Raw genomic sequence first — 288,358 nt, 5'->3', positions numbered from 1 at the left:
GACCAGCGTGCCCCCATTCAATGCAGAATGACCAGTGTTCCCCCTGTCAATGCAGAGAGAGATCAGTGTGTCCCCTTTAATGCAGAGAGATATCAGTGTGTCCCCTTTAATGCAGAGAGATATCAGTGTGCCCCCTTTAATGCAGAGAGAGATCAGTGTGCCCCCTTTAATGCAGAGAGAGATCAGTGTGCCCCCTTAAATGCGGGTCCACCCTTTGCTGAAGCTTATTAAAGCCTCTGGCTCTAATCAGGTGATTAAAAAAAAAAACCCATTGCGCTCCATGAGTCCAGCTCCCCGCATGCAGATTAGGGGGCTGGACGCATGGGTAAGGGGGGGCGGCGCCCCTGCGCCCCCCAACTCACCGGCCACCACTGTTGGTTACTATGCACATCTGCACCAGTTTCTGTGTGCACCAGTTTTAGTAAATCTCCCCATTATATGAAATTCCACAGACTAAAGCTCTTATGGCTTTTAAGTAATGCTTTCTCATATGTGTTCCTTACAGCGTTTTTTTAAAATGACTTGTGCCACATTTGATATTTCTCTCAGAAAATCCATTATAAATTATCCTAATGTTAAAAACATAAAAAGAGGAAAGGGATAGACACCCTGGAAAAAGTTAGATATTGTGAAAAATAAACAAATTGATTTAAAGGACAAGTTCACCTTTATGAACATGTTACATGTAACACCTATATTTAGGACATGTAGCATGTTCAGCATCTGGCTCTTGCAAGGGCCCCAAGAACCAAACAGTAATGCACATTGAGTTTTATTTTGCTGCAATTTTTAAACTCTTTTTATTGCCCTCTCTTTCACATTTTATGTTTTTTATTTTACTTTCTTTTACAAGCTCTGTTAAACCATTGGATTTCTGCAATATTTGACATGTTTTAATTATCATGTTTTGTCTTTTTTGTTTAGGACTCCCAGCCAGCACACCAGGTAATAATTGAACTTACATTGACAGTTAGGCCCCTTTCACACAGTGGAGTCTTTCGGCGGACTTGATTATTTCTCAGCGGGGGATCGATCCGCCGAACTGCCGCTGAGCAGGCGGATGGCAGCTCTATCTCTGTGCTATGTGCGGAGACAGAGCTGTCAGGTCCCCATTCTTCTCTATGGGGGAATCTGATGAAAATGGACCGCCTGTCTGTTCTCATCCGATCCGATCCACCAGACGGATGGAAAATTGGGTTTCCATCCGTTCGGATTTGATGGATCGGATGTCAGCGGACAGACCAGCGTGCCCCCTTTCAATGCAGAGTGACCAGCGTGCCCCCTTTCAATGCAGAGTGACCAGCGTGTCCCTATTCAATGCAGACAGACCAGCGTGCCCCCATTCAATGAAGACAGACCAGCGTGCCCCCATTCAATGCAGAATGACCAGAGTGCCTTCATTCAATGCAGAATGACCAGCGTGCCCCCATTCAAAGCAGAATGACCAGTGTGCCACCTATCAATGCAGAGAGAGATCAGTGTGCCCCCTTTAATGCAGAGAGAGATCAGTGTACCCCCTTCAATGCGGGTCCCCCCTTTGCTGAAGCCTATTAGAGCCTCTTGCTCTAATCAGGTGATAAAAAAAAAAAGACATTGAGCTCCATGAGTCCGGCGCCCCCGCATGCAGATTAGGGGGCCGGACGCATGGAAGGGGGTTGCGGCGCCCCTGCGCCCCAACGCACCGGCCGCCAATGTTGGTTTTCAATGCACATCTGCACCAGTTTCTGTGTGCACCAGTTTTAGTAAATCTCCCCATTATATGAAATGCTAAAGACCAAAGCTCGTATGGCTTTTAAGTAATGCTTTCTCATGTGTGTTCCTTACAGCTTTTTTTTAAAATGACTTGTGCCACATTTGATATTTCTCTCAGAAAATCCATTATAAATTATCCTAATGTTAAAAACATAAAAAGAGGAAAGGGATAGACACCCTGGAAAAAGTTAGATATTGTGAAAAATAAACAAATTGATTTAAAGGACAAGTTCACCTTTATGAACATGTTACATGTAACACCTATATTTAGGCCATGTAGCATGTTCAGCATCTGGCTCTTGCAAGGGCCCCAAGAACCAAACAGTAATGCACATTGAGTTTTATTTTGCTGCAATTTTTAAACTCTTTTTATTGCCCTCTCTTTCACTTTTTATGTTTTTTATTTTACTTTCTTTTACGAGCTCTGTTAAACCATTGGATTTCTGCAATATTTGACATGTTTTAATTATCATGTTTTGTCTTTTTTGTTTAGGACTTCCAGCCAGCACACCAGGTAATAATTTAACTTTCATTGACAGTTAGGCCCCTTTCACACAGTGGAGTCCTTCGGCAGACTTGATTTTTCTCAGCGAGGGATCGATCCGCCGAACCCCCGCTGAGCAGGCGGATGGCAGCTGTATCTCTGCGCTGTGTGCGGAGACAGAGCTGTCAGGTCCCCATTCTTCTCTACGGGGGAATCGGATGAGAACGGACCGTCTGTCTGTTCTCATCCGATCCGCCAGACGGATGAAAAATAGGGTTTCCATCCATTTGAATTTGATGGATCGGATGTCAGTGGACAGACCAGTGTGCCCCCTTTCAATGCAGAGTGACCAGCATGCCCCCTTTCAATTCAGAGTGACCAGTGTGCCCTTATTCAATGCAGACAGACCAACGTGCCCCCATTCAATGCAGAATGACCAGCGTGCCCCCATTCAATGCAGAATGACCAGCGTGCCCCCATTCAATGCAGAATGAACAGCGTACTTCCATTCAATGCAGAATGACCAGCGTTCCCCCTATCAATGCAGAGAGAGATCAGCGTGCCCTCTTTAATGCAGAGAGAGATCAGTGTGCCCCCTTCAATGCGGGTCCACCCTTTACTGCAGCCTATTAGAGCCTCTGGCTCTGATCAGGTGATTAAAAAAAAAACCATTGAGCTCCATAAGTCCGGCGCCCCGCATGCAGATTAGGTGGCGGGACGCATGGATAGGTGGGGGCGGCGCCCCTGCGCCACCAACGCACCGGCCGCCAATGTTGGTTTTCAATGCACATCTGCACCAGTTTCTGTGTGCACCATTTTTAGTAAATCTCCCCATTATATGAAATGCTACAGACCAAAGCTCTTATGGCTTTTAAGTAATGCTTTCTCATGTGTGTTCCTTACAGCTTTTTTTTAAAATGACTTGTGCCACATTTGATATTTCTCTCAGAAAATCCATTATATATTATCCTAATGTTAAAAACATAAAAAGACGAAAGGGATAGACACCCTGGAAAAAGTTAGATATTGTGAAAAATAAACAAATTGATTTAAAGGACAAGTTCACCTTTATGAACATGTTACATGTAACACCTATATTTAGGACATGTAGCATGTTCAGCATCTGGCTCTTGCAAGGGCCCCAAGAACCAAACAGTAATGCACATTGAGTTTTATTTTGCTGCAATTTTTAAACTCTTTTTATTGCCCTCTCTTTCACGTTTTATGTTTTTTATTTTACTTTCTTTTACGAGCTCTGTTAAACCATTGGATTTCTGCAATATTTGACATGTTTTAATTATCATGTTTTGTCTTTTTTGTTTAGGACTCCCAGGCAGCACACCAGGTAATAATTTAACTTTCATTGACAGTTAGGCCCCTTTCACACAGTGGAGTCTTTCGGTGGACTTGATTATTTCTCAGCGGGGGATCGATCCGCCGAACCTCCCCTGAGCAGGCGGATAGCAGCTCTATCTCTGCGCTATGTGCGGAGACAGAGCTGTCAGGTCCCCATTCTTCTCTATGGGGGAATCAGATGAGAACAGACCGCCTGTCTGTTCTCATCCGATCCGATCCACCAGACGGATGGAAAATTGGGTTTCCATCCGTTCGGATTTGATGGATCGGATGTCAGCGGACAGACCAGCGTGCCCCCTTTCAATGCAGAGTGACCAGCGTGCCCCCTTTCAATGCAGAGTGACCAGCGTGTCCCTATTCAATGCAGACAGACCAGCGTGCCCCCATTCAATGCAGAATGACCAGCGTGCCTTCATTCAATGCAGAATGACCAGTGTCACCCCATTCAATACAGAATGACCAGTGTGCCACCTATCAATGCAGAGAGAGATCAGTGTGCCCCCTTTGATGCAGAGAGAGATCAGTGTGCCCCCTTTAATGCAGAGAGAGATCAGTGTGCCCCTTTCAATGCGGGTCCACCCTTTACTGAAGCCTATTAGAGCCTCTGGCTCTGATCAGGTGATAAAAAAAAAAACCCATTGAGCTCCATAAGTCCGGCGCCCCGCATGCAGATTAGGGGGCTTGACGCATGGATATGGGGGGCGGCGCCCCTGCGCCCTCAACGCACCGGCCGCCACTGTTGGTTTCTATGCACATCTGCACCAGTTTCTCTGTGCACCAGTTTTAGTAAATCTCCCCGTTATATGAAGTGCTACAGACCAACGCTCTTATGGATTTTAAGTAATGCTTTCTCATGTGTATTCCTTACAGCTTTTTTTCAAAATGACTTGTGCCACATTTGATATTTCTCTCAGAAAATCCATTATAAATTATCCTAATGTTAAAAACATAAAAAGAGGAAAGGGATAGACACCCTGGAAAAAGTTAGATATTGTTAAAAATAAACAAATTGATTTAAAGGACAAGTTCACCTTTATGAACATGTTACATGTAACACCTATATTTAGGACATGTAGCATGTTCAGCATCTGGCTCTTGCAAGGGCCCCAAGAACCAAACAGTAATGCACATTGAGTTTTATTTTACTGCAATTTTTAAACTCTTTTTATTGCCCTCTCTTTCACTTTTTATGTTTTTTATTTTACTTTCTTTTACGAGCTTTGTTAAACCATTGGATTCCTGCAATATTTGACATGTTTTAATTATCATGTTTTGTCTTTTTTGTTTAGGACTTCCAGCCAGCACACCAGGTAATAATTTAACTTTCATTGACAGTTAGGCCCCTTTCACACAGTGGAGTCCTTCGGCAGACTTGATTTTTCTCAGCGAGGGATCGATCCGCCGAACCCCCGCTGAGCAGGCGGATGGCAGCTGTATCTCTGCACTGTGTGCGGAGACAGAGCTGTCAGGTCCCCATTCTTCTCTACGGGGGAATCGGATTAGAACGGACCGTCTGTCTGTTCTCATCCGATCCGCCAGATGGATGGAAAATAGGGTTTCCATCCATTTGAATTTGACGGATCGGATGTCAGTGGACAGACCAGTGTGCCCCCTTTCAATGCAGAGTGACCAGCATGCCCCCTTTCAATTCAGAGTGACCAGTGTGCCCTTATTCAATGCAGACAGACCAACGTGCCCCCATTCAATGCAGAATGACCAGCGTGCCCCCATTCAATGCAGACAGACCAGCGTGCCCCCATTCAATGCAGAATGACCAGCGTGCCCCCATTCAATGCAGAGAGAGATCAGTGTGCCCCCTTTAATGCAGAGAGAGGTCAGTGTGCCCTCTTCAATGCGGGTCCACCCTTTGCTGAAGCCTATTAGAGCCTCTGGCTCTTATCAGGTGATAAAAAAAAAACGACATTGAGCTCCATGAGTCCGGCGCCCCGCATGCAGATTAGGGGGCTCGACGCATGGATATGGGGGGCGGCGCCCCTGCGCCCACAACGCACCGGCCGCCACTGTTGGTTTCTATGCACATCTGCACCAGTTTCTGTGTGCACCAGTTTTAGTAAATCTCCCCATTATATGAAATGCTACAGACTAAAGCTCTTATGGCTTTTAAGTAATGCTTTCTCATGTGTGTTCCTTACAGCTTTTTTTTTAAAATAACTTGTGCCACATTTGATATTTCTCTCAGACAATCCATTATAAATTATTCTAATGTTAAAAACAAAAAAAGAGGAAAGGGATAGACACCCTGGAAAAAGTTAGATATTGTGAAAAATAAACAAATTGATTTAAAGGACAAGTTCACCTTTATGAACATGTTACATGTAACACCTATATTTAGGACATGTAGCATGTTCAGCATCTGGCTCTTGCAAGAGCCCCAAGAACCAAACAGTAATGCACATTGAGTTTTATTTTGCTGCAATTTTTAAACTCTTTTTATTGCCCTCTCTTTCACATTTTATGTTTTTTATTTTACTTTCTTTTACGAGCTCTGTTAAACCATTGGATTTCTGCAATATTTGACATGTTTTAATTATCATGTTTTGTCTTTTTTGTTTAGGACTCCCAGCCAGCACACCAGGTAATAATTTAACTTACATTGACAGTTAGGCCCCTTTCACACAGTGGAGTCTTTCGGCGGACTTGATTATTTCTCAGCGGGGGATCGATCCGCCGAACTGCCGCTGAGCAGGCGGATGGCAGCTCTATCTCTGTGCTATGTGCGGAGACAGAGCTGTCAGGTCCCCATTCTTCTCTATGGGGGAATCAGATGAGAATGGACCGCCTGTCTGTTCTCATCCGATCCGATCCACCAGACGGATGGAAAATTGGGTTTCCATCCGTTCGGATTTGATGGATCGGATGTCAGCTAACAGACCAGCGTGCCCCCTTTCAATGCAGAATGACCAGTGTGCCATCTATCAATGCAGAGAGAGACCAGTGTGCCACCTATCAATGCAGAGAGAGATCAGTGTGCCCCCTTTAATGCAGAGAGAGATCAGTGTACCCCCTTCAATGCGGGTCCCCCCTTTGCTGAAGCCTATTAGAGCCTCTTGCTCTAATCAGGTGATTAAAAAAAAAAAGACATTGAGCTCCATGAGTCCGGCGCCCCCGCATGCAGATTAGGGGGCCGGACGCATGGAAGGGGGTTGCGGTGCCCCTGCGCCCCAACGCACCGGCCGCCAATGTTGGTTTTCAATGCACATCTGCACCAGTTTCTGTGTGCACCAGTTTTAGTAAATCTCCCCATTATATGAAATGCTACAGACCAAAGCTCGTATGGCTTTTAAGTAATGCTTTCTCATGTGTGTTCCTTACAGCTTTTTTTTTAAAATGACTTGTGCCACATTTGATATTTCTCTCAGAAAATCCATAATAAATTATCCTAATGTTAAAAACATAAAAAGAGGAAAGGGATAGACACCCTGGAAAAAGTTAGATATTGTGAAAAATAAACAAATTGATTTAAAGGACAAGTTCACCTTTATGAACATGTTACATGTAACACCTATATTTAGGACATGTAGCATGTTCAGCATCTGGCTCTTGCAAGGGCCCCAAGAACCAAACAGTAATGCACATTGAGTTTTCTTTTACTGCAATTTTTAAACTCTTTTTATTGCCCTCTCTTTCACTTTTTATGTTTTTTATTTTACTTTCTTTTACGAGCTTTGTTAAACCATTGGATTTCTGCAATATTTGACATGTTTTAATTCTCATGTTTTGTCTTTTTTGTTTAGGACTTCCAGCCAGCACACCAGGTAATAATTTAACTTTCATTGACAGTTAGGCCCCTTTCACACAGTGGAGTCCTTCGGCAGACTTGATTTTTCTAAGCAAGGGATCGATCCGCCGAACCCCCGCTGAGCAGGCGGATGGCAGCTCTATCTCTGCGCTGTGTGCGGAGACAGAGCTGTCAGGTCCCCATTCTTCTCTATGGGGGAATCGGATGAGAACGGACCGTCTGTCTGTTCTCATCCGATCCGATCCACCAGACGGATGGAAAATAGGGTTTCCATCCATTTGAATTTGACGGATCGGATGTCAGTGGACAGACCAGTGTGCCCCCTTTCAATGCAGAGTGACCAGCATGCCCCCTTTCAATTCAGAGTGACCAGTGTGCCCTTATTCAATGCAGACAGACCAACGTGCCCCCATTCAATGCAGAATGACCAGCGTGCCCCCATTCAATGCAGAATGACCAGCGTGCCCCCATTCAATGCAGAATGAAAAGCGTACTTCCATTCAATGCAGAATGACCAGCGTTCCCCCTATCAATGCAGTGAGAGATCAGCGTGCCCTCTTTAATGCAGAGAGAGATCAGTGTGCCCCCTTCAATGCGGGTCCACCCTTTACTGCAGCCTATTAGAGCCTCTGGCTCTGATAAGGTGATAAAAAAAAAAAAACCATTGAGCTCCATAAGTCCGGCGCCCCGCATGCAGATTAGGTGGCCGGACGCATGGATAGGTGGGGGCGGCGCCCCTGCGCCCCCAACGCACCGGCAGCCACTGTTGGTTACTATGCACATCTGCACCAATTTCTGTGTGCACCAGTTTTAGTAAATCTCCCCATTATATGAAATGCTACAGACCAAAGCTCTTATGGCTTTTAAGTAATGCTTTCTCATGTGTGTTCCTTACAGCTTTTTTTTTAAAATGACTTGTGCCACATTTGATATTTCTCTCAGAAAATCCATTATATATTATCCTAATGTTAAAAACATAAAAAGACGAAAGGGATAGACACCCTGGAAAAAGTTAGATATTGTGAAAAATAAACAAATTGATTTAAAGGACAAGTTCACCTTTATGAACATGTTACATGTAACACCTATATTTAGGACATGTAGCATGTTCAGCATCTGGCTCTTGCAAGGGCCCCAAGAACCAAACAGTAGTGCACATTGAGTTTTATTTTGCTGCAATTTTTAAACTCTTTTTATTGCCCTCTATTTCACTTTTTATGTTTTTTATTTTACATTCTTTTACGAGCTCTGTTAAACCATTGGATTTCTGCAATATTTGACATGTTTTAATTATCATGTTTTGTCTTTTTTGTTTAGGACTCCCAGGCAGCACACCAGGTAATAATTTAACTTTCATTGACAGTTAGGCCCCTTTCACAAAGTGGAGTCTTTCGGCGGACATGATTATTTCTCAGCGGGGGATCGATCCGCCGAACCCCCGCTGAGCAGGCGGATGGCAGCTCTATCTCTGCGCTATGTGCGGAGACAGAGCTGTCAGGTCCCCATTCTTCTCTATTGGGGAATCAGATGAGAACGGACCGTCTGTCTGTTCTCATCCGATCCGATCCGCCAGACGGATGGAAAATAGGGTTTCCATCTGTTCAGATTTGATGGATCTGATGTCATCGGACAGACCAGCGTGCCCCCTTTCAATGCAGAGTGACCAGCGTGCCCCCTTTCAATGCAGAGTGACCAGCGTGTCCCTATTCAATGCAGACAGACCAGCATGCCCCCATTCAATGCAGAATGACCAGCATGCCCCCATTCAATGTAGAATGACCAGCGTGCCCCCATTCAATGCAGAATGACCAGTGTGCCCCCTATCAATGCAGAGAGAGATCAGTGTGCCCCCTTTAATGCAGAGAGAGATCAGTGTGCCCCCTTCAATGCGGGTCCCCCCTTTGCTGAAGCCTATAAGAGCCTCTGGCTCTAATCAGGTGATAAAAAAAAAAAAAAGACATTGAGCTCCATGAGTCCGGCGCCCCGCATGCAGATTAGGGGGCCGGACGCATGGAAGGGGGTTGCGGCGCCCCTGCACCCCCAACGCACCGGCCGCCAATGTTGGTTTCTATGCACATCTGCACCAGTTTCTGTATGCACCAGTTTTAGTAAATCTCCCCATTATATGAAATGCTAGAGACCAAAGCTCGTATGGCTTTTAAGTAATGCATTCTCATGTGTGTTCCTTACAGCTTTTTTTAAAATGACTTGTGCCACATTTGATATTTCTCTCAGAAAATCCATTATAAATTATCCTAATGTTAAAAACATAAAAAGAGGAAAGGGTTAGACACCCTGGAAAAAGTTAGATATTGTGAAAAATAAACAAATTGTTTTAAAGGACAAGTTCACCTTTCGGCCCCTTTCACACGGTTGAGTTCTTCGGTGGACTTGATTTTTCTCAGCGGGGGATCGATCTGCCGAACCCCCGCTGAGCAGACGGATGGAAGCTCTAGCTCTGCGCTGTGTGCGGAGACCGAGCTAACAGGTCCCCATTCTTCTCTATGGGGGAATCGGATGAGAACGGACCGTCTGTCTGTTCTCATCCGATCCGATCTGCCAGACGGATGGAAAATAGGGTTTCCATCCGTTCGGATTTAATGGATCGGATGTCAGCGGACAGACCAGTGCTCCCCCTTTCAATGCAGAGTGACCAGCGTGCCCCCTTTCTATGCAGAGTGACCAGCGTGCCCCCTTTCAATGCAGAGTGACCAGCGTGTCCCTATTCAATGCAGACAGACCAGCGTGCCCCCATTCAAAGCAGAATGACCAGTGTTCCCCCTGTCAATTCAGAGAGAGATCAGTGTGTCCCCTTTAATGCGGAGAGATATCAGTGTGCCCCCTTTAATGCAGAGAGAGATCAGTGTGCCCCCTTCAATGCGGGTCCACCCTTTACTGCAGCCTATTAGAGCCTCTGGCTCTGATCAGGTGATAAAAAAAAAAGACTTTGAGCTCCATGAGTCCGGCACCCCGCATGCAGATTAGGGGGCTTGACGCATGGATATGGGGGGCGGCGCCCCTGCGCCCTCAACGCACCAGCCGCCACTGTTGGTTTCTATGCACATCTGCACCAGTTTCTGTGTGCACCAGTTTTAGTAAATCTCCCCATTATATGAAATGCTACAAACCAAAGCTCTTATGGCTTTTAAGTAATGCTTTCTCATGTGTGTTCCTTACAGCTTTTTTTTTAAAATGACTTGTGCCACATTTGATATTTCTCTCAGAAAATCCATTATAAATTATCCTAATGTTAAAAACATAAAAAGAGGAAAGGGATAGACACCCTGGAAAAAGTTAGATATTGTGAAAAATAAACAAATTGTTTTAAAGGACAAGTTCACCTTTCGGCCCCTTTCACACAGTTGAGTCCTTCGGTGGACTTGATTTTTCTCAGCGGGGGATCGATCTGCCGAACCCCGCTGAGCAGACGGATGGAAGCTCTAGCTCTGCGCTGTGTGCAGAGACCGAGCTAACAGGTCCCCATTCTTCTCTATGGGGGAATCGGATGAGAACGGACCGTCTGTCTGTTCTCATCCGATCCGATCCGCCAGACGGATGGAAAATAGGGTTTCCATCCGTTCGGATTTAATGGATCGGATGTCAGCGGACAGACCAGCGCGCCCCCTTTCAATGCAGAGTGACCAGCGTGCCCCCTTTCTATGCAGAGTTACCAGCGTGCCCCCTTTCAATGCAGAGTGACCAGCGTGCCCCCTTTAAATGCAGAGTGACCAGCGTGTCCCTATTCAATGCAGACAGACCAGCGTGCCCCCATTCAAAGCAGAATGACCAGCGTGCCCCCATTCAATGCAGAATGACCAGCGTGCCCCCATTCAATGCAGAATGACCAGCGTGCCCCCATTCAATGCAGAATGACCAGCGTGCCCCCATTCAATGCAGAATGACCAGTGTTCCCGCCGTCAATGCAGAGAGAGATCAGTGTGTCCCCTTTAATGCAGGGAGATATCAGTGTGCCCCCTTTAATGCAGAGAGAGATCAGTGTGCCCCCTTTAATGCAGAGAGAGATTAGTGTGCCCCCTTTAATGCAGAGAGAGATCAGTGTGCCCCCTTCAATGCGGGTCCCCCCTTTGCTGAAGCCTATTAAAGCCTCTGGCTCTAATCAAGTGATTTAAAAAAAAACCCCATTGAGCTCCATGAGTCCAGCGTCCCGCATGCAGATTAGGGGGCCGGACGCATGGGTAGGGGGGGGTGGCGCCTCTGCGCCCCCAACTCACCGGCCACCACTGTTGGTTTCTATGCACATCTGCACCAGTTTCTGTGTGCACCAGTTTTAGTAAATCTCCCCATTATATGAAATGCCACAGACTAAAGCTCTTATGGCTTTTAAGTAATGCTTTCTCATATGTGTTCCTTACAGCGTTTTTTTAAAATGACTTGTGCCACATTTGATATTTCTCTCAGAAAATCCATTATAAATTATCCTAATGTTAAAAACATAAAAAGAGGAAAGGGATAGACACCCTGGAAAAAGTTAGATATTGTGAAAAATAAACAAATTGATTTAAAGGACAAGTTCACCTTTATGAACATGTTACATGTAACACCTATATTTAGGACATGTAGCATGTTCAGCATCTGGCTCTTGCAAGGGCCCCAAGAACCAAACAGTAATGCACATTGAGTTTTATTTTGCTGCAATTTTTAAACTCTTTTTATTGCCCTCTCTTTCACATTTTATGTTTTTTATTTTACTTTCTTTTACAAGCTCTGTTAAACCATTGGATTTCTGCAATATTTGACATGTTTTAATTATCATGTTTTGTCTTTTTTGTTTAGGACTCCCAGCCAGCACACCAGGTAATAATTGAACTTACATTGACAGTTAGGCCCCTTTCACACAGTGGAGTCTTTCGGCAGACTTGATTATTTCTCAGCGGGGGATCGATCCGCCGAACTGCCGCTGAGCAGGCGGATGGCAGCTCTATCTCTGTGCTATGTGCGGAGACAGAGCTGTCAGGTCCCCATTCTTCTCTATGGGGGAATCTGATGAAAATGGACCGCCTGTCTGTTCTCATCCGATCCGATCCACCAGACGGATGGAAAATTGGGTTTCCATCCGTTCGGATTTGATGGATCGGATGTCAGCGGACAGACCAGCGTGCCCCCTTTCAATGCAGAGTGACCAGCGTGCCCCCTTTCAATGCAGAGTGACCAGCGTGTCCCTATTCAATGCAGACAGACCAGCGTGCCCCCATTCAATGAAGACAGACCAGCGTGCCCCCATTCAATGCAGAATGACCAGAGTGCCTTCATTCAATGCAGAATGACCAGCGTGCCCCCATTCAAAGCAGAATGACCAGTGTGCCACCTATCAATGCAGAGAGAGATCAGTGTGCCCCCTTTAATGCAGAGAGAGATCAGTGTACCCCCTTCAATGCGGGTCCCCCCTTTGCTGAAGCCTATTAGAGCCTCTTGCTCTAATCAGGTGATAAAAAAAAAAAGACATTGAGCTCCATGAGTCCGGCGCCCCCGCATGCAGATTAGGGGGCCGGACGCATGGAAGGGGGTTGCGGTGCCCCTGCGCCCCAACGCACCGGCCGCCAATGTTGGTTTTCAATGCACATCTGCACCAGTTTCTGTGTGCACCAGTTTTAGTAAATCTCCCCATTATATGAAATGCTACAGACCAAAGCTCGTATGGCTTTTAAGTAATGCTTTCTCATGTGTGTTCCTTACAGCTTTTTTTTTAAAATGACTTGTGCCACATTTGATATTTCTCTCAGAAAATCCATTATAAATTATCCTAATGTTAAAAACATAAAAAGAGGAAAGGGATAGACACCCTGGAAAAAGTTAGATATTGTGAAAAATAAACAAATTGATTTAAAGGACAAGTTCACCTTTATGAACATGTTACATGTAACACCTATATTTAGGACATGTAGCATGTTCAGCATCTGGCTCTTGCAAGGGCCCCAAGAACCAAACAGTAATGCACATTGAGTTTTCTTTTACTGCAATTTTTAAACTCTTTTTATTGCCCTCTCTTTCACTTTTTATGTTTTTTATTTTACTTTCTTTTACGAGCTTTGTTAAACCATTGGATTTCTGCAATATTTGACATGTTTTAATTCTCATGTTTTGTCTTTTTTGTTTAGGACTTCCAGCCAGCACACCAGGTAATAATTTAACTTTCATTGACAGTTAGGCCCCTTTCACACAGTGGAGTCCTTCGGCAGACTTGATTTTTCTAAGCAAGGGATCGATCCGCCGAACCCCCGCTGAGCAGGCGGATGGCAGCTCTATCTCTGCGCTGTGTGCGGAGACAGAGCTGTCAGGTCCCCATTCTTCTCTATGGGGGAATCGGATGAGAACGGACCGTCTGTCTGTTCTCATCCGGTCCGATCCGCCAGACGGATGGAAAATAGGGTTTCCATCCATTTGAATTTGACGGATCGGATGTCAGTGGACAGACCAGTGTGCCCCCTTTCAATGCAGAGTGACCAGCATGCCCCCTTTCAATTCAGAGTGACCAGTGTGCCCTTATTCAATGCAGACAGACCAACGTGCCCCCATTCAATGCAGAATGACCAGCGTGCCCCCATTCAATGCAGAATGACCAGCGTGCCCCCATTCAATGCAGAATGAAAAGCGTACTTCCATTCAATGCAGAATGACCAGCGTTCCCCCTATCAATGCAGTGAGAGATCAGCGTGCCCTCTTTAATGCAGAGAGAGATCAGTGTGCCCCCTTCAATGCGGGTCCACCCTTTACTGCAGCCTATTAGAGCCTCTGGCTCTGATAAGGTGATAAAAAAAAAAAACCATTGAGCTCCATAAGTCCGGCGCCCCGCATGCAGATTAGGTGGCCGGACGCATGGATAGGTGGGGGCGGCGCCCCTGCGCCCCCAACGCACCGGCAGCCACTGTTGGTTACTATGCACATCTGCACCAATTTCTGTGTGCACCAGTTTTAGTAAATCTCCCCATTATATGAAATGCTACAGACCAAAGCTCTTATGGCTTTTAAGTAATGCTTTCTCATGTGTGTTCCTTACAGCTTTTTTTTTTAAAATGACTTGTGCCACATTTGATATTTCTCTCAGAAAATCCATTATATATTATCCTAATGTTAAAAACATAAAAAGACGAAAGGGATAGACACCCTGGAAAAAGTTAGATATTGTGAAAAATAAACAAATTGATTTAAAGGACAAGTTCACCTTTATGAACATGTTACATGTAACACCTATATTTAGGACATGTAGCATGTTCAGCATCTGGCTCTTGCAAGGGCCCCAAGAACCAAACAGTAGTGCACATTGAGTTTTATTTTGCTGCAATTTTTAAACTCTTTTTATTGCCCTCTATTTCACTTTTTATGTTTTTTATTTTACATTCTTTTACGAGCTCTGTTAAACCATTGGATTTCTGCAATATTTGACATGTTTTAATTATCATGTTTTGTCTTTTTTGTTTAGGACTCCCAGGCAGCACACCAGGTAATAATTTAACTTTCATTGACAGTTAGGCCCCTTTCACAAAGTGGAGTCTTTCGGCGGACATGATTATTTCTCAGCGGGGGATCGATCCGCCGAACCCCCGCTGAGCAGGCGGATGGCAGCTCTATCTCTGCGCTATGTGCGGAGACAGAGCTGTCAGGTCCCCATTCTTCTCTATTGGGGAATCAGATGAGAACGGACCGTCTGTCTGTTCTCATCCGATCCGATCCGCCAGACGGATGGAAAATAGGGTTTCCATCTGTTCAGATTTGATGGATCTGATGTCATCGGACAGACCAGCGTGCCCCCTTTCAATGCAGAGTGACCAGCGTGCCCCCTTTCAATGCAGAGTGACCAGCGTGTCCCTATTCAATGCAGACAGACCAGCATGCCCCCATTCAATGCAGAATGACCAGCATGCCCCCATTCAATGTAGAATGACCAGCGTGCCCCCATTCAATGCAGAATGACCAGTGTGCCCCCTATCAATGCAGAGAGAGATCAGTGTGCCCCCTTTAATGCAGAGAGAGATCAGTGTGCCCCCTTCAATGCGGGTCCCCCCTTTGCTGAAGCCTATAAGAGCCTCTGGCTCTAATCAGGTGATAAAAAAAAAAAAAAGACATTGAGCTCCATGAGTCCGGCGCCCCGCATGCAGATTAGGGGGCCGGACGCATGGAAGGGGGTTGCGGCGCCCCTGCACCCCCAACGCACCGGCCGCCAATGTTGGTTTCTATGCACATCTGCACCAGTTTCTGTATGCACCAGTTTTAGTAAATCTCCCCATTATATGAAATGCTAGAGACCAAAGCTCGTATGGCTTTTAAGTAATGCATTCTCATGTGTGTTCCTTACAGCTTTTTTTTAAAATGACTTGTGCCACATTTGATATTTCTCTCAGAAAATCCATTATAAATTATCCTAATGTTAAAAACATAAAAAGAGGAAAGGGTTAGACACCCTGGAAAAAGTTAGATATTGTGAAAAATAAACAAATTGTTTTAAAGGACAAGTTCACCTTTCGGCCCCTTTCACACGGTTGAGTTCTTCGGTGGACTTGATTTTTCTCAGCGGGGGATCGATCTGCCGAACCCCCGCTGAGCAGACGGATGGAAGCTCTAGCTCTGCGCTGTGTGCGGAGACCGAGCTAACAGGTCCCCATTCTTCTCTATGGGGGAATCGGATGAGAACGGACCGTCTGTCTGTTCTCATCCGATCCGATCTGCCAGACGGATGGAAAATAGGGTTTCCATCCGTTCGGATTTAATGGATCGGATGTCAGCGGACAGACCAGTGCTCCCCCTTTCAATGCAGAGTGACCAGCGTGCCCCCTTTCTATGCAGAGTGACCAGCGTGCCCCCTTTCAATGCAGAGTGACCAGCGTGTCCCTATTGAATGCAGACAGACCAGCGTGCCCCCATTCAAAGCAGAATGACCAGTGTTCCCCCTGTCAATTCAGAGAGAGATCAGTGTGTCCCCTTTAATGCGGAGAGATATCAGTGTGCCCCCTTTAATGCAGAGAGAGATCAGTGTGCCCCCTTCAATGCGGGTCCACCCTTTACTGCAGCCTATTAGAGCCTCTGGCTCTGATCAGGTGATAAAAAAAAAAGACTTTGAGCTCCATGAGTCCGGCACCCCGCATGCAGATTAGGGGGCTTGACGCATGGATATGGGGGGCGGCGCCCCTGCGCCCTCAACGCACCAGCCGCCACTGTTGGTTTCTATGCACATCTGCACCAGTTTCTGTGTGCACCAGTTTTAGTAAATCTCCCCATTATATGAAATGCTACAAACCAAAGCTCTTATGGCTTTTAAGTAATGCTTTCTCATGTGTGTTCCTTACAGCTTTTTTTTTAAAATGACTTGTGCCACATTTGATATTTCTCTCAGAAAATCCATTATAAATTATCCTAATGTTAAAAACATAAAAAGAGGAAAGGGATAGACACCCTGGAAAAAGTTAGATATTGTGAAAAATAAACAAATTGTTTTAAAGGACAAGTTCACCTTTCGGCCCCTTTCACACAGTTGAGTCCTTCGGTGGACTTGATTTTTCTCAGCGGGGGATCGATCTGCCGAACCCCGCTGAGCAGACGGATGGAAGCTCTAGCTCTGCGCTGTGTGCAGAGACCGAGCTAACAGGTCCCCATTCTTCTCTATGGGGGAATCGGATGAGAACGGACCGTCTGTCTGTTCTCATCCGATCCGATCCGCCAGACGGATGGAAAATAGGGTTTCCATCCGTTCGGATTTAATGGATCGGATGTCAGCGGACAGACCAGCGCGCCCCCTTTCAATGCAGAGTGACCAGCGTGCCCCCTTTCTATGCAGAGTTACCAGCGTGCCCCCTTTCAATGCAGAGTGACCAGCGTGCCCCCTTTAAATGCAGAGTGACCAGCGTGTCCCTATTCAATGCTGACAGACCAGCGTGCCCCCATTCAAAGCAGAATGACCAGCGTGCCCCCATTCAATGCAGAATGACCAGCGTGCCCCCATTCAATGCAGAATGACCAGCGTGCCCCCATTCAATGCAGAATGACCAGCGTGCCCCCATTCAATGCAGAATGACCAGTGTTCCCGCCGTCAATGCAGAGAGAGATCAGTGTGTCCCCTTTAATGCAGGGAGATATCAGTGTGCCCCCTTTAATGCAGAGAGAGATCAGTGTGCCCCCTTTAATGCAGAGAGAGATTAGTGTGCCCCCTTTAATGCAGAGAGAGATCAGTGTGCCCCCTTCAATGCGGGTCCCCCCTTTGCTGAAGCCTATTAAAGCCTCTGGCTCTAATCAAGTGATTTAAAAAAAAACCCCATTGAGCTCCATGAGTCCAGCGTCCCGCATGCAGATTAGGGGGCCGGACGCATGGGTAGGGGGGGGGTGGCGCCCCTGCGCCCCCAACTCACCGGCCACCACTGTTGGTTTCTATGCACATCTGCACCAGTTTCTGTGTGCACCAGTTTTAGTAAATTTCCCCATTATATGAAATGCCACAGACTAAAGCTCTTATGGCTTTTAAGTAATGCTTTCTCATATGTGTTCCTTACAGCTTTTTTTTAAAATGACTTGTGCCACATTTGATATTTCTCTCAGAAAATCCATTATAAATTATCCTAATGTTAAAAACATAAAAAGAGAAAAGGGATAGACACCCTGGAAAAAGTTAGATATTGTGAAAAATAAACAAATTGATTTAAAGGACAAGTTCACCTTTATGAACATGTTACACGTAACACCTATATTTGGGACATGTAGCATGTTCAGCATCTGGCTCTTGCAAGGGCCCCAAGAACCAAACAGTAATGCACATTGAGTTTTATTTTGCTGCAATTTTTAAACTCTTTTTATTGCCATCTCTTTCACTTTTTATGTTTTTTATTTTACTTTCTTTTACGAGCTCTGTTAAACCATTGGATTTCTGCAATATTTGACATGTTTTAATTATCATGTTTTGTCTTTTTTGTTTAGGACTCCCAGGCAGCACACCAGGTAATAATTTAACTTTCATTGACAGTTAGGCCCCTTTCACAAAGTGGAGTCTTTCGGCGGACATGATTATTTCTCAGCGGGGGATCGATCCGCCGAACCCCCGCTGAGCAGGCGGATGGCAGCTCTATCTCTGCGCTATGTGCGGAGACAGAGCTGTCAGGTCCCCATTCTTCTCTATTGGGGAATCAGATGAGAACGGACCGTCTGTCTGTTCTCATCCGATCCGATCCGCCAGACGGATGGAAAATAGGGTTTCCATCTGTTCAGATTTGATGGATCTGATGTCATCGGACAGACCAGCGTGCCCCCTTTCAATGCAGAGTGACCAGCGTGCCCCCTTTCAATGCAGAGTGACCAGCGTGTCCCTATTCAATGCAGACAGACCAGCATGCCCCCATTCAATGCAGAATGACCAGCATGCCCCCATTCAATGTAGAATGACCAGCGTGCCCCCATTCAATGCAGAATGACCAGTGTGCCCCCTATCAATGCAGAGAGAGATCAGTGTGCCCCCTTTAATGCAGAGAGAGATCAGTGTGCCCCCTTCAATGCGGGTCCCCCCTTTGCTGAAGCCTATAAGAGCCTCTGGCTCTAATCAGGTGATAAAAAAAAAAAAAAAAGACATTGAGCTCCATGAGTCCGGCGCCCCGCATGCAGATTAGGGGGCCGGACGCATGGAAGGGGGTTGCGGCGCCCCTGCACCCCCAACGCACCGGCCGCCAATGTTGGTTTCTATGCACATCTGCACCAGTTTCTGTATGCACCAGTTTTAGTAAATCTCCCCATTATATGAAATGCTAGAGACCAAAGCTCGTATGGCTTTTAAGTAATGCATTTTCATGTGTGTTCCTTACAGCTTTTTTTTAAAATGACTTGTGCCACATTTGATATTTCTCTCAGAAAATCCATTATAAATTATCCTAATGTTAAAAACATAAAAAGAGGAAAGGGTTAGACACCCTGGAAAAAGTTAGATATTGTGAAAAATAAACAAATTGTTTTAAAGGACAAGTTCACCTTTCGGCCCCTTTCACACGGTTGAGTTCTTCGGTGGACTTGATTTTTCTCAGCGGGGGATCGATCTGCCGAACCCCCGCTGAGCAGACGGATGGAAGCTCTAGCTCTGCGCTGTGTGCGGAGACCGAGCTAACAGGTCCCCATTCTTCTCTATGGGGGAATCGGATGAGAACGGACCGTCTGTCTGTTCTCATCCGATCCGATCTGCCAGACGGATGGAAAATAGGGTTTCCATCCGTTCGGATTTAATGGATCGGATGTCAGCGGACAGACCAGTGCTCCCCCTTTCAATGCAGAGTGACCAGCGTGCCCCCTTTCTATGCAGAGTGACCAGCGTGCCCCCTTTCAATGCAGAGTGACCAGCGTGTCCCTATTCAATGCAGACAGACCAGCGTGCCCCCATTCAAAGCAGAATGACCAGTGTTCCCCCTGTCAATTCAGAGAGAGATCAGTGTGTCCCCTTTAATGCGGAGAGATATCAGTGTGCCCCCTTTAATGCAGAGAGAGATCAGTGTGCCCCCTTCAATGCGGGTCCACCCTTTACTGCAGCCTATTAGAGCCTCTGGCTCTGATCAGGTGATAAAAAAAAAAGACTTTGAGCTCCATGAGTCCGGCACCCCGCATGCAGATTAGGGGGCTTGACGCATGGATATGGGGGGCGGCGCCCCTGCGCCCTCAACGCACCAGCCGCCACTGTTGGTTTCTATGCACATCTGCACCAGTTTCTGTGTGCACCAGTTTTAGTAAATCTCCCCATTATATGAAATGCTACAAACCAAAGCTCTTATGGCTTTTAAGTAATGCTTTCTCATGTGTGTTCCTTACAGCTTTTTTTTTAAAATGACTTGTGCCACATTTGATATTTCTCTCAGAAAATCCATTATAAATTATCCTAATGTTAAAAACATAAAAAGAAGAAAGGGATAGACACCCTGGAAAAAGTTAGATATTGTGAAAAATAAACAAATTGTTTTAAAGGACAAGTTCACCTTTCCGGCCCCTTTCACACAGTTGAGTCCTTCGGTGGACTTGATTTTTCTCAGCGGGGGATCGATCTGCCGAACCCCGCTGAGCAGACGGATGGAAGCTCTAGCTCTGCGCTGTGTGCAGAGACCGAGCTAACAGGTCCCCATTCTTCTCTATGGGGGAATCGGATGAGAACGGACCGTCTGTCTGTTCTCATCCGATCCGATCCGCCAGACGGATGGAAAATAGGGTTTCCATCCGTTCGGATTTAATGGATCGGATGTCAGCGGACAGACCAGCGCGCCCCCTTTCAATGCAGAGTGACCAGCGTGCCCCCTTTCTATGCAGAGTTACCAGCGTGCCCCCTTTCAATGCAGAGTGACCAGCGTGCCCCCTTTAAATGCAGAGTGACCAGCGTGTCCCTATTCAATGCAGACAGACCAGCGTGCCCCCATTCAAAGCAGAATGACCAGCGTGCCCCCATTCAATGCAGAATGACCAGCGTGCCCCCATTCAATGCAGAATGACCAGCGTGCCCCCATTCAATGCAGAATGACCAGCGTGCCCCCATTCAATGCAGAATGACCAGTGTTCCCGCCGTCAATGCAGAGAGAGATCAGTGTGTCCCCTTTAATGCAGGGAGATATCAGTGTGCCCCCTTTAATGCAGAGAGAGATCAGTGTGCCCCCTTTAATGCAGAGAGAGATTAGTGTGCCCCCTTTAATGCAGAGAGAGATCAGTGTGCCCCCTTCAATGCGGGTCCCCCCTTTGCTGAAGCCTATTAAAGCCTCTGGCTCTAATCAAGTGATTTAAAAAAAAACCCCATTGAGCTCCATGAGTCCAGCGTCCCGCATGCAGATTAGGGGGCCGGACGCATGGGTAGGGGGGGGTGGCGCCCCTGCGCCCCCAACTCACCGGCCACCACTGTTGGTTTCTATGCACATCTGCACCAGTTTCTGTGTGAACCAGTTTTAGTAAATCTCCCCATTATATGAAATGCCACAGACTAAAGCTCTTATGGCTTTTAAGTAATGCTTTCTCATATGTGTTCCTTACAGCTTTTTTTTAAAATGACTTGTGCCACATTTGATATTTCTCTCAGAAAATCCATTATAAATTATCCTAATGTTAAAAACATAAAAAGAGAAAAGGGATAGACACCCTGGAAAAAGTTAGATATTGTGAAAAATAAACAAATTGATTTAAAGGACAAGTTCACCTTTATGAACATGTTACACGTAACACCTATATTTGGGACATGTAGCATGTTCAGCATCTGGCTCTTGCAAGGGCCCCAAGAACCAAACAGTAATGCACATTGAGTTTTATTTTGCTGCAATTTTTAAACTCTTTTTATTGCCATCTCTTTCACTTTTTATGTTTTTTATTTTACTTTCTTTTACGAGCTCTGTTAAACCATTGGATTTCTGCAATATTTGACATGTTTTAATTCTCATGTTTTTTTTTTTTTTTTTTTTTTTAGGACTCCCAGCCAGCACACCAGGTAATAATTTAACTTTCATTGACAGTTAGGCCCCTTTCACACAGTGGAGTGCTTCGGCGGACTTGATTTTTCTCAGCGGGGGATCGATCCGCCGATCCCCCGATGAGCAGGCGGATGGCAGCTCTATCTCTGCGCTATGTGCGGAGACAGAGCTAACAGGTCCCCATTCTTCTCTATGGGGGAATTGGATGAGAACGGACCGTCTGTCTGTTCTCATCCGATCCGCCAGACGGATGGAAAATAGGGTTTCCATCCGTTCGGATTTAATGGATCGGATGTCAGCAGACAGACCAGCGTGCCCCCTTTCAATGCAGAGTGACCAGCGTACCCCTTTCAATGCAGAGTGACCAGCGTGCCCCCTTTAAATGCAGAGTGACCAGCGTGTCCCTATTCAATGCAGACAGACCAGCGTGCCCCCGTTCAAAGCAGAATGACCAGTGTTCCCCCTGTCAATTCAGAGAGAGATCAATGTGTCCCCTTTAATGCGGAGAGATATCAGTGTGCCCCCTTTAATGCAGAGAGAGATCAGTGTGCCCCCTTCAATGCGGGTCCACCCTTTACTGCCGCCTATTAGAGCCTCTGGCTCTGATCAGGTGATAAAAAAAAAAGACATTGAGTTCCATGAGTCCGGCACCCCGCATGCAGATTAGAGGGCTTGACGCATGGATATGGGGGGCGGCGCCCCTGCGCCCTCAACGCACCAGCCGCCACTGTTGGTTTCTATGCACATCTGCACCAGTTTCTGTGTGCACCAGTTTTAGTAAATCTCCCCATTATATGAAATGCTACAAACCAAAGCTCTTATGGCTTTTAAGTAATGCTTTCTCATGTGTGTTCCTTACAGCTTTTTTTTTAAAATGACTTGTGCCACATTTGATATTTCTCTCAGAAAATCCATTATAAATTATCCTGATGTTAAAAACATAAAAAGAGGAAAGGGATAGACACCCTGGAAAAAGTTAGATATTGTGAAAAATAAACAAATTGTTTTAAAGGACAAGTTCACCTTTCGGCCCCTTTCACACAGTTGAGTCCTTCGGTGGACTTGATTTTTCTCAGCGGGGGATCGATCTGCCGAACCCCCGCTGAGCAGACGGATGGCAGCTCTATCTCTGCGCTATGTGCGGAGACAGAGCTAACAGGTCCCCATTCTTCTCTATGGGGGAATTGGATGAGAACGGACCGTCTGTCTGTTCTCATCCGATCCGCCAGACGGATGGAAAATAGGGTTTCCATCCGTTCGGATTTAATGGATCGGATGTCAGCAGACAGACCAGCGTGCCCCCTTTCAATGCAGAGTGACCAGCGTACCCCTTTCAATGCAGAGTGACCAGCGTGCCCCCTTTAAATGCAGAGTGACCAGCGTGTCCCTATTCAATGCAGACAGACCAGCGTGCCCCCGTTCAAAGCAGAATGACCAGTGTTCCCCCTGTCAATTCAGAGAGAGATCAATGTGTCCCCTTTAATGCGGAGAGATATCAGTGTGCCCCCTTTAATGCAGAGAGAGATCAGTGTGCCCCCTTCAATGCGGGTCCACCCTTTACTGCCGCCTATTAGAGCCTCTGGCTCTGATCAGGTGATAAAAAAAAAAGACATTGAGTTCCATGAGTCCGGCACCCCGCATGCAGATTAGAGGGCTTGACGCATGGATATGGGGGGCGGCGCCCCTGCGCCCTCAACGCACCAGCCGCCACTGTTGGTTTCTATGCACATCTGCACCAGTTTCTGTGTGCACCAGTTTTAGTAAATCTCCCCATTATATGAAATGCTACAAACCAAAGCTCTTATGGCTTTTAAGTAATGCTTTCTCATGTGTGTTCCTTACAGCTTTTTTTTTAAAATGACTTGTGCCACATTTGATATTTCTCTCAGAAAATCCATTATAAATTATCCTGATGTTAAAAACATAAAAAGAGGAAAGGGATAGACACCCTGGAAAAAGTTAGATATTGTGAAAAATAAACAAATTGTTTTAAAGGACAAGTTCACCTTTCGGCCCCTTTCACACAGTTGAGTCCTTCGGTGGACTTGATTTTTCTCAGCGGGGGATCGATCTGCCGAACCCCCGCTGAGCAGACGGATGGAAGCTCTAGCTCTGCGCTGTGTGCGGAGACCGAGCTAACAGGTCCCCATTCTTCTCTATGGGGGAATCGGATGAGAGCGGACCGTCTGTCTGTTCTCATCCGATCCGATCCGCCAGACGGATGGAAAATAGAGCTTCCATCCGTTCGGATTTAATGGATCGGATGTCAGCGGACAGACCAGCGCGCCCCCTTTCAATGCAGAGTGACCAGCGTGCCCCCTTTCAATGCAGAGTGACCAGCGTGCCCCCTTTCAATGCAGAGTTACCAGCGTGCCCCCTTTAAATGCAGAGTGACCAGCGTGTCCCTATTCAATGCAGACAGACCAGCGTGCCCCGATTCAAAGCAGAATGACCAGCGTGCCCCCATTCAATGCAGAATGACCAGCGTGCCCCCATTCAATGCAGAATGACCAGCGTGCCCCCATTCAAAGCAGAATGACCTGTGTTCCCCCTGTCAATTCAGAGAGAGATCAGTGTGTCCCCTTTAATGTGGAGAGATATCAGTGTGCCCCCTTTAATGCAGAGAGAGATCAGTGTGCCCCCTTTAATGCAGAGAGAGATCAGTGTGCCCCCTTTAATGCAGAGAGAGATCAGTGTGCCCCCTTCAATGCGGGTCCACCCTTTGCTGAAGCCTATTAAAGCCTCTGGCTCTAATCAGGTGATTAAAAAAAAAAACCCATTGAGCTCCATGAGTCCGGCGTCCCTCATGCAGATTAGGTGGCCTTAACGCATGGGTAGGGGGGGGCGGCGCCCCTGCGCCCCCAACTCACCGGCCACCACTGTTGGTTACTATGCACATCTGCACCAGTTTCTGTGTGCACCAGTTTTAGTAAATCTCCCCATTATATGAAATGCTACAGACTAAAGCTCTTATGGCTTTTAAGTAATGCTTTCTCATGTGTGTTCCTTACAGCTTTTTTTTTAAATGACTTGTGCCACATTTTATATTTCTCTCAGACAATCCATTATAAATTATCCTAATGTTAAAAACATAAAAAGAGGAAAGGGATAGACACCCTGGAAAAAGTTAGATATTGTGAAAAATAAACAAATTGATTTAAAGGACAAGTTCACCTTTATGAACATGTTACACGTAACACCTATATTTGGTACATGTAGCATGTTCAGCATCTGGCTCTTGCAAGGGCCCCAAGAACCAAACAGTAATGCACATTGAGTTTTATTTTGCTGCAATTTTTAAACTCTTTTTATTGCCATCTCTTTCACTTTTTATGTTTTTTATTTTACTTTCTTTTACGAGCTCTGTTAAACCATTGGATTTCTGCAATATTTGACATGTTTTAATTCTCATGTTTTGTCTTTTTTGTGTAGGACTCCCAGCTAGCACACCAGGTAATAATTTAACTTTCATTGACAGTTAGGCCCCTTTCACACAGTGGAGTGCTTCGGCGGACTTGATTTTTCTCAGCGGGGGATCGATCCGCCGAACCCCCCACTGAGCAGGCGGATGTCAGCTCTATCTCTGCGCTGTGTGCGGAGACAGAGCTGTCAGGTCCCCATTCTTCTCTATGGGGGAATCGGAAGAGAACGGACCGCCTGTCTGTTCTAATCCGATCCACCAGACGGATGGAAAATAGGGTTTCCATCCGTTCGGAATTGACGGATCGGATGTCAGCGGACAGACCAGCGTGCCCCCTTTCAATGCAGAGTGACCAGCGTGCCCCCTTTCAATGCAGAGTGACCAGCGTGCCCCCTTTAAATGCAGAGTGACCAGCGTGTCCCTATTCAACGCAGACAGACCAGCGTGCCCCCATTCAAAGCAGAATGACCAGCGTGCCCCCATTCAATGCAGAATGACCAGCGTGCCCCCATTCAATGCAGAATGACCAGCGTGCCCCCATTCAATGCAGAATGAACAGCGTGCCCCCATTCAATGCAGAATGACCAGTGTTCCCCCTGTCAATGCAGAGAGAGATCAGTGTGTCCCCTTTAATGCAGAGAGATATCCAGGGCTGGCCCAAGACATTGTGCTGCCTGGGTCAAAGAATGTAATGCTGCCCCCCCCCTCCCCCCCAAAAAAAAAAAAAATCACGCCCACCAAAAGGCCCCCCGTCCATTATTTTATATCATGATAATTAAAACTAAAATTACATTTATCAGGAAGTCAGATTTACATGCAACAGCACCCCACTTCACATAAGGAGTCCCCCCTTAACATCAGAAGCTCCATACTTAGCACCAGGAGCCCCCTATCTAACATCAAGAGTCTCCTTTTACACCAGAAGTCCCCCCCCCTTTACATTAGGAGTCCCCCTTTGTGTCAGCAGTCCCTACTTACATCAGAAGTCTACATTTATGTCAGAATCCCTCTTTACACAAGAAGTCTCCCCCCTCACTTCATGAGTTCTCCCGTGGCTTTGGTTCTTCTACCACCTCTGTGCATGCCTGTGTCCTCCTCCTCCATGCGAGTGTGCAGGTCCGGCCCCAGAACACACACAGGCTGGTGAAGTTAACAAACAAACAGCCTTCTGGCCCCAACCTCCATCACCACCAGTGGCTGCTCGATAGCCTGCAAACGTTTGCACCCAAAATCTTTTCCACACGGAGCGAGCTGAGGAGCCTGCTCAGCTACTGGCACCTTCCTGCCATTGGCTGGGATGGGACAGAGGGTATGCACAGCCTGAGGGTATGGGACATCAGAGCGGCCCAGGGGGAATTTGGCACCCTGTCCCCCCTAGGGTGACAACATTTCCAAAATGCTATTCAGGGACAATTTTGCAAGGGCGGACGGGGGGAAATGTAGTCTCAGCGGGGGGGGGGTGATTTGGCGGGCGAATGGCTGGTGTTAATACTTACCGCAAATCATCCCGACACCATGCTTTATATGGTGTCAGGATGATCAAACCACATTATTTCTATTACTACATTGTAATATATAATAAAATAGTTCAACTCACCATAATGCAGAATTAGTGGGAACTCTGAGCTTGTCACTTGCCACGAGATGCAGCTTGTCACTTGCCACGTCGCCTGCCACCAGATGGAGCATGTCACTTGCCACGTCGCCTGCCACCAAATGGAGCATGTCACTTGCTACGTCACATTCCATCTGATGCAGCTTGCAATGTCACCTGCCACTAGATGCAGCTTGCCACTTGCCACGTCACTTTCCACCTGATGCAGCTTGTCACTTGCAACATTGCCTGACACCAGATGCAGCTTGTCACTTGCCACGTCGCCTTCCACCTGATGAAGCTTGTCACTTGCCACGTCGCCTGACACCAGATGCAGCTTGTCACTTGCCACGTCACCTGCCTTCGGATGCAGCTTGTCACTTGCCTTGTCACCTGCCTTCGGATGCAGCTCGTCACTTGCCACGTCATCCGGATGCAGCTTGTCACTTGCCATGTCACCTGCCTTCGGATGCAGCTGGTCACTTGCCATGTCACCTGCCTTCGGATGCAGCTTGTCACTTGCCATGTCACCTGCCTTCGGATGCAGCTTGTCACTTGCCACGTCACCTGCCTTCGGATGCAGCTTGTCACTTGCCACATCCCCTGCCTTCGGATGCAGCTCGTCACTTGCCACGTCACCCGGATGCAGCTTGTCACTTGCCATGTCACCTGCCTTCGGATGCAGCTGGTCACTTGTCATGTCACCTGCCCTCGGATGCAGCTCGTCACTTGCCATGTCACCTGCCTTCGGATGCAGCTTGTCACTTGCCACGTCACCTGCCTTCGGATGCAGCTTGTCACTTGCCATGTCACCTGCCTTCAGATGCAGCTTGTCACTTGCCACGTCACCTGCCTTCAGATGCAGCTTGTCACTTGCCACGTCACCTGCCTTCGGATGTAGCTTGTCACTTGCCACATCACCTGCCTTCGGATGCAGCTTGTCACTTGCCACGTCACCTGCCTTCAGATGCAGCTCGTCACTTGCCACGTCACCTGCCTTCGGATGCAGCTTGTCTTTTGCCACGTCACCTGCCTTCGGATGCAGCTTGTAACTTGCCACGTCACCTGCCTTCAGATGCAGCTTGTCACTTGCCATGTCACCTGCCTTCGGATGCAGCTTGTCACTTGCCCCGTCACATGCCTTCGGATGCAGCTTGTCACTTGCCACGTCACCTGCCTTCGGATGCAGCTCGTCACTTGCCACGTCACCTGCCTTCAGATGCAGCTCGTCACTTGCCACGTCACCTGCCTTCGGATGCAGCTTGTCACTTGCCATGTCACCTGCCTTCAGATGCAGCTTGTCACTTGCCACGTCATCTGCCTTCGGATGCAGCTTGTCACTTGCCATGTCACCTGCCTTCGGATGCAGCTTGTCACTTGCCACTATCATGTGCCACCAGAGAGAGGGCAGGGATAGAAAGAGAGAGGAGAGGCAGAGAAAGGGGGGGCTTTCTGTCTGCTGCTTAATTTTCCTGCCCTTACATCCCAGATGCAGTACACTGGCAGAGAGAGAGAGGGGCAGCATGTGTGGGACAAGCTCAGGAACGCAATAGGGAGCAGTGTGCAGATGATAGATCCCCTCCTTCTAGGACAGCCTGCAGCAAGTCAACTGTCAACCGATGCCCACCACAGTAACAATCGGGTCCGGATGGAGCGGCAGCGGCCGTTAGAGGACTTCTGTCCCTGTCCACCACCTGACCTATCACAGAGGCAAAGGAAGTTCTCCAAAACGCTGTTGGCTCTGTGCTACAGGTGGTGGGCGGGCCGGAAGAGAGAAGAAGTCTGCAGCTTCAGCCGCAGCTGAGAAGCCGAAGTTCCCCAAACCCTGCAGCTCCCAGCACACAAGCCGATGCCTCTCCTTTGCTGCTATACATACCGCCTGTCTGTGCTTCTCTCTCCTCCGCTCCACATACATACCGCCCCTGCTTCTCTCTCCTCCGCTCCACATACATACCGCCCCTGCTTCTCTCTCCTCCACTCCACATACATACCGCCCCTGCTTCTCTTCCAGTCCGCCACTGATTAGCCGCCCCTATCAGAGTGCCGCCTGGGTCCAATGGACCCACCGGGACCCATGGTAGGGCCGGCCCTGGAGATATCAGTGTGCCCCCTTTAATGCAGAGAGAGATCAGTGTGCCTCCTTTAATGCAGAGAGAGATCAGTGTGCCCCCTTTAATGCAGAGAGAGAGATCAGTGTGCCCCTTCAATGCGGGTCCACCCTTTGCTGAAGCCTATTAAAGCCTCTGGCTCTAATCAGGTGATTAAAAAAAAAACCCATTGAGCTCCATGAGTCCAGCGCCCCGCATGCAGATTAGGTAGGGTTGGGCGGCGCCCCTGCGCCCCCAACTCACCGGCCACCACTGTTGGTTACTATGCACATCTGCACCAGTTTCTGTGTGCACCAGTTTTAGTAAATCTCCCCATTATATGAAATGCTACATATCAAAGCTCTTATGGCTTTTAAGGAATACTTTCTCATGTGTGTTCCTTACAGCTTTTTTTTTAAATGACTTGTGCCACATTTGATATTTCTGTCAGAAAATCCATTATAAATTATCCTAATGTTGAAAACATAAAAAGAGGAAAAGGATAGACACCCTGGAAAAAGTTAGATATTGTTTAAAATAAACAAATCGATTTAAAGGACAAGTTCACCTTTATGAACATGTTACATGTAACACCTATATTTAGGACATGTAGCATGTTCAGCATCTGGCTCTTGCAAGGGCCCCAAGAACCAAACAGTAATGCACATTGAGTTTTATTTTGCTGCAATTTTTAAACTCTTTTTATTGCCATCTCTTTCACTTTTTATGTTTTTTATTTTACTTTCTTTTACGAGCTCTGTTAAACCATTGGATTTCTGCAATATTTGACATGGTTTAATTCTCATGTTTTGTCTTTTTTGTTTAGGACTCCCAGCCAGCACACCAGGTGATAATTTAACTTTCATTGACAGTTAGGCCCCTTTCACACAGTGGAGTCCTTCGGCGGACTTGATTATCTCTCAGCGGGGGATCGATCCGCCGAACTGCCGCTGAGCAGGCGGATGGCAGCTCTATCTCTGTGCGATGTGCGGAGACAGAGCTGTCAGGTCCCCATTCTTCTCTCTGGGGGAATCAGATGAGAATGGACCGCCTGTCTGTTCTCATCCGATCCGATCCACCAGACGGATGGAAAATTGTGTTTCCATCCGTTCGGATTTGATGGATCGGATGTCAGCGGACAGACCAGCGTGCCCCCTTTCAATGCAGAGTGACCAGCGTGCCCCCTTTCAATGCAGAGTGACCAGTGTGTCCCTTTTCAATGCAGACAGACCAGCGTGCCCCCATTCAATGCAGAATGACCAGAGTGCCTTCATTCAATGCAGACAGACCAGCGTGCCCCCATTCAATGCAGAATGACCAGCGTGCCCCCAATCAATGCAGAGAGAGATCAGTGTGCCCCCTTTAATGCAGAGAGAGGTCAGTGTGCCCTCTTCAATTCGGGTCCACCCTTTGCTGAAGCCTATTAGAGCCTCTGGCTCTTATCAGGTGATAAAAAAAAAACGACATTGAGCTCCATGAGTCCGCATGCAGATTAGGGGGCTTGACGCATGGATATGGGGGGCGGCGCCCCTGCGCCCTCAACGCACCGGCCGCCACTGTTGGTTTCTATGCACATCTGCACCAGTTTCTGTGTGCACCAGTTTTAGTAAATCTCCCCATTATATGAAATGCTACAGACTAAAGCTCTTATGGCTTTTAAGTAATGCTTTCTCATGTGTGTTCCTTACAGCTTTTTTTTAAAATGACTTGTGCCACATTTGATATTTCTCTCAGAAAATCCATTATAAATTATCCTAATGTTAAAAACATAAAAAGAGGAAAGGGATAGACACCCTGGAAAAAGTTAGATATTGTGAAAAATAAACAAATTGATTTGAAGGACAAGTTCACCTTTATGAACATGTTACATGTAACACCTATATTTAGGACATGTAGCATGTTCTGCATCTGGCTCTTGCAAGGGCCCCAAGAACCAAACAGTAATGCACATTGAGTTTTATTTTGCTGCAATTTTTAAACATTTTTTATTGCCCTCTCTTTCACTTTTTATGTTTTTTATTTTACTTTCTTTTACGAGCTCTGCTAAACCATTGGATTTCTGCAATATTTGACATGTTTTAATTATCATGTTTTGTCTTTTTTGTTTAGGACTCCCAGGCAGCACACCAGGTAATAATTTAACTTTCATTGACAGTTAGGCCCCTTTCACACAGTTGAGTCCTTCGGCGGACTTGATTTTTCTCAGCGGGGGATCAATCTGCCGAACCCCCGCTGAGCAGACAGATGGCAGCTCTAGCTCTGCGCTGTGTGCGGAGACAGAGCTGTCAGGTCCCCATTCTTCTCTATGGGGGAATCGGATTAGAACGGACCATCTGTCTGTTCTGATCCGATCCACCAGACGGATGGAAAATAGGGTTTCCATCCGTTCGGATTTGGCGGATCGGATGTCAGCGGACAGACCAGCGTGCCCCCTTTCAATGCAGAGTGACCAGCGTGCCCCCTTTCAATGCAGAGTGACCAGTGTGTCCCTTTTCAATGCAGACAGACCAGCGTGCCCCTATTCAATGCAGACAGACCAGCGTGCCCCTATTCAATGCAGACAGACCAGCGTGCCCCCATTCAATGCAGAATGACCAGCGTGCCCCCATTCAATGCAGAGAGAGATCAGTGTGCCCCCTTTAATGCAGAGAGAGATCAGTGTGCCCCTTTCAATGCGGGTCCACTCTTTGCTGAAGCCTATTAGAGCCTCTGGCACTGATCAGGTGATAAAAAAAAAACCCATTGAGCTCCATAAGTCCGGCGCCCCGCATGCAGATTAGGGGGCTTGACGCATGGATATGGGGGGCGGCGCCCCTGCGCCCTCAACGCACCGGCCGCCAATGTTGGTTTTCAATGCACATCTGCACCAGTTTCTGTGTGCACCAGTTTTAGTAAATCTCCCCATTATATGAAATGCTACAGACCAAAACTCGTATGGCTTTTAAGTAATGCTTTCTCATGTGTGTTCCTTACAGCTTTTTTTTAAAATGACTTGTGCCACATTTGATATTTCTCTCAGAAAATCCATTATAAATTATCCTAATGTTAAAAACATAAAAAGAGGAAAGGGATAGACACCCTGGAAAAAGTTAGATATTGTGAAAAATAAACAAATTGATTTAAAGGACAAGTTCACCTTTATGAACATGTTACATGTAACACCTATATTTAGGACATGTAGCATGTTCAGCATCTGGCTCTTGCAAGGGCCCCAAGAACCAAACAGTAATGCACATTGAGTTTTATTTTGCTGCAATTTTTAAACTCTTTTTATTGCCCTCTCTTTCACTTTTTATGTTTTTTATTTTACTTTCTTTTACGAGCTCTGTTAAACCATTGGATTTCTGCAATATTTGACATGTTTTAATTATCATGTTTTGTCTTTTTTGTTTAGGACTCCCAGCCAGCACACCAGGTAATAATTTAACTTACATTGACAGTTAGGCCCCTTTCACACAGTGGAGTCTTTCGGCGGACTTGATTATTTCTCAGCGGGGGATCGATCCGCCGAACTGCCGCTGAGCAGGCGGATGGCAGCTCTATCTCTGTGCTATGTGCGGAGACAGAGCTGTCAGGTCCCCATTCTTCTCTATGGGGGAATCAGATGAGAATGGACCGCCTGTCTGTTCTCATCCGATCCGATCCACCAGACGGATGGAAAATTGGGTTTCCATCCGTTCGGATTTGATGGATCGGGGATGTCAGCGGACAGACCAGCGTGCCCCCTTTCAATGCAGAGTGACCAGCGTGCCCCCTTTCAATGCAGAGTGACCAGCGTGTCCCTATTCAATGCAGACAGACCAGCGTGCCCCCATTCAATGCAGAATGACCAGCGTGCCTTCATTCAATGCAGAATGACCAGCGTGACCCCATTCAATACAGAATGACCAGTGTGCCACCTATCAATGCAGAGAGAGATCAGTGTGCCCCCTTTGATGCAGAGAGAGATCAGTGTGCCCCCTTTAATGCAGAGAGAGATCAGTGTGCCCCTTTCAATGCGGGTCCACTCTTTGCTGAAGCCTATTAGAGCCTCTGGCACTGATCAGGTGATAAAAAAAAAACCCATTGAGCTCCATAAGTCCGGCGCCCCGCATGCAGATTAGGGGGCTTGACGCATGGATATGGGGGGCGGCGCCCCTGCGCCCTCAACGCACCGGCCGCCAATGTTGGTTTTCAATGCACATCTGCACCAGTTTCTGTGTGCAACAGTTTTAGTAAATCTCCCCATTATATGAAATGCTACAGACCAAAGCTCGTATGGCTTTTAAGTAATGCTTTCTCATGTGTGTTCCTTACAGCTTTTTTTTAAAATGACTTGTGCCACATTTGATATTTCTCTCAGAAAATCCATTATAAATTATCCTAATGTTAAAAACATAAAAAGAGGAAAGGGATAGACACCCTGGAAAAAGTTAGATATTGTGAAAAATAAACAAATTGATTTAAAGGACAAGTTCACCTTTATGAACATGTTACATGTAACACCTATATTTAGGACATGTAGCATGTTCAGCATCTGGCTCTTGCAAGGGCCCCAAGAACCAAACAGTAATGCACATTGAGTTTTATTTTAATTTTTAAACTCTTTTTATTGCCCTCTCTTTCACTTTTTATGTTTTTTATTTTACTTTCTTTTACGAGCTTTGTTAAACCATTGGATTTCTGCAATATTTGACATGTTTTAATTCTCATGTTTTGTCTTTTTTGTTTAGGACTTCCAGCCAGCACACCAGGTAATAATTTAACTTTCATTGACAGTTAGGCCCCTTTCACACAGTGGAGTCCTTCGGCAGACTTGATTTTTCTCAGCAAGGGATCGATCCGCCGAACCCCCGCTGAGCAGGCGGATGGCAGCTCTATCTCTGCGCTGTGTGCGGAGACAGAGCTGTCAGGTTCCTATTCTTCTCTGAGGGGGAATCGGATGAGAACGGACCGTCTGTCTGTTCTCATCCGATCCGATCCGCCAGACGGATGGAAAATAGGGTTTCCATCCATTTGAATTTGACGGATCGGATGTCAGTGGACAGACCAGTGTGCCCCCTTTCAATGCAGAGTGACCAGCATGCCCCCTTTTAATTCAGAGTGACCAGTGTGCCCTTATTCAATGCAGACAGACCAACGTGCCCCCATTCAATGCAGCATGACCAGCGTGCCCCCATTCAATGCAGAATGACCAGCGTGCCCCCATTCAATGCAGAATGAACAGCGTACTTCCATTCAATGCAGAATGACCAGCGTTCCCCCTATCAATGCAGAGAGAGATCAGCGTGCCCTCTTTAATGCAGAGAGAGATCAGTGTGCCCCCTTCAATGCGGGTCCACCCTTTACTGCAGCCTATTAGAGCCTCTGGCTCTGATCAGGTGATAAAAAAAAAACCCATTGAGCTCCATAAGTCCGGTGCCCCGCATGCAGATTAGGTGGCTGGACGCATGGATAGGTGGGGGCGGCGCCCCTGCGCCCCCAACGCACCGGCAGCCACTGTTGGTTACTATGCACATCTGCACCAATTTCTGTGTGCACCAGATTTAGTAAATCTCCCCATTATATGAAATGCTACAGACCAAAGCTCTTATGACTTTTAAGTAATGCTTTCTCATGTGTGTTCCTTACAGCTTTTTTTTAAAATGACTTGTGCCACATTTGATATTTCTCTCAGAAAATCCATTATATATTATCCTAATGTTAAAAACATAAAAAGATGAGAGGGATAGACACCCTGGAAAAAGTTAGATATTGTGAAAAATAAACAAATTGATTTAAAGGACAAGTTCACCTTTATGAACATGTTACATGTAACACCTATATTTAGGACATGTAGCATGTTCAGCATCGGGCTCTTGCAAGGGCCCCAAGAACCAAACAGTAGTGCACATTGAGTTTTATTTTGCTGCAATTTTTAAACTCTTTTTATTGCCCTCTATTTCACTTTTTATGTTTTTTATTTTACATTCTTTTACGAGCTCTGTTAAACCATTGGATTTCTGCAATATTTGACATGTTTTAATTATCATGTTTTGTCTTTTTTGTTTAGGACTCCCAGCCAGCACACCAGGTAATAATTTAACTTTCATTGACAGTTAGGCCCCTTTCACAAAGTGGAGTCTTTCGGCGGACATGATTATTTCTCAGCGGGGGATCGATCCGCCGAACCCCCGCTGAGCAGGCGGATGGCAGCTCTATCTCTGCGCTATGTGCGGAGACAGAGCTGTCAGGTCCCCATTCTTCTCTATGGGGGAATCAGATGAGAACGGACTGTCTGTCTGTTCTCATCCGATCCGATCCGCCAGACGGATGGAAAATAGGGTTTCCATCCGTTCGGATTTGATGGATCTGATGTCATCGTACAGACCAGCGTGCCCCCTTTCAATAAAGAGTGACCAGCGTGCCCCCTTTCAATTCAGAGTGACCAGCGTGTCCCTATTCAATGCAGACAGACCAGCATGCCCCCATTCAATGCAGAATGACCAGCATACCCCCATTCAATGTAGAATGACCAGCGTGCCCCCATTCAATGCAGAATGACCAGTGTGCCCCCTATCAATGCAGAGAGAGATCAGTGTGCCCCTTTAATGCAGAGAGAGATCAGTGTGCCCCCTTCAATGCGGGTCCCCCCTTTGCTGAAGCCTATAAGAGCCTCTGGCTCTAATCAGGTGATAAAAAAAAAGAAGACATTGAGCTCCATGAGTCCGGCGCCCCGCATGCAGATTAGGGGGCCGGAAGCATGGAAGGGGGTTGCGGCGCCCCTGCGCCTCCAACGCACCGGCCGCCAATGTTGGTTTCTATGCACATCTGCACCAGTTTCTGTATGCACCAGTTTTAGTAAATCTCCCCATTATATGAAATGCTACAGACCAAAGCTCGTATGGCTTTTAAGTAATGCATTCTCATGTGTGTTCCTTACAGCTTTTTTTTAAAATGACTTGTGCCACATTTGATATTTCTCTCAGAAAATCCATTATAAATTATCCTAATGTTAAAAACATAAAAAGAGGAAAGGGATAGACACCCTGGAAAAAGTTAGATATTGTGAAAAATAAACAAATTGTTTTAAAGGACAAGTTCACCTTTCGGCCCCTTTCACACAGTTGAGTTCTTCGGTGGACTTGATTTTTCTCAGCGGGGGATCGATCTGCCGAACCCCCGCTGAGCAGACGGATGGAAGCTCTAGCTCTGCGCTGTGTGCGGAGACCGAGCTAACAGGTCCCCATTCTTCTCTATGGGGGAATCGGATGAGAACGGACCGTCTGTCTGTTCTCATCCGATCCGATCCGCCAGACGGATGGAAAATAGGGTTTCCATCCGTTCGGATTTAATGGATCGGATGTCAGCGGACAGACCAGCGCGCCCCCTTTCAATGCAGAGTGACCAGCGAGCCCCCTTTCAATGCAGAGTGACCAGAGTGCCCCCTTTCAATGCATAGTGACCAGCGTGTCCCTATTCCTTGCAGACAGACCAGCGTGCCCCCATTCAAAGCAGAATGACCAGCGTGCCCCCATTCAATGCAGAATGACCAGCGTGCCCCCATTCAATGCAGAATGACCAGCGTGCCCCCATTCAATGCAGAATGACCAGCGTGCCCCCATTCAATGCAGAATGACCAGTGTTCCCCCTGTCAATGCAGAGAGAGATCAGTGTGTCCCCTTTAATGCAGAGAGATATCAGTGTGCCCCCTTTAATGCAGAGAGAGATCAGTGTGCCCCCTTTAATGCAGAGAGAGATCAGTGTGCCCCCTTTAATGCAGAGAGAGATCAGTGTGCCCCCTTCAATGCGGGTCCCCCCTTTGCTGAAGCCTATTAAAGCCTCTAGCTCTAATCAAGTGATTAAAAAAAAAAACCCATTGAGCTCCATGAGTCCAGCGTCCCGCATGCAGATTAGGTGGCCGGACGCATGGATAGGTGGGGGCGGCACCCCTGCGCCCCCAACGCACCGGCAGTCACTGTTGGTTACTATGCACATCTGCACCAATTTCTGTGTGCACCAGATTTAGTAAATCTCCCCATTATATGAAATGCTACAGATCAAAGCTCTTATGGCTTTTAAGTAATGCTTTCTCATGTGTGTTCCTTACAGCTTTTTTTTAAAATGACTTGTGCCACATTTGATATTTCTCTCAGAAAATCCATTATATATTATCCTAATGTTAAAAACATAAAAAGACGAAAGGGATAGACACCCTGGAAAAAGTTAGATATTGTGAAAAATAAACAAATTGATTTAAAGGACAAGTTCACCTTTATGAACATGTTACATGTAACACCTATATTTAGGACATGTAGCATGTTCAGCATCTGGCTCTTGCAAGGGCCCCAAGAACCAAACAGTAGTGCACATTGAGTTTTATTTTGCTGCAATTTTTAAACTATTTTTATTGCCCTCTATTTCACTTTTTATGTTTTTTATTTTACATTCTTTTACGAGCTCTGTTAAACCATTGGATTTCTGCAATATTTGACATGTTTTAATTATCATGTTTTGTCTTTTTTGTTTAGGACTCCCAGCCAGCACACCAGGTAATAATTTAACTTTCATTGACAGTTAGGCCCCTTTCACAAAGTGGAGTCTTTCGGCGGACATGATTATTTCTCAGCGGGGGATCGATCCGCCGAACCCCCGCTGAGCAGGCGGATGGCAGCTCTATCTCTGCGCTATGTGCGGAGACAGAGCTGTCAGGTCCCCATTCTTCTCTATTGGGGAATCAGATGAGAACGGACTGTCTGTCTGTTCTCATCCGATCCAATCCGCCAGAAGGATGGAAAATAGGGTTTCCATTCGTTCGGATTTGATGGATCGGATGTCATCGGACAGACCAGCGTGCCCCCTTTCAATGCAGAGTGACCAGCGTGCCCCCTTTCAATGCAGAGTGACCAGCGTGTCCCTATTCAATGCAGACAGACCAGCATGCCCCCATTCAATGCAGAATGACAAGCATGCCCCCATTCAATGTAGAATGACCAGCGTGCCCCCATTCAATGCAGAATGACCAGTGTGCCCCCTATCAATGCAGAGAGAGATCAGTGTGCCCCTTTAATGCAGAGAGAGATCAGTGTGCCCCCTTCAATGCGGGTCCCCCCTTTGCTGAAGCCTATAAGAGCCTCTGGCTCTAATCAGGTGATAAAAAAAAGAAGACATTGAGCTCCATGAGTTCGGCGCCCCGCATGCAGATTAGGGGGCCGGACGCATGGAAGGGGGTTGCGGCGCCCCTGCGCCCCCAACGCACCGGCCGCCAATGTTGGTTTCTATGCACATCTGCACCAGTTTCTGTATGCACCAGTTTTAGTAAATCTCCCCATTATATGAAATGCTACAGACCAAAGCTCGTATGGCTTTTAAGTAATGCATTCTCATGTGTGTTCCTTACAGCTTTTTTTTAAAATGACTTGTGCCACATTTGATATTTCTCTCAGAAAATCCATTATAAATGATCCTAATGTTAAAAACATAAAAAGAGGAAAGGGATAGACACCCTGGAAAAAGTTAGATATTGTGAAAAATAAACAAATTGATTTAAAGGACAAGTTCACCTTTATGAACATGTTACACGTAACACCTATATTTGGGACAAGTAGCATATTCAGCATCTGGCTCTTGCAAGGGCCCCAAGAACCAAACAGTAATGCACATTGAGTTTTATTTTGCTGCAATTTTTAAACTCTTTTTATTGCCATCTCTTTCACTTTTTATGTTTTTTATTTTACTTTCTTTTACGAGCTCTGTTAAACCATTGGATTTCTGCAATATTTGACATGGTTTAATTCTCATGTTTTGTCTTTTTTGTTTAGGACTCCCAGCCAGCACACCAGGTGTTAATTTAACTTTCATTGACAGTTAGGCCCCTTTCACACAGTGGAGTCCTTCGGCAGACTTGATGTTTCTCAGCGGGGGATCAATCCGCTGAACCCCCGCTGAGCAGGCGGATGGCAGCTTTATCTCTGCGCTGTGTGCAAATACAGAGCTGTCAGGTCCCCATTCTTCTCAATGGGGGAATTGGATGAGAACGGACCGTCTGTCTGTTCTCATCTGATCCGACCTGCCAGACGAATGGGAAATAGGGTTTCCATCCGTTCGGATTTGACGGATCGGATGTCAGCGGACAGACCAGCGTGCCCCCTTTCAATGCAGAGTGACCAGCGTGCCCCCTTTCAATTCAGAGTGACTAGTGTGTCCCTATTCAATGCAGACAGACCAACGTGCCCCCATTCAATGCAGAATGACCAGCGTGCCCCCATTCAATGCAGAATGGCCAGCGTACTTCCATTCAATGCAGAATGACCAGCGTGCCCCCTATCAATGCAGAGAGAGATCATTGTGCCCCCTTTAATGCAGAGAGAGATCAGTGTGCCCCCTTTAATGCAGAGAGAGATCAGTGTGCCCCTTTCAATGCGCGTCCACCCTTTACTGCAGCCTAATCGAGCCTCTTGCTCTGATCAGGTGATAAAAAAAAAAAAAAACCCATTGAGCTCCATGAGTCCGGCGTTCCGCATGCAGATTAGGTGCCCGGACGCATGGATAGGGGGGGGTGGGGGGGGGGGCGGCGCCCCTGCGCCCCCAACACACAGGCAGCCACTGTTGGTTACTATGCACATCTTCACCAGTTTCTGTGTGCACCAGTTTTAGTAAATCTCCCCATTATATGAAATGCTACAGATCAAAGCTCTTATGGCTTTTAAGTAATACTTTCTCATGTGTGTTCCTTACAGCTTTTTTTTTAAATGACTTGTGCCACATTTTATATTTCTCTCAGACAATCCATTATAAACTATCCTAATGTTAAAAACATAAAAAGAGGAAATGGATAGACACCCTGGAAAAAGTTAGATATTGTGAAAAATAAACAAATTGATTTAAAGGACAAGTTCACCTTTATGAACATGTTACACGTAACACCTATATTTAGGACATGTAGCATGTTCAGCATCTGGCTCTTGCAAGGGCCCCAAGAACCAAACAGTAATGCACATTGAGTTTTATTTTGCTGCAATTTTTAAACTCTTTTTATTGCCATCTCTTTCACTTTTTATGTTTTTTATTTTACTTTCTTTTACAAGCTCTGTTAAACCATTGGATTTCTGCAATATTTGACATGTTTTAATTATCATGTTTTGTCTTTTTTGTTTAGGACTCCCAGCCAGCACACCAGGTAATAATTTAACTTTCATTGACAGTTAGGCCCCTTTCACACAGTGGAGTCTTTCGGCGGACTTGATTATTTCTCAGCGGGGGGATCGATCCGCCGAACCCCCGCTGAGCAGGCGGATGGCAGCTTTATCTCTGCGCTATGTGCGGAGACAGAGCTGTCAGGTCCCCATTCTTCTCTATGGGGGAATCAGATGAGAATGGACCGCCTGTCTGTTCTCATCCGATCCGATCCACCAGACGCATGAAAAATTGGGTTTCCATCCGTTCGGATTTGAAGGATCGGATGTCAGCGGACAGACCAGCGTGCCCCCTTTCAATGCAGAGTGACCAGCGTGCCCCCTTTCAATGCAGAGTGACCAGCGTGCCCCCTTTCAATGCAGAGTGACCAGCGTGTCCCTATTTAATGCAGAATGACCAGCGTGCCCCCATTCAATGCAGAATGACCAGTGTGCCCCCATTCAATGCAGAATGACCAGCGTGCCCCCTATCAATGCAGAGAGAGATCAGTTTGCCCCCTTTAATGCAGAGAGAGATCAGTGTGCCCCCTTCAATGCGGGTCCCCCCTTTGCTGAAGCCTATTAGAACCTTTGGCTCTAATCAGGTGATAAAAAAAAAAAGACATTGAGCTCCATGTGTCCGGCGCCCCGCATGCAGATTAGGGGGCCGGATGCATGGAAGGGGGGGCGCCCCTTCGCCCCCAGCACACCGGCCGCCACTGTTGGTTTCTATGCACATCTGCACCAGTTTCTGTGTGCATCAGTTTTAGTAATTCTCCCCATTACATGAAATGCTACAGACCAAAGCTCGTATGGCTTTTAAAGCGGAGTTCCAGCCATTCACTCACCTGTCCAACGGTCCAGCGATGCGGCCGCCCGAAGCCTCGGTCCTCTCCCTCGGCGCCGGTATCACTGCTGTGGGCACCCGGCTGTGACAGTTTGTGGCGTCACAGCCGGGTACCCACTGCGCATGCGCGAGTCGCGCTGCGCGCCGTAATTGGCCGGCAATCTTCTGGGACCTCTGACGTGTCCCAGAAGATTGCAGGGAGGGAGGGGGAGAGGAGAACTTCCGTTCAGGGCGCCGCGGCGCTCCGAGTGGAAGTGGGAGCGGGTACCTGTCAAAACTAGGTACCTGCTCCGGAATCGGATGAGAACGGACCGTCTGTCTGTTCTGATCCGATCCACCAGACGGATGGAAAATAAGGCTTCCATCCGTTCGAATTTGGCGGATCGGATGTCAGCAGACAGACCAGCGTGCCCCCTTTCAATGCAGAGTGACCAGCGTGCCCCCTTTCAATGCAGAGTGACCAGTGTGTCCCTTTTCAATGCAGACAGACCAGCGTGCTCCTATTCAATGCAGACAGACCTGCGTGCCCCTATTCAATGCAAACAGACCAGCGTGCCCCCATTCAATGCAGAATGACCAGCATGCCCCCATTCAATGCAGAATGACCAGCGTGCCCCCTATCAATGCAGAGAGAGATCAGTGTGCCCTCTTTAATGCAGAGTAAGATCATTGTGCCCTCTTTAATGCAGAGAGAGATCAGTGTGCCCCCTTTAATGCAGAGAGAGGTCAGTTTGCCCTCTTCAATGCAGGTCCACCCTTTGCTGAAGCCTATTAGAGCCTCTGGCTCTTATCAGGTGATAATAAAAAAACGACATTGAGCTCCATGAGTCCGGCGCCCCGCATGCAGATTAGGGGGCTTGACGCATGGATATGGGGGGCGGGGCCCCTGCGCCCTAAACGCCCCGGCCGCCACTGTTGGTTTCTATGCACATCTGCACCAGTTTCTGTGTGCACCAGTTTTAGTAAATCTCCCCATTATATGAAATGCTACAGACTAAAGCTCGTATGGCTTTTAAGTAATGCTTTCTCATTTGTGTTCCTTACAGCTTTTTTTTAAAATGACTTGTGCCACATTTGATATTTCTCTCAGAAAATCCATTATAAATTATCCTAATGTTAAAAACAAAAAAAGAGGAAAGGGATAGACACCCTGGAAAAAGTTAGATATTGTGAAAAATAAACAAATTGATTTAAAGGACAAGTTCACCTTTATGAACATGTTACATGTAACACCTATATTTAGGACATGTAGCATGTTCAGCATCTGGCTCTTGCAAGGGCCCCAAGAACCAAACAGTAATGCACATTGAGTTTTATTTTACTGCAATTTTTAAACTCTTTTTATTGCCCTCTCTTTCACTTTTTATGTTTTTTATTTTACTTTCTTTTACGAGCTTTGTTAAACCATTGGATTTCTGCAATATTTGACATGTTTTAATTCTCATGTTTTGTCTTTTTTGTTTAGGACTCCCAGCCAGCACACCAGGTAATAATTTAACTTTCATTGACAGTTAGGCCCCTTTCACACAGTGGAGTCCTTCGGCAGACTTGATTTTTCTCAGCGAGGGATCGATCCGCCGAACCCCCGCTGAGCAGGCGGATGGCAGCTCTATCTCTGCGCTGTGTGCGGAGACAGAGCTGTCAGGTCCCCATTCTTCTTTATGGGGGAATCGGATGAGAATGGACCGTCTGTCTGTTCTCATCCGATCCGATCCGCCAGACGGATGGAAAATAGGGTTTCCATCCATTTGAATTTGACGGATCGGATGTCAGTGGACAGACCAGCGTGCCCCCTTTCAATGCAGAGTGACCAGCATGCCCCCTTTCAATTCAGAGTGACCAGTGTGCCCTTATTCAATGCAGACAGACCAACGTGCCCCCATTCAATGCAGAATGACCAGCGTGCCCCCATTCAATGCAGAATGACCAGCGTGCCCCCATTCAATGCAGAATGAACAGCGTATGTCCATTCAATGCAGAATGACCAGCGTTCCCCCTATCAATGCAGAGAGAGATCAGCGTGCCCTCTTTAATGCAGAGAGAGATCATTGTGCCCCCTTAAATGCAGAGAGAGATCAGTGTGCCCTCTTTAATGCAGAGAGAGATCAGTGTGCCCCCTTCAATGCGGGTCCCCCCTTTGCTGAAGCCTATTAGAGCCTCTGTGTCTAATCAGGTGATAAAAAAAAAAGACATGTGGATGTGGTATATCTGGACTTTGCAAAGGCCTTTGACACCGTTCCCCACAAACGCTTACTGTTCAAACTAAGGAAGGTAGGTATGGATCATAAGGTGAGTATCTGGATAGAGAACTGGCTCCAGGGGAGAGTACAGAGGGTGGTGATTAATGGGGAGTACTCGGATTGGGCGGGTGTGGAAAGTGGGGTCCCCCAGGGTTCTGTCCTGGGACCAATCCTGTTTAATTTGTTCATAAATGATCTAGAGGAGGGGATATCGAGTACAATCTCAGTATTTGCGGATGATACTAAACTAGGCATGCCAATATCTTCTATGCAGGATGTGGAAACCTTGCAAGCAGACCTGAACAAAATAACGGGGTGGGCAACTACATGGCAGATGAGGTTTAATGTTGATAAATGTAAAGTAATGCACTTGGGGGCCAGAAACCAGAAAGCAAGCTACTTACTAGGGGGGGAACCTCTGGGTGAGTCTAGGATGGAAAAGGACTTGGGGGTACTGGTAGACAACAGGCTTGGCAGTGGCATGCAATGCCAAGCCGCTGCAAGCAAAGCCAACAGAATACTGGGATGTATAAAAAAGGGGATTCACTCCAGAAATAAAGAGATTATTCTCCCACTCTACAAGACTCTGGTCCGGCCACATCTGGAGTATGCTGTCCAGTTCTGGGCACCGGTCCTCAGGAAGGATGTGCTGGAATTGGAGAAAGTCCAGAGAAGGGCAACAAAAATAATTAGGGGAATGGAGGACATCAGCTATGAGGAAAGACTACAAGCACTGAACCTATTCTCTCTGGAGAAGAGACGATTGAGGGGGGATATGATATCAATGTACAAATACTGTACTGGTGACCCTAGCATAAGGAACAAACTATTCAGAGAAAGGAGATACAATAAGACACGTGGCCACTCACTAAAACTTGAGGAAAGGCGGTTCAACCTTAAAGTGCGTAAGGGATTCTTCACTGTAAGAACGGTAAGGATGTGGAATTCTCTTCCACAAGCAGTCGTATCAGCAGGGAGCATTGATAGTTTCAAAAAACTATTAGATGGACACCTTAAAGACCACAACATACAGGGGTATACAATGTACGGTTAAAAGCAAACACACACACACATCATAGGTTGAACTGGATGGACTGATGTCTTTTTTCAACCTCACTAACTATGTAACTATGTAACTATGTAACATTGAGCTCCATGAGTCCGGCGCCCCGCATGCAGATTAGGGGGCCGGACGCATGGAAGGGGGTTGCGGCGCCCCTGCGCCCCCAACGCACCGGCCGCCAATGTTGGTTTCTATGCACATCTGCACCAGTTTCTGTGTGCACCAGTTTCAGTAAATCTCCCCGTTATATGAAGTGCTACAGACCAAAGCTCTTATGGCTTTTAAGTAATGCTTTCTCATGTGTGTTCCTTACAGCTTTTTTTCAAAATGACTTGTGCCACATTTGATATTTCTCTCAGAAAATCCATTATAAATTATCCTAATGTTAAAAACATAAAAAGAGGAAAGGGATAGACACCCTTGAAAAAGTTAGATATTGTGAAAAATAAACAAATTGATTTAAAGGACAAGTTCACCTTTATGAACATGTTACATGTAACACCTATATTTAGGACATGTAGCATGTTCAGCATCTGGCTCTTGCAAGGGCCCCAAGAACCAAACAGTAGTGCACATTGAGTTTTATTTTACTGCAATTTTTAAACTCTTTTTATTGCCCTCTCTTTCACTTTTTATGTTTTTTATTTTACTTTCTTTTACGAGCTTTGTTAAACCATTGGATTTCTGCAATATTTGACATGTTTTAATTATCATGTTTTGTCTTTTTTGTTTAGGACTTCCAGCCAGCACACCAGGTAATAATTTAACTTTCATTGACAGTTAGGCCCCTTTCACACAGTGGAGTCCTTCGGCAGACTTGATTTTTCTCAGCGAGGGATCGATCCGCCGAACCCCCGCTGAGCAGGCGGATGGCAGCTTTATCTCTGCGCTGTGTGCGGAGACAGAGCTGTCAGGTCCCCATTCTTCTCTACGGGGGAATCGGATGAGAACGGACCGTCTGTCTGTTCTCATCCGATCCGCCAGACGGATGGAAAATAGGGTTTCCATCCATTTGAATTTGACGGATCGGATGTCAGCAGACAGACCAGCGTGCCCCCTTTCAATGCAGAGTGACCAGCGTGCCCCCTTTCAATGCAGAGTGACCAGCGTGCCCCCTTTAAATGCAGAGTGACCAGCGTGTCCCTATTCAATGCAGACAGACCAGCGTGCCCCCATTCAAAGCAGAATGACCAGTGTTCCCCCTGTCAATTCAGAGAGATCAGTGTGTCCCCTTTAATGCGGAGAGATATCAGTGTGCCCCCTTTAATGCAGAGAGAGATCAGTGTGCCCCCTTCAATGCGGGTCCACCCTTTACTGCAGCCTATTAGAGCCTCTGGCTCTGATCAGGTGATAAAAAAAAAAAGACTTTGAGCTCCATGAGTCCGGCACCCCGCATGCAGATTAGGGGGCTTGACGCATGGATATGGGGGGCGGCGCCCCTGCGCCCTCAACGCACCGGCCGCCACTGTTGGTTTCTATGCACATCTGCACCAGTTTCTGTGTGCACCAGTTTTAGTAAATCTCCCCATTATATGAAATGCTACAAACCAAAGCTCGTATGGCTTTTAAGTAATGCTTTCTCATGTGTGTTCCTTACAGCTTTTTTTTAAAATGACTTGTGCCACATTTGATATTTCTCTCAGAAAATCCATTATAAATTATCCTAATGTTAAAAACATAAAAAGAGGAAAGGGATAGACACCCTGGAAAAAGTTAGATATTGTGAAAAATAAACAAATTGATTTAAAGGACAAGTTCACCTTTATGAACATGTTACATGTAACACCTATATTTAGGACATGTAGCATGTTCAGCATCTGGCTCTTGCAAGGGCCCCAAGAACCAAACAGTAATGCACATTGAGTTTTATTTTGCTGCAATTTTTAAACTCTTTTTATTGCCATCTCTTTCACTTTTTATGTTTTTTATTTTACTTTCTTTTACGAGCTCTGTTAAACCATTGGATTTCTGCAATATTTGACATGGTTTAATTATCATGTTTTGTCTTTTTTGTTTAGGACTCCCAGGCAGCACACCAGGTAATAATTTAACTTTCATTGACAGTTAGGCCCCTTTCACACAGTGGAGTCTTTCGGCAGACTTGATGTTTCTCAGCGGGGGATCAATCCGCTGAACCCCCGCTGAGCAGGCGGATGGCAGCTTTATCTCTGCGCTGTGTGCAAATACAGAGCTGTCAGGTCCCCATTCTTCTCAATGGGGGAATTGGATGAGAACGGACCGTCTGTCTGTTCTCATCCGATCCGACCTGCCAGACAAATGGGAAATAGGGTTTCCATCCGTTCGGATTTGACGGATCGGATGTCAGCGGACAGACCAGCGTGCCCCCTTTCAATGCAGAGTGACCAGCGTGCCCCCTTTCAATTCAGAGTGACTAGTGTGTCCCTATTCAATGCAGACAGACCAACGTGCCCCCATTCAATGCAGAATGACCAGCGTGCCCCCATTCAATGCAGAATGGCCAGTGACTTCCATTCAATGCAGACAGACCAGCGTGCCCCCTATCAATGCAGAGAGAGATCATTGTGCCCCCTTTAATGCAGAGAGAGATCAGTGTGCCCCCTTTAATGCAGAGAGAGATCAGTGTGCCCCTTTCAATGCGCGTCCACCCTTTACTGCAGCCTAATCGAGCCTCTTGCTCTGATCAGGTGATAAAAAAAAAAAACCCATTGAGCTCCATGAGTCCGGCGTTCCGCATGCAGATTAGGTGCCCGGACGCATGGATAGGGGGGGGGGGGCGGCGCCCCTGCGCCCCCAACACACAGGCAGCCACTGTTGGTTACTATGCACATCTGCACCAGTTTCTGTGTGCACCAGATTTAGTAAATCTCCCCATTATATGAAATGCTACAGACCAAAGCTCTTATGGCTTTTAAGTAATGCTTTCTCATGTGTGTTCCTTACAGCTTTTTTTTAAAATGACTTGTGCCACATTTGATATTTCTCTCAGAAAATCCATTATAAATTATCCTAATGTTAAAAACATAAAAAGAGGAAAGGGATAGACACCCTGGAAAATGTTAGATATTGTGAAAAATAAACAAATTGATTTAAAGGACAAGTTCACCTTTATGAACATGTTACATGTAACACCTATATTTAGGACATGTAGCATATTCAGCATCTGGCTCTTGCAAGGGCCCCAAGAACCAAACAGTAATGCACATTGAGTTTTATTTTGCTGCAATTTTTAAACTCTTTTTATTGCCATCTCTTTCACTTTTTATGTTTTTTATTTTACTTTCTATTACGAGCTCTGTTAAACCATTGGATTTCTGCAATATTTGACATGTTTTAATTCTCATGTTTTGTCTTTTTTGTTTAGGACTCCCAGCCAGCACACCAGGTAATAATTTAACTTTCATTGACAGTTAGGCCCCTTTCACATAGTGGAGTGCTTAGGCGGACTTGATTTTTCTCAGCGGGGGATCGATCCGCCGAACCCCCCGCTGAGCAGGCGGATGTCAGCTCTATCTCTGCGCTGTGTGCGGAGACAGAGCTGTCAGGTCCCCATTCTTCTCTATGGGGGAATCGGATGAGAACGGACCGCCTGTCTGTTCTAATCCGATCCACCAGACGGATGGAAAATAGGGTTTCCATCCGTTCGGAATTGACGGATCGGATGTCAGCGGACAGACCAGCGTGCCCCCTTTCAATGCAGAGTGACCAGCGTGACCCCTTTCAATGCAGAGTGAGCTGTGTATCCCTATTCAATGCAGACAGATCAGCATGCCCCTATTCAATGCAGACAGATCAGCGTGCCCCCATTTAATGCAGAATGACCAGCGTGCCCCCATTCAATGCAGAATGGCCACTGTGCCCCCTATCAATGCAGAGAGAGATCAGTGTGCCCCCTTTAATGCAGAGAGAGATCAGTTTGCCCCTTCAATTCAGGTCCACCCTTTGCTGAAGCCTATTAGAGCCTCTGGCTCTAATTAGGTGATAAAAAAAAGACATTGAGCTCCATGAGTCCAGCGTCCCGCATGCAGATTAGGGGGCCGGACGCATGGGTAGGGGGGGGGGGTGGCGCCCCTGCGCCCCCAACTCACCGGCCACCACTGTTGGTTACTATGCACATCTGCACCAGTTTCTGTGTGCACCAGTTTTAGTAAATCTCCCCATTATATGAAATGCCACAGACTAAAGCTCTTATGGCTTTTAAGTAGTGCTTTCTCATATGTGTTCCTTACAGCTTTTTTTTAAAATGACTTGTGCCACATTTGATATTTCTCTCAGACAATCCATTATAAATGATCCTAATGTTGAAAACATAAAAAGAGGAAAAGGATAGACACCCTGGAAAAAGTTAGATATTGTTTAAAATAAACAAATCGATTTAAAGGACAAGTTCACCTTTATGAACATGTTACATGTAACACCTATATTTAGGACATGTAGCATGTTCAGCATCTGGCTCTTGCAAGGGCCCCAAGAACCAAACAGTAATGCACATTGAGTTTTATTTTGCTGCAATTTTTAAACTCTTTTTATTGCCATCTCTTTCACTTTTTATGTTTTTTATTTTACTTTCTTTTACGAGCTCTGTTAAACCATTGGATTTCTGCAATATTTGACATGGTTTAATTCTCATGTTTTGTCTTTTTTGTTTAGGACTCCCAGCCAGCACACCAGGTGATAATTTAACTTTCATTGACAGTTAGGCCCCTTTCACACAGTGGAGTCCTTCGGCAGACTTGATGTTTCTCAGCGGGGGATCAATCCGCTGAACCCCCGCTGAGCAGGCGGATGGCAGCTTTATCTCTGCGATGTGTGCAAATACAGAGCTGTCAGGTCGCCATTCTTCTCAATGGGGGAATTGGATGAGAACGGACTGTCTGTCTGTTCTCATCCGATCCGACCTGCCAGACGAATGGGAAATAGGGTTTCCATCCGTTCGGATTTGACGGATCGGATGTCAGCGGACAGACCAGCGTGCCCCCTTTCAATGCAGAGTGACCAGCGTGCCCCCTTTCAATTCAGAATGACTAGTGTGTCCCTATTCAATGCAGACAGACCAACGTGCCCCCATTCAATGCAGAATGACCAGCGTGCCCCCATTCAATGCAGAATGGCCAGCGTACTTCCATTCAAAGCAGAATGACCAGCATGCCCCCTATCAATGCAGAGAGAGATCATTGTGCCCCCTTTAATGCAGAGAGAGATCAGTGTGCCCCCTTTAATGCAGAGAGAGATCAGTGTGCCCCTTTCAATGCGCGTCCACCCTTTACTGCAGCCTAATCGAGACTCTAGCTCTGATCAGGTGATAAAAAAAAAAAAACCCATTGAGCTCCATGAGTCCGGCGTTCCGCATGCAGATTAGGTGCCCGGACGCATGGATAGGGAGGGGGGGGGGGCGGCGCCCCTGCGCCCCCAACACACAGGCAGCCACTGTTGGTTACTATGCACATCTGCACCAGTTTCTGTGTGCACCAGTTTTAGTAAATCTCCCCATTATATGAAATGCTACAGACCAAAGCTCTTATGGCTTTTAAGTAATGCTTTCTCATGTGTGTTCCTTACAGCTTTTTTTTAAAATGACTTGTGCCACATTTGATATTTCTCTCAGAAAATCCATTATAAATTATCCTAATGTTAAAAACATAAAAAGAGGAAAGGGACAGACACCCTGGAAAAAGTTAGATATTGTGAAAAATAAACAAATTGATTTAAAGGACAAGTTCACCTTTATGAACATGTTACATGTAACACCTATATTTAGGACATGTAGCATGTTCAGCATCTGGCTCTTGCAAGGGCCCCAAGAACCAAACAGTAATGCACATTGATTTTTATTTTGCTGCAATTTTTAAACTCTTTTTATTGCCATCTCTTTCACTTTTTATGTTTTTTATTTTACTTTCTTTTACGAGCTCTGTTAAACCATTGGATTTCTGCAATATTTGACATGTTTTAATCCTCATGTTTTGTTTTTTTTGTTTAGGACTCCCAGCCAGCACACCAGGTAATAATTTAACTGTCATTGACAGTTAGGCCCCTTTCACACAGTGGAGTCTTTCGGCGGACTTGATTATTTCTCAGCGGGGGATCGATCCGCCGAACTGCCGCTGAGCAGGTGGATGGCAGCTCTATCTCTGCGCTATGTGCGGAGACAGAGCTGCCAGGTCCCCATTCTTCTCTATGGGGGAATCAGATGAGAATGGACCGCCTGTCTGTTCTCATCCGATCCGATCCACCAGACGGATGGAAAATTGGGTTTCCATCCGTTCGGATTTAAAGGATCGGATGTCAGCGGACAGACCAGCATGCCCCCTTTCAATGCAAAGTGACCAGCGTGCCCCCTTTCAATGCAGAGTGACCAGCGTGTCCCTATTCAATGCAGACAGACCAGCGTGCCCCCATTCAATGCAGAATGACCAGAGTGCCTTCATTCAATGCAGAATGACCAGCGTGCCCCCATTTAATGCAGAATGACCAGCGTGCCCCCATTCAATGCAGAATGACCAGTGTGCCACCTGTCAATGCAGAGAGAGATCAGTGTGCCCCCTTTAATGCAGAGAGAGATCAGTGTGCCCCCTTTAATGCAGAGAGAGATCAGTATGCCCCCTTCAATGCGGGTCCACCCTTTGCTGAAGCCTATTAGAGCCTCTGGCTCTTATCAGGTGATAAAAAAACAAACGACATTGAGCTCCATGAGTCTGGCGCCCCGCATGCAGATTAGGGGGCTTGACGCATGGATATGGGGGGCGGCGCCCCTGCGCCCTCAACGCACCGGCCGCCACTGTTGGTTTCTATGCACATCTGCACCAGTTTCTGTGTGCACAAGTTTTAGTAAATCTCCCTATTATATGAAATGCTACAGACTAAAGCTCTTATGGCTTTTAAGTAATGCTTTCTCATGTGTGTTCCTTACAGCTTTTTTTTTAAAATGACTTGTGCCACATTTGATATTTCTCTCAGAAAATCCAATTATAAATTATCCTAATGTTAAAAACAAAAAAAGAGGAAAGGGATAGACACCCTGGAAAAAGTTAAATATTGTGAAAAATAAACAAATTGATTTAAAGGACAAGTTCACCTTTATGAACATGTTACATGTAACACCTATATTTAGGACATGTAGCATGTTCAGCATCTGGCTCTTGCAAGGCCCCCAAGAACCAAACAGTAATGCACATTGAGTTTTATTTTACTGCAATTTTTAAACTCTTTTTATTGCCCTCTCTTTCACTTTTTATGTTTTTTATTTTACTTTCTTTTACGAGCTTTGTTAAACCATTGGATTTCTGCAATATTTGACATGTTTTAATTATCATGTTTTGTCTTTTTTGTTTAGGACTCCCAGCCAGCACACCAGGTAATAATTTAACTTTCATTGACAGTTAGGCCCCTTTCACACAGTGGAGTCCTTCGGCAGACTTGATTTTTCTCAGCGAGGGATCGATCCGCCGAACCCCCGCTGAGCAGGCGGATGGCAGCTCTATCTCTGCGCTGTGTGCGGAGACAGAGCTGTCAGGTCCCCATTCTTCTCTATGGGGGAATCGGATGAGAATGGACCGTCTGTCTGTTCTCATCCGATCCGATCCGCCAGACGGATGGAAAATAGGGTTTCCATCCATTTGAATTTGACGGATCGGATGTCAGTGGACAGACCAGCGTGCCCCCTTTCAATGTAGAGTGACCAGCATGCCCCCTTTCAATTCAGAGTGACCAGTGTGCCCTTATTCAATGCAGACAGACCAACGTGCCCCCATTCAATGCAGAATGACCAGCGTGCCCCCATTCAATGCAGAATGACCAGCGTGCCCCCATTCAATGCAGAATGAACAGCGTACTTCCATTCAATGCAGAATGACCAGCGTTCCCCCTATCAATGCAGAGAGAGATCAGCGTGCCCTCTTTAATGCAGAGAGAGATCATTGTGCCCCCTTAAATGCAGAGAGAGATCAGTGTGCCCTCTTTAATGCAGAGAGAGATCAGTGTGCCCCCTTCAATGCGGGTCTCCCCTTTGCTGAAGCCTACTAGAGCCTCTGGGTCTAATCAGGTGATAAAAAAAAAAGACACGTGGATGTGGTATATCTGGACTTTGCAAAGGCCTTTGACACTGTTCCCCACAAACGCTTACTGTTCAAACTAAGGAAGTTAGGTATGGATCATAAGGTGAGTATCTGGATAGAGAACTGGCTCCAGGGGAGAGTACAGAGGGTGGTGATTAATGGGGAGTACTCGGATTGGGCGGGTGTGGAAAGTGGGGTCCCCCAGGGTTCTGTCCTGGGACCAATCCTGTTTAATTTGTTCATAAATGATCTAGAGGAGGGGATAACGAGTACAATCTCAGTATTTGCGGATGATACTAAACTAGGCATGCCAATATCTTCTATGCAGGATGTGGAAACCTTGCAAGCAGACCTGAACAAAATAACGGGGTGGGCAACTACATGGCAGATGAGGTTTAATGTTGATAAATGTAAAGTAATGCACTTGGGGGCCAGAAACCAGAAAGCAAGCTACTTACTAGGGGGGGAACCTCTGGGTGAGTCTAGGATGGAAAAGGACTTGGGGGTACTGGTAGACAACAGGCTTGGCAGTGGCATGCAATGCCAAGCCGCTGCAAGCAAAGCCAACAGAATACTGGGATGTATAAAAAAGGGGATTCACTCCAGAAATAAAGAGATTATTCTCCCACTCTACAAGACTCTGGTCCGGCCACATCTGGAGTATGCTGTCCAGTTCTGGGCACCGGTCCTCAGGAAGGATGTGCTGGAATTGGAGAAAGTCCAGAGAAGGGCAACAAAAATAATTAGGGGAATGGAGGACATCAGCTATGAGGAAAGACTACAAGCACTGAACCTATTCTCTCTGGAGAAGAGACGATTGAGGGGGGATATGATATCAATGTACAAATACTGTACTGGTGACCCTAGCATAAGGAACAAACTATTCAGAGAAAGGAGATACAATAAGACACGTGGCCACTCACTAAAACTTGAGGAAAGGCGGTTCAACCTTAAAGTGCGTAAGGGGTTCTTCACTGTAAGAACGGTAAGGATGTGGAATTCTCTTCCACAAGCAGTCGTATCAGCAGGGAGCATTGATAGTTTCAAAAAACTATTAGATGGACACCTTAAAGACCACAACATACAGGGGTATACAATGTACGGTTAAAAGCAAACACACACACACATCATAGGTTGAACTGGATGGACTGATGTCTTTTTTCAACCTCACTAACTATGTAACTATGTAACTATGTAACATTGAGCTCCATGAGTCCGGCGCCCCGCATGCAGATTAGGGGGCCGGACGCATGGAAGGGGGTTGCGGCGCCCCTGCGCCCCCAACGCACCGGCCGCCAATGTTGGTTTCTATGCACATCTGCACCAGTTTCTGTGTGCACCAGTTTTAGTAAATCTCCCTATTATATGAAATGCTACAGACCAAAGCTTGTATGGCTTTTAAGTAATGCTTTCTCATGTGTGTTCCTTACAGCTTTTTTTTAAAATGACTTGTGCCACATTTGATATTTCTCTCAGAAAATCCATTATAAATTATCCTAATCTTAAAAACATAAAAAGAGGAAAGGGATAGACACCCTGGAAAAAGTTAGATATTGTGAAAAATAAACAAATTGATTTAAAGGACAAGTTCACCTTTATGAACATGTTACATGTAACACCTATATTTAGGACATGTAGCATGTTCAGCATCTGGCTCTTGCAAGGGCCCCAAGAACCAAACAGTAATGCACATTGAGTTTTATTTTGCTGCAATTTTTAAACTCTTTTTATTGCCCTCTCTTTCACTTTTTATGTTTTTTATTTTACTTTCTTTTATGAGCTCTGTTAAACCATTGGATTTCTGCAATATTTGACATGTTTTAATTATCATGTTTTGTCTTTTTTGTTTAGGACTCCCAGCCAGCACACCAGGTAATAATTTAACATTCATTGACAGTTAGGCCCCTTTCACACAGTGGAGTCTTTCGGCGGACTTGATTATTTCTCAGCGGGGGATCGATCCGCTGAACCGCCGCTGAGCAGGGGGATGGCAGCTCTATCTCTGCGCTATGTCCGGAGACAGAGCTAACAGGTCCCCATTCTTCTCTATGGGGGAATCAGATGAGAACGGACCGTCTGTCTGTTCTCATCCGATCCGCCCGCCAGACGGATGGAAAATTGTGTTTCCATCCGTTCGGATTTGATGGATCGGATGTCAGCGGACAGACCAGCGTGCCCCCTTTCAATGCAGAGTGACCAGCGTGCCCCCTTTCAATGCAGAGTGACCAGCGTGTCCCTATTCAATGCAGACAGACCAGCGTGCCCCCATTCAATGCAGAATGACCAGAGTGCCTTCATTCAATGCAGAATGACCAGCGTGCCCCCATTCAATGGAGAATGACCAGTGTGCCACCTATCAATGCAGAGAGAGACCAGTGTGCCACCTATCAATGCAGAGAGAGATCAGTGTGCCCCCTTTAATGCAGAGAGAGATCAGTGTGCCCCCTTCAATGCGGGTCCCCCCTTTGCTGAAGCCTATTAGAGCCTCTTGCTCTAATCAGGTGATAAAAAAAAAAAGACATTGAGCTCCATGAGTCCGGCGCCCCGCATGCAGATTAGGGGGCCGGGCGCATGGAAGGGGGTTGCGGCGCCCCTGCGCCCCAACGCACCGGCCGCCAATGTTGGTTTCTATGCACATCTGCACCAGTTTCTGTGTGCACCAGTTTTAGTAAATCTCCCCATTATATGAAATGCTACAGACCAAAGCTCGTATGGCTTTTAAGTAATGCTTTCTCATGTGTGTTCCTTACAGCTTTTTTTTTAAATGACTTGTGCCACATTTGATATTTCTCTCAGAAAATCCATTATAAATTATCCTAATGTTAAAAACATAAAAAGAGGAAAGGGATAGACACCCTGGAAAAAGTTAGATATTGTGAAAAATAAACAAATTGATTTAAAGGACAAGTTCACCTTTATGAACATGTTACATGTAACACCTATATTTAGGACATGTAGCATGTTCAGCATCTGGCTCTTGCAAGGGCCCCAAGAACAAAACAGTAATGCACATTGAGTTTTATTTTGCTGCAATTTTTAAACTCTTTTTATTGCCCTCTCTTTCACTTTTTATGTTTTTTATTTTACTTTCTTTTACAAGCTCTGTTAAACCATTGGATTTCTGCAATATTTGACATGTTTTAATTATCATGTTTTGTCTTTTTTGTTTAGGACTCCCAGGCAGCACACCAGGTAATAATTTAACTTTCATTGACAGTTAGGCCCCTTTCACACAGTTGAGTCCTTCGGCGGACTTGATTTTTCTCAGCGGGGGATCAATCTGCCGAACCCCCGCTGAGCAGACAGATGGCAGCTCTAGCTCTGCGCTGTGTGCGGAGACAGAGCTGTCAGGTCCCCATTATTCTCTATGGGGGAATCGGATGAGAACGGACCATCTGTCTGTTCTGATCCGATTCACCAGACGGATGGAAAATAGGGTTTCCATCCGTTCGGATTTGGCGGATCGGATGTCAGCGGACAGACCAGCGTGCCCCCTTTCAATGCAGAGTGACCAGCGTGCCCCCTTTCATTGCAGAGTGACCAGTGTGTCCCTTTTCAATGCAGACAGACCAGCGTGCCCCTCTTCAATGCAGACAGACCAGCGTGCCCCTATTCAATGCAGACAGACCAGCGTGCCCCCATTCAATGCAGAATGACCAGCGTGCCCCCATTCAATGCAGAGAGAGATCAGTGTGCCCCCTTTAATGCAGAGAGAGGTCAGTGTGCCCTCTTCAATGCGGGTCCACCCTTTGCTGAAGCTTATTAGAGCCTCTGGCTCTTATCAGGTGATAAAAAAAAACGACATTGAGCTCCATGAGTCCGGCGCCCCGCATGCAGATTAGGGGGCTTGACGCATGGATATGGGGGGCGGCGCCCCTGCGCCCTCAACGCACCGGCCGCCACTGTTGGTTTCTATGCATATCTGCACCAGTTTCTGTGTGCACCAGTTTTAGCAAATCTCCCCATTATATGAAATGCTACAGACTAAAGCTCTTATGGCTTTTAAGTAATGCTTTCTCATGTGTGTTCCTTACAGCTTTTTTTTTAAAAATAACTTGTGCCACATTTGATATTTCTCTCAGAAAATCCATTATAAATTATTCTAATGTTAAAAACACGAAAAGAGGAAAGGGATAGACACCCTGGAAAAAGTTAGATATTGTGAAAAATAAACAAATTGATTTAAAGGACAAGTTCACCTTTATGAACATGTTACATGTAACACCTATATTTAGGACATGTAGCATGTTCAGCATCTGGCTCTTGCAAGAGCCCCAAGAACCAAACAGTAATGCACATTGAGTTTTATTTTGCTGCAATTTTTAAACTCTTTTTATTGCCCTCTCTTTCACATTTTATGTTTTTTATTTTACTTTCTTTTACGAGCTATGTTAAACCATTGGATTTCTGCAATATTTGACATGTTTTAATTATCATGTTTTGTCTTTTTTGTTTAGGACTCCCAGCCAGCACACCAGGTAATAATTTAACTTACATTGACAGTTAGGCCCCTTTCACACAGTGGAGTCTTTCGGCGGACTTGATTATTTCTCAGCGGAGGATCGATCCGCCGAACTGCCGCTGAGCAGGCGGATGGCAGCTCTATCTCTGTGCTATGTGCGGAGACAGAGCTGTCAGGTCCCCATTCTTCTCTATGGGGGAATCAGATGAGAATGGACCGCCTGTCTGTTCTCATCCGATCCGATCCACCAGACGGATGGAAAATTGGGTTTCCATCCGTTCGGATTTGATGGATCGGATGTCAGCGGACAGACCAGCGTGCCCCCTTTCAATGCAGAGTGACCAGCGTGCCCCCTTTCAATGCAGAGTGACCAGCGTGTCCCTATTCAATGCAGACAGACCAGCATGCCCCCATTCAATGCAGAATGACCAGAGTGCCTTCATTCAATGCAGAATGACCAGCGTGCCCCCATTCAATGCAGAATGACCAGTGTGCCATCTATCAATGCAGAGAGAGACCAGTGTGCCACCTATCAATGCAGAGAGAGATCAGTGTGCCCCCTTTAATGCAGAGAGAGATCAGTGTACCCCCTTCAATGCGGGTCCCCCCTTTGCTAAAGCCTATTAGAGCCTCTTGCTCTAATCAGGTGATAAAAAAAAAAGACATTGAGCTCCATGAGTCCGGCGCCCCCGCATGCAGATTAGGGGGCCGGACGCATGGAAGGGGGTTGCGGCGCCCCTGCGCCCCAACGCACCGGCCGCCAATGTTGGTTTTCAATGCACATCTGCACCAGTTTCTGTGTGCACCAGTTTTAGTAAATCTCCCCATTATATGAAATGCTACAGACCAAAGCTCGTATGGCTTTTAAGTAATGCTTTCTCATGTGTGTTCCTTACAGCTTTTTTTTAAAATGACTTGTGCCACATTTGATATTTCTCTCAGAAAATCCATTATAAATTATCCTAATGTTAAAAACATAAAAAGAGGAAAGGGATAGACACCCTGGAAAAAGTTAGATATTGTGAAAAATAAACAAATTGATTTAAAGGACAAGTTCACCTTTATGAACATGTTACATGTAACACCTATATTTAGGACATGTAGCATGTTCAGCATCTGGCTCTTGCAAGGGCCCCAAGAACCAAACAGTAATGCACATTGAGTTTTATTTTGCTGCAATTTTTAAACTCTTTTTATTGCCCTCTCTTTCACTTTTTACGTTTTTTATTTTACTTTCTTTTACGAGCTCTGTTAAACCATTGGATTTCTGCAATATTTGACATGTTTTAATTATCATGTTTTGTCTTTTTTGTTTAGGACTCCCAGCCAGCACACCAGGTAATAATTTAACTTTCATTGACAGTTAGGCCCCTTTCACACAGTGGAGTCTTTCGGCAGACTTGATTATCTCTCAGCGGGGGATCGATCCGCCGAACTGCCGCTGAGCAGGCGGATGGCAGCTCTATCTCTGTGCGATGTGCGGAGACAGAGCTGTCAGGTCCCCATTCTTCTCTATGGGGGAATCAGATGAGAATGGACCGCCTGTCTGTTCTCATCCGATCCACCAGACGGATGGAAAATTGTGTTTCCATCCGTTCGGATTTGATGGATCGGATGTCAGCGGACAGACCAGCGTGCCCCCTTTCAATGCAGAGTGACCAGCGTGCCCCCTTTCAATGCAGAGTGACCAGCGTGTCCCTATTCAATGCAGACAGACCAGCGTGCCCCCATTCAATGCAGAATGACCAGAGTGCCTTCATTCAATGCAGAATGACCAGCGTGCCCCCATTCAATGCAGAATGACCAGTGTGCCACCTATCAATGCAGAGAGAGACCAGTGTTCCACCTATCAATGCAGAGAGAGATCAGTGTGCCCCCTTTAATGCAGAGAGAGATCAGTGTGCCCCCTTCAATGCGGGTCCCCCCTTTGCTGAAGCCTATTAGAGCCTCTTGCTCTAATCAGGTGATAAAAAAAAAAGACATTGAGCTCCATGAGTCCGGCGCCCCGCATGCAGATTAGGGGGCCGGGCGCATGGAAGGGGGTTGCGGCGCCCCTGCGCCCCAACGCACCGGCCGCCAATGTTGGTTTCTATGCACATCTGCACTAGTTTCTGTGTGCACCAGTTTTAGTAAATCTCCCCATTATATGAAATGCTACAGACCAAAGCTCGTATGGCTTTTAAGTAATGCTTTCTCATGTGTGTTCCTTACAGCTTTTTTTTTAAATGACTTGTGCCACATTTGATATTTCTCTCAGAAAATCCATTATAAATTATCCTAATGTTAAAAACATAAAAAGAGGAAAGGTATAGACACCCTGGAAAAAGTTAGATATTGTGAAAAATAAACAAATTGATTTAAAGGACAAGTTCACCTTTATGAACATGTTACATGTAACACCTATATTTAGGACATGTAGCATGTTCAGCATCTGGCTCTTGCAAGGGCCCCAAGAACAAAACAGTAATGCACATTGAGTTTTATTTTGCTGCAATTTTTAAACTCTTTTTATTGCCCTCTCTTTCACTTTTTATGTTTTTTATTTTACTTTCTTTTACGAGCTCTGTTAAAACCATTGGATTTCTGCAATATTTGACATGTTTTAATTATCATGTTTTGTCTTTTTTGTTTAGGACTCCCAGGCAGCACACCAGGTAATAATTTAACTTTCATTGACAGTTAGGCCCCTTTCACACAGTTGAGTCCTTCGGCGGACTTGATTTTTCTTAGCGGGGGATCAATCTGCCGAACCCCCGCTGAGCAGACAGATGGCAGCTCTAGCTCTGCGCTGTGTGCGGAGACAGAGCTGTCAGGTCCCCATTATTCTCTATGGGGGAATCGGATGAGAACGGACCATCTGTCTGTTCTGATCCGATTCACCAGACGGATGGAAAATAGGGTTTCCATCCGTTCGGATTTGGCGGATCGGATGTCAGCGGACAGACCAGCGTGCCCCCTTTCAATGCAGAGTGACCAGCGTGCCCCCTTTCAATGCAGAGTGACCAGTGTGTCCCTTTTCAATGCAGACAGACCAGCGTGCCCCTCTTCAATGCAGACAGACCAGCGTGCCCCTATTCAATGCAGACAGACCAGCGTGCCCCCATTCAATGCAGAATGACCAGCGTGCCCCCATTCAATGCAGAGAGAGATCAGTGTGCCCCCTTTAATGCAGAGAGAGGTCAGTGTGCCCTCTTCAATGCGGGTCCACCCTTTGCTGAAGCCTATTAGAGCCTCTGGCTCTTATCAGGTGATAAAAAAAAACGACATTGAGCTCCATGAGTCCGGCGCCCCGCATGCAGATTAGGGGGCTTGACGCATGGATATGGGGGGCGGCGCCCCTGCGCCCTCAACGCACCGGCCGCCACTGTTGGTTTCTATGCATATCTGCACCAGTTTCTGTGTGCACCAGTTTTAGTAAATCTCCCCATTATATGAAATGCTACAGACTAAAGCTCTTATGGCTTTTAAGTAATGCTTTCTCATGTGTGTTCCTTACAGCTTTTTTTTTTTAAAATAACTTGTGCCACATTTGATATTTCTCTCAGAAAATCCATTATAAATTATTCTAATGTTAAAAACACGAAAAGAGGAAAGGGATAGACACCCTGGAAAAAGTTAGATATTGTGAAAAATAAACAAATTGATTTAAAGGACAAGTTCACCTTTATGAACATGTTACATGTAACACCTATATTTAGGACATGTAGCATGTTCAGCATCTGGCTCTTGCAAGAGCCCCAAGAACCAAACAGTAATGCACATTGAGTTTTATTTTGCTGCAATTTTTAAACTCTTTTTATTGCCCTCTCTTTCACATTTTATGTTTTTTATTTTACTTTCTTTTACGAGCTCTGTTAAACCATTGGATTTCTGCAATATTTGACATGTTTTAATTATCATGTTTTGTCTTTTTTGTTTAGGACTCCCAGCCAGCACACCAGGTAATAATTTAACTTACATTGACAGTTAGGCCCCTTTCACACAGTGGAGTCTTTCGGCGGACTTGATTATTTCTCAGCGGGGGATCGATCCGCCGAACTGCCCCTGAGCAGGCGGATGGCAGCTCTATCTCTGTGCTATGTGCGGAGACAGAGCTGTCAGGTCCCCATTCTCCTCTATGGGGGAATCAGATGAGAATGGACCGTCTGTCTGTTCTCATCCGATCCGATCCGCCAGACGGATGGAAAATAGGGTTTCCATCCGTTCGGATTTGATGGATCGGATGTCAGCGGACAGACCAGCGTGCTCCCTTTCAATGCAGAGTGACCAGCGTGCCCCCTTTCAATGCAGAGTGACCAGCGTGTCCCTATTCAATGCAGACAGACCAGCGTGTCCCCATTCAATGCAGAATGACCAGAGTGCCTTCATTCAATGCAGAATGACCAGCGTGCCCCCATTCAATGCAGAATGACCAGTGTGCCACCTATCAATGCAGAGAGAGACCAGTGTGCCACCTATCAATGCAGAGAGAGATCAGTGTGCCCCCTTTAATGCAGAGAGAGATCAGTGTGCCCCCTTCAATGCGGGTCCCCCCTTTGCTGAAGCCTATTAGAGCCTCTTGCTCTAATCAGGTGATAAAAAAAAAAGACATTGAGCTCCATGAGTCCGGCGCCCCGCATGCAGATTAGGGGGCTTGACGCATGGATATGGGGGGCGGCGCCCCTGCGCCCTCAGCGCACCGGCCGCCACTGTTGGTTTCTATGCACATCTGCACCAGTTTCTGTGTGCACCAGTTTTAGTAAATCTCCCCATTATATGAAATGCTACAGACTAAAGCTCTTATGGCTTTTAAGTAATGCTTTCTCATGTGTGTTCCTTACAGCTTTTTTTTAAAATAACTTGTGCCACATTTGATATTTCTCTCAGAAAATCCATTATAAATTATTCTAATGTTAAAAACAAAAAAAGATGAAAGGGATAGACACCCTGGAAAAAGTTAGATATTGTGAAAAATAAACAAATTGATTGAAAGGACAAGTTCACCTTTATGAACATGTTACATGTAACACCTATATTTAGGACATGTAGCATGTTCAGCATCTGGCTCTTGCAAGAGCCCCAAGAACCAAACAGTAATGCACATTGAGTTTTATTTTGCTGCAATTTTTAAACTCTTTTTATTGCCATCTCTTTCACATTTTATGTTTTTTATTTTACTTTCTTTTATGAGCTCTGTTAAACCATTGGATTTCTGCAATATTTGACATGTTTTAATTATCATGTTTTGTCTTTTTTGTTTAGGACTCCCAGCCAGCACACCAGGTAATAATTTAACTTACATTGACAGTTAGGCCCCTTTCACACAGTGGAGTCTTTCGGCGGACTTGATTATTTCTCAGCGGGGGATCGATCCGCCGAACTGCCGCTGAGCAGGCGGATGGCAGCTCTATCTCTGTGCTATGTGCGGAGACAGAGCTGTCAGGTCCCCATTCTTCTTTATGGGGGAATCAGATGAGAATGGACCGCCTGTCTGTTCTCATCCGATCCGATCCACCAGACGGATGGAAAATTGGGTTTCCATCCGTTCGGATTTGATGGATCGGATGTCAGCGGACAGACCAGCGTGCCCCCTTTCAATGCAGAGTGACCAGCGTGCCCCCTTTCAATGCAGAGTGACCAGCGTGCCCCCTTTCAATGCAGAGTGACCAGCGTGTCCCTATTCAATGCAGACAGACCAGCGTGCCCCCATTCAATGCAGAATGACCAGAGTGCCTTCATTCAATGCAGAATGACCAGCGTGCCCCCATTCAATGCAGAATGACCAGTGTGCCATCTATCAATGCAGAGAGAGACCAGTGTGCCACCTATCAATGCAGAGAGAGATCAGTGTGCCCCCTTTAATGCAGAGAGAGATCAGTGTACCCCCTTCAATGCGGGTCCCCCCTTTGCTGAAGCCTATTAGAGCCTCTTGCTCTAATCAGGTGATAAAAAAAAAAGACATTGAGCTCCATGAGTCCGGCGCCCCCGCATGCAGATTAGGGGGCCGGACGCATGGAAGGGGGTTGCGGCGCCCCTGCGCCCCAACGCACCGGCCGCCAATGTTGGTTTTCAATGCACATCTGCACCAGTTTCTGTGTGCACCAGTTTTAGTAAATCTCCCCATTATATGAAATGCTACAGACCAAAGCTCGTATGGCTTTTAAGTAATGCTTTCTCATGTGTGTTCCTTACAGCTTTTTTTTAAAATGACTTGTGCCACATTTGATATTTCTCTCAGAAAATCCATTATAAATTATCCTAATGTTAAAAACATAAAAAGAGGAAAGGGATAGACACCCTGGAAAAAGTTAGATATTGTGAAAAATAAACAAATTGATTTAAAGGACAAGTTCACCTTTATGAACATGTTACATGTAACACCTATATTTAGGACATGTAGCATGTTCAGCAACTGGCTCTTGCAAGGGCCCCAAGAACCAAACAGTAATGCACATTGAGTTTTATTTTGCTGCAATTTTTAAACTCTTTTTATTGCCCTCTCTTTCACTTTTTACGTTTTTTATTTTACTTTCTTTTACGAGCTCTGTTAAACCATTGGATTTCTGCAATATTTGACATGTTTTAATTATCATGTTTTGTCTTTTTTGTTTAGGACTCCCAGCCAGCACACCAGGTAATAATTTAACTTTCATTGACAGTTAGGCCCCTTTCACACAGTGGAGTCTTTCGGCGGACTTGATTATCTCTCAGCGAGGGATCGATCCGCCGAACTGCCGCTGAGCAGGCGGATGGCAGCTCTATCTCTGTGCGATGTGCGGAGACAGAGCTGTCAGGTCCCCATTCTTCTCTATGGGGGAATCAGATGAGAATGGACCGCCTGTCTGTTCTCATCCGATCCGATCCACCAGACGGATGGAAAATTGTGTTTCCATCCGTTCGGATTTGATGGATCGGATGTCAGCGGACAGACCAGCGTGCCCCCTTTCAATGCAGAGTGACCAGCGTGCCCCCTTTCAATGCAGAGTGACCAGCGTGTCCCTATTCAATGCAGACAGACCAGCGTGCCCCCATTCAATGCAGAATGACCAGAGTGCCTTCATTCAATGCAGAATGACCAGCGTGCCCCCATTCAATGCAGAATGACCAGTGTGCCACCTATCAATGCAGAGAGAGACCAGTGTGCCACCTATCAATGCAGAGAGAGATCAGTGTGCCCCCTTTAATGCAGAGAGAGATCAGTGTGCCCCCTTCAATGCGGGTCCCCCCTTTGCTGAAGCCTATTAGAGCCTCTTGCTCTAATCAGGTGATAAAAAAAAAAAGACATTGAGCTCCATGAGTCCGGCGCCCCGCATGCAGATTAGGGGGCCGGGCGCATGGAAGGGGGTTGCGGCGCCCCTGCGCCCCAACGCACCGGCCGCCAATGTTGGTTTCTATGCACATCTGCACCAGTTTCTGTGTGCACCAGTTTTAGTAAATCTCCCCATTATATGAAATGCTACAGACCAAAGCTCGTATGGCTTTTAAGTAATGCTTTCTCATGTGTGTTCCTTACAGCTTTTTTTTAAATGACTTGTGCCACATTTGATATTTCTCTCAGAAAATCCATTATAAATTATCCTAATGTTAAAAACATAAAAATAGGAAAGGGATAGACACCCTGGAAAAAGTTAGATATTGTGAAAAATAAACAAATTGATTTAAAGGACAAGTTCACCTTTATGAACATGTTACATGTAACACCTATATTTAGGACATGTAGCATGTTCAGCATCTGGCTCTTGCAAGGGCCCCAAGAACAAAACAGTAATGCACATTGAGTTTTATTTTGCTGCAATTTTTAAACTCTTTTTATTGCCCTCTCTTTCACTTTTTATGTTTTTTATTTTACTTTCTTTTACGAGCTCTGTTAAACCATTGGATTTCTGCAATATTTGACATGTTTTAATTATCATGTTTTGTCTTTTTTGTTTAGGACTCCCAGGCAGCACACCAGGTAATAATTTAACTTTCATTGACAGTTAGGCCCCTTTCACACAGTTGAGTCCTTCGGCGGACTTGATTTTTCTCAGCGGGGGATCAATCTGCCGAACCCCCGCTGAGCAGACAGATGGCAGCTCTAGCTCTGCGCTGTGTGCGGAGACAGAGCTGTCAGGTCCCCATTATTCTCTATGGGGGAATCGGATGAGAACGGACCATCTGTCTGTTCTGATCCGATTCACCAGACGGATGGAAAATAGGGTTTCCATCCGTTCGGATTTGGCGGATCGGATGTCAGCGGACAGACCAGCGTGCCCCCTTTCAATGCAGAGTGACCAGCGTGCCCCCTTTCAATGCAGAGTGACCAGTGTGTCCCTTTTCAATGCAGACAGACCAGCGTGCCCCTCTTCAATGCAGACAGACCAGCGTGCCCCTATTCAATGCAGACAGACCAGCGTGCCCCCATTCAATGCAGAATGACCAGCGTGCCCCCATTCAATGCAGAGAGAGATCAGTGTGCCCCCTTTAATGCAGAGAGAGGTCAGTGTGCCCTCTTCAATGCGGGTCCACCCTTTGCTGAAGCCTATTAGAGCCTCTGGCTCTTATCAGGTGATAAAAAAAAACGACATTGAGCTCCATGAGTCCGGCGCCCCGCATGCAGATTAGGGGGCTTGACGCATGGATATGGGGGGCGGCGCCCCTGCGCCCTCAACGCACCGGCCGCCACTGTTGGTTTCTATGCATATCTGCACCAGTTTCTGTGTGCACCAGTTTTAGCAAATCTCCCCATTATATGAAATGCTACAGACTAAAGCTCTTATGGCTTTTAAGTAATGCTTTCTCATGTGTGTTCCTTACAGCTTTTTTTTTTAAAATAACTTGTGCCACATTTGATATTTCTCTCAGAAAATCCATTATAAATTATTCTAATGTTAAAAACACGAAAAGAGGAAAGGGATAGACACCCTGGAAAAAGTTAGATATTGTGAAAAATAAACAAATTGATTTAAAGGACAAGTTCACCTTTATGAACATGTTACATGTAACACCTATATTTAGGACATGTAGCATGTTCAGCATCTGGCTCTTGCAAGAGCCCCAAGAACCAAACAGTAATGCACATTGAGTTTTATTTTGCTGCAATTTTTAAACTCTTTTTATTGCCCTCTCTTTCACATTTTATGTTTTTTATTTTACTTTCTTTTACGAGCTATGTTAAACCATTGGATTTCTGCAATATTTGACATGTTTTAATTATTATGTTTTGTCTTTTTTGTTTAGGACTCCCAGCCAGCACACCAGGTAATAATTTAACTTACATTGACAGTTAGGCCCCTTTCACACAGTGGAGTCTTTCGGCGGACTTGATTATTTCTCAGCGGGGGATCGATCCGCCGAACTGCCGCTGAGCAGGCGGATGGCAGCTCTATCTCTGTGCTATGTGCGGAGACAGAGCTGTCAGGTCCCCATTCTTCTCTATGGGGGAATCAGATGAGAATGGACCGCCTGTCTGTTCTCATCCGATCCGATCCACCAGACGGATGGAAAATTGGGTTTCCATCCGTTCGGATTTGATGGATCGGATGTCAGCGGACAGACCAGCGTGCCCCCTTTCAATGCAGAGTGACCAGCGTGCCCCCTTTCAATGCAGAGTGACCAGCGTGTCCCTATTCAATGCAGACAGACCAGCATGCCCCCATTCAATGCAGAATGACCAGAGTGCCTTCATTCAATGCAGAATGACCAGCGTGCCCCCATTCAATGCAGAATGACCAGTGTGCCATCTATCAATGCAGAGAGAGACCAGTGTGCCACCTATCAATGCAGAGAGAGATCAGTGTGCCCCCTTTAATGCAGAGAGAGATCAGTGTACCCCCTTCAATGCGGGTCCCCCCTTTGCTGAAGCCTATTAGAGCCTCTTGCTCTAATCAGGTGATAAAAAAAAAATGACATTGAGCTCCATGAGTCCGGCGCCCCAGCATGCAGATTAGGGGGCCGGACGCATGGAAGGGGGTTGCGGCGCCCCTGCGCCCCAACGCACCGGCCGCCAATGTTGGTTTTCAATGCACATCTGCACCAGTTTCTGTGTGCACCAGTTTTAGTAAATCTCCCCATTATATGAAATGCTACAGACCAAAGCTCGTATGGCTTTTAAGTAATGCTTTCTCATGTGTGTTCCTTACAGCTTTTTTTTAAAATGACTTGTGCCACATTTGATATTTCTCTCAGAAAATCCATTATAAATTATCCTAATGTTAAAAACATAAAAAGAGGAAAGGGATAGACACCCTGGAAAAAGTTAGATATTGTGAAAAATAAACAAATTGATTTAAAGGACAAGTTCACCTTTATGAACATGTTACATGTAACACCTATATTTAGGACATGTAGCATGTTCAGCATCTGGCTCTTGCAAGGGCCCCAAGAACCAAACAGTAATGCACATTGAGTTTTATTTTGCTGCAATTTTTAAACTCTTTTTATTGCCCTCTCTTTCACTTTTTACGTTTTTTATTTTACTTTCTTTTACGAGCTCTGTTAAACCATTGGATTTCTGCAATATTTGACATGTTTTAATTATCATGTTTTGTCTTTTTTGTTTAGGACTCCCAGCCAGCACACCAGGTAATAATTTAACTTTCATTGACAGTTAGGCCCCTTTCACACAGTGGAGTCTTTCGGCAGACTTGATTATCTCTCAGCGGGGGATCGATCCGCCGAACTGCCGCTGAGCAGGCGGATGGCAGCTCTATCTCTGTGCGATGTGCGGAGACAGAGCTGTCAGGTCCCCATTCTTCTCTATGGGGGAATCAGATGAGAATGGACCGCCTGTCTGTTCTCATCCGATCCGATCCACCAGACGGATGGAAAATTGTGTTTCCATCCGTTCGGATTTGATGGATCGGATGTCAGCGGACAGACCAGCGTGCCCCCTTTCAATGCAGAGTGACCAGCGTGCCCCCTTTCAATGCAGAGTGACCAGCGTGTCCCTATTCAATGCAGACAGACCAGCGTGCCCCCATTCAATGCAGAATGACCAGAGTGCCTTCATTCAATGCAGAATGACCAGCGTGCCCCCATTCAATGCAGAATGACCAGTGTGCCACCTATCAATGCAGAGAGAGACCAGTGTTCCACCTATCAATGCAGAGAGAGATCAGTGTGCCCCCTTTAATGCAGAGAGAGATCAGTGTGCCCCCTTCAATGCGGGTCCCCCCTTTGCTGAAGCCTATTAGAGCCTCTTGCTCTAATCAGGTGATAAAAAAAAAAGACATTGAGCTCCATGAGTCCGGCGCCCCGCATGCAGATTAGGGGGCCGGGCGCATGGAAGGGGGTTGCGGCGCCCCTGCGCCCCAACGCACCGGCCGCCAATGTTGGTTTCTATGCACATCTGCACCAGTTTCTGTGTGCACCAGTTTTAGTAAATCTCCCCATTATATGAAATGCTACAGACCAAAGCTCGTATGGCTTTTAAGTAATGCTTTCTCATGTGTGTTCCTTACAGCTTTTTTTTTTAAATGACTTGTGCCACATTTGATATTTCTCTCAGAAAATCCATTATAAATTATCCTAATGTTAAAAACATAAAAAGAGGAAAGGGATAGACACCCTGGAAAAAGTTAGATATTGTGAAAAATAAACAAATTGATTTAAAGGACAAGTTCACCTTTATGAACATGTTACATGTAACACCTATATTTAGGACATGTAGCATGTTCAGCATCTGGCTCTTGCAAGGGCCCCAAGAACAAAACAGTAATGCACATTGAGTTTTATTTTGCTGCAATTTTTAAACTCTTTTTATTGCCCTCTCTTTCACTTTTTATGTTTTTTATTTTACTTTCTTTTACGAGCTCTGTTAAACCATTGGATTTCTGCAATATTTGACATGTTTTAATTATCATGTTTTGTCTTTTTTGTTTAGGACTCCCAGGCAGCACACCAGGTAATAATTTAACTTTCATTGACAGTTAGGCCCCTTTCACACAGTTGAGTCCTTCGGCGGACTTGATTTTTCTCAGCGGGGGATCAATCTGCCGAACCCCCGCTGAGCAGACAGATTGCAGCTCTAGCTCTGCGCTGTGTGCGGAGACAGAGCTGTCAGGTCCCCATTATTCTCTATGGGGGAATCGGATGAGAACGGACCATCTGTCTGTTCTGATCCGATTCACCAGACGGATGGAAAATAGGGTTTCCATCCGTTCGGATTTGGCGGATCGGATGTCAGCGGACAGACCAGCGTGCCCCCTTTCAATGCAGAGTGACCAGCGTGCCCCCTTTCAATGCAGAGTGACCAGTGTGTCCCTTTTCAATGCAGACAGACCAGCGTGCCCCTCTTCAATGCAGACAGACCAGCGTGCCCCTATTCAATGCAGACAGACCAGCGTGCCCCCATTCAATGCAGAATGACCAGCGTGCCCCCATTCAATGCAGAGAGAGATCAGTGTGCCCCCTTTAATGCAGAGAGAGGTCAGTGTGCCCTCTTCAATGCGGGTCCACCCTTTGCTGAAGCCTATTAGAGCCTCTGGCTCTTATCAGGTGATAAAAAAAAACGACATTGAGCTCCATGAGTCCGGCGCCCCGCATGCAGATTAGGGGGCTTGACGCATGGATATGGGGGGCGGCGCCTCTGCGCCCTCAACGCACCGGCCGCCACTGTTGGTTTCTATGCATATCTGCACCAGTTTCTGTGTGCACCAGTTTTAGTAAATCTCCCCATTATATGAAATGCTACAGACTAAAGCTCTTATGGCTTTTAAGTAATGCTTTCTCATGTGTGTTCCTTACAGCTTTTTTTTTTTAAAATAACTTGTGCCACATTTGATATTTCTCTCAGAAAATCCATTATAAATTATTCTAATGTTAAAAACACGAAAAGAGGAAAGGGATAGACACCCTGGAAAAAGTTAGATATTGTGAAAAATAAACAAATTGATTTAAAGGACAAGTTCACCTTTATGAACATGTTACATGTAACACCTATATTTAGGACATGTAGCATGTTCAGCATCTGGCTCTTGCAAGAGCCCCAAGAACCAAACAGTAATGCACATTGAGTTTTATTTTGCTGCAATTTTTAAACTCTTTTTATTGCCCTCTCTTTCACATTTTATGTTTTTTATTTTACTTTCTTTTACGAGCTCTGTTAAACCATTGGATTTCTGCAATATTTGACATGTTTTAATTATCATGTTTTGTCTTTTTTGTTTAGGACTCCCAGCCAGCACACCAGGTAATAATTTAACTTACATTGACAGTTAGGCCCCTTTCACACAGTGGAGTCTTTCGGCGGACTTGATTATTTCTCAGCGGAGGATCGATCCGCCGAACTGCCGCTGAGCAGGCGGATGGCAGCTCTATCTCTGTGCTATGTGCGGAGACAGAGCTGTCAGGTCCCCATTCTTCTCTATGGGGGAATCAGATGAGAATGGACCGCCTGTCTGTTCTCATCCGATCCGATCCACCAGACGGATGGAAAATTGGGTTTCCATCCGTTCGGATTTGATGGATCGGATGTCAGCGGACAGACCAGCGTGCCCCCTTTCAATGCAGAGTGACCAGCGTGCCCCCTTTCAATGCAGAGTGACCAGCGTGTCCCTATTCAATGCAGACAGACCAGCATGCCCCCATTCAATGCAGAATGACCAGAGTGCCTTCATTCAATGCAGAATGACCAGCGTGCCCCCATTCAATGCAGAATGACCAGTGTGCCATCTATCAATGCAGAGAGAGACCAGTGTGCCACCTATCAATGCAGAGAGAGATCAGTGTGCCCCCTTTAATGCAGAGAGAGATCAGTGTACCCCCTTCAATGCGGGTCCCCCCTTTGCTGAAGCCTATTAGAGCCTCTTGCTCTAATCAGGTGATAAAAAAAAAAGACATTGAGCTCCATGAGTCCGGCGCCCCCGCATGCAGATTAGGGGGCCGGACGCATGGAAGGGGGTTGCGGCGCCCCTGCGCCCCAACGCACCGGCCGCCAATGTTGGTTTTCAATGCACATCTGCACCAGTTTCTGTGTGCACCAGTTTTAGTAAATCTCCCCATTATATGAAATGCTACAGACCAAAGCTCGTATGGCTTTTAAGTAATGCTTTCTCATGTGTGTTCCTTACAGCTTTTTTTTTAAATGACTTGTGCCACATTTGATATTTCTCTCAGAAAATCCATTATAAATTATCCTAATGTTAAAAACATAAAAAGAGGAAAGGTATAGACACCCTGGAAAAAGTTAGATATTGTGAAAAATAAACAAATTGATTTAAAGGACAAGTTCACCTTTATGAACATGTTACATGTAACACCTATATTTAGGACATGTAGCATGTTCAGCATCTGGCTCTTGCAAGGGCCCCAAGAACAAAACAGTAATGCACATTGAGTTTTATTTTGCTGCAATTTTTAAACTCTTTTTATTGCCCTCTCTTTCACTTTTTATGTTTTTTATTTTACTTTCTTTTACGAGCTCTGTTAAAACCATTGGATTTCTGCAATATTTGACATGTTTTAATTATCATGTTTTGTCTTTTTTGTTTAGGACTCCCAGGCAGCACACCAGGTAATAATTTAACTTTCATTGACAGTTAGGCCCCTTTCACACAGTTGAGTCCTTCGGCGGACTTGATTTTTCTTAGCGGGGGATCAATCTGCCGAACCCCCGCTGAGCAGACAGATGGCAGCTCTAGCTCTGCGCTGTGTGCGGAGACAGAGCTGTCAGGTCCCCATTATTCTCTATGGGGGAATCGGATGAGAACGGACCATCTGTCTGTTCTGATCCGATTCACCAGACGGATGGAAAATAGGGTTTCCATCCGTTCGGATTTGGCGGATCGGATGTCAGCGGACAGACCAGCGTGCCCCCTTTCAATGCAGAGTGACCAGCGTGCCCCCTTTCAATGCAGAGTGACCAGTGTGTCCCTTTTCAATGCAGACAGACCAGCGTGCCCCTCTTCAATGCAGACAGACCAGCGTGCCCCTATTCAATGCAGACAGACCAGCGTGCCCCCATTCAATGCAGAATGACCAGCGTGCCCCCATTCAATGCAGAGAGAGATCAGTGTGCCCCCTTTAATGCAGAGAGAGGTCAGTGTGCCCTCTTCAATGCGGGTCCACCCTTTGCTGAAGCCTATTAGAGCCTCTGGCTCTTATCAGGTGATAAAAAAAAACGACATTGAGCTCCATGAGTCCGGCGCCCCGCATGCAGATTAGGGGGCTTGACGCATGGATATGGGGGGCGGCGCCCCTGCGCCCTCAACGCACCGGCCGCCACTGTTGGTTTCTATGCATATCTGCACCAGTTTCTGTGTGCACCAGTTTTAGTAAATCTCCCCATTATATGAAATGCTACAGACTAAAGCTCTTATGGCTTTTAAGTAATGCTTTCTCATGTGTGTTCCTTACAGCTTTTTTTTTTTAAAATAACTTGTGCCACATTTGATATTTCTCTCAGAAAATCCATTATAAATTATTCTAATGTTAAAAACACGAAAAGAGGAAAGGGATAGACACCCTGGAAAAAGTTAGATATTGTGAAAAATAAACAAATTGATTTAAAGGACAAGTTCACCTTTATGAACATGTTACATGTAACACCTATATTTAGGACATGTAGCATGTTCAGCATCTGGCTCTTGCAAGAGCCCCAAGAACCAAACAGTAATGCACATTGAGTTTTATTTTGCTGCAATTTTTAAACTCTTTTTATTGCCCTCTCTTTCACATTTTATGTTTTTTATTTTACTTTCTTTTACGAGCTCTGTTAAACCATTGGATTTCTGCAATATTTGACATGTTTTAATTATCATGTTTTGTCTTTTTTGTTTAGGACTCCCAGCCAGCACACCAGGTAATAATTTAACTTACATTGACAGTTAGGCCCCTTTCACACAGTGGAGTCTTTCGGCGGACTTGATTATTTCTCAGCGGGGGATCGATCCGCCGAACTGCCCCTGAGCAGGCGGGTGGCAGCTCTATCTCTGTGCTATGTGCGGAGACAGAGCTGTCAGGTCCCCATTCTCCTCTATGGGGGAATCAGATGAGAATGGACCGTCTGTCTGTTCTCATCCGATCCGATCCGCCAGACGGATGGAAAATAGGGTTTCCATCCGTTCGGATTTGATGGATCGGATGTCAGCGGACAGACCAGCGTGCTCCCTTTCAATGCAGAGTGACCAGCGTGCCCCCTTTCAATGCAGAGTGACCAGCGTGTCCCTATTCAATGCAGACAGACCAGCGTGTCCCCATTCAATGCAGAATGACCAGAGTGCCTTCATTCAATGCAGAATGACCAGCGTGCCCCCATTCAATGCAGAATGACCAGTGTGCCACCTATCAATGCAGAGAGAGACCAGTGTGCCACCTATCAATGCAGAGAGAGATCAGTGTGCCCCCTTTAATGCAGAGAGAGATCAGTGTGCCCCCTTCAATGCGGGTCCCCCCTTTGCTGAAGCCTATTAGAGCCTCTTGCTCTAATCAGGTGATAAAAAAAAAAGACATTGAGCTCCATGAGTCCGGCGCCCCGCATGCAGATTAGGGGGCTTGACGCATGGATATGGGGGGCGGCGCCCCTGCGCCCTCAGCGCACCGGCCGCCACTGTTGGTTTCTATGCACATCTGCACCAGTTTCTGTGTGCACCAGTTTTAGTAAATCTCCCCATTATATGAAATGCTACAGACTAAAGCTCTTATGGCTTTTAAGTAATGCTTTCTCATGTGTGTTCCTTACAGCTTTTTTTTAAAATAACTTGTGCCACATTTGATATTTCTCTCAGAAAATCCATTATAAATTATTCTAATGTTAAAAACAAAAAAAGATGAAAGGGATAGACACCCTGGAAAAAGTTAGATATTGTGAAAAATAAACAAATTGATTGAAAGGACAAGTTCACCTTTATGAACATGTTACATGTAACACCTATATTTAGGACATGTAGCATGTTCAGCATCTGGCTCTTGCAAGAGCCCCAAGAACCAAACAGTAATGCACATTGAGTTTTATTTTGCTGCAATTTTTAAACTCTTTTTATTGCCATCTCTTTCACATTTTATGTTTTTTATTTTACTTTCTTTTATGAGCTCTGTTAAACCATTGGATTTCTGCAATATTTGACATGTTTTAATTATCATGTTTTGTCTTTTTTGTTTAGGACTCCCAGCCAGCACACCAGGTAATAATTTAACTTACATTGACAGTTAGGCCCCTTTCACACAGTGGAGTCTTTCGGCGGACTTGATTATTTCTCAGCGGGGGATCGATCCGCCGAACTGCCGCTGAGCAGGCGGATGGCAGCTCTATCTCTGTGCTATGTGCGGAGACAGAGCTGTCAGGTCCCCATTCTTCTTTATGGGGGAATCAGATGAGAATGGACCGCCTGTCTGTTCTCATCCGATCCGATCCACCAGACGGATGGAAAATTGGGTTTCCATCCGTTCGGATTTGATGGATCGGATGTCAGCGGACAGACCAGCGTGCCCCCTTTCAATGCAGAGTGACCAGCGTGCCCCCTTTCAATGCAGAGTGACCAGCGTGCCCCCTTTCAATGCAGAGTGACCAGCGTGTCCCTATTCAATGCAGACAGACCAGCGTGCCCCCATTCAATGCAGAATGACCAGAGTGCCTTCATTCAATGCAGAATGACCAGCGTGCCCCCATTCAATGCAGAATGACCAGTGTGCCATCTATCAATGCAGAGAGAGACCAGTGTGCCACCTATCAATGCAGAGAGAGATCAGTGTGCCCCCTTTAATGCAGAGAGAGATCAGTGTACCCCCTTCAATGCGGGTCCCCCCTTTGCTGAAGCCTATTAGAGCCTCTTGCTCTAATCAGGTGATAAAAAAAAAAGACATTGAGCTCCATGAGTCCGGCGCCCCCGCATGCAGATTAGGGGGCCGGACGCATGGAAGGGGGTTGCGGCGCCCCTGCGCCCCAACGCACCGGCCGCCAATGTTGGTTTTCAATGCACATCTGCACCAGTTTCTGTGTGCACCAGTTTTAGTAAATCTCCCCATTATATGAAATGCTACAGACCAAAGCTCGTATGGCTTTTAAGTAATGCTTTCTCATGTGTGTTCCTTACAGCTTTTTTTTAAAATGACTTGTGCCACATTTGATATTTCTCTCAGAAAATCCATTATAAATTATCCTAATGTTAAAAACATAAAAAGAGGAAAGGGATAGACACCCTGGAAAAAGTTAGATATTGTGAAAAATAAACAAATTGATTTAAAGGACAAGTTCACCTTTATGAACATGTTACATGTAACACCTATATTTAGGACATGTAGCATGTTCAGCATCTGGCTCTTGCAAGGGCCCCAAGAACCAAACAGTAATGCACATTGAGTTTTATTTTGCTGCAATTTTTAAACTCTTTTTATTGCCCTCTCTTTCACTTTTTACGTTTTTTATTTTACTTTCTTTTACGAGCTCTGTTAAACCATTGGATTTCTGCAATATTTGACATGTTTTAATTATCATGTTTTGTCTTTTTTGTTTAGGACTCCCAGCCAGCACACCAGGTAATAATTTAACTTTCATTGACAGTTAGGCCCCTTTCACACAGTGGAGTCTTTCGGCGGACTTGATTATCTCTCAGCGAGGGATCGATCCGCCGAACTGCCGCTGAGCAGGCGGATGGCAGCTCTATCTCTGTGCGATGTGCGGAGACAGAGCTGTCAGGTCCCCATTCTTCTCTATGGGGGAATCAGATGAGAATGGACCGCCTGTCTGTTCTCATCCGATCCGATCCACCAGACGGATGGAAAATTGTGTTTCCATCCGTTCGGATTTGATGGATCGGATGTCAGCGGACAGACCAGCGTGCCCCCTTTCAATGCAGAGTGACCAGCGTGCCCCCTTTCAATGCAGAGTGACCAGCGTGTCCCTATTCAATGCAGACAGACCAGCGTGCCCCCATTCAATGCAGAATGACCAGAGTGCCTTCATTCAATGCAGAATGACCAGCGTGCCCCCATTCAATGCAGAATGACCAGTGTGCCACCTATCAATGCAGAGAGAGACCAGTGTGCCACCTATCAATGCAGAGAGAGATCAGTGTGCCCCCTTTAATGCAGAGAGAGATCAGTGTGCCCCCTTCAATGCGGGTCCCCCCTTTGCTGAAGCCTATTAGAGCCTCTTGCTCTAATCAGGTGATAAAAAAAAAAAGACATTGAGCTCCATGAGTCCGGCGCCCCGCATGCAGATTAGGGGGCCGGGCGCATGGAAGGGGGTTGCGGCGCCCCTGCGCCCCAACGCACCGGCCGCCAATGTTGGTTTCTATGCACATCTGCACCAGTTTCTGTGTGCACCAGTTTTAGTAAATCTCCCCATTATATGAAATGCTACAGACCAAAGCTTGTATGGCTTTTAAGTAATGCTTTCTCATGTGTGTTCCTTACAGCTTTTTTTTTAAATGACTTGTGCCACATTTGATATTTCTCTCAGAAAATCCATTATAAATTATCCTAATGTTAAAAACATAAAAATAGGAAAGGGATAGACACCCTGGAAAAAGTTAGATATTGTGAAAAATAAACAAATTGATTTAAAGGACAAGTTCACCTTTATGAACATGTTACATGTAACACCTATATTTAGGACATGTAGCATGTTCAGCATCTGGCTCTTGCAAGGGCCCCAAGAACAAAACAGTAATTCACATTGAGTTTTATTTTGCTGCAATTTTTAAACTCTTTTTATTGCCCTCTCTTTCACTTTTTATGTTTTTTATTTTACTTTCTTTTACGAGCTCTGTTAAACCATTGGATTTCTGCAATATTTGACATGTTTTAATTATCATGTTTTGTCTTTTTTGTTTAGGACTCCCAGGCAGCACACCAGGTAATAATTTAACTTTCATTGACAGTTAGGCCCCTTTCACACAGTTGAGTCCTTCGGCGGACTTGATTTTTCTCAGCGGGGGATCAATCTGCCGAACCCCCGCTGAGCAGACAGATGGCAGCTCTAGCTCTGCGCTGTGTGCGGAGACAGAGCTGTCAGGTCCCCATTATTCTCTATGGGGGAATCGGATGAGAACGGACCATCTGTCTGTTCTGATCCGATTCACCAGACGGATGGAAAATAGGGTTTCCATCCGTTCGGATTTGGCGGATCGGATGTCAGCGGACAGACCAGCGTGCCCCCTTTCAATGCAGAGTGACCAGCGTGCCCCCTTTCAATGCAGAGTGACCAGTGTGTCCCTTTTCAATGCAGACAGACCAGCGTGCCCCTCTTCAATGCAGACAGACCAGCGTGCCCCTATTCAATGCAGACAGACCAGCGTGCCCCCATTCAATGCAGAATGACCAGCGTGCCCCCATTCAATGCAGAGAGAGATCAGTGTGCCCCCTTTAATGCAGAGAGAGGTCAGTGTGCCCTCTTCAATGCGGGTCCACCCTTTGCTGAAGCCTATTAGAGCCTCTGGCTCTTATCAGGTGATAAAAAAAACGACATTGAGCTCCATGAGTCCGGCGCCCCGCATGCAGATTAGGGGGCTTGACGCATGGATATGGGGGGCGGCGCCCCTGCGCCCTCAACGCACCGGCCGCCACTGTTGGTTTCTATGCATATCTGCACCAGTTTCTGTGTGCACCAGTTTTAGCAAATCTCCCCATTATATGAAATGCTACAGACTAAAGCTCTTATGGCTTTTAAGTAATGCTTTCTCATGTGTGTTCCTTACAGCTTTTTTTTTTAAAATAACTTGTGCCACATTTGATATTTCTCTCAGAAAATCCATTATAAATTATTCTAATGTTAAAAACACGAAAAGAGGAAAGGGATAGACACCCTGGAAAAAGTTAGATATTGTGAAAAATAAACAAATTGATTTAAAGGACAAGTTCACCTTTATGAACATGTTACATGTAACACCTATATTTAGGACATGTAGCATGTTCAGCATCTGGCTCTTGCAAGAGCCCCAAGAACCAAACAGTAATGCACATTGAGTTTTATTTTGCTGCAATTTTTAAACTCTTTTTATTGCCCTCTCTTTCACATTTTATGTTTTTTATTTTACTTTCTTTTACGAGCTATGTTAAACCATTGGATTTCTGCAATATTTGACATGTTTTAATTATTATGTTTTGTCTTTTTTGTTTAGGACTCCCAGCCAGCACACCAGGTAATAATTTAACTTACATTGACAGTTAGGCCCCTTTCACACAGTGGAGTCTTTCGGCGGACTTGATTATTTCTCAGCGGGGGATCGATCCGCCGAACTGCCGCTGAGCAGGCGGATGGCAGCTCTATCTCTGTGCTATGTGCGGAGACAGAGCTGTCAGGTCCCCATTCTTCTCTATGGGGGAATCAGATGAGAATGGACCGCCTGTCTGTTCTCATCCGATCCGATCCACCAGACGGATGGAAAATTGGGTTTCCATCCATTCGGATTTGATGGATCGGATGTCAGCGGACAGACCAGCGTGCCCCCTTTCAATGCAGAGTGACCAGCGTGCCCCCTTTCAATGCAGAGTGACCAGCGTGTCCCTATTCAATGCAGACAGACCAGCATGCCCCCATTCAATGCAGAATGACCAGAGTGCCTTCATTCAATGCAGAATGACCAGCGTGCCCCCATTCAATGCAGAATGACCAGTGTGCCATCTATCAATGCAGAGAGAGACCAGTGTGCCACCTATCAATGCAGAGAGAGATCAGTGTGCCCCCTTTAATGCAGAGAGAGATCAGTGTACCCCCTTCAATGCGGGTCCCCCCTTTGCTGAAGCCTATTAGAGCCTCTTGCTCTAATCAGGTGATAAAAAAAAAATGACATTGAGCTCCATGAGTCCGGCGCCCCAGCATGCAGATTAGGGGGCCGGACGCATGGAAGGGGGTTGCGGCGCCCCTGCGCCCCAACGCACCGGCCGCCAATGTTGGTTTTCAATGCACATCTGCACCAGTTTCTGTGTGCACCAGTTTTAGTAAATCTCCCCATTATATGAAATGCTACAGACCAAAGCTCGTATGGCTTTTAAGTAATGCTTTCTCATGTGTGTTCCTTACAGCTTTTTTTTAAAATGACTTGTGCCACATTTGATATTTCTCTCAGAAAATCCATTATAAATTATCCTAATGTTAAAAACATAAAAAGAGGAAAGGGATAGACACCCTGGAAAAAGTTAGATATTGTGAAAAATAAACAAATTGATTTAAAGGACAAGTTCACCTTTATGAACATGTTACATGTAACACCTATATTTAGGACAGAGGCGTAACTAGAACCTTCAGGGCCCTGATGCAAGTAACCATGAAGGGCCCCCCAGACCCCTGGCCGGGGCCCTTACCTTCAAGCCCAGGGCTCTTCCCACTAATCCTGGGGCTCTTTACACTCGTTGCATGGCCTTTTATTACGGTCCCGCAGCAGGATTCTTTCACAAGTTCTGCAGTGGGCCCCCTTCCTGCAATCTTGTGGGCCCACTTCCTGCAATCTTGGGGCCTCCCCACAGTGGTGCAATGCCAGGGTCCGGTCGCAAGTGTGACCTTTGCGATCCTGGAAGTTCACCCACTGGTTTGCTACCGGGCCCCCTGGAGCATGGGGCCCGGTAGCGATTGCAACCCCTGCAACCCCTGTAGTTACGCCCCTGATTTAGGACATGTAGCATGTTCAGCATCTGGCTCTTGCAAGGGCCCCAAGAACCAAACAGTAATGCACATTGAGTTTTATTTTGCTGCAATTTTTAAACTCTTTTTATTGCCCTCTCTTTCACTTTTTACGTTTTTTATTTTACTTTCTTTTACGAGCTCTGTTAAACCATTGGATTTCTGCAATATTTGACATGTTTTAATTATCATGTTTTGTCTTTTTTGTTTAGGACTCCCAGCCAGCACACCAGGTAATAATTTAACTTTCATTGACAGTTAGGCCCCTTTCACACAGTGGAGTCTTTCGGCAGACTTGATTATCTCTCAGCGGGGGATCGATCCGCCGAACTGCCGCTGAGCAGGCGGATGGCAGCTCTATCTCTGTGCGATGTGCGGAGACAGAGCTGTCAGGTCCCCATTCTTCTCTATGGGGGAATCAGATGAGAATGGACCGCCTGTCTGTTCTCATCCGATCCGATCCACCAGACGGATGGAAAATTGTGTTTCCATCCGTTCGGATTTGATGGATCGGATGTCAGCGGACAGACCAGCGTGCCCCCTTTCAATGCAGAGTGACCAGCGTGCCCCCTTTCAATGCAGAGTGACCAGCGTGTCCCTATTCAATGCAGACAGACCAGCGTGCCCCCATTCAATGCAGAATGACCAGAGTGCCTTCATTCAATGCAGAATGACCAGCGTGCCCCCATTCAATGCAGAATGACCAGTGTGCCACCTATCAATGCAGAGAGAGACCAGTGTTCCACCTATCAATGCAGAGAGAGATCAGTGTGCCCCCTTTAATGCAGAGAGAGATCAGTGTGCCCCCTTCAATGCGGGTCCCCCCTTTGCTGAAGCCTATTAGAGCCTCTTGCTCTAATCAGGTGATAAAAAAAAAAAGACATTGAGCTCCATGAGTCCGGCGCCCCGCATGCAGATTAGGGGGCCGGGCGCATGGAAGGGGGTTGCGGCGCCCCTGCGCCCCAACGCACCGGCCGCCAATGTTGGTTTCTATGCACATCTGCACCAGTTTCTGTGTGCACCAGTTTTAGTAAATCTCCCCATTATATGAAATGCTACAGACCAAAGCTCGTATGGCTTTTAAGTAATGCTTTCTCATGTGTGTTCCTTACAGCTTTTTTTTTTAAATGACTTGTGCCACATTTGATATTTCTCTCAGAAAATCCATTATAAATTATCCTAATGTTAAAAACATAAAAAGAGGAAAGGGATAGACACCCTGGAAAAAGTTAGATATTGTGAAAAATAAACAAATTGATTTAAAGGACAAGTTCACCTTTATGAACATGTTACATGTAACACCTATATTTAGGACATGTAGCATGTTCAGCATCTGGCTCTTGCAAGGGCCCCAAGAACAAAACAGTAATGCACATTGAGTTTTATTTTGCTGCAATTTTTAAACTCTTTTTATTGCCCTCTCTTTCACTTTTTATGTTTTTTATTTTACTTTCTTTTACGAGCTCTGTTAAACCATTGGATTTCTGCAATATTTGACATGTTTTAATTATCATGTTTTGTCTTTTTTGTTTAGGACTCCCAGGCAGCACACCAGGTAATAATTTAACTTTCATTGACAGTTAGGCCCCTTTCACACAGTTGAGTCCTTCGGCGGACTTGATTTTTCTCAGCGGGGGATCAATCTGCCGAACCCCCGCTGAGCAGACAGATGGCAGCTCTAGCTCTGCGCTGTGTGCGGAGACAGAGCTGTCAGGTCCCCATTATTCTCTATGGGGGAATCGGATGAGAACGGACCATCTGTCTGTTCTGATCCGATTCACCAGACGGATGGAAAATAGGGTTTCCATCCGTTCGGATTTGGCGGATCGGATGTCAGCGGACAGACCAGCGTGCCCCCTTTCAATGCAGAGTGACCAGCGTGCCCCCTTTCAATGCAGAGTGACCAGTGTGTCCCTTTTCAATGCAGACAGACCAGCGTGCCCCTCTTCAATGCAGACAGACCAGCGTGCCCCTATTCAATGCAGACAGACCAGCGTGCCCCCATTCAATGCAGAATGACCAGCGTGCCCCCATTCAATGCAGAGAGAGATCAGTGTGCCCCCTTTAATGCAGAGAGAGGTCAGTGTGCCCTCTTCAATGCGGGTCCACCCTTTGCTGAAGCCTATTAGAGCCTCTGGCTCTTATCAGGTGATAAAAAAAAACGACATTGAGCTCCATGAGTCCGGCGCCCCGCATGCAGATTAGGGGGCTTGACGCATGGATATGGGGGGCGGCGCCCCTGCGCCCTCAACGCACCGGCCGCCACTGTTGGTTTCTATGCATATCTGCACCAGTTTCTGTGTGCACCAGTTTTAGTAAATCTCCCCATTATATGAAATGCTACAGACTAAAGCTCTTATGGCTTTTAAGTAATGCTTTCTCATGTGTGTTCCTTACAGCTTTTTTTTTTTAAAATAACTTGTGCCACATTTGATATTTCTCTCAGAAAATCCATTATAAATTATTCTAATGTTAAAAACACGAAAAGAGGAAAGGGATAGACACCCTGGAAAAAGTTAGATATTGTGAAAAATAAACAAATTGATTTAAAGGACAAGTTCACCTTTATGAACATGTTACATGTAACACCTATATTTAGGACATGTAGCATGTTCAGCATCTGGCTCTTGCAAGAGCCCCAAGAACCAAACAGTAATGCACATTGAGTTTTATTTTGCTGCAATTTTTAAACTCTTTTTATTGCCCTCTCTTTCACATTTTATGTTTTTTATTTTACTTTCTTTTACGAGCTCTGTTAAACCATTGGATTTCTGCAATATTTGACATGTTTTAATTATCATGTTTTGTCTTTTTTGTTTAGGACTCCCAGCCAGCACACCAGGTAATAATTTAACTTACATTGACAGTTAGGCCCCTTTCACACAGTGGAGTCTTTTGGCGGACTTGATTATTTCTCAGCGGGGGATCGATCCGCCGAACTGCCGCTGAGCAGGCGGATGGCAGCTCTATCTCTGTGCTATGTGCGGAGACAGAGCTGTCAGGTCCCCATTCTCTTCTATGGGGGAATCAGATGAGAATGGACCGTCTGTCTGTTCTCATCCGATCCGATCCGCCAGACGGATGGAAAATAGGGTTTCCATCCGTTCGGATTTGATGGATCGGATGTCAGCGGACAGACCAGCGTGCTCCCTTTCAATGCAGAGTGACCAGCGTGCCCCCTTTCAATGCAGAGTGACCAGCGTGTCCCTATTCAATGCAGACAGACCAGCGTGCCCCCATTCAATGCAGAATGACCAGAGTGCCTTCATTCAATGCAGAATGACCAGCGTGCCCCCATTCAATGCAGAATGACCAGTGTGCCACCTATCAATGCAGAGAGAGACCAGTGTGCCACCTATCAATGCAGAGAGAGATCAGTGTGCCCCCTTTAATGCAGAGAGAGATCAGTGTGCCCCCTTCAATGCGGGTCCCCCCTTTGCTGAAGCCTATTAGAGCCTCTTGCTCTAATCAGGTGATAAAAAAAAAAAGACATTGAGCTCCATGAGTCCGGCGCCCCGCATGCAGATTAGGGGGCCGGGCGCATGGAAGGGGGTTGCGGCGCCCCTGCGCCCCAACGCACCGGCCGCCAATGTTGGTTTCTATGCACATCTGCACCAGTTTCTGTGTGCACCAGTTTTAGTAAATCTCCCCATTATATGAAATTCTACAGACCAAAGCTCGTATGGCTTTTAAGTAATGCTTTCTCATGTGTGTTCCTTACAGCTTTTTTTTAAAATGACTTGTGCCACATTTGATATTTCTCTCAGAAAATCCATTATAACTTATCCTAATGTTAAAAACATAAAAAGAGGAAAGGTATAGACACCCTGGAAAAAGTTAGATATTGTGAAAAATAAACAAATTGATTTAAAGGACAAGTTCACCTTTATGAACATGTTACATGTAACACCTATATTTAGGACATGTAGCATGTTCAGCATTTGGCTCTTGCAAGGGCCCCAAGAACCAAACAGTAATGCACTTTGAGTTTTATTTTGCTGCAATTTTTAAACTCTTTTTATTGCCCTCTCTTTCACTTTTTATGTTTTTTATTTTACTTTCTTTTACGAGCTCTGTTAAACCATTGGATTTCTGCAATATTTGACATGTTTTAATTATCATGTTTTGTCTTTTTTGTTTAGGACTCCCAGGCAGCACACCAGGTAATAATTTAACTTTCATTGACAGTTAGGCCCCTTTCACACAGTGGAGTCCTTCGGCGGACTTGATTTTTCTCAGCGGGGGATCAATCTGCCGAACCCCCGCTGAGCAGACAGATGGCAGCTCTAGCTCTGCGCTGTGTGCGGAGACAGAGCTGTCAGGTCCCCATTATTCTCTATGGGGGAATCGGATGAGAACGGACCATCTGTCTGTTCTGATCCGATCCACCAGACGGATGGAAAATAGGGTTTCCATCCGTTCGGATTTGGCGGATCGGATGTCAGTGGACAGACCAGCGTGCCCCCTTTCAATGCAGAGTGACCAGCGTGCCCCCTTTCAATGCAGAGTGACCAGTGTGTCCCTTTTCAATGCAGACAGACCAGCGTGCCCCTATTCAATGCAGACAGACCAGCGTGCCCCTATTCAATGCAGACAGACCAGCGTGCCCCCATTCAATGCAGAATGACCAGCGTGCCCCCATTCAATGCAGAGAGAGATCAGTGTGCCCCCTTTAATGCAGACAGAGGTCAGTGTGCCCTCTTCAATGCGGGTCCACCCTTTGCTGAAGCCTATTAGAGCCTCTGGCTCTTATCAGGTGATAAAAAAAAAAAGACATTGAGCTCCATGAGTCCGGCGCCCCGCATGCAGATTAGGGGGCTTGACGCATGGATATGGGGGGCGGCGCCCCTGCGCCCTCAGCGCACCGACCGCCACTGCTGGTTTCTATGCACATCTGCACCAGTTTCTGTGTGCACCAGTTTTAGTAAATCTCCCCATTATATGAAATGCTACAGACTAAAGCTCTTATGGCTTTTAAGTAATGCTTTCTCATGTGTGTTCCTTACAGCTTTTTTTTAAAATAACTTGTGCCACATTTGATATTTCTCTCAGAAAATCCATTATAAATTATTCTAATGTTAAAAACAAAAAAAGATGAAAGGGATAGACACCCTGGAAAAAGTTAGATATTGTGAAAAATAAACAAATTGATTTAAAGGACAAGTTCACCTTTATGAACATGTTACATGTAACACCTATATTTAGGACATGTAGCATGTTCAGCATCTGGCTCTTGCAAGAGCCCCAAGAACCAAACAGTAATGCACATTGAGTTTTATTTTGCTGCAATTTTTAAACTCTTTTTATTGCCATCTCTTTCACATTTTATGTTTTTTATTTTACTTTCTTTTATGAGCTCTGTTAAACCATTGGATTTCTGCAATATTTGACATGTTTTAATTATCATGTTTTGTCTTTTTTGTTTAGGACTCCCAGGCAGCACACCAGGTAATAATTTAACTTACATTGACAGTTAGGCCCCTTTCACACAGTGGAGTCTTTCGGCGGACTTGATTATTTCTCAGCGGGGGATCGATCCGCCGAACTGCCGCTGAGCAGGCGGATGGCAGCTCTATCTCTGTGCTATGTGCGGAGACAGAGCTGTCAGGTCCCCATTCTTCTTTATGGGGGAATCAGATGAGAATGGACCGCCTGTCTGTTCTCATCCGATCCGATCCACCAGACGGATGGAAAATTGGGTTTCCATCCGTTCGGATTTGATGGATCGGATGTCAGCGGACAGACCAGCGTGCCCCCTTTCAATGCAGAGTGACCAGCGTGCCCCCTTTCAATGCAGAGTGACCAGCGTGCCCCCTTTCAATGCAGAGTGACCAGCGTGTCCCTATTCAATGCAGACAGACCAGCGTGCCCCCATTCAATGCAGAATGACCAGAGTGCCTTCATTCAATGCAGAATGACCAGCGTGCCCCCATTCAATGCAGAATGACCAGTGTGCCATCTATCAATGCAGAGAGAGACCAGTGTGCCACCTATCAATGCAGAGAGAGATCAGTGTGCCCCCTTTAATGCAGAGAGAGATCAGTGTACCCCCTTCAATGCGGGTCCCCCCTTTGCTGAAGCCTATTAGAGCCTCTTGCTCTAATCAGGTGATAAAAAAAAAAGACATTGAGCTCCATGAGTCCGGCGCCCCCGCATGCAGATTAGGGGGCCGGACGCATGGAAGGGGGTTGCGGCGCCCCTGCGCCCCAACGCACCGGCCGCCAATGTTGGTTTTCAATGCACATCTGCACCAGTTTCTGTGTGCACCAGTTTTAGTAAATCTCCCCATTATATGAAATGCTACAGACCAAAGCTCGTATGGCTTTTAAGTAATGCTTTCTCATGTGTGTTCCTTACAGCTTTTTTTTAAAATGACTTGTGCCACATTTGATATTTCTCTCAGAAAATCCATTATAAATTATCCTAATGTTAAAAACATAAAAAGAGGAAAGGGATAGACACCCTGGAAAAAGTTAGATATTGTGAAAAATAAACAAATTGATTTAAAGGACAAGTTCACCTTTATGAACATGTTACATGTAACACCTATATTTAGGACATGTAGCATGTTCAGCATCTGGCTCTTGCAAGGGCCCCAAGAACCAAACAGTAATGCACATTGAGTTTTATTTTGCTGCAATTTTTAAACTCTTTTTATTGCCCTCTCTTTCACTTTTTACGTTTTTTATTTTACTTTCTTTTACGAGCTCTGTTAAACCATTGGATTTCTGCAATATTTGACATGTTTTAATTATCATGTTTTGTCTTTTTTGTTTAGGACTCCCAGCCAGCACACCAGGTAATAATTTAACTTTCATTGACAGTTAGGCCCCTTTCACACAGTGGAGTCTTTCGGCGGACTTGATTATCTCTCAGCGAGGGATCGATCCGCCGAACTGCCGCTGAGCAGGCGGATGGCAGCTCTATCTCTGTGCGATGTGCGGAGACAGAGCTGTCAGGTCCCCATTCTTCTCTATGGGGGAATCAGATGAGAATGGACCGCCTGTCTGTTCTCATCCGATCCGATCCACCAGACGGATGGAAAATTGTGTTTCCATCCGTTCGGATTTGATGGATCGGATGTCAGCGGACAGACCAGCGTGCCCCCTTTCAATGCAGAGTGACCAGCGTGCCCCCTTTCAATGCAGAGTGACCAGCGTGTCCCTATTCAATGCAGACAGACCAGCGTGCCCCCATTCAATGCAGAATGACCAGAGTGCCTTCATTCAATGCAGAATGACCAGCGTGCCCCCATTCAATGCAGAATGACCAGTGTGCCATCTATCAATGCAGAGAGAGATCAGTGTGCCCCCTTTAATGCAGAGAGAGATCAGTGTACCCCCTTCAATGCGGGTCCCACCTTTGCTGAAGCCTATTAGAGCCTCTTGCTCTAATCAGGTGATAAAAAAAAAAGACATTGAGCTCCATGAGTCCGGCGCCCCCGCATGCAGATTAGGGGGCCGGACGCATGGAAGGGGGTTGCGGCGCCCCTGCGCCCCAACGCACCGGCCGCCAATGTTGGTTTTCAATGCACATCTGCACCAGTTTCTGTGTGCACCAGTTTTAGTAAATCTCCCCATTATATGAAATGCTACAGACCAAAGCTCGTATGGCTTTTAAGTAATGCTTTCTCATGTGTGTTCCTTACAGCTTTTTTTTAAAATGACTTGTGCCACATTTGATATTTCTCTCAGAAAATCCATTATAAATTATCCTAATGTTAAAAACATAAAAAGAGGAAAGGGATAGACACCCTGGAAAAAGTTAGATATTGTGAAAAATAAACAAATTGATTTAAAGGACAAGTTCACCTTTATGAACATGTTACATGTAACACCTATATTTAGGACATGTAGCATGTTCAGCATCTGGCTCTTGCAAGGGCCCCAAGAACCAAACAGTAATGCACATTGAGTTTTATTTTGCTGCAATTTTTAAACTCTTTTTATTGCCCTCTCTTTCACTTTTTACGTTTTTTATTTTACTTTCTTTTACGAGCTCTGTTAAACCATTGGATTTCTGCAATATTTGACATGTTTTAATTATCATGTTTTGTCTTTTTTGTTTAGGACTCCCAGCCAGCACACCAGGTAATAATTTAACTTTCATTGACAGTTAGGCCCCTTTCACACAGTGGAGTCTTATCGGCAGACTTGATTATCTCTCAGCGGGGGATCGATCCGCCGAACTGCCGCTGAGCAGGCGGATGGCAGCTCTATCTCTGTGCGATGTGCGGAGACAGAGCTGTCAGGTCCCCATTCTTCTCTATGGGGGAATCAGATGAGAATGGACCGCCTGTCTGTTCTCATCCGATCCGATCCACCAGACGGATGGAAAATTGTGTTTCCATCCGTTCGGATTTGATGGATCGGATGTCAGCGGACAGACCAGCGTGCCCCCTTTCGATGCAGAGTGACCAGCGTGCCGCCTTTCAATGCAGAGTGACCAGCGTGTCCCTATTCAATGCAGACAGACCAGCGTGCCCCCATTCAATGCAGAATGACCAGAGTGCCTTCATTCAATGCAGAATGACCAGCGTGCCCCCATTCAATGCAGAATGACCAGTGTGCCACCTATCAATGCAGAGAGAGACCAGTGTTCCACCTATCAATGCAGAGAGAGATCAGTGTGCCCCCTTTAATGCAGAGAGAGATCAGTGTGCCCCCTTCAATGCGGGTCCCCCCTTTGCTGAAGCCTATTAGAGCCTCTTGCTCTAATCAGGTGATAAAAAAAAAAAGACATTGAGCTCCATGAGTCCGGCGCCCCGCATGCAGATTAGGGGGCCGGGCGCATGGAAGTGGGTTGCGGCGCCCCTGCGCCCCAACGCACCGGCCGCCAATGTTGGTTTCTATGCACATCTGCACCAGTTTCTGTGTGCACCAGTTTTAGTAAATCTCCCCATTATATGAAATGCTACAGACCAAAGCTCGTATGGCTTTTAAGTAATGCTTTCTCATGTGTGTTCCTTACAGCTTTTTTTTTAAATGACTTGTGCCACATTTGATATTTCTCTCAGAAAATCCATTATAAATTATCCTAATGTTAAAAACATAAAAAGAGGAAAGGGATAGACACCCTGGAAAAAGTTAGATATTGTGAAAAATAAACAAATTGATTTAAAGGACAAGTTCACCTTTATGAACATGTTACATGTAACACCTATATTTAGGACATGTAGCATGTTCAGCATCTGGCTCTTGCAAGGGCCCCAAGAACAAAACAGTAATGCACATTGAGTTTTATTTTGCTGCAATTTTTAAACTCTTTTTATTGCCCTCTCTTTCACTTTTTATGTTTTTTATTTTACTTTCTTTTTCGAGCTCTGTTAAACCATTGGATTTCTGCAATATTTGACATGTTTTAATTATCATGTTTTGTCTTTTTTGTTTAGGACTCCCAGGCAGCACACCAGGTAATAATTTAACTTTCATTGACAGTTAGGCCCCTTTCACACAGTTGAGTCCTTCGGCGGACTTGATTTTTCTCAGCGGGGGATCAATCTGCCGAACCCCCGCTGAGCAGACAGATGGCAGCTCTAGCTCTGCGCTGTGTGCGGAGACAGAGCTGTCAGGTCCCCATTATTCTCTATGGGGGAATCGGATGAGAACGGACCATCTGTCTGTTCTGATCCGATTCACCAGACGGATGGAAAATAGGGTTTCCATCCGTTCGGATTTGGCGGATCGGATGTCAGCGGACAGACCAGCGTGCCCCCTTTCAATGCAGAGTGACCAGCGTGCCCCCTTTCAATGCAGAGTGACCAGTGTGTCCCTTTTCAATGCAGACAGACCAGCGTGCCCCTCTTCAATGCAGACAGACCAGCGTGCCCCTATTCAATGCAGACAGACCAGCGTGCCCCCATTCAATGCAGAATGACCAGCGTGCCCCCATTCAATGCAGAGAGAGATCAGTGTGCCCCCTTTAATGCAGAGAGAGGTCAGTGTGCCCTCTTCAATGCGGGTCCACCCTTTGCTGAAGCCTATTAGAGCCTCTGGCTCTTATCAGGTGATAAAAAAAAACGACATTGAGCTCCATGAGTCCGGCGCCCCGCATGCAGATTAGGGGGCTTGACGCATGGATATGGGGGGCGGCGCCCCTGCGCCCTCAACGCACCGGCCGCCACTGTTGGTTTCTATGCATATCTGCACCAGTTTCTGTGTGCACCAGTTTTAGCAAATCTCCCCATTATATGAAATGCTACAGACTAAAGCTCTTATGGCTTTTAAGTAATGCTTTCTCATGTGTGTTCCTTACAGCTTTTTTTTTTAAAATAACTTGTGCCACATTTGATATTTCTCTCAGAAAATCCATTATAAATTATTCTAATGTTAAAAACACGAAAAGAGGAAAGGGATAGACACCCTGGAAAAAGTTAGATATTGTGAAAAATAAACAAATTGATTTAAAGGACAAGTTCACCTTTATGAACATGTTACATGTAACACCTATATTTAGGACATGTAGCATGTTCAGCATCTGGCTCTTGCAAGAGCCCCAAGAACCAAACAGTAATGCACATTGAGTTTTATTTTGCTGCAATTTTTAAACTCTTTTTATTGCCCTCTCTTTCACATTTTATGTTTTTTATTTTACTTTCTTTTACGAGCTATGTTAAACCATTGGATTTCTGCAATATTTGACATGTTTTAATTATCATGTTTTGTCTTTTTTGTTTAGGACTCCCAGCCAGCACACCAGGTAATAATTTAACTTACATTGACAGTTAGGCCCCTTTCACACAGTGGAGTCTTTCGGCGGACTTGATTATTTCTCAGCGGGGGATCGATCCGCCGAACTGCCGCTGAGCAGGCGGATGGCAGCTCTATCTCTGTGCTATGTGCGGAGACAGAGCTGTCAGGTCCCCATTCTTCTTTATGGGGGAATCAGATGAGAATGGACCGCCTGTCTGTTCTCATCCGATCCGATCCACCAGACGGATGGAAAATTGGGTTTCCATCCGTTCGGATTTGATGGATCGGATGTCAGCGGACAGACCAGCGTGCTCCCTTTCAATGCAGAGTGACCAGCGTGCCCCCTTTCAATGCAGAGTGACCAGCGTGTCCCTATTCAATGCAGACAGACCAGCATGCCTCCATTCAATGCAGAATGACCAGAGTGCCTTCATTCAATGCAGAATGACCAGCGTGCCCCCATTCAATGCAGAATGACCAGTGTGCCATCTATCAATGCAGAGAGAGACCAGTGTGCCACCTATCAATGCAGAGAGAGATCAGTGTGCCCCCTTTAATGCAGAGAGAGATCAGTGTACCCCCTTCAATGCGGGTCCCACCTTTGCTGAAGCCTATTAGAGCCTCTTGCTCTAATCAGGTGATAAAAAAAAAAGACATTGAGCTCCATGAGTCCGGCGCCCCCGCATGCAGATTAGGGGGCCGGACGCATGGAAGGGGGTTGCGGCGCCCCTGCGCCCCAACGCACCGGCCGCCAATGTTGGTTTTCAATGCACATCTGCACCAGTTTCTGTGTGCACCAGTTTTAGTAAATCTCCCCATTATATGAAATGCTACAGACCAAAGCTCGTATGGCTTTTAAGTAATGCTTTCTCATGTGTGTTCCTTACAGCTTTTTTTTAAAATGACTTGTGCCACATTTGATATTTCTCTCAGAAAATCCATTATAAATTATCCTAATGTTAAAAACATAAAAAGAGGAAAGGGATAGACACCCTGGAAAAAGTTAGATATTGTGAAAAATAAACAAATTGATTTAAAGGACAAGTTCACCTTTATGAACATGTTACATGTAACACCTATATTTAGGACATGTAGCATGTTCAGCATCTGGCTCTTGCAAGGGCCCCAAGAACCAAACAGTAATGCACATTGAGTTTTATTTTGCTGCAATTTTTAAACTCTTTTTATTGCCCTCTCTTTCACTTTTTACGTTTTTTATTTTACTTTCTTTTACGAGCTCTGTTAAACCATTGGATTTCTGCAATATTTGACATGTTTTAATTATCATGTTTTGTCTTTTTTGTTTAGGACTCCCAGCCAGCACACCAGGTAATAATTTAACTTTCATTGACAGTTAGGCCCCTTTCACACAGTGGAGTCTTTCGGCAGACTTGATTATCTCTCAGCGGGGGATCGATCCGCCGAACTGCCGCTGAGCAGGCGGATGGCAGCTCTATCTCTGTGCGATGTGCGGAGACAGAGCTGTCAGGTCCCCATTCTTCTCTATGGGGGAATCAGATGAGAATGGACCGCCTGTCTGTTCTCATCCGATCCGATCCACCAGACGGATGGAAAATTGTGTTTCCATCCGTTCGGATTTGATGGATCGGATGTCAGCGGACAGACCAGCGTGCCCCCTTTCAATGCAGAGTGACCAGCGTGCCCCCTTTCAATGCAGAGTGACCAGCGTGTCCCTATTCAATGCAGACAGACCAGCGTGCCCCCATTCAATGCAGAATGACCAGAGTGCCTTCATTCAATGCAGAATGACCAGCGTGCCCCCATTCAATGCAGAATGACCAGTGTGCCACCTATCAATGCAGAGAGAGACCAGTGTTCCACCTATCAATGCAGAGAGAGATCAGTGTGCCCCCTTTAATGCAGAGAGAGATCAGTGTGCCCCCTTCAATGCGGGTCCCCCCTTTGCTGAAGCCTATTAGAGCCTCTTGCTCTAATCAGGTGATAAAAAAAAAATGACATTGAGCTCCATGAGTCCGGCGCCCCGCATGCAGATTAGGGGGCCGGGCGCATGGAAGGGGGTTGCGGCGCCCCTGCGCCCCAACGCACCGGCCGCCAATGTTGGTTTCTATGCACATCTGCACCAGTTTCTGTGTGCACCAGTTTTAGTAAATCTCCCCATTATATGAAATGCTACAGACCAAAGCTCGTATGGCTTTTAAGTAATGCTTTCTCATGTGTGTTCCTTACAGCTTTTTTTTTAAATGACTTGTGCCACATTTGATATTTCTCTCAGAAAATCCATTATAAATTATCCTAATGTTAAAAACATAAAAAGAGGAAAGGGATAGACACCCTGGAAAAAGTTAGATATTGTGAAAAATAAACAAATTGATTTAAAGGACAAGTTCACCTTTATGAACATGTTACATGTAACACCTATATTTAGGACATGTAGCATGTTCAGCATCTGGCTCTTGCAAGGGCCCCAAGAACCAAACAGTAATGCACATTGAGTTTTATTTTGCTGCAATTTTTAAACTCTTTTTATTGCCCTCTCTTTCACTTTTTATGTTTTTTATTTTACTTTCTTTTACGAGCTCTGTTAAACCATTGGATTTCTGCAATATTTGACATGTTTTAATTATCATGTTTTGTCTTTTTTGTTTAGGACTCCCAGGCAGCACACCGGGTAATAATTTAACTTTCATTGACAGTTAGGCCCCTTTCACACAGTTGAGTCCTTCGGCGGACTTGATTTTTCTCAGCGGGGGATCAATCTGCCGAACCCCCGCTGAGCAGACAGATGGCAGCTCTAGCTCTGCGCTGTGTGCGGAGACAGAGCTGTCAGGTCCCCATTATTCTCTATGGGGGAATCGGATGAGAACGGACCATCTGTCTGTTCTGATCCGATTCACCAGACGGATGGAAAATAGGGTTTCCATCCGTTCGGATTTGGCGGATCGGATGTCAGCGGACAGACCAGCGTGCCCCCTTTCAATGCAGAGTGACCAGCGTGCCCCCTTTCAATGCAGAGTGACCAGTGTGTCCCTTTTCAATGCAGACAGACCAGAGTGCCCCTCTTCAATGCAGACAGACCAGCGTGCCCCTATTCAATGCAGACAGACCAGCGTGCCCCCATTCAATGCAGAATGACCAGCGTGCCCCCATTCAATGCAGAGAGAGATCAGTGTGCCCCCTTTAATGCAGAGAGAGGTCAGTGTGCCCTCTTCAATGCGGGTCCACCCTTTGCTGAAGCCTATTAGAGCCTCTGGCTCTTATCAGGTGATAAAAAAAAACGACATTGAGCTCCATGAGTCCGGCGCCCCGCATGCAGATTAGGGGGCTTGACGCATGGATATGGGGGGCGGCGCCCCTGCGCCCTCAACGCACCGGCCGCCACTGTTGGTTTCTATGCATATCTGCACCAGTTTCTGTGTGCACCAGTTTTAGTAAATCTCCCCATTATATGAAATGCTACAGACTAAAGCTCTTATGGCTTTTAAGTAATGCTTTCTCATGTGTGTTCCTTACAGCTTTTTTTTTTTAAAATAACTTGTGCCACATTTGATATTTCTCTCAGAAAATCCATTATAAATTATTCTAATGTTAAAAACACGAAAAGAGGAAAGGGATAGACACCCTGGAAAAAGTTAGATATTGTGAAAAATAAACAAATTGATTTAAAGGACAAGTTCACCTTTATGAACATGTTACATGTAACACCTATATTTAGGACATGTAGCATGTTCAGCATCTGGCTCTTGCAAGAGCCCCAAGAACCAAACAGTAATGCACATTGAGTTTTATTTTGCTGCAATTTTTAAACTCTTTTTATTGCCCTCTCTTTCACATTTTATGTTTTTTATTTTACTTTCTTTTACGTGCTCTGTTAAACCATTGGATTTCTGCAATATTTGACATGTTTTAATTATCATGTTTTGTCTTTTTTGTTTAGGACTCCCAGCCAGCACACCAGGTAATAATTTAACTTACATTGACAGTTAGGCCCCTTTCACACAGTGGAGTCTTTCGGCGGACTTGATTATTTCTCAGCGGGGGATCGATCCGCCGAACTACCGCTGAGCAGGCGGATGGCAGCTCTATCTCTGTGCTATGTGCGGAGACAGAGCTGTCAGGTCCCCATTATTCTCTATGGGGGAATCGGATGAGAACGGACCATCTGTCTGTTCTGATCCGATCCACCAGACGGATGGAAAATAGGGTTTCCATCCGTTCGGATTTGGCGGATCGGATGTCAGTGGACAGACCAGCGTGCCCCCTTTCAATGCAGAGTGACCAGCGTGCCCCCTTTCAATGCAGAGTGACCAGTGTGTCCCTTTTCAATGCAGACAGACCAGCGTGCCCCTATTCAATGCAGACAGACCAGCGTGCCCCTATTCAATGCAGACAGACCAGCGTGCCCCCATTCAATGCAGAATGACCAGCGTGCCCCCATTCAATGCAGAGAGAGATCAGTGTGCCCCCTTTAATGCAGAGAGAGGTCAGTGTGCCCTCTTCAATGCGGGTCCACCCTTTGCTGAAGCCTATTAGAGCCTCTGGCTCTTATCAGGTGATAAAAAAAAAAGACATTGAGCTCCATGAGTCCTGCGCCCCGCATGCAGATTAGGGGGCTTGACGCATGGATATGGGGGGCGGCGCCCCTGCGCCCTCAGCGCACCGGCCGCCACTGTTGGTTTCTATGCACATCTGCACCAGTTTCTGTGTGCACCAGTTTTAGTAAATCTCCCCATTATATGAAATGCTACAGACTAAAGCTCTTATGGCTTTTAAGTAATGCTTTCTCATGTGTGTTCCTTACAGCTTTTTTTTAAAATAACTTGTGCCACATTTGATATTTCTCTCAGAAAATCCATTATAAATTATTCTAATGTTAAAAACAAAAAAAGATGAAAGGGATAGACACCCTGGAAAAAGTTAGATATTGTGAAAAATAAACAAATTGATTTAAAGGACAAGTTCACCTTTATGAACATGTTACATGTAACACCTATATTTAGGACATGTAGCATGTTCAGCATCTGGCTCTTGCAAGAGCCCCAAGAACCAAACAGTAATGCACATTGAGTTTTATTTTGCTGCAATTTTTAAACTCTTTTTATTGCCATCTCTTTCACATTTTATGTTTTTTATTTTACTTTCTTTTATGAGCTCTGTTAAACCATTGGATTTCTGCAATATTTGACATGTTTTAATTATCATGTTTTGTCTTTTTTGTTTAGGACTCCCAGCCAGCACACCAGGTAATAATTTAACTTACATTGACAGTTAGGCCCCTTTCACACAGTGGAGTCTTTCGGCGGACTTGATTATTTCTCAGCGGGGGATCGATCCGCCGAACTGCCGCTGAGCAGGCGGATGGCAGCTCTATCTCTGTGCTATGTGCGGAGACAGAGCTGTCAGGTCCCCATTCTTCTTTATGGGGGAATCAGATGAGAATGGACCGCCTGTCTGTTCTCATCCGATCCGATCCACCAGACGGATGGAAAATTGGGTTTCCATCCGTTCGGATTTGATGGATCGGATGTCAGCGGACAGACCAGCGTGCCCCCTTTCAATGCAGAGTGACCAGCGTGCCCCCTTTCAATGCAGAGTGACCAGCGTGCCCCCTTTCAATGCAGAGTGACCAGCGTGTCCCTATTCAATGCAGACAGACCAGCGTGCCCCCATTCAATGCAGAATGACCAGAGTGCCTTCATTCAATGCAGAATGACCAGCGTGCCCCCATTCAATGCAGAATGACCAGTGTGCCATCTATCAATGCAGAGAGAGACCAGTGTGCCACCTATCAATGCAGAGAGAGATCAGTGTGCCCCCTTTAATGCAGAGAGAGATCAGTGTACCCCCTTCAATGCGGGTCCCCCCTTTGCTGAAGCCTATTAGAGCCTCTTGCTCTAATCAGGTGATAAAAAAAAAAGACATTGAGCTTCATGAGTCCGGCGCCCCCGCATGCAGATTAGGGGGCCGGACGCATGGAAGGGGGTTGCGGCGCCCCTGCGCCCCAACGCACCGGCCGCCAATGTTGGTTTCTATGCACATCTGCACTAGTTTCTGTGTGCACCAGTTTTAGTAAATCTCCCCATTATATGAAATGCTACAGACCAAAGCTCGTATGGCTTTTAAGTAATGCTTTCTCATGTGTGTTCCTTACAGCTTTTTTTTTAAATGACTTGTGCCACATTTGATATTTCTCTCAGAAAATCCATTATTAATTATCCTAATGTTAAAAACATAAAAAGAGGAAAGGTATAGACACCCTGGAAAAAGTTAGATATTGTGAAAAATAAACAAATTGATTTAAAGGACAAGTTCACCTTTATGAACATGTTACATGTAACACCTATATTTAGGACATGTAGCATGTTCAGCATCTGGCTCTTGCAAGGGCCCCAAGAACAAAACAGTAATGCACATTGAGTTTTATTTTGCTGCAATTTTTAAACTCTTTTTATTGCCCTCTCTTTCACTTTTTATGTTTTTTATTTTACTTTCTTTTACGAGCTCTGTTAAAACCATTGGATTTCTGCAATATTTGACATGTTTTAATTATCATGTTTTGTCTTTTTTGTTTAGGACTCCCAGGCAGCACACCAGGTAATAATTTAACTTTCATTGACAGTTAGGCCCCTTTCACACAGTTGAGTCCTTCGGCGGACTTGATTTTTCTTAGCGGGGGATCAATCTGCCGAACCCCCGCTGAGCAGACAGATGGCAGCTCTAGCTCTGCGCTGTGTGCGGAGACAGAGCTGTCAGGTCCCCATTATTCTCTATGGGGGAATCGGATGAGAACGGACCATCTGTCTGTTCTGATCCGATTCACCAGACGGATGGAAAATAGGGTTTCCATCCGTTCGGATTTGGCGGATCGGATGTCAGCGGACAGACCAGCGTGCCCCCTTTCAATGCAGAGTGACCAGCGTGCCCCCTTTCAATGCAGAGTGACCAGTGTGTCCCTTTTCAATGCAGATAGACCAGCGTGCCCCTCTTCAATGCAGACAGACCAGCGTGCCCCTATTCAATGCAGACAGACCAGCGTGCCCCCATTCAATGCAGAATGACCAGCGTGCCCCCATTCAATGCAGAGAGAGATCAGTGTGCCCCCTTTAATGCAGAGAGAGGTCAGTGTGCCCTCTTCAATGCGGGTCCACCCTTTGCTGAAGCCTATTAGAGCCTCTGGCTCTTATCAGGTGATAAAAAAACGACATTGAGCTCCATGAGTCCGGCGCCCCGCATGCAGATTAGGGGGCTTGACGCATGGATATGGGGGGCGGCGCCCCTGCGCCCTCAACGCACCGGCCGCCACTGTTGGTTTCTATGCATATCTGCACCAGTTTCTGTGTGCACCAGTTTTAGTAAATCTCCCCATTATATGAAATGCTACAGACTAAAGCTCTTATGGCTTTTAAGTAATGCTTTCTCATGTGTGTTCCTTACAGCTTTTTTTTTTTAAAATAACTTGTGCCACATTTGATATTTCTCTCAGAAAATCCATTATAAATTATTCTAATGTTAAAAACACGAAAAGAGGAAAGGGATAGACACCCTGGAAAAAGTTAGATATTGTGAAAAATAAACAAATTGATTTAAAGGACAAGTTCACCTTTATGAACATGTTACATGTAACACCTATATTTAGGACATGTAGCATGTTCAGCATCTGGCTCTTGCAAGAGCCCCAAGAACCAAACAGTAATGCACATTGAGTTTTATTTTGCTGCAATTTTTAAACTCTTTTTATTGCCCTCTCTTTCACATTTTATGTTTTTTATTTTACTTTCTTTTACGAGCTCTGTTAAACCATTGGATTTCTGCAATATTTGACATGTTTTAATTATCATGTTTTGTCTTTTTTGTTTAGGACTCCCAGCTAGCACACCAGGTAATAATTTAACTTACATTGACAGTTAGGCCCCTTTCACACAGTGGAGTCTTTCGGCGGACTTGATTATTTCTCAGCGGGGGATCGATCCGCCGAACTGCCCCTGAGCAGGCGGATGGCAGCTCTATCTCTGTGCTATGTGCGGAGACAGAGCTGTCAGGTCCCCATTCTCCTCTATGGGGGAATCAGATGAGAATGGACCGTCTGTCTGTTCTCATCCGATCCGATCCGCCAGACGGATGGAAAATAGGGTTTCCATCCGTTCGGATTTGATGGATCGGATGTCAGCGGACAGACCAGCGTGCTCCCTTTCAATGCAGAGTGACCAGCGTGCCCCCTTTCAATGCAGAGTGACCAGCGTGTCCCTATTCAATGCAGACAGACCAGCGTGTCCCCATTCAATGCAGAATGACCAGAGTGCCTTCATTCAATGCAGAATGACCAGCGTGCCCCCATTCAATGCAGAATGACCAGTGTGCCACCTATCAATGCAGAGAGAGACCAGTGTGCCACCTATCAATGCAGAGAGAGATCAGTGTGCCCCCTTTAATGCAGAGAGAGATCAGTGTGCCCCCTTCAATGCGGGTCCCCCCTTTGCTGAAGCCTATTAGAGCCTCTTGCTCTAATCAGGTGATAAAAAAAAAAGACATTGAGCTCCATGAGTCCGGCGCCCCGCATGCAGATTAGGGGGCTTGACGCATGGATATGGGGGGCGGCGCCCCTGCGCCCTCAGCGCACCGGCCGCCACTGTTGGTTTCTATGCACATCTGCACCAGTTTCTGTGTGCACCAGTTTTAGTAAATCTCCCCATTATATGAAATGCTACAGACTAAAGCTCTTATGGCTTTTAAGTAATGCTTTCTCATGTGTGTTCCTTACAGCTTTTTTTTAAAATAACTTGTGCCACATTTGATATTTCTCTCAGAAAATCCATTATAAATTATTCTAATGTTAAAAACAAAAAAAGATGAAAGGGATAGACACCCTGGAAAAAGTTAGATATTGTGAAAAATAAACAAATTGATTGAAAGGACAAGTTCACCTTTATGAACATGTTACATGTAACACCTATATTTAGGACATGTAGCATGTTCAGCATCTGGCTCTTGCAAGAGCCCCAAGAACCAAACAGTAATGCACATTGAGTTTTATTTTGCTGCAATTTTTAAACTCTTTTTATTGCCATCTCTTTCACATTTTATGTTTTTTATTTTACTTTCTTTTATGAGCTCTGTTAAACCATTGGATTTCTGCAATATTTGACATGTTTTAATTATCATGTTTTGTCTTTTTTGTTTAGGACTCCCAGCCAGCACACCAGGTAATAATTTAACTTACATTGACAGTTAGGCCCCTTTCACACAGTGGAGTCTTTCGGCGGACTTGATTATTTCTCAGCGGGGGATCGATCCGCCGAACTGCCGCTGAGCAGGCGGATGGCAGCTCTATCTCTGTGCTATGTGCGGAGACAGAGCTGTCAGGTCCCCATTCTTCTCTATGGGGGAATCAGATGAGAATGGACCGCCTGTCTGTTCTCATCCGATCCGATCCACCAGACGGATGGAAAATTGGGTTTCCATCCGTTCGGATTTGATGGATCGGATGTCAGCGGACAGACCAGCGTGCCCCCTTTCAATGCAGAGTGACCAGCGTGCCCCCTTTCAATGCAGAGTGACCAGCGTGCCCCCTTTCAATGCAGAGTGACCAGCGTGTCCCTATTCAATGCAGACAGACCAGCGTGCCCCCATTCAATGCAGAATGACCAGAGTGCCTTCATTCAATGCAGAATGACCAGCGTGCCCCCATTCAATGCAGAATGACCAGTGTGCCATCTATCAATGCAGAGAGAGACCAGTGTGCCACCTATCAATGCAGAGAGAGATCAGTGTGCCCCCTTCAATGCGGGTCCCCCCTTTGCTGAAGCCTATTAGAGCCTCTTGCTCTAATCAGGTGATAAAAAAAAAAAGACATTGAGCTCCATGAGTCCGGCGCCCCGCATGCAGATTAGGGGGCCGGGCGCATGGAAGGGGGTTGCGGCGCCCCTGCGCCCCAACGCACCGGCCGCCAATGTTGGTTTCTATGCACATCTGCACCAGTTTCTGTGTGCACCAGTTTTAGTAAATCTCCCCATTATATGAAATGCTACAGACCAAAGCTCGTATGGCTTTTAAGTAATGCTTTCTCATGTGTGTTCCTTATAGCTTTTTTTTTAAATGACTTGTGCCACATTTGATATTTCTCTCAGAAAATCCATTATAAATTATCCTAATGTTAAAAACATAAAAATAGGAAAGGGATAGACACCCTGGAAAAAGTTAGATATTGTGAAAAATAAACAAATTGATTTAAAGGACAAGTTCACCTTTATGAACATGTTACATGTAACACCTATATTTAGGACATGTAGCATGTTCAGCATCTGGCTCTTGCAAGGGCCCCAAGAACAAAACAGTAATGCACATTGAGTTTTATTTTGCTGCAATTTTTAAACTCTTTTTATTGCCCTCTCTTTCACTTTTTATGTTTTTTATTTTACTTTCTTTTACGAGCTCTGTTAAACCATTGGATTTCTGCAATATTTGACATGTTTTAATTATCATGTTTTGTCTTTTTTGTTTAGGACTCCCAGGCAGCACACCAGGTAATAATTTAACTTTCATTGACAGTTAGGCCCCTTTCACACAGTTGAGTCCTTCGGCGGACTTGATTTTTCTCAGCGGGGGATCAATCTGCCGAACCCCCGCTGAGCAGACAGATGGCAGCTCTAGCTCTGCGCTGTGTGCGGAGACAGAGCTGTCAGGTCCCCATTATTCTCTATGGGGGAATCGGATGAGAACGGACCATCTGTCTGTTCTGATCCGATTCACCAGACGGATGGAAAATAGGGTTTCCATCCGTTCGGATTTGGCGGATCGGATGTCAGCGGACAGACCAGCGTGCCCCCTTTCAATGCAGAGTGACCAGCGTGCCCCCTTTCAATGCAGAGTGACCAGTGTGTCCCTTTTCAATGCAGACAGACCAGCGTGCCCCTCTTCAATGCAGACAGACCAGCGTGCCCCTATTCAATGCAGACAGACCAGCGTGCCCCCATTCAATGCAGAATGACCAGCGTGCCCCCATTCAATGCAGAGAGAGATCAGTGTGCCCCCTTTAATGCAGAGAGAGGTCAGTGTGCCCTCTTCAATGCGGGTCCACCCTTTGCTGAAGCCTATTAGAGCCTCTGGCTCTTATCAGGTGATAAAAAAAAACGACATTGAGCTCCATGAGTCCGGCGCCCCGCATGCAGATTAGGGGGCTTGACGCATGGATATGGGGGGCGGCGCCCCTGCGCCCTCAACGCACCGGCCGCCACTGTTGGTTTCTATGCATATCTGCACCAGTTTCTGTGTGCACCAGTTTTAGCAAATCTCCCCATTATATGAAATGCTACAGACTAAAGCTCTTATGGCTTTTAAGTAATGCTTTCTCATGTGTGTTCCTTACAGCTTTTTTTTTTAAAATAACTTGTGCCACATTTGATATTTCTCTCAGAAAATCCATTATAAATTATTCTAATGTTAAAAACACGAAAAGAGGAAAGGGATAGACACCCTGGAAAAAGTTAGATATTGTGAAAAATAAACAAATTGATTTAAAGGACAAGTTCACCTTTATGAACATGTTACATGTAACACCTATATTTAGGACATGTAGCATGTTCAGCATCTGGCTCTTGCAAGAGCCCCAAGAACCAAACAGTAATGCACATTGAGTTTTATTTTGCTGCAATTTTTAAACTCTTTTTATTGCCCTCTCTTTCACATTTTATGTTTTTTATTTTACTTTCTTTTACGAGCTATGTTAAACCATTGGATTTCTGCAATATTTGACATGTTTTAATTATTATGTTTTGTCTTTTTTGTTTAGGACTCCCAGCCAGCACACCAGGTAATAATTTAACTTACATTGACAGTTAGGCCCCTTTCACACAGTGGAGTCTTTCGGCGGACTTGATTATTTCTCAGCGGGGGATCGATCCGCCGAACTGCCGCTGAGCAGGCGGATGGCAGCTCTATCTCTGTGCTATGTGCGGAGACAGAGCTGTCAGGTCCCCATTCTTCTCTATGGGGGAATCAGATGAGAATGGACCGCCTGTCTGTTCTCATCCGATCCGATCCACCAGACGGATGGAAAATTGGGTTTCCATCCGTTCGGATTTGATGGATCGGATGTCAGCGGACAGACCAGCGTGCCCCCTTTCAATGCAGAGTGACCAGCGTGCCCCCTTTCAATGCAGAGTGACCAGCGTGTCCCTATTCAATGCAGACAGACCAGCATGCCCCCATTCAATGCAGAATGACCAGAGTGCCTTCATTCAATGCAGAATGACCAGCGTGCCCCCATTCAATGCAGAATGACCAGTGTGCCATCTATCAATGCAGAGAGAGACCAGTGTGCCACCTATCAATGCAGAGAGAGATCAGTGTGCCCCCTTTAATGCAGAGAGAGATCAGTGTACCCCCTTCAATGCGGGTCCCCCCTTTGCTGAAGCCTATTAGAGCCTCTTGCTCTAATCAGGTGATAAAAAAAAAATGACATTGAGCTCCATGAGTCCGGCGCCCCAGCATGCAGATTAGGGGGCCGGACGCATGGAAGGGGGTTGCGGCGCCCCTGCGCCCCAACGCACCGGCCGCCAATGTTGGTTTTCAATGCACATCTGCACCAGTTTCTGTGTGCACCAGTTTTAGTAAATCTCCCCATTATATGAAATGCTACAGACCAAAGCTCGTATGGCTTTTAAGTAATGCTTTCTCATGTGTGTTCCTTACAGCTTTTTTTTAAAATGACTTGTGCCACATTTGATATTTCTCTCAGAAAATCCATTATAAATTATCCTAATGTTAAAAACATAAAAAGAGGAAAGGGATAGACACCCTGGAAAAAGTTAGATATTGTGAAAAATAAACAAATTGGTTTAAAGGACAAGTTCACCTTTATGAACATGTTACATGTAACACCTATATTTAGGACATGTAGCATGTTCAGCATCTGGCTCTTGCAAGGGCCCCAAGAACCAAACAGTAATGCACATTGAGTTTTATTTTGCTGCAATTTTTAAACTCTTTTTATTGCCCTCTCTTTCACTTTTTACGTTTTTTATTTTACTTTCTTTTACGAGCTCTGTTAAACCATTGGATTTCTGCAATATTTGACATGTTTTAATTATCATGTTTTGTCTTTTTTGTTTAGGACTCCCAGCCAGCACACCAGGTAATAATTTAACTTTCATTGACAGTTAGGCCCCTTTCACACAGTGGAGTCTTTCGGCAGACTTGATTATCTCTCAGCGGGGGATCGATCCGCCGAACTGCCGCTGAGCAGGCGGATGGCAGCTCTATCTCTGTGCGATGTGCGGAGACAGAGCTGTCAGGTCCCCATTCTTCTCTATGGGGGAATCAGATGAGAATGGACCGCCTGTCTGTTCTCATCCGATCCGATCCACCAGACGGATGGAAAATTGTGTTTCCATCCGTTCGGATTTGATGGATCGGATGTCAGCGGACAGACCAGCGTGCCCCCTTTCAATGCAGAGTGACCAGCGTGCCCCCTTTCAATGCAGAGTGACCAGCGTGTCCCTATTCAATGCAGACAGACCAGCGTGCCCCCATTCAATGCAGAATGACCAGAGTGCCTTCATTCAATGCAGAATGACCAGCGTGCCCCCATTCAATGCAGAATGACCAGTGTGCCACCTATCAATGCAGAGAGAGACCAGTGTTCCACCTATCAATGCAGAGAGAGATCAGTGTGCCCCCTTTAATGCAGAGAGAGATCAGTGTGCCCCCTTCAATGCGGGTCCCCCCTTTGCTGAAGCCTATTAGAGCCTCTTGCTCTAATCAGGTGATAAAAAAAAAAAGACAATGAGCTCCATGAGTCCGGCGCCCCGCATGCAGATTAGGGGGCCGGGCGCATGGAAGGGGGTTGCGGCGCCCCTGCGCCCCAACGCACCGGCCGCCAATGTTGGTTTCTATGCACATCTGCACCAGTTTCTGTGTGCACCAGTTTTAGTAAATCTCCCCATTATATGAAATGCTACAGACCAAAGCTCGTATGGCTTTTAAGTAATGCTTTCTCATGTGTGTTCCTTACAGCTTTTTTTTTTAAATGACTTGTGCCACATTTGATATTTCTCTCAGAAAATCCATTATAAATTATCCTAATGTTAAAAACATAAAAAGAGGAAAGGGATAGACACCCTGGAAAAAGTTAGATATTGTGAAAAATAAACAAATTGATTTAAAGGACAAGTTCACCTTTATGAACATGTTACATGTAACACCTATATTTAGGACATGTAGCATGTTCAGCATCTGGCTCTTGCAAGGGCCCCAAGAACAAAACAGTAATGCACATTGAGTTTTATTTTGCTGCAATTTTTAAACTCTTTTTATTGCCCTCTCTTTCACTTTTTATGTTTTTTATTTTACTTTCTTTTACGAGCTCTGTTAAACCATTGGATTTCTGCAATATTTGACATGTTTTAATTATCATGTTTTGTCTTTTTTGTTTAGGACTCCCAGGCAGCACACCAGGTAATAATTTAACTTTCATTGACAGTTTTTCACACAGTTGAGTCCTTCGGCGGACTTGATTTTTCTCAGCGGGGGATCAATCTGCCGAACCCCCGCTGAGCAGACAGATGGCAGCTCTAGCTCTGCGCTGTGTGCGGAGACAGAGCTGTCAGGTCCCCATTATTCTCTATGGGGGAATCGGATGAGAACGGACCATCTGTCTGTTCTGATCCGATTCACCAGACGGATGGAAAATAGGGTTTCCATCCGTTCGGATTTGGCGGATCGGATGTCAGCGGACAGACCAGCGTGCCCCCTTTCAATGCAGAGTGACCAGCGTGCCCCCTTTCAATGCAGAGTGACCAGTGTGTCCCTTTTCAATGCAGACAGACCAGCGTGCCCCTCTTCAATGCAGACAGACCAGCGTGCCCCTATTCAATGCAGACAGACCAGCGTGCCCCCATTCAATGCAGAATGACCAGCGTGCCCCCATTCAATGCAGAGAGAGATCAGTGTGCCCCCTTTAATGCAGAGAGAGGTCAGTGTGCCCTCTTCAATGCGGGTCCACCCTTTGCTGAAGCCTATTAGAGCCTCTGGCTCTTATCAGGTGATAAAAAAAAACGACATTGAGCTCCATGAGTCCGGCGCCCCGCATGCAGATTAGGGGGCTTGACGCATGGATATGGGGGGCGGCGCCCCTGCGCCCTCAACGCACCGGCCGCCACTGTTGGTTTCTATGCATATCTGCACCAGTTTCTGTGTGCACCAGTTTTAGTAAATCTCCCCATTATATGAAATGCTACAGACTAAAGCTCTTATGGCTTTTAAGTAATGCTTTCTCATGTGTGTTCCTTACAGCTTTTTTTTTTTAAAATAACTTGTGCCACATTTGATATTTCTCTCAGAAAATCCATTATAAATTATTCTAATGTTAAAAACACGAAAAGAGGAAAGGGATAGACACCCTGGAAAAAGTTAGATATTGTGAAAAATAAACAAATTGATTTAAAGGACAAGATCACCTTTATGAACATGTTACATGTAACACCTATATTTAGGACATGTAGCATGTTCAGCATCTGGCTCTTGCAAGGGCCCCAAGAACAAAACAGTAATGCACATTGAGTTTTATTTTGCTGCAATTTTTAAACTCTTTTTATTGCCCTCTCTTTCACTTTTTATGTTTTTTATTTTACTTTCTTTTACGAGCTCTGTTAAAACCATTGGATTTCTGCAATATTTGACATGTTTTAATTATCATGTTTTGTCTTTTTTGTTTAGGACTCCCAGGCAGCACACCAGGTAATAATTTAACTTTCATTGACAGTTAGGCCCCTTTCACACAGTTGAGTCCTTCGGCGGACTTGATTTTTCTTAGCGGGGGATCAATCTGCCGAACCCCTGCTGAGCAGACAGATGGCAGCTCTAGCTCTGCGCTGTGTGCGGAGACAGAGCTGTCAGGTCCCCATTATTCTCTATGGGGGAATCGGATGAGAACGGACCATCTGTCTGTTCTGATCCGATTCACCAGACGGATGGAAAATAGGGTTTCCATCCGTTCGGATTTGGCGGATCGGATGTCAGCGGACAGACCAGCGTGCCCCCTTTCAATGCAGAGTGACCAGCGTGCCCCCTTTCAATGCAGAGTGACCAGTGTGTCCCTTTTCAATGCAGACAGACCAGCGTGCCCCTCTTCAATGCAGACAGACCAGCGTGCCCCTATTCAATGCAGACAGACCAGCGTGCCCCCATTCAATGCAGAATGACCAGCGTGCCCCCATTCAATGCAGAGAGAGATCAGTGTGCCCCCTTTAATGCAGAGAGAGGTCAGTGTGCCCTCTTCAATGCGGGTCCACCCTTTGCTGAAGCCTATTAGAGCCTCTGGCTCTTATCAGGTGATAAAAAAAAACGACATTGAGCTCCATGAGTCCGGCGCCCCGCATGCAGATTAGGGGGCTTGACGCATGGATATGGGGGGCGGCGCCCCTGCGCCCTCAACGCACCGGCCGCCACTGTTGGTTTCTATGCATATCTGCACCAGTTTCTGTGTGCACCAGTTTTAGTAAATCTCCCCATTATATGAAATGCTACAGACTAAAGCTCTTATGGCTTTTAAGTAATGCTTTCTCATGTGTGTTCCTTACAGCTTTTTTTTTTTAAAATAACTTGTGCCACATTTGATATTTCTCTCAGAAAATCCATTATAAATTATTCTAATGTTAAAAACACGAAAAGAGGAAAGGGATAGACACCCTGGAAAAAGTTAGATATTGTGAAAAATAAACAAATTGATTTAAAGGACAAGTTCACCTTTATGAACATGTTACATGTAACACCTATATTTAGGACATGTAGCATGTTCAGCATCTGGCTCTTGCAAGAGCCCCAAGAACCAAACAGTAATGCACATTGAGTTTTATTTTGCTGCAATTTTTAAACTCTTTTTATTGCCCTCTCTTTCACATTTTATGTTTTTTATTTTACTTTCTTTTACGAGCTCTGTTAAACCATTGGATTTCTGCAATATTTGACATGTTTTAATTATCATGTTTTGTCTTTTTTGTTTAGGACTCCCAGCCAGCACACCAGGTAATAATTTAACTTACATTGACAGTTAGGCCCCTTTCACACAGTGGAGTCTTTCGGCGGACTTGATTATTTCTCAGCGGGGGATCGATCCGCCGAACTGCCCCTGAGCAGGCGGGTGGCAGCTCTATCTCTGTGCTATGTGCGGAGACAGAGCTGTCAGGTCCCCATTCTCCTCTATGGGGGAATCAGATGAGAATGGACCGTCTGTCTGTTCTCATCCGATCCGATCCGCCAGACGGATGGAAAATAGGGTTTCCATCCGTTCGGATTTGATGGATCGGATGTCAGCGGACAGACCAGCGTGCTCCCTTTCAATGCAGAGTGACCAGCGTGCCCCCTTTCAATGCAGAGTGACCAGCGTGTCCCTATTCAATGCAGACAGACCAGCGTGTCCCCATTCAATGCAGAATGACCAGAGTGCCTTCATTCAATGCAGAATGACCAGCGTGCCCCCATTCAATGCAGAATGACCAGTGTGCCACCTATCAATGCAGAGAGAGACCAGTGTGCCACCTATCAATGCAGAGAGAGATCAGTGTGCCCCCTTTAATGCAGAGAGAGATCAGTGTGCCCCCTTCAATGCGGGTCCCCCCTTTGCTGAAGCCTATTAGAGCCTCTTGCTCTAATCAGGTGATAAAAAAAAAAGACATTGAGCTCCATGAGTCCGGCGCCCCGCATGCAGATTAGGGGGCTTGACGCATGGATATGGGGGGCGGCGCCCCTGCGCCCTCAGCGCACCGGCCGCCACTGTTGGTTTCTATGCACATCTGCACCAGTTTCTGTGTGCACCAGTTTTAGTAAATCTCCCCATTATATGAAATGCTACAGACTAAAGCTCTTATGGCTTTTAAGTAATGCTTTCTCATGTGTGTTCCTTACAGCTTTTTTTTTAAAATAACTTGTGCCACATTTGATATTTCTCTCAGAAAATCCATTATAAATTATTCTAATGTTAAAAACAAAAAAAGATGAAAGGGATAGACACCCTGGAAAAAGTTAGATATTGTGAAAAATAAACAAATTGATTGAAAGGACAAGTTCACCTTTATGAACATGTTACATGTAACACCTATATTTAGGACATGTAGCATGTTCAGCATCTGGCTCTTGCAAGAGCCCCAAGAACCAAACAGTAATGCACATTGAGTTTTATTTTGCTGCAATTTTTAAACTCTTTTTATTGCCCTCTCTTTCACTTTTTATGTTTTTTATTTTACTTTCTTTTACGAGCTCTGTTAAACCATTGGATTTCTGCAATATTTGACATGTTTTAATTATCATGTTTTGTCTTTTTTGTTTAGGACTCCCAGGCAGCACACCAGGTAATAATTTAACTTTCATTGACAGTTAGGCCCCTTTCACACAGTTGAGTCCTTCGGCGGACTTGATTTTTCTCAGCGGGGGATCAATCTGCCGAACCCCCGCTGAGCAGACAGATGGCAGCTCTAGCTCTGCGCTGTGTGCGGAGACAGAGCTGTCAGGTCCCCATTATTCTCTATGGGGGAATCGGATGAGAACGGACCATCTGTCTGTTCTGATCCGATTCACCAGACGGAAGGAAAATAGGGTTTCCATCCGTTCGGATTTGGCGGATCGGATGTCAGCGGACAGACCAGCGTGCCCCCTTTCAATGCAGAGTGACCAGCGTGCCCCCTTTCAATGCAGAGTGACCAGTGTGTCCCTTTTCAATGCAGACAGACCAGCGTGCCCCTCTTCAATGCAGACAGACCAGCGTGCCCCTATTCAATGCAGACAGACCAGCGTGCCCCCATTCAATGCAGAATGACCAGCGTGCCCCCATTCAATGCAGAGAGAGATCAGTGTGCCCCCTTTAATGCAGAGAGAGGTCAGTGTGCCCTCTTCAATGCGGGTCCACCCTTTGCTGAAGCCTATTAGAGCCTCTGGCTCTTATCAGGTGATAAACAAAAACGACATTGAGCTCCATGAGTCCGGCGCCCCGCATGCAGATTAGGGGGCTTGACGCATGGATATGGGGGGCGGCGCCCCTGCGCCCTCAACGCACCGGCCGCCACTGTTGGTTTCTATGCATATCTGCACCAGTTTCTGTGTGCACCAGTTTTAGCAAATCTCCCCATTATATGAAATGCTACAGACTAAAGCTCTTATGGCTTTTAAGTAATGCTTTCTCATGTGTGTTCCTTACAGCTTTTTTTTTTAAAATAACTTGTGCCACATTTGATATTTCTCTCAGAAAATCCATTATAAATTATTCTAATGTTAAAAACACGAAAAGAGGAAAGGGATAGACACCCTGGAAAAAGTTAGATATTGTGAAAAATAAACAAATTGATTTAAAGGACAAGTTCACCTTTATGAACATGTTACATGTAACACCTATATTTAGGACATGTAGCATGTTCAGCATCTGGCTCTTGCAAGAGCCCCAAGAACCAAACAGTAATGCACATTGAGTTTTATTTTGCTGCAATTTTTAAACTCTTTTTATTGCCCTCTCTTTCACATTTTATGTTTTTTATTTTACTTTCTTTTACGAGCTATGTTAAACCATTGGATTTCTGCAATATTTGACATGTTTTAATTATTATGTTTTGTCTTTTTTGTTTAGGACTCCCAGCCAGCACACCAGGTAATAATTTAACTTACATTGACAGTTAGGCCCCTTTCACACAGTGGAGTCTTTCGGCGGACTTGATTATTTCTCAGCGGGGGATCGATCCGCCGAACTGCCGCTGAGCAGGCGGATGGCAGCTCTATCTCTGTGCTATGTGCGGAGACAGAGCTGTCAGGTCCCCATTCTTCTCTATGGGGGAATCAGATGAGAATGGACCGCCTGTCTGTTCTCATCCGATCCGATCCACCAGACGGATGGAAAATTGGGTTTCCATCCGTTCGGATTTGATGGATCGGATGTCAGCGGACAGACCAGCGTGCCCCCTTTCAATGCAGAGTGACCAGCGTGCCCCCTTTCAATGCAGAGTGACCAGCGTGTCCCTATTCAATGCAGACAGACCAGCATGCCCCCATTCAATGCAGAATGACCAGAGTGCCTTCATTCAATGCAGAATGACCAGCGTGCCCCCATTCAATGCAGAATGACCAGTGTGCCATCTATCAATGCAGAGAGAGACCAGTGTGCCACCTATCAATGCAGAGAGAGATCAGTGTGCCCCCTTTAATGCAGAGAGAGATCAGTGTACCCCCTTCAATGCGGGTCCCCCCTTTGCTGAAGCCTATTAGAGCCTCTTGCTCTAATCAGGTGATAAAAAAAAAATGACATTGAGCTCCATGAGTCCGGCGCCCCAGCATGCAGATTAGGGGGCCGGACGCATGGAAGGGGGTTGCGGCGCCCCTGCGCCCCAACGCACCGGCCGCCAATGTTGGTTTTCAATGCACATCTGCACCAGTTTCTGTGTGCACCAGTTTTAGTAAATCTCCCCATTATATGAAATGCTACAGACCAAAGCTCGTATGGCTTTTAAGTAATGCTTTCTCATGTGTGTTCCTTACAGCTTTTTTTTAAAATGACTTGTGCCACATTTGATATTTCTCTCAGAAAATCCATTATAAATTATCCTAATGTTAAAAACATAAAAAGAGGAAAGGGATAGACACCCTGGAAAAAGTTAGATATTGTGAAAAATAAACAAATTGATTTAAAGGACAAGTTCACCTTTATGAACATGTTACATGTAACACCTATATTTAGGACATGTAGCATGTTCAGCATCTGGCTCTTGCAAGGGCCCCAAGCACCAAACAGTAATGCACATTGAGTTTTATTTTGCTGCAATTTTTAAACTCTTTTTATTGCCCTCTCTTTCACTTTTTACGTTTTTTATTTTACTTTCTTTTACGAGCTCTGTTAAACCATTGGATTTCTGCAATATTTGACATGTTTTAATTATCATGTTTTGTCTTTTTTGTTTAGGACTCCCAGCCAGCACACCAGGTAATAATTTAACTTTCATTGACAGTTAGGCCCCTTTCACACAGTGGAGTCTTTCGGCAGACTTGATTATCTCTCAGCGGGGGATCGATCCGCCGAACTGCCGCTGAGCAGGCGGATGGCAGCTCTATCTCTGTGCGATGTGCGGAGACAGAGCTGTCAGGTCCCCATTCTTCTCTATGGGGGAATCAGATGAGAATGGACCGCCTGTCTGTTCTCATCCGATCCGATCCACCAGACGGATGGAAAATTGTGTTTCCATCCGTTCGGATTTGATGGATCGGATGTCAGCGGACAGACCAGCGTGCCCCCTTTCAATGCAGAGTGACCAGCGTGCCCCCTTTCAATGCAGAGTGACCAGCGTGTCCCTATTCAATGCAGACAGACCAGCGTGCCCCCATTCAATGCAGAATGACCAGAGTGCCTTCATTCAATGCAGAATGACCAGCGTGCCCCCATTCAATGCAGAATGACCAGTGTGCCACCTATCAATGCAGAGAGAGACCAGTGTGCCACCTATCAATGCAGAGAGAGATCAGTGTGCCCCCTTTAATGCAGAGAGAGATCAGTGTGCCCCCTTCAATGCGGGTCCCCCCTTTGCTGAAGCCTATTAGAGCCTCTTGCTCTAATCAGGTGATAAAAAAAAAAAAGACATTGAGCTCCATGAGTCCGGCGCCCCGCATGCAGATTAGGGGGCCGGGCGCATGGAAGGGGGTTGCGGCGCCCCTGCGCCCCAACGCACCGGCCGCCAATGTTGGTTTCTATGCACATCTGCACCAGTTTCTGTGTGCACCAGTTTTAGTAAATCTCCCCATTATATGAAATGCTACAGACCAAAGCTCGTATGGCTTTTAAGTAATGCTTTCTCATGTGTGTTCCTTACAGCTTTTTTTTTTAAATGACTTGTGCCACATTTGATATTTCTCTCAGAAAATCCATTATAAATTATCCTAATGTTAAAAACATAAAAAGAGGAAAGGGATAGACACCCTGGAAAAAGTTAGATATTGTGAAAAATAAACAAATTGATTTAAAGGACAAGTTCACCTTTATGAACATGTTACATGTAACACCTATATTTAGGACATGTAGCATGTTCAGCATCTGGCTCTTGCAAGGGCCCCAAGAACAAAACAGTAATGCACATTGAGTTTTATTTTGCTGCAATTTTTAAACTCTTTTTATTGCCCTCTCTTTCACTTTTTATGTTTTTTATTTTAGTTTCTTTTACGAGCTCTGTTAAACCATTGGATTTCTGCAATATTTGACATGTTTTAATTATCATGTTTTGTCTTTTTTGTTTAGGACTCCCAGGCAGCACACCAGGTAATAATTTAACTTTCATTGACAGTTAGGCCCCTTTCACACAGTTGAGTCCTTCGGCGGACTTGATTTTTCTCAGCGGGGGATCAATCTGCCGAACCCCCGCTGAGCAGACAGATGGCAGCTCTAGCTCTGCGCTGTGTGCGGAGACAGAGCTGTCAGGTCCCCATTATTCTCTATGGGGGAATCGGATGAGAACGGACCGTCTGTCTGTTCTGATCCGATTCACCATACGGATGGAAAATAGGGTTTCCATCCGTTCGGATTTGGCGGATCGGATGTCAGCGGACAGACCAGCGTGCCCCCTTTCAATGCAGAGTGACCAGCGTGCCCCCTTTCAATGCAGAGTGACCAGTGTGTCCCTTTTCAATGCAGACAGACCAGCGTGCCCCTCTTCAATGCAGACAGACCAGCGTGCCCCTATTCAATGCAGACAGACCAGCGTGCCCCCATTCAATGCAGAATGACCAGCGTGCCCCCATTCAATGCAGAGAGAGATCAGTGTGCCCCCTTTAATGCAGAGAGAGGTCAGTGTGCCCTCTTCAATGCGGGTCCACCCTTTGCTGAAGCCTATTAGAGCCTCTGGCTCTTATCAGGTGATAAAAAAAAACGACATTGAGCTCCATGAGTCCGGCGCCCCGCATGCAGATTAGGGGGCTTGACGCATGGATATGGGGGGCGGCGCCCCTGCGCCCTCAACGCACCGGCCGCCACTGTTGGTTTCTATGCATATCTGCACCAGTTTCTGTGTGCACCAGTTTTAGCAAATCTCCCCATTATATGAAATGCTACAGACTAAAGCTCTTATGGCTTTTAAGTAATGCTTTCTCATGTGTGTTCCTTACAGCTTTTTTTTTTAAAATAACTTGTGCCACATTTGATATTTCTCTCAGAAAATCCATTATAAATTATTCTAATGTTAAAAACACGAAAAGAGGAAAGGGATAGACACCCTGGAAAAAGTTAGATATTGTGAAAAATAAACAAATTGATTTAAAGGACAAGTTCACCTTTATGAACATGTTACATGTAACACCTATATTTAGGACATGTAGCATGTTCAGCATCTGGCTCTTGCAAGAGCCCCAAGAACCAAACAGTAATGCACATTGAGTTTTATTTTGCTGCAATTTTTAAACTCTTTTTATTGCCCTCTCTTTCACATTTTATGTTTTTTATTTTACTTTCTTTTACGAGCTCTGTTAAACCATTGGATTTCTGCAATATTTGACATGTTTTAATTATCATGTTTTGTCTTTTTTGTTTAGGACTCCCAGCCAGCACACCAGGTAATAATTTAACTTACATTGACAGTTAGGCCCCTTTCACACAGTGGAGTCTTTCGGCGGACTTGATTATTTCTCAGCGGGGGATCGATCCGCCGAACTGCCCCTGAGCAGGCGGGTGGCAGCTCTATCTCTGTGCTATGTGCGGAGACAGAGCTGTCAGGTCCCCATTCTCCTCTATGGGGGAATCAGATGAGAATGGACCGTCTGTCTGTTCTCATCCGATCCGATCCGCCAGACGGATGGAAAATAGGGTTTCCATCCGTTCGGATTTGATGGATCGGATGTCAGCGGACAGACCAGCGTGCTCCCTTTCAATGCAGAGTGACCAGCGTGCCCCCTTTCAATGCAGAGTGACCAGCGTGTCCCTATTCAATGCAGACAGACCAGCGTGTCCCCATTCAATGCAGAATGACCAGAGTGCCTTCATTCAATGCAGAATGACCAGCGTGCCCCCATTCAATGCAGAATGACCAGTGTGCCACCTATCAATGCAGAGAGAGACCAGTGTGCCACCTATCAATGCAGAGAGAGATCAGTGTGCCCCCTTTAATGCAGAGAGAGATCAGTGTGCCCCCTTCAATGCGGGTCCCCCCTTTGCTGAAGCCTATTAGAGCCTCTTGCTCTAATCAGGTGATAAAAAAAAAAAGACATTGAGCTCCATGAGTCCGGCGCCCCGCATGCAGATTAGGGGGCTTGACGCATGGATATGGGGGGCGGCGCCCCTGCGCCCTCAGCGCACCGGCCGCCACTGTTGGTTTCTATGCACATCTGCACCAGTTTCTGTGTGCACCAGTTTTAGTAAATCTCCCCATTATATGAAATGCTACAGACTAAAGCTCTTATGGCTTTTAAGTAATGCTTTCTCATGTGTGTTCCTTACAGCTTTTTTTTTAAAATAACTTGTGCCACATTTGATATTTCTCTCAGAAAATCCATTATAAATTATTCTAATGTTAAAAACAAAAAAAGATGAAAGGGATAGACACCCTGGAAAAAGTTAGATATTGTGAAAAATAAACAAATTGATTGAAAGGACAAGTTCACCTTTATGAACATGTTACATGTAACACCTATATTTAGGACATGTAGCATGTTCAGCATCTGGCTCTTGCAAGAGCCCCAAGAACCAAACAGTAATGCACATTGAGTTTTATTTTGCTGCAATTTTTAAACTCTTTTTATTGCCCTCTCTTTCACTTTTTATGTTTTTTATTTTACTTTCTTTTACGAGCTCTGTTAAACCATTGGATTTCTGCAATATTTGACATGTTTTAATTATCATGTTTTGTCTTTTTTGTTTAGGACTCCCAGGCAGCACACCAGGTAATAATTTAACTTTCATTGACAGTTAGGCCCCTTTCACACAGTTGAGTCCTTCGGCGGACTTGATTTTTCTCAGCGGGGGATCAATCTGCCGAACCCCCGCTGAGCAGACAGATGGCAGCTCTAGCTCTGCGCTGTGTGCGGAGACAGAGCTGTCAGGTCCCCATTATTCTCTATGGGGGAATCGGATGAGAACGGACCATCTGTCTGTTCTGATCCGATTCACCAGACGGAAGGAAAATAGGGTTTCCATCCGTTCGGATTTGGCGGATCGGATGTCAGCGGACAGACCAGCGTGCCCCCTTTCAATGCAGAGTGACCAGCGTGCCCCCTTTCAATGCAGAGTGACCAGTGTGTCCCTTTTCAATGCAGACAGACCAGCGTGCCCCTCTTCAATGCAGACAGACCAGCGTGCCCCTATTCAATGCAGACAGACCAGCGTGCCCCCATTCAATGCAGAATGACCAGCGTGCCCCCATTCAATGCAGAGAGAGATCAGTGTGCCCCCTTTAATGCAGAGAGAGGTCAGTGTGCCCTCTTCAATGCGGGTCCACCCTTTGCTGAAGCCTATTAGAGCCTCTGGCTCTTATCAGGTGATAAACAAAAACGACATTGAGCTCCATGAGTCCGGCGCCCCGCATGCAGATTAGGGGGCTTGACGCATGGATATGGGGGGCGGCGCCCCTGCGCCCTCAACGCACCGGCCGCCACTGTTGGTTTCTATGCATATCTGCACCAGTTTCTGTGTGCACCAGTTTTAGCAAATCTCCCCATTATATGAAATGCTACAGACTAAAGCTCTTATGGCTTTTAAGTAATGCTTTCTCATGTGTGTTCCTTACAGCTTTTTTTTTTAAAATAACTTGTGCCACATTTGATATTTCTCTCAGAAAATCCATTATAAATTATTCTAATGTTAAAAACACGAAAAGAGGAAAGGGATAGACACCCTGGAAAAAGTTAGATATTGTGAAAAATAAACAAATTGATTTAAAGGACAAGTTCACCTTTATGAACATGTTACATGTAACACCTATATTTAGGACATGTAGCATGTTCAGCATCTGGCTCTTGCAAGAGCCCCAAGAACCAAACAGTAATGCACATTGAGTTTTATTTTGCTGCAATTTTTAAACTCTTTTTATTGCCCTCTCTTTCACATTTTATGTTTTTTATTTTACTTTCTTTTACGAGCTATGTTAAACCATTGGATTTCTGCAATATTTGACATGTTTTAATTATTATGTTTTGTCTTTTTTGTTTAGGACTCCCAGCCAGCACACCAGGTAATAATTTAACTTACATTGACAGTTAGGCCCCTTTCACACAGTGGAGTCTTTCGGCGGACTTGATTATTTCTCAGCGGGGGATCGATCCGCCGAACTGCCGCTGAGCAGGCGGATGGCAGCTCTATCTCTGTGCTATGTGCGGAGACAGAGCTGTCAGGTCCCCATTCTTCTCTATGGGGGAATCAGATGAGAATGGACCGCCTGTCTGTTCTCATCCGATCCGATCCACCAGACGGATGGAAAATTGGGTTTCCATCCGTTCGGATTTGATGGATCGGATGTCAGCAGACAGACCAGCGTGCCCCCTTTCAATGCAGAGTGACCAGCGTGCCCCCTTTCAATGCAGAGTGACCAGCGTGTCCCTATTCAATGCAGACAGACCAGCATGCCCCCATTCAATGCAGAATGACCAGAGTGCCTTCATTCAATGCAGAATGACCAGCGTGCCCCCATTCAATGCAGAATGACCAGTGTGCCATCTATCAATGCAGAGAGAGACCAGTGTGCCACCTATCAATGCAGAGAGAGATCAGTGTGCCCCCTTTAATGCAGAGAGAGATCAGTGTACCCCCTTCAATGCGGGTCCCCCCTTTGCTGAAGCCTATTAGAGCCTCTTGCTCTAATCAGGTGATAAAAAAAAAATGACATTGAGCTCCATGAGTCCGGCGCCCCAGCATGCAGATTAGGGGGCCGGACGCATGGAAGGGGGTTGCGGCGCCCCTGCGCCCCAACGCACCGGCCGCCAATGTTGGTTTTCAATGCACATCTGCACCAGTTTCTGTGTGCACCAGTTTTAGTAAATCTCCCCATTATATGAAATGCTACAGACCAAAGCTCGTATGGCTTTTAAGTAATGCTTTCTCATGTGTGTTCCTTACAGCTTTTTTTTAAAATGACTTGTGCCACATTTGATATTTCTCTCAGAAAATCCATTATAAATTATCCTAATGTTAAAAACATAAAAAGAGGAAAGGGATAGACACCCTGGAAAAAGTTAGATATTGTGAAAAATAAACAAATTGATTTAAAGGACAAGTTCACCTTTATGAACATGTTACATGTAACACCTATATTTAGGACATGTAGCATGTTCAGCATCTGGCTCTTGCAAGGGCCCCAAGAACCAAACAGTAATGCACATTGAGTTTTATTTTGCTGCAATTTTTAAACTCTTTTTATTGCCCTCTCTTTCACTTTTTACGTTTTTTATTTTACTTTCTTTTACGAGCTCTGTTAAACCATTGGATTTCTGCAATATTTGACATGTTTTAATTATCATGTTTTGTCTTTTTTGTTTAGGACTCCCAGCCAGCACACCAGGTAATAATTTAACTTTCATTGACAGTTAGGCCCCTTTCACACAGTGGAGTCTTTCGGCAGACTTGATTATCTCTCAGCGGGGGATCGATCCGCCGAACTGCCGCTGAGCAGGCGGATGGCAGCTCTATCTCTGTGCGATGTGCGGAGACAGAGCTGTCAGGTCCCCATTCTTCTCTATGGGGGAATCAGATGAGAATGGACCGCCTGTCTGTTCTCATCCGATCCGATCCACCAGACGGATGGAAAATTGTGTTTCCATCCGTTCGGATTTGATGGATCGGATGTCAGCGGACAGACCAGCGTGCCCCCTTTCAATGCAGAGTGACCAGCGTGCCCCCTTTCAATGCAGAGTGACCAGCGTGTCCCTATTCAATGCAGACAGACCAGCGTGCCCCCATTCAATGCAGAATGACCAGAGTGCCTTCATTCAATGCAGAATGACCAGCGTGCCCCCATTCAATGCAGAATGACCAGTGTGCCACCTATCAATGCAGAGAGAGACCAGTGTGCCACCTATCAATGCAGAGAGAGATCAGTGTGCCCCCTTTAATGCAGAGAGAGATCAGTGTGCCCCCTTCAATGCGGGTCCCCCCTTTGCTGAAGCCTATTAGAGCCTCTTGCTCTAATCAGGTGATAAAAAAAAAAAAGACATTGAGCTCCATGAGTCCGGCGCCCCGCATGCAGATTAGGGGGCCGGGCGCATGGAAGGGGGTTGCGGCGCCCCTGCGCCCCAACGCACCGGCCGCCAATGTTGGTTTCTATGCACATCTGCACCAGTTTCTGTGTGCACCAGTTTTAGTAAATCTCCCCATTATATGAAATGCTACAGACCAAAGCTCGTATGGCTTTTAAGTAATGCTTTCTCATGTGTGTTCCTTACAGCTTTTTTTTTTAAATGACTTGTGCCACATTTGATATTTCTCTCAGAAAATCCATTATAAATTATCCTAATGTTAAAAACATAAAAAGAGGAAAGGGATAGACACCCTGGAAAAAGTTAGATATTGTGAAAAATAAACAAATTGATTTAAAGGACAAGTTCACCTTTATGAACATGTTACATGTAACACCTATATTTAGGACATGTAGCATGTTCAGCATCTGGCTCTTGCAAGGGCCCCAAGAACAAAACAGTAATGCACATTGAGTTTTATTTTGCTGCAATTTTTAAACTCTTTTTATTGCCCTCTCTTTCACTTTTTATGTTTTTTATTTTAGTTTCTTTTACGAGCTCTGTTAAACCATTGGATTTCTGCAATATTTGACATGTTTTAATTATCATGTTTTGTCTTTTTTGTTTAGGACTCCCAGGCAGCACACCAGGTAATAATTTAACTTTCATTGACAGTTAGGCCCCTTTCACACAGTTGAGTCCTTCGGCGGACTTGATTTTTCTCAGCGGGGGATCAATCTGCCGAACCCCCGCTGAGCAGACAGATGGCAGCTCTAGCTCTGCGCTGTGTGCGGAGACAGAGCTGTCAGGTCCCCATTATTCTCTATGGGGGAATCGGATGAGAACGGACCGTCTGTCTGTTCTGATCCGATTCACCATACGGATGGAAAATAGGGTTTCCATCCGTTCGGATTTGGCGGATCGGATGTCAGCGGACAGACCAGCGTGCCCCCTTTCAATGCAGAGTGACCAGCGTGCCCCCTTTCAATGCAGAGTGACCAGTGTGTCCCTTTTCAATGCAGACAGACCAGCGTGCCCCTCTTCAATGCAGACAGACCAGCGTGCCCCTATTCAATGCAGACAGACCAGCGTGCCCCCATTCAATGCAGAATGACCAGCGTGCCCCCATTCAATGCAGAGAGAGATCAGTGTGCCCCCTTTAATGCAGAGAGAGGTCAGTGTGCCCTCTTCAATGCGGGTCCACCCTTTGCTGAAGCCTATTAGAGCCTCTGGCTCTTATCAGGTGATAAAAAAAAACGACATTGAGCTCCATGAGTCCGGCGCCCCGCATGCAGATTAGGGGGCTTGACGCATGGATATGGGGGGCGGCGCCCCTGCGCCCTCAACGCACCGGCCGCCACTGTTGGTTTCTATGCATATCTGCACCAGTTTCTGTGTGCACCAGTTTTAGCAAATCTCCCCATTATATGAAATGCTACAGACTAAAGCTCTTATGGCTTTTAAGTAATGCTTTCTCATGTGTGTTCCTTACAGCTTTTTTTTTTAAAATAACTTGTGCCACATTTGATATTTCTCTCAGAAAATCCATTATAAATTATTCTAATGTTAAAAACACGAAAAGAGGAAAGGGATAGACACCCTGGAAAAAGTTAGATATTGTGAAAAATAAACAAATTGATTTAAAGGACAAGTTCACCTTTATGAACATGTTACATGTAACACCTATATTTAGGACATGTAGCATGTTCAGCATCTGGCTCTTGCAAGAGCCCCAAGAACCAAACAGTAATGCACATTGAGTTTTATTTTGCTGCAATTTTTAAACTCTTTTTATTGCCCTCTCTTTCACATTTTATGTTTTTTATTTTACTTTCTTTTACGAGCTCTGTTAAACCATTGGATTTCTGCAATATTTGACATGTTTTAATTATCATGTTTTGTCTTTTTTGTTTAGGACTCCCAGCCAGCACACCAGGTAATAATTTAACTTACATTGACAGTTAGGCCCCTTTCACACAGTGGAGTCTTTCGGCGGACTTGATTATTTCTCAGCGGGGGATCGATCCGCCGAACTGCCCCTGAGCAGGCGGGTGGCAGCTCTATCTCTGTGCTATGTGCGGAGACAGAGCTGTCAGGTCCCCATTCTCCTCTATGGGGGAATCAGATGAGAATGGACCGTCTGTCTGTTCTCATCCGATCCGATCCGCCAGACGGATGGAAAATAGGGTTTCCATCCGTTCGGATTTGATGGATCGGATGTCAGCGGACAGACCAGCGTGCTCCCTTTCAATGCAGAGTGACCAGCGTGCCCCCTTTCAATGCAGAGTGACCAGCGTGTCCCTATTCAATGCAGACAGACCAGCGTGTCCCCATTCAATGCAGAATGACCAGAGTGCCTTCATTCAATGCAGAATGACCAGCGTGCCCCCATTCAATGCAGAATGACCAGTGTGCCACCTATCAATGCAGAGAGAGACCAGTGTGCCACCTATCAATGCAGAGAGAGATCAGTGTGCCCCCTTTAATGCAGAGAGAGATCAGTGTGCCCCCTTCAATGCGGGTCCCCCCTTTGCTGAAGCCTATTAGAGCCTCTTGCTCTAATCAGGTGATAAAAAAAAAAAGACATTGAGCTCCATGAGTCTGGCGCCCCGCATGCAGATTAGGGGGCTTGACGCATGGATATGGGGGGCGGCGCCCCTGCGCCCTCAGCGCACCGGCCGCCACTGTTGGTTTCTATGCACATCTGCACCAGTTTCTGTGTGCACCAGTTTTAGTAAATCTCCCCATTATATGAAATGCTACAGACTAAAGCTCTTATGGCTTTTAAGTAATGCTTTCTCATGTGTGTTCCTTACAGCTTTTTTTTTAAAATAACTTGTGCCACATTTGATATTTCTCTCAGAAAATCCATTATAAATTATTCTAATGTTAAAAACAAAAAAAGATGAAAGGGATAGACACCCTGGAAAAAGTTAGATATTGTGAAAAATAAACAAATTGATTGAAAGGACAAGTTCACCTTTATGAACATGTTACATGTAACACCTATATTTAGGACATGTAGCATGTTCAGCATCTGGCTCTTGCAAGAGCCCCAAGAACCAAACAGTAATGCACATTGAGTTTTATTTTGCTGCAATTTTTAAACTCTTTTTATTGCCCTCTCTTTCACTTTTTATGTTTTTTATTTTACTTTCTTTTACGAGCTCTGTTAAACCATTGGATTTCTGCAATATTTGACATGTTTTAATTATCATGTTTTGTCTTTTTTGTTTAGGACTCCCAGGCAGCACACCAGGTAATAATTTAACTTTCATTGACAGTTAGGCCCCTTTCACACAGTTGAGTCCTTCGGCGGACTTGATTTTTCTCAGCGGGGGATCAATCTGCCGAACCCCCGCTGAGCAGACAGATGGCAGCTCTAGCTCTGCGCTGTGTGCGGAGACAGAGCTGTCAGGTCCCCATTATTCTCTATGGGGGAATCGGATGAGAACGGACCATCTGTCTGTTCTGATCCGATTCACCAGACGGAAGGAAAATAGGGTTTCCATCCGTTCGGATTTGGCGGATCGGATGTCAGCGGACAGACCAGCGTGCCCCCTTTCAATGCAGAGTGACCAGCGTGCCCCCTTTCAATGCAGAGTGACCAGTGTGTCCCTTTTCAATGCAGACAGACCAGCGTGCCCCTCTTCAATGCAGACAGACCAGCGTGCCCCTATTCAATGCAGACAGACCAGCGTGCCCCCATTCAATGCAGAATGACCAGCGTGCCCCCATTCAATGCAGAGAGAGATCAGTGTGCCCCCTTTAATGCAGAGAGAGGTCAGTGTGCCCTCTTCAATGCGGGTCCACCCTTTGCTGAAGCCTATTAGAGCCTCTGGCTCTTATCAGGTGATAAACAAAAACGACATTGAGCTCCATGAGTCCGGCGCCCCGCATGCAGATTAGGGGGCTTGACGCATGGATATGGGGGGCGGCGCCCCTGCGCCCTCAACGCACCGGCCGCCACTGTTGGTTTCTATGCATATCTGCACCAGTTTCTGTGTGCACCAGTTTTAGCAAATCTCCCCATTATATGAAATGCTACAGACTAAAGCTCTTATGGCTTTTAAGTAATGCTTTCTCATGTGTGTTCCTTACAGCTTTTTTTTTTAAAATAACTTGTGCCACATTTGATATTTCTCTCAGAAAATCCATTATAAATTATTCTAATGTTAAAAACACGAAAAGAGGAAAGGGATAGACACCCTGGAAAAAGTTAGATATTGTGAAAAATAAACAAATTGATTTAAAGGACAAGTTCACCTTTATGAACATGTTACATGTAACACCTATATTTAGGACATGTAGCATGTTCAGCATCTGGCTCTTGCAAGAGCCCCAAGAACCAAACAGTAATGCACATTGAGTTTTATTTTGCTGCAATTTTTAAACTCTTTTTATTGCCCTCTCTTTCACATTTTATGTTTTTTATTTTACTTTCTTTTACGAGCTATGTTAAACCATTGGATTTCTGCAATATTTGACATGTTTTAATTATTATGTTTTGTCTTTTTTGTTTAGGACTCCCAGCCAGCACACCAGGTAATAATTTAACTTACATTGACAGTTAGGCCCCTTTCACACAGTGGAGTCTTTCGGCGGACTTGATTATTTCTCAGCGGGGGATCGATCCGCCGAACTGCCGCTGAGCAGGCGGATGGCAGCTCTATCTCTGTGCTATGTGCGGAGACAGAGCTGTCAGGTCCCCATTCTTCTCTATGGGGGAATCAGATGAGAATGGACCGCCTGTCTGTTCTCATCCGATCCGATCCACCAGACGGATGGAAAATTGGGTTTCCATCCGTTCGGATTTGATGGATCGGATGTCAGCGGACAGACCAGCGTGCCCCCTTTCAATGCAGAGTGACCAGCGTGCCCCCTTTCAATGCAGAGTGACCAGCGTGTCCCTATTCAATGCAGACAGACCAGCATGCCCCCATTCAATGCAGAATGACCAGAGTGCCTTCATTCAATGCAGAATGACCAGCGTGCCCCCATTCAATGCAGAATGACCAGTGTGCCATCTATCAATGCAGAGAGAGACCAGTGTGCCACCTATCAATGCAGAGAGAGATCAGTGTGCCCCCTTTAATGCAGAGAGAGATCAGTGTACCCCCTTCAATGCGGGTCCCCCCTTTGCTGAAGCCTATTAGAGCCTCTTGCTCTAATCAGGTGATAAAAAAAAAATGACATTGAGCTCCATGAGTCCGGCGCCCCAGCATGCAGATTAGGGGGCCGGACGCATGGAAGGGGGTTGCGGCGCCCCTGCGCCCCAACGCACCGGCCGCCAATGTTGGTTTTCAATGCACATCTGCACCAGTTTCTGTGTGCACCAGTTTTAGTAAATCTCCCCATTATATGAAATGCTACAGACCAAAGCTCGTATGGCTTTTAAGTAATGCTTTCTCATGTGTGTTCCTTACAGCTTTTTTTTAAAATGACTTGTGCCACATTTGATATTTCTCTCAGAAAATCCATTATAAATTATCCTAATGTTAAAAACATAAAAAGAGGAAAGGGATAGACACCCTGGAAAAAGTTAGATATTGTGAAAAATAAACAAATTGATTTAAAGGACAAGTTCACCTTTATGAACATGTTACATGTAACACCTATATTTAGGACATGTAGCATGTTCAGCATCTGGCTCTTGCAAGGGCCCCAAGAACCAAACAGTAATGCACATTGAGTTTTATTTTGCTGCAATTTTTAAACTCTTTTTATTGCCCTCTCTTTCACTTTTTACGTTTTTTATTTTACTTTCTTTTACGAGCTCTGTTAAACCATTGGATTTCTGCAATATTTGACATGTTTTAATTATCATGTTTTGTCTTTTTTGTTTAGGACTCCCAGCCAGCACACCAGGTAATAATTTAACTTTCATTGACAGTTAGGCCCCTTTCACACAGTGGAGTCTTTCGGCAGACTTGATTATCTCTCAGCGGGGGATCGATCCGCCGAACTGCCGCTGAGCAGGCGGATGGCAGCTCTATCTCTGTGCGATGTGCGGAGACAGAGCTGTCAGGTCCCCATTCTTCTCTATGGGGGAATCAGATGAGAATGGACCGCCTGTCTGTTCTCATCCGATCCGATCCACCAGACGGATGGAAAATTGTGTTTCCATCCGTTCGGATTTGATGGATCGGATGTCAGCGGACAGACCAGCGTGCCCCCTTTCAATGCAGAGTGACCAGCGTGCCCCCTTTCAATGCAGAGTGACCAGCGTGTCCCTATTCAATGCAGACAGACCAGCGTGCCCCCATTCAATGCAGAATGACCAGAGTGCCTTCATTCAATGCAGAATGACCAGCGTGCCCCCATTCAATGCAGAATGACCAGTGTGCCACCTATCAATGCAGAGAGAGACCAGTGTGCCACCTATCAATGCAGAGAGAGATCAGTGTGCCCCCTTTAATGCAGAGAGAGATCAGTGTGCCCCCTTCAATGCGGGTCCCCCCTTTGCTGAAGCCTATTAGAGCCTCTTGCTCTAATCAGGTGATAAAAAAAAAAAAGACATTGAGCTCCATGAGTCCGGCGCCCCGCATGCAGATTAGGGGGCCGGGCGCATGGAAGGGGGTTGCGGCGCCCCTGCGCCCCAACGCACCGGCCGCCAATGTTGGTTTCTATGCACATCTGCACCAGTTTCTGTGTGCACCAGTTTTAGTAAATCTCCCCATTATATGAAATGCTACAGACCAAAGCTCGTATGGCTTTTAAGTAATGCTTTCTCATGTGTGTTCCTTACAGCTTTTTTTTTTAAATGACTTGTGCCACATTTGATATTTCTCTCAGAAAATCCATTATAAATTATCCTAATGTTAAAAACATAAAAAGAGGAAAGGGATAGACACCCTGGAAAAAGTTAGATATTGTGAAAAATAAACAAATTGATTTAAAGGACAAGTTCACCTTTATGAACATGTTACATGTAACACCTATATTTAGGACATGTAGCATGTTCAGCATCTGGCTCTTGCAAGGGCCCCAAGAACAAAACAGTAATGCACATTGAGTTTTATTTTGCTGCAATTTTTAAACTCTTTTTATTGCCCTCTCTTTCACTTTTTATGTTTTTTATTTTAGTTTCTTTTACGAGCTCTGTTAAACCATTGGATTTCTGCAATATTTGACATGTTTTAATTATCATGTTTTGTCTTTTTTGTTTAGGACTCCCAGGCAGCACACCAGGTAATAATTTAACTTTCATTGACAGTTAGGCCCCTTTCACACAGTTGAGTCCTTCGGCGGACTTGATTTTTCTCAGCGGGGGATCAATCTGCCGAACCCCCGCTGAGCAGACAGATGGCAGCTCTAGCTCTGCGCTGTGTGCGGAGACAGAGCTGTCAGGTCCCCATTATTCTCTATGGGGGAATCGGATGAGAACGGACCGTCTGTCTGTTCTGATCCGATTCACCATACGGATGGAAAATAGGGTTTCCATCCGTTCGGATTTGGCGGATCGGATGTCAGCGGACAGACCAGCGTGCCCCCTTTCAATGCAGAGTGACCAGCGTGCCCCCTTTCAATGCAGAGTGACCAGTGTGTCCCTTTTCAATGCAGACAGACCAGCGTGCCCCTCTTCAATGCAGACAGACCAGCGTGCCCCTATTCAATGCAGACAGACCAGCGTGCCCCCATTCAATGCAGAATGACCAGCGTGCCCCCATTCAATGCAGAGAGAGATCAGTGTGCCCCATTTAATGCAGAGAGAGGTCAGTGTGCCCTCTTCAATGCGGGTCCACCCTTTGCTGAAGCCTATTAGAGCCTCTGGCTCTTATCAGGTGATAAAAAAAAACGACATTGAGCTCCATGAGTCCGGCGCCCCGCATGCAGATTAGGGGGCTTGACGCATGGATATGGGGGGCGGCGCCCCTGCGCCCTCAACGCACCGGCCGCCACTGTTGGTTTCTATGCATATCTGCACCAGTTTCTGTGTGCACCAGTTTTAGCAAATCTCCCCATTATATGAAATGCTACAGACTAAAGCTCTTATGGCTTTTAAGTAATGCTTTCTCATGTGTGTTCCTTACAGCTTTTTTTTTTAAAATAACTTGTGCCACATTTGATATTTCTCTCAGAAAATCCATTATAAATTATTCTAATGTTAAAAACACGAAAAGAGGAAAGGGATAGACACCCTGGAAAAAGTTAGATATTGTGAAAAATAAACAAATTGATTTAAAGGACAAGTTCACCTTTATGAACATGTTACATGTAACACCTATATTTAGGACATGTAGCATGTTCAGCATCTGGCTCTTGCAAGAGCCCCAAGAACCAAACAGTAATGCACATTGAGTTTTATTTTGCTGCAATTTTTAAACTCTTTTTATTGCCCTCTCTTTCACATTTTATGTTTTTTATTTTACTTTCTTTTACGAGCTATGTTAAACCATTGGATTTCTGCAATATTTGACATGTTTTAATTATCATGTTTTGTCTTTTTTGTTTAGGACTCCCAGCCAGCACACCAGGTAATAATTTAACTTACATTGACAGTTAGGCCCCTTTCACACAGTGGAGTCTTTCGGCGGACTTGATTATTTCTCAGCGGGGGATCGATCCGCCGAACTGCCGCTGAGCAGGCGGATGGCAGCTCTATCTCTGTGCTATGTGCGGAGACAGAGCTGTCAGGTCCCCATTCTTCTTTATGGGGGAATCAGATGAGAATGGACCGCCTGTCTGTTCTCATCCGATCCGATCCACCAGACGGATGGAAAATTGGGTTTCCATCCGTTCGGATTTGATGGATCGGATGTCAGCGGACAGACCAGCGTGCTCCCTTTCAATGCAGAGTGACCAGCGTGCCCCCTTTCAATGCAGAGTGACCAGCGTGTCCCTATTCAATGCAGACAGACCAGCATGCCCCCATTCAATGCAGAATGACCAGAGTGCCTTCATTCAATGCAGAATGACCAGCGTGCCCCCATTCAATGCAGAATGACCAGTGTGCCATCTATCAATGCAGAGAGAGACCAGTGTGCCACCTATCAATGCAGAGAGAGATCAGTGTGCCCCCTTTAATGCAGAGAGAGATCAGTGTACCCCCTTCAATGCGGGTCCCCCCTTTGCTGAAGCCTATTAGAGCCTCTTGCTCTAATCAGGTGATAAAAAAAAAAGACATTGAGCTCCATGAGTCCGGCGCCCCCGCATGCAGATTAGGGGGCCGGACGCATGGAAGGGGGTTGCGGCGCCCCTGCGCCCCAACGCACCGGCCGCCAATGTTGGTTTTCAATGCACATCTGCACCAGTTTCTGTGTGCACCAGTTTTAGTAAATCTCCCCATTATATGAAATGCTACAGACCAAAGCTCGTATGGCTTTTAAGTAATGCTTTCTCATGTGTGTTCCTTACAGCTTTTTTTTAAAATGACTTGTGCCACATTTGATATTTCTCTCAGAAAATCCATTATAAATTATCCTAATGTTAAAAACATAAAAAGAGGAAAGGGATAGACACCCTGGAAAAAGTTAGATATTGTGAAAAATAAACAAATTGATTTAAAGGACAAGTTCACCTTTATGAACATGTTACATGTAACACCTATATTTAGGACATGTAGCATGTTCAGCATCTGGCTCTTGCAAGGGCCCCAAGAACCAAACAGTAATGCACATTGAGTTTTATTTTGCTGCAATTTTTAAACTCTTTTTATTGCCCTCTCTTTCACTTTTTACGTTTTTTATTTTACTTTCTTTTACGAGCTCTGTTAAACCATTGGATTTCTGCAATATTTGACATGTTTTAATTATCATGTTTTGTCTTTTTTGTTTAGGACTCCCAGCCAGCACACCAGGTAATAATTTAACTTTCATTGACAGTTAGGCCCCTTTCACACAGTGGAGTCTTTCGGCAGACTTGATTATCTCTCAGCGGGGGATCGATCCGCCGAACTGCCGCTGAGCAGGCGGATGGCAGCTCTATCTCTGTGCGATGTGCGGAGACAGAGCTGTCAGGTCCCCATTCTTCTCTATGGGGGAATCAGATGAGAATGGACCGCCTGTCTGTTCTCATCCGATCCGATCCACCAGACGGATGGAAAATTGTGTTTCCATCCGTTCGGATTTGATGGATCGGATGTCAGCGGACAGACCAGCGTGCCCCCTTTCGATGCAGAGTGACCAGCGTGCCCCCTTTCAATGCAGAGTGACCAGCGTGTCCCTATTCAATGCAGACAGACCAGCGTGCCCCCATTCAATGCAGAATGACCAGAGTGCCTTCATTCAATGCAGAATGACCAGCGTGCCCCCATTCAATGCAGAATGACCAGTGTGCCACCTATCAATGCAGAGAGAGACCAGTGTTCCACCTATCAATGCAGAGAGAGATCAGTGTGCCCCCTTTAATGCAGAGAGAGATCAGTGTGCCCCCTTCAATGCGGGTCCCCCCTTTGCTGAAGCCTATTAGAGCCTCTTGCTCTAATCAGGTGATAAAAAAAAAAAGACATTGAGCTCCATGAGTCCGGCGCCCCGCATGCAGATTAGGGGGCCGGGCGCATGGAAGGGGGTTGCGGCGCCCCTGCGCCCCAACGCACCGGCCGCCAATGTTGGTTTCTATGCACATCTGCACCAGTTTCTGTGTGCACCAGTTTTAGTAAATCTCCCCATTATATGAAATGCTACAGACCAAAGCTCGTATGGCTTTTAAGTAATGCTTTCTCATGTGTGTTCCTTACAGCTTTTTTTTTAAATGACTTGTGCCACATTTGATATTTCTCTCAGAAAATCCATTATAAATTATCCTAATGTTAAAAACATAAAAAGAGGAAAGGGATAGACACCCTGGAAAAAGTTAGATATTGTGAAAAATAAACAAATTGATTTAAAGGACAAGTTCACCTTTATGAACATGTTACATGTAACACCTATATTTAGGACATGTAGCATGTTCAGCATCTGGCTCTTGCAAGGGCCCCAAGAACCAAACAGTAATGCACATTGAGTTTTATTTTGCTGCAATTTTTAAACTCTTTTTATTGCCCTCTCTTTCACTTTTTATGTTTTTTATTTTACTTTCTTTTACGAGCTCTGTTAAACCATTGGATTTCTGCAATATTTGACATGTTTTAATTATCATGTTTTGTCTTTTTTGTTTAGGACTCCCAGGCAGCACACCGGGTAATAATTTAACTTTCATTGACAGTTAGGCCCCTTTCACACAGTTGAGTCCTTCGGCGGACTTGATTTTTCTCAGCGGGGGATCAATCTGCCGAACCCCCGCTGAGCAGACAGATGGCAGCTCTAGCTCTGCGCTGTGTGCGGAGACAGAGCTGTCAGGTCCCCATTATTCTCTATGGGGGAATCGGATGAGAACGGACCATCTGTCTGTTCTGATCCGATTCACCAGACGGATGGAAAATAGGGTTTCCATCCGTTCGGATTTGGCGGATCGGATGTCAGCGGACAGACCAGCGTGCCCCCTTTCAATGCAGAGTGACCAGCGTGCCCCCTTTCAATGCAGAGTGACCAGTGTGTCCCTTTTCAATGCAGACAGACCAGAGTGCCCCTCTTCAATGCAGACAGACCAGCGTGCCCCTATTCAATGCAGACAGACCAGCGTGCCCCCATTCAATGCAGAATGACCAGCGTGCCCCCATTCAATGCAGAGAGAGATCAGTGTGCCCCCTTTAATGCAGAGAGAGGTCAGTGTGCCCTCTTCAATGCGGGTCCACCCTTTGCTGAAGCCTATTAGAGCCTCTGGCTCTTATCAGGTGATAAAAAAAAACGACATTGAGCTCCATGAGTCCGGCGCCCCGCATGCAGATTAGGGGGCTTGACGCATGGATATGGGGGGCGGCGCCCCTGCGCCCTCAACGCACCGGCCGCCACTGTTGGTTTCTATGCATATCTGCACCAGTTTCTGTGTGCACCAGTTTTAGTAAATCTCCCCATTATATGAAATGCTACAGACTAAAGCTCTTATGGCTTTTAAGTAATGCTTTCTCATGTGTGTTCCTTACAGCTTTTTTTTTTTAAAATAACTTGTGCCACATTTGATATTTCTCTCAGAAAATCCATTATAAATTATTCAAATGTTAAAAACACGAAAAGAGGAAAGGGATAGACACCCTGGAAAAAGTTAGATATTGTGAAAAATAAACAAATTGATTTAAAGGACAAGTTCACCTTTATGAACATGTTACATGTAACACCTATATTTAGGACATGTAGCATGTTCAGCATCTGGCTCTTGCAAGAGCCCCAAGAACCAAACAGTAATGCACATTGAGTTTTATTTTGCTGCAATTTTTAAACTCTTTTTATTGCCCTCTCTTTCACATTTTATGTTTTTTATTTTACTTTCTTTTACGTGCTCTGTTAAACCATTGGATTTCTGCAATATTTGACATGTTTTAATTATCATGTTTTGTCTTTTTTGTTTAGGACTCCCAGCCAGCACACCAGGTAATAATTTAACTTACATTGACAGTTAGGCCCCTTTCACACAGTGGAGTCTTTCGGCGGACTTGATTATTTCTCAGCGGGGGATCGATCCGCCGAACTACCGCTGAGCAGGCGGATGGCAGCTCTATCTCTGTGCTATGTGCGGAGACAGAGCTGTCAGGTCCCCATTATTCTCTATGGGGGAATCGGATGAGAACGGACCATCTGTCTGTTCTGATCCGATCCACCAGACGGATGGAAAATAGGGTTTCCATCCGTTCGGATTTGGCGGATCGGATGTCAGTGGACAGACCAGCGTGCCCCCTTTCAATGCAGAGTGACCAGCGTGCCCCCTTTCAATGCAGAGTGACCAGTGTGTCCCTTTTCAATGCAGACAGACCAGCGTGCCCCTATTCAATGCAGACAGACCAGCGTGCCCCTATTCAATGCAGACAGACCAGCGTGCCCCCATTCAATGCAGAATGACCAGCGTGCCCCCATTCAATGCAGAGAGAGATCAGTGTGCCCCCTTTAATGCAGAGAGAGGTCAGTGTGCCCTCTTCAATGCGGGTCCACCCTTTGCTGAAGCCTATTAGAGCCTCTGGCTCTTATCAGGTGATAAAAAAAAAAGACATTGAGCTCCATGAGTCCTGCGCCCCGCATGCAGATTAGGGGGCTTGACGCATGGATATGGGGGGCGGCGCCCCTGCGCCCTCAGCGCACCGGCCGCCACTGTTGGTTTCTATGCACATCTGCACCAGTTTCTGTGTGCACCAGTTTTAGTAAATCTCCCCATTATATGAAATGCTACAGACTAAAGCTCTTATGGCTTTTAAGTAATGCTTTCTCATGTGTGTTCCTTACAGCTTTTTTTTAAAATAACTTGTGCCACATTTGATATTTCTCTCAGAAAATCCATTATAAATTATTCTAATGTTAAAAACAAAAAAAGATGAAAGGGATAGACACCCTGGAAAAAGTTAGATATTGTGAAAAATAAACAAATTGATTTAAAGGACAAGTTCACCTTTATGAACATGTTACATGTAACACCTATATTTAGGACATGTAGCATGTTCAGCATCTGGCTCTTGCAAGAGCCCCAAGAACCAAACAGTAATGCACATTGAGTTTTATTTTGCTGCAATTTTTAAACTCTTTTTATTGCCATCTCTTTCACATTTTATGTTTTTTATTTTACTTTCTTTTATGAGCTCTGTTAAACCATTGGATTTCTGCAATATTTGACATGTTTTAATTATCATGTTTTGTCTTTTTTGTTTAGGACTCCCAGCCAGCACACCAGGTAATAATTTAACTTACATTGACAGTTAGGCCCCTTTCACACAGTGGAGTCTTTCGGCGGACTTGATTATTTCTCAGCGGGGGATCGATCCGCCGAACTGCCGCTGAGCAGGCGGATGGCAGCTCTATCTCTGTGCTATGTGCGGAGACAGAGCTGTCAGGTCCCCATTCTTCTTTATGGGGGAATCAGATGAGAATGGACCGCCTGTCTGTTCTCATCCGATCCGATCCACCAGACGGATGGAAAATTGGGTTTCCATCCGTTCGGATTTGATGGATCGGATGTCAGCGGACAGACCAGCGTGCCCCCTTTCAATGCAGAGTGACCAGCGTGCCCCCTTTCAATGCAGAGTGACCAGCGTGCCCCCTTTCAATGCAGAGTGACCAGCGTGTCCCTATTCAATGCAGACAGACCAGCGTGCCCCCATTCAATGCAGAATGACCAGAGTGCCTTCATTCAATGCAGAATGACCAGCGTGCCCCCATTCAATGCAGAATGACCAGTGTGCCATCTATCAATGCAGAGAGAGACCAGTGTGCCACCTATCAATGCAGAGAGAGATCAGTGTGCCCCCTTTAATGCAGAGAGAGATCAGTGTACCCCCTTCAATGCGGGTCCCCCCTTTGCTGAAGCCTATTAGAGCCTCTTGCTCTAATCAGGTGATAAAAAAAAAAGACATTGAGCTCCATGAGTCCAGCGCCCCCGCATGCAGATTAGGGGGCCGGACGCATGGAAGGGGGTTGCGGCGCCCCTGCGCCCCAACGCACCGGCCGCCAATGTTGGTTTTCAATGCACATCTGCACCAGTTTCTGTGTGCACCAGTTTTAGTAAATCTCCCCATTATATGAAATGCTACAGACCAAAGCTCGTATGGCTTTTAAGTAATGCTTTCTCATGTGTGTTCCTTACAGCTTTTTTTTAAAATGACTTGTGCCACATTTGATATTTCTCTCAGAAAATCCATTATAAATTATCCTAATGTTAAAAACATAAAAAGAGGAAAGGGATAGACACCCTGGAAAAAGTTAGATATTGTGAAAAATAAACAAATTGATTTAAAGGACAAGTTCACCTTTATGAACATGTTACATGTAACACCTATATTTAGGACATGTAGCATGTTCAGCATCTGGCTCTTGCAAGGGCCCCAAGAACCAAACAGTAATGCACATTGAGTTTTATTTTGCTGCAATTTTTAAACTCTTTTTATTGCCCTCTCTTTCACTTTTTACGTTTTTTATTTTACTTTCTTTTACGAGCTCTGTTAAACCATTGGATTTCTGCAATATTTGACATGTTTTAATTATCATGTTTTGTCTTTTTTGTTTAGGACTCCCAGCCAGCACACCAGGTAATAATTTAACTTTCATTGACAGTTAGGCCCCTTTCACACAGTGGAGTCTTTCGGCGGACTTGATTATCTCTCAGCGAGGGATCGATCCGCCGAACTGCCGCTGAGCAGGCGGATGGCAGCTCTATCTCTGTGCGATGTGCGGAGACAGAGCTGTCAGGTCCCCATTCTTCTCTATGGGGGAATCAGATGAGAATGGACCGCCTGTCTGTTCTCATCCGATCCGATCCACCAGACGGATGGAAAATTGTGTTTCCATCCGTTCGGATTTGATGGATCGGATGTCAGCGGACAGACCAGCGTGCCCCCTTTTAATGCAGAGTGACCAGCGTGCCCCCTTTCAATGCAGAGTGACCAGCGTGTCCCTATTCAATGCAGACAGACCAGCGTGCCCCCATTCAATGCAGAATGACCAGAGTGCCTTCATTCAATGCAGAATGACCAGCGTGCCCCCATTCAATGCAGAATGACCAGTGTGCCACCTATCAATGCAGAGAGAGACCAGTGTGCCACCTATCAATGCAGAGAGAGATCAGTGTGCCCCCTTTAATGCAGAGAGAGATCAGTGTGCCCCCTTCAATGCGGGTCCCCCCTTTGCTGAAGCCTATTAGAGCCTCTTGCTCTAATCAGGTGATAAAAAAAAAATGACATTGAGCTCCATGAGTCCGGCGCCCCGCATGCAGATTAGGGGGCCGGGCGCATGGAAGGGGGTTGCGGCGCCCCTGCGCCCCAACGCACCGGCCGCCAATGTTGGTTTCTATGCACATCTGCACCAGTTTCTGTGTGCACCAGTTTTAGTAAATCTCCCCATTATATGAAATGCTACAGACCAAAGCTCGTATGGCTTTTAAGTAATGCTTTCTCATGTGTGTTCCTTACAGCTTTTTTTTTAAATGACTTGTGCCACATTTGATATTTCTCTCAGAAAATCCATTATAAATTATCCTAATGTTAAAAACATAAAAAGAGGAAAGGGATAGACACCCTGGAAAAAGTTAGATATTGTGAAAAATAAACAAATTGATTTAAAGGACAAGTTCACCTTTATGAACATGTTACATGTAACACCTATATTTAGGACATGTAGCATGTTCAGCATCTGGCTCTTGCAAGGGCCCCAAGAACAAAACAGTAATGCACATTGAGTTTTATTTTGCTGCAATTTTTAAACTCTTTTTATTGCCCTCTCTTTCACTTTTTATGTTTTTTATTTTACTTTCTTTTACGAGCTCTGTTAAACCATTGGATTTCTGCAATATTTGACATGTTTTAATTATCATGTTTTGTCTTTTTTGTTTAGGACTCCCAGGCAGCACACCAGGTAATAATTTAACTTTCATTGACAGTTAGGCCCCTTTCACACAGTTGAGTCTTTCGGCGGACTTGATTATTTCTCAGCGGGGGATCGATCCGCCGAACTGCCGCTGAGCAGGCGGATGGCAGCTCTATCTCTGTGCTATGTGCGGAGACAGAGCTGTCAGGTCCCCATTCTTCTTTATGGGGGAATCAGATGAGAATGGACCGCCTGTCTGTTCTCATCCGATCCGATCCACCAGACGGATGGAAAATTGGGTTTCCATCCGTTCGGATTTGATGGATCGGATGTCAGCGGACAGACCAGCGTGCCCCCTTTCAATGCAGAGTGACCAGCGTGCCCCCTTTCAATGCAGAGTGACCAGCGTGCCCCCTTTCAATGCAGAGTGACCAGCGTGTCCCTATTCAATGCAGACAGACCAGCGTGCCCCCATTCAATGCAGAATGACCAGAGTGCCTTCATTCAATGCAGAATGACCAGCGTGCCCCCATTCAATGCAGAATGACCAGTGTGCCATCTATCAATGCAGAGAGAGACCAGTGTGCCACCTATCAATGCAGAGAGAGATCAGTGTGCCCCCTTTAATGCAGAGAGAGATCAGTGTACCCCCTTCAATGCGGGTCCCCCCTTTGCTGAAGCCTATTAGAGCCTCTTGCTCTAATCAGGTGATAAAAAAAAAGACATTGAGCTCCATGAGTCCGGCGCCCCCGCATGCAGATTAGGGGGCCGGACGCATGGAAGGGGGTTGCGGCGCCCCTGCGCCCCAACGCACCGGCCGCCAATGTTGGTTTTCAATGCACATCTGCACCAGTTTCTGTGTGCACCAGTTTTAGTAAATCTCCCCATTATATGAAATGCTACAGACCAAAGCTCGTATGGCTTTTAAGTAATGCTTTCTCATGTGTGTTCCTTACAGCTTTTTTTTAAAATGACTTGTGCCACATTTGATATTTCTCTCAGAAAATCCATTATAAATTATCCTAATGTTAAAAACATAAAAAGAGGAAAGGGATAGACACCCTGGAAAAAGTTAGATATTGTGAAAAATAAACAAATTGATTTAAAGGACAAGTTCACCTTTATGAACATGTTACATGTAACACCTATATTTAGGACATGTAGCATGTTCAGCATCTGGCTCTTGCAAGGGCCCCAAGAACCAAACAGTAATGCACATTGAGTTTTATTTTGCTGCAATTTTTAAACTCTTTTTATTGCCCTCTCTTTCACTTTTTACGTTTTTTATTTTACTTTCTTTTACGAGCTCTGTTAAACCATTGGATTTCTGCAATATTTGACATGTTTTAATTATCATGTTTTGTCTTTTTTGTTTAGGACTCCCAGCCAGCACACCAGGTAATAATTTAACTTTCATTGACAGTTAGGCCCCTTTCACACAGTGGAGTCTTTCGGCGGACTTGATTATCTCTCAGCGAGGGATCGATCCGCCGAACTGCCGCTGAGCAGGCGGATGGCAGCTCTATCTCTGTGCGATGTGCGGAGACAGAGCTGTCAGGTCCCCATTCTTCTCTATGGGGGAATCAGATGAGAATGGACCGCCTGTCTGTTCTCATCCGATCCGATCCACCAGACGGATGGAAAATTGTGTTTCCATCCGTTCGGATTTGATGGATCGGATGTCAGCGGACAGACCAGCGTGCCCCCTTTCAATGCAGAGTGACCAGCGTGCCCCCTTTCAATGCAGAGTGACCAGCGTGTCCCTATTCAATGCAGACAGACCAGCGTGCCCCCATTCAATGCAGAATGACCAGAGTGCCTTCATTCAATGCAGAATGACCAGCGTGCCCCCATTCAATGCAGAATGACCAGTGTGCCACCTATCAATGCAGAGAGAGACCAGTGTGCCACCTATCAATGCAGAGAGAGATCAGTGTGCCCCCTTTAATGCAGAGAGAGATCAGTGTGCCCCCTTCAATGCGGGTCCCCCCTTTGCTGAAGCCTATTAGAGCCTCTTGCTCTAATCAGGTGATAAAAAAAAAAAAGACATTGAGCTCCATGAGTCCGGCGCCCCGCATGCAGATTAGGGGGCCGGGCGCATGGAAGGGGGTTGCGGCGCCCCTGCGCCCCAACGCACCGGCCGCCAATGTTGGTTTCTATGCACATCTGCACCAGTTTCTGTGTGCACCAGTTTTAGTAAATCTCCCCATTATATGAAATGCTACAGACCAAAGCTCGTATGGCTTTTAAGTAATGCTTTCTCATGTGTGTTCCTTACAGCTTTTTTTTTAAATGACTTGTGCCACATTTGATATTTCTCTCAGAAAATCCATTATAAATTATCCTAATGTTAAAAACATAAAAAGAGGAAAGGGATAGACACCCTGGAAAAAGTTAGATATTGTGAAAAATAAACAAATTGATTTAAAGGACAAGTTCACCTTTATGAACATGTTACATGTAACACCTATATTTAGGACATGTAGCATGTTCAGCATCTGGCTCTTGCAAGGGCCCCAAGAACAAAACAGTAATGCACATTGAGTTTTATTTTGCTGCAATTTTTAAACTCTTTTTATTGCCCTCTCTTTCACTTTTTATGTTTTTTATTTTACTTTCTTTTACGAGCTCTGTTAAACCATTGGATTTCTGCAATATTTGACATGTTTTAATTATCATGTTTTGTCTTTTTTGTTTAGGACTCCCAGGCAGCACACCAGGTAATAATTTAACTTTCATTGACAGTTAGGCCCCTTTCACACAGTTGAGTCCTTCGGCGGACTTGATTTTTCTCAGCGGGGGATCAATCTGCCGAACCCCCGCTGAGCAGACAGATGGCAGCTCTAGCTCTGCGCTGTGTGCGGAGACAGAGCTGTCAGGTCCCCATTATTCTCTATGGGGGAATCGGATGAGAACGGACCATCTGTCTGTTCTGATCCGATTCACCAGACGGATGGAAAATAGGGTTTCCATCCGTTCGGATTTGGCGGATCGGATGTCAGCGGACAGACCAGCGTGCCCCCTTTCAATGCAGAGTGACCAGCGTGCCCCCTTTCAATGCAGAGTGACCAGCGTGTCCCTTTTCAATGCAGACAGACCAGCGTGCCCCTCTTCAATGCAGACAGACCAGCGTGCCCCTATTCAATGCAGACAGACCAGCGTGCCCCCATTCAATGCAGAATGACCAGCGTGCCCCCATTCAATGCAGAGAGAGATCAGTGTGCCCCCTTTAATGCAGAGAGAGGTCAGTGTGCCCTCTTCAATGCGGGTCCACCCTTTGCTGAAGCCTATTAGAGCCTCTGGCTCTTATCAGGTGATAAAAAAAAACGACATTGAGCTCCATGAGTCCGGCGCCCCGCATGCAGATTAGGGGGCTTGACGCATGGATATGGGGGGCGGCGCCCCTGCGCCCTCAACGCACCGGCCGCCACTGTTGGTTTCTATGCATATCTGCACCAGTTTCTGTGTGCACCAGTTTTAGCAAATCTCCCCATTATATGAAATGCTACAGACTAAAGCTCTTATGGCTTTTAAGTAATGCTTTCTCATGTGTGTTCCTTACAGCTTTTTTTTTTTAAAATAACTTGTGCCACATTTGATATTTCTCTCAGAAAATCCATTATAAATTATTCTAATGTTAAAAACACGAAAAGAGGAAAGGGATAGACACCCTGGAAAAAGTTAGATATTGTGAAAAATAAACAAATTGATTTAAAGGACAAGTTCACCTTTATGAACATGTTACATGTAACACCTATATTTAGGACATGTAGCATGTTCAGCATCTGGCTCTTGCAAGAGCCCCAAGAACCAAACAGTAATGCACATTGAGTTTTATTTTGCTGCAATTTTTAAACTCTTTTTATTGCCCTCTCTTTCACATTTTATGTTTTTTATTTTACTTTCTTTTACGAGCTATGTTAAACCATTGGATTTCTGCAATATTTGACATGTTTTAATTATCATGTTTTGTCTTTTTTGTTTAGGACTCCCAGCCAGCACACCAGGTAATAATTTAACTTACATTGACAGTTAGGCCCCTTTCACACAGTGGAGTCTTTCGGCGGACTTGATTATTTCTCAGCGGGGGATCGATCCGCCGAACTGCCGCTGAGCAGGCGGATGGCAGCTCTATCTCTGTGCTATGTGCGGAGACAGAGCTGTCAGGTCCCCATTCTTCTCTATGGGGGAATCAGATGAGAATGGACCGCCTGTCTGTTCTCATCCGATCCGATCCACCAGACGGATGGAAAATTGGGTTTCCATCCGTTCGGATTTGATGGATCGGATGTCAGCGGACAGACCAGCGTGCCCCCTTTCAATGCAGAGTGACCAGCGTGCCCCCTTTCAATGCAGAGTGACCAGCGTGTCCCTATTCAATGCAGACAGACCAGCATGCCCCCATTCAATGCAGAATGACCAGAGTGCCTTCATTCAATGCAGAATGACCAGCGTGCCCCCATTCAATGCAGAATGACCAGTGTGCCATCTATCAATGCAGAGAGAGACCAGTGTGCCACCTATCAATGCAGAGAGAGATCAGTGTGCCCCCTTTAATGCAGAGAGAGATCAGTGTACCCCCTTCAATGCGGGTCCCCCCTTTGCTGAAGCCTATTAGAGCCTCTTGCTCTAATCAGGTGATAAAAAAAAAAAGACATTGAGCTCCATGAGTCCGGCGCCCCCGCATGCAGATTAGGGGGCCGGGCGCATGGAAGGGGGTTGCGGCGCCCCTGCGCCCCAACGCACCGGCCGCCAATGTTGGTTTCTATGCACATCTGCACCAGTTTCTGTGTGCACCAGTTTTAGTAAATCTCCCCATTATATGAAATGCTACAGACCAAAGCTCGTACGGCTTTTAAGTAATGCTTTCTCATGTGTGTTCCTTACAGCTTTTTTTTTAAATGACTTGTGCCACATTTGATATTTCTCTCAGAAAATCCATTATAAATTATCCTAATGTTAAAAACATAAAAAGAGGAAAGGTATAGACACCCTGGAAAAAGTTAGATATTGTGAAAAATAAACAAATTGATTTAAAGGACAAGTTCACCTTTATGAACATGTTACATGTAACACCTATATTTAGGACATGTAGCATGTTCAGCATCTGGCTCTTGCAAGGGCCCCAAGAACAAAACAGTAATGCACATTGAGTTTTATTTTGCTGCAATTTTTAAACTCTTTTTATTGCCCTCTCTTTCACTTTTTATGTTTTTTATTTTACTTTCTTTTACGAGCTCTGTTAAACCATTGGATTTCTGCAATATTTGACATGTTTTAATTATCATGTTTTGTCTTTTTTGTTTAGGACTCCCAGGCAGCACACCAGGTAATAATTTAACTTTCATTGACAGTTAGGCCCCTTTCACACAGTTGAGTCCTTCGGCGGACTTGATTTTTCTCAGCGGGGGATCAATCTGCCGAACCCCCGCTGAGCAGACAGATGGCAGCTCTAGCTCTGCGCTGTGTGCGGAGACAGAGCTGTCAGGTCCCCATTATTCTCTATGGGGGAATCGGATGAGAACGGACCATCTGTCTGTTCTGATCCGATTCACCAGACGGATGGAAAATAGGGTTTCCATCCGTTCGGATTTGGCGGATCGGATGTCAGCGGACAGACCAGCGTGCCCCCTTTCAATGCAGAGTGACCAGCGTGCCCCCTTTCAATGCAGAGTGACCAGTGTGTCCCTTTTCAATGCAGACAGACCAGCGTGCCCCTCTTCAATGCAGACAGACCAGCGTGCCCCTATTCAATGCAGACAGACCAGCGTGCCCCCATTCAATGCAGAATGACCAGCGTGCCCCCATTCAATGCAGAGAGAGATCAGTGTGCCCCCTTTAATGCAGAGAGAGGTCAGTGTGCCCTCTTCAATGCGGGTCCACCCTTTGCTGAAGCCTATTAGAGCCTCTGGCTCTTATCAGGTGATAAAAAAACGACATTGAGCTCCATGAGTCCGGCGCCCCGCATGCAGATTAGGGGGCTTGACGCATGGATATGGGGGGCGGCGCCCCTGCGCCCTCAACGCACCGGCCGCCACTGTTGGTTTCTATGCATATCTGCACCAGTTTCTGTGTGCACCAGTTTTAGTAAATCTCCCCATTATATGAAATGCTACAGACTAAAGCTCTTATGGCTTTTAAGTAATGCTTTCTCATGTGTGTTCCTTACAGCTTTTTTTTTTAAAATAACTTGTGCCACATTTGATATTTCTCTCAGAAAATCCATTATAAATTATTCTAATGTTAAAAACACGAAAAGAGGAAAGGGATAGACACCCTGGAAAAAGTTAGATATTGTGAAAAATAAACAAATTGATTTAAAGGACAAGTTCACCTTTATGAATATGTTACATGTAACACCTATATTTAGGACATGTAGCATGTTCAGCATCTGGCTCTTGCAAGAGCCCCAAGAACCAAACAGTAATGCACATTGAGTTTTATTTTGCTGCAATTTTTAAACTCTTTTTATTGCCCTCTCTTTCACATTTTATGTTTTCTATTTTACTTTCTTTTACGAGCTCTGTTAAACCATTGGATTTCTGCAATATTTGACATGTTTTAATTATCATGTTTTGTCTTTTTTGTTTAGGACTCCCAGCCAGCACACCAGGTAATAATTTAACTTACATTGACAGTTAGGCCCCTTTCACACAGTGGAGTCTTTCGGCGGACTTGATTATTTCTCAGCGGGGGATCGATCCGCCGAACTGCTGCTGAGCAGGCGGATGGCAGCTCTATCTCTGTGCTATGTGCGGAGACAGAGCTGTCAGGTCCCCATTCTCCTCTATGGCGGAATCAGATGAGAATGGACCGTCTGTCTGTTCTCATCCGATCCGATCCGCCAGACGGATGGAAAATAGGGTTTCCATCCGTTCGGATTTGATGGATCGGATGTCAGCGGACAGACCAGCGTGCCCCCTTTCAATGCAGAGTGACCAGCGTGCCCCCTTTCAATGCAGAGTGACCAGCGTGTCCCTATTCAATGCAGACAGACCAGCGTGCCCCCATTCAATGCAGAATGACCAGAGTGCCTTCATTCAATGCAGAATGACCAGCGTGCCCCCATTCAATGCAGAATGACCAGTGTGCCACCTATCAATGCAGAGAGAGACCAGTGTGCCACCTATCAATGCAGAGAGAGATCAGTGTGCCCCCTTTAACCTCCCTGGCGGTATGATTCTGTCAGGAATTCTGTTCCAAAAGCGGTACAATTCTTTTCATGGAAATTTGGCGTTATGTATTATAGGCCTACAATTCTTAGTAATTACTGACTTAAACCTGACCAAAATAAGACTCTAGTAGACATCCCAGATGTGATAAATTTGAAACACAAACAAGTGAATTATAATTGAATCAATAATATTATTTTATTATTTAACATATAATATATATAATAAAATTATATTATTGATTAGATTATAATTAATGCGCTATATATTATATATATATATATGTGTGTGTGTATATATATATATGCATGAATTATAATCGAATCAATAATATAGTTTTATATATATATATATATATATGTGTGTGTGTGTGTGTATAGGTATATATATATAATATAAAATGTGTTATGTGTTTTGTGCAACGTTTTTTTTTTTTTTTTTTTTGAATTTCCCTCCCTAGTTCCGCTCCCATGCAGCATTGCTGCTGCAGGGAACGGAACTAGGAAGTCCTCCTACCGACAGACGAGCGGCGGAGATCTCGCTGGCGGTCACAGCAATGAGAGCTCATCGCTGGATCGCAAGGATAAGGTAAGAGAAGCTCCGCTGCGCTGTCTGCATGCTCTGCCCATTGACCCCGAGCGTGACTCGGGGATACCGCTAATAGCAGAAAATTCCTACCCCGAGTCACGCTCGGGTTTACCGCTAAGGCGGTTAATGCAGAGAGAGATCAGTGTGCCCCCTTCAATGCGGGTCCCCCCTTTGCTGAAGCCTATTAGAGCCTCTTGCTCTAATCAGGTGATAAAAAAAAAAAGACATTGAGCTCCATGAGTCCGGCGCCCCGCATGCAGATTAGGGGGCCGGGCGCATGGAAGGGGGTTGCGGCGCCCCTGCGCCCCAACGCACCGGCCGCCAATGTTGGTTTCTATGCACATCTGCACCAGTTTCTGTGTGCACCAGTTTTAGTAAATCTCCCCATTATATGAAATTCTACAGACCAAAGCTCGTATGGCTTTTAAGTAATGCTTTCTCATGTGTGTTCCTTACAGCTTTTTTTTAAAATGACTTGTGCCACATTTGATATTTCTCTCAGAAAATCCATTATAACTTATCCTAATGTTAAAAACATAAAAAGAGGAAAGGTATAGACACCCTGGAAAAAGTTAGATATTGTGAAAAATAAACAAATTGATTTAAAGGACAAGTTCACCTTTATGAACATGTTACATGTAACACCTATATTTAGGACATGTAGCATGTTCAGCATCTGGCTCTTGCAAGGGCCCCAAGAACCAAACAGTAATGCACTTTGAGTTTTATTTTGCTGCAATTTTTAAACTCTTTTTATTGCCCTCTCTTTCACTTTTTATGTTTTTTATTTTACTTTCTTTTACGAGCTCTGTTAAACCATTGGATTTCTGCAATATTTGACATGTTTTAATTATCATGTTTTGTCTTTTTTGTTTAGGACTCCCAGGCAGCACACCAGGTAATAATTTAACTTTCATTGACAGTTAGGCCCCTTTCACACAGTTGAGTCCTTCGGCGGACTTGATTTTTCTCAGCGGGGGATCAATCTGCCGAACCCCCGCTGAGCAGACAGATGGCAGCTCTAGCTCTGCGCTGTGTGCGGAGACAGAGCTGTCAGGTCCCCATTATTCTCTATGGGGGAATCGGATGAGAACGGACCATCTGTCTGTTCTGATCCGATCCACCAGACGGATGGAAAATAGGGTTTCCATCCGTTCGGATTTGGCGGATTGGATGTCAGTGGACAGACCAGCGTGCCCCCTTTCAATGCAGAGTGACCAGCGTGCCCCCTTTCAATGCAGAGTGACCAGTGTGTCCCTTTTCAATGCAGACAGACCAGCGTGCCCCTATTCAATGCAGACAGACCAGCGTGCCCCTATTCAATGCAGACAGACCAGCGTGCCCCCATTCAATGCAGAATGACCAGCGTGCCCCCATTCAATGCAGAGAGAGATCAGTGTGCCCCCTTTAATGCAGAGAGAGGTCAGTGTGCCCTCTTCAATGCGGGTCCACCCTTTGCTGAAGCCTATTAGAGCCTCTGGCTCTTATCAGGTGATAAAAAAAAAAAGACATTGAGCTCCATGAGTCCGGCGCCCCGCATGCAGATTAGGGGGCTTGACGCATGGATATGGGGGGCGGCGCCCCTGCGCCCTCAGCGCACCGGCCGCCACTGTTGGTTTCTATGCACATCTGCACCAGTTTCTGTGTGCACCAGTTTTAGTAAATCTCCCCATTATATGAAATGCTACAGACTAAAGCTCTTATGGCTTTTAAGTAATGCTTTCTCATGTGTGTTCCTTACAGCTTTTTTTTAAAATAACTTGTGCCACATTTGATATTTCTCTCAGAAAATCCATTATAAATTATTCTAATGTTAAAAACAAAAAAAGATGAAAGGGATAGACACCCTGGAAAAAGTTAGATATTGTGAAAAATAAACAAATTGATTTAAAGGACAAGTTCACCTTTATGAACATGTTACATAAAACACCTATATTTAGGACATGTAGCATGTTCAGCATCTGGCTCTTGCAAGAGCCCCAAGAACCAAACAGTAATGCACATTGAGTTTTATTTTGCTGCAATTTTTAAACTCTTTTTATTGCCATCTCTTTCACATTTTATGTTTTTTATTTTACTTTCTTTTATGAGCTCTGTTAAACCATTGGATTTCTGCAATATTTGACATGTTTTAATTATCATGTTTTGTCTTTTTTGTTTAGGACTCCCAGCCAGCACACCAGGTAATAATTTAACTTACATTGACAGTTAGGCCCCTTTCACACAGTGGAGTCTTTCGGCGGACTTGATTATTTCTCAGCGGGGGATCGATCCGCCGAACTGCCGCTGAGCAGGCGGATGGCAGCTCTATCTCTGTGCTATGTGCGGAGACAGAGCTGTCAGGTCCCCATTCTTCTTTATGGGGGAATCAGATGAGAATGGACCGCCTGTCTGTTCTCATCCGATCTGATCCACCAGACGGATGGAAAATTGGGTTTCCATCCGTTCGGATTTGATGGATCGGATGTCAGCGGACAGACCAGCGTGCCCCCTTTCAATGCAGAGTGACCAGCGTGCCCCCTTTCAATGCAGAGTGACCAGCGTGCCCCCTTTCAATGCAGAGTGACCAGCGTGTCCCTATTCAATGCAGACAGACCAGCGTGCCCCCATTCAATGCAGAATGACCAGAGTGCCTTCATTCAATGCAGAATGACCAGCGTGCCCCCATTCAATGCAGAATGACCAGTGTGCCATCTATCAATGCAGAGAGAGACCAGTGTGCCACCTATCAATGCAGAGAGAGATCAGTGTGCCCCCTTTAATGCAGAGAGAGATCAGTGTACCCCCTTCAATGCGGGTCCCCCCTTTGCTGAAGCCTATTAGAGCCTCTTGCTCTAATCAGGTGATAAAAAAAAAAGACATTGAGCTCCATGAGTCCGGCGCCCCCGCATGCAGATTAGGGGGCCGGACGCATGGAAGGGGGTTGCGGCGCCCCTGCGCCCCAACGCACCGGCCGCCAATGTTGGTTTTCAATGCACATCTGCACCAGTTTCTGTGTGCACCAGTTTTAGTAAATCTCCCCATTATATGAAATGCTACAGACCAAAGCTCGTATGGCTTTTAAGTAATGCTTTCTCATGTGTGTTCCTTACAGCTTTTTTTTAAAATGACTTGTGCCACATTTGATATTTCTCTCAGAAAATCCATTATAAATTATCCTAATGTTAAAAACATAAAAAGAGGAAAGGGATAGACACCCTGGAAAAAGTTAGATATTGTGAAAAATAAACAAATTGATTTAAAGGACAAGTTCACCTTTATGAACATGTTACATGTAACACCTATATTTAGGACATGTAGCATGTTCAGCATCTGGCTCTTGCAAGGGCCCCAAGAACCAAACAGTAATGCACATTGAGTTTTATTTTGCTGCAATTTTTAAACTCTTTTTATTGCCCTCTCTTTCACTTTTTACGTTTTTTATTTTACTTTCTTTTACGAGCTCTGTTAAACCATTGGATTTCTGCAATATTTGACATGTTTTAATTATCATGTTTTGTCTTTTTTGTTTAGGACTCCCAGCCAGCACACCAGGTAATAATTTAACTTTCATTGACAGTTAGGCCCCTTTCACACAGTGGAGTCTTTCGGCGGACTTGATTATCTCTCAGCGAGGGATCGATCCGCCGAACTGCCGCTGAGCAGGCGGATGGCAGCTCTATCTCTGTGCGATGTGCGGAGACAGAGCTGTCAGGTCCCCATTCTTCTCTATGGGGGAATCAGATGAGAATGGACCGCCTGTCTGTTCTCATCCGATCCGATCCACCAGACGGATGGAAAATTGTGTTTCCATCCGTTCAGATTTGATGGATCGGATGTCAGCGGACAGACCAGCGTGTCCCCTTTCAATGCAAAGTGACCAGCGTGCCCCCTTTCAATGCAGAGTGACCAGCGTGTCCCTATTCAATGCAGACAGACCAGCGTGCCCCCATTCAATGCAGAATGACCAGAGTGCCTTCATTCAATGCAGAATGACCAGCGTGCCCCCATTCAATGCAGAATGACCAGTGTGCCACCTATCAATGCAGAGAGAGACCAGTGTGCCACCTATCAATGCAGAGAGAGATCAGTGTGCCCCCTTTAATGCAGAGAGAGATCAGTGTGCCCCCTTCAATGCGGGTCCCCCCTTTGCTGAAGCCTATTAGAGCCTCTTGCTCTAATCAGGTGATAAAAAAAAAAGACATTGAGCTCCATGAGTCCGGCGCCCCGCATGCAGATTAGGGGGCCGGGCGCATGGAAGGGGGTTGCGGCGCCCCTGCGCCCCAACGCACCGGCCGCCAATGTTGGTTTCTATGCACATCTGCACCAGTTTCTGTGTGCACCAGTTTTAGTAAATCTCCCCATTATATGAAATGCTACAGACCAAAGCTCGTATGGCTTTTAAGTAATGCTTTCTCATGTGTGTTCCTTACAGCTTTTTTTTTAAATGACTTGTGCCACATTTGATATTTCTCTCAGAAAATCCATTATAAATTATCCTAATGTTAAAAACATAAAAAGAGGAAAGGGATAGACACCCTGGAAAAATTTAGATATTGTGAAAAATAAACAAATTGATTTAAAGGACAAGTTCACCTTTATGAACATGTTACATGTAACATCTATATTTAGGACATGTAGCATGTTCAGCATCTGGCTCTTGCAAGGGCCCCAAGAACAAAACAGTAATGCACATTGAGTTTTATTTTGCTGCAATTTTTAAACTCTTTTTATTGCCCTCTCTTTCACTTTTTATGTTTTTTATTTTACTTTCTTTTACGAGCTCTGTTAAACCATTGGATTTCTGCAATATTTGACATGTTTTAATTATCATGTTTTGTCTTTTTTGTTTAGGACTCCCAGGCAGCACACCAGGTAATAATTTAACTTTCATTGACAGTTAGGCCCCTTTCACACAGTTGAGTCCTTCGGCGGACTTGATTTTTCTCAGCGGGGGATCAATCTGCCGAACCCCCGCTGAGCAGACAGATGGCAGCTCTAGCTCTGCGCTGTGTGCGGAGACAGAGCTGTCAGGTCCCCATTATTCTCTATGGGGGAATCGGATGAGAACGGACCATCTGTCTGTTCTGATCTGATTCACCAGACGGATGGAAAATAGGGTTTCCATCCGTTCGGATTTGGCGGATCGGATGTCAGCGGACAGACCAGCGTGCCCCCTTTCAATGCAGAGTGACCAGCGTGCCCCCTTTCAATGCAGAGTGACCAGTGTGTCCCTTTTCAATGCAGACAGACCAGCGTGCCCCTTTTCAATGCAGACAGACCAGCGTGCCCCTATTCAATGCAGACAGACCAGCGTGCCCCCATTCAATGCAGAATGACCAGCGTGCCCCCATTCAATGCAGAGAGAGATCAGTGTGCCCCCTTTAATGCAGAGAGAGGTCAGTGTGCCCTCTTCAATGCGGGTCCACCCTTTGCTGAAGCCTATTAGAGCCTCTGGCTCTTATCAGGTGATAAAAAAAACGACATTGAGCTCCATGAGTCCGGCGCCCCGCATGCAGATTAGGGGGCTTGACGCATGGATATGGGGGGCGGCGCCCCTGCGCCCTCAACGCACCGGCCGCCACTGTTGGTTTCTATGCATATCTGCACCAGTTTCTGTGTGCACCAGTTTTAGCAAATCTCCCCATTATATGAAATGCTACAGACTAAAGCTCTTATGGCTTTTAAGTAATGCTTTCTCATGTGTGTTCCTTACAGCTTTTTTTTTTAAAATAACTTGTGCCACATTTGATATTTCTCTCAGAAAATCCATTATAAATTATTCTAATGTTAAAAACACGAAAAGAGGAAAGGGATAGACACCCTGGAAAAAGTTAGATATTGTGAAAAATAAACAAATTGATTTAAAGGACAAGTTCACCTTTATGAACATGTTACATGTAACACCTATATTTAGGACATGTAGCATGTTCAGCATCTGGCTCTTGCAAGAGCCCCAAGAACCAAACAGTAATGCACATTGAGTTTTATTTTGCTGCAATTTTTAAACTCTTTTTATTGCCCTCTCTTTCACATTTTATGTTTTTTATTTTACTTTCTTTTACGAGCTATGTTAAACCATTGAATTTCTGCAATATTTGACATGTTTTAATTATCATGTTTTGTCTTTTTTGTTTAGGACTCCCAGCCAGCACACCAGGTAATAATTTAACTTACATTGACAGTTAGGCCCCTTTCACACAGTGGAGTCTTTCGGCGGACTTGATTATTTCTCAGCGGGGGATCGATCCGCCGAACTGCCGCTGAGCAGGCGTATGGCAGCTCTATCTCTGTGCTATGTGCGGAGACAGAGCTGTCAGGTCCCCATTCTTCTCTATGGGGGAATCAGATGAGAATGGACCGCCTGTCTGTTCTCATCCGATCCGATCCACCAGACGGATGGAAAATTGGGTTTCCATCCGTTCGGATTTGATGGATCGGATGTCAGCGGACAGACCAGCGTGCCCCCTTTCAATGCAGAGTGACCAGCGTGCCCCCTTTCAATGCAGAGTGACCAGCGTGTCCCTATTCAATGCAGACAGACCAGCATGCCCCCATTCAATGCAGAATGACCAGAGTGCCTTCATTCAATGCAGAATGACCAGCGTGCCCCCATTCAATGCAGAATGACCAGTGTGCCATCTATCAATGCAGAGAGAGACCAGTGTGCCACCTATCAATGCAGAGAGAGATCAGTGTGCCCCCTTTAATGCAGAGAGAGATCAGTGTACCCCCTTCAATGCGGGTCCCCCCTTTGCTGAAGCCTATTAGAGCCTCTTGCTCTAATCAGGTGATAAAAAAAAAAGACATTGAGCTCCATGAGTCCGGCGCCCCCGCATGCAGATTAGGGGGCCGGACGCATGGAAGGGGGTTGCGGCGCCCCTGCGCCCCAACGCACCGGCCGCCAATGTTGGTTTTCAATGCACATCTGCACCAGTTTCTGTTTGCACCAGTTTTAGTAAATCTCCCCATTATATGAAATGCTACAGACCAAAGCTCGTATGGCTTTTAAGTAATGCTTTCTCATGTGTGTTCCTTACAGCTTTTTTTTAAAATGACTTGTGCCACATTTGATATTTCTCTCAGAAAATCCATTATAAATTATCCTAATGTTAAAAACATAAAAAGAGGAAAGGGATAGACACCCTGGAAAAAGTTAGATATTGTGAAAAATAAACAAATTGATTTAAAGGACAAGTTCACCTTTATGAACATGTTACATGTAACACCTATATTTAGGACATGTAGCATGTTCAGCATCTGGCTCTTGCAAGGGCCCCAAGAACCAAACAGTAATGCACATTGAGTTTTATTTTGCTGCAATTTTTAAACTCTTTTTATTGCCCTCTCTTTCACTTTTTACGTTTTTTATTTTACTTTCTTTTACGAGCTCTGTTAAACCATTGGATTTCTGCAATATTTGACATGTTTTAATTATCATGTTTTGTCTTTTTTGTTTAGGACTCCCAGCCAGCACACCAGGTAATAATTTAACTTTCATTGACAGTTAGGCCCCTTTCACACAGTGGAGTCTTTCGGCAGACTTGATTATCTCTCAGCGGGGGATCGATCCGCCGAACTGCCGCTGAGCAGGCGGATGGCAGCTCTATCTCTGTGCGATGTGCGGAGACAGAGCTGTCAGGTCCCCATTCTTCTCTATGGGGGAATCAGATGAGAATGGACCGCCTGTCTGTTCTCATCCGATCCGATCCACCAGACGGATGGAAAATTGTGTTTCCATCCGTTCGGATTTGATGGATCGGATGTCAGCGGACAGACCAGCGTGCCCCCTTTCAATGCAGAGTGACCAGCGTGCCCCCTTTCAATGCAGAGTGACCAGCGTGTCCCTATTCAATGCAGACAGACCAGCGTGCCCCCATTCAATGCAGAATGACCAGAGTGCCTTCATTCAATGCAGAATGACCAGCGTGCCCCCATTCAATGCAGAATGACCAGTGTGCCACCTATCAATGCAGAGAGAGACCAGTGTTCCACCTATCAATGCAGAGAGAGATCAGTGTGCCCCCTTTAATGCAGAGAGAGATCAGTGTGCCCCCTTCAATGCGGGTCCCCCCTTTGCTGAAGCCTATTAGAGCCTCTTGCTCTAATCAGGTGATAAAAAAAAAAAGACATTGAGCTCCATGAGTCCGGCGCCCCGCATGCAGATTAAGGGGCCGGGCGCATGGAAGGGGGTTGCGGCGCCCCTGCGCCCCAACGCACCGGCCGCCAATGTTGGTTTCTATGCACATCTGCACCAGTTTCTGTGTGCACCAGTTTTAGTAAATCTCCCCATTATATGAAATTCTACAGACCAAAGCTCGTATGGCTTTTAAGTAATGCTTTCTCATGTGTGTTCCTTACAGCTTTTTTTTAAAATGACTTGTGCCACATTTGATATTTCTCTCAGAAAATCCATTATAACTTATCCTAATGTTAAAAACATAAAAAGAGGAAAGGTATAGACACCCTGGAAAAAGTTAGATATTGTGAAAAATAAACAAATTGATTTAAAGGACAAGTTCACCTTTATGAACATGTTACATGTAACACCTATATTTAGGACATGTAGCATGTTCAGCATCTGGCTCTTGCAAGGGCCCCAAGAACCAAACAGTAATGCACTTTGAGTTTTATTTTGCTGCAATTTTTAAACTCTTTTTATTGCCCTCTCTTTCACTTTTTATGTTTTTTATTTTACTTTCTTTTACGAGCTCTGTTAAACCATTGGATTTCTGCAATATTTGACATGTTTTAATTATCATGTTTTGTCTTTTTTGTTTAGGACTCCCAGGCAGCACACCAGGTAATAATTTAACTTTCATTGACAGTTAGGCCCCTTTCACACAGTTGAGTCCTTCGGCGGACTTGATTTTTCTCAGCGGGGGATCAATCTGCCGAACCCCCGCTGAGCAGACAGATGGCAGCTCTAGCTCTGCGCTGTGTGCGGAGACAGAGCTGTCAGGTCCCCATTATTCTCTATGGGGGAATCGGATGAGAACGGACCATCTGTCTGTTCTGATCCGATCCACCAGACGGATGGAAAATAGGGTTTCCATCCGTTCGGATTTGGCGGATCGGATGTCAGTGGACAGACCAGCGTGCCCCCTTTCAATGCAGAGTGACCAGCGTGCCCCCTTTCAATGCAGAGTGACCAGTGTGTCCCTTTTCAATGCAGACAGACCAGCGTGCCCCTATTCAATGCAGACAGACCAGCGTGCCCCTATTCAATGCAGACAGACCAGCGTGCCCCCATTCAATGCAGAATGACCAGCGTGCCCCCATTCAATGCAGAGAGAGATCAGTGTGCCCCCTTTAATGCAGAGAGAGGTCAGTGTGCCCTCTTCAATGCGGGTCCACCCTTTGCTGAAGCCTATTAGAGCCTCTGGCTCTTATCAGGTGATAAAAAAAAAAAGACATTGAGCTCCATGAGTCCTGCGCCCCGCATGCAGATTAGGGGGCTTGACGCATGGATATGGGGGGCGGCGCCCCTGCGCCCTCAGCGCACCGGCCGCCACTGTTGGTTTCTATGCACATCTGCACCAGTTTCTGTGTGCACCAGTTTTAGTAAATCTCCCCATTATATGAAATGCTACAGACTAAAGCTCTTATGGCTTTTAAGTAATGCTTTCTCATGTGTGTTCCTTACAGCTTTTTTTTAAAATAACTTGTGCCACATTTGATATTTCTCTCAGAAAATCCATTATAAATTATTCTAATGTTAAAAACAAAAAAAGATGAAAGGGATAGACACCCTGGAAAAAGTTAGATATTGTGAAAAATAAACAAATTGATTTAAAGGACAAGTTCACCTTTATGAACATGTTACATGTAACACCTATATTTAGGACATGTAGCATGTTCAGCATCTGGCTCTTGCAAGAGCCCCAAGAACCAAACAGTAATGCACATTGAGTTTTATTTTGCTGCAATTTTTAAACTCTTTTTATTGCCCTCTCTTTCACATTTTATGTTTTTTATTTTACTTTCTTTTACGAGCTCTGTTAAACCATTGGATTTCTGCAATATTTGACATGTTTTAATTATCATGTTTTGTCTTTTTTGTTTAGGACTCCCAGCCAGCACACCAGGTAATAATTTAACTTACATTGACAGTTAGGCCCCTTTCACACAGTGGAGTCTTTCGGCGGACTTGATTATTTCTCAGCGGGGGATCGATCCACCGAACTGCCGCTGAGCAGGCGGATGGCAGCTCTATCTCTGTGCTATGTGCGGAGACAGAGCTGTCAGGTCCCCATTCTCCTCTATGGGGGAATCAGATGAGAATGGACCGTCTGTCTGTTCTCATCCGATCCGATCCGCCAGACGGATGGAAAATTGGGTTTCCATCCGTTCGGATTTGATGGATCGGATGTCAGCGGACAGACCAGCGTGCCCCCTTTCAATGCAGAGTGACCAGCGTGCCCCCTTTCAATGCAGAGTGACCAGCGTGCCCCCTTTCAATGCAGAGTGACCAGCGTGTCCCTATTCAATGCAGACAGACCAGCGTGCCCCCATTCAATGCAGAATGACCAGAGTGCCTTCATTCAATGCAGAATGACCAGCGTGCCCCCATTCAATGCAGAATGACCAGTGTGCCATCTATCAATGCAGAGAGAGACCAGTGTGCCACCTATCAATGCAGAGAGAGATCAGTGTGCCCCCTTTAATGCAGAGAGAGATCAGTGTACCCCCTTCAATGCGGGTCCCCCCTTTGCTGAAGCCTATTAGAGCCTCTTGCTCTAATCAGGTGATAAAAAAAAAAGACATTGAGCTCCATGAGTCCGGCGCCCCCGCATGCAGATTAGGGGGCCGGACGCATGGAAGGGGGTTGCGGCGCCCCTGCGCCCCAACGCACCGGCCGCCAATGTTGGTTTTCAATGCACATCTGCACCAGTTTCTGTGTGCACCAGTTTTAGTAAATCTCCCCATTATATGAAATGCTACAGACCAAAGCTCGTATGGCTTTTAAGTAATGCTTTCTCATGTGTGTTCCTTACAGCTTTTTTTTAAAATGACTTGTGCCACATTTGATATTTCTCTCAGAAAATCCATTATAAATTATCCTAATGTTAAAAACATAAAAAGAGGAAAGGGATAGACACCCTGGAAAAAGTTAGATATTGTGAAAAATAAACAAATTGATTTAAAGGACAAGTTCACCTTTATGAACATGTTACATGTAACACCTATATTTAGGACATGTAGCATGTTCAGCATCTGGCTCTTGCAAGGGCCCCAAGAACCAAACAGTAATGCACATTGAGTTTTATTTTGCTGCAATTTTTAAACTCTTTTTATTGCCCTCTCTTTCACTTTTTATGTTTTTTATTTTACTTTCTTTTACGAGCTCTGTTAAACCATTGGATTTCTGCAATATTTGACATGTTTTAATTATCATGTTTTGTCTTTTTTGTTTAGGACTCCCAGGCAGCACACCAGGTAATAATTTAACTTTCATTGACAGTTAGGCCCCTTTCACACAGTGGAGTCTTTCGGTGGACTTGATTATTTCTCAGCGGGGGATCGATCCGCCGAACCTCCCCTGAGCAGGCGGATAGCAGCTCTATCTCTGCGCTATGTGCGGAGACAGAGCTGTCAGGTCCCCATTCTTCTCTATGGGGGAATCAGATGAGAACGGACCGCCTGTCTGTTCTCATCCGATCCGATCCACCAGACGGATGGAAAATTGGGTTTCCATCCGTTCGGATTTAATGGATCGGATGTCAGCGGACAGACCAGCGCGCCCCCTTTCAATGCAGAGTGACCAGCGTGCCCCCTTCCAATGCAGAGTGACCAGTGTGCCCCCTTTCAATGCAGAGTTACCAGCGTGCCCCCTTTAAATGCAGAGTGACCAGCGTGTCCCTATTCAATGCAGACAGACCAGCGTGCCCCCATTCAAAGCAGAATGACCAGCGTGCCCCCATTCAATGCAGAATGACCAGTGTGCCCCCATTCAATGCAGAATGGCCAGCGTACTTCCATTCAATGCAGAATGACCAGCGTGCCCCCTATCAATGCAGAGAGAGATCAGCGTGCCCTCTTTAATGCAGAGAGAGATCATTGTGCCCCCTTTAATGCAGAGAGAGATCAGTGTGCCCCCTTTAATGCAGAGAGAGATCAGTGTGCCCCCTTCAATGCGCGTCCACCCTTTACTGCAGCCTAATAGAGCCTCTGGCTCTGATCAGGTGATAAAAAAAAAAAAAAACCCATTGAGCTCCATGAGTCCGGCGTTCCGCATGCAGATTAGGTGACCGGACGCATGGATAGGGGGGGGGGCGGCGCCCCTGCGCCCCCAACACACCGGCAGCCACTGTTGGTTACTATGCACATCTGCACCAGTTTCTCTGTGCACCAGTTTTAGTAAATCTCCCCATTATATGAAATGCTACAGACCAAAGCTCTTATGGCTTTTAAGTAATGCTTTCTCATGTGTGTTCCTTACAGCTTTTTTTTTAAATGACTTGTGCCACATTTGATATTTCTCTCAGAAAATCCATTATAAATTATCCTAATGTTAAAAACATAAAAAGAGGAAAGGGATAGACACCCTGGAAAAAGTTAGATATTGTGAAAAATAAACAAATTGATTTAAAGGACAAGTTCACCTTTATGAACATGTTACATGTAACACCTATATTTAGGACATGTAGCATGTTCAGCATCTGGCTCTTGCAAGGGCCCCAAGAACCAAACAGTAATGCAAATTGAGTTTTATTTTGCTGCAATTTTTAAACTCTTTTTATTGCCCTCTCTTTCACTTTTTATGTTTTTTATTTTACTTTCTTTTACGAGCTCTGTTAAACCATTGGATTTCTGCAATATTTGACATGTTTTAATTATCATGTTTTGTCTTTTTTGTTTAGGACTCCCAGCCAGCACACCAGGTAATAATTTAACTTTCATTGACAGTTAGGCCCCTTTCACACAGTGGAGTCCTTCGGCAGACTTGATTTTTCTCAGCGAGGGATCGATCCGCCGAACCCCCGCTGAGCAGGCGGATGGCAGCTCTATCTCTGCGCTGTCTGCGGAGACAGAGCTGTCAGGTCCCCATTCTTCTCTATGGGGGAATCGGATGAGAATGGACCGTCTGTCTGTTCTCATCCGATCCGATCCGCCAGACGGATGGAAAATAGGGTTTCCATCCATTTGAATTTGACGGATCGGATGTCAGTGGACAGACCAGCGTGCCCCCTTTCAATGTAGAGTGACCAGCATGCCCCCTTTCAATTCAGAGTGACCAGTGTGCCCTTATTCAATGCAGACAGACCAACGTGCCCCCATTCAATGCAGAATGACCAGCGTGCCCCCATTCAATGCAGAATGACCAGCGTGCCCCCATTCAATGCAGAATGAACAGCGTACTTCCATTCAATGCAGAATGACCAGCGTTCCCCCTATCAATGCAGAGAGAGATCAGCGTGCCCTCTTTAATGCAGAGAGAGATCATTGTGCCCCCTTAAATGCAGAGAGAGATCAGTGTGCCCTCTTTAATGCAGAGAGAGATCAGTGTGCCCCCTTCAATGCGGGTCTCCCCTTTGCTGAAGCCTACTAGAGCCTCTGGGTCTAATCAGGTGATAAAAAAAAAAGACACGTGGATGTGGTATATCTGGACTTTGCAAAGGCCTTTGACACTGTTCCCCACAAACGCTTACTGTTCAAACTAAGGAAGGTAGGTATGGATCATAAGGTGAGTATCTGGATAGAGAACTGGCTCCAGGGGAGAGTACAGAGGGTGGTGATTAATGGGGAGTACTCGGATTGGGCGGGTGTGGAAAGTGGGGTCCCCCAGGGTTCTGTCCTGGGACCAATCCTGTTTAATTTGTTCATAAATGATCTAGAGGAGGGGATATCGAGTACAATCTCAGTATTTGCGGATGATACTAAACTAGGCATGCCAATATCTTCTATGCAGGATGTGGAAACCTTGCAAGCAGACCTGAACAAAATAACGGGGTGGGCAACTACATGGCAGATGAGGTTTAATGTTGATAAATGTAAAGTAATGCACTTGGGGGCCAGAAACCAGAAAGCAAGCTACTTACTAGGGGGGGAACCTCTGGGTGAGTCTAGGATGGAAAAGGACTTGGGGGTACTGGTAGACAACAGGCTTGGCAGTGGCATGCAATGCCAAGCCGCTGCAAGCAAAGCCAACAGAATACTGGGATGTATAAAAAAGGGGATTCACTCCAGAAATAAAGAGATTATTCTCCCACTCTACAAGACTCTGGTCCGGCCACATCTGGAGTATGCTGTCCAGTTCTGGGCACCGGTCCTCAGGAAGGATGTGCTGGAATTGGAGAAAGTACAGAGAAGGGCAACAAAAATAATTAGGGGAATGGAGGACATCAGCTATGAGGAAAGACTGCAAGCACTGAACCTATTCTCTCTGGAGAAGAGACGATTGAGGGGGGATATGATATCAATGTACAAATACTGTACTGGTGACCCTAGCATAAGGAACAAACTATTCAGAGAAAGGAGATACAATAAGACACGTGGCCACTCACTAAAACTTGAGGAAAGGCGGTTCAACCTTAAAGTGCGTAAGGGGTTCTTCACTGTAAGAACGGTAAGGATGTGGAATTCTCTTCCACAAGCAGTCGTATCAGCAGGGAGCATTGATAGTTTCAAAAAACTATTAGATGGACACCTTAAAGACCACAACATACTGGGGTATACAATGTACGGTTAAAAGCAAACACACACACACATCATAGGTTGAACTGGATGGACTGATGTCTTTTTTCAACCTCACTAACTATGTAACTATGTAACTATGTAACTATGTAACATTGAGCTCCATGAGTCCGGCGCCCCGCATGCAGATTAGGGGGCCGGACGCATGGAAGGGGGTTGCGGCGCCCCTGCGCCCCCAACGCACCGGCCGCCAATGTTGGTTTCTATGCACATCTGCACCAGTTTCTGTGTGCACCAGTTTTAGTAAATCTCCCTATTATATGAAATGCTACAGACCAAAGCTTGTATGGCTTTTAAGTAATGCTTTCTCATGTGTGTTCCTTACAGCTTTTTTTTAAAATGACTTGTGCCACATTTGATATTTTTCTCAGAAAATCCATTATAAATTATCCTAATGTTAAAAACATAAAAAGAGGAAAGGGATAGACACCCTGGAAAAAGTTAGATATTGTGAAAAATAAACAAATTGATTTAAAGGACAAGTTCACCTTTATGAACATGTTACATGTAACACCTATATTTAGGACATGTAGCATGTTCAGCATCTGGCTCTTGCAAGGGCCCTAGGAACCAAACAGTAATGCACATTGAGTTTTATTTTGCTGCAATTTTTAAACTCTTTTTATTGCCCTCTCTTTCACTTTTTATGTTTTTTATTTTACTTTCTTTTATGAGCTCTGTTAAACCATTGGATTTCTGCAATATTTGACATGTTTTAATTATCATGTTTTGTCTTTTTTGTTTAGGACTCCCAGCCAGCACACCAGGTAATAATTTAACATTCATTGACAGTTAGGCCCCTTTCACACAGTGGAGTCTTTCGGCGGACTTGATTATTTCTCAGCGGGGGATCGATCCGCTGAACCGCCGCTGAGCAGGGGGATGGCAGCTCTATCTCTGCGCTATGTCCGGAGACAGAGCTAACAGGTCCCCATTCTTCTCTATGGGGGAATCAGATGAGAATGGACCGTCTGTCTGTTCTCATCCGATCCGCCCGCCAGACGGATGGAAAATAGGGTTTCCATCCGTTCGGATTTAATGGATCGGATGTCAGCGGACAGACCAGCGTGCCCCCTTTCAATGCAGAGTGACCAGCGTGCCCCCTTTCAATGCAGAGTGACCAGCGTGTCCCCTTTAAATGCAGAGTGACCAGCGTGTCCCTATTCAATGCAGACAGACCAGCGTGCCCCCATTCAAAGCAGAATGACCAGCGTGCCCCCATTCAATGCAGAATGACCAGCGTGCCCCCATTCAATGCAGAATGACCAGCGTGCCCCCATTCAATGCAGAATGACCAGTGTTCCCCCTGTCAATGCAGAGAGAGATCAGTGTGTCCCCTTTAATGCGGAGAGATATCAGTGTGCCCCCTTTAATGCAGAGAGAGATCAGTGTACCCCCTTCAATGCGGGTCCACCCTTTGCTGAAGCCTATTAAAGCCTCTGGCTCTAATCAGGTGATTAAAAAAAAAACCCATTGAGCTCCATGAGTCCAGCGCCCCGGCAGCAGATTAGGGGAACGGACGCATGGGTAGGGGGGGGGGGCGGCGCCTCTGCGCCCCCCAACTCACCGGCCACCACTGTTGGTTACTATGCACATCTGCACCAGTTTCTGTGTGCACCAGTTTTAGTAAATCTCCCCATTATATGAAATGCCACAGACTAAAGCTCTTATGGCTTTTAAGTAATGCTTTCTCATATGTGTTCCTTACAGCTTTTTTTTAAAATGACTTGTGCCACATTTGATATTTCTCTCAGAAAATCCATTATAAATTATCCTAATGTTAAAAACATAAAAAGAGGAAAGGGATAGACACCCTGGAAAAAGTTAGATATTGTGAAAAATAAACAAATTGATTTAAAGGACAAGTTCACCTTTATGAACATGTTACACGTAACACCTATATTTGGGACATGTAGCATGTTCAGCATCTGGCTCTTGCAAGGGCCCCAAGAACCAAACAGTAATGCACATTGAGTTTTATTTTGCTGCAATTTTTAAACTCTTTTTATTGCCATCTCTTTCACTTTTTATGTTTTTTATTTTACTTTCTTTTACGAGCTCTGTTAAACCATTGGATTTCTGCAATATTTGACATGTTTTAATTATCATGTTTTGTCTTTTTTGTTTAGGACTCCCAGCCAGCACACCAGGTAATAATTTAACTTTCATTGACAGTTAGGCCCCTTTCACACAGTGGAGTGCTTCGGCGGACTTGATTTTTCTCAGCGGGGGATCGATCCGCCGATCCCCCGATGAGCAGGCGGATGGCAGCTCTATCTCTGCGCTATGTGCGGAGACAGAGCTAACAGGTCCCCATTCTTCTCTATTGGGGAATCAGATGAGAACGGACCGTCTGTCTGTTCTCATCCGATCCGATCCGCCAGACGGATGGAAAATAGGGTTTCCATCCGTTCGGATTTAATGGATCGGATGTCAGCGGACAGACCAGCGTGCCCCCTTTCAATGCAGAGTGACCAGCGTGCCCCCTTTCAATGCAGAGTGACCAGCGTGTCCCTATTCAATGCAGACAGACCAGCGTGCCCCCATTCAATGCAGAATGACCAGAGTGCCTTCATTCAATGCAGAATGACCAGCGTGCCCCCATTCAATGCAGAATGACCAGTGTGCCACCTATCAATGCAGAGAGAGACCAGTGTGCCACCTATCAATGCAGAGAGAGATCAGTGTGCCCCCTTTAATGCAGAGAGAGATCAGTGTGCCCCCTTCAATGCGGGTCCCCCCTTTGCTGAAGCCTATTAGAGCCTCTTGCTCTAATCAGGTGATAAAAAAAAAAAAGACATTGAGCTCCATGAGTCCGGCGCCCCGCATGCAGATTAGGGGGCCGGGCGCATGGAAGGGGGTTGCGGCGCCCCTGCGCCCCAATGCACCGGCCGCCAATGTTTGTTTCTATGCACATCTGCACCAGTTTCTGTGTGCACCAGTTTTAGTAAATCTCCCCATTATATGAAATGCTACAGACCAAAGCTTGTATGGCTTTTAAGTAATGCTTTCTCATGTGTGTTCCTTACAGCTTTTTTTTTTAAATGACTTGTGCCACATTTGATATTTCTCTCAGAAAATCCATTATAAATTATCCTAATGTTAAAAACATAAAAAGAGGAAAGGGATAGACACCCTGGAAAAAGTTAGATATTGTGAAAAATAAACAAATTGATTTAAAGGACAAGTTCACCTTTATGAACATGTTACACGTAACACCTATATTTAGGACATGTAGCATGTTCAGCATCTGGCTCTTGCAAGGGCCCCAAGAACAAAACAGTAATGCACTTTGAGTTTTATTTTGCTGCAATTTTTAAACTCTTTTTATTGCCCTATCTTTCACTTTTTATGTTTTTTATTTTACTTTCTTTTACGAGCTCTGCTAAACCATTGGATTTCTGCAATATTTGACATGTTTTAATTATCATGTTTTGTCTTTTTTGTTTAGGACTCCCAGGCAGCACACCAGGTAATAATTTAACTTTCATTGACAGTTAGGCCCCTTTCACACAGTTGAGTCCTTCGGCGGACTTGATTTTTCTCAGCGGGGATCTATCTGCCGAACCCCCGCTGAGCAGACAGATGGCAGCTCTAGCTCTGCGCTGTGTGCGGAGACAGAGCTGTCAGGTCCCCATTCTTCTCTATGGGGGAATCGGATGAGAACGGACCATCTGTCTGTTCTGATCCGATCCACCAGACGGATGGAAAATAGAGTTTCCATCCGTTCGGATTTGGCGGATCGGATGTCAGCGGACAGACCAGCGTGCCCCCTTTCAATGCAGAGTGACCAGCGTGCCCCCTTTCAATGCAGAGTGACCAGCGTGTCCCCATTCAATGCAGAATGACCAGAGTGCCTTCATTCAATGCAGAATGACCAGCGTGCCCCCATTCAATGCAGAATGACCAGTGTGCCACCTATCAATGCAGAGAGAGACCAGTGTGCCACCTATCAATTTAGAGAAAAAAAAAAAAGACATTGAGCTCCATGAGTCCCGCGCCCCCGCATGCATCGGCCGCCAATGTTGGTTTCTATGCACATCTGCACCAGTTTCTGTGTGCACCAGTTTTAGTAAATCTCCCCATTATATGAAATGCTACAGACCAAAGCTCTTATTGCTTTTGAGTAATGCTTTCTCATGTGTGTTCCTTACAGCTTTTTTTTAAAATGACTTGTGCCACATTTGATATTTCTCTCAGAAAATCCATTATAAATTATCCTAATGTTAAAAACATAAAAAGAGGAAAGGGACAGACACCCTGGAAAAAGTTAGATATTGTGAAAAATAAACAAATTGTTTTAAAGGACAAGTTCACCTATCGGCCCCTTTCAAACAGTTGAGTTCTTCGGTGGACTTGATTTTTGTCAGCGGGGGATCGATCTGCCGAACCCCCGCTGAGCAGACGGATGGAAGCTCTAGCTCTGCGCTGTGTGCGGAGACCGAGCTAACAGGTCCCCATTCTTCTCTATGGGGGAATCGGATGAGAACGGACCGTCTGTCTGTTCTCATCCGATCCGATCTGCCAGACGGATGGAAAATAGGGTTTCCATCCGTTCGGATTTAATGGATCGGATGTCAGCGGACAGACCAGTGCTCCCCCTTTCAATGCAGAGTGACCAGCGTGCCCCCTTTCTATGCAGAGTGACCAGCGTGCCCCCTTTCAATGCAGAGTGACCAGCGTGCCCCCTTTAAATGCAGAGTGACCAGCGTGTCCCTATTCAATGCAGACAGACCAGCGTGCCCCCATTCAAAGCAGAATGACCAGCGTGCCCCCATTCAATGCAGAATGACCAGCGTGCCCCCATTCAATGCAGAATGACCAGCGTGCCCCCATTCAATGCAGAATGACCAGTGTTCCCCCTGTCAATGCAGAGAGAGATCAGTGTGTCCCCTTTAATGCAGAGAGATATCAGTGTGCCCCCTTTAATGCAGAGAGAGATCAGTGTGCCCCCTTTAATGCAGAGAGATATCAGTGTGCCCCCTTTAATTCAGAGAGAGATCAGTGTGCCCCCTTCAATGCGGGTCCCCCCTTTGCTGAAGCCTATTAAAGCCTCTGGCTCTAATCAAGTGATTTAAAAAAAAAACCCATTGAGCTCCATGAGTCCAGCGTCCCGCATGCAGATTAGGGGGCCGGACGCATGGGTAGGGGGGGGGGGGTGGCGCCCCTGCGCCCCCAACTCACCGTCCACCACTGTTGGTTACTATGCACATCTGCACCAGTTTCTGTGTGCACCAGTTTTAGTAAATCTCCCCATTATATGAAATGCCACAGACTAAAGCTCTTATGGCTTTTAAGTAATGCTTTCTCATATGTGTTCCTTACAGCTTTTTTTTAAAATGACTTGTGCCACATTTGATATTTCTCTCAGAAAATCCATTATAAATTATCCTAATGTTGAAAACATAAAAAGAGAAAAGGGATAGACACCCTGGAAAAAGTTAGATATTGTGAAAAATAAACAAATTGATTTAAAGGACAAGTTCACCCTTATGAACATGTTACATGTAACACCTATATTTAGGACATGTAGCATATTCAGCATCTGGCTCTTGCAAGGGCCCCAAGAACCAAACAGTAATGCACATTGAGTTTTATTTTGCTTCAATTTTTAAACTCTTTTTATTGCCATCTCTTTCACTTTTTATGTTTTTTATTTTACTTTCTTTTACGAGCTCTGTTAAACCATTGGATTTCTGCAATTTTTGACATGTTTTAATTCTCATGTTTTTTTTTTTTTGTTTAGGACTCCCAGCCAGCACACCAGGTAATAATTTAACTTTCATTGACAGTTAGGCCCCTTTCACACAGTGGAGTGCTTCGGCGGACTTGATTTTTCTCAGCGGGGGATCGATTCGCCGATCCCCCGATGAGCAGGCGGATGGCAGCTCTATCTCTGCGCTATGTGCGGAGACAGAGCTAACAGGTCCCCATTCTTCTCTATGGGGGAATCGGATGAGAACGGACCGTCTGTCTGTTCTCATCCGATCCGATCCGCCAGATGGATGGAAAATAGGGTTTCCATCCGTTCGGATTTAATGGATCGGATGTCAGCAGACAGACCAGCGTGCCCCCTTTCAATGCAGAGTGACCAGCGTGCCCCCTTTCAATGCAGAGTGACCAGCGTGTCCCTATTCAATGCAGACAGACCAGCGTGCCCCCATTCAAAGCAGAATGACCAGTGTTCCCCCTGTCAATTCAGAGAGAGATCAGTGTGTCCCCTTTAATGCGGAGAGATATCAGTGTGCCCCCTTTAATGCAGAGAGAGATCAGTGTGCCCCCTTCAATGCGGGTCCACCCTTTACTGCAGCCTATTAGAGCCTCTGGCTCTGATCAGGTGATAAAAAAAAAAGACTTTGAGCTCCATGAGTCCGGCACCCCGCATGCAGATTAGGGGGCTTGACGCATGGATATGGGGGGCGGCGCCCCTGCGCCCTCAACGCACCAGCCGCCACTGTTGGTTTCTATGCACATCTGCACCAGTTTATGTGTGCACCAGTTTTAGTAAATCTCCCCATTATATGAAATGCTACAAACCAAAGCTCTTATGGCTTTTAAGTAATGCTTTCTCATGTGTGTTCCTTACAGCTTTTTTTTAAAATGACTTGTGCCACATTTGATATTTCTCTCAGAAAATCCATTATAAATTATCCTAATGTTAAAAACATAAAAAGAGGAAAGGGATAGACACCCTGGAAAAAGTTAGATATTGTGAAAAATAAACAAATTGTTTTAAAGGACAAGTTCACCTTTCGGCCCCTTTCACACAGTTGAGTCCTTCGGTGGACTTGATTTTTCTCAGCGGGGGATCGATCTGCCGAACCCCGCTGAGCAGACGGATGGAAGCTCTAGCTCTGCGCTGTGTGCGGAGACCGAGCTAACAGGTCCCCATTCTTCTCTATGGGGGAATCGGATGAGAACGGACCGTCTGTCTGTTCTCATCCGATCCGATCCGCCAGACGGATGGAAAATAGAGCTTCCATCCGTTCGGATTTAATGGATCGGATGTCAGCGGACAGACCAGCGCGCCCCCTTTCAATGCAGAGTGACCAGCATGCCCCCTTTCAATGCAGAGTGACCAGCGTGCCCCCTTTCAATGCAGAGTTACCAGCGTGCCCCCTTTAAATGCAGAGTGACCAGCGTGTCCCTATTCAATGCAGACAGACCAGCTTGCCCCCATTCAAAGCAGAATGACCAGCGTGCCCCCATTCAATGCAGAATGACCAGCGTGCCCCCATTCAATGCAGAATGGCCAGCGTACTTCCATTCAATGCAGAATGACCAGCGTGCCCCCTATCAATGCAGAGAGAGATCAGCGTGCCCTCTTTAATGCAGAGAAAGATCATTGTGCCCCCTTTAATGCAGAGAGAGATCAGTGTGCCCCCTTTAATGCAGAGAGAGATCAGTGTGCCCCCTTCAATGCGCGTCCACCCTTTACTGCAGCCTAATAGAGCCTCTGGCTCTGATCAGGTGATAAAAAAAAAAAAAAACCCATTGAGCTCCATGAGTCCGGCGTTCCGCATGTAGATTAGGTGACCGGACGCATGGATAGGGGGGGGGGGGGCGGCGCCCCTGCGCCCCCAACACACCGGCAGCCACTGTTGGTTACTATGCACATCTGCACCAGTTTCTCTGTGCACCAGTTTTAGTAAATCTCCCCATTATATGAAATGCTACAGACCAAAGCTCTTATGGCTTTTAAGTAATGCTTTCTCATGTGTGTTCCTTACAGCTTTTTTTTAAAATGACTTGTGCCACATTTGATATTTCTCTCAGAAAATCCATTATAAATTATCCTAATGTTAAAAACATAAAAAGAGGAAAGGGATAGACACCCTGGAAAAAGTTAGATATTGTGAAAAATAAACAAATTGATTTAAAGGACAAGTTCACCTTTATGAACATGTTACATGTAACACCTATATTTAGGACATGTAGCATGTTCAGCATCTGGCTCTTGCAAGGGCCCCAAGAACCAAACAGTAATGCACATTGAGTTTTATTTTGCTGCAATTTTTAAACTCTTTTTATTGCCCTCTCTTTCACTTTTTATGTTTTTTATTTTACTTTCTTTTACGAGCTCTGTTAAACCATTGGATTTCTGCAATATTTGACATGTTTTAATTATCATGTTTTGTCTTTTTTGTTTAGGACTCCCAGCCAGCACACCAGGTAATAATTTAACTTTCATTGACAGTTAGGCCCCTTTCACACAGTGGAGTCTTTCGGCGGACTTGATTATCTCTCAGCGGGGGATCGATCCGCCGAACTGCCGCTGAGCAGGCGGATGGCAGCTCTATCTCTGTGCGATGTGCGGAGACAGAGCTGTCAGGTCCCCATTCTTCTCTATGGGGGAATCAGATGAGAATGGACCGCCTGTCTGTTCTCATCCGATCCGATCCACCAGACGGATGGGAAATTGTGTGTCCATCCGTTCGGATTTGATGGATCGGATGTCAGCGGACAGACCAGCGTGCCCCCTTTCAATGCAGAGTGACCAGCGTGCCCCCTTTCAATGCAGAGTGACCAGCGTGTCCCTATTCAATGCAGACAGACCAGCGTGCCCCCATTCAATGCAGAATGACCAGAGTGCCTTCATTCAATGCAGAATGACCAGCGTGCCCCCATTCAATGCAGAATGACCAGTGTGCCACCTATCAATGCAGAGAGAGACCAGTGTGCCACCTATCAATGCAGAGAGAGATCAGTGTGCCCCCTTTAATGCAGAGAGAGATCAGTGTGCCCCCTTCAATGCGGGTCCCCCCTTTGCTGAAGCCTATTAGAGCCTCTTGCTCTAATCAGGTGAAAAAAAAAAAAAAAGACATTGAGCTCCATGAGTCCGGCGCCCCCGCATGCAGATTAGGGGGCCGGACGCATGGAAGGGGGTTGCGGCGCCCCTGTGCCCCAACGCACCGGCCGCCAATGTTGGTTTTCAATGCACATCTGTACCAGTTTCTGTGTGCACCAGTTTTAGTAAATCTCCCCATTATATGAAATGCTACAGACCAAAGCTCGTATGGCTTTTAAGTAATGCTTTCTCATGTGTGTTCCTTACAGCTTTTTTTAAAATGACTTGTGCCACATTTGATATTTCTCTCAGAAAATCCATTATAAATTATCCTAATGTTAAAAACATAAAAAGAGGAAAGGGATAGACACCCTGGAAAAAGTTAGATATTGTGAAAAATAAACAAATTGATTTAAAGGACAAGTTCACCTTTATGAACATGTTACATGTAACACCTATATTTAGGACATGTAGCATGTTCAGCATCTGGCTCTTGCAAGGGCCCCAAGAACCAAACAGTAATGCACATTGAGTTTTATTTTGCTGCAATTTTTAAACTCTTTTTATTGCCCTCTCTTTCACTTTTTATGTTTTTTATTTTACTTTCTTTTACGAGCTCTGTTAAACCATTGGATTTCTGCAATATTTGACATGTTTTAATTCTCATGTTTTGTCTTTTTTGTTTAGGACTCCCAGGCAGCACACCAGGTAATAATTTAACTTTCATTGACAGTTAGGCCCCTTTCACACAGTGGAGTCTTTCGGTGGACTTGATTATTTCTCAGCGGGGGATCGATCCGCCGAACCTCCCCTGAGCAGGCGGATAGCAGCTCTATCTCTGCGCTATGTGCGGAGACAGAGCTGTCAGGTCCCCATTCTTCTCTATGGGGGAATCAGATGAGAACGGACCGCCTGTCTGTTCTCATCCGATCCGATCCACCAGACGGATGGAAAATTGGGTTTCCATCCGTTCGGATTTGATGGATCGGATGTCAGCGGACAGACCAGCGTGCCCCCTTTCAATGCAGAGTGACCAGCGTGCCCCCTTTCAATGCAGAGTGACCAGCGTGTCCCTATTCAATGCAGACAGACCAGCGTGCCCCCATTCAATGCAGAATGACCAGCGTGCCTTCATTCAATGCAGAATGACCAGCGTCACCCCATTCAATACAGAATGACCAGTGTGCCACCTATCAATGCAGAGAGAGATCAGTGTGCCCCCTTTGATGCAGAGAGAGATCAGTGTGCCCCCTTTAATGCAGAGAGAGATCAGTGTGCCCCTTTCAATGCGGGTCCACCCTTTGCTGAACCCTTTTAGAGCCTCTGGCTCTGATCAGGTGATAAAAAAAAAAAACCCATTAAGCTCCATAAGTCCGGCGCCCCGCATGCAGATTAGGGGGCTTGACGCATGGATATGGGGGGCGGCGCCCCTGCGCCCTCAACGCATCAGCCGCCACTGTTGGTTTCTATGCACATCTGCACCAGTTTCTGTGTGCACCAGTTTTAGTAAATCTCCCCATTATATGAAATGCTACAGACCAAAGCTCTTATGGCTTTTAAGTAATGCTTTCTCATGTGTGTTCCTTACAGCTTTTTTTTAAAATGACTTGTGCCACATTTGATATTTCTCTCAGAAAATCCATTATAAATTTTCCTAATGTTAAAAACATAAAAAGAGGAAAGGGATAGACACCCTGGAAAAAGTTAGATATTGTGAAAAATAAACAAATTGATTTAAAGGACAAGTTCACCTTTATGAACATGTTACATGTAACACCTATATTTAGGACATGTAGCATGTTCAGCATCTGGCTCTTGCAAGGGCCCCAAGAACCAAACAGTAATGCACATTGAGTTTTATTTTACTGCAATTTTTAAACTCTTTTTATTGCCCTCTCTTTCACTTTTTATGTTTTTTATTTTACTTTCTTTTACGAGCTTTGTTAAACCATTGGATCTCTGCAATATTTGACATGTTTTAATTCTCATGTTTTGTCTTTTTTGTTTAGGACTTCCAGCCAGCACATCAGGTAATAATTTAACTTTCATTGACAGTTAGGCCCCTTTCACACAGTGGAGTCCTTCGGCAGACTTGATTTTTCTCAGCGAGGGATCGATCCGCCGAACCCCCGCTGAGCAGGCGGATGGCAGCTCTATCTTTGCGCTGTGTGCGGAGACAGAGCTGTCAGGTCCCCATTCTTCTCTATGGGGGAATCGGATGAGAACGGACCGTCTGTCTGTTCTCATCCGATCCGATCCGCCAGACGGATGGAAAATAGGGTTTCCATCCATTTGAATTTGACGGATCGGATGTCAGTGGACAGACCAGTGTGCCCCCTTTCAATGCAGAGTGACCCGCATGCCCCCTTTCAATTCAGAGTGACCAGTGTGCCCTTATTCAATGCAGACAGACCAACGTGCCCCCATTCAATGCAGAATGACCAGCGTGCCCCCATTCAATGCAGAATGAACAGCGTACTTCCATTCAATGCAGAATGACCAGCGTTCCCCCTATCAATGCAGAGAGAGATCAGCGTGCCCTCTTTAATGCAGAGAGAGATCAGTGTGCCCCCTTCAATGCGGGTCCACCCTTTACTGCAGCCTATTAGAGCCTCTGGCTCTGATCAGGTGATAAAAAAAAAAAACCCATTGAGCTCCATAAGTCCGGCGCCCCGCATGCAGATTAGGTGGCCGGACGCATGGATAGGTGGGGGCGGCGCCCCTGCGCCCCCAACGCATCGGCAGCCACTGTTGGTTACTATGCACATCTGCACCAATTTCTGTGTGCACCAGTTTTAGTAAATCTCCCCATTATATGAAATGCTACAGACCAAAGCTCTTATGGCTTTTAAGTAATGCTTTCTCATGTGTGTTCCTTACAGCTTTTTTTTAAAATGACTTGTGCCACATTTGATATTTCTCTCAGAAAATCCATTATATATTATCCTAATGTTAAAAACATAAAAAGACGAAAGGGATAGACATCCTGGAAAAAGTTAGATATTGTGAAAAATAAACAAATTGATTTAAAGGACAAGTTCACCTTTATGAACATGTTACATGTAACACCTATATTTAGGACATGTAGCATGTTCAGCATCTGGCTCTTGCAAGGGCCCCAAGAACCAAACAGTAGTCAACATTGAGTTTTATTTTGCTGCAATTTTTAAACTCTTTTTATTGCCCTCTATTTCACTTTTTATGTTTTTTATTTTACATTCTTTTACGAGCTCTGTTAAACCATTGGATTTCTGCAATGTTTGACATGTTTTAATTATCATGTTTTGTCTTTTTTGTTTAGGACTCCCAGCCAGCACACCAGGTAATAATTTAACTTTCATTGACAGTTAGGCCCCTTTCACAAAGTGGAGTCTTTCGGCGGACATGATTATTTCTCAGCGGGGGATCGATCCGCCGAACCCCCGCTGAGCAGGCAGATGGCAGCTCTATCTCTGCGCTATGTGCGGAGACAGAGCTGTCAGATCCCCATTCTTCTCTATTGGGGAATCAGATGAGAACGGACCGTCTGTCTGTTCTCATCCGATCCGATCCGCCAGACGGATGGAAAATAGGGTTTCCATCCATTCGGATTTGATGGATCTGATGTCATCGGACAGACCAGCGTGCCCCCTTTCAATGCAGAGTGACCAGCGTGCCCCCTTTCAATGCAGAGTGACCAGCGTGTCCCTATTCAATGCAGACAGACCAGCATGCCCCCATTCAATGTAGAATGACCAGCATGCCCCCATACAATGTAGAATGACCAGCGTGCCCCCATTCAATGCAGAATGACCAGTGTGCCCCCTATCAATGCAGAGAGAGATCAGTGTGCCCCCTTTAATGCAGAGAGAGATCAGTGTGCCCCCTTCAATGCGGGTCCCCCCTTTGCTGAAGCCTATAAGAGCCTCTGGCTCTAATCAGGTGATAAAAAAAAAAAAAAGACATTGAGCTCCATGAGTCCGGCGCCCCGCATGCAAATTAGGGGGCCGGACGCATGGAAGGGGGTTGCGGCGCCCCTGCGCCCCCAACGCACCGGCCGCCAATGTTGGTTTCTATGCACATCTGCACCAGTTTCTGTATGCACCAGTTTTAGTAAATCTCCCCATTATATGAAATGCTACAGACCAAAGCTCGTATGGCTTTTAAGTAATGCATTCTCATGTGTGTTCCTTACAGCTTTTTTTTAAAATGACTTGTGCCACATTTGATATTTCTCTCAGAAAATCCATTATAAATTATCCTAATATTAAAAACATAAAAAGAGGAAAGGGATAGACACCCTGGAAAAAGTTAGATATTGTGAAAAATAAACAAATTGTTTTAAAGGACAAGTTCACCTTTCGGCCCCTTTCACACAGTTGAGTTCTTCGGTGGACTTGATTTTTCTCAGCGGGGGATCGATCTGCCGAACCCCCGCTGAGCAGACGGATGGAAGCTCTAGCTCTGCGCTGTGTGCGGAGACCGAGCTAACAGGTCCCCATTCTTCTCTATGGGGGAATCGGATGAGAACGGACCGTCTGTCTGTTCTCATCCGATCCGATCCGCCAGACGGATGGAAAATAGGGTTTCCATCCGTTCGGATTTAATGGATCGGATGTCAGCGGACAGACCAGCGCTCCCCCTTTCAATGCAAAGTGACCAGCGTGCCCCCTTTCTATGCAGAGTGACCAGCGTGCCCCCTTTCAATGCAGAGTGACCAGCGTGCCCCCTTTAAATGCAGAGTGACCAGCGTGTCCCTATTCAATGCAGACAGACCAGCGTGCCCCCATTCAAAGCAGAATGACCAGCGTGCCCCCATTCAATGCAGAATGACCAGCGTGCCCCCATTCAATGCAGAATGACCAGCGTGCCCCCATTCAATGCAGAATGACCAGCGTGCCCCCATTCAATGCAGAATGACCAGTGTTCCCGCCGTCAATGCAGAGAGAGATCAGTGTGTCCCCTTTAATGCAGGGAGATATCTGTGTGTCCCCTTTAATGCAGAGAGAGATCAGTGTGCCCCCTTTAATGCAGAGAGAGATTAGTGTGCCCCCTTTAATGCAGAGAGAGATCAGTGTGCCCCCTTCAATGCGGGTCCCCCCTTTTCTGAAGCCTATTAAAGCCTCTGGCTCTAATCAAGTGATTTAAAAAAAAAACCCATTGAGCTCCATGAGTCCAGCGTCCCGCATGCAGATTAGGGGGCTGGACGCATGGGTAGGGGGGGGTGGCGCCCCTGCGCCCCCAACACACCGGCAGCCACTGTTGGTTACTATGCACATCTGCACCAGTTTCTCTGTGCACCAGTTTTAGTAAATCTCCCCATTATATGAAATGCTACAGACCAAAGCTCTTATGGCTTTTAAGTAATGCTTTCTCATGTGTGTTCCTTACAGCTTTTTTTTAAAATGACTTGTGCCACATTTGATATTTCTCTCAGAAAATCCATTATAAATTATCCTAATGTTAAAAACATAAAAAGAGAAAAGGGATAGACACCCTGGAAAAAGTTAGATATTGTGAAAAATAAACAAATTGATTTAAAGGACAAGTTCACCTTTATGAACATGTTACATGTAACACCTATATTTAGGACATGTAGCATGTTCAGCATCTGGCTCTTGCAAGGGCCCCAAGAACCAAACAGTAATGCACATTGAGTTTTATTTTGCTGCAATTTTTAAACTCTTTTTATTGCCCTCTCTTTCACTTTTTATGTTTTTTATTTTACTTTCTTTTACGAGCTCTGTTAAACCATTGGATTTCTGCAATATTTGACATGTTTTAATTATCATGTTTTGTCTTTTTTGTTTAGGACTCCCAGCCAGCACACCAGGTAATAATTTAACTTTCATTGACAGTTAGGCCCCTTTCACACAGTGGAGTCTTTCGGCGGACTTGATTATCTCTCAGCGGGGGATCGATCCGCCGAACTGCCGCTGAGCAGGCGGATGGCAGCTCTATCTCTGTGCGATGTGCGGAGACAGAGCTGTCAGGTCCCCATTCTTCTCTATGGGGGAATCAGATGAGAATGGACCGCCTGTCTGTTCTCATCCGATCCGATCCACCAGACGGATGGAAAATTGGTACAAAAAAGGGGGGGTGTGTGGTTCCTCTAGAGGCCTCTTATTAAATACCAGGAGAATTCCTCAGACTGGAGTGTCTGAAGGTGAACCTATTGATCTCAATAGGCATAAATAGAAAAAAACGTCTGTGAATTCACTGATAACAAGATGGCCCTCAGAGCTCCCACAGACCCAGAGAGATCAAATATAGGCACCAAAGACACATTATATTGGTGAAAAAAATTTTAAATATATATTTTTATTAAGGCACTTATGCCTGGTGTGAGAACTGGAGACAAAAAATGGACATAGATACGTTAAAAAACCATTAAAATCATGTACACACAATGGATTGCATCACCACAGACCTAATTACAAAAAGATAATATATTACTAATTGGTTCAAAATTGAATCAGAGATCATAAACCCAACCTGGCATATAGGAATGCGTGGCCTACAAGTTTCCTGAATTGGATCACAGGTAAACCTGTGTCAGTGAAAAAATATATATGTTGAAAAAAATCAATAATGAGAACCTGCAGGTAAAGCAATTTGAATATCGGATGAGGAGGTAAAGGTGGTGCTGTAAATCTTGCTGTAGAAAAAGATATGCAAAAAATAAACGAAATAGGCACCAACAGATGATACAATCACTTATGATTTGAACCGACCAAAGAGCAGGTAAGGTTTCTTCCTTGAAATATCCTAGGCACTCTGTATAAGATTGGACTGTCCATTCAACAGTTGCTCAGCATTTCCCAATGGTAGTGGGGAGAGGGATGCGGTTAAGTCCTTTGTGCCGGATGACTGAAGGGATAAATACCGTGCAATAAGCTGGTCAATGTAAAGGATAGTTCATACCTCCGAGTGTGAAACTGTGATCTCCCGGCGGCTCGTGCTGACTGCTGAACGGCATTATCCTGTGTAGTGCTTGCTCAAGCCTCGCTTCCGCGTTGTGACGAGCGGTTCCGAGGCAATCGGCCCTACGTCACGTCCGGTGGTGGCGAGCAGCTGAAACCAGGAAGCCGTAGTTAGGGCAGAGGCTGCGGGGATCACCAAAGCACTCAGGAGAGATAGGTCCGGGTGGCACAATCCAATTGTTCAACTGGCTGACGCGTTTCACCGACCTTGCGTCGGTTTCATCGGAGCTAGTTGATGGGGGATCGTGGGTTCCCTTATATAGTAAAATAATAATTAAATGATCAAACACATGTGTGTAAGACCAGACAAAAGACATTCCGGTGAATAACCATGAATTGGCCACCAGATGTCAGTATACCATTTAGGAGTTTATAAAGGAAGCCACGAAGCCCCATCTAGCGTTATTTGTACAAAAGTACATCACACTTGCTGCCAATGATAGACCACAACCAGTCAGTATGCTACCCATTGAAAACAAGGAATTAAGCAAAAGTTAGCTGGTAAAATATAGTGTGGCTGCACAGTGGATGTAAACACTGATAATTAAAAATAATAATAAAAGTTAGGGGTCTCAAAGAACCCCCCCGTGTGCCAACAAACAGCACGGGGGTACTAATTTTAAAACATAATAAGAAATGTGCAGATACATTCCTACTTGAAAATTAGAAACTTTAAAGATACACAGTGCTGGTTGGTGACAGGAATCCCTAAGAGAGGGTGTGTGGGTTTAATGAACCGTAAATCCAACCAAAAGATTTTTTTGGGGTATTGTATAGCAGCACAGCAAACCCACCCCGATAGTAGGTTGCAGGGGGACCTATGATTTATGCACCGTCTACTCCATAAGGGGATAGAAGTATCAAAAATAGCAGGAATCACCTTAAACAAGGTGATGAGATGGAAGGAACACAGTATTCAGAGATTCCATAGATACTAAGGATCATCTTTATAACAAATAGGTCCCCGATGGTTTCCTAATACATATGTATATACATATACCAATATATAAGGCACTAAAAGTAGGACTTCAATAAGTTGGTATATACAGATGTATCAGTAGGAATACACGAAAAAAGGGGGGGATGGATTACAGATGGCTGATGAACAACATCATAAATTATTAGGGAGATAGAAAAGGCTTCAAGCTAAACTCCATATTTAACCCCGAGGGGGCCAAAGACCCCATTTTATAAATCCATAGCTTCTCCTTTTGGAGTAGCACGGTGTCAAAGTCTCCACGTCTCGTGGGGAGCTTAAGGGCATAGATGCCACGGAATAGTAGTCCATCCGGATTGGCACCGTGGCACTCCAAAAAGTGCAGGGGTACAGTTCTCTTATCAATCTTGTTCCTGATGTCGGCTAAATGTTCCAATATCCTTATCTTTAATTGGCGTTTGGTTTTCCCGATATAGGATTTATTGCATGGGCATATAAGCTGATAGATAACTTTCTCTGTTTGACAATTTATGAAACTATTGATGGTAAATTCCTGGCTCATATCACAACTAAAGAAGGTTTTTGAATCTATTGCTAATTTACATACCAAACATTTACCGCATGCAAACATCCCTTTAATTGGAGGTAAAGAGGTTAACCAAGTTCGTGGGGTCTTTGTTCGCACAAACTCCGAATGGACCAGAGCATCCTTTAGATTTTTTGCACGCTTGGCTGTAATTAATGGTCTAGGTCCCACTATTTTATGTATTAAAGGTGAGATGGTTAAGACCTGCCAGTGTTTTGTAATCACATCCCTGACTTGATTCCATTGTGAGCCATAGCGTGTGACAATCCTGGGGTGGATTTGCTGAACTTCCCCCGTCATGGATGAAGAATCATCCTTTTTGAGGATTAGTTCAGATCTCTGTCTTGGTCCTACTTTCTTGCTGGCCCTTCTGATGATATTGTGGGAATAACCACGCTCTTTGAAGCGTCTATGTAGATCCCTGGCTTCTACTTGGTAATCCGCCTCGTCGGTGCAGTTCCGCTTGTGGCGGAGGAACTGCCCTACGGGGATACCATTAATTAAGGACCGTGGATGATGGCTTTCCGCAAAAAGCAATGTGTTGGCCGACGTTGCCTTACGGTACGTAGTCGTGTGAACCATAGATCCCACCCTAGAAATTAAAAGATCTAGGAAAGGTAGGTGATTAGCCATCGCAGTGTAGGTCAATTTGATATTCCTACTATTGCAGTTCAGCGTATCAACAAAAGCTTCCAGTTCCAACATAGTTCCCCCCCAGAGGAGCAGTACATCGTCGATGTACCTCAGCCATAAAAGAGAATGGCCGAGGTACATCGGGGATGGATATACATCCTGCTCCTCCCAGAGACCCAAATGGAGGCATGCGTAGGCCGGGGCCCACGGTGCCCCCATAGATGTGCCCCTGGTCTGCTGGAAATAGGAGGATAAAAACTGAAAGCAATTGTTGTTAAGCATGAACTGCAGTAGTTCAACCGTGAACTCATTATGAGCACCCAAGTTGGGGAATTTCCATTGCAGGAAATGATGTACAGCCCGTAGACCCCATTCATGGGGTATCGACGTGTAGAGGCTTTCCACGTCGATACCTACAAAGATCACATCAGGGGGGACTTTGATGTTGACCAGTTTACTGAGGACATCTCTGGTGTCCTGCACATAGGAGGGGAGTTCAAAGACCATCTCCTTTATCAATGCATCCACAAACTTGCCAACCCTCTCTAATGGTCCGCCAACTGCCGATACAATCGGTCTTCCAGGTGGTTGGGTTACTGATTTATGTAACTTAGGGATAATATAGAAGGTTGGCACATTGTAGCATTTGACAAGGAGATGGTCTGCCTCCTTTTTAGATATCAAATTCACTTCCTTTGCCAGGGAGATTTTCTGGTTAAGTGCAGTAACAAGGGAGGGAAAGGGATTTTGTTTGAGTTTGATATACGTACTCGTATCATTAAGTTGACGCATTACTTCCTTTTCGTACATTTCCTCACCCAGGAGGACGACGTTACCGCCCTTGTCACTGCACTTAATAACTAAATTGGGTGCTGTTTCCAATTCCCTAAGTGCCTGTCGTTCTAATCTAGAAAGGTTATCTGATTTCTTCAGAGTCCCCCAGTTGATTTTCTTAAGGTCATTTTGTACCAAATCAAGAAATATTTTGATGTTTTTATATTTGGTAAATGGGGGCATCTTTGTGGATCTGATGCGGATGTTAGCATCCCGTCTGATCTGGCATGGGTCATCGGAATCATCATCCGATGAAACATTTTCCGACAACAAAGATGTAAGGGCCTCTAATGCCTCCCTATCCTGGTCTGAAGAAGGAATGTCCTGACCCTGCTCCGTATTGGAGACATGATGCCACATTTGAAAGACAACCCTTCTAAGGAACAAATTAATGTCCTTAAAGACTTCAAATTCACACATAGTAGCGGTGGGGGAGAAGGAAAGGCCCTTACTGAGTAAGTCAATATGACGTTTTTGTAAATTGAATTCAGATAGGTTAACCACCTTAAAATCTGAACTCAAAGAGTCTACCTGTGCTGTTTCTGGCTCTGGCTCAGCCAGTTGAACAATTGGACTGTACCACCCGGACCTATCTCTCCTGAGTGCTTTGGTGATCCCCGCAGCCTCTGCCCTAACTACGGCTTCCTGGTTTCAGCTGCTCGCCACCACCGGACGTGACGTAGGGCCGATTGCCTCGGACCCGCTCGTCACAACGCGGAAGCGAGGCTTGAGCAAGCACTACACAGGATAACGCCGTTCAGCAGTCAGCACGAGCCGCCGGGAGATCACAGTTTCACACTCGGAGGTATGAACTATCCTTTACATTGACCAGCTTATTGCACGGTATTTATCCCTTCAGTCATCCGGCACAAAGGACTTAACCGCATCCCTCTCCCCACTACCATTGGGAAATGCTGAGCAACTGTTGAATGGACAGTCCAATCTTATACAGAGTGCCTAGGATATTTCAAGGAAGAAACCTTACCTGCTCTTTGGTCGGTTCTAATCATCAGTGATTGTATCATCTGTTGGTGCCTATTTCGTTTATTTTTTGCATATCTTTTTCTACAGCAAGATTTACAGCACCACCTTTACCTCCTCATCCGATATTCGAATTGCTTTACCTGCAGGTTCTCATTATTGATTTTTTTCAACATATATATTTTTTCACTGACACAGGTTTACCTGTGATCCAATTCAGGAAACTTGTAGGCCACGCATTCCTATATGCCAGGTTGGGTTTATGATCTCTGATTCAATTTTGAACCAATTAGTAATATATTATCTTTTTGTAATTAGGTCTGTGGTGATGCAATCCATTGTGTGTACATGATTTTAATGGTTTTTTAACGTATCTATGTCCATTTTTTGTCTCCAGTTCTCACACCAGGCATAAGTGCCTTAATAAAAATATATATTTAAAATTTTTTTCACCAATATAATGTGTCTTTGGTGCCTATATTTGATCTCTCTGGGTCTGTGGGAGCTCTGAGGGCCATCTTGTTTTCAGTGAATTCACAGACGTTTTTTTCTGTTTTTTTCTATGGATGGAAAATTGGGATTCCATCCGTTCGGATTTGATGGATCGGATGTCAGCGGACAGACCAGCGTGCCCCCTTTCAATGCAGAGTGACCAGCGTGCCCCCTTTCAATGCAGAGTGACCAGCGTGTCCCTATTCAATGCAGACAGACCAGCGTGCCCCCATTCAATGCAGAATGACCAGAGTGCCTTCATTCAATGCAGAATGACCAGCGTGCCCCCATTCAATGCAGAATGACCAGTGTGCCACCTATCAATGCAGAGAGAGACCAGTGTGCCACCTATCAATGCAGAGAGAGATCAGTGTGCCCCCTTTAATGCAGAGAGAGATCAGTGTGCCCCCTTCAATGCGGGTCCCCCCTTTGCTGAAGCCTATTAGAGCCTCTTGCTCTAATCAGGTGATAAAAAAATAAAAAGACATTGAGCTCCATGAGTCCGGCGCCCCGCATGCAGATTAGGGGGCCGGGCGCATGGAAGGGGGTTGCGGCGCCCCTGCGCCCCCAACGCACCGGCCGCCAATGTTGGTTTCTATGCACATCTGCACCAGTTTCTGTGTGCACCAGTTTTAGTAAATCTCCCCATTATATGAAATGCTACAGACCAAAGCTCGTATGGCTTTTAAGTAATGCTTTCTCATGTGTGTTCCTTACAGCTTTTTTTTTAACCTCCCTGGCGGTATGATTCTTTTGGATTTTAGGTGCTGAAAGCGGTACCATTATTTTAGGTGCTGAAAGCATGTAATTCTTGTGAATGAGCAGCCCAAACCAACTGTATACATTTATTATACATATTATATATATATATATATATATATATATATATATATATATATATATATGTATGTATACATATATTATGTATACATATATTATATATATATATATATATATATATATATATATATATAATGTATACAGTTGGTTTGGGCTGCTCATTCACAAGAATTACGTGTGTATATATATATATATATATATATATATATATATATATATATATATATATATATATATATATATACGTGTGTATGTATATATATATATATATATATATATATATATATATATACATATATATGTATATATATATATAATATGTGTGTGTGTGTATATATATATATATGTATATGTGTATATATATATATACGTATATATATATATATATACTGTATATATATGTATATATATATATATACTGTATATATATGTATATATATATATATACATATATTTACATAAAAAGTACAGTAAAACTGCAGGAAAGGGCACTGGGGGGTAATGTAATGTGATTTTATTTTATTTTGAACGATATCAGTGTGTTTGGTGCATTTTACATTCGAATTTGCCGCCGGTTCCACCCCCCGGCGGACGTCACGTCGCCGGAGACGGAAGCCGGGGCTCGCAGACGATCGGGAGAGAGCTCCGCCGCCGCACACCACTCGCAGACATCGCTGGATCCCGGAGAAAAGGTAAGTAAAACCTCCTCCAGCATCCAGCGATCTTCCTAGCGCTACCCCGAGTGTGACTCGGGGTTACCGCTTTTGGCACTAAAATCTTACCCCGAGTCACACTCGGGAATACCGCTAGGAAGGTTAAATGACTTGTGCCACATTTGATATTTCTCTCAGAAAATCCATTATAAATTATCCTAATGTTAAAAACATAAAAAGAGGAAAGGTATAGACACCCTGGAAAAAGTTAGATATTGTGAAAAATAAACAAATTGATTTAAAGGACAAGTTCACCTTTATGAACATGTTACATGTAACACCTATATTTAGGACATGTAGCATGTTCAGCATCTGGCTCTTGCAAGGGCCCCAAGAACAAAACAGTAATGCACATTGAGTTTTATTTTGCTGCAATTTTTAAACTCTTTTTATTGCCCTCTCTTTCACTTTTTATGTTTTTTATTTTACTTTCTTTTACGAGCTCTGCTAAACCATTGGATTTCTGCAATATTTGACATGTTTTAATTATCATGTTTTGTCTTTTTTGTTTAGGACTCCCAGGCAGCACACCAGGTAATAATTTAACTTTCATTGACAGTTAGGCCCCATTCACACAGTTGAGTCCTTCGGCGGACTTGATTTTTCTCAGCGGGGGATCAGTCTGCCGAACCCCCGCTGAGCAGACAGATGGCAGCTCTAGCTCTGCGCTATGTGCGGAGACAGAGCTGTCAGGTCCCCATTCTTCTCTATGGGGGAATCGGATGAGAAAGGACCATCTGTCTGTTCTGATCCGATCCACCAGACGGATGGAAAATAGGGTTTCCATCCGTTCGGATTTGGCGGATCGGATGTCAGCGGACAGACCAGCGTGCCCCCTTTCAATGCAGAGTGACCAGCGTGCCCCCTTTCAATGCAGAGTGACCAGTGTGTCCCTTTTCAATGCAGACAGACCAGCGTGCCCCTATTCAATGCAGACAGACCAGCGTGCCCCCATTCAATGCAGAATGACCAGCGTGCCCCCATTCAATGCAGAGAGAGATCAGTGTGCCCCCTTTAATGCAGAGAGAGGTCAGTGTGCCCTCTTCAATGCGGGTCCACCCTTTGCTGAAGCCTATTAGAGCCTCTGGCTCTTATCAGGTGATAAAAAAAAAAACGACATTGAGCTCCATGAGTCCGGCGCCCCGCATGCAGATTAGGGGGCTTGACGCATGGATATGGGGGGCGGCGCCCCTGCGCCCTCAACGCACCGGCCGCCACTGTTGGTTTCTATGCACATCTGCACCAGTTTCTGTGTGCACCAGTTTTAGTAAATCTCCCCATTATATGAAATGCTACAGACTAAAGCTCTTATGGCTTTTAAGTAATGCTTTCTCATGTGTGTTCCTTACAGCTTTTTTTTAAAATAACTTGTGCCACATTTGATATTTCTCTCAGAAAATCCATTATAAATTATCCTAATGTTAAAAACAAAAAAAAGATGAAAGGGATAGACACCCTGGAAAAAGTTAGATATTGTGAAAAATAAACAAATTGATTTAAAGGACAAGTTCACCTTTATGAACATGTTACATGTAACACCTATATTTAGGACATGTAGCATGTTCAGCATCTGGCTCTTGCAAGGGCCCCAAGAACCAAACAGTAATGCACATTGAGTTTTATTTTGCTGCAATTTTTAAACTCTTTTTATTGCCCTCTCTTTCACGTTTTATGTTTTTTATTTTACTTTCTTTTACGAGCTCTGTTAAACCATTGGATTTCTGCAATATTTGACATGTTTTAATTATCATGTTTTGTCTTTTTTGTTTAGGACTCCCAGGCAGCACACCAGGTAATAATTTAACTTTCATTGACAGTTAGGCCCCTTTCACACAGTTGAGTCCTTCGGCGGACTTGATTTTTCTCAGCGGGGGATCAGTCTGCCGAACCCCCGCTGAGCAGACAGATGGCAGCTCTAGCTCTGCGCTATGTGCGGAGACAGAGCTGTCAGGTCCCCATTCTTCTCTATGGGGGAATCGGATGAGAAAGGACCATCTGTCTGTTCTGATCCGATCCACCAGACGGATGGAAAATAGGGTTTCCATCCGTTCGGATTTGGCGGATCGGATGTCAGCGGACAGACCAGCGTGCCCCCTTTCAATGCAGAGTGACCAGCGTGCCCCCTTTCAATGCAGAGTGACCAGTGTGTCCCTTTTCAATGCAGACAGACCAGCGTGCCCCTATTCATTGCAGACAGACCAGCGTGCCCCCATTCAATGCAGAATGACCAGCGTGCCCCCATTCAATGCAGAGAGAGATCAGTGTGCCCCCTTTAATGCAGAGAGAGGTCAGTGTGCCCTCTTCAATGCGGGTCCACCCTTTGCTGAAGCCTATTAGAGCCTCTGGCTCTTATCAGGTGATAAAAAAAAACGACATTGAGCTCCATGAGTCCGGCGCCCCGCATGCAGATTAGGGGGCTTGACGCATGGATATGGGGGGCGGCGCCCCTGCGCCCTCAACGCACCGGCCGCCACTGTTGGTTTCTATGCACATCTGCACCAGTTTCTGTGTGCACCAGTTTTAGTAAATCTCCCCATTATATGAAATGCTACAGACTAAAGCTCTTATGGCTTTTAAGTAATGCTTTCTCATGTGTGTTCCTTACAGCTTTTTTTTAAAATAACTTGTGCCACATTTGATATTTCTCTCAGAAAATCCATTAAAAATTATTCTAATGTTAAAAACAAAAAAAAGATGAAAGGGATAGACACCCTGGAAAAAGTTAGATATTGTGAAAAATAAACAAATTGATTTAAAGGACAAGTTCACCTTTATGAACATGTTACATGTAACACCTATATTTAGGACATGTAGCATGTTCAGCATCTGGCTCTTGCAAGAGCCCCAAGAACCAAACAGTAATGCACATTGAGTTTTATTTTTCTGCAATTTTTAAACTCTTTTTATTGCTCTCTCTTTCACATTTTATGTTTTTTATTTTACTTTCTTTTATGAGCTCTGTTAAACCATTGGATTTCTGCAATATTTGACATGTTTTAATTATCATGTTTTGTCTTTTTTGTTTAGGACTCCCAGCCAGCACACCAGGTAATAATTTAACTTACATTGACAGTTAGGCCCCTTTCACACAGTGGAGTCTTTCGGCGGACTTGATTATTTCTCAGCGGGGGATCGATCCGCCGAACTGCCGCTGAGCAGGCGGATGGCAGCTCTATCTCTGTGCTATGTGCGGAGACAGAGCTGTCAGGTCCCCATTCTTCTCTATGGGGGAATCAGATGAGAATGGACCGCCTGTCTGTTCTCATCCGATCCGATCCACCAGACGGATGGAAAATTGGGTTTCCATCCGTTCGGATTTGATGGATCGGATGTCAGCGGACAGACCAGCGTGCCCCCTTTCAATGCAGAGTGACCAGCGTGCCCCCTTTCAATGCAGAGTGACCAGCGTGTCCCTATTCAATGCAGACAGACCAGCGTGCCCCCATTCAATGCAGAATGACCAGAGTGCCTTCATTCAATGCAGAATGACCAGCGTGCCCCCATTCAATGCAGAATGACCAGTGTGCCATCTATCAATGCAGAGAGAGACCAGTGTGCCACCTATCAATGCAGAGAGAGATCAGTGTGCCCCCTTTAATGCAGAGAGAGATCAGTGTACCCCCTTCAATGCGGGTCCCCCCTTTGCTGAAGCCTATTAGAGCCTCTTGCTCTAATCAGGTGATAAAAAAAAAAAGACATTGAGCTCCATGAGTCCGGCGCCCCTGCATGCAGATTAGGGGGCCGGACGCATGGAAGGGGGTTGCGGCGCCCCTGCGCCCCAACGCACCGGCCGCCAATGTTGGTTTTCAATGCACATCTGCACCAGTTTCTGTGTGCATCAGTTTTAGTAAATCTCCCCATTATATGAAATGCTACAGACCAAAGCTCGTATGGCTTTTAAGTAATGCTTTCTCATGTGTGTTCCTTACAGCTTTTTTTTAAAATGACTTGTGCCACATTTGATATTTCTCTCAGAAAATCCATTATAAATTATCCTAATGTTAAAAACATAAAAAGAGGAAAGGGATAGACACCCTGGAAAAAGTTAGATATTGTGAAAAATAAACAAATTGATTTAAAGGACAAGTTCACCTTTATGAACATGTTACATGTAACACCTATATTTAGGACATGTAGCATGTTCAGCATCTGGCTCTTGCAAGGGCCCCAAGAACCAAACAGTAATGCACATTGAGTTTTATTTTGCTGCAATTTTTAAACTCTTTTTATTGCCCTCTCTTTCACTTTTTATGTTTTTTATTTTACTTTCTTTTACGAGCTCTGTTAAACCATTGGATTTCTGCAATATTTGACATGTTTTAATTATCATGTTTTGTCTTTTTTGTTTAGGACTCCCAGGCAGCACACCAGGTAATAATTTAACTTTCATTGACAGTTAGGCCCCTTTCACACAGTGGAGTCTTTCGGCGGACTTGATTATTTCTCAGCGGGGGATCGATCCGCCGAACCTCCCCTGAGCAGGCGGATAGCAGCTCTATCTCTGCGCTATGTGCGGAGACAGAGCTGTCAGGTCCCCATTCTTCTCTATGGGGGAATCAGATGAGAACGGACCGCCTGTCTGTTCTCATCCGATCCGATCCACCAGACGGATGGAAAATTGGGTTTCCATCCGTTCGGATTTAATGGATCGGATGTCAGCGGACAGACCAGCGCGCCCCCTTTCAATGCAGAGTGACCAGCGTGCCCCCTTTCAATGCAGAGTGACCAGTGTGCCCCCTTTCAATGCAGAGTTACCAGCGTGCCCCCTTTAAATGCAGAGTGACCAGCGTGTCCCTATTCAATGCAGACAGACCAGCGTGCCCCCATTCAAAGCAGAATGACCAGCGTGCCCCCATTCAATGCAGAATGACCAGCGTGCCCCCATTCAATGCAGAATGGCCAGCGTACTTCCATTCAATGCAGAATGACCAGCGTGCCCCCTATCAATGCAGAGAGAGATCAGCGTGCCCTCTTTAATGCAGAGAGAGATCATTGTGCCCCCTTTAATGCAGAGAGAGATCAGTGTGCCCCCTTTAATGCAGAGAGAGATCAGTGTGCCCCCTTCAATGCGCGTCCACCCTTTACTGCAGCCTAATAGAGCCTCTGGCTCTGATCAGGTGATAAAAAAAAAAAAACCCATTGAGCTCCATGAGTCCGGCGTTCCGCATGCAGATTAGGTGACCTGACGCATGGATAGGGGGGGGGGGGGCGGCGCCACTGCGCCCCCAACACACCGGCAGCCACTGTTGGTTACTATGCACATCTGCACCAGTTTCTCTGTGCACCAGTTTTAGTAAATCTCCCCATTATATGAAATGCTACAGACCAAAGCTCTTATGGCTTTTAAGTAATGCTTTCTCATGTGTGTTCCTTACAGCTTTTTTTTAAAATGACTTGTGCCACATTTGATATTTCTCTCAGAAAATCCATTATAAGTTATCCTAATGTTAAAAACATAAAAAGAGGAAAGGGATAGACACCCTGGAAAAAGTTAGATATTGTGAAAAATAAACAAATTGATTTAAAGGACAAGTTCACCTTTATGAACATGTTACATGTAACACCTATATTTAGGACATGTAGCATGTTCAGCATCTGGCTCTTGCAAGGGCCCCAAGAACCAAACAGTAATGCACATTGAGTTTTATTTTGCTGCAATTTTTAAACTCTTTTTATTGCCCTCTCTTTCACTTTTTATGTTTTTTATTTTACTTTCTTTTACGAGCTATGTTAAACCATTGGATTTCTGCAATATTTGACATGTTTTAATTATCATGTTTTGTCTTTTTTGTTTAGGACTCCCAGCCAGCACACCAGGTAATAATTTAACTTTCATTGACAGTTAGGCCCCTTTCACACAGTGGAGTCTTTCGGCGGACTTGATTATCTCTCAGCGGGGGATCGATCCGCCGAACTGCCGCTGAGCAGGTGGATGGCAGCTCTATCTCTGTGCGATGTGCGGAGACAGAGCTGTCAGGTCCCCATTCTTCTCTATGGGGGAATCAGATGAGAATGGACCGCCTGTCTGTTCTCATCCGATCCGATCCACCAGACGGATGGAAAATTGTGTTTCCATCCGTTCGGATTTGATGGATCGGATGTCAGCGGACAGACCAGCGTGCCCCCTTTCAATGCAGAGTGACCAGCGTGCCCCCTTTCAATGCAGAGTGACCAGCGTGTCCCTATTCAATGCAGACAGACCAGCGTGCCCCCATTCAATGCAGAATGACCAGAGTGCCTTCATTCAATGCAGAATGACCAGCGTGCCCCCATTCAATGCAGAATGACCAGTGTGCCACCTATCAATGCAGAGAGAGACCAGTGTGCCACCTATCAATGCAGAGACAGATCAGTGTGCCCCCTTTAATGCAGAGAGAGATCAGTGTGCCCCCTTCAATGCGGGTCCCCCCTTTGCTGAAGCCTATTAGAGCCTCTTGCTCTAATCAGGTGATAAAAAAAAAAAGACATTGAGCTCCATGAGTCCGGCGCCCCGCATGCAGATTAGGGGGCGGGCGCATGGAAGGGGGTTGCGGCGCCCCTGCGCCCCAACGCACCGGCCGCCAATGTTGGTTTCTATGCACATCTGCACCAGTTTCTGTGTGCACCAGTTTTAGTAAATCTCCCCATTATATGAAATGCTACAGACCAAAGCTCGTATGGCTTTTAAGTAATGCTTTCTCATGTGTGTTCCTTACAGCTTTTTTTTTAAATGACTTGTGCCACATTTGATATTTCTCTCAGAAAATCCATTATAAATTATCCTAATGTTAAAACATAAAAAGAGGAAAGGGATAGACACCCTGGAAAAAGTTAGATATTGTGAAAAATAAACAAATTGATTTAAAGGACAAGTTCACCTTTATGAACATGTTACATGTAACACCTATATTTAGGACATGTAGCATGTTCAGCATCTGGCTCTTGCAAGGGCCCCAAGAACAAAACAGTAATGCACATTGAGTTTTATTTTGCTGCAATTTTTAAACTCTTTTTATTGCCCTCTCTTTCACTTTTTATGTTTTTTATTTTACTTTCTTTTACGAGCTCTGCTAAACCATTGGATTTCTGCAATATTTGACATGTTTTAATTATCATGTTTTGTCTTTTTTGTTTAGGACTCCCAGGCAGCACATCAGGTAATAATTTAACTTTCATTGACAGTTAGGCCCCTTTCACACAGTTGAGTCCTTCGGCGGACTTGATTTTTCTCAGCGGGGGATCAATCTGCCGAACCCCCGCTGAGCAGACGGATGGAAGCTCTAGCTCTGCGCTGTGTGCGGAGACAGAGCTGTCAGGTCCCCATTCTTCTCTATGGGGGAATCGGATGAGAACGGACCATCTGTCTGTTCTGATCCGATCCACCAGACGGATGGAAAATAGGGTTTCCATCCGTTCGGATTTGGCGGATCGGATGTCAGCGGACAGACCAGCGTGCCCCCTTTCAATGCAGAGTGACCAGCGTGCCCCCTTTCAATGCAGAGTGACCAGTGTGTCCCTTTTCAATGCAGACAGACCAGCGTGCCCCTATTCAATGCAGACAGACCAGCGTGCCCCTATTCAATGCAGACAGACCAGCGTGCCCCCATTCAATGCAGAATGACCAGCGTGCCCCCATTCAATGCAGAGAGAGATCAGTGTGCCCCCTTTAATGCAGAGAGAGGTCAGTGTGCCCTCTTCAATGCGGGTCCACCCTTTGCTGAAGCCTATTAGAGCCTCTGGCTCTTATCAGGTGATAAAAAAAAAAAGACATTGAGCTCCATGAGTCCGGCGCCCCGCATGCAGATTAGGGGGCTTGACGCATGGATATGGGGGGCGGCGCCCCTGCGCCCTCAGCGCACCGGCCGCCACTGTTGGTTTCTATGCACATCTGCACCAGTTTCTGTGTGCACCAGTTTTAGTAAATCTCCCCATTATATGAAATGCTACAGACTAAAGCTCTTATGGCTTTTAAGTAATGCTTTCTCATGTGTGTTCCTTACAGCTTTTTTTTAAAATAACTTGTGCCACATTTGATATTTCTCTCAGAAAATCCATTATAAATTATTCTAATGTTAAAAACAAAAAAAGATGAAAGGGATAGACACCCTGGAAAAAGTTAGATATTGTGAAAAATAAACAAATTGATTTAAAGGACAAGTTCACCTTTATGAACATGTTACATGTAACACCTATATTTAGGACATGTAGCATGTTCAGCATCTGGCTCTTGCAAGAGCCCCAAGAACCAAACAGTAATGCACATTGAGTTTTATTTTGCTGCAATTTCTAAACTCTTTTTATTGCCCTCTCTTTCACATTTTATGTTTTTTATTTTACTTTCTTTTATGAGCTCTGTTAAACCATTGGATTTCTGCAATATTTGACATGTTTTAATTATCATGTTTTGTCTTTTTTGTTTAGGACTCCCAGCCAGCACACCAGGTAATAATTTAACTTACATTGACAGTTAGGCCCCTTTCACACAGTGGAGTCTTTCGGCGGACTTGATTATTTCTCAGCGGGGGATCGATCCGCCGAACTGCCGCTGAGCAGGCGGATGGCAGCTCTATCTCTGTGCTATGTGCGGAGACAGAGCTGTCAGGTCCCCATTCTTCTCTATGGGGGAATCAGATGAGAATGGACCGCCTGTCTGTTCTCATCCGATCCGATCCACCAGATGGATGGAAAATTGGGTTTCCATCCGTTCGGATTTGATGGATCGGATGTCAGCGGACAGACCAGCGTGCCCCCTTTCAATGCAGAGTGACCAGCGTGCCCCCTTTCAATGCAGAGTGACCAGCGTGTCCCTATTCAATGCAGACAGACCAGCGTGTCCCCATTCAATGCAGAATGACCAGAGTGCCTTCATTCAATGCAGAATGACCAGCGTGCCCCCATTCAATGCAGAATGACCAGTGTGCCATCTATCAATGCAGAGAGAGACCAGTGTGCCACCTATCAATGCAGAGAGAGATCAGTGTGCCCCCTTTAATGCAGAGAGAGATCAGTGTACCCCCTTCAATGCGGGTCCCCCCTTTGCTGAAGCCTATTAGAGCCTCTTGCTCTAATCAGGTGATAAAAAAAAAAAGACATTGAGCTCCATGAGTCCTGCGCCCCTGCATGCAGATTAGGGGGCCGGACGCATGGAAGGGGGTTGCGGCGCCCCTGCGCCCCAACGCACCGCCCGCCAATGTTGGTTTTCAATGCACATCTGCACCAGTTTCTGTGTGCACCAGTTTTAGTAAATCTCCCCATTATATGAAATGCTACAGACCAAAGCTCGTATGGCTTTTAAGTAATGCTTTCTCATGTGTGTTCCTTACAGCTTTTTTTTAAAATGACTTGTGCCACATTTGATATTTCTCTCAGAAAATCCATTATAAATGATCCTAATGTTAAAAACATAAAAAGAGGAAAGGGATAGACACCCTGGAAAAAGTTAGATATTGTGAAAAATAAACAAATTGATTTAAAGGACAAGTTCACCTTTATGAACATGTTACATGTAACACCTATATTTAGGACATGTAGCATGTTCAGCATCTGGCTCTTGCAAGGGCCCCAAGAACCAAACAGTAATGCACATTGAGTTTTATTTTGCTGCAATTTTTAAACTCTTTTTATTGCCCTCTCTTTCACTTTTTATGTTTTTTATTTTACTTTCTTTTACGAGCTCTGTTAAACCATTGGATTTCTGCAATATTTGACATGTTTTAATTATCATGTTTTGTCTTTTTTGTTTAGGACTCCCAGGCAGCACACCAGGTAATAATTTAACTTTCATTGACAGTTAGGCCCCTTTCACACAGTGGAGTCTTTCGGCGGACTTGATTATTTCTCAGCGGGGGATCGATCCGCCGAACCTCCCCTGAGCAGGCGGATAGCAGCTCTATCTCTGCGCTATGTGCGGAGACAGAGCTGTCAGGTCCCCATTCTTCTCTATGGGGGAATCAGATGAGAACGGACCGCCTGTCTGTTCTCATCCGATCCGATCCACCAGACGGATGGAAAATTGGGTTTCCATCCATTCGGATTTAATGGATCGGATGTCAGCGGACAGACCAGCGCGCCCCCTTTCAATGCAGAGTGACCAGCGTGCCCCCTTTCAATGCAGAGTGACCAGTGTGCCCCCTTTCAATGCAGAGTTACCAGCGTGCCCCCTTTAAATGCAGAGTGACCAGCGTGTCCCTATTCAATGCAGACAGACCAGCGTGCCCCCATTCAAAGCAGAATGACCAGCGTGCCCCCATTCAATGCAGAATGACCAGCGTGCCCCCATTCAATGCAGAATGGCCAGCGTACTTCCATTCAATGCAGAATGACCAGCGTGCCCCCTATCAATGCAGAGAGAGATCAGCGTGCCCTCTTTAATGCAGAGAGAGATCATTGTGCCCCCTTTAATGCAGAGAGAGATCAGTGTGCCCCCTTTAATGCAGAGAGAGATCAGTGTGCCCCCTTCAATGCGCGTCCACCCTTTACTGCAGCCTAATATAGCCTCTGGCTCTGATCAGGTGATAAAAAAAAAAAAAACCCATTGAGCTCCATGAGTCCGGCGTTCCGCATGCAGATTAGGTGACCGGACGCATGGATAGGGGGGGGGGGGGGGGGGCGGCGCCCCTGCGCCCCCAACACACCGGCAGCCACTGTTGGTTACTATGCACATCTGCACCAGTTTCTCTGTGCACCAGTTTTAGTAAATCTCCCCATTATATGAAATGCTACAGACCAAAGCTCTTATGGCTTTTAAGTAATGCTTTCTCATGTGTGTTCCTTACAGCTTTTTTTTAAAATGACTTGTGCCACATTTGATATTTCTCTCAGAAAATCCATTATAAATTATCCTAATGTTAAAAACATAAAAAGAGGAAAGGGATAGACACCCTGGAAAAAGTTAGATATTGTGAAAAATAAACAAATTGATTTAAAGGACAAGTTCACCTTTATGAACATGTTACATGTAACACCTATATTTAGGACATGTAGCATGTTCAGCATCTGGCTCTTGCAAGGGCCCCAAGAACCAAACAGTAATGCACATTGAGTTTTATTTTGCTGCAATTTTTAAACTCTTTTTATTGCCCTCTCTTTCACTTTTTATGTTTTTTATTTTACTTTCTTTTACGAGCTCTGTTAAACCATTGGATTTCTGCAATATTTGACATGTTTTAATTATCATGTTTTGTCTTTTTTGTTTAGGACTCCCAGCCAGCACACCAGGTAATAATTTAACTTACATTGACAGTTAGGCCCCTTTCACACAGTGGAGTATTTCGGCGGACTTGATTATTTCTCAGCGGGGGATCGATCCGCCGAACTGCCGCTGAGCAGGCGGATGGCAGCTCTATCTCTGTGCTATGTGCGGAGACAGAGCTGTCAGGTCCCCATTCTTCTCTATGGGGGAATCAGATGAGAATGGACCGCCTGTCTGTTCTCATCCGTTCCGATCCACCAGACGGATGGAAAATTGGGTTTCCATCCGTTCGGATTTGATGGATCGGATGTCAGCGGACAGACCAGCGTGCTCTCTTTCAATGCAGAGTGACCAGCGTTCCCCCTTTCAATGCAGAGTGACCAGCGTGTCCCTATTCAATGCAGACACACCAGCGTGCCCCCATTCAATGCAGAATGACCAGAGTGCCTTCATTCAATGCAGAATGACCAGCGTGCCCCCATTCAATGCAGAATGACCAGTGTGCCATCTATCAATGCAGAGAGAGACCAGTATGCCACCTATCAATGCAGAGAGAGACCAGCGTGCCCCCTTTCAATGCAGAGTGACCAGCGTGCCCCCTTTCAATGCAGAGTGACCAGCGTGTCCCTATTCAATGCAGACAGACCAGCGTGCCCCCATTCAATGCAGAATGACCAGCGTGCCTTCATTCAATGCAGAATGACCAGCGTCACCCCATTCAATACAGAATGACCAGTGTGCCACCTATCAATGCAGAGAGAGATCAGTGTGCCCCCTTTGATGCAGAGAGAGATCAGTGTGCCCCCTTTAATGCAGAGAGAGATCAGTGTGCCCCTTTCAATGCGGGTCCACCCTTTGCTGATGCCTATTAGAGCCTCTGGCTCTGATCAGGTGATAAAAAAAAAACCCATTGAGCTCCATAAGTCCGGCGCCCCGCATGCAGATTAGGGGGCTTGACGCATGGATATGGGGGGCGGCGCCCCTGCGCCCTCAACGCACCGGCCGCCACTGTTGGTTTCTATGCACATCTGCACCAGTTTCTGTGTGCACCAGTTTTAGTAAATCTCCCCATTATATGAAATGCTACAGACCAAAGCTCTTATGGCTTTTAAGTAATGCTTTCTCATGTGTGTTCCTTACAGCTTTTTTTTAAAATGACTTGTGCCACATTTGATATTTCTCTCAGAAAATCCATTATAAATTATCCTAATGTTAAAAACATAAAAAGAGGAAAGGGATAGACACACTGGAAAAAGTTAGATATTGTGAAAAATAAACAAATTGATTTAAAGGACAAGTTCACCTTTATGAACATGTTACATGTAACACCTATATTTAGGACATGTAGCATGTTCAGCATCTGGCTCTTGCAAGGGCCCCAAGAACCAAACAGTAATGCACATTGAGTTTTATTTTACTGCAATTTTTTAACTCTTTTTATTGCCCTCTCTTTCACTTTTTATGTTTTTTATTTTACTTTCTTTTACGAGCTCTGTTAAACCATTGGATTTCTGCAATATTTGACATGTTTTAATTCTCATGTTTTGTCTTTTTTGTTTAGGACTTCCAGCCAGCACACCAGGTAATAATTTAACTTTCATTGACAGTTAGGCCCCTTTCACACAGTGGAGTCCTTCGGCAGACTTGATTTTTCTCAGCGAGGGATCGATCCGCCGAACCCCCGCTGAGCAGGCGGATGGCAGCTCTATCTCTGCGCTGTGTGCGGAGACAGAGCTGTCAGGTCCCCATTCTTCTCTATGGGGGAATCGGATGAGAACGGACCGTCTGTCTGTTCTCATCCGATCCGATCCGCCAGACGAATGGAAAATAGGGTTTCCATCCATTTGAATTTGACCCATCGGATGTCAGTGGACAGACCAGTGTGCCCCCTTTCAATGCAGAGTGACCAGCATGCCCCCTTTCAATTCATAGTGACCAGTGTGCCCTTATTCAATGCAGACAGACCAACGTGCCCCCATTCAATGCATAATGACCAGCGTGCCCCCATTCAATGCAGAATGACCAGCGTGCCCCCATTCAATGCAGAATGAACAGCGTACTTCCATTCAATGCAGAATGACCAGCGTTCGCCCTATCAATGCAGAGAGAGATCAGCGTGCCCTCTTTAATGCAGAGAGAGATCAGTGTGCCCCCTTCAATGCGGGTCCACCCTTTACTGCAGCCTATTAGAGCCTCTGGCTCTGATCAGGTGATAAAAAAAAAAAACCATTGAGCTCCATAAGTCCGGCGCCCCGCATGCAGATTAGGTGGCCGGACGCATGGATAGGTGGGGGCGGCGCCCCTGCGCCCCCAAAGCACCGGCAGCCACTGTTGGTTACTATGCACATCTGCACCAATTTCTGTGTGCACCAGATTTAGTAAATCTCCCTATTATATGAAATACTACAGACCAAAGCTCTTATGGCTTTTAAGTAATGCTTTCTCATGTGTGTTCCTTACAGCTTTTTTTTAAAATGACTTGTGCCACATTTGATATTTCTCTCAGAAAATCCATTATATATTATCCTAATGTTAAAAACATAAAAAGACGAAAGGGATAGACACCCTGGAAAAAGTTAGATATTGTGAAAAATAAACAAATTGATTTAAAGGACAAGTTCACCTTTATGAACATGTTACATGTAACACCTATATTTAGGACATGTAGCATGTTCAGCATCTGGCTCTTGCAAGGGCCCCAAGAACCAAACAGTAGTGCACATTGAGTTTTATTTTGCTGCAATTTTTAAACTCTTTTTATTGCCCTCTATTTCACTTTTTATGTTATTTATTTTACATTCTTTTACGAGCTCTGTTAAACCATTGGATTTCTGCAATATTTGACATGTTTTAATTATCATGTTTTGTCTTTTTTGTTTAGGACTCCCAGCCAGCACACCAGGTAATAATTTAACTTTCATTGACAGTTAGGCCCCTTTCACAAAGAGGAGTCTTTCGGCGGACATGATTATTTCTCAGCGGGGGATCGATCCGCCGAACCCCCGCTGAGCAGGCGGATGGCAGCTCTATCTCTGCGCTATGTGCGGAGACAGAGCTGTCAGATCCCCATTCTTCTCTATTGGGGAATCAGATGAGAACGGACCGTCTGTCTGTTCTCATCCGATCCGCCAGACGGATGGAAAAAAGGGTTTCCATCCGTTCGGATTTGATGGATCTGATGTCATCGGACAGACCAGCGTGCCCCCTTTCAATGCAGAGTGACCAGCGTGCCCCCTTTCAATGCAGAGTGACCAGCGTGTCCCTATTCAATGCAGACAGACCAGCATGCCCCCATTCAATCCTGAATGACCAGCATGCCCCCATTCAATGTAGAATGACCAGCGTGCCCCCATTCAATGCAGAATGACCAGTGTGCCCCCTATCAATGCAGAGAGAGATCAGTGTGCCCCCTTTAATGCAGAGAGAGATCAGTGTGCCCCCTTCAATGCGGGTCCCCCCTTTGCTGAAGCCTATAAGAGCCTCTGGCTCTAATCTGGTGATAAGAAAAAAAAAAGACATTGAGCTCCATGAGTCCGGCGCCCCGCATGCAGATTAGGGGGCCGGACGCATGGAAGGGGGTTGCGGCGCCCCTGCGCCCCCAACGCACCGTCCGCCAATGTTGGTTTCTATGCACATCTGCACCAGTTTCTGTATGCACCAGTTTTAGTAAATCTCCCCATAATATGAAATGCTACAGACCAAAGCTTGTATGGCTTTTAAGTAATGCATTCTCATGTGTGTTCCTTACAGCTTTTTTTTAAAATGACTTGTGCCACATTTGATATTTCTCTCAGAAAATCCATTATAATAAATTATCCTAATGTTAAAAACATAAAAAGAGGAAAGGGATAGACACCCTGGAAAAAGTTAGATATTGTGAAAAATAAACAAATTGTTTTAAAGGACAAGTTCACCTTTCGGCCCCTTTCACACAGTTGAGTTCTTCGGTGGACTTGATTTTTCTCAGCGGGGGGATCGATCTGCCGAACCCCCGCTGAGCAGACGGATGGAAGCTCTAGCTCTGCGCTGTGTGCGGAGACCGAGCTAACAGGTCCCCATTCTTCTCTATGGGGGAATCGGATGAGAACGGACCGTCTGTCTGTTCTCATCCGATCCGATCCGCCAGACGGATGGAAAATAGGGTTTCCATCCGTTCGGATTTAATGGATCAGATGTCAGCGGACAGACCAGCGCGCCCCCTTTCAATGCAGAGTGACCAGCGTGCCCCCTTTCTATGCAGAGTGACCAGCGTGCCCCCTTTCAATGCAGAGTGACCAGCGTGCCCCCTTTAAATGCAGAGTGACCAGCGTGTCCCTATTCAATGCAGACAGACCAGCGTGCCCCCATTCAAAGCAGAATGACCAGCGTGCCCCCATTCAATGCAGAATGACCAGCGTGCCCCCATTCAATGTAGAATGACCAGCGTGCCCCCATTCAATGCAGAATGACCAGCGTGCCCCCATTCAATGCAGAATGACCAGTGTTCCCGCCGTCAATGCAGAGAGAGATCAGTGTGTCCCCTTTAATGCAGGGAGATATCAGTGTGCCCCCTTTAATGCAGAGAGAGATCAGTGTGCCCCCTTTAATGCAGAGAGAGATTAGTGTGCCCCCTTTAATGCAGAGAGAGATCAGTGTGCCCCCTTCAATGCGGGTCCCCCCTTTGCTGAAGCCTATTAAAGCCTCTGGCTCTAATCAAGTGATTTAAAAAAAAAACCCATTGAGCTCCATGAGTCCAGCGTCCCGCATGCAGATTAGGGGGCCGGACGCATGGGTAGGGGGAGGGTGGCGCCCCTGCGCCCCCAACTCACCGGCCACCACTGTTGGTTTCTATGCACATATGCACCAGTTTCTGTGTGCACCAGTTTTAGTAAATCTCCCCATTATATGAAATGCCACAGACTAAAGCTCTTATGGCTTTTAAGTAATGCTTTCTCATATGTGTTCCTTACAGCTTTTTTTTAAAATGACTTGTGCCACATTTGATATTTCTCTCAGAAAATCCATTATAAATTATCCTAATGTTAAAAACAAAAAAAGAGGAAAGGGATAGACACCCTGGAAAAAGTTAGATATTGTGAAAAATAAACAAATTGATTTAAAGGACAAGTTCACCTTTATGAACATGTTACATGTAACACCTATATTTAGGACATGTAGCATGTTCAGCATCTGGCTCTTGCAAGGGCCCCAAGAACCAAACAGTAATGCACATTGAGTTTTATTTTGCTGCAATTTTTAAACTCTTTTTATTGCCATCTCTTTCACTTTTTATGTTTTTTATTTTACTTTCTTTTACGAGCTCTGTTAAACCATTGGATTTCTGCAATATTTGACATGTTTTAATTCTCATGTTTTTTTTTTTTTGTTTAGGACTCCCAGCCAGCACACCAGATAATAATTTAACTTTCATTGACAGTTAGGCCCCTTTCACACAGTGGAGTGCTTCGGCGGACTTGATTTTTCTCAGCGGGGGATCGGTCCGCCGATCCCCCGATGAGCAGGCGGATGGCAGCTCTATCTCTGCGCTATGTGCGGAGACAGAGCTAACAGGTCCCCATTCTTCTCTATGGGGGAATCGGATGAGAACGGACCATCTGTCTGTTCTCATCCGATCCGATCCGCCAGACGGATGGAAAATAGGGTTTACATCCGTTCGGATTTAATGGATCGGATGTCAGCAGACAGACCAGCGTGCCCCCTTTCAATGCAGAGTGACCAGCGTACCCCTTTCAATGCAGAGTGACCAGCGTGCCCCCTTTAAATGCAGAGTGACCAGCGTGTCCCTATTCAATGCAGACAGACCAGCGTGCCCCCATTCAAAGCAGAATGACCAGTGTTCCCCTTGTCAATTCAGAGAGAGATCAGTGTGTCCCCTTTAATGCGGAGAGATATCAGTGTGCCCCCTTTAATGCAGAGAGAGATCAGTGTGCCCCCTTCAATGCGGGTCCACCCTTTAATGCAGCCTATTAGAGCCTCTGGCTCTGATCAGGTGATAAAAAAAAAAGACATTGAGTTCCATGAGTCCGGCACCCCGCATGCAGATTAGAGGGCTTGACGCATGGATATAGGGGGCGGCGCCCCTGCGCCCTCAACGCACCAGTCGCCACTGTTGGTTTCTATGCACATCTGCACCAGTTTCTGTGTGCACCAGTTTTAGTAAATCTCCCCATTATATGAAATGCTACAAACCAAAGCTCTTATGGCTTTTAAGTAATGCTTTCTCATGTGTGTTCCTTACAGCTTTTTTTTTAAAATGACTTGTGCCACATTTGATATTTCTCTCAGAAAATCCATTATAAATTATCCTGATGTTAAAAACATAAAAAGAGGAAAGGGATAGACACCCTGGAAAAAGTTAGATATTGTGAAAAATAAACAAATTGTTTTAAAGGACAAGTTCACCTTTCGGCCCCTTTCACACAGTTGAGTCCTTCGGTGGACTTGATTTTTCTCAGCGGGGGATCGATCTGCCGAACCCCCGCTGAGCAGACGGATGGAAGCTCTAGCTCTGCGCTGTGTGCGGAGACAGAGCTGTCAGGTCCCCATTCTTCTCTATGGGGGAATCGGATGAGAGCGGACCGTCTGTCTGTTCTCATCCGATCCGATCCGCCAGACGGATGGAAAATAGAGCTTCCATCCGTTCGGATTTAATGGATCGGATGTCAGCGGACAGACCAGCGTGCCCCCTTTCAATGCAGAGTGACCAGCGTGCCCCCTTTCAATGCAGAGTGACCAGCGTGCCCCCTTTCAATGCAGAGTTACCAGCGTGCCCCCTTTAAATGCAGAGTGACCAGCGTGTCCCTATTCAATGCAGACAGACCAGCGTGCCCCCATTCAAAGCAGAATGACCAGCGTGCCCCCATTCAATGCAGAATGACCAGCGTGCCCCCATTCAATGCAGAATGACCAGCGTGCCCCCATTCAAAGCAGAATGACCTGTGTTCCCCCTGTCAATTCAGAGAGAGATCAGTGTGTCCCCTTTAATGTGGAGAGATATCAGTGTGCCCCCTTTAATGCAGAGAGAGATCAGTGTGTCCCCTTTAATGCAGAGAGAGATCAGTGTGCCCCCTTTAATGCAGAGAGAGATCAGTGTGACCCCTTCAATGCGGGTCCACCCTTTGCTGAAGCCTATTAAAGCCTCTGGCTCTAATCAGGTGATTAAAAAAAAAACCCATTGAGCTCCATGAGTCCGGCGTCCCTCATGCAGATTAGGTGGCCTTAACGCATGGGTAGGGGGGGGCGGCGCCCCTGCGCCCCCAACTCACCGGCCACCACTGTTGGTTACTATGTACATCTGCACCAGTTTCTGTGTGCACCAGTTTTAGTAAATCTCCCCATTATATGAAATGCTACATATCAAAGCTCTTATGGCTTTTAAGGAATACTTTCTCATGTGTGTTCCTTACAGCTTTTTTTTTAAATGACTTGTGCCACATTTTATATTTCTCTCAGACAATCCATTATAAATTATCCTAATGTTAAAAACATAAAAAGAGGAAAGGGATAGACACCCTGGAAAAAGTTAGATATTGTGAAAAATAAACAAATTGATTTAAAGGACAAGTTCACCTTTATGAACATGTTACACGTAACACCTATATTTGGGACATGTAGCATATTCAGCATCTGGCTCTTGCAAGGGCCCCAAGAACCAAACAGTAATGCACATTGAGTTTTATTTTGCTGCAATTTTTAAACTCTTTTTATTGCCATCTCTTTCACTTTTTATGTTTTTTATTTTACTTTCTATTACGAGCTCTGTTAAACCATTGGATTTCTGCAATATTTGACATGTTTTAATTCTCATGTTTTGTCTTTTTTATTTAGGACTCCCAGCCAGCACACCAGGTAATAATTTAACTTTCATTGACAGTTAGGTCCCTTTCACATAGTGGAGTGCTTAGGCGGACTTGATTTTTCTCAGCGGGGGATCGATCCGCCGAACCCCTTTGCTGAGCAGGCGGATGTCAGCTCTATCTCTGCGCTGTGTGCGGAGACAGAGCTGTCAGGTCCCCATTCTTCTCTATGGGGGAATCGGATGAGAACGGACCGCCTGTCTGTTCTAATCCGATCCACCAGACGGATGGAAAATAGGGTTTCCATCCGTTCGGAATTGACGGATCGGATGTCAGCGGACAGACCAGCGTGCCCCCTTTCAATGCAGAGTGACCAGCGTGACCCCTTTCAATGCAGAGTGACCTGTGTATCCCTATTCAATGCAGACAGACCAGCATGCCCCTATTCAATGCAGACAGATCAGCGTGCCCCCATTCAATGCAGAATGACCAGCGTGCCCCCATTCAATGCAGAATGGCCACTGTGCCCCCTATCAATGCAGAGAGAGATCAGTGTGCCCCCTTTAATGCAGAGAGAGATCAGTTTGCCCCTTCAATTCAGGTCCACCCTTTGCTGAAGCCTATTAGAGCCTCTGGCTCTAATTAGGTGATAAAAAAAAAAGACATTGAGCTCCATGAGTCCAGCGCCCCGCATGCAGATTAGGGGGCCGGACGCATGGATAGGGGGGGCGGCACCCCTGCGCCCCCAACGCACTGGCCGCCACTTTTGGTTTTTATGCACATCTGCACCAGTTTCTGTGTGCACCAGTTTTAGTAAATCTCCCCATTATATGAAATGCTACAGACCAAAGCTCTTATGGCTTTTAAGTAATGCTTTCTCATGTGTGTTCCTTACAGCTTTTTTTTTAAATGACTTGTGCCACATTTTATATTTATCTCAGACAATCCATTATAAATTATCCTAATGTTAAAAACATAAAAAGAGGAAAGGGATAGACACCCTGGAAAAAGTTAGATATTGTGAAAAATAAACAAATTGATTTAAAGGACAAGTTCACCTTTATGAACATGTTACACGTAACACCTATATTTGGGACATGTAGCATATTCAGCATCTGGCTCTTGCAAGGGCCCCAAGAACCAAACAGTAATGCACATTGAGTTTTATTTTGCTGCAATTTTTAAACTCTTTTTATTGCCATCTCTTTCACTTTTTATGTTTTTTATTTTACTTTCTTTTACGAGCTCTGTTAAACCATTGGATTTCTGCAATATTTGACATGTTTTAATTCTCATGTTTTGTCTTTTTTGTTTAGGACTCCCAGCCAGCACACCAGGTAATAATTTAACTTTCATTGACAGTTAGGCCCCTTTCACATAGTGGAGTGCTTAGGCGGACTTGATTTTTCTCAGCGGGGGTTCGATCCGCCGAACCCCCCGCTGAGCAGGCGGATGTCAGCTCTATCTCTGCGCTGTGTGCGGAGACAGAGCTGCCAGGTCCCCATTCTTCTCTATGGGGGAATCGGATGAGAACGGACCGCCTGTCTGTTCTAATCCGATCCACCAGACGGATGGAAAATAGGGTTTCCATCCGTTCGGAATTGACGGATCGGATGTCAGCGGACAGACCAGCGTGCCCCCTTTCAATGCAGAGTGACCAGCGTGACCCCTTTCAATGCAGAGTGACCTGTGTATCCCTATTCAATGCAGACAGACCAGCATGCCCCTATTCAATGCAGACAGATCAGCGTGCCCCCATTCAATGCAGAATGACCAGCGTGCCCCCATTCAATGCAGAATGGCCACTGTGCCCCCTATCAATGCAGAGAGAGATCAGTGTGCCCCCTTTAATGCAGAGAGAGATCAGTTTGCCCCTTCAATTCAGGTCCACCCTTTGCTGAAGCCTATTAGAGCCTCTGGCTCTAATTAGGTAAAAAAAAAAAAAAGACATTGAGCTCCATGAGTCCAGCGCCCCGCATGCAGATTAGGGGGCCGGACGCATGGATAGGGGGGGCGGCACCCCTGCGCCCCCAACGCACTGGCCGCCACTTTTGGTTTTTATGCACATCTGCACCAGTTTCTGTGTGCACCAGTTTTAGTAAATCTCCCCATTATATGAAATGCTACAGACCAAAGCTCTTATGGCTTTTAAGTAATGCTTTCTCATGTGTGTTCCTTACAGCTTTTTTTTTAAATGACTTGTGCCACATTTTATATTTATCTCAGACAATCCATTATAAATTATCCTAATGTTAAAAACATAAAAAGAGGAAAGGGATAGACACCCTGGAAAAAGTTAGATATTGTGAAAAATAAACAAATTGATTTAAAGGACAAGTTCACCTTTATGAACATGTTACACGTAACACCTATATTTGGGACATGTAGCATATTCAGCATCTGGCTCTTGCAAGGGCCCCAAGAACCAAACAGTAATGCACATTGAGTTTTATTTTGCTGCAATTTTTAAACTCTTTTTATTGCCATCTCTTTCACTTTTTATGTTTTTTATTTTACTTTCTTTTACGAGCTCTGTTAAACCATTGGATTTCTGCAATATTTGACATGTTTTAATTCTCATGTTTTGTCTTTTTTGTTTAGGACTCCCAGCCAGCACACCAGGTAATAATTTAACTTTCATTGACAGTTAGGCCCCTTTCACATAGTGGAGTGCTTAGGCGGACTTGATTTTTCTCAGCGGGGGTTCGATCCGCCGAACCCCCCCGCTGAGCAGGCGGATGTCAGCTCTATCTCTGCGCTGTGTGCGGAGACAGAGCTGCCAGGTCCCCATTCTTCTATATGGGGGAATCGGATGAGAACGGACCGCCTGTCTGTTCTAATCCGATCCACCAGACGGATGGAAAATAGGGTTTCCATCCGTTCGGAATTGACGGATCGGATGTCAGCGGACAGACCAGCGTGCCCCCTTTCAATGCAGAGTGACCAGCGTGACCCCTTTCAATGCAGAGTGACCTGTGTATCCCTATTCAATGCAGACAGACCAGCATGCCCCTATTCAATGCAGACAGATCAGCGTGCCCCCATTCAATGCAGAATGACCAGCGTGCCCCCATTCAATGCAGAATGGCCACTGTGCCCCCTATCAATGCAGAGAGAGATCAGTGTGCCCCCTTTAATGCAGAGAGAGATCAGTTTGCCCCTTCAATTCAGGTCCACCCTTTGCTGAAGCCTATTAGAGCCTCTGGCTCTAATTAGGTGAAAAAAAAAAAAAAATTGAGCTCCATGAGTCCAGCGCCCCGCATGCAGATTAGGGGGCCGGACGCATGGATAGGGGGGGCGGCACCCCTGCGCCCCCAACGCACTGGCCGCCACTTTTGGTTTTTATGCACATCTGCACCAGTTTCTGTGTGCACCAGTTTTAGTAAATCTCCCCATTATATGAAATGCTACAGACCAAAGCTCTTATGGCTTTTAAGTAATGCTTTCTCATGTGTGTTCCTTACAGCTTTTTTTTTTAAATGACTTGTGCCACATTTGATATTTCTCTCAGAAAATCCATTATAAATTATCCTAATGTTAAAAACATAAAAAGAGGAAAGGGATAGACACCCTGGAAAAAGTTAGATATTGTGAAAAATAAACAAATTGATTTAAAGGACAAGTTCACCTTTATGAACATGTTACATGTAACACCTATATTTAGGACATGTAGCATGTTCAGCATCTGGCTCTTGCAAGGGCCCCAAGAACCAAACAGTAATGCACATTGAGTTTTATTTTGCTGCAATTTTTAAACTCTTTTTATTGCCATCTCTTTCACTTTTTATGTTTTTTATTTTACTTTCTTTTACGAGCTCTGTTAAACCATTGGATTTCTGCAATATTTGACATGTTTTAATTCTCATGTTTTGTCTTTTTTGTTTAGGACTCCCAGCCAGCACACCAGGTAATAATTTAACTTTCATTGACAGTTAGGCCCCTTTCACATAGTGGAGTGCTTAGGCGGACTTGATTTTTCTCAGCGGGGGTTCGATCCGCCGAACCCCCCGCTGAGCAGGCGGATGTCAGCTCTATCTCTGCGCTGTGTGCGGAGACAGAGCTGCCAGGTCCCCATTCTTCTCTATGGGGGAATCGGATGAGAACGGACCGCCTGTCTGTTCTAATCCGATCCACCAGACGGATGGAAAATAGGGTTTCCATCCGTTCGGAATTGACGGATCGGATGTCAGCGGACAGACCAGCGTGCCCCCTTTCAATGCAGAGTGACCAGCGTGACCCCTTTCAATGCAGAGTGACCTGTGTATCCCTATTCAATGCAGACAGACCAGCATGCCCCTATTCAATGCAGACAGATCAGCGTGCCCCCATTCAATGCAGAATGACCAGCGTGCCCCCATTCAATGCAGAATGGCCACTGTGCCCCCTATCAATGCAGAGAGAGATCAGTGTGCCCCCTTTAATGCAGAGAGAGATCAGTTTGCCCCTTCAATTCAGGTCCACCCTTTGCTGAAGCCTATTAGAGCCTCTGGCTCTAATTAGGTGATAAAAAAAAAAGACATTGAGCTCCATGAGTCCAGCGCCCCGCATGCAGATTAGGGGGCCGGACGCATGGATAGGGGGGGCGGCACCCCTGCGCCCCCAACGCACTGGCCGCCACATTTGGTTTTTATGCACATCTGCACCAGTTTCTGTGTGCACCAGTTTTAGTAAATCTCCCCATTATATGAAATGCTACAGACCAAAGCTCTTATGGCTTTTAAGTAATGCTTTCTCATGTGTGTTCCTTACAGCTTTTTTTTAAAATGACTTGTGCCACATTTGATATTTCTCTCAGAAAATCCATTATAAATGATCCTAATGTTGAAAACATAAAAAGAGGAAAAGGATAGACACCCTGGAAAAAGTTAGATATTGTTTAAAATAAACAAATTGATTTAAAGGACAAGTTCACCTTTATGAACATGTTACATGTAACACCTATATTTAGGACATGTAGCATGTTCAGCATCTGGCTCTTGCAAGGGCCCCAAGAACCAAACAGTAATGCACATTGAGTTTTATTTTGCTGCAATTTTTAAACTCTTTTTATTGCCATCTCTTTCACTTTTTATGTTTTTTATTTTACTTTCTTTTACGAGCTCTGTTAAACCATTGGATTTCTGCAATATTTGACATGTTTTAATTCTCATGTTTTGTCTTTTTTGTTTAGGACTCCCAGCCAGCACACCAGGTAATAATTTAACTTTCATTGACAGTTAGGCCCCTTTCACATAGTGGAGTGCTTAGGCGGACTTGATTTTTCTCAGCAGGGGTTCGATCCGCCGAACCCCCCGCTGAGCAGGCGGATGTCAGCTCTATCTCTGCGCTGTGTGCGGAGACAGAGCTGCCAGGTCCCCATACTTCTCTATGGGGGAATCGGATGAGAACGGACCGCCTGTCTGTTCTAATCCGATCCACCAGACGGATGGAAAATAGGGTTTCCATCCGTTCGGAATTGACGGATCGGATGTCAGCGGACAGACCAGCGTGCCCCCTTTCAATGCAGAGTGACCAGCGTGACCCCTTTCAATGCAGAGTGACCTGTGTATCCCTATTCAATGCAGACAGACCAGCATGCCCCTATTCAATGCAGACAGATCAGCGTGCCCCCATTCAATGCAGAATGACCAGCGTGCCCCCATTCAATGCAGAATGGCCACTGTGCCCCCTATCAATGCAGAGAGAGATCAGTGTGCCCCCTTTAATGCAGAGAGAGATCAGTTTGCCCCTTCAATTCAGGTCCACCCTTTGCTGAAGCCTATTAGAGCCTCTGGCTCTAATTAGGTGAAAAAAAAAAAAGACATTGAGCTCCATGAGTCCAGCTCCCCGCATGCAGATTAGGGGGCCGGACGCATGGATAGGGGGGGCGGCACCCCTGCGCCCCCAACGCACTGGCCGCCACTTTTGGTTTTTATGCACATCTGCACCAGTTTCTGTGTGCACCAGTTTTAGTAAATCTCCCCATTATATGAAATGCTACAGACCAAAGCTCTTATGGCTTTTAAGTAATGCTTTCTCATGTGTGTTCCTTACAGCTTTTTTTTTAAATGACTTGTGCCACATTTTATATTTCTCTCAGACAATCCATTATAAATTATCCTAATGTTAAAAACATAAAAAGAGGAAAGGGATAGACACCCTGGAAAAAGTTAGATATTGTGAAAAATAAACAAATTGATTTAAAGGACAAGTTCACCTTTATGAACATGTTACACGTAACACCTATATTTGGGACATGTAGCATATTCAGCATCTGGCTCTTGCAAGGGCCCCAAGAACCAAACAGTAATGCACATTGAGTTTTATTTTGCTGCAATTTTTAAACTCTTTTTATTGCCATCTCTTTCACTTTTTATGTTTTTTATTTTACTTTCTTTTACGAGCTCTGTTAAACCATTGGATTTCTGCAATATTTGACATGTTTTAATTCTCATGTTTTGTCTTTTTTGTTTAGGACTCCCAGCCAGCACACCAGGTAATAATTTAACTTTCATTGACAGTTAGGCCCCTTTCACATAGTGGAGTGCTTAGGCGGACTTGATTTTTCTCAGCGGGGGATCGATCCGCCGAACCCCCCGCTGAGCAGGCGGATGTCAGCTCTATCTCTGCGCTGTGTGCGGAGACAGAGCTGTCAGGTCCCCATTCTTCTCTATGGGGGAATCGGATGAGAACGGACCGCCTGTCTGTTCTAATCCGATCCACCAGACGGATGGAAAATAGGGTTTCCATCCGTTCGGAATTGACGGATCGGATGTCAGCGGACAGACCAGCGTGCCCCCTTTCAATGCAGAGTGACCAGCGTGACCCCTTTCAATGCAGAGTGACCTGTGTATCCCTATTCAATGCAGACAGACCAGCATGCCCCTATTCAATGCAGACAGATCAGCGTGCCCCCATTCAATGCAGAATGACCAGCGTGCCCCCATTCAATGCAGAATGGCCACTGTGCCCCCTATCAATGCAGAGAGAGATCAGTGTGCCCCCTTTAATGCAGAGAGAGATCAGTTTGCCCCTTCAATTCAGGTCCACCCTTTGCTGAAGCCTATTAGAGCCTCTGGCTCTAATTAGGTGATAAAAAAAAAAGACATTGAGCTCCATGAGTCCAGCGCCCCGCATGCAGATTAGGGGGCCGGACGCATGGATAGGGGGGGCGGCACCCCTGCGCCCCCAACGCACTGGCCGCCACTTTTGGTTTTTATGCACATCTGCACCAGTTTCTGTGTGCACCAGTTTTAGTAAATCTCCCCATTATATGAAATGCTACAGACCAAAGCTCTTATGGCTTTTAAGTAATGCTTTCTCATGTGTGTTCCTTACAGCTTTTTTTTTAAATGACTTGTGCCACATTTTAAATTTCTCTCAGACAATCCATTATAAATGATCCTAATGTTGAAAACATAAAAAGAGGAAAAGGATAGACACCCTGGAAAAAGTTAGATATTGTGAAAAATAAACAAATTGATTTAAAGGACAAGTTCACCTTTATGAACATGTTACATGTAACACCTATATTTAGGACATGTAGCATATTCAGCATCTGGCTCTTGCAAGGGCCCCAAGAACCAAACAGTAATGCACATTGAGTTTTATTTTGCTGCAATTTTTAAACTCTTTTTATTGCCATCTCTTTCACTTTTTATGTTTTTTATTTTACTTTCTTTTACGAGCTTTGTTAAACCATTGGATTTGTGCAATATTTGACATGGTTTAATTCTCATGTTTTGTCTTTTTTGTTTAGGACTCCCAGCCAGCACACCAGGTGATAATTTAACTTTCATTGACAGTTAGGCCCCTTTCACACAGTGGAGTCCTTCGGCAGACTTGATGTTTCTCAGCGGGGGATCAATCCGCTGAACCCCCGCTGAGCAGGCGGATGGCAGCTTTTTCTCTGCGCTGTGTGCAAATACAGAGCTGTCAGGTCCCCATTCTTCTCAATGGGGGAATTGGATGAGAACGGACCGTCTGTCTGTTCTCATCCGATCCGACCTGCCAGACGAATGGGAAATAGGGTTTCCATCCGTTCGGATTTGACGGATCGGATGTCAGCGGACAGACCAGCGTGCCCCCTTTCAATGCAGAGTGACCAGCGTGCCCCCTTTCAATTCAGAGTGACTAGTGTGTCCCTATTCAATGCAGACAGACCAACGTGCCCCCATTCAATGCAGAATGACCAGCATGCCCCCATTCAATGCAGAATGGCCAGCGTACTTCCATTCAATGCAGAATGACCAGCGTGCCCCCTATCAATGCAGAGAGAGATCATTGTGCCCCCTTTAATGCAGAGAGAGATCAGTGTGCCCCCTTTAATGCAGAGAGAGATCATTGTGCCCCCTTTAATGCAGAGAGAGATCAGTGTGCCCCCTTTAATGCAGAGAGAGATCAGTGTGCCCCTTTCAATGCGCGTCCACCCTTTACTGCAGCCTAATCGAGCCTCTTGCTCTGATCAGGTGATAAAAAAAAAAAAACCCATTGAGCTCCATGAGTCCGGCGTTCCGCATGCAGATTAGGTGCCCGGACGCATGGATAGGGGGGGGGGGGCGGCGCCCCTGCGCCCCCAGCACACAGGCAGCCACTGTTGGTTACTATGCACATCTGCACCAGTTTCTGTGTGCACCAGTTTTAGTAAATCTCCCCATTATATGAAATGCTACAGACCAAAGCTCTTATGGCTTTTAAGTAATGCTTTCTCATGTGTGTTCCTTACAGCTTTTTTTTAAAATGACTTGTGCCACATTTGATATTTCTCTCAGAAAATCCATTATAAATTATCCTAATGTTAAAAACATAAAAAGACGAAAGGGATAGACACCCTGGAAAAAGTTAGATATTGTGAAAAATAAACAAATTGATTTAAAGGACAAGTTCACCTTTATGAACATGTTACATGTAACACCTATATTTAGGACATGTAGCATGTTCAGCATCTGGCTCTTGCAAGGGCCCCAAGAACCAAACAGTAGTGCACATTGAGTTTTATTTTACTGCAATTTTTAAACTCTTTTTATTGCCCTCTCTTTCACATTTTATGTTTTTTATTTTACTTTCTTTTACGAGCTTTGTTAAACCATTGGATTTCTGCAATATTTGACATGTTTTAATTCTCATGTTTTGTCTTTTTTGTTTAGGACTCCCAGCCAGCACACCAGGTAATAATTTAACTTTCATTGACAGTTCGGCCCCTTTCACACAGTTAAGTCCTTCGGCGGACTTGATTTTTCTCAGCGGGGGATCGATCTGCCGAACCCCCCGCTGAGCAGACGGATGGAAGCTCTAGCTCTGCGCTGTGTGCGGAGTCCGAGCTGTCAGGTCCCCATTCTTCTCTATGGGGGAATCGGATGAGAACGGACCGTCTGTCTGTTCTGATCCGATCCACCAGACGGATGGAAAATAGGGTTTCCATCCATTCGGATGTGACGGATCGGATGTCAGCAGACAGACCAGCGTGCCCCCTTTCAATGCAGAGTGACCAGCGTGCCCCCTTTCAATGCAGAGAGACCAGTGTGTCCCTATTCAATTCAGACAGACCAGCGTGCCCCTATTCAATGCAGACAGACCAGCGTGCCCCTATTCATTGCAGACGGACCAGCGTGCCCCCATTCAATGCAGAATGACCAGCGTGCCCCCATTCAATGAAGAATGGCCAGCGTACTTCCTATCAATGCAGAGAGAGATCAGCGTGCCCTCTTTAATGCAGAGAGAGATCATTGTGCCCCCTTTAATGCAGAGAGAGATCAGTGTGCCCCCTTTAATGCAGAGAGAGATCAGTGTGCCCCCTTCAATGCGCGTCCACCCTTTATGCAGCCTATTAGAGCCTCTGGCTCTGATCAGGTGATAAAAAAAAAAAAACCCATTGAGCTCCATGAGTCCGGCGTCCTGCATGCAGATTAGGTGGCCGGACGCATGGATAGGGGGGGGGGGGGGCGGCGCCCCTGCGCCCCCAACACACCGGCAGCCACTGTTGGTCACTATGCACATCTGCATCAGTTTCTGTGTGCACCAGTTTTAGTAAATCTCCCCATTATATGAAATGCTACAGACCAAAGCTCTTATGGCTTTTAAGTAATGCTTTCTCATGTGTGTTCCTTACAGGTTTTTTTTAAAATCACTTGTGCCACATTTGATATTTCTCTCAGAAAATCCATTATAAATTATCCTAATGTTAAAAACATAAAAAGAGGAAAGGGATAGACACCCTGGAAAAAGTTAGATATTGTGAAAAATAAACAAATTGATTTAAAGGACAAGTTCACCTTTATGAACATGCTACATGTAACACCTATATTTAGGACATGTAGCATGTTCAGCATCTAGCTCTTGCAACGGCCCCAAGAACCAAACAGTAATGCACATTGAGTTTTATTTTGCTGCAATTTTTAAACTCTTTTTATTGCCCTCTCTTTCACTTTTTGTTTTTTATTTTACATTCTTTTACGAGCTCTGTTAAACCATTGGATTTCTGCAATATTTGACATGTTTTAATTATCATGTTTTGTCTTTTTTGTTTAGGACTCCCAGCCAGCACACCAGGTAATAATTTAACTTTCATTGACAGTTAGGCCCCTTTCACACAGTGGAGTCTTTCGGCGGACTTGATTATTTCTCAGCGGGGGATCGATCCGCCGAACCCCCGCTGAGCAGGCGGATGGCAGCTTTATCTCTGCGCTATGTGCGGAGACAGAGCTGTCAGGTCCCCATTCTTCTCTATTGGGGAATCAGATGAGAACGGACCGTCTGTCTGTTCTCATCCGATCCGATCCGCCAGACGGATGGAAAATAGGGTTTCCATCCGTTCGGATTTGATGGATGGGATGTCAGCGGACAGACCAGCGTGCCCCCTTTCAATGCAGAGTGACCAGCGTGCCCCCTTTCAATGCAGAGTGACCAGCGTGTCCCTATTCAATGCAGACAGACCAGCGTGCCCCCATTCAATGCAGAATGACCAGAGTGCCTTCATTCAATGCAGAATGACCAGCGTGCCCCCATTCAATGCAGAATGACCAGTGTGCCACCTATCAATGCAGAGAGAGACCAGTGTGCCACCTATCAATGCAGAGAGAGATCAGTGTGCCCCCTTTAATGCAGAGAGAGATCAGTGTGCCCCCTTCAATGCGGGTCCCCCTTTTGCTGAAGCCTATTAGAGCCTCTTGCTCTAATCAGGTGATAAAAAAAAAAAGACATTGAGCTCCATGAGTCCGGCGCCCCGCATGCAGATTAGGGGGCCGGGCGCATGGAAGGGGGTTGCGGCGCCCCTGCGCCCCAACGCACCGGCCGCCAATGTTGGTTTCTATGCACATCTGCACCAGTTTCTGTGTGCATCAGTTTTAGTAAATCTCCCCATTATATGAAATGCTACAGACCAAAGCTCGTATGGCTTTTAAGTAATGCTTTCTCATGTGTGTTCCTTACAGCTTTTTTTTTAAATGACTTGTGCCACATTTGATATTTCTCTCAGAAAATCCATTATAAATTATCCTAATGTTAAAAACATAAAAAGAGGAAAGGTATAGACACCCTGGAAAAAGTTAGATATTGTGAAAAATAAACAAATTGATTTAAAGGACAAGTTCACCTTTATGAACATGTTACATGTAACACCTATATTTAGGACATGTAGCATGTTCAGCATCTGGCTCTTGCAAGGGCCCCAAGAACAAAACAGTAATGCACATTGAGTTTTATTTTGCTGCAATTTTTAAACTCTTTTTATTGCCCCCTCTTTCACTTTTTATGTTTTTTATTTTACTTTCTTTTACGAGCTCTGCTAAACCATTGGATTTCTGCAATATTTGACATGTTTTAATTATCATGTTTTGTCTTTTTTGTTTAGGACTCCCAGGCAGCACACCAGGTAATAATTTAACTTTCATTGACAGTTAGGCCCCTTTCACACAGTTAAGTCCTTCGGCGGACTTGATTTTTCTCAGCGGGGGATCGATCTGCCGAACCCCCGCTGAGCAAACGGATGGAAGCTCTAGCTCTGCGCTGTGTGCAGAGTCCGAGCTGTCAGGTCCCCATTCTTCTCTATGGGGGAATCGGATGAGAACGGACCGTCTGTCTGTTCTGATCCGATCCACCAGACGGATGGAAAATAGGGTTTCCATCCGTTCGGATGTGACGGATCGGATGTCAGCAGACAGACCAGCGTGCCCCCTTTCAATGCAGAGTGACCAGCGTGCCCCCTTTCAATGCAGAGAGACCAGTGTGTCCCTATTCAATTCAGACAGACCAGCGTGCCCCTATTCAATGCAGACAGACCAGCATGCCCCTATTCAATGCAGACGGACCAGCGTGCCCCCATTCAATGCAGAATGACCAGCGTGCCCCCATTCAATGAAGAATGGCCAGCGTACTTCCTATCAATGCAGAGAGAGATCAGCGTGCCCTCTTTAATGCAGAGAGAGATCATTGTGCCCCCTTTAATGCAGAGAGAGATCAGTGTGCCCCCTTTAATGCAGAGAGAGATCAGTGTGCCCCCTTCAATGCGCGTCCACCCTTTATGCAGCCTATTAGAGCCTCTGGCTCTGATCAGGTGATAAAAAAAAAAAACCCATTGAGCTCCATGAGTCCGGCGTCCTGCATGCAGATTAGGTGGCCGGACGCATGGATAGGGGGGGGGGGGGGCGGCGCCCCTGCGCCCCCAACACACCGGCAGCCACTGTTGGTCACTATGCACATCTGCATCAGTTTCTGTGTGCACCAGTTTTAGTAAATCTCCCCATTATATGAAATGCTACAGACCAAAGCTCTTATGGCTTTTAAGTAATGCTTTCTCATGTGTGTTCCTTACAGGTTTTTTTTAAAATCACTTGTGCCACATTTGATATTTCTCTCAGAAAATCCATTATAAATTATCCTAATGTTAAAAACATAAAAAGAGGAAAGGGATAGACACCCTGGAAAAAGTTAGATATTGTGAAAAATAAACAAATTGATTTAAAGGACAAGTTCACCTTTATGAACATGCTACATGTAACACCTATATTTAGGACATGTAGCATGTTCAGCATCTAGCTCTTGCAACGGCCCCAAGAACCAAACAGTAATGCACATTGAGTTTTATTTTGCTGCAATTTTTAAACTCTTTTTATTGCCCTCTCTTTCACTTTTTGTTTTTTATTTTACATTCTTTTACGAGCTCTGTTAAACCATTGGATTTCTGCAATATTTGACATGTTTTAATTATCATGTTTTGTCTTTTTTGTTTAGGACTCCCAGCCAGCACACCAGGTAATAATTTAACTTTCATTGACAGTTAGGCCCCTTTCACACAGTGGAGTCTTTCGGCGGACTTGATTATTTCTCAGCGGGGGATCGATCCGCCGAACCCCCGCTGAGCAGGCGGATGGCAGCTTTATCTCTGCGCTATGTGCGGAGACAGAGCTGTCAGGTCCCCATTCTTCTCTATTGGGGAATCAGATGAGAACGGACCGTCTGTCTGTTCTCATCCGATCCGATCCGCCAGACGGATGGAAAATAGGGTTTCCATCCGTTCGGATTTGATGGATGGGATGTCAGCGGACAGACCAGCGTGCCCCCTTTCAATGCAGAGTGACCAGCGTGCCCCCTTTCAATGCAGAGTGACCAGCATGTCCCTATACAATGCAGACAGACCAGCATGCCCCCATTCAATGCAGAATGACCAGCGTGCCCCCATTCAATGCAGAATGACCAGCGTGCCCCCATTTAATGCAGAATGACCAGTGTGCCCCCTATCAATGCAGAGAGAGATCAGTGTGCCTCCTTTAATGCAGAGAGAGATCAGTGTGCCCCCTTCAATGCGGGTCCCCTCTTTGCTGAAGCCTATAAGAGCCTCTGGCTCTAATCAGGTGATAAAAAAAAAAGACATTGAGCTCCATGAGTCCGGCGCCCCGCATGCAGATTAGGGGGCCGGACGCATGGAAGGTGGTTGTGGCGCCCCTGCGCCCCCAATGCACCGGCCGCCAATGTTGGTTTCTATGCACATCTGCACCAGTTTCTGTGTGCACCAGTTTTAGTAAATCTCCCCATTATATGAAATGCTACAGACCAAAGCTAGTATGGCTTTTAAGTAATGCTTTCTCATGTGTGTTCCTGACAGCTTTTTTTTAAAATGACTTGTGCCACATTTGATATTTCTCTCAGAAAATCCATTATAAATTATCCTAATGTTAAAAACATAAAAAGAGGAAAAGGATGGACACCCTGGAAAAAAGTTAGATATTGTGAAAAATAAACAAATTGATTTAAAGGACAAGTTCACCTTTATGAACATGTTACATGTAACACCTATATTTAGGACATGTAGCATGTTCAGCATCTGGCTCTTGCAAGGGCCCCAAGAACCAAACAGTAATGCACATTGAGTTTTATTTTGCTGCAATTTTTAAACTCTTTTTATTGCCCTCTCTTTCACTTTTTATGTTTTTTATTTTACTTTCTTTTACGAGCTCTGTTAAACCATTGGATTTCTGCAATATTTGACATGTTTTAATTATCATGTTTTGTCCTTTTTGTTTAGGACTCCCAGCCAGCACACCAGGTAATAATTTAACTTTCATTGACAGTTAGGCCCCTTTCCCACAGTGGAGTCTTTCGGCGGACTTGATTATTTCTCAGCGAGGGATCGATCCGCCGAACCCCCGCTGAGCAGGCGGATGGCAGCTCTATCTCTGCGCTATGTGCGGAGACAGAGCTGTCAGGTCCCCATTCTTCTCTATGGGGGAATCAGATGAGAACGGACCGCCTGTCTGTTCTCATCCGATCCGATCCACCAGACGGATGGAAAATTGGTTTCCATCCGTTCGGATTTTATGGATCGGATGTCAGCGGACAGACCAGCGTGCCCCCTTTCAATGCAGAGTGACCAGCGTGTCCCTATTCAATGCATACAGACCAGCGTGCCCCCATTCAATGCAGAATGACCAGAGTGCCTTCATTCAATGCAGAATGACCAACGTGCCCCCATTCAATGCAGAATGACCAGTGTGCCACCTATCAATGCAGAGAGAGACCAGTGTGCCACCTATCAATGCAGAGAGAGATTAGTGTGCCCCCTTTAATGCAGAGAGAGATCAGTGTGCCCCCTTCAATGCGGGTCCCCCCTTTGCTGAAGCCTATTAAAGCCTCTTGCTCTAATCAGGTGATAAAAAAAAAAAAAGACATTGAGCTCCATGAGTCCGGCGCCCCGCATGCAGATTAGAGGGGCCAGGCGCATGGAAGGGGGTTGCGGCGCCCCTGCGCCCCAACGCACCGGCCGCCAATGTTGGTTTCTATGCACATCTGCACCAGTTTCTCTGTGCACCAGTTTTAGTAAATCTCCCCATTATATGAAATGCTACAGACCAAAGCTCTTATGGCTTTTAAGTAATGCTTTCTCATGTGTGTTCCTTACAGCTTTTTTTTAAAATGACTTGTGCCACATTTGATATTTCTCTCAGAAAATCCATTATAAATTATCCTAATGTTAAAAACATAAAGGGAGGAAAGGGATAGACACCCTGGAAAAAGTTAGATATTGTGAAAAATAAACAAATTGATTTAAAGGACAAGTTCACCTTTATGAACATGTTACATGTAACACCTATATTTAGGACATGTAGCATGTTCAGCATCTGGCTCTTGCAAGGGCCCCAAGAACCAAACAGTAATGCACATTGAGTTTTATTTTGCTGCAATTTTTAAACTCTTTTTATTGCCCTCTCTTTCACTTTTTATGTTTTTTATTTTACTTTCTTTTACGAGCTCTGTTAAACCATTGGATTTCTGCAATATTTGACATGTTTTAATTATCATGTTTTGTCTTTTTTGTTTAGGACTCCCAGCCAGCACACCAGGTAATAATTTAACTTTCATTGAAAGTTAGGCCCCTTTCACACAGTGGAGTCTTTCGGCGGACTTGATTATCTCTCAGCGGGGGATCGATCCGCCAAACTGCCGCTGAGCAGGCGGATGGCAGCTCTATCTCTGTGCGATGTGCGGAGACAGAGCTGTCAGGTCCCCATTCTTCTCTATGGGGGAATCAGATGAGAATGGACCGCCTGTCTGTTCTCATCCGATCCGATCCACCAGACGGATGGAAAATTGTGTTTCCATCCGTTCGGATTTGATGGATCGGATGTCAGCGGACAGACCAGCGTGCCCCCTTTCAATGCAGAGTGACCAGCGTGCCCCCTTTCAATCTAGAGTGACCAGCGTGTCCCTATTCAATGCAGACAGACCAGCGTGCCCCCATTCAATGCAGAATGACCAGAGTGCCTTCATTCAATGCAGAATGACCAGCGTGCCCCCATTCAATGCAGAATGACCAGTGTGCCACCTATCAATGCAGAGAGAGACCAGTGTGCCACCTATCAATGCAGAGAGAGATCAGTGTGCCCCCTTTAATGCAGAGAGAGATCAGTGTGCCCCCTTCAATGCGGGTCCCCCTTTTGCTGAAGCCTATTAGAGCCTCTTGCTCTAATCAGGTGATAAAAAAAAAAAGACATTGAGCTCCATGAGTCCGGCGCCCCGCATGCAGATTAGGGGGCCGGGCGCATGGAAGGGGGTTGCGGCGCCCCTGCGCCCCAACGCACCGGCCGCCAATGTTGGTTTCTATGCACATCTGCACCAGTTTCTGTGTGCATCAGTTTTAGTAAATCTCCCCATTATATGAAATGCTACAGACCAAAGCTCGTATGGCTTTTAAGTAATGCTTTCTCATGTGTGTTCCTTACAGCTTTTTTTTTAAATGACTTGTGCCACATTTGATATTTCTCTCAGAAAATCCATTATAAATTATCCTAATGTTAAAAACATAAAAAGAGGAAAGGTATAGACACCCTGGAAAAAGTTAGATATTGTGAAAAATAAACAAATTGATTTAAAGGACAAGTTCACCTTTATGAACATGTTACATGTAACACCTATATTTAGGACATGTAGCATGTTCAGCATCTGGCTCTTGCAAGGGCCCCAAGAACAAAACAGTAATGCACATTGAGTTTTATTTTGCTGCAATTTTTAAACTCTTTTTATTGCCCCCTCTTTCACTTTTTATGTTTTTTATTTTACTTTCTTTTACGAGCTCTGCTAAACCATTGGATTTCTGCAATATTTGACATGTTTTAATTATCATGTTTTGTCTTTTTTGTTTAGGACTCCCAGGCAGCACACCAGGTAATAATTTAACTTTCATTGACAGTTAGGCCCCTTTCACACAGTTGAGTCCTTCGGCAGACTTGATTTTTCTCAGCGGGGGATCAATCTGCCGAACCCCCGCTGAGCAGACAGATGGCAGCTCTAGCTCTGCGCTGTGTGCGGAGACAGAGCTGTCAGGTCCCCATTCTTCTCTATGGGGGAATCAGATGAGAACGGACCGCCTGTCTGTTCTCATCCGATCCGATCCACCAGACGGATGGAAAATTGGTTTCCATCCGTTCGGATTTGATGGATCGGATGTCAGCGGACAGACCAGCGTGCCCCCTTTCAATGCAGAGTGACCAGCGTGTCCCTATTCAATGCATACAGACCAGCGTGCCCCCATTCAATGCAGAATGACCAGAGTGCCTTCATTCAATGCAGAATGACCAACGTGCCCCCATTCAATGCAGAATGACCAGTGTGCCACCTATCAATGCAGAGAGAGACCAGTGTGCCACCTATCAATGCAGAGAGAGATCAGTGTGCCCCCTTTAATGCAGAGAGAGATCAGTGTGCCCCCTTCAATGCGGGTCCCCCCTTTGCTGAAGCCTATTAAAGCCTCTTGCTCTAATCAGGTGATAAAAAAAAAAGACATTGAGCTCCATGAGTCCGGCGCCCCGCATGCAGATTAGAGGGGCCAGGCGCATGGAAGGGGGTTGCGGCGCCCCTGCGCCCCAACGCACCGGCCGCCAATGTTGGTTTCTATGCACATCTGCACCAGTTTCTCTGTGCACCAGTTTTAGTAAATCTCCCCATTATATGAAATGCTACAGACCAAAGCTCTTATGGCTTTTAAGTAATGCTTTCTCATGTGTGTTCCTTACAGCTTTTTTTTAAAATGACTTGTGCCACATTTGATATTTCTCTCAGAAAATCCATTATAAATTATCCTAATGTTAAAAACATAAAGGGAGGAAAGGGATAGACACCCTGGAAAAAGTTAGATATTGTGAAAAATAAACAAATTGATTTAAAGGACAAGTTCACCTTTATGAACATGTTACATGTAACACCTATATTTAGGACATGTAGCATGTTCAGCATCTGGCTCTTGCAAGGGCCCCAAGAACCAAACAGTAATGCACATTGAGTTTTATTTTGCTGCAATTTTTAAACTCTTTTTATTGCCCTCTCTTTCACTTTTTATGTTTTTTATTTTACTTTCTTTTACGAGCTCTGTTAAACCATTGGATTTCTGCAATATTTGACATGTTTTAATTATCATGTTTTGTCTTTTTTGTTTAGGACTCCCAGCCAGCACACCAGGTAATAATTTAACTTTCATTGAAAGTTAGGCCCCTTTCACACAGTGGAGTCTTTCGGCGGACTTGATTATCTCTCAGCGGGGGATCGATCCGCCAAACTGCCGCTGAGCAGGCGGATGGCAGCTCTATCTCTGTGCGATGTGCGGAGACAGAGCTGTCAGGTCCCCATTCTTCTCTATGGGGGAATCAGATGAGAATGGACCGCCTGTCTGTTCTCATCCGATCCGATCCACCAGACGGATGGAAAATTGTGTTTCCATCCGTTCGGATTTGATGGATCGGATGTCAGCGGACAGACCAGCGTGCCCCCTTTCAATGCAGAGTGACCAGCGTGCCCCCTTTCAATGCAGAGTGACCAGCGTGTCCCTATTCAATGCAGACAGACCAGCGTGCCCCCATTCAATGCAGAATGACCAGAGTGCCTTCATTCAATGCAGAATGACCAGCGTGCCCCCATTCAATGCAGAATGACCAGTGTGCCACCTATCAATGCAGAGAGAGACCAGTGTGCCACCTATCAATGCAGAGAGAGATCAGTGTGCCCCCTTTAATGCAGAGAGAGATCAGTGTGCCCCCTTCAATGCGGGTCCCCCTTTTGCTGAAGCCTATTAGAGCCTCTTGCTCTAATCAGGTGATAAAAAAAAAAAGACATTGAGCTCCATGAGTCCGGCGCCCCGCATGCAGATTAGGGGGCCGGGCGCATGGAAGGGGGTTGCGGCGCCCCTGCGCCCCAACGCACCGGCCGCCAATGTTGGTTTCTATGCACATCTGCACCAGTTTCTGTGTGCATCAGTTTTAGTAAATCTCCCCATTATATGAAATGCTACAGACCAAAGCTCGTATGGCTTTTAAGTAATGCTTTCTCATGTGTGTTCCTTACAGCTTTTTTTTTAAATGACTTGTGCCACATTTGATATTTCTCTCAGAAAATCCATTATAAATTATCCTAATGTTAAAAACATAAAAAGAGGAAAGGTATAGACACCCTGGAAAAAGTTAGATATTGTGAAAAATAAACAAATTGATTTAAAGGACAAGTTCACCTTTATGAACATGTTACATGTAACACCTATATTTAGGACATGTAGCATGTTCAGCATCTGGCTCTTGCAAGGGCCCCAAGAACAAAACAGTAATGCACATTGAGTTTTATTTTGCTGCAATTTTTAAACTCTTTTTATTGCCCCCTCTTTCACTTTTTATGTTTTTTATTTTACTTTCTTTTACGAGCTCTGCTAAACCATTGGATTTCTGCAATATTTGACATGTTTTAATTATCATGTTTTGTCTTTTTTGTTTAGGACTCCCAGGCAGCACACCAGGTAATAATTTAACTTTCATTGACAGTTAGGCCCCTTTCACACAGTTGAGTCCTTCGGCAGACTTGATTTTTCTCAGCGGGGGATCAATCTGCCGAACCCCCGCTGAGCAGACAGATGGCAGCTCTAGCTCTGCGCTGTGTGCGGAGACAGAGCTGTCAGGTCCCCATTCTTCTCTATGGGGAAATCGGATGAGAACGGACCATCTGTCTGTTCTGATCCGATCCACCAGACGGATGGAAAATAGGGTTTCCATCCGTTCGGATTTGGCGGATCGGATGTCAGCGGACAGACCAGCGTGCCCCCTTTCAATGCAGAGTGACCAGCGTGCCCCCTTTCAATGCAGAGTGACCAGTGTGTCCCTTTTCAATGCAGACAGACCAGCGTGCCCCTATTCAATGCAGACAGACCAGCGTGCCCCTTTTCAATGCAGACAGACCAGCGTGCCCCCATTCAATGCAGAATGACCAGCGTGCCCCCATTCAATGCAGAGAGAGATCAGTGTGCCCCCTTTAATGCAGAGAGAGGTCAGTGTGCCCTCTTCAATGCGGGTCCACCCTTTGCTGAAGCCTATTAGAGCCTCTGGCTCTTATCAGGTGATAAAAAAAAAAAACGACATTGAGCTCCATGAGTCCGGCTCCCCGCATGCAGATTAGGGGGCTTGACGCATGGAAAGGGGTTGCGGCGCCCCTGCACCCCCAACGCACCGGCCGCCAATGTTGGTTTCTATGCACATCTGCACCAGTTTCTGTGTGCACCAGTTTTAGTAAATCTCCCCATCATATGAAATGCTACAGATCAAAGCTCGTATGGCTTTTAAGTAATGCTTTCTCATGTGTGTTCCTTAAAGCTTTTTTAAAAATGACCTGTGCCACATTTGATATTTCTCTCAGAAAATCCATTATAAATTATCCTAATCTTAAAAACATAAAAAGAGGAAAGGGATAGACACCCTGGAAAAAGTTAGATATTGTGAAAAATAAACAAATTGATTTAAAGGACAAGTTCACCTTTATGAACATGTTACATGTAACACCTATATTTGGGACATGTAGCATGTTCAGCATCTGGCTCTTGCAAGGGCCCCACAGTAATGCACATTGAGTTTTATTTTGCTGCAATTTTTAAACTCTTTTTATTGCCATCTCTTTCACTTTTTATGTTTTTTATTTTACTTTCTTTTACGAGCTCTGTTAAACCATTGGATTTCTGCAATATTTGACATGTTTTAATTATCATGTTTTGTCTTTTTTGTTTAGGACTTCCAGCCAGCACACCAGGTAATAATTTAACTTTCATTGACAGTTAGGCCCCTTTCACACAGTGGAGTCTTTCGGCGGACTTGATTATTTCTCAGCGGGGGATCGATCCGCCGAACCGCCGCTGAGAAGGTGGATGGCAGCTCTATCTCTGCGCTATGTGCGGAGACAGAGCTGCCAGGTCCCCATTCTTCTCTATGGGGGAATCAGATGAGAATGGACCGCCTGTCTGTTCTCATCCGATCCGATCCACCAGACGGATGGAAAATTGGGTTTCCATCCGTTCGGATTTGATGGATCGGATGTCAGCGGACAGACCAGCGTGCCCCCTTTCAATGCAGAGTGACCAGCGTGCCCCCTTTCAATGCAGAGTGACCAGCGTGTCCCTATTCAATGCAGACAGACCAGTGTGCCCCCATTCAATGCAGAATGACCAGAGTGCCTTCATTCAATGCAGAATGATCAGCGTGCCCCCATTCAATGCAGAATGACCAGTGTGCCACCTATCAATGCAGAGAGAGACCAGTGTGCCACCTATCAATGCAGAGAGAGATCAGTGTGCCCCCTTTAATGCAGAGAGAGATCAGTGTGCCCCCTTCAATGCGGGTTCCCCCTTTGCTGAAGCCCATTAGAGCCTCTGGCTCTAATCAGGTGATAAAAAAAAAAGACATTGAGCTCCATGAGTCCGGCGCCCCGCATGCAGATTAGGGGGCCGGACGCATGGAAGGGGGTTGTGGCGCCCCTGCACCCCCAAAGCACCGGCCGCCAATGTTGGTTTCTATGCACATCTGCACCAGTTTCTGTGTGCACCAGTTTTAGTAAATCTCCCCATCATATGAAATGCTACAGATCAAAGCTCGTATGGCTTTTAAGTAATGCTTTCTCATGTGTGTTCCTTAAAGCTTTTTTTAAAAATGACTTGTGCCACATTTGATATTTCTCTCAGAAAATCCATTATAAATTATCCTAATCTTAAAAACATAAAAAGAGGAAAGGGATAGACACCCTGGAAAAAGTTAGATATTGTGAAAAATAAACAAATTGATTTAAAGGACAAGTTCACCTTTATGAACATGTTACATGTAACACCTATATTTAGGACATGTAGCATGTTCAGCATCTGGCTCTTGCAAGGGCCCCAAGAACCACACAGTAATGCACATCGAGTTTTATTTTGCTGCAATTTTTAAACTCTTTTTATTGCCATCTCTTTCACTTTTTATGTTTTTTATTTTACTTTCTTTTACGAGCTCTGTTAAACCATTGGATTTCTGCAATATTTGACATGTTTAAATTCTCATGTTTTGTCTTTTTTGTTTAGGATACCCAGCCAGCATACCAGGTAATAATTTAACTTTCATTGACAGTTTGGCCCCTTTCACACAGTTGAGTCCTTCGACGGACTTGATTTTTCTCAGCGGGGGATCGATCTGCAAAAACCCCCGCTGAGCAGACGGATGGAAGCTCTAGCTCTGCGCTGTGTGCGGAGACAGAGCTGTCAGGTCCCCATTCTTCTCTATGGGGGAATCGGATGAGAACGGACCGTCTGTCTGTTCTGATCCGATCCACCAGACGGATGGAAAATAGGGTTTCCATCCATTCGGATTTGACAGATCGGATGTCAGCGGACAGACCAGCGTGCCCCCTTTCAATGCAGAGTGACCAGCGTGCCCCCTTTCAATGCAGAGTGACCAGTGTGTCCCTATTCAATGCAGACAGACCAGCGTGCCCCTATTCAATACAGACAGACCAGCGTGCCCCCATTCAATGCAGAATGACCAGCGTGCCCCCATTAAATGCAGAATGACCAGCGTACTTCGATTCAATGCAGAATGACCAGCGTGCCCCCTATCAATGCAGAGAGAGATCAGCGTGCTCTCTTTAATGCAGAGAGAGATCATTGTGCCCCCTTTAATGAAGAGAGAGATCAGTGTGCCCCCTTTAATGCAGAGAGAGATCAGTGTGCCCCTTCAATGCGGGTCCATCCTTTACTGCAGCCTATTAGAGCCTCTGGCTCTGATCAGGTTATAAAAACAAAAAACCCTTTGAGCTCCATGAGTCCGGCGCCCCGCATGCAGATTAGGTGGCCGGACGCATGGATGGAGGGGGGGGGGCGGCGCCCCTGCGCCCCCAACACACAGGCAGCCACTGTTGGTTACTATGCACATCTGCACCATTTTCTGTGTGCACCAGTTTTAGTAAATCTCCCCATTATATGAAATGCTACAGACCAAAGCTCTTATGGCTTTTAAGTAATGCTTTCTCATGTGTGTTCCTTACAGGTTTTTTTTAAAATTACTTGTGCCACATTTGATATTTCTCTCAGAAAATCCATTATAAATTATCCTGATGTTAAAAACATAAAAAGAGGAAAGGAATAGACACCCTGGAAAAAGTTAGATGTTGTGAAAAATAAACAAATTGATTTAAAGGACAAGTTCACCTTTATGAACATGTTACATGTAACACCTATATTTAGGACATGTAGCATGTTCAGCATCTGGCTCTTGCAAGGGCCCCAAGAACCAAACAGTAATGCACATTGAGTGTTATTTTGCTGCAATTTTTAAACTCTTTTTATTGCCCTCTCTTTCACTTTTTATGTTTTTTATTTTACTTTCTTTTACGAGCTCTGTTAAACCATTGGATTTCTGCAATATTTGACATGTTTTAATTATCATGTTTTGTCTTTTTTGTTTAGGACTCCCAGCCAGCACACCAGGTAATAATTTAACATTCATTGACAGTTAGGCCCCTTTCACACAGTGGAGTCTTTCGGCGGACTTGATTATTTCTCAGCGGGGGGATCGATCCGCCAAACCCCTGCTGAGCAGGCGGATGGCAACTCTATCTCTGCGCTATGTGCGAAGACAGAGCTGTCAGGTCCCCATTCTTCTCTATGGGGGAATCAGATGAGAACGGACCGCCTGTCTGTTCTCATCCGATCCGATCCACCAGACGGATGGAAAATTGGGTTTCCATCCGTTCGGATTTTATGGATCGGATGTCAGCGGAAAGACCAGCGTGCCCCCTTTCAATGCAGATAGACCAGCGTGCCCCCATTCAATGCAGAATGACCAGCGTGCCTTCATTCAATGCAGAATGACCAGCGTGCCCCCATTCAATGCAGAATGACCAGTGTGCCACCTATCAATGCAGAGAGAGACCAGTGTGCCACCTATCAATGCAGAGAGAGATCAGTGTGCCCCCTTTAATGCAGAGAGATCAGTGTGCCCCCTTTAACGCAGAGAGAGATCAGTGTGCCCCCTTCAATGCGGGTCCCCCCTTTGCTGAAGCCTATTAGAGCCTCTGGCTCTAATCAGGTGAAAAAAAAAAAAAGACATTGAGCTCCATGAGTCCGGCGCCCCGCATGCAGATTAGGGGGCCGGACGCATGGAAGGGGGTTGCGGCGCCCCTGCGCCCCCAACGCACCGGCCGCCAATGTTGGTTTCTATGCACATCTGCACCAGTTTCTGTGTGCACCAGTTTTAGTAAATCTCCCCATTATATGAAATGCTACAGACCAAAGCTCGTATGGCTTTTAAGTAATGCTTTCTCATGTGTGTTCCTTACAGCTTTTTTTTAAAGTGACTTGTGCCACATTTGATATTTCTCTCAGAAAATCCATTATAAATTATCCTGATGTTAAAAACATAAAAAGAGGAAAGGGATAGACACCCTGGAAAAAGTTAGATATTGTGAAAAATAAACAAATTGATTTAAAGGACAAGTTCACCTTTATGAACATGTTACATGTAACACCTATATTTAGGACATGTAGCATGTTCAGCATCTGGCTCTTGCAAGGGCCCCAAGAACCACACAGTAATGCACATTGAGTTTTATTTTGCTGCAATTTTTAAACTCTTTTTATTGCCATCTCTTTCACTTTTTATGTTTTTTATTTTACTTTCTTTTACGAGCTCTGTTAAACCATTGGATTTCTGCAATATTTGACATGTTTTAATTCTCATGTTTTGTCTTTTTTGTTTAGGACTCCCAGCCAGCACACCAGGTAATAATTTAACTTTCATTGACAGTTAGGCCCCTTTCACATAGTGGAGTGCTTAGGCGGACTTGATTTTTCTCAGCGGGGGTTCGATCCGCCGAACCCCCCGCTGAGCAGGCGGATGTCAGCTCTATCTCTGCGCTGTGTGCGGAGACAGAGCTGCCAGGTCCCCATTCTTCTCTATGGGGGAATCGGATGAGAACGGACCGCCTGTCTGTTCTAATCCGATCCACCAGACGGATGGAAAATAGGGTTTCCATCCGTTCGGAATTGACGGATCGGATGTCAGCGGACAGACCAGCGTGCCCCCTTTCAATGCAGAGTGACCAGCGTGACCCCTTTCAATGCAGAGTGACCTGTGTATCCCTATTCAATGCAGACAGACCAGCATGCCCCTATTCAATGCAGACAGATCAGCGTGCCCCCATTCAATGCAGAATGACCAGCGTGCCCCCATTCAATGCAGAATGGCCACTGTGCCCCCTATCAATGCAGAGAGAGATCAGTGTGCCCCCTTTAATGCAGAGAGAGATCAGTTTGCCCCTTCAATTCAGGTCCACCCTTTGCTGAAGCCTATTAGAGCCTCTGGCTCTAATTAGGTGAAAAAAAAAAAAGACATTGAGCTCCATGAGTCCAGCGCCCCGCATGCAGATTAGGGGGCCGGACGCATGGATAGGGGGGGCGGCACCCCTGCGCCCCCAACGCACTGGCCGCCACTTTTGGTTTTTATGCACATCTGCACCAGTTTCTGTGTGCACCAGTTTTAGTAAATCTCCCCATTATATGAAATGCTACAGACCAAAGCTCTTATGGCTTTTAAGTAATGCTTTCTCATGTGTGTTCCTTACAGCTTTTTTTTTAAATGACTTGTGCCACATTTTATATTTCTCTCAGACAATCCATTATAAATTATCCTAATGTTAAAAACATAAAAAGAGGAAAGGGATAGACACCCTGGAAAAAGTTAGATATTGTGAAAAATAAACAAATTGATTTAAAGGACAAGTTCACCTTTATGAACATGTTACACGTAACACCTATATTTGGGACATGTAGCATATTCAGCATCTGGCTCTTGCAAGGGCCCCAAGAACCAAACAGTAATGCACATTGAGTTTTATTTTGCTGCAATTTTTAAACTCTTTTTATTGCCATCTCTTTCACTTTTTATGTTTTTTATTTTACTTTCTTTTACGAGCTCTGTTAAACCATTGGATTTCTGCAATATTTGACATGTTTTAATTCTCATGTTTTGTCTTTTTTGTTTAGGACTCCCAGCCAGCACACCAGGTAATAATTTAACTTTCATTGACAGTTAGGTCCCTTTCACATAGTGGAGTGCTTAGGCGGACTTGATTTTTCTCAGCGGGGGATCGATCCGCCGAACCCCCCGCTGAGCAGGCGGATGTCAGCTCTATCTCTGCGCTGTGTGCGGAGACAGAGCTGTCAGGTCCCCATTCTTCTCTATGGGGGAATCGGATGAGAACGGACCGCCTGTCTGTTCTAATCCGATCCACCAGACGGATGGAAAATAGGGTTTCCATCCGTTCGGAATTGACGGATCGGATGTCAGCGGACAGACCAGCGTGCCCCCTTTCAATGCAGAGTGACCAGCGTGACCCCTTTCAATGCAGAGTGACCTGTGTATCCCTATTCAATGCAGACAGACCAGCATGCCCCTATTCAATGCAGACAGATCAGCGTGCCCCCATTCAATGCAGAATGACCAGCGTGCCCCCATTCAATGCAGAATGGCCACTGTGCCCCCTATCAATGCAGAGAGAGATCAGTGTGCCCCCTTTAATGCAGAGAGAGATCAGTTTGCCCCTTCAATTCAGGTCCACCCTTTGCTGAAGCCTATTAGAGCCTCTGGCTCTAATTAGGTGATAAAAAAAAAAGACATTGAGCTCCATGAGTCCAGCGCCCCGCATGCAGATTAGGGGGCCGGACGCATGGATAGGGGGGGCGGCACCCCTGCGCCCCCAACGCACTGGCCGCCACTTTTGGTTTTTATGCACATCTGCACCAGTTTCTGTGTGCACCAGTTTTAGTAAATCTCCCCATTATATGAAATGCTACAGACCAAAGCTCTTATGGCTTTTAAGTAATGCTTTCTCATGTGTGTTCCTTACAGCTTTTTTTTTAAATGACTTGTGCCACATTTTAAATTTCTCTCAGACAATCCATTATAAATTATCCTAATGTTAAAAACATAAAAAGAGGAAAGGGATAGACACCCTGGAAAAAGTTAGATATTGTGAAAAATAAACAAATTGATTTAAAGGACACGTTCACCTTTATGAACATGTTACACGTAACACCTATATTTGGGACATGTAGCATATTCAGCATCTGGCTCTTGCAAGGGCCCCAAGAACCAAACAGTAATGCACATTGAGTTTTATTTTGCTGCAATTTTTAAACTCTTTTTATTGCCATCTCTTTCACTTTTTATGTTTTTTATTTTACTTTCTTTTACGAGCTCTGTTAAACCATTGGATTTCTGCAATATTTGACATGTTTTAATTCTCATGTTTTGTCTTTTTTGTTTAGGACTCCCAGCCAGCACACCAGGTAATAATTTAACTTTCATTGACAGTTAGGCCCCTTTCACATAGTGGAGTGCTTAGGCGGACTTGATTTTTCTCAGCGGGGGTTCGATCCGCCGAACCCCCCGCTGAGCAGGCGGATGTCAGCTCTATCTCTGCGCTGTGTGCAAATACAGAGCTGTCAGGTCCCCATTCTTCTCAATGGGGGAATTGGATGAGAACGGACCGTCTGTCTGTTCTCATCCGATCCGACCTGCCAGACGAATGGGAAATAGGGTTTCCATCCGTTCGGATTTGACGGATCGGATGTCAGCGGACAGACCAGCGTGCCCCCTTTCAATGCAGAGTGACCAGCGTGCCCCCTTTCAATTCAGAGTGACTAGTGTGTCCCTATTCAATGCAGACAGACCAACGTGCCCCCATTCAATGCAGAATGACCAGCATGCCCCCATTCAATGCAGAATGGCCAGCGTACTTCCATTCAATGCAGAATGACCAGCGTGCCCCCTATCAATGCAGAGAGAGATCATTGTGCCCCCTTTAATGCAGAGAGAAATCAGTGTGCCCCCTTTAATGCAGAGAGAGATCATTGTGCCCCCTTTAATGCAGAGAGAGATCAGTGTGCCCCCTTTAATGCAGAGAGAGATCAGTGTGCCCCTTTCAATGCGCGTCCACCCTTTACTGCAGCCTAATCGAGCCTCTTGCTCTGATCAGGTGATAAAAAAAAAAAAACCCATTGAGCTCCATGAGTCCGGCGTTCCGCATGCAGATTAGGTGCCCGGACGCATGGATAGGGGGGGGGGCGGAGCCCCTGCGCCCCCAACACACAGGCAGCCACTGTTGGTTACTATGCACATCTGCACCAGTTTCTGTGTGCACCAGTTTTAGTAAATCTCCCCATTATATGAAATGCTACAGACCAAAGCTCTTATGGCTTTTAAGTAATGCTTTCTCATGTGTGTTCCTTACAGCTTTTTTTTAAAATGACTTGTGCCACATTTGATATTTCTCTCAGAAAATCCATTATAAATTATCCTAATGTTAAAAACATAAAAAGACGAAAGGGATAGACACCCTGGAAAAAGTTAGATATTGTGAAAAATAAACAAATTGATTTAAAGGACAAGTTCACCTTTATGAACATGTTACATGTAACACCTATATTTAGGACATGTAGCATGTTCAGCATCTGGCTCTTGCAAGGGCCCCAAGAACCAAACAGTAGTGCACATTGAGTTTTATTTTACTGCAATTTTTAAACTCTTTTTATTGCCCTCTCTTTCACTTTTTATGTTTTTTATTTTACTTTCTTTTACGAGCTTTGTTAAACCATTGGATTTCTGCAATATTTGACATGTTTTAATTCTCATGTTTTGTCTTTTTTGTTTAGGACTCCCAGCCAGCACACCAGGTAATAATTTAACTTTCATTGACAGTTCGGCCCCTTTCACACAGTTAAGTCCTTCGGCGGACTTGATTTTTCTCAGCGGGGGATCGATCTGCCGAACCCCCGCTGAGCAGACGGATGGAAGCTCTAGCTCTGCGCTGTGTGCGGAGTCCGAGCTGTCAGGTCCCCATTCTTCTCTATGGGGGAATCGGATGAGAACGGACCGTCTGTCTGTTCTGATCCGATCCACCAGACGGATGGAAAATAGGGTTTCCATCCATTCGGATGTGACGGATCGGATGTCAGCAGACAGACCAGCGTGCCCCCTTTCAATGCAGAGTGACCAGCGTGCCCCCTTTCAATGCAGAGAGACCAGTGTGTCCCTATTCAATTCAGACAGACCAGCGTGCCCCTATTCAATGCAGACAGACCAGCGTGCCCCTATTCAATGCAGACGGACCAGCGTGCCCCCATTCAATGCAGAATGACCAGCGTGCCCCCATTCAATGAAGAATGGCCAGCGTACTTCCTATCAATGCAGAGAGAGATCAGCGTGCCCTCTTTAATGCAGAGAGAGATCATTGTGCCCCCTTTAATGCAGAGAGAGATCAGTGTGCCCCCTTTAATGCAGAGAGAGATCAGTGTGCCCCCTTCAATGCGCGTCCACCCTTTATGCAGCCTATTAGAGCCTCTGGCTCTGATCAGGTGATAAAAAAAAAAACCCATTGAGCTCCATGAGTCCGGCGTCCTGCATGCAGATTAGGTGGCCGGACGCATGGATAGGGGGGGGGGGGCGGCGCCCCTGCGCCCCCAACACACCGGCAGCCACTGTTGGTCACTATGCACATCTGCATCAGTTTCTGTGTGCACCAGTTTTAGTAAATCTCCCCATTATATGAAATGCTACAGACCAAAGCTCTTATGGCTTTTAAGTAATGCTTTCTCATGTGTGTTCCTTACAGGTTTTTTTTAAAATCACTTGTGCCACATTTGATATTTCTCTCAGAAAATCCATTATAAATTATCCTAATGTTAAAAACATAAAAAGAGGAAAGGGATAGACACCCTGGAAAAAGTTAGATATTGTGAAAAATAAACAAATTGATTTAAAGGACAAGTTCACCTTTATGAACATGCTACATGTAACACCTATATTTAGGACATGTAGCATGTTCAGCATCTAGCTCTTGCAACGGCCCCAAGAACCAAACAGTAATGCACATTGAGTTTTATTTTGCTGCAATTTTTAAACTCTTTTTATTGCCCTCTCTTTCACTTTTTGTTTTTTATTTTACATTCTTTTACGAGCTCTGTTAAACCATTGGATTTCTGCAATATTTGACATGTTTTAATTATCATGTTTTGTCTTTTTTGTTTAGGACTCCCAGCCAGCACACCAGGTAATAATTTAACTTTCATTGACAGTTAGGCCCCTTTCACACAGTGGAGTCTTTCGGCGGACTTGATTATTTCTCAGCGGGGGATCGATCCGCCGAACCCCCGCTGAGCAGGCGGATGGCAGCTTTATCTCTGCGCTATGTGCGGAGACAGAGCTGTCAGGTCCCCATTCTTCTTTATGGGGGAATCAGATGAGAACGGACCGTCTGTCTGTTCTCATCCGATCCGATCCGCCAGACAGATGGAAAATAGGGTTTCCATCCGTTCGGATTTGATGGATGGGATGTCAGCGGACAGACCAGCGTGCCCCCTTTCAATGCAGAGTGACCAGCGTGCCCCCTTTCAATGCAGAGTGACCAGCGTGTCCCTATACAATGCAGACAGACCAGCATGCCCCCATTCAATGCAGAATGACCAGCGTGCCCCCATTCAATGCAGAATGACCAGCGTGCCCCCATTTAATGCAGAATGACCAGTGTGCCCCCTATCAATGCAGAGAGAGATCAGTGTGCCTCCTTTAATGCAGAGAGAGATCAGTGTGCCCCCTTCAATGCGGGTCCCCTCTTTGCTGAAGCCTATAAGAGCCTCTGGCTCTAATCAGGTGATAAAAAAAAAAGACATTGAGCTCCATGAGTCCGGCGCCCCGCATGCAGATTAGGGGGCCGGACGCATGGAAGGTGGTTGTGGCGCCCCTGCGCCCCCAATGCACCGGCCGCCAATGTTGGTTTCTATGCACATCTGCACCAGTTTCTGTGTGCACCAGTTTTAGTAAATCTCCCCATTATATGAAATGCTACAGACCAAAGCTAGTATGGCTTTTAAGTAATGCTTTCTCATGTGTGTTCCTGACAGCTTTTTTTTAAAATGACTTGTGCCACATTTGATATTTCTCTCAGAAAATCCATTATAAATTATCCTAATGTTAAAAACATAAAAAGAGGAAAAGGATGGACACCCTGGAAAAAAGTTAGATATTGTGAAAAATAAACAAATTGATTTAAAGGACAAGTTCACCTTTATGAACATGTTACATGTAACACCTATATTTAGGACATGTAGCATGTTCAGCATCTGGCTCTTGCAAGGGCCCCAAGAACCAAACAGTAGTGCACATTGAGTTTTATTTTACTGCAATTTTTAAACTCTTTTTATTGCCCTCTCTTTCACATTTTATGTTTTTTATTTTACTTTCTTTTACGAGCTTTGTTAAACCATTGGATTTCTGCAATATTTGACATGTTTTAATTCTCATGTTTTGTCTTTTTTGTTTAGGACTCCCAGCCAGCACACCAGGTAATAATTTAACTTTCATTGACAGTTCGGCCCCTTTCACACAGTTAAGTCCTTCGGCGGACTTGATTTTTCTCAGCGGGGGATCGATCTGCCGAACCCCCGCTGAGCAGACGGATGGAAGCTCTAGCTCTGCGCTGTGTGCGGAGTCCGAGCTGTCAGGTCCCCATTCTTCTCTATAGGGGAATCGGATGAGAACGGACCGTCTGTCTGTTCTGATCCGATCCACCAGACGGATGGAAAATAGGGTTTCCATCCGTTCGGATGTGACGGATCGGATGTCAGCAGACAGACCAGCGTGCCCCCTTTCAATGCAGAGTGACCAGCGTGCCCCCTTTCAATGCAGAGAGACCAGTGTGTCCCTATTCAATTCAGACAGACCAGCATGCCCCTATTCAATGCAGACAGACCAGCATGCCCCTATTCAATGCAGACGGACCAGCGTGCCCCCATTCAATGCAGAATGACCAGCGTGCCCCCATTCAATGAAGAATGGCCAGCGTACTTCCTATCAATGCAGAGAGAGATCAGCGTGCCCTCTTTAATGCAGAGAGAGATCATTGTGCCCCCTTTAATGCAGAGAGAGATCAGTGTGCCCCCTTTAATGCAGAGAGAGATCAGTGTGCCCCCTTCAATGCGCGTCCACCCTTTATGCAGCCTATTAGAGCCTCTGGCTCTGATCAGGTGATAAAAAAAAAAACCCATTGAGCTCCATGAGTCCGGCGTCCTGCATGCAGATTAGGTGGCCGGACGCATGGATAGGGGGGGGGGGCGGCGCCCCTGCGCCCCCAACACACCGGCAGCCACTGTTGGTCACTATGCACATCTGCATCAGTTTCTGTGTGCACCAGTTTTAGTAAATCTCCCCATTATATGAAATGCTACAGACCAAAGCTAGTATGGCTTTTAAGTAATGCTTTCTCATGTGTGTTCCTGACAGCTTTTTTTTAAAATGACTTGTGCCACATTTGATATTTCTCTCAGAAAATCCATTATAAATTATCCTAATGTTAAAAACATAAAAAGAGGAAAAGGATGGACACCCTGGAAAAAAGTTAGATATTGTGAAAAATAAACAAATTGATTTAAAGGACAAGTTCACCTTTATGAACATGTTACATGTAACACCTATATTTAGGACATGTAGCATGTTCAGCATCTGGCTCTTGCAAGGGCCCCAAGAACCAAACAGTAGTGCACATTGAGTTTTATTTTACTGCAATTTTTAAACTCTTTTTATTGCCCTCTCTTTCACATTTTATGTTTTTTATTTTACTTTCTTTTACGAGCTTTGTTAAACCATTGGATTTCTGCAATATTTGACATGTTTTAATTCTCATGTTTTGTCTTTTTTGTTTAGGACTCCCAGCCAGCACACCAGGTAATAATTTAACTTTCATTGACAGTTCGGCCCCTTTCACACAGTTAAGTCCTTCGGCGGACTTGATTTTTCTCAGCGGGGGATCGATCTGCCGAACCCCCGCTGAGCAGACGGATGGAAGCTCTAGCTCTGCGCTGTGTGCGGAGTCCGAGCTGTCAGGTCCCCATTCTTCTCTATGGGGGAATCGGATGAGAACGGACCGTCTGTCTGTTCTGATCCGATCCACCAGACGGATGGAAAATAGGGTTTCCATCCGTTCGGATGTGACGGATCGGATGTCAGCAGACAGACCAGCGTGCCCCCTTTCAATGCAGAGTGACCAGCGTGCCCCCTTTCAATGCAGAGAGACCAGTGTGTCCCTATTCAATTCAGACAGACCAGCGTGCCCCTATTCAATGCAGACAGACCAGCATGCCCCTATTCAATGCAGACGGACCAGCGTGCCCCCATTCAATGCAGAATGACCAGCGTGCCCCCATTCAATGAAGAATGGCCAGCGTACTTCCTATCAATGCAGAGAGAGATCAGCGTGCCCTCTTTAATGCAGAGAGAGATCATTGTGCCCCCTTTAATGCAGAGAGAGATCAGTGTGCCCCCTTTAATGCAGAGAGAGATCAGTGTGCCCCCTTCAATGCGCGTCCACCCTTTATGCAGCCTATTAGAGCCTCTGGCTCTGATCAGGTGATAAAAAAAAAAAACCCATTGAGCTCCATGAGTCCGGCGTCCTGCATGCAGATTAGGTGGCCGGACGCATGGATAGGGGGGGGGGGGGCGGCGCCCCTGCGCCCCCAACACACCGGCAGCCACTGTTGGTCACTATGCACATCTGCATCAGTTTCTGTGTGCACCAGTTTTAGTAAATCTCCCCATTATATGAAATGCTACAGACCAAAGCTCTTATGGCTTTTAAGTAATGCTTTCTCATGTGTGTTCCTTACAGGTTTTTTTTAAAATCACTTGTGCCACATTTGATATTTCTCTCAGAAAATCCATTATAAATTATCCTAATGTTAAAAACATAAAAAGAGGAAAGGGATAGACACCCTGGAAAAAGTTAGATATTGTGAAAAATAAACAAATTGATTTAAAGGACAAGTTCACCTTTATGAACATGCTACATGTAACACCTATATTTAGGACATGTAGCATGTTCAGCATCTGGTTTCTATGCACATCTGCACCAGTTTCTGTGTGCACCAGTTTTAGTAAATCTCCCCATTATATGAAATGCTACAGACCAAAGCTAGTATGGCTTTTAAGTAATGCTTTCTCATGTGTGTTCCTGACAGCTTTTTTTTAAAATGACTTGTGCCACATTTGATATTTCTCTCAGAAAATCCATTATAAATTATCCTAATGTTAAAAACATGACTTGTGCCACATGCAATATTTGACATGTTTTAATTATCATGTTTTGTCTTTTTTGTTTAGGACTCCCAGCCAGCACACCAGGTAATAATTTAACTTTCATTGACAGTTAGGCCCCTTTCACACAGTGGAGTCTTTCGGCGGACTTGATTATTTCTCAGCGGGGGATCGATCCGCCGAACCCCCGCTGAGCAGGCGGATGGCAGCTTTATCTCTGCGCTATGTGCGGAGACAGAGCTGTCAGGTCCCCATTCTTCTCTATTGGGGAATCAGATGAGAACGGACCGTCTGTCTGTTCTCATCCGATCCGATCCGCCAGACGGATGGAAAATAGGGTTTCCATCCGTTCGGATTTGATGGATGGGATGTCAGCGGACAGACCAGCGTGCCCCCTTTCAATGCAGAGTGACCAGCGTGCCCCCTTTCAATGCAGAGTGACCAGCGTGTCCCTATACAATGCAGACAGACCAGCATGCCCCCATTCAATGCAGAATGACCAGCGTGCCCCCATTCAATGCAGAATGACCAGTGTGCCCCCTATCAATGCAGAGAGAGATCAGTGTGCCTCCTTTAATGCAGAGAGAGATCAGTGTGCCCCCTTCAATGCGGGTCCCCTCTTTGCTGAAGCCTATAAGAGCCTCTGGCTCTAATCAGGTGATAAAAAAAAAAGACATTGAGCTCCATGAGTCCGGCGCCCCGCATGCAGATTAGGGGGCCGGACGCATGGAAGGTGGTTGTGGCGCCCCTGCGCCCCCAATGCACCGGCCGCCAATGTTGGTTTCTATGCACATCTGCACCAGTTTCTGTGTGCACCAGTTTTAGTAAATCTCCCCATTATATGAAATGCTACAGACCAAAGCTAGTATGGCTTTTAAGTAATGCTTTCTCATGTGTGTTCCTGACAGCTTTTTTTTAAAATGACTTGTGCCACATTTGATATTTCTCTCAGAAAATCCATTATAAATTATCCTAATGTTAAAAACATAAAAAGAGGAAAAGGATGGACACCCTGGAAAAAAGTTAGATATTGTGAAAAATAAACAAATTGATTTAAAGGACAAGTTCACCTTTATGAACATGTTACATGTAACACCTATATTTAGGACATGTAGCATGTTCAGCATCTGGCTCTTGCAAGGGCCCCAAGAACCAAACAGTAGTGCACATTGAGTTTTATTTTACTGCAATTTTTAAACTCTTTTTATTGCCCTCTCTTTCACATTTTATGTTTTTTATTTTACTTTCTTTTACGAGCTTTGTTAAACCATTGGATTTCTGCAATATTTGACATGTTTTAATTCTCATGTTTTGTCTTTTTTGTTTAGGACTCCCAGCCAGCACACCAGGTAATAATTTAACTTTCATTGACAGTTCGGCCCCTTTCACACAGTTAAGTCCTTCGGCGGACTTGATTTTTCTCAGCGGGGGATCGATCTGCCGAACCCCCGCTGAGCAGACGGATGGAAGCTCTAGCTCTGCGCTGTGTGCGGAGTCCGAGCTGTCAGGTCCCCATTCTTCTCTATGGGGGAATCGGATGAGAACGGACCGTCTGTCTGTTCTGATCCGATCCACCAGACGGATGGAAAATAGGGTTTCCATCCGTTCGGATGTGACGGATCGGATGTCAGCAGACAGACCAGCGTGCCCCCTTTCAATGCAGAGTGACCAGCGTGCCCCCTTTCAATGCAGAGAGACCAGTGTGTCCCTATTCAATGCAGACAGACCAGCATGCCCCTATTCAATGCAGACGGACCAGCGTGCCCCCATTCAATGCAGAATGACCAGCGTGCCCCCATTCAATGAAGAATGGCCAGCGTACTTCCTATCAATGCAGAGAGAGATCAGCGTGCCCTCTTTAATGCAGAGAGAGATCATTGTGCCCCCTTTAATGCAGAGAGAGATCAGTGTGCCCCCTTTAATGCAGAGAGAGATCAGTGTGCCCCCTTCAATGCGCGTCCACCCTTTATGCAGCCTATTAGAGCCTCTGGCTCTGATCAGGTGATAAAAAAAAAAACCCATTGAGCTCCATGAGTCCGGCGTCCTGCATGCAGATTAGGTGGCCGGACGCATGGATGGGGGGGGGGGGGCGGCGCCCCTGCGCCCCCAACACACCGGCAGCCACTGTTGGTCACTATGCACATCTGCATCAGTTTCTGTGTGCACCAGTTTTAGTAAATCTCCCCATTATATGAAATGCTACAGACCAAAGCTCTTATGGCTTTTAAGTAATGCTTTCTCATGTGTGTTCCTTACAGGTTTTTTTTAAAATCACTTGTGCCACATTTGATATTTCTCTCAGAAAATCCATTATAAATTATCCTAATGTTAAAAACATAAAAAGAGGAAAGGGATAGACACCCTGGAAAAAGTTAGATATTGTGAAAAATAAACAAATTGATTTAAAGGACAAGTTCACCTTTATGAACATGCTACATGTAACACCTATATTTAGGACATGTAGCATGTTCAGCATCTAGCTCTTGCAACGGCCCCAAGAACCAAACAGTAATGCACATTGAGTTTTATTTTGCTGCAATTTTTAAACTCTTTTTATTGCCCTCTCTTTCACTTTTTGTTTTTTATTTTACATTCTTTTACGAGCTCTGTTAAACCATTGGATTTCTGCAATATTTGACATGTTTTAATTATCATGTTTTGTCTTTTTTGTTTAGGACTCCCAGCCAGCACACCAGGTAATAATTTAACTTTCATTGACAGTTAGGCCCCTTTCACACAGTGGAGTCTTTCGGCGGACTTGATTATTTCTCAGCGGGGGATCGATCCGCCGAACCCCCGCTGAGCAGGCAGGTGGCAGCTTTATCTCTGCGCTATGTGCGGAGACAGAGCTGTCAGGTCCCCATTCTTCTCTATTGGGGAATCAGATGAGAACGGACCGTCTGTCTGTTCTCATCCGATCCGATCCGCCAGACGGATGGAAAATAGGGTTTCCATCCGTTCGGATTTGATGGATGGGATGTCAGCGGACAGACCAGCGTGCCCCCTTTCAATGCAGAGTGACCAGCGTGCCCCCTTTCAATGCAGAGTGACCAGCATGTCCCTATACAATGCAGACAGACCAGCATGCCCCCATTCAATGCAGAATGACCAGCGTGCCCCCATTCAATGCAGAATGACCAGCGTGCCCCCATTTAATGCAGAATGACCAGTGTGCCCCCTATCAATGCAGAGAGAGATCAGTGTGCCTCCTTTAATGCAGAGAGAGATCAGTGTGCCCCCTTCAATGCGGGTCCCCTCTTTGCTGAAGCCTATAAGAGCCTCTGGCTCTAATCAGGTGATAAAAAAAAAAGACATTGAGCTCCATGAGTCCGGCGCCCCGCATGCAGATTAGGGGGCCGGACGCATGGAAGGTGGTTGTGGCGCCCCTGCGCCCCCAATGCACCGGCCGCCAATGTTGGTTTCTATGCACATCTGCACCAGTTTCTGTGTGCACCAGTTTTAGTAAATCTCCCCATTATATGAAATGCTACAGACCAAAGCTAGTATGGCTTTTAAGTAATGCTTTCTCATGTGTGTTCCTGACAGCTTTTTTTTAAAATGACTTGTGCCACATTTGATATTTCTCTCAGAAAATCCATTATAAATTATCCTAATGTTAAAAACATAAAAAGAGGAAAAGGATGGACACCCTGGAAAAAAGTTAGATATTGTGAAAAATAAACAAATTGATTTAAAGGACAAGTTCACCTTTATGAACATGTTACATGTAACACCTATATTTAGGACATGTAGCATGTTCAGCATCTGGCTCTTGCAAGGGCCCCAAGAACCAAACAGTAATGCACATTGAGTTTTATTTTGCTGCAATTTTTAAACTCTTTTTATTGCCCTCTCTTTCACTTTTTATGTTTTTTATTTTACTTTCTTTTACGAGCTCTGTTAAACCATTGGATTTCTGCAATATTTGACATGTTTTAATTATCATGTTTTGTCTTTTTTGTTTAGGACTCCCAGCCAGCACACCAGGTAATAATTTAACTTTCATTGACAGTTAGGCCCCTTTCCCACAGTGGAGTCTTTCGGCGGACTTGATTATTTCTCAGCGAGGGATCGATCCGCCGAACCCCCGCTGAGCAGGCGGATGGCAGCTCTATCTCTGCGCTATGTGCGGGGACAGAGCTGTCAGGTCCCCATTCTTCTCTATGGGGGAATCAGATGAGAACGGACCGCCTGTCTGTTCTCATCCGATCCGATCCACCAGACGGATGGAAAATTGGTTTCCATCCGTTCGGATTTGATGGATCGGATGTCAGCGGACAGACCAGCGTGCCCCCTTTCAATGCAGAGTGACCAGCGTGTCCCTATTCAATGCAGACAGACCAGCGTGCCCCCATTCAATGCAGAATGACCAGAGTGCCTTCATTCAATGCAGAATGACCAACGTGCCCCCATTCAATGCAGAATGACCAGTGTGCCACCTATCAATGCAGAGAGAGACCAGTGTGCCACCTATCAATGCAGAGAGAGATCAGTGTGCCCCCTTTAATGCAGAGAGAGATCAGTGTGCCCCCTTCAATGCGGGTCCCCCCTTTGCTGAAGCCTATTAAAGCCTCTTGCTCTAATCAGGTGATAAAAAAAAAAAAAGACATTGAGCTCCATGAGTCCGGCGCCCCGCATGCAGATTAGAGGGGCCAGGCGCATGGAAGGGGGTTGCGGCGCCCCTGCGCCCCAACGCACCGGCCGCCAATGTTGGTTTCTATGCACATCTGCACCAGTTTCTCTGTGCACCAGTTTTAGTAAATCTCCCCATTATATGAAATGCTACAGACCAAAGCTCTTATGGCTTTTAAGTAATGCTTTCTCATGTGTGTTCCTTACAGCTTTTTTTTAAAATGACTTGTGCCACATTTGATATTTCTCTCAGAAAATCCATTATAAATTATCCTAATGTTAAAAACATAAAGGGAGGAAAGGGATAGACACCCTGGAAAAAGTTAGATATTGTGAAAAATAAACAAATTGATTTAAAGGACAAGTTCACCTTTATGAACATGTTACATGTAACACCTATATTTAGGACATGTAGCATGTTCAGCATCTGGCTCTTGCAAGGGCCCCAAGAACCAAACAGTAATGCACATTGAGTTTTATTTTGCTGCAATTTTTAAACTCTTTTTATTGCCCTCTCTTTCACTTTTTATGTTTTTTATTTTACTTTCTTTTACGAGCTCTGTTAAACCATTGGATTTCTGCAATATTTGACATGTTTTAATTATCATGTTTGGTCTTTTTTGTTTAGGACTCCCAGCCAGCACACCAGGTAATAATTTAACTTTCATTGAAAGTTAGGCCCCTTTCACACAGTGGAGTCTTTCGGCGGACTTGATTATCTCTCAGCGGGGGATCGATCCGCCAAACTGCCGCTGAGCAGGCGGATGGCAGCTCTATCTCTGTGCGATGTGCGGAGACAGAGCTGTCAGGTCCCCATTCTTCTCTATGGGGGAATCAGATGAGAATGGACCGCCTGTCTGTTCTCATCCGATCCGATCCACCAGACGGATGGAAAATTGTGTTTCCATCCGTTCGGATTTGATGGATCGGATGTCAGCGGACAGACCAGCGTGCCCCCTTTCAATGCAGAGTGACCAGCGTGCCCCCTTTCAATGCAGAGTGACCAGCGTGTCCCTATTCAATGCAGACAGACCAGCGTGCCCCCATTCAATGCAGAATGACCAGAGTGCCTTCATTCAATGCAGAATGACCAGCGTGCCCCCATTCAATGCAGAATGACCAGTGTGCCACCTATCAATGTAGAGAGAGACCAGTGTGCCACCTATCAATGCAGAGAGAGATCAGTGTGCCCCCTTTAATGCAGAGAGAGATCAGTGTGCCCCCTTCAATGCGGGTCCCCCTTTTGCTGAAGCCTATTAGAGCCTCTTGCTCTAATCAGGTGATAAAAAAAAAAAAGACATTGAGCTCCATGAGTCCGGCGCCCCGCATGCAGATTAGGGGGCCGGGCGCATGGAAGGGGGTTGCGGCGCCCCTGCGCCCCAACGCACCGGCCGCCAATGTTGGTTTCTATGCACATCTGCACCAGTTTCTGTGTGCATCAGTTTTAGTAAATCTCCCCATTATATGAAATGCTACAGACCAAAGCTCGTATGGCTTTTAAGTAATGCTTTCTCATGTGTGTTCCTTACAGCTTTTTTTTTAAATGACTTGTGCCACATTTGATATTTCTCTCAGAAAATCCATTATAAATTATCCTAATGTTAAAAACATAAAAAGAGGAAAGGTATAGACACCCTGGAAAAAGTTAGATATTGTGAAAAATAAACAAATTGATTTAAAGGACAAGTTCACCTTTATGAACATGTTACATGTAACACCTATATTTAGGACATGTAGCATGTTCAGCATCTGGCTCTTGCAAGGGCCCCAAGAACAAAACAGTAATGCACATTGAGTTTTATTTTGCTGCAATTTTTAAACTCTTTTTATTGCCCCCTCTTTCACTTTTTATGTTTTTTATTTTACTTTCTTTTACGAGCTCTGCTAAACCATTGGATTTCTGCAATATTTGACATGTTTTAATTATCATGTTTTGTCTTTTTTGTTTAGGACTCCCAGGCAGCACACCAGGTAATAATTTAACTTTCATTGACAGTTAGGCCCCTTTCACACAGTTGAGTCCTTCGGCAGACTTGATTTTTCTCAGCGGGGGATCAATCTGCCGAACCCCCGCTGAGCAGACAGATGGCAGCTCTAGCTCTGCGCTGTGTGCGGAGACAGAGCTGTCAGGTCCCCATTCTTCTCTATGGGGGAATCGGATGAGAACGGACCATCTGTCTGATCTGATCCGATCCACCAGACGGATGGAAAATAGGGTTTCCATCCGTTCGGATTTGGCGGATCGGATGTCAGCGGACAGACCAGCGTGCCCCCTTTCAATGCAGAGTGACCAGCGTGCCCCCTTTCAATGCAGAGTGACCAGTGTGTCCCTTTTCAATGCAGACAGACCAGCGTGCCCCTATTCAATGCAGACAGACCAGCGTGCCCCTTTTCAATGCAGACAGACCAGCGTGCCCCCATTCAATGCAGAATGACCAGCGTGCCCCCATTCAATGCAGAGAGAGATCAGTGTGCCCCCTTTAATGCAGAGAGAGGTCAGTGTGCCCTCTTCAATGCGGGTCCACCCTTTGCTGAAGCCTATTAGAGCCTCTGGCTCTTATCAGGTGATAAAAAAAAAAAACGACATTGAGCTCCATGAGTCCGGCTCCCCGCATGCAGATTAGGGGGCTTGACGCATGGATATGGGGGGCGGCGCCCCTGCACCCCCAACGCACCGGCCGCCAATGTTGGTTTCTATGCACATCTGCACCAGTTTCTGTGTGCACCAGTTTTAGTAAATCTCCCCATCATATGAAATGCTACAGATCAAAGCTCGTATGGCTTTTAAGTAATGCTTTCTCATGTGTGTTCCTTAAAGCTTTTTTAAAAATGACTTTTGCCACATTTGATATTTCTCTCAGAAAATCCATTATAAATTATCCTAATCTTAAAAACATAAAAAGAGGAAAGGGATAGACACCCTGGAAAAAGTTAGATATTGTGAAAAATAAACAAATTGATTTAAAGGACAAGTTCACCTTTATGAACATGTTACATGTAACACCTATATTTGGGACATGTAGCATGTTCAGCATCTGGCTCTTGCAAGGGCCCCACAGTAATGCACATTGAGTTTTATTTTGCTGCAATTTTTAAACTCTTTTTATTGCCATCTCTTTCACTTTTTATGTTTTTTATTTTACTTTCTTTTACGAGCTCTGTTAAACCATTGGATTTCTGCAATATTTGACATGTTTTATTTATCATGTTTTGTCTTTTTTGTTTAGGACTTCCAGCCAGCACACCAGGTAATAATTTAACTTTCATTGACAGTTAGGCCCCTTTCACACAGTGGAGTCTTTCGGCGGACTTGATTATTTCTCAGCGGGGGATCGATCCGCCGAACCGCCGCTGAGAAGGTGGATGGCAGCTCTATCTCTGCGCTATGTGCGGAGACAGAGCTGCCAGGTCCCCATTCTTCTCTATGGGGGAATCAGATGAGAATGGACCGCCTGTCTGTTCTCATCCGATCCGATCCACCAGACGGATGGAAAATTGGGTTTCCATCCGTTCGGATTTGATGGATCGGATGTCAGCGGACAGACCAGCGTGCCCCCTTTCAATGCAGAGTGACCAGCGTGCCCCCTTTCAATGCAGAGTGACCAGCGTGTCCCTATTCAATGCAGACAGACCAGTGTGCCCCCATTCAATGCAGAATGACCAGAGTGCCTTCATTCAATGCAGAATGATCAGCGTGCCCCCATTCAATGCAGAATGACCAGTGTGCCACCTATCAATGCAGAGAGAGACCAGTGTGCCACCTATCAATGCAGAGAGAGATCAGTGTGCCCCCTTTAATGCAGAGAGAGATCAGTGTGCCCCCTTCAATGCGGGTTCCCCCTTTGCTGAAGCCCATTAGAGCCTCTGGCTCTAATCAGGTGATAAAAAAAAAAAGACATTGAGCTCCATGAGTCCGGCGCCCCGCATGCAGATTAGGGGGCCGGACGCATGGAAGGGGGTTGTGGCGCCCCTGCACCCCCAACGCACCGGCCGCCAATGTTGGTTTCTATGCACATCTGCACCAGTTTCTGTGTGCACCAGTTTTAGTAAATCTCCCCATCATATGAAATGCTACAGATCAAAGCTCGTATGGCTTTTAAGTAATGCTTTCTCATGTGTGTTCCTGACAGCTTTTTTTAAAAATGACTTGTGCCACATTTGATATTTCTCTCAGAAAATCCATTATAAATTATCCTAATCTTAAAAACATAAAAAGAGGAAAGGGATAGACACCCTGGAAAAAGTTAGATATTGTGAAAAATAAACAAATTGATTTAAAGGACAAGTTCACCTTTATGAACATGTTACATGTAACACCTATATTTAGGACATGTAGCATGTTCAGCATCTGGCTCTTGCAAGGGCCCCAAGAACCACACAGTAATGCACATCGAGTTTTATTTTGCTGCAATTTTTAAACTCTTTTTATTGCCATCTCTTTCACTTTTTATGTTTTTTATTTTACTTTCTTTTACGAGCTCTGTTAAACCATTGGATTTCTGCAATATTTGACATGTTTAAATTCTCATGTTTTGTCTTTTTTGTTTAGGATACCCAGCCAGCATACCAGGTAATAATTTAACTTTCATTGACAGTTTGGCCCCTTTCACACAGTTGAGTCCTTCGACGGACTTGATTTTTCTCAGCGGGGGATCGATCTGCAGAAACCCCCGCTGAGCAGACGGATGGAAGCTCTAGCTCTGCGCTGTGTGCGGAGACAGAGCTGTCAGGTCCCCATTCTTCTCTATGGGGGAATCGGATGAGAACGGACCGTCTGTCTGTTCTGATCCGATCCACCAGACGGATGGAAAATAGGGTTTCCATCCATTCGGATTTGACAGATCGGATGTCAGCGGACAGACCAGCGTGCCCCCTTTCAATGCAGAGTGACCAGCGTGCCCCCTTTCAATGCAGAGTGACCAGTGTGTCCCTATTCAATGCAGACAGACCAGCGTGCCCCTATTCAATACAGACAGACCAGCGTGCCCCCATTCAATGCAGAATGACCAGCGTGCCCCCATTAAATGCAGAATGACCAGCGTACTTCGATTCAATGCAGAATGACCAGCGTGCCCCCTATCAATGCAGAGAGAGATCAGCGTGCTCTCTTTAATGCAGAGAGAGATCATTGTGCCCCCTTTAATGAAGAGAGAGATCAGTGTGCCCCCTTTAATGCAGAGAGAGATCAGTGTGCCCCTTCAATGCGGGTCCATCCTTTACTGCAGCCTATTAGAGCCTCTGGCTCTGATCAGGTTATAAAAACAAAAAACCCTTTGAGCTCCATGAGTCCGGCGCCCCGCATGCAGATTAGGTGGCCGGACGCATGGATGGAGGGGGGGGGGGGCGGCGCCCCTGCGCCCCCAACACACAGGCAGCCACTGTTGGTTACTATGCACATCTGCACCATTTTCTGTGTGCACCAGTTTTAGTAAATCTCCCCATTATATGAAATGCTACAGACCAAAGCTCTTATGGCTTTTAAGTAATGCTTTCTCATGTGTGTTCCTTACAGGTTTTTTTTAAAATTACTTGTGCCACATTTGATATTTCTCTCAGAAAATCCATTATAAATTATCCTGATGTTAAAAACATAAAAAGAGGAAAGGAATAGACACCCTGGAAAAAGTTAGATGTTGTGAAAAATAAACAAATTGATTTAAAGGACAAGTTCACCTTTATGAACATGTTACATGTAACACCTATATTTAGGACATGTAGCATGTTCAGCATCTGGCTCTTGCAAGGGCCCCAAGAACCAAACAGTAATGCACATTGAGTGTTATTTTGCTGCAATTTTTAAACTCTTTTTATTGCCCTCTCTTTCACTTTTTATGTTTTTTATTTTACTTTCTTTTACGAGCTCTGTTAAACCATTGGATTTCTGCAATATTTGACATGTTTTAATTATCATGTTTTGTCTTTTTTGTTTAGGACTCCCAGCCAGCACACCAGGTAATAATTTAACTTTCATTGACAGTTAGGCCCCTTTCACACAGTGGAGTCTTTCGGCGGACTTGATTATTTCTCAGCGGGGGGATCGATCCGCCAAACCCCTGCTGAGCAGGCGGATGGCAACTCTATCTCTGCGCTATGTGCGAAGACAGAGCTGTCAGGTCCCCATTCTTCTCTATGGGGGAATCAGATGAGAACGGACCGCCTGTCTGTTCTCATCCGATCCGATCCACCAGACGGATGGAAAATTGGGTTTCCATCCGTTCGGATTTTATGGATCGGATGTCAGCGGAAAGACCAGCGTGCCCCCTTTCAATGCAGATAGACCAGCGTGCCCCCATTCAATGCAGAATGACCAGCGTGCCTTCATTCAATGCAGAATGACCAGCGTGCCCCCATTCAATGCAGAATGACCAGTGTGCCACCTATCAATGCAGAGAGAGACCAGTGTGCCACCTATCAATGCAGAGAGAGATCAGTGTACCCCCTTTAATGCAGAGAGATCAGTGTGCCCCCTTTAACGCTTAGAGAGATCAGTGTGCCCCCTTCAATGCGGGTCCCCCCTTTGCTGAAGCCTATTAGAGCCTCTTGCTCTAATCAGGTGATAAAAAAAAAAGACATTGAGCTCCATGAGTCCGGCGCCCCGCATGCAGATTAGGGGGCCGGACGCATGGAAGGGGGTTGCGGCGCCCCTGCGCCCCCAACGCACCGGCCGCCAATGTTGGTTTCTATGCACATCTGCACCAGTTTCTGTGTGCACCAGTTTTAGTAAATCTCCCCATTATATGAAATGCTACAGACCAAAGCTCGTATGGCTTTTAAGTAATGCTTTCTCATGTGTGTTCCTTACAGCTTTTTTTTAAAGTGACTTGTGCCACATTTGATATTTCTCTCAGAAAATCCATTATAAATTATCCTAATGTTAAAAACATAAAAAGAGGAAAGGAATAGACACCCTGGAAAAAGTTAGATATTGTGAAAAATAAACATATTGATTTAAAGGACAAGTTTACCTTTATGAACATGTTACATGTAACACCTATATTTAGGACATGTAGCATGTTCAGCATCTGGCTCTTGCAAGGGCCCCAAGAACCAAACAGTAATGCACATTGAGTGTTATTTTGCTGCAATTTTTAAACTCTTTTTATTGCCCTCTCTTTCACTTTTTATGTTTTTTATTTTACTTTCTTTTACGAGCTCTGTTAAACCATTCGATTTCTGCAATATTTGACATGTTTTAATTATCATGTTTTGTCTTTTTTGTTTAGGACTCCCAGCCAGCACACCAGGTAATAATTTAACTTTCATTGACAGTTAGGCCCCTTTCACACAGTGGAGTCTTTCGGCGGACTTGATTATTTCTCAGCGGGGGATCGATCCGCCGAACCGCCGCTGAGAAGGTGGATGGCAGCTCTATCTCTGCGCTATGTGCGGAGACAGAGCTGCCAGGTCCCCATTCTTCTCTATGGGGGAATCAGATGAGAATGGACCGCCTGTCTGTTCTCATCCGATCCGATCCACCAGACGGATGGAAAATTGGGTTTCCATCCGTTCGGATTTGATGGATCGGATGTCAGCGGACAGACCAGCGTGCCCCCTTTCAATGCAGAGTGACCAGCGTGCCCCCTTTCAATGCAGAGTGACCAGCGTGTCCCTATTCAATGCAGACAGACCAGTGTGCCCCCATTCAATGCAGAATGACCAGAGTGCCTTCATTCAATGCAGAATGATCAGCGTGCCCCCATTCAATGCAGAATGACCAGTGTGCCACCTATCAATGCAGAGAGAGACCAGTGTGCCACCTATCAATGCAGAGAGAGATCAGTGTGCCCCCTTTAATGCAGAGAGAGATCAGTGTGCCCCCTTCAATGCGGGTTCCCCCTTTGCTGAAGCCCATTAGAGCCTCTGGCTCTAATCAGGTGATAAAAAAAAAAAGACATTGAGCTCCATGAGTCCGGCGCCCCGCATGCAGATTAGGGGGCCGGACGCATGGAAGGGGGTTGTGGCGCCCCTGCACCCCCAACGCACCGGCCGCCAATGTTGGTTTCTATGCACATCTGCACCAGTTTCTGTGTGCACCAGTTTTAGTAAATCTCCCCATCATATGAAATGCTACAGATCAAAGCTCGTATGGCTTTTAAGTAATGCTTTCTCATGTGTGTTCCTTAAAGCTTTTTTTAAAAATGACTTGTGCCACATTTGATATTTCTCTCAGAAAATCCATTATAAATTATCCTAATCTTAAAAACATAAAAAGAGGAAAGGGATAGACACCCTGGAAAAAGTTAGATATTGTGAAAAATAAACAAATTGATTTAAAGGACAAGTTCACCTTTATGAACATGTTACATGTAACACCTATATTTAGGACATGTAGCATGTTCAGCATCTGGCTCTTGCAAGGGCCCCAAAAACCACACAGTAATGCACATCGAGTTTTATTTTGCTGCAATTTTTAAACTCTTTTTATTGCCATCTCTTTCACTTTTTATGTTTTTTATTTTACTTTCTTTTACGAGCTCTGTTAAACCATTGGATTTCTGCAATATTTGACATGTTTAAATTCTCATGTTTTGTCTTTTTTGTTTAGGATACCCAGCCAGCATACCAGGTAATAATTTAACTTTCATTGACAGTTTGGCCCCTTTCACACAGTTGAGTCCTTCGACGGACTTGATTTTTCTCAGCGGGGGATCGATCTGCAGAAACCCCCGCTGAGCAGACGGATGGAAGCTCTAGCTCTGCGCTGTGTGCGGAGACAGAGCTGTCAGGTCCCCATTCTTCTCTATGGGGGAATCGGATGAGAACGGACCGTCTGTCTGTTCTGATCCGATCCACCAGACGGATGGAAAATAGGGTTTCCATCCATTCGGATTTGACAGATCGGATGTCAGCGGACAGACCAGCGTGCCCCCTTTCAATGCAGAGTGACCAGCGTGCCCCCTTTCAATGCAGAGTGACCAGTGTGTCCCTATTCAATGCAGACAGACCAGCGTGCCCCTATTCAATACAGACAGACCAGCGTGCCCCCATTCAATGCAGAATGACCAGCGTGCCCCCATTAAATGCAGAATGACCAGCGTACTTCGATTCAATGCAGAATGACCAGCGTGCCCCCTATCAATGCAGAGAGAGATCAGCGTGCTCTCTTTAATGCAGAGAGAGATCATTGTGCCCCCTTTAATGAAGAGAGAGATCAGTGTGCCCCCTTTAATGCAGAGAGAGATCAGTGTGCCCCTTCAATGCGGGTCCATCCTTTACTGCAGCCTATTAGAGCCTCTGGCTCTGATCAGGTTATAAAAACAAAAAACCCTTTGAGCTCCATGAGTCCGGCGCCCCGCATGCAGATTAGGTGGCCGGACGCATGGATGGAGGGGGGGGGGCGGCGCCCCTGCGCCCCCAACACACAGGCAGCCACTGTTGGTTACTATGCACATCTGCACCATTTTCTGTGTGCACCAGTTTTAGTAAATCTCCCCATTATATGAAATGCTACAGACCAAAGCTCTTATGGCTTTTAAGTAATGCTTTCTCATGTGTGTTCCTTACAGGTTTTTTTTAAAATTACTTGTGCCACATTTGATATTTCTCTCAGAAAATCCATTATAAATTATCCTGATGTTAAAAACATAAAAAGAGGAAAGGAATAGACACCCTGGAAAAAGTTAGATGTTGTGAAAAATAAACAAATTGATTTAAAGGACAAGTTCACCTTTATGAACATGTTACATGTAACACCTATATTTAGGACATGTAGCATGTTCAGCATCTGGCTCTTGCAAGGGCCCCAAGAACCAAACAGTAATGCACATTGAGTGTTATTTTGCTGCAATTTTTAAACTCTTTTTATTGCCCTCTCTTTCACTTTTTATGTTTTTTATTTTACTTTCTTTTACGAGCTCTGTTAAACCATTGGATTTCTGCAATATTTGACATGTTTTAATTATCATGTTTTGTCTTTTTTGTTTAGGACTCCCAGCCAGCACACCAGGTAATAATTTAACTTTCATTGACAGTTAGGCCCCTTTCACACAGTGGAGTCTTTCGGCGGACTTGATTATTTCTCAGCGGGGGGATCGATCCGCCAAACCCCTGCTGAGCAGGCGGATGGCAACTCTATCTCTGCGCTATGTGCGAAGACAGAGCTGTCAGGTCCCCATTCTTCTCTATGGGGGAATCAGATGAGAACGGACCGCCTGTCTGTTCTCATCCGATCCGATCCACCAGACGGATGGAAAATTGGGTTTCCATCCGTTCGGATTTTATGGATCGGATGTCAGCGGAAAGACCAGCGTGCCCCCTTTCAATGCAGATAGACCAGCGTGCCCCCATTCAATGCAGAATGACCAGCGTGCCTTCATTCAATGCAGAATGACCAGCGTGCCCCCATTCAATGCAGAATGACCAGTGTGCCACCTATCAATGCAGAGAGAGACCAGTGTGCCACCTATCAATGCAGAGAGAGATCAGTGTACCCCCTTTAATGCAGAGAGATCAGTGTGCCCCCTTTAACGCTTAGAGAGATCAGTGTGCCCCCTTCAATGCGGGTCCCCCCTTTGCTGAAGCCTATTAGAGCCTCTTGCTCTAATCAGGTGATAAAAAAAAAAGACATTGAGCTCCATGAGTCCGGCGCCCCGCATGCAGATTAGGGGGCCGGACGCATGGAAGGGGGTTGCGGCGCCCCTGCGCCCCCAACGCACCGGCCGCCAATGTTGGTTTCTATGCACATCTGCACCAGTTTCTGTGTGCACCAGTTTTAGTAAATCTCCCCATTATATGAAATGCTACAGACCAAAGCTCGTATGGCTTTTAAGTAATGCTTTCTCATGTGTGTTCCTTACAGCTTTTTTTTAAAGTGACTTGTGCCACATTTGATATTTCTCTCAGAAAATCCATTATAAATTATCCTAATGTTAAAAACATAAAAAGAGGAAAGGAATAGACACCCTGGAAAAAGTTAGATATTGTGAAAAATAAACATATTGATTTAAAGGACAAGTTTACCTTTATGAACATGTTACATGTAACACCTATATTTAGGACATGTAGCATGTTCAGCATCTGGCTCTTGCAAGGGCCCCAAGAACCAAACAGTAATGCACATTGAGTGTTATTTTGCTGCAATTTTTAAACTCTTTTTATTGCCCTCTCTTTCACTTTTTATGTTTTTTATTTTACTTTCTTTTACGAGCTCTGTTAAACCATTCGATTTCTGCAATATTTGACATGTTTTAATTATCATGTTTTGTCTTTTTTGTTTAGGACTCCCAGCCAGCACACCAGGTAATAATTTAACTTTCATTGACAGTTAGGCCCCTTTCACACAGTGGAGTCTTTCGGCAGACTTGATTATTTCTCAGCGGGGGATCGATCCGCCGAACCCCCGCTGAGCAGGCGGATGGCAACTCTATCTCTGCGCTATGTGCGGAGACAGAGCTGTCAGGTCCCCATTCTTCTCTATGGGGGAATCAGATGAGAACTGACCGTCTGTCTGTTCTCATCCGATCCGATCCACCAGACGGATGGAAAATTGGGTTTCCATCCGTTCGGATTTTATGGATCGGATGTCAGCGGAAAGACCAGCGTGCCCCCTTTCAATGCAGATAGACCAGCGTGCCCCCATTCAATGCAGAATGACCAGCGTGCCTTCATTCAATGCAGAATGACCAGCGTGCCCCCATTCAATGCAGAATGACCAGTGAGCCAACTATCAATGCAGAGAGAGATCAGTGTGCCCCCTTTAATGCAGAGAGAGATCAGTGTGCCCCCTTCAATGCGGGTCCCCCCTTTGCTGAAGCCTATTAGAGCCTCTGGCTCTAATCAGGTGCTTAAAAAAAAAAGACATTGAGCTCCATGAGTCCGGCGCCCCGCATGCAGATTAGGGGGCCGGACGCATGGAAGGGGGTTGCGGCGCCCCTGCACCCCCAACGCACCGGCCGCCAATGTTGGTTTCTATGCACATCTGCACCAGTTTCTGTGTGCACCAGTTTTAGTAAATCTCCCCATTATATGAAATGCTACAGACCAAAGCTCGTATGGCTTTTAAGTAATGCTTTCTCATGTGTGTTCCTTACAGCTTTTTTTTAAAATGACTTGTGCCACATTTGATATTTCTCTCAGAAAATCCATTATAAATTATCCTAATGTTAAAAACATAAAAAGAGGAAAGGGATAGACACCCTGGAAAAAGTTAGATATTGTGAAAAATAAACAAATTGATTTAAAGGACAAGTTCACCTTTATGAACATTTTACATGTATCACCTATATTTAGGACATGTAGCATGTTCAGCATCTGGCTCTTGCAAGGGCCCCAAGAACCAAACAGTAATGCACATTGAGTTTTATTTTGCTGCAATTTTCAAACTCTTTTTATTGCCCTCTCTTTCACTTTTTATGTTTTTTATTTTACTTTCTTTTACAAGCTCTGTTAAACCATTGGATTTCTGCAATATTTGACATGTTTTAATTATCATGTTTTGTCTTTTTTGTTTAGGACTCCCAGGCAGCACACCAGGTAATAATTTAACTTTCATTGACAGTTAGGCCCCTTTCACACAGTGGAGTCTTTCGGCGGACTTGATTATTTCTCAGCGGGGGATCGATCCGCCGAACCCCCGCTGAGCAGGCGGATGGCAGCTTTATCTCTGCGCTATGTGCGCAGACAGAGCTGTCAGGTCCCCATTCTTCTCTATGGGGGAATCAGATGAGAACGGACCGCCTGTCTGTTCTCATCCGATCCGATCCACCAGACGCATGAAATATTGGGTTTCCATCCGTTCGGATTTGAAGGATCGGATGTCAGCGGACAGACCAGCGTGCCCCCTTTCAATGCAGAGTGACCAGCGTGCCCCCTTTCAATGCAGAGTGACCAACGTGTCCCTATTCAATGCAGACAGACCAGCATGCCCCCATTCAATGCAGAATGACCAGTGTGCCACCTGTCAATGCAGAGAGAGATCAGTGTGCCCCCTTTAATGCAGAATGACCAGTGTGCCCCCTATCAATGCAGAGAGAGATCAGTTTGCCCCCTTTAATGCAGAGAGAGATCAGTGTGCCCCCTTCAATGCGGGTCCCCCCTTTGCTGAAGCCTATTAGAACCTTTGGCTCTAATCAGGTGATAAAAAAAAGACATTGAGCTCCATGTGTCCGGCGCCCCGCATGCAGATTAGGGGGCCGGATGCATGGAAGGGGGGGCGGCGCCCCTTCGCCCCCAGCACACCGGCCGCCAATGTTGGTTTCTATGCACATCTGCACCAGTTTCTGTGTGCACCAGTTTTAGTAATTCTCCCCATTACATGAAATGCTACAGACCAAAGCTCGTATGGCTTTTAAAGCGGAGTTCCAGCCATTCACTCACCTGTCCAACGGTCCAGCGATGCGGCCGCCCGAAGCCTCGGTCCTCTCCCTCGGCGCCGGTATCACTGCTGTGGGCACCCGGCTGTGACAGTTTGCGGCGTCACAGCCGGGTACCCACTGCGCATGCGCGAGTCGCGCTGCGCGCCGTGATTGGCCGGCAACCTTCTGGGACCTCTGACGTGTCCCAGAAGATTGCAGGGAGGGAGGGGGAGAGGAGAACTTCCGTTCAGTGCGCCGCGGCGCTCCGAGCGGAAGTGGGAGCGGGTACCTGTCAAAACTAGGTACCTGCTCCGGAATCGGATGAGAACGGACCGTCTGTCTGTTCTGATCCGATCCACCAGATGGATGGAAAATAAGGCTTCCATCCGTTCGGATTTGGCGGATCGGATGTCAGCGGACAGACCAGCGTGCCCCCTTTCAATGCAGAGTGACCAGCGTGCCCCCTTTCAATGCAGAGTGACCAGTGTGTCCCTTTTCAATGCAGACAGACCAGCGTGCCCCTGCAATGCCAAGCCGCTGCAAGCAAAGCCAACAGAATACTGGGATGTATAAAAAAGGGGATTCACTCCAGAAATAAAGAGGTTATTCTCCCACTCTACAAGGCTCTGGTCCGGCCACATCTGGAGTATGCTGTCCAGTTCTGGGCACCGGTCCTCAGGAAGGATGTGCTGGAATTGGAGAAAGTCCAGAGAAGGGCAACAAAAATAATTAGGGGAATGGAGGACATCAGCTATAAGGAAACACTACAAGCACTGAACCTATTCTCTCTGGAGAAGAGACGATTGAGGGGGGATATGATATCAATGTACAAATACTGTACTGGTGACCCTAGCATAAGGAACAAACTATTCAGAGAAAGGAGATACAATAAGACACGTGGCAACTCACTAAAACTTGAGGAAAGGCGGTTCAACCTTAAAGTGCGTAAGGGGTTCTTCACTGTAAGAACGGTAAGGATGTGGAATTCTCTTCCACAAGCAGTCGTATCAGCAGGGAGCATTTTTAGTTTCAAAAAACTATTAGATGGACACCTTAAAGACCACAACATACAGGGGTATACAATGTACGGTTAAAAGCAAACACACACACACATCATAGGTTGAACTGGATGGACTGATGTCTTTTTTCAACCTCACTAACTATGTAACTATGTAACTATGTAACATTGAGCTCCATGAGTCCGGCGCCCCGCATGCAGATTAGGGGGCTTGACGCATGGATATGGGGGGCGGCGCCCCTGCGCCCTCAACGCACCGGCCGCCACTGTTGGTTTCTATGCACATCTGCACCAGTTTCTGTGTGCACCAGTTTTAGTAAATCTCCCCATTATATGAAATGCTACAGACTAAAGCTCTTATGGCTTTTAAGTAATGCTTTCTCATGTGTGTTCCTTACAGCTTTTTTTTAAAATGACTTGTGCCACATTTGATATTTCTCTCAGAAAATCCATTATAAATTATCCTAATGTTAAAAACAAAAAAAGAGGAAAGGGATAGACACCCTGGAAAAAGTTAGATATTGTGAAAAATAAACAAATTGATTTAAAGGACAAGTTCACCTTTATGAACATGTTACATGTAACACCTATATTTAGGACATGTAGCATGTTCAGCATCTGGCTCTTGCAAGGGCCCCAAGAACCAAACAGTAATGCACATTGAGTGTTATTTTGCTGCAATTTTTAAACTCTTTTTATTGCCCTCTCTTTCACTTTTTATGTTTTTTATTTTACTTTCTTTTACGAGCTCTGTTAAACCATTCGATTTCTGCAATATTTGACATGTTTTAATTATCATGTTTTGTCTTTTTTGTTTAGGACTCCCAGCCAGCACACCAGGTAATAATTTAACTTTCATTGACAGTTAGGCCCCTTTCACACAGTGGAGTCTTTCGGCAGACTTGATTATTTCTCAGCGGGGGATCGATCCGCCGAACCCCCGCTGAGCAGGCGGATGGCAACTCTATCTCTGCGCTATGTGCGGAGACAGAGCTGTCAGGTCCCCATTCTTCTCTATGGGGGAATCAGATGAGAACGGACCGTCTGTCTGTTCTCATCCGATCCGATCCACCAGACGGATGGAAAATTGGGTTTCCATCCGTTCGGATTTTATGGATCGGATGTCAGCGGAAAGACCAGCGTGCCCCCTTTCAATGCAGATAGACCAGCGTGCCCCCATTCAATGCAGAATGACCAGCGTGCCTTCATTCAATGCAGAATGACCAGCGTGCCCCCATTCAATGCAGAATGACCAGTGAGCCAACTATCAATGCAGAGAGAGACCAGTGTGCCACCTATCAATGCAGAGAGAGATCAGTGTGCCCCCTTTAATGCAGAGAGAGATCAGTGTGCCCCCGTCAATGCGGGTCCCCCCTTTGCTGAAGCCTATTAGAGCCTCTGGCTCTAATCAGGTGCTTAAAAAAAAAAGACATTGAGCTCCATGAGTCCGGCGCCCCGCATGCAGATTAGGGGGCCGGACGCATGGAAGGGGGTTGCGGCGCCCCTGCACCCCCAACGCACCGGCCGCCAATGTTGGTTTCTATGCACATCTGCACCAGTTTCTGTGTGCACCAGTTTTAGTAAATCTCCCCATTATATGAAATGCTACAGACCAAAGCTCGTATGGCTTTTAAGTAATGCTTTCTCATGTGTGTTCCTTACAGCTTTTTTTTAAAATGACTTGTGCCACATTTGATATTTCTCTCAGAAAATCCATTATAAATTATCCTAATGTTAAAAACATAAAAAGAGGAAAGGGATAGACACCCTGGAAAAAGTTAGATATTGTGAAAAATAAACAAATTGATTTAAAGGACAAGTTCACCTTTATGAACATTTTACATGTATCACCTATATTTAGGACATGTAGCATGTTCAGCATCTGGCTCTTGCAAGGGCCCCAAGAACCAAACAGTAATGCACATTGAGTTTTATTTTGCTGCAATTTTCAAACTCTTTTTATTGCCCTCTCTTTCACTTTTTATGTTTTTTATTTTACTTTCTTTTACAAGCTCTGTTAAACCATTGGATTTCTGCAATATTTGACATGTTTTAATTATCATGTTTTGTCTTTTTTGTTTAGGACTCCCAGGCAGCACACCAGGTAATAATTTAACTTTCATTGACAGTTAGGCCCCTTTCACACAGTGGAGTCTTTCGGCGGACTTGATTATTTCTCAGCGGGGGATCGATCCGCCGAACCCCCGCTGAGCAGGCGGATGGCAGCTTTATCTCTGCGCTATGTGCGGAGACAGAGCTGTCAGGTCCCCATTCTTCTCTATGGGGGAATCAGATGAGAACGGACCGCCTGTCTGTTCTCATCCGATCCGATCCACCAGACGCATGAAAAATTGGGTTTCCATCCGTTCGGATTTGAAGGATCGGATGTCAGCGGACAGACCAGCGTGCCCCCTTTCAATGCAGAGTGACCAGCGTGCCCCCTTTCAATGCAGAGTGACCAACGTGTCCCTATTCAATGCAGACAGACCAGCATGCCCCCATTCAATGCAGAATGACCAGTGTGCCACCTGTCAATGCAGAGAGAGATCAGTGTGCCCCCTTTAATGCAGAATGACCAGTGTGCCCCCTATCAATGCAGAGAGAGATCAGTTTGCCCCCTTTAATGCAGAGAGAGATCAGTGTGCCCCCTTCAATGCGGGTCCCCCCTTTGCTGAAGCCTATTAGAACCTTTGGCTCTAATCAGGTGATAAAAAAAAGACATTGAGCTCCATGTGTCCGGCGCCCCGCATGCAGATTAGGGGGCCGGATGCATGGAAGGGGGGGCGGCGCCCCTTCGCCCCCAGCACACCGGCCGCCACTGTTGGTTTCTATGCACATCTGCACCAGTTTCTGTGTGCACCAGTTTTAGTAATTCTCCCCATTACATGAAATGCTACAGACCAAAGCTCGTATGGCTTTTAAAGCGGAGTTCCAGCCATTCACTCACCTGTCCAACGGTCCAGCGATGCGGCCGCCCGAAGCCTCGGTCCTCTCCCTCGGCGCCGGTATCACTGCTGTGGGCACCCGGCTGTGACAGTTTGCGGCGTCACAGCCGGGTACCCACTGCGCATGCGCGAGTCGCGCTGCGCGCCGTGATTGGCCGGCAACCTTCTGGGACCTCTGACGTGTCCCAGAAGATTGCAGGGAGGGAGGGGGAGAGGAGAACTTCCGTTCAGTGCGCCGCGGCGCTCCGAGCGGAAGTGGGAGCGGGTACCTGTCAAAACTAGGTACCTGCTCCGGAATCGGATGAGAACGGACCGTCTGTCTGTTCTGATCCGATCCACCAGATGGATGGAAAATAAGGCTTCCATCCGTTCGGATTTGGCGGATCGGATGTCAGCGGACAGACCAGCGTGCCCCCTTTCAATGCAGAGTGACCAGCGTGCCCCCTTTCAATGCAGAGTGACCAGTGTGTCCCTTTCAATGCAGACAGACCAGCGTGCCCCTGCAATGCCAAGCCGCTGCAAGCAAAGCCAACAGAATACTGGGATGTATATAAAAAAGGGGATTCACTCCAGAAATAAAGAGGTTATTCTCCCACTCTACAAGGCTCTGGTCCGGCCACATCTGGAGTATGCTGTCCAGTTCTGGGCACCGGTCCTCAGGAAGGATGTGCTGGAATTGGAGAAAGTCCAGAGAAGGGCAACAAAAATAATTAGGGGAATGGAGGACATCAGCTATAAGGAAAGACTACAAGCACTGAACCTATTCTCTCTGGAGAAGAGACGATTGAGGGGGGATATGATATCAATGTACAAATACTGTACTGGTGACCCTAGCATAAGGAACAAACTATTCAGAGAAAGGAGATACAATAAGACACGTGGCAACTCACTAAAACTTGAGGAAAGGCGGTTCAACCTTAAAGTGCGTAAGGGGTTCTTCACTGTAAGAACGGTAAGGATGTGGAATTCTCTTCCACAAGCAGTCGTATCAGCAGGGAGCATTGATAGTTTCAAAAAACTATTAGATGGACACCTTAAAGACCACAACATACAGGGGTATACAATGTACGGTTAAAAGCAAACACACACACACATCATAGGTTGAACTGGATGGACTGATGTCTTTTTTCAACCTCACTAACTATGTAACTATGTAACTATGTAACATTGAGCTCCATGAGTCCGGCGCCCCGCATGCAGATTAGGGGGCTTGACGCATGGATATGGGGGGCGGCGCCCCTGCGCCCTCAACGCACCGGCCGCCACTGTTGGTTTCTATGCACATCTGCACCAGTTTCTGTGTGCACCAGTTTTAGTAAATCTCCCCATTATATGAAATGCTACAGACTAAAGCTCTTATGGCTTTTAAGTAATGCTTTCTCATGTGTGTTCCTTACAGCTTTTTTTTAAAATGACTTGTGCCACATTTGATATTTCTCTCAGAAAATCCATTATAAATTATCCTAATGTTAAAAACAAAAAAAGAGGAAAGGGATAGACACCCTGGAAAAAGTTAGATATTGTGAAAAATAAACAAATTGATTTAAAGGACAAGTTCACCTTTATGAACATGTTACATGTAACACCTATATTTAGGACATGTAGCATGTTCAGCATCTGGCTCTTGCAAGGGCCCCAAGAACCAAACAGTAATGCACATTGAGTTTTATTTTGCTGCAATTTTTAAACTCTTTTTATTGCCCTCTCTTTCACATTTTATGTTTTTTATTTTACTTTCTTTTACGAGCTCTGTTAAACCATTGGATTTCTGCAATATTTGACATGTTTTAATTATCATGTTTTGTCTTTTTTGTTTAGGACTCCCAGCCAGCACACCAGGTAATAATTTAACTTTCATTGACAGTTAGGCCCCTTTCACACAGTGGAGTCCTTCGGCGGACTTGATTATTTCTCAGCGGGGGATCGATCCCCCGAACTGCCGCTGAGCAGGCGGATGGCAGCTCTATCTCTGTGCTATGTGCGGAGACAGAGCTGTCAGGTCCCCATTCTTCTCTATGGGGGAATCAGATGAGAATGGACCGCCTGTCTGTTCTCATCCGATCCGATCCACCAGACGGATGGAAAATTGGGTTTCCATCCGTTCGGATTTGACGGATCGGATGTCAGCGGACAGACCAGCGTGCCCCCTTTCAATGCAGAGTGACCAGCGTGCCCCCTTTCAATGCAGAGTGACCAGCGTGTCCCTATTCAATGCAGACAGACCAGCGTGCCCCCATTCAATGCAGAATGACCAGAGTGCCTTCATTCAATGCAGAATGACCAGCGTGCCCCCATTCAATGCAGAATGACCAGTGTGCCACCTATCAATGCAGAGAGAGACCAGTGTGCCACCTATCAATTTAGAGAGAGATCAGTGTGCCCCCTTTAATGCAGAGAGAGATCAGTGTACCCCCTTCAATGCGGGTCCCCCCTTTGCTGAAGCCTATTAATGCCTCTTGCTCTAATCAGGTGATAAAAAAAAAAGACATTGAGCTCCATGAGTCCGGCGCCCCCGCATGCAGATTAGGGGGCCGGGCGCATGGAAGGGGGTTGCGGCGCCCCTGCGCCCCAACGCACCGGCCGCCAATGTTGGTTTCTATGCACATCTGCACCAGTTTCTGTGTGCACCAGTTTTAGTAAATCTCCCCATTATATGAAATGCTACAGACCAAAGCTCTTATTGCTTTTAAGTAATGCTTTCTCATGTGTGTTCCTTACAGCTTTTTTTTAAAATGACTTGTGCCACATTTGATATTTCTCTCAGAAAATCCATTATAAATTATCCTAATGTTAAAAACATAAAAAGAGGAAAGGGATAGACACCCTGGAAAAAGTTAGATATTGTGAAAAATAAACAAATTGATTTAAAGGACAAGTTCACCTTTATGAACATGTTACATGTAACACCTATATTTAGGACATGTAGCATGTTCAGCATCTGGCTCTTGCAAGGGCCCCAAGAACCAAACAGTAATGCACATTGAGTTTTATTTTACTGCAATTTTTAAACTCTTTTTATTGCCCTCTCTTTCACTTTTTATGTTTTTTATTTTACTTTCTTTTACGAGCTTTGTTAAACCACTGGATTTCTGCAATATTTGACATGTTTTAATTCTCATGTTTTGTCTTTTTTGTTTAGGACTCCCAGCCAGCACACCAGGTAATAATTTAACTTTCATTGACAGTTCGGCCCCTTTCACACAGTTGAGTCCTTCGGCGGACTTGATTTTTCTCAGCGGGGGATCGATCTGCCGAACCCCCGCTGAGCAGACGGATGGAAGCTCTAGCTCTGCGCTGTGTGCGGAGTCCGAGCTGTCAGGTCCCCATTCTTCTCTATGGGGGAATCGGATGAGAACGGACCGTCTGTCTGTTCTGATCCGATCCACCAGACGGATGGAAAATAGGGTTTCCATCCGTTCGGATGTGACGGATCGGATGTCAGCGGACAGACCAGCGTGCCCCCTTTCAATGCAGAGTGACCAGCGTGCCCCCTTTCAATGCAGAGAGACCAGTGTGTCCCTATTCAATTCAGACAGACCAGCGTGCCCCTATTCAATGCAGACAGACCTGCGTGCCCCTATTCAATGCAGACGGACCAGCGTGCCCCCATTCAATGCAGAATGACCAGCGTGCCCCCATTCAATGAAGAATGGCCAGCGTACTTCCTATCAATGCAGAGAGAGATCAGCGTGCCCTCTTTAATGCAGAGAGAGATCATTGTGCCCCCTTTAATGCAGAGAGAGATCAGTGTGCCCCCTTTAATGCAGAGAGAGATCAGTGTGCCCCCTTCAATGCGCGTCCACCCTTTATGCAGCCTATTAGAGCCTCTGGCTCTGATCAGGTGATAAAAAAAAAAAACCCATTGAGCTCCATGAGTCCGGCGTCCTGCATGCAGATTAGGTGGCCGGACGCATGGATAGGGGGGGGGGGGGCGGCGCCCCTGCGCCCCCAACACACCGGCAGCCACTGTTGGTCACTATGCACATCTGCATCAGTTTCTGTGTGCACCAGTTTTAGTAAATCTCCCCATTATATGAAATGCTACAGACCAAAGCTCTTATGGCTTTTAAGTAATGCTTTCTCATGTGTGTTCCTTACAGGTTTTTTTTAAAATCACTTGTGCCACATTTGATATTTTTCTCAGAAAATCCATTATAAATTACCCTAATGTTAAAAACATAAAAAGAGGAAAGGGATAGACACCCTTGAAAAAGTTAGATATTGTGAAAAATAAACAAATTGATTTAAAGGACAAGTTCACCTTTATGAACATGCTACATGTAACACCTATATTTAGGACATGTAGCATGTTCAGCATCTAGCTCTTGCAACGGCCCCAAGAACCAAACAGTAATGCACATTGAGTTTTATTTTGCTGCAATTTTTAAACTCTTTTTATTGCCATCTCTTTCACTTTTTGTTTTTTATTTTACATTCTTTTACGAGCTCTGTTAAACCATTGGATTTCTGCAATATTTGACATGTTTTAATTATCATGTTTTGTCTTTTTTGTTTAGGACTCCCAGCCAGCACACCAGGTAATAATTTAACTTTCATTGACAGTTAGGCCCCTTTCACACAGTGGAGTCTTTCGGCGGACTTGATTATTTCTCAGCGGGGGATCGATCCGCGAACCCCCGCTGAGCAGGCGGATGGCAGCTTTATCTCTGCGCTATGTGCGGAGACAGAGCTGTCAGGTCCCCATTCTTCTCTATTGGGGAATCAGATGAGAACGGACCGTCTGTCTGTTCTCATCCGATCCGAATCCGCCAGACGGATGGAAAATAGGGTTTCCATCCGTTCGGATTTGATGGATGGGATGTCAGCGGACAGACCAGCGTGCCCCCTTTCAATGCAGAGTGACCAGCGTGCCCCCTTTCAATGCAGAGTGACCAGCGTGTCCCTATACAATGCAGACAGACCAGCATGCCCCCATTCAATGCAGAATGACCAGCGTGCCCCCATTCAATGCAGAATGACCAGCGTGCCCCCATTTAATGCAGAATGACCAGTGTGCCCCCTATCAATGCAGAGAGAGATCAGTGTGCCTCCTTTAATGCAGAGAGAGATCAGTGTGCCCCCTTCAATGCGGGTCCCCTCTTTGCTGAAGCCTATAAGAGCCTCTGGCTCTAATCAGGTGATAAAAAAAAAAGACATTGAGCTCCATGAGTCCGGCGCCCCGCATGCAGATTAGGGGGCCGGACGCATGGAAGGTGGTTGTGGCGCCCCTGCGCCCCCAATGCACCGGCCGCCAATGTTGGTTTCTATGCACATCTGCACCAGTTTCTGTGTGCACCAGTTTTAGTAAATCTCCCCATTATATGAAATGCTACAGACCAAAGCTAGTATGGCTTTTAAGTAATGCTTTCTCATGTGTGTTCCTGACAGCTTTTTTTTAAAATGACTTGTGCCACATTTGATATTTCTCTCAGAAAATCCATTATAAATTATCCTAATGTTAAAAACATAAAAAGAGGAAAAGGATGGACACCCTGGAAAAAAGTTAGATATTGTGAAAAATAAACAAATTGATTTAAAGGACAAGTTCACCTTTATGAACATGTTACATGTAACACCTATATTTAGGACATGTAGCATGTTCAGCATCTGGCTCTTGCAAGGGCCCCAAGAACCAAACAGTAATGCACATTGAGTTTTATTTTGCTGCAATTTTTAAACTCTTTTTATTGCCCTCTCTTTCACTTTTTATGTTTTTTATTTTACTTTCTTTTACGAGCTCTGTTAAACCATTGGATTTCTGCAATATTTGACATGTTTTAATTATCATGTTTTGTCTTTTTTGTTTAGGACTCCCAGCCAGCACACCAGGTAATAATTTAACTTTCATTGACAGTTAGGCCCCTTTCCCACAGTGGAGTCTTTCGGCGGACTTGATTATTTCTCAGCGAGGGATCGATCCGCCGAAAACCCGCTGAGCAGGCGGATGGCAGCTCTATCTCTGCGCTATGTGCGGAGACAGAGCTGTCAGGTCCCCATTCTTCTCTATGGGGGAATCAGATGAGAACGGACCGCCTGTCTGTTCTCATCCGATCCACCAGACGGATGGAAAATAGGGTTTCCATCCATTCGGATTTGACGGATCGGATGTCAGCGGACAGACCAGCGTGCCCCCTTTCAATGCAGAGTGACCAGCGTGCCCCCTTTCAATGCAGAGTGACCAGTGTGTCCCTATTCAATGCAGACAGACCAGCGTGCCCCTATTCAATACAGACAGACCAGCGTGCCCCCATTCAATGCAGAATGACCAGCGTGCCCCCATTAAATGCAGAATGACCAGCGTACTTCGATTCAATGCAGAATGACCAGCGTGCCCCCTATCAATGCAGAGAGAGATCAGCGTGCTCTCTTTAATGCAGAGAGAGATCATTGTGCCCCCTTTAATGAAGAGAGAGATCAGTGTGCCCCCTTTAATGCAGAGAGAGATCAGTGTGCCCCTTCAATGCGGGTCCATCCTTTACTGCAGCCTATTAGAGCCTCTGGCTCTGATCAGGTTATAAAAACAAAAAACCCTTTGAGCTCCATGAGTCCGGCGCCCCGCATGCAGATTAGGTGGCCGGACGCATGGATGGAGGGGGGGGCGGCGCCCCTGCGCCCCCAACACACAGGCAGCCACTGTTGATTACTATGCACATCTGCACCATTTTCTGTGTGCACCAGTTTTAGTAATTCTCCCCATTATATGAAATGCTACAGACCAAAGCTCTTATGGCTTTTAAGTAATGCTTTCTCATGTGTGTTCCTGACAGCTTTTTTTTAAAATGACTTGTGCCACATTTGATATTTCTCTCAGAAAATCCATTATAAATTATCCTAATGTTAAAAACATAAAAAGAGGAAAAGGATGGACACCCTGGAAAAAAGTTAGATATTGTGAAAAATAAACAAATTGATTTAAAGGACAAGTTCACCTTTATGAACATGTTACATGTAACACCTATATTTAGGACATGTAGCATGTTCAGCATCTGGCTCTTGCAAGGGCCCCAAGAACCAAACAGTAATGCACATTGAGTTTTATTTTGCTGCAATTTTTAAACTCTTTTTATTGCCCTCTCTTTCACTTTTTATGTTTTTTATTTTACTTTCTTTTACGAGCTCTGTTAAACCATTGGATTTCTGCAATATTTGACATGTTTTAATTATCATGTTTTGTCTTTTTTGTTTAGGACTCCCAGCCAGCACACCAGGTAATAATTTAACTTTCATTGACAGTTAGGCCCCTTTCCCACAGTGGAGTCTTTCGGCGGACTTGATTATTTCTCAGCGAGGGATCGATCCGCCGAAAACCCGCTGAGCAGGCGGATGGCAGCTCTATCTCTGCGCTATGTGCGGAGACAGAGCTGTCAGGTCCCCATTCTTCTCTATGGGGGAATCAGATGAGAACGGACCGCCTGTCTGTTCTCATCCGATCCACCAGACGGATGGAAAATTGGTTTCCATCCGTTCGGATTTGATGGATCGGATGTCAGCGGACAGACCAGCGTGCCCCCTTTCAATGCAGAGTGACCAGCGTGCCCCCTTTCAATGCAGAGTGACCAGCGTGTCCCTATTCAATGCAGACAGACCAGCGTGCCCCCATTCAATGCAGAATGACCAGAGTGCCTTCATTCAATGCAGAATGACCAGCGTGCCCCCATTCAATGCAGAATGACCAGTGTGCCACCTATCAATGCAGAGAGAGATCAGTGTGCCCCCTTTAATGCAGAGAGAGATCAGTGTGCCCCCTTCAATGCGGGTCCCCCCTTTGCTGAAGCCTATTAAAGCCTCTTGCTCTAATCAGGTGATAAAAAAAAAAAAGACATTGAGCTCCATGAGTCCGGCGCCCCGCATGCAGATTAGAGGGGCCGGGCGCATGGAAGGGGGTTGCGGCGCCCCTGCGCCCCAACGCACCGGCCGCCAATGTTGGTTTCTATGCACATCTGCACCAGTTTCTCTGTGCACCAGTTTTAGTAAATCTCCCCATTATATGAAATGCTACAGACCAAAGCTCTTATGGCTTTTAAGTAATGCTTTCTCATGTGTGTTCCTTACAGCTTTTTTTTAAAATGACTTGTGCCACATTTGATATTTCTCTCAGAAAATCCATTATAAATTATCCTAATGTTAAAAACATAAAGGGAGGAAAGGGATAGACACCCTGGAAAAAGTTAGATATTGTGAAAAATAAACAAATTGATTTAAAGGACAAGTTCACCTTTATGAACATGTTACATGTAACACCTATATTTAGGACATGTAGCATGTTCAGCATCTGGCTCTTGCAAGGGCCCCAAGAACCAAACGGTAATGCACATTGAGTTTTATTTTGCTGCAATTTTTAAACTCTTTTTATTGCCCTCTCTTTCACTTTTTATGTTTTTTATTTTACTTTCCTTTACGAGCTCTGTTAAACCATTGGATTTCTGCAATATTTGACATGTTTTAATTATCATGTTTTGTCTTTTTTGTTTAGGACTCCCAGCCAGCACACCAGGTAATAATTTAACTTTCATTGAAAGTTAGGCCCCTTTCACACAGTGGAGTCTTTCGGCGGACTTGATTATCTCTCAGCGGGGGATCGATCCGCCGAACTGCCGCTGAGCAGGCGGATGGCAGCTCTATCTCTGTGCGATGTGCGGAGACAGAGCTGTCAGGTCCCCATTCTTCTCTATGGGGGAATCAGATGAGAATGGACCGCCTGTCTGTTCTCATCCGATCCGATCCACCAGACGGATGGAAAATTGTGTTTCCATCCGTTCGGATTTGATGGATTGGATGTCAGCGGACAGACCAGCGTGCCCCCTTTCAATGCAGAGTGACCAGCGTGCCCCCTTTCAATGCAGAGTGACCAGCGTGTCCCTATTCAATGCAGACAGACCAGCGTGCCCCCATTCAATGCAGAATGACCAGAGTGCCTTCATTCAATGCAGAATGACCAGCGTGCCCCCATTCAATGCAGAATGACCAGTGTGCCACCTATCAATGCAGAGAGAGACCAGTGTGCCACCTATCAATGCAGAGAGAGATCAGTGTGCCCCCTTTAATGCAGAGAGAGATCAGTGTGCCCCCTTCAATGCGGGTCCCCCCATTGATGAAGACTATTAGAGCCTCTTGCTCTAATCAGGTGATAAAAAAAAAAAAAAGACATTGAGCTCCATGAGTCCGGCGCCCCGCATGCAGATTAGGGGGCCGGGCGCATGGAAGGGGGTTGCGGCGCCCCTGCGCCCCAACGCACCGGCCGCCAATGTTGGTTTCTATGCACATCTGCACCAGTTTCTGTGTGCATCAGTTTTAGTAAATCTCCCCATTATATGAAATGCTACAGACCAAAGCTCGTATGGCTTTTAAGTAATGCTTTCTCATGTGTGTTCCTTACAGCTTTTTTTTTAAATGACTTGTGCCACATTTGATATTTCTCTCAGAAAATCCATTATAAATTATCCTAATGTTAAAAACATAAAAAGAGGAAAGGTATAGACACCCTGGAAAAAGTTAGATATTGTGAAAAATAAACAAATTGATTTAAAGGACAAGTTCACCTTTATGAACATGTTACATGTAACACCTATATTTAGGACATGTAGCATGTTCAGCATCTGGCTCTTGCAAGGGCCCCAAGAACAAAACAGTAATGCACATTGAGTTTTATTTTGCTGCAATTTTTAAACTCTTTTTATTGCCCCCTCTTTCACTTTTTATGTTTTTTATTTTACTTTCTTTTACGAGCTCTGCTAAACCATTGGATTTCTGCAATATTTGACATGTTTTAATTTTCATGTTTTGTCTTTTTTGTTTAGGACTCCCAGGCAGCACACCAGGTAATAATTTAACTTTCATTGACAGTTAGGCCCCTTTCACACAGTTGAGTCCTTCGGCAGACTTGATTTTTCTCAGCGGGGGATCAATCTGCCGAACCCCCGCTGAGCAGACAGATGGCAGCTCTAGCTCTGCGCTGTGTGCGGAGACAGAGCTGTCAGGTCCCCATTCTTCTCTATGGGGGAATCGGATGAGAACGGACCATCTGTCTGTTCTGATCCGATCCACCAGACGGATGGAAAATAGGGTTTCCATCCGTTCGGATTTGGCGGATCGGATGTCAGCGGACAGACCAGCGTGCCCCCTTTCAATGCAGAGTGACCAGCGTGCCCCCTTTCAATGCAGAGTGACCAGTGTGTCCCTTTTCAATGCAGACAGACCAGCGTGCCCCTATTCAATGCAGACAGACCAGCGTGCCCCTTTTCAATGCAGACAGACCAGCGTGCCCCCATTCAATGCAGAATGACCAGCGTGCCCCCATTCAATGCAGAGAGAGATCAGTGTGCCCCCTTTAATGCAGAGAGAGGTCAGTGTGCCCTCTTCAATGCGGGTCCACCCTTTGCTGAAGCCTATTAGAGCCTCTGGCTCTTATCAGGTGATAAAAAAAAAAACGACATTGAGCTCCATGAGTCCGGCTCCCCGCATGCAGATTAGGGGGCTTGACGCATGGATATGGGGGGCGGCGCCCCTGCACCCCCAACGCACCGGCCGCCAATGTTGGTTTCTATGCACATCTGCACCAGTTTCTGTGTGCACCAGTTTTAGTAAATCTCCCCATCATATGAAATGCTACAGATCAAAGCTCGTATGGCTTTTAAGTAATGCTTTCTCATGTGTGTTCCTTAAAGCTTTTTTAAAAATGACTTGTGCCACATTTGATATTTCTCTCAGAAAATCCATTATAAATTATCCTAATCTTAAAAACATAAAAAGAGGAAAGGGATAGACACCCTGGAAAAAGTTAGATATTGTGAAAAATAAACAAATTGATTTAAAGGACAAGTTCACCTTTATGAACATGTTACATGTAACACCTATATTTGGGACATGTAGCATGTTCAGCATCTGGCTCTTGCAAGGGCCCCAAGAACCACACAGTAATGCACATTGAGTTTTATTTTGCTGCAATTTTTAAACTCTTTTTATTGCCATCTCTTTCACTTTTTATGTTTTTTATTTTACTTTCTTTTACGAGCTCTGTTAAACCATTGGATTTCTGCAATATTTGACATGTTTTAATTATCATGTTTTGTCTTTTTTGTTTAGGACTCCCAGCCAGCACACCAGGTAATAATTTAACTTTCATTGACAGTTAGGCCCCTTTCACACAGTGGAGTCTTTCGGCGGACTTGATTATTTCTCAGCGGGGGATCGATCCGCCGAACCGCCGCTGAGAAGGTGGATGGCAGCTCTATCTCTGCGCTATGTGCGGAGACAGAGCTGCCAGGTCCCCATTCTTCTCTATGGGGGAATCAGATGAGAATGGACCGCCTGTCTGTTCTCATCCGATCCGATCCACCAGACGGATGGAAAATTGGGTTTCCATCCGTTCGGATTTGATGGATCGGATGTCAGCGGACAGACCAGCGTGCCCCCTTTCAATGCAGAGTGACCAGCGTGCCCCCTTTCAATGCAGAGTGACCAGCGTGTCCCTATTCAATGCAGACAGACCAGTGTGCCCCCATTCAATGCAGAATGACCAGCATGCCCCCATTCAATGCAGAATGACCAGTGTGCCACCTATCAATGCAGAGAGAGACCAGTGTGCCACCTATCAATGCAGAGAGAGATCAGTGTGCCCCCTTTAATGCAGAGAGAGATCAGTGTGCCCCCTTCAATGCGGGTTCCCCCTTTGCTGAAGCCCATTAGAGCCTCTGGCTCTAATCAGGTGATAAAAAAAAAAAGACATTGAGCTCCATGAGTCCGGCGCCCCGCATGCAGATTAGGGGGCCGGACGCATGGAAGGGGGTTGCGGCGCCCCTGCACCCCCAACGCACCGGCCGCCAATGTTGGTTTCTATGCACATCTGCACCAGTTTCTGTGTGCACCAGTTTTAGTAAATCTCCCCATCATATGAAATGCTACAGATCAAAGCTCGTATGGCTTTTAAGTAATGCTTTCTCATGTGTGTTCCTTAAAGCTTTTTTTAAAAATGACTTGTGCCACATTTGATATTTCTCTCAGAAAATCCATTATAAATTATCCTAATCTTAAAAACATAAAAAGAGGAAAGGGATAGACACCCTGGAAAAAGTTAGATATTGTGAAAAATAAACAAATTGATTTAAAGGACAAGTTCACCTTTATGAACATGCTACATGTAACACCTATATTTAGGACATGTAGCATGTTCAGCATCTAGCTCTTGCAACGGCCCCAAGAACCAAACAGTAATGCACATTGAGTTTTATTTTGCTGCAATTTTTAAACTCTTTTTATTGCCCTCTCTTTCACTTTTTGTTTTTTATTTTACATTCTTTTACGAGCTCTGTTAAACCATTGGATTTCTGCAATATTTGACATGTTTTAATTATCATGTTTTGTCTTTTTTGTTTAGGGCTCCCAGCCAGCACACCAGGTAATAATTTAACTTTCATTGACAGTTAGGCCCCTTTCACAAAGTGGAGTCTTTCGGCTGACATGATTATTTCTCAGCGGGGGATCAATCCACCAAACCCCCTCTGAGCAGGCGGATGGCAGCTCTATCTCTGCGCTATGTGCGGAGACAGAGCTGTCAGGTCCCCATTCTTCTCTATTGGGGAATCAGATGAGAACGGACCGTCTGTCTGTTCTCATCCGATGCGATCCGCCAGACGGATGGAAAATAGGGTTTCCATCCGTTCGGATTTGATGGATCGGATGTCAGCGGACAGACCAGCGTGCCCCCTTTCAATGCAGAGTGACCAGCGTGCCCCCTTTCAATGCAGAGTGACCAGCGTGTCCCTATTCAATGCAGACAGACCAGCATGCCCCCATTCAATGCAGAATGACCAGCATGCCCCCATTCAATGTAGAATGACCAGCGTGCCCCCATTCAATGCAGAATGACCAGTGTGCCCCTATCAATGCAGAGAGAGATCAGTGTGCCCCCTTTAATGCAGAGAGAGATCAGTGTGCCCCCTTCAATGCGGGTCCCCCCTTTGCTGAAGCCTATAAGAGCCTCTGGCTCTAATCAGGGGATAAAAAAAAAAAGACAATGAGCTCCATGAGTCCGGCGCCCCGCATGCAGATTAGGGGGCCGGACGCATGGAAGGGGGTTGCGGCGCCCCTGCGCCCCCAACACACAGGCAGCCACTGTTGGTTACTATGCACATCTGCACCAGTTTTTGTGTGCACCAGTTTTAGTAAACATCCCCATTATATGAAATGCTACAGACCAAAGCTCGTGTGGCTTTAAAGTAATGCTTTCTCATGTGTGTTCCTTACAGGTTTTTTTTAAAATGAGTTGTGCCACATTTGATATTTCTCTCAGAAAATCCATTATAAATTGTCCTAATGTTAAAAACATAAAAAGAGGAAAGGGATAGACACCCTGGAAAAAGTTAGATATTGTGAAAAATAAACAAATTGATTTAAAGGACAAGTTCACCTTTATGAACATGTTACATGTAACACCTATATTTAGGACATGTAGCATGTTCAGCATCTGGCTCTTGCAAGGGCCCCAAGAACCAAACAGTAATGCACATTGAGTTTTATTTTACTGCAATTTTTAAACTCTTTTTATTGCCCTCTCTTTCACTTTTTATGTTTTTTATTTTACTTTCTTTTACGAGCTTTGTTAAACCATTGGATTTCTGCAATATTTGACATGTTTTAATTCTCATGTTTTGTCTTTTTTGTTTAGGACTCCCAGCCAGCACACCAGGTAATAATTTAACTTTCATTGACAGTTCGGCCCCTTTCACACAGTTGAGTCCTTCGGCGGACTTGATTTTTCTCAGCGGGGGATCGATCTGCCGAACCCCCGCTGAGCAGATGGATGGAAGCTCTAGCTCTGCGCTGTGTGCGGAGTCCGAGCTGTCAGGTCCCCATTCTTCTCTATGGGGGAATCGGATGAGAACGGACCGTCTGTCTGTTCTGATCCGATCCACCAGACGGATGGAAAATAGGGTTTCCATCCGTTCGGATGTGACGGATCGGATGTCAGCGGACAGACCAGCGTGCCCCCTTTCAATGCAGAGTGACCAGCGTGCCCCCTTTCAATGCAGAGAGACCAGTGTGTCCCTATTCAATTCAGACAGACCAGCGTGCCCCTATTCAATGCAGACAGACCTGCATGCCCCTATTCAATGCAGACGGACCAGCGTGCCCCCATTTAATGCAGAATGATCAGCGTGCCCCCATTCAATGAAGAATGGCCAGCGTACTTCCTATCAATGCAGAGAGAGATCAGCGTGCCCTCTTTAATGCAGAGAGAGATCATTGTGCCCCCTTTAATGCAGAGAGAGATCAGTGTGCCCCCTTTAATGCAGAGAGAGATCAGTGTGCCCCCTTCAATGCGCGTCCACCCTTTATGCAGCCTATTAGAGCCTCTGGCTCTGATCAGGTGATAAAAAAAAAAAACCCATTGAGCTCCATGAGTCCGGCGTCCTGCATGCAGATTAGGTGGCCGGACGCATGGATGGGGGGGGGGGGGGGGGGCGGCGCCCCTGCGCCCCCAACACACCGGCAGCCACTGTTGGTCACTATGCACATCTGCATCAGTTTCTGTGTGCACCAGTTTTAGTAAATCTCCCCATTATATGAAATGCTACAGACCAAAGCTCTTATGGCTTTTAAGTAATGCTTTCTCATGTGTGTTCCTTACAGGTTTTTTTTAAAATCACTTGTGCCACATTTGATATTTCTCTCAGAAAATCCATTATAAATTACCCTAATGTTAAAAACATAAAAAGAGGAAAGGGATAGACACCCTGGAAAAAGTTAGATATTGTGAAAAATAAACAAATTGATTTAAAGGACAAGTTCACCTTTATGAACATGCTACATGTAACACCTATATTTAGGACATGTAGCATGTTCAGCATCTAGCTCTTGCAACGGCCCCAAGAACCAAACAGTAATGCACATTGAGTTTTATTTTGCTGCAATTTTTAAACTCTTTTTATTGCCCTCTCTTTCACTTTTTGTTTTTTATTTTACATTCTTTTACGAGCTCTGTTAAACCATTGGATTTCTGCAATATTTGACATGTTTTAATTATCATGTTTTGTCTTTTTTGTTTAGGACTCCCAGCCAGCACACCAGGTAATAATTTAACTTTCATTGACAGTTAGGCCCCTTTCACACAGTGGAGTCTTTCGGCGGACTTGATTATTTCTCAGCGGGGGATCGATCCGCCGAACCCCCGCTGAGCAGGCGGATGGCAGCTTTATCTCTGCGCTATGTGCGGAGACAGAGCTGTCAGGTCCCCATTCTTCTCTATTGGGGAATCAGATGAGAACGGACCGTCTGTCTGTTCTCATCCGATCCGATCCGCCAGACGGATGGAAAATAGGGTTTCCATCCGTTCGGATTTGATGGATGGGATGTCAGCGGACAGACCAGCGTGCCCCCTTTCAATGCAGAGTGACCAGCGTGCCCCCTTTCAATGCAGAGTGACCAGCGTGTCCCTATACAATGCAGACAGACCAGCATGCCCCCATTCAATGCAGAATGACCAGCGTGCCCCCATTCAATGCAGAATGACCAGCGTGCCCCCATTTAATGCAGAATGACCAGTGTGCCCCCTATCAATGCAGAGAGAGATCAGTGTGCCTCCTTTAATGCAGAGAGAGATCAGTGTGCCCCCTTCAATGCGGGTCCCCTCTTTGCTGAAGCCTATAAGAGCCTCTGGCTCTAATCAGGTGATAAAAAAAAAAAGACATTGAGCTCCATGAGTCCGGCGCCCCGCATGCAGATTAGGGGGCCGGACGCATGGAAGGTGGTTGTGGCGCCCCTGCGCCCCCATTGCACCGGCCGCCAATGTTGGTTTCTATGCACATCTGCACCAGTTTCTGTGTGCACCAGTTTTAGTAAATCTCCCCATTATATGAAATGCTACAGACCAAAGCTAGTATGGCTTTTAAGTAATGCTTTCTCATGTGTGTTCCTGACAGCTTTTTTTTAAAATGACTTGTGCCACATTTGATATTTCTCTCAGAAAATCCATTATAAATTATCCTAATGTTAAAAACATAAAAAGAGGAAAAGGATGGACACCCTGGAAAAAAGTTAGATATTGTGAAAAATAAACAAATTGATTTAAAGGACAAGTTCACCTTTATGAACATGTTACATGTAACACCTATATTTAGGACATGTAGCATGTTCAGCATCTGGCTCTTGCAAGGGCCCCAAGAACCAAACAGTAATGCACATTGAGTTTTATTTTGCTGCAATTTTTAAACTCTTTTTATTGCCCTCTCTTTCACTTTTTATGTTTTTTATTTTACTTTCTTTTACGAGCTCTGTTAAACCATTGGATTTCTGCAATATTTGACATGTTTTAATTATCATGTTTTGTCTTTTTTGTTTAGGACTCCCAGCCAGCACACCAGGTAATAATTTAACTTTCATTGACAGTTAGGCCCCTTTCCCACAGTGGAGTCTTTCGGCGGACTTGATTATTTCTCAGCGAGGGATCGATCCGCCGAACCCCCGCTGAGCAGGCGGATGGCAGCTCTATCTCTGCGCTATGTGCGGAGACAGAGCTGTCAGGTCCCCATTCTTCTCTATGGGGGAATCAGATGAGAACGGACCGCCTGTCTGTTCTCATCCGATCCACCAGACGGATGGAAAATTGGTTTCCATCCGTTCGGATTTGATGGATCGGATGTCAGCGGACAGACCAGCGTGCCCCCTTTCAATGCAGAGTGACCAGCGTGCCCCCTTTCAATGCAGAGTGACCAGCGTGTCCCTATTCAATGCAGACAGACCAGCGTGCCCCCATTCAATGCAGAATGACCAGAGTGCCTTCATTCAATGCAGAATGACCAGCGTGCCCCCATTCAATGCAGAATGACCAGTGTGCCACCTATCAATGCAGAGAGAGATCAGTGTGCCCCCTTTAATGCAGAGAGAGATCAGTGTGCCCCCTTCAATGCGGGTCCCCCCTTTGCTGAAGCCTATTAAAGCCTCTTGCTCTAATCAGGTGATAAAAAAAAAAAAGACATTGAGCTCCATGAGTCCGGCGCCCCGCATGCAGATTAGAGGGGCCGGGCGCATGGAAGGGGGTTGCGGCGCCCCTGCGCCCCAACGCACCGGCCGCCAATGTTGGTTTCTATGCACATCTGCACCAGTTTCTCTGTGCACCAGTTTTAGTAAATCTCCCCATTATATGAAATGCTACAGACCAAAGCTCTTATGGCTTTTAAGTAATGCTTTCTCATGTGTGTTCCTTACAGCTTTTTTTTAAAATGACTTGTGCAACATTTGATATTTCTCTCAGAAAATCCATTATAAATTATCCTAATGTTAAAAACATAAAGGGAGGAAAGGGATAGACACCCTGGAAAAAGTTAGATATTGTGAAAAATAAACAAATTGATTTAAAGGACAAGTTCACCTTTATGAACATGTTACATGTAACACCTATATTTAGGACATGTAGCATGTTCAGCATCTGGCTCTTGCAAGGGCCCCAAGAACCAAACAGTAATGCACATTGAGTTTTATTTTGCTGCAATTTTTAAACTCTTTTTATTGCCCTCTCTTTCACTTTTTATGTTTTTTATTTTACTTTCTTTTACGAGCTCTGTTAAACCATTGGATTTCTGCAATATTTGACATGTTTTAATTATCATGTTTTGTCTTTTTTGTTTAGGACTCCCAGCCAGCACACCAGGTAATAATTTAACTTTCATTGAAAGTTAGGCCCCTTTCACACAGTGGAGTCTTTCGGCGGACTTGATTATCTCTCAGCGGGGGATCGATCCGCCGAACTGCCGCTGAGCAGGCGGATGGCAGCTCTATCTCTGTGCGATGTGCGGAGACAGAGCTGTCAGGTCCCCATTCTTCTCTATGGGGGAATCAGATGAGAATGGACCGCCTGTCTGTTCTCATCCGATCCGATCCACCAGACGGATGGAAAATTGTGTTTCCATCCGTTCGGATTTGATGGATCGGATGTCAGCGGACAGACCAGCGTGCCCCCTTTCAATGCAGAGTGACCAGCGTGCCCCCTTTCAATGCAGAGTGACCAGCGTGTCCCTATTCAATGCAGACAGACCAGCGTGCCCCCATTCAATGCAGAATGACCAGAGTGCCTTCATTCAATGCAGAATGACCAGCGTGCCCCCATTCAATGCAGAATGACCAGTGTGCCACCTATCAATGCAGAGACAGATCAGTGTGCCCCCTTTAATGCAGAGAGAGATCAGTGTGCCCCCTTCAATGCGGGTCCCCCCTTTGCTGAAGCCTATTAGAGCCTCTTGCTCTAATCAGGTGATAAAAAAAAAAAAAAGACATTGAGCTCCATGAGTCCGGCGCCCCGCATGCAGATTAGGGGGCCGGGCGCATGGAAGGGGGTTGCGGCGCCCCTGCGCCCCAACGCACCGGCCGCCAATGTTGGTTTCTATGCACATCTGCACCAGTTTCTGTGTGCATCAGTTTTAGTAAATCTCCCCATTATATGAAATGCTACAGACCAAAGCTCGTATGGCTTTTAAGTAATGCTTTCTCATGTGTGTTCCTTACAGCTTGTTTTTTTAAATGACTTGTGCCACATTTGATATTTCTCTCAGAAAATCCATTATAAATTATCCTAATGTTAAAAACATAAAAAGAGGAAAGGTATAGACACCCTGGAAAAAGTTAGATATTGTGAAAAATAAACAAATTGATTTAAAGGACAAGTTCACCTTTATGAACATGCTACATGTAACACCTATATTTAGGGCATGTAGCATGTTCAGCATCTGGCTCTTGCAAGGGCCCCAAGAACAAAACAGTAATGCACATTGAGTTTTATTTTGCTGCAATTTTTAAACTCTTTTTATTGCCCCCTCTTTCACTTTTTATGTTTTTTATTTTACTTTCTTTTACGAGCTCTGCTAAACCATTGGATTTCTGCAATATTTGACATGTTTTAATTATCATGTTTTGTCTTTTTTGTTTAGGACTCCCGGGCAGCACACCAGGTAATAATTTAACTTTCATTGACAGTTAGGCCCCTTTCACACAGTTGAGTCCTTCGGCAGACTTGATTTTTCTCAGCGGGGGATCAATCTGCCGAACCCCCGCTGAGCAGACAGATGGCAGCTCTAGCTCTGCGCTGTGTGCGGAGACAGAGCTGTCAGGTCCCCATTCTTCTCTATGGGGGAATCGGATGAGAACGGACCATCTGTCTGTTCTGATCCGATCCACCAGACGGATGGAAAATCGGGTTTCCATCCGTTCGGATTTGGCGGATCGGATGTCAGCGGACAGACCAGCGTGCCCCCTTTCAATGCAGAGTGACCAGCGTGCCCCCTTTCAATGCAGAGTGACCAGTGTGTCCCTTTTCAATGCAGACAGACCAGCGTGCCCCTATTCAATGCAGACAGACCAGCGTGCCCCTTTTCAATGCAGACAGACCAGCGTGCCCCCATTCAATGCAGAATGACCAGCGTGCCCCCATTCAATGCAGAGAGAGATCAGTGTGCCCCCTTTAATGCAGAGAGAGGTCAGTGTGCCCTCTTCAATGCGGGTCCACCCTTTGCTGAAGCCTATTAGAGCCTCTGGCTCTTATCAGGTGATAAAAAAAAAAACGACATTGAGCTCCATGAGTCCGGCTCCCCGCATGCAGATTAGGGGGCTTGACGCATGGATATGGGGGGCGGCGCCCCTGCACCCCCAACGCACCGGCCGCCAATGTTGGTTTCTATGCACATCTGCACCAGTTTCTGTGTGCACCAGTTTTAGTAAATCTCCCCATCATATGAAATGCTACAGATCAAAGCTCGTATGGCTTTTAAGTAATGCTTTCTCATGTGTGTTCCTTAAAGCTTTTTTAAAAATGACTTGTGCCACATTTGATATTTCTCTCAGAAAATCCATTATAAATTATCCTAATCTTAAAAACATAAAAAGAGGAAAGGGATAGACACCCTGGAAAAAGTTAGATATTGTGAAAAATAAACAAATTGATTTAAAGGACAAGTTCACCTTTATGAACATGTTACATGTAACACCTATATTTGGGACATGTAGCATGTTCAGCATCTGGCTCTTGCAAGGGCCCCAAGAACCACACAGTAATGCACATTGAGTTTTATTTTGCTGCAATTTTTAAACTCTTTTTATTGCCATCTCTTTCACTTTTTATGTTTTTTATTTTACTTTCTTTTACGAGCTCTGTTAAACCATTGGATTTCTGCAATATTTGACATGTTTTAATTATCATGTTTTGTCTTTTTTGTTTAGGACTCCCAGCCAGCACACCAGGTAATAATTTAACTTTCATTGACAGTTAGGCCCCTTTCACACAGTGGAGTCTTTCGGCGGACTTGATTATTTCTCAGCGGGGGATCGATCCGCCGAACCGCCGCTGAGAAGGTGGATGGCAGCTCTATCTCTGCGCTATGTGCGGAGACAGAGCTGCCAGGTCCCCATTCTTCTCTATGGGGGAATCAGATGAGAATGGACCGCCTGTCTGTTCTCATCCGATCCGATCCACCAGACGGATGGAAAATTGTGTTTCCATCCGTTCGGATTTGATGGATCGGATGTCAGCGGACAGACCAGCGTGCCCCCTTTCAATGCAGAGTGACCAGCGTGCCCCCTTTCAATGCAGAGTGACCAGCGTGTCCCTATTCAATGCAGACAGACCAGTGTGCCCCCATTCAATGCAGAATGACCAGAGTGCCTTCATTCAATGCAGAATGACCAGCGTGCCCCCATTCAATGCAGAATGACCAGTGTGCCACCTATCAATGCAGAGAGAGACCAGTGTGCCACCTATCAATGCAGAGAGAGATCAGTGTGCCCCCTTTAATGCAGAGAGAGATCAGTGTGCCCCCTTCAATGCGGGTTCCCCCTTTGCTGAAGCCCATTAGAGCCTCTGGCTCTAATCAGGTGATAAAAAAAAAAGACATTGAGCTCCATGAGTCCGGCGCCCCGCATGCAGATTAGGGGGCCGGACGCATGGAAGGGGGTTGCGGCGCCCCTGCACCCCCAACGCACCGGCCGCCAATGTTGGTTTCTATGCACATCTGCACCAGTTTCTGTGTGCACCAGTTTTAGTAAATCTCCCCATCATATGAAATGCTACAGATCAAAGCTCGTATGGCTTTTAAGTAATGCTTTCTCATGTGTGTTCCTTAAAGCTTTTTTTAAAAATGACTTGTGCCACATTTGATATTTCTCTCAGAAAATCCATTATAAATTATCCTAATCTTAAAAACATAAAAAGAGGAAAGGGATAGACACCCTGGAAAAAGTTAGATATTGTGAAAAATAAACAAATTGATTTAAAGGACAAGTTCACCTTTATGAACATGCTACATGTAACACCTATATTTAGGACATGTAGCATGTTCAGCATCTAGCTCTTGCAACGGCCCCAAGAACCAAACAGTAATGCACATTGAGTTTTATTTTGCTGCAATTTTTAAACTCTTTTTATTGCCCTCTCTTTCACTTTTTGTTTTTTATTTTACTTTCTTTTATGAGCTCTGTTAAACCATTGGATTTCTGCAATATTTGACATGTTTTAATTATCATGTTTTGTCTTTTTTGTTTAGGACTCCCAGCCAGCACACCAGGTAATAATTTAACTTTCATTGACAGTTAGGCCCCTTTCACACAGTGGAGTCTTTCGGCGGACTTGATTATTTCTCAGCGGGGGATCGATCCGCCGAACCCCCGCTGAGCAGGCGGATTGCAGCTTTATCTCTGCGCTATGTGCGGAGACAGAGCTGTCAGGTCCCCATTCTTCTCTATTGGGGAATCAGATGAGAACGGACCGTCTGTCTGTTCTCATCCGATCCGATCCGCCAGACGGATGGAAAATAGGGTTTCCATCCGTTCGGATTTGATGGATGGGATGTCAGCGGACAGACCAGCGTGCCCCCTTTCAATGCAGAGTGACCAGCGTGCCCCCTTTCAATGCAGAGTGACCAGCGTGTCCCTATACAATGCAGACAGACCAGCATGCCCCCATTCAATGCAGAATGACCAGCGTGCCCCCATTCAATGCAGAATGACCAGCGTGCCCCCATTTAATGCAGAATGACCAGTGTGCCCCCTATCAATGCAGAGAGAGATCAGTGTGCCTCCTTTAATGCAGAGAGAGATCAGTGTGCCCCCTTCAATGCGGGTCCCCTCTTTGCTGAAGCCTATAAGAGCCTCTGGCTCTAATCAGGTGATAAAAAAAAAAGACATTGAGCTCCATGAGTCCGGCGCCCCGCATGCAGATTAGGGGGCCGGACGCATGGAAGGTGGTTGTGGCGCCCCTGCGCCCCCAATGCACCGGCCGCCAATGTTGGTTTCTATGCACATCTGCACCAGTTTCTGTGTGCACCAGTTTTAGTAAATCTCCCCATTATATGAAATGCTACAGACCAAAGCTAGTATGGCTTTTAAGTAATGCTTTCTCATGTGTGTTCCTGACAGCTTTTTTTTAAAATGACTTGTGCCACATTTGATATTTCTCTCAGAAAATCCATTATAAATTATCCTAATGTTAAAAACATAAAAAGAGGAAAAGGATGGACACCCTGGAAAAAAGTTAGATATTGTGAAAAATAAACAAATTGATTTAAAGGACAAGTTCACCTTTATGAACATGTTACATGTAACACCTATATTTAGGACATGTAGCATGTTCAGCATCTGGCTCTTGCAAGGGCCCCAAGAACCAAACAGTAATGCACATTGAGTTTTATTTTGCTGCAATTTTTAAACTCTTTTTATTGCCCTCTCTTTCACTTTTTATGTTTTTTATTTTACTTTCTTTTACGAGCTCTGTTAAACCATTGGATTTCTGCAATATTTGACATGTTTTAATTATCATGTTTTGTCTTTTTTGTTTAGGACTCCCAGCCAGCACACCAGGTAATAATTTAACTTTCATTGACAGTTAGGCCCCTTTCCCACAGTGGAGTCTTTCTCCGGACTTGATTATTTCTCAGCGAGGGATCGATCCGCCGAACCCCCGCTGAGCAGGCGGATGGCAGCTCTATCTCTGCGCTATGTGCGGAGACAGAGCTGTCAGGTCCCCATTCTTCTCTATGGGGGAATCAGATGAGAACGGACCGTCTGTCTGTTCTCATCCGATCCGATCCACCAGACGGATGGAAAATTGGGTTTCCATCCGTTCGGATTTTATGGATCGGATGTCAGCGGAAAGACCAGCGTGCCCCCTTTCAATGCAGATAGACCAGCGTGCCCCCATTCAATGCAGAATGACCAGCGTGCCTTCATTCAATGCAGAATGACCAGCGTGCCCCCATTCAATGCAGAATGACCAGTGAGCCAACTATCAATGCAGAGAGAGACCAGTGTGCCACCAATCAATGCAGAGAGAGATCAGTGTGCCCCCTTTAATGCAGAGAGAGATCAGTGTGCCCCCTTCAATGCGGGTCCCCCCTTTGCTGAAGCCTATTAGAGCCTCAGGCTCTAATCAGGTGCTTAAAAAAAAAAGACATTGAGCTCCATGAGTCCGGCGCCCCGCATGCAGATTAGGGGGCCGGACGCATGGAAGGGGGTTGCGGCGCCCCTGCACCCCCAACGCACCGGCCGCCAATGTTGGTTTCTATGCACATCTGCACCAGTTTCTGTGTGCACCAGTTTTAGTAAATCTCCCCATTATATGAAATGCTACAGACCAAAGCTCGTATGGCTTTTAAGTAATGCTTTCTCATGTGTGTTCCTTACAGCTTTTTTTTAAAGTGACTTGTGCCACATTTGATATTTCTCTCGGAAAATCCATTATAAATTATCCTAATGTTAAAAACATAAAAAGAGGAAAGGGATAGACACCCTGGAAAAAGTTAGATATTGTGAAAAATAAACAAATTGATTTAAAGGACAAGTTCACCTTTATGAACATGTTACATGTAACACCTATATTTAGGACATGTAGCATGTTCAGCATCTGGCTCTTGCAAGGGCCCCAAGAACCAAACAGTAATGCACATTGAGTTTTATTTTGCTGCAATTTTTAAACTCTTTTTATTGCCCTCTCTTTCACTTTTTATGTTTTTTATTTTACTTTCTTTTACGAGCTCTGTTAAACCATTGGATTTCTGCAATATTTGACATGTTTTAATTATCATGTTTTGTCTTTTTTGTTTAGGACTCCCAGCCAGCACACCAGGTAATAATTTAACTTTCATTGACAGTTAGGCCCCTTTCACACAGTGGAGTCTTTCGGCGGACTTGATTATCTCTCAGCGGGGGATCGATCCGCCGAACTGCCGCTGAGCAGGCGGATGGCAGCTCTATCTCTGTGCGATGTGCGGAGACAGAGCTGTCAGGTCCCCATTCTTCTCTATGGGGGAATCAGATGAGAATGGACCGCCTGTCTGTTCTCATCCGATCCGATCCACCAGACGGATGGAAAATTGGTACAAAAAAGGGGGGGTGTGTGGTTCCTCAGACTGGAGTGTCTGAAGGTGAACCTATTGATCCCAATAGGCATAAATAGAAAAAAACGTCTGTGAATTCACTGAAAACAAGATGGCCCTCAGAGCTCCCACAGACCCAGAGAGATCAAATATAGGCACCAAAGACACATTATATTGGTGAAAAAAATTTTAAATATATATTTTTATTAAGGCACTTATGCCTGGTGTGAGAACTGGAGACAAAAAATGGACATAGATACGTTAAAAAACCATTAAAATCATGTACACACAATGGATTGCATCACCACAGACCTAATTACAAAAAGATAATATATTACTAATTGGTTCAAAATTGAATCAGAGATCATAAACCCAACCTGGCATATAGGAATGCGTGGCCTACAAGTTTCCTGAATTGGATCACAGGTAAACCTGTGTCAGTGAAAAAATATATATGTTGAAAAAAATCAATAATGAGAACCTGCAGGTAAAGCAATTTGAATATCGGATGAGGAGGTAAAGGTGGTGCTGTAAATCTTGCTGTAGAAAAAGATATGCAAAAAATAAACGAAATAGGCACCAACAGATGATACAATCACTGATGATTAGAACCGACCAAAGAGCAGGTAAGGTTTCTTCCTTGAAATATCCTAGGCACTATTGCAGTTCAGCGTATCAACAAAAGCTTCCAGTTCCAACATAGTTCCCCCCCAGAGGAGCAGTACATCGTCGATGTACCTCAGCCATAAAAGAGAATGGCCGAGGTACATCGGGGATGGATATACATCCTGCTCCTCCCAGAGACCCAAATGGAGGCATGCGTAGGCCGGGGCCCACGGTGCCCCCATAGATGTGCCCCTGGTCTGCTGGAAATAGGTGGATAAAAACTGAAAGCAATTGTTGTTAAGCATGAACTGCAGTAGTTCAACCGTGAACTCATTATGAGCACCCAAGTTGGGGAATTTCCATTGCAGGAAATGATGTACAGCCCGTAGACCCCATTCATGGGGTATCGACGTGTAGAGGCTTTCCACGTCGATACCTACAAAGATCACATCAGGGGGGACTTTGATGTTGACCAGTTTACTGAGGACATCTCTGGTGTCCTGCACATAGGAGGGGAGTTCAAAGACCATCTCCTTTATCAATGCATCCACAAACTTGCCAACCCTCTCTAATGGTCCGCCAACTGCCGATACAATCGGTCTTCCAGGTGGTTGGGTTACTGATTTATGTAACTTAGGGATAATATAGAAGGTTGGCACATTGTAGCATTTGACAAGGAGATGGTCTGCCTCCTTTTTAGATATCAAATTCACTTCCTTTGCCAGGGAGATTTTCTGGTTAAGTGCAGTAACAAGGGAGGGAAAGGGATTTTGTTTGAGTTTGATATACGTACTCGTATCATTAAGTTGACGCATTACTTCCTTTTCGTACATTTCCTCACCCAGGAGGACGACGTTACCGCCCTTGTCACTGCACTTAATAACTAAATTGGGTGCTGTTTCCAATTCCCTAAGTGCCTGTCGTTCTAATCTAGAAAGGTTATCTGGTTTCTTCAGAGTCCCCCAGTTGATTTTCTTAAGGTCATTTTGTACCAAATCAAGAAATATTTTGATGTTTTTATATTTGGTAAATGGGGGCATCTTTGTGGATCTGATGCGGATGTTAGCATCCCGTCTGATCTGGCATGGGTCATCGGAATCATCATCCGATGAAACATTTTCCGACAACAAAGATGTAAGGGCCTCTAATGCCTCCCTATCCTGGTCTGAAGAAGGAATGTCCTGACCCTGCTCCGTATTGGAGACATGATGCCACATTTGAAAGACAACCCTTCTAAGGAACAAATTAATGTCCTTAAAGACTTCAAATTCACACATAGTAGCGGTGGGGGAGAAGGAAAGGCCCTTACTGAGTAAGTCAATATGACGTTTTTGTAAATTGAATTCAGATAGGTTAACCACCTTAAAATCTGAACTCAAAGAGTCTACCTGTGCTGTTTCTGGCTCTGGCTCAGCCAGTTGAACAATTGGATTGTGCCACCCGGACCTATCTCTCCTGAGTGCTTTGGTGATCCCCGCAGCCTCTGCCCTAACTACGGCTTCCTGGTTTCAGCTGCTCGCCACCACCGGACGTGACGTAGGGCCGATTGCCTCGGACCCGCTCGTCACAACGCGGAAGCGAGGCTTGAGCAAGCACTACACAGGATAACGCCGTTCAGCAGTCAGCACGAGCCGCCGGGAGATCACAGTTTCACACTCGGAGGTATGAACTATCCTTTACATTGACCAGCTTATTGCACGGTATTTATCCCTTCAGTCATCCGGCACAAAGGACTTAACCGCATCCCTCTCCCCACTACCATTGGGAAATGCTGAGCAACTGTTGAATGGACAGTCCAATCTTATACAGAGTGCCTAGGATATTTCAAGGAAGAAACCTTACCTGCTCTTTGATTTTTTTCAACATATATATTTTTTCACTGACACAGGTTTACCTGTGATCCAATTCAGGAAACTTGTAGGCCGCGCATTCCTATATGCCAGGTTGGGTTTATGATCTCTGATTCAATTTTGAACCAATTAGTAATATATTATCTTTTTGTAATTAGGTCTGTGGGGATGCAATCCATTGTGTGTACATGATTTTAATGGTTTTTTAACGTATCTATGTCCATTTTTTGTCTCCAGTTCTCACACCAGGCATAAGTGCCTTAATAAAAATATATATTTAAAATTTTTTTCACCAATATAATGTGTCTTTGGTGCCTATATTTGATCTCTCTGGGTCTGTGGGAGCTCTGAGGGCCATCTTGTTTTCAGTGAATTCACAGACGTTTTTTTCTGTTTTTTTCTATGGATGGAAAATTGGGTTTCCATCCGTTCGGATTTGATGGATCGGATGTCAGCGGACAGACCAGCGTGCCCCCTTTCAATGCAGAGTGACCAGCGTGCCCCCTTTCAATGCAGAGTGACCAGCGTGTCCCTATTCAATGCAGACAGACCAGCGTGCCCCCATTCAATGCAGAATGACCAGAGTGCCTTCATTCAATGCAGAATGACCAGCGTGCCCCCATTCAATGCAGAATGACCAGTGTGCCACCTATCAATGCAGAGAGAGACCAGTGTGCCACCTATCAATGCAGAGAGAGATCAGTGTGCCCCCTTTAATGCAGAGAGAGATCAGTGTGCCCCCTTCAATGCGGGTCCCCCCTTTGCTGAAGCCTATTAGAGCCTCTTGCTCTAATCAGGTGATAAAAAAATAAAAAGACATTGAGCTCCATGAGTCCGGCGCCCCGCATGCAGATTAGGGGGCCGGGCGCATGGAAGGGGGTTGCGGCGCCCCTGCGCCCCAACGCACCGGCCGCCAATGTTGGTTTCTATGCACATCTGCACCAGTTTCTGTGTGCACCAGTTTTAGTAAATCTCCCCATTATATGAAATGCTACAGACCAAAGCTCGTATGGCTTTTAAGTAATGCTTTCTCATGTGTGTTCCTTACAGCTTTTTTTTTAAATGACTTGTGCCACATTTGATATTTCTCTCAGAAAATCCATTATAAATTATCCTAATGTTAAAAACATAAAAAGAGGAAAGGTATAGACACCCTGGAAAAAGTTAGATATTGTGAAAAATAAACAAATTGATTTAAAGGACAAGTTCACCTTTATGAACATGTTACATGTAACACCTATATTTAGGACATGTAGCATGTTCAGCATCTGGCTCTTGCAAGGGCCCCAAGAACCAAACAGTAATGCACATTGAGTTTTATTTTGCTGCAATTTTTAAACTCTTTTTATTGCCCTCTCTTTCACTTTTTATGTTTTTTATTTTACTTTCTTTTACGAGCTCTGCTAAACCATTGGATTTCTGCAATATTTGACATGTTTTAATTATCATGTTTTGTCTTTTTTGTTTAGGACTCCCAGGCAGCACACCAGGTAATAATTTAACTTTCATTGACAGTTAGGCCCCTTTCACACAGTTGAGTCCTTCGGCGGTCTTGATTTTTCTCAGCGGGGGATCAGTCTGCCGAACCCCCGCTGAGCAGACAGATGGCAGCTCTAGCTCTGCGCTATGTGCGGAGACAGAGCTGTCAGGTCCCCATTCTTCTCTATGGGGGAATCGGATGAGAAAGGACCATCTGTCTGTTCTGATCCGATCCACCAGACGGATGGAAAATAGGGTTTCCATCCGTTCGGATTTGGCGGATCGGATGTCAGCGGACAGACCAGCGTGCCCCCTTTCAATGCAGAGTGACCAGCGTGCCCCCTTTCAATGCAGAGTGACCAGTGTGTCCCTTTTCAATGCAGACAGACCAGCGTGCCCCTATTCAATGCAGACAGACCAGCGTGCCCCCATTCAATGCAGAATGACCAGCGTGCCCCCATTCAATGCAGAGAGAGATCAGTGTGCCCCCTTTAATGCAGAGAGAGGTCAGTGTGCCCTCTTCAATGCGGGTCCACCCTTTGCTGAAGCCTATTAGAGCCTCTGGCTCTTATCAGGTGATAAAAAAAAAACGACATTGAGCTCCATGAGTCCGGCGCCCCGCATGCAGATTAGGGGGCTTGACGCATGGATATGGGGGGCGGCGCCCCTGCGCCCTCAACGCACCGGCCGCCACTGTTGGTTTCTATGCACATCTGCACCAGTTTCTGTGTGCACCAGTTTTAGTAAATCTCCCAATTATATGAAATGCTACAGACTAAAGCTCTTATGGCTTTTAAGTAATGCTTTCTCATGTGTGTTCCTTACAGCTTTTTTTTAAAAAAACTTGCGCCACATTTGATATTTCTCTCAGAAAATCCATTATAAATTATTCTAATGTTAAAAACAAAAAAAAGATGAAAGGGATAGACACCCTGGAAAAAGTTAGATATTGTGAAAAATAAACAAATTGATTTAAAGGACAAGTTCACCTTTATGAACATGTTACATGTAACACCTATATTTAGGACATGTAGCATGTTCAGCATCTGGCTCTTGCAAGGGCCCCAAGAACCAAACAGTAATGCACATTGAGTTTTATTTTGCTGCAATTTTTAAACTCTTTTTATTGCCCTCTCTTTCACGTTTTATGTTTTTTATTTTACTTTCTTTTACGAGCTCTGTTAAACCATTGGATTTCTGCAATATTTGACATGTTTTAATTATCATGTTTTGTCTTTTTTGTTTAGGACTCCCAGGCAGCACACCAGGTAATAATTTAACTTTCATTGACAGTTAGGCCCCTTTCACACAGTTGAGTCCTTCGGCGGACTTGATTTTTCTCAGCGGGGGATCAGTCTGCCGAACCCCCGCTGAGCAGACAGATGGCAGCTCTAGCTCTGCGCTATGTGCGGAGACAGAGCTGTCAGGTCCCCATTCTTCTCTATGGGGGAATCGGATGAGAAAGGACCATCTGTCTGTTCTGATCCGATCCACCAGACGGATGGAAAATAGGGTTTCCATCCGTTCGGATTTGGCGGATCGGATGTCAGCGGACAGACCAGCGTGCCCCCTTTCAATGCAGAGTGACCAGCGTGCCCCCTTTCAATGCAGAGTGACCAGTGTGTCCCTTTTCAATGCAGACAGACCAGCGTGCCCCTATTCAATGCAGACAGACCAGCGTGCCCCCATTCAATGCAGAATGACCAGCGTGCCCCCATTCAATGCAGAGAGAGATCAGTGTGCCCCCTTTAATGCAGAGAGAGGTCAGTGGGCCCTCTTCAATGCGGGTCCACCCATTGCTGAAGCCTATTAGAGCCTCTGGCTCTTATCAGGTGATAAAAAAAAAACAACATTGAGCTCCATGAGTCCGGCGCCCCGCATGCAGATTAGGGGGCTTGACGCATGGATATGGGGGGCGGCGCCCCTGCGCCCTCAACGCACCGGCCGCCACTGTTGGTTTCTATGCACATCTGCACCAGTTTCTGTGTGCACCAGTTTTAGTAAATCTCCCCATTATATGAAATGCTACAGACTAAAGCTCTTATGGCTTTTAAGTAATGCTTTCTCATGTGTGTTCCTTACAGCTTTTTTTTAAAATAACTTGCGCCACATTTGATATTTCTCTCAGAAAATCCATTATAAATTATTCTAATGTTAAAAACAAAAAAAAGATGAAAGGGATAGACACCCTGGAAAAAGTTAGATATTGTGAAAAATAAACAAATTGATTTAAAGGACAAGTTCACCTTTATGAACATGTTACATGTAACACCTATATTTAGGACATGTAGCATGTTCAGCATCTGGCTCTTGCAAGAGCCCCAAGAACCAAACAGTAATGCACATTGAGTTTTATTTTTCTGCAATTTTTAAACTCTTTTTATTGCCCTCTCTTTCACATTTTATGTTTTTTATTTTACTTTCTTTTATGAGCTCTGTTAAACCATTGGATTTCTGCAATATTTGACATGTTTTAATTATCATGTTTTGTCTTTTTTGTTTAGGACTCCCAGCCAGCACACCAGGTAATAATTTAACTTACATTGACAGTTAGGCCCCTTTCAAACAGTGGAGTCTTTCGGCGGACTTGATTATTTCTCAGCGGGGGATCGATCCGCCGAACTGCCGCTGAGCAGGCGGATGGCAGCTCTATCTCTGTGCTATGTGCGGAGACAGAGCTGTCAGGTCCCCATTCTTCTCTATGGGGGAATCAGATGAGAATGGACCGCCTGTCTGTTCTCATCCGATCCGATCCACCAGACGGATGGAAAATTGGGTTTCCATCCGTTCGGATTTGATGGATCGGATGTCAGCGGACAGACCAGCGTGCCCCCTTTCAATGCAGAGTGACCAGCGTGCCCCCTTTCAATGCAGAGTGACCAGCGTGTCCCTATTCAATGCAGACAGACCAGCGTGCCCCCATTCAATGCAGAATGACCAGAGTGCCTTCATTCAATGCAGAATGACCAGCGTGCCCCCATTCAATGCAGAATGACCAGTGTGCCATCTATCAATGCAGAGAGAGACCAGTGTGCCACCTATCAATGCAGAGAGAGATCAGTGTGCCCCCTTTAATGCAGAGAGAGATCAGTGTACCCCCTTCAATGCTGGTCCCCCCTTTGCTGAAGCCTATTAGAGCCTCTTGCTCTAATCAGGTGATACAAAAAAAAAAAAGACATTGAGCTCCATGAGTCCGGCGCCCCCGCATGCAGATTAGGGGGCCGGACGCATGGAAGGGGGTTGCGGCGCCCCTGCGCCCCAACGCACCGGCCGCCAATGTTGGTTTTCAATGCACATCTGCACCAGTTTCTGTGTGCACCAGTTTTAGTAAATCTCCCCATTATATGAAATGCTACAGACCAAAGCTCGTAAGGCTTTTAAGTAATGCTTTCTCATGTGTGTTCCTTACAGCTTTTTTTTAAAATGACTTGTGTCACATTTGATATTTCTCTCAGAAAATCCATTATAAATTATCCTAATGTTAAAAACACAAAAAGAGGAAAGGGATAGACACCCTGGAAAAAGTTAGATATTGTGAAAAATAAACAAATTGATTTAAAGGACAAGTTCACCTTTATGAACATGTTACATGTAACACCTTTATTTAGGACATGTAGCATGTTCAGCATCTGGCTCTTGCAAGGGCCCCAAGAACCAAACAGTAATGCACATTGAGTTTTATTTTGCTGCAATTTTTAAACTCTTTTTATTGCCCTCTCTTTCACATTTTATGTTTTTTATTTTACTTTCTTTTATGAGCTCTGTTAAACCATTGGATTTCTGCAATATTTGACATGTTTTAATTATCATGTTTTGTCTTTTTTGTTTAGGACTCCCAGCCAGCACACCAGGTAATAATTTAACTTACATTGACAGTTAGGCCCCTTTCACACAGTGGAGTCTTTCGGCGGACTTGATTATTTCTCAGCGGGGGATCGATCCGCCGAACTGCCGCTGAGCAGGCGGATGGCAGCTCTATCTCTGTGCTATGTGCGGAGACAGAGCTGTCAGGTCCCCATTCTTCTCTATGGGGGAATCAGATGAGAATGGACCGCCTGTCTGTTCTCATCCGATCCGATCCACCAGACGGATGGAAAATTGGGTTTCCATCCGTTCGGATTTGATGGATCGGATGTCAGCGGACAGACCAGCGTGCCCCCTTTCAATGCAGAGTGACCAGCGTGCCCCCTTTCAATGCAGAGTGACCAGCGTGTCCCTATTCAATGCAGACAGACAAGCGTGCCCCCATTCAATGCAGAATGACCAGAGTGCCTTCATTCAATGCAGAATGACCAGCGTGCCCCCATTCAATGCAGAATGACCAGTGTGCCATCTATCAATGCAGAGAGAGACCAGTGTGCCACCTATCAATGCAGAGAGAGATCAGTGTGCCCCCTTTAATGCAGAGAGAGATCAGTGTGCCCCCTTCAATGCGGGTCCCCCCTTTGCTGAAGCCTATTAGAGCCTCTTGCTCTAATCAGGTGATAAAAAAAAAAAGACATTGAGCTCCATGAGTCCGGCGCCCCTGCATGCAGATTAGGGGGCCGGACGCATGGAAGGGGGTTGCGGCGCCCCTGCGCCCCAACGCACCGGCCGCCAATGTTGGTTTTCAATGCACATCTGCACCAGTTTCTGTGTGCACCAGTTTTAGTAAATCTCCCCATTATATGAAATGCTACAGACCAAAGCTCGTATGGCTTTTAAGTAATGCTTTCTCATGTGTGTTCCTTACAGCTTTTTTTTAAAATGACTTGTGCCACATTTGATATTTCTCTCAGAAAATCCATTATAAATTATCCTAATGTTAAAAACATAAAAAGAGGAAAGGGATAGACACCCTGGAAAAAGTTAGATATTGTGAAAAATAAACAAATTGATTTAAAGGACAAGTTCACCTTTATGAACATGTTACATGTAACACCTATATTTAGGACATGTAGCATGTTCAGCATCTGGCTCTTGCAAGGGCCCCAAGAACCAAACAGTAATGCACATTGAGTTTTATTTTGCTGCAATTTTTAAACTCTTTTTATTGCCCTCTCTTTCACTTTTTATGTTTTTTATTTTACTTTCTTTTACGAGCTCTGTTAAACCATTGGATTTCTGCAATATTTGACATGTTTTAATTATCATGTTTTGTCTTTTTTGTTTAGGACTCCCAGCCAGCACACCAGGTAATAATTTAACTTTCATTGAAAGTTAGGCCCCTTTCACACAGTGGAGTCTTTCGGCGGACTTGATTATCTCTCAGCGGGGGATCGATCCGCCGAACTGCCGCTGAGCAGGCGGATGGCAGCTCTATCTCTGTGCGATGTGCGGAGACAGAGCTGTCAGGTCCCCATTCTTCTCTATGGGGGAATCAGATGAGATTGGACCGCCTGTCTGTTCTCATCCGATCCGATCCACCAGACGGATGGAAAATTGTGTTTCCATCCGTTCGGATTTGATGGATCGGATGTCAGCGGACAGACCAGCGTGCCCCCTTTCAATGCAGAGTGACCAGCGTGCCCCCTTTCAATGCAGAGTGACCAGCGTGTCCCTATTCAATGCAGACAGACCAGCGTGCCCCCATTCAATGCAGAATGACCAGAGTGCCTTCATTCAATGCAGAATGACCAGCGTGCCCCCATTCAATGCAGAATGACCAGTGTGCCACCTATCAATGCAGAGAGAGACCAGTGTGCCACCTATCAATGCAGAGAGAGATCAGTGTGCCCCCTTTAATGCAGAGAGAGATCAGTGTGCCCCCTTCAATGCGGGTCCCCCCTTTGCTGAAGCCTATTAGAGCCTCTTGCTCTAATCAGGTGATAAAAAAAAAAAAAGACATTGAGCTCCATGAGTCCGGCGCCCCGCATGCAGATTAGGGGGCCGGGCGCATGGAAGGGGGTTGCGGCGCCCCTGCGCCCCAACGCACCGGCCGCCAATGTTGGTTTCTATGCACTTCTGCACCAGTTTCTGTGTGCATCAGTTTTAGTAAATCTCCCTATTATATGAAATGCTACAGACCAAAGCTCGTATGGCTTTTAAGTAATGCTTTCTCATGTGTGTTCCTTACAGCTTTTTTTTTAAATGACTTGTGCCACATTTGATATTTCTCTCAGAAAATCCATTATAAATTATCCTAATGTTAAAAACATAAAAAGAGGAAAGGTATAGACACCCTGGAAAAAGTTAGATATTGTGAAAAATAAACAAATTGATTTAAAGGACAAGTTCACCTTTATGAACATGTTACATGTAACACCTATATTTAGGACATGTAGCATGTTCAGCATCTGGCTCTTGCAAGGGCCCCAAGAACAAAACAGTAATGCACATTGAGTTTTATTTTGCTGCA

The sequence above is a fragment of the Pelophylax lessonae genome, assembly GCF_965119305.1.
Source record: "Pelophylax lessonae genome assembly, chromosome: 4".
In the NCBI taxonomy this organism is placed as follows: Eukaryota; Metazoa; Chordata; class Amphibia; order Anura; family Ranidae; genus Pelophylax; species Pelophylax lessonae.
Note: the sequence above shows the minus strand (reverse complement) of the source record.